The sequence below is a fragment of the Pongo abelii genome, chromosome 18, assembly GCF_028885655.2.
Source record: "Pongo abelii isolate AG06213 chromosome 18, NHGRI_mPonAbe1-v2.0_pri, whole genome shotgun sequence".
Classification (NCBI taxonomy): Eukaryota; Metazoa; Chordata; class Mammalia; order Primates; family Hominidae; genus Pongo; species Pongo abelii.
In genome coordinates, this window is record NC_072003.2 from 56,842,031 (window position 1) to 57,124,126 (window position 282,096).

At 51.9% G+C, this 282,096-nt stretch overlaps 5 protein-coding genes, 3 long non-coding RNA genes, 1 other non-coding gene and 2 pseudogenes across 40 annotated transcripts; 9 read left to right on the plus strand and 2 right to left on the minus strand.

Annotated features, from left to right (window-relative positions):
- Positions 1–29,673: 29,673 nt before the first annotated feature.
- On the plus strand, positions 29,674–59,944 carry LOC100431524 (high mobility group protein B3-like; annotated as a pseudogene).
- Positions 46,651–91,050, plus strand: ADGRG1 (adhesion G protein-coupled receptor G1). 14 transcript variants are annotated; one of them, XM_054533212.2, is made up of 17 exons: positions 66,048–66,300; positions 74,336–74,420; positions 75,112–75,184; positions 75,606–75,760; positions 76,674–76,772; positions 77,311–77,733; positions 79,223–79,355; positions 79,996–80,143; positions 81,397–81,528; positions 81,874–81,990; positions 82,233–82,278; positions 82,522–82,625; positions 83,381–83,499; positions 85,408–85,694; positions 86,784–86,892; positions 87,713–87,981; positions 89,472–91,050. In XM_054533212.2, exons 5-17 carry the CDS (start codon positions 76,709–76,711, stop codon positions 89,600–89,602), a joined length of 2,082 nt encoding a protein of 693 aa, XP_054389187.1. In that variant the 5' UTR covers positions 66,048–66,300; positions 74,336–74,420; positions 75,112–75,184; positions 75,606–75,760; positions 76,674–76,708; the 3' UTR covers positions 89,603–91,050.
- A 3,209-nt stretch (positions 91,051–94,259) lies between these two features.
- On the plus strand, positions 94,260–115,895 carry ADGRG3 (adhesion G protein-coupled receptor G3). The gene is made up of 12 exons (XM_002826471.5): positions 94,260–94,436; positions 99,384–99,537; positions 102,271–102,409; positions 104,244–104,390; positions 105,251–105,385; positions 105,890–105,929; positions 106,585–106,685; positions 106,825–106,937; positions 110,464–110,744; positions 110,922–111,015; positions 112,170–112,453; positions 114,869–115,895. Exons 1-12 carry the CDS (start codon positions 94,379–94,381, stop codon positions 114,976–114,978), a joined length of 1,656 nt encoding a protein of 551 aa, XP_002826517.3. The 5' UTR covers positions 94,260–94,378; the 3' UTR covers positions 114,979–115,895.
- Positions 115,896–121,140: 5,245 nt separating this feature from the next.
- On the plus strand, positions 121,141–157,572 carry DRC7 (dynein regulatory complex subunit 7). Of its 6 annotated transcripts, none has more exons than XM_024233699.2 (19): positions 121,141–121,208; positions 122,822–122,952; positions 124,283–124,522; positions 125,270–125,444; positions 126,565–126,690; positions 128,333–128,527; positions 131,301–131,459; positions 134,022–134,240; positions 144,914–145,042; positions 148,174–148,246; positions 149,222–149,350; positions 149,512–149,640; positions 151,125–151,345; positions 152,567–152,782; positions 153,333–153,443; positions 153,797–153,907; positions 154,886–155,080; positions 157,048–157,187; positions 157,282–157,572. In XM_024233699.2, the coding sequence occupies exons 3-19, from the start codon at positions 124,320–124,322 to the stop codon at positions 157,373–157,375; spliced, it is 2,625 nt and encodes an 874-aa protein (XP_024089467.2). In that variant the 5' UTR covers positions 121,141–121,208; positions 122,822–122,952; positions 124,283–124,319; the 3' UTR covers positions 157,376–157,572. The 6 variants fall into 6 exon arrangements, with proteins under 6 accessions (XP_024089467.2, XP_054389944.1, XP_054389947.1 ...); XM_054533969.1 differs by having other exon boundaries at positions 125,270–125,354; XM_054533968.1 differs by having other exon boundaries at positions 121,149–121,208; positions 122,761–122,952.
- On the plus strand, positions 140,341–141,486 carry LOC100434921 (mitochondrial carrier homolog 2-like; annotated as a pseudogene).
- Positions 157,573–161,834: 4,262 nt separating the features above from the next.
- On the plus strand, positions 161,835–183,332 carry KATNB1 (katanin regulatory subunit B1). 12 transcript variants are annotated; one of them, XM_054533973.2, is made up of 20 exons: positions 161,835–161,966; positions 163,089–163,393; positions 167,781–167,911; positions 170,531–170,648; positions 176,751–176,851; positions 177,181–177,222; positions 177,561–177,644; positions 177,865–177,980; positions 178,455–178,526; positions 178,704–178,854; positions 178,998–179,188; positions 179,309–179,439; positions 179,864–179,923; positions 180,849–180,916; positions 181,045–181,164; positions 181,271–181,420; positions 181,716–181,843; positions 181,918–181,992; positions 182,446–182,562; positions 182,903–183,332. In XM_054533973.2, exons 2-20 carry the CDS (start codon positions 163,354–163,356, stop codon positions 183,033–183,035), a joined length of 2,028 nt encoding a protein of 675 aa, XP_054389948.1. In that variant the 5' UTR covers positions 161,835–161,966; positions 163,089–163,353; the 3' UTR covers positions 183,036–183,332. The 12 variants fall into 12 exon arrangements, with proteins under 12 accessions (XP_054389948.1, XP_024089630.1, XP_054389951.1 ...); XM_024233862.3 differs by having other exon boundaries at positions 179,864–179,914; positions 181,767–181,843; XM_054533976.2 differs by having other exon boundaries at positions 161,863–161,966; positions 181,767–181,843.
- A 978-nt stretch (positions 183,333–184,310) lies between these two features.
- KIFC3 (kinesin family member C3) lies at positions 184,311–223,941 on the minus strand (the record flags this gene model as incomplete). The annotated part of the gene is given in 20 exon segments (NM_001133269.1): positions 184,311–185,007; positions 185,223–185,251; positions 185,826–185,934; positions 186,389–186,523; positions 186,866–187,095; positions 187,182–187,311; positions 187,554–187,677; positions 188,245–188,375; positions 190,219–190,323; positions 191,508–191,689; positions 192,920–193,031; positions 195,692–195,822; positions 195,905–196,052; positions 196,799–196,972; positions 197,472–197,711; positions 197,817–197,960; positions 198,492–198,557; positions 211,722–211,924; positions 221,196–221,338; positions 223,869–223,941. Coding segments are annotated over 17 exon segments (2,295 nt in total). The 3' UTR covers positions 184,311–185,007; positions 185,223–185,246.
- LOC134760398 (uncharacterized) lies at positions 201,432–205,259 on the plus strand. The gene is made up of 2 exons (XR_010137781.1): positions 201,432–201,660; positions 202,283–205,259. It is a non-coding gene; the product is annotated as an uncharacterized LOC134760398 (long non-coding RNA).
- Positions 207,727–224,214, plus strand: LOC129050814 (uncharacterized). 3 transcript variants are annotated; one of them, XR_008514629.2, is made up of 4 exons: positions 207,727–209,398; positions 212,306–212,743; positions 214,967–215,080; positions 218,132–219,535. It is a non-coding gene; the product is annotated as an uncharacterized LOC129050814 (long non-coding RNA). The 3 variants fall into 3 exon arrangements; XR_008514635.2 differs by lacking the exon at positions 207,727–209,398 and adding an exon at positions 223,505–224,214 and having other exon boundaries at positions 211,923–212,743; positions 218,132–218,296; XR_008514628.1 differs by lacking the exon at positions 207,727–209,398 and having other exon boundaries at positions 211,923–212,743.
- Positions 224,215–236,619: 12,405 nt separating this feature from the next.
- LOC100937889 (uncharacterized) lies at positions 236,620–243,378 on the plus strand. Its single transcript, XR_008514900.1, has 4 exons — positions 236,620–236,885; positions 239,751–239,970; positions 241,846–242,069; positions 242,642–243,378. It is a non-coding gene; the product is annotated as an uncharacterized LOC100937889 (long non-coding RNA).
- A 13,651-nt stretch (positions 243,379–257,029) lies between these two features.
- Positions 257,030–257,132, minus strand: LOC112129509 (U6 spliceosomal RNA). Its single transcript, XR_002911901.2, has one exon. It is a non-coding gene; the product is annotated as a U6 spliceosomal RNA (small nuclear RNA).
- Between the last annotated feature and the right edge of the window lie 24,964 nt (positions 257,133–282,096).

Consider the following 282,096-nt stretch of genomic DNA (forward strand, 5'->3'; position numbering starts at 1 on the left):
ATTCACAGCCCACTCAGCTTGAGGTGTTCCTATTGTCAGCCAAAGCCACCGCCAGAAACCCCAAGGGGTCTGTCTTGGGTGTCCCCACCCCTGCTGTCAGCCCTGGCGCAGACCTAGCCTCCATCCCCTGCAGAGACCCCATGGGCCTCCCTGCCTCCCAACTCCCAATTCCAACTTCACCCAGAAGCCAGAGGGTGTTTTCCATCCTGCAGCCTGCCCGTGTCCACCCCTGCGGAAGCCCTTCCACAGCACCCCCTCTTCATTGCCACACTCCCCAATGGAACTGGAAAGGTCTGGGGTCTGGCTTGTGTCCCCCTCTCCAGCCGTGTCTTACTACTCCTTCCCTTTCCTCTTTGGTGCTGCCACACTGAACAGCTTTCGGTTCCCTGAACAGGTTCTTTCTCATCTCTGGGCTCTTCTCTGTCTGGAAGGCTCTCCCTGTGCGTCTCATTTGTGGAGTGATGGCGACACATCCTTCAAATCTCAGCCTTGCACATCCTCATTCCCCTCAATCCAGACTTCAAATCTGGGGCGGGGCCTCCTTTCAGCCCCACCACCCCCGCCCTTCCCCCATGACAGACGTTATTTCTCTGTATTATGACTGTTCCTGTCTGTCTCAGCTGCCAGACCGAGGGCATTTTGGAGACAGGTGCTGTGTCTCATTGGCTCATTCATTCACCCATCATGCAATTGTTTTTTTTTTTTTTTTCTTTTTTTTTTTTTTTTTAATTTATGAAGTATTTATTGATCATTCTTGGGTGTTTCTCGGAGCGGGGGATATGGGAGGGTCATAGGATAATAGTGGAGAGAAGGTCAGGAGATAAACACATGAATAAAGGTCTCTGGTTTTCCTAGGCAGAGGACCCTGCGGCCTTCTGCAGTGTTTCTGCCCCTGGGTACTTGAGATTAGGGAGTGGTGATGACTCTTAAAGAGCATGCTGCCTTCAAGCATCTGTTTAACAAAGCACATCTTGCACCGCCCTTAATCCATTTAACCCTGAGTTGACACAGCATATGTTTCAGAGAGCATGGGGCTGGGGGAAAGGCCATAGATCAACAGCATCCCAAGGCAGAAGAACTTCTCCTAGTCAGAACAAAATGGAGTCTCCTATGCCCACCTCTTTCTACACAGACACAGCAACAATCTGATCTCTCCTTCCTTTCCCCACACTTCCCCCCCTTCTCTTCAACAAAACCGCCATCGTCCTCATGGCCCGCTCCCGATGCTCGCTGTCTCTTCGGAGCTGTTGGGTACACCTCCCAGACAGGGCAGCCGGGCAGAGGCGCTCCTCACCTCCCAGACAGGGCGGCCGGGCAGAGGCGCTCCTCGCTTCCCAGACGGGGCCGCCCGGGCAGAGGCGCTCCTCACTTCCCAGATGGGGCCGCCCAGGCAGAGGCGCTCCTCACTTCCTCCCATACCGGGTGGCAGCCGGGCAGAGGCGCTCCTCACCTCCCAGACGGGGCGGCCGGGCAGAGGCGCTCCTCACTTCCCAGACCGGGCGGCCGAGCAGAGGCGCTCCTCACTTCCCAGAGGGGGCGGCCGGGCAGAGGCGCTCCTCACTTCCCAGACCGGGCGGCCGGGCAGAGGCGCTCCTCACTTCCCAGACGGGGTGGCCGGGCAGAGACGCTCCTCACTTCCTCCCAGACGGGGTGGCGGCCAGACAGAGGCGCTCCTCACTTCCCAGACAGGGCGGCCGGGCAGAGGCGCTCCTCACTTCCCAGACTGGGCGGCCGGGCAGAGGCGCTCCTCACTTCCCAGACTGGGCGGCCGGGCAGAGGCGCTCCTCACCTCCTAGACGGGGTGGCCAGGCAGAGGCGCTCCTCACTTCCCAGACGGTGTGGCGGCTGGGCAGAGGCGCTCCTCCCTTCCCAGATGGGGCAGCCAGGCAGAGGCGCTCCTCACTTCCTCCCAGACGGGGTGGCGGCCAGGCAGAGGCGCTCCTCACTTCCCAGAGGGGGCGGCCGGGCAGAGGTGCTCCTCACTTCCTCCCAGATGGGGTGGCGGCCGGGCAGAGGCACTCCTCACCTCCCAGACGGGGCGGCCGGGCAGAGGTGCTCCTCATCTCCCAGACGGGGCAGCCGGGCAGAGGTGCTCCTCACTTCCTCTCAGATGGGGTGACGGCCGGGCAGAGGCACTCCTCACCTCCCAGACGGGGCGGCCGGGCAGAGGCGCTCCTTACCTCCCAGACGGAGTGGCCAGGCAGAGGCGCTCCTCACTTCCCATATGGGGTGGCGGCTGGGCAGAGGCGCTCCTCACTTCCCAGATGGGGCAGCCGGGCAGAGGCGCTCCTCACTTCCTCCCAGACGGGGTGGCGGCCAGGCAGAGGCGCTCCTCACCTCCCAGACGGGGCGGCCGGGCAGAGGTGCTCCTCATCTCCCAGACGGGGCGGCCGGGCAGAGGTGCTCCTCATCTCCCAGACGGGGCAGCCGGGCAGAGGTGCTCCTCACTTCCTCCCAGACGGGGTGACGGCCGGGCAGAGGCGCTCCTCACCTCCCAGACGGAGTGGTCAGGCAGAGGCGCTCCTCACTTCCCATATGGGGTGGCGGCCGGGCAGAGGCGCTCCTCACTTCCCAGATGGGGCAGCCGGGCAGAGGCGCTCCTCACTTCCTCCCAGACGGGGTGGCGGCCAGGCAGAGGCACTCCTCACCTCCCAGACGGGGCGGCCGGGTAGAGGTGCTCCTCATCTCCCAGATGGGGCAGCCGGGCATAGGTGCTCCTCACTTCCTCCCAGACGGGGTGGCAGCCGGGCAGAGGCGCTCCTCACTTCCCATACGGGGTGGCGGCCGGGCAGAGGCGCTCCTCACTTCCTCCCAGACGGGGTGGTGGCCAGGCAGAGGCGCTCCTCACTTCCCAGACGGGGTGGCCGGGCAGAGGCGCTCCTCACTTCCCAGACGGGGTGGCCGGGCAGAGGCACTCCTCACCTCCCAGACGGGGCGGCCGGGCAGAGGCGCTCCTCACTTCCCATACGGGGTGGCAGCCAGGCAGAGGCGCTCCTCACTTCCCAGATGGGGCAGCCGGGCAGAGGCGCTCCTCACTTCCTCCCAGACGGGGTGGTGGCCAGACAGAGGCGCTCCTCACTTCCCAGACAGGGCGGCCGGGCAGAGGCGCTCCTCACTTCCCAGACTGGGCGGCCGGGCAGAGGCGCTCCTCACTTCCCAGACTGGGCGGCCGGGCAGAGGCGCTCCTCACCTCCTAGACGGGGTGGCCAGGCAGAGGCGCTCCTCACTTCCCAGACGGTGTGGCGGCTGGGCAGAGGCGCTCCTCCCTTCCCAGATGGGGCAGCCAGGCAGAGGCGCTCCTCACTTCCTCCCAGACGGGGTGGCGGCCAGGCAGAGGCGCTCCTCACTTCCCAGAGGGGGCGGCCGGGCAGAGGTGCTCCTCACTTCCTCCCAGATGGGGTGGCGGCCGGGCAGAGGCACTCCTCACCTCCCAGACGGGGCGGCCGGGCAGAGGTGCTCCTCATCTCCCAGACGGGGCAGCCGGGCAGAGGTGCTCCTCACTTCCTCTCAGATGGGGTGACGGCCGGGCAGAGGCACTCCTCACCTCCCAGACGGGGCGGCCGGGCAGAGGCGCTCCTTACCTCCCAGACGGAGTGGCCAGGCAGAGGCGCTCCTCACTTCCCATATGGGGTGGCGGCCGGGCAGAGGCGCTCCTCACTTCCCAGATGGGGCAGCCGGGCAGAGGCGCTCCTCACTTCCTCCCAGACGGGGTGGCGGCCAGGCAGAGGCGCTCCTCACCTCCCAGACGGGGCGGCCGGGCAGAGGTGCTCCTCATCTCCCAGACGGGGCGGCCGGGCAGAGGTGCTCCTCATCTCCCAGACGGGGCAGCCGGGCAGAGGTGCCCCTCACTTCCTCCCAGACGGGGTGACGGCCGGGCAGAGGCGCTCCTCACCTCCCAGACGGAGTGGTCAGGCAGAGGCGCTCCTCACTTCCCATATGGGGTGGCGGCCGGGCAGAGGCGCTCCTCACTTCCCAGATGGGGCAGCCGGGCAGAGGCGCTCCTCACTTCCTCCCAGACGGGGTGGCGGCCAGGCAGAGGCACTCCTCACCTCCCAGACGGGGCGGCCGGGCAGAGGTGCTCCTCATCTCCCAGATGGGGCAGCCGGGCATAGGTGCTCCTCACTTCCTCCCAGACGGGGTGGCAGCCGGGCAGAGGCGCTCCTCACTTCCCATACGGGGTGGCGGCCGGGCAGAGGCGCTCCTCACTTCCTCCCAGACGGGGTGGTGGCCAGGCAGAGGCGCTCCTCACTTCCCAGACGGGGTGGCCGGGCAGAGGCGCTCCTCACTTCCCAGACGGGGTGGCCGGGCAGAGGCACTCCTCACCTCCCAGACGGGGCGGCCGGGCAGAGGCGCTCCTCACTTCCCATACGGGGTGGCAGCCAGGCAGAGGCGCTCCTCACTTCCCAGATGGGGCAGCCGGGCAGAGGCGCTCCTCACTTCCTCCCAGACGGGGTGGCGGCCGGGCAGAGGCGCTCCTCACTTCCCAGACGGGGCGGCCGGGCAGAGGTGCTCCTCACTTCCTCCCAGACGGGGTGGCGGCCGGGCAGAGGCGCTCCTCACCTCCCAGACGGGGTGGCCGGGCAGAGGCGCTCCTCCCTTCCCAGCCGGAGTGGCCAGGCAGAGGCGCTCCTCACCTCCCAGAGTGGGCGGCCAGGCAGAGGCGCTCCTCACTTCCCAGAGTGGGCGGCCTGGCAGAGGCACTCCTCACTTCCCATACGGGGTGGCAGCCGGGTAGAGGCGCTCCTCACTTCCCAGATGGGGCAGCTGGGCAGAGGTGCTCCTCACTTCCTCCCAGACGGGATGGCGGCCAGGCAGAGGCGCTCCTCACCTCCCAGACGGGGCGGCGGCCAGGCAGAGGCGCTCCTCACCTCCCAGACGGGGCGGCCGGGCAGAGGCACTCCTCACCTCCCAGACGGGGCGGCTGGGCAGAGGCGCTCCTCACCTCCCAGAAGGGGCGGCTGGGCAGAGGCGCTCCTCACTTCCCATATGGGGTGGCAGCCGGGCAGAGGTGCTCCTCACTTCCCAGACGGGGTGGCGGCCAGTCAGAGGCGCTCCTCACTTCCCAGATGGGGCAACCGGGCAGAGGCGCTCCTCACTTCCTCCCAGACGGGGTGGCGGCCAGGCAGAGGCGCTCCTCACCTCCCAGACGGGGCAGCCGGGCAGAGGTGCTCCTCATCTCCCAGACGGGGCAGCCGGGCAGAGGCGCTCCTCACTTCCTCCCAGACGGGGTGGCAGCCGGGCAGAGGCGCTCCTCACCTCCCAGACGATGGGCGGCCGGGCAGAGGCGCTCCTCACTTCCCAGATAGGGCGGCCGGGCAGAGGGGCTCCTCACATCCCAGACGATGGGCGGCCAGGCAGAGATGCTCCTCACTTCCTAGACGGGGTGGCGGCGGGGCAGAGGCTGTAATCTTAGCACTTTAAGAGGCCAAGGCAGGAGGCTGGTAGGTGGAGGTTGCAGCGAGCCGAGATCACACCACTGCACTCCAGCCTGAGCACCATTGAGCATTGAGTTAGTGAGACTCCGTCTGCAATCCCAGCACCTCGGGAGGCCGAGGCAGGCAGATCACTCGAGGCCAGGAGCTGGAGACCAGCCCGGTCAACACGGTGAAACCCCGTCTCCACCAAAAATACAAAAACCATTCAGGCGTGGCGGCGCGCGCCTGCAATCCCAGGCACTCGGCAGGCCGAGGCAGGAGAGTCACAGGAGCCCGAGGCAGGGAGGTTGCAGCGAGCCGAGATCATGGCAGTACAGTCCAGCTTCGATAACAGCGGGAGACCGAAAAAAGAAGGAGAGGGAGACCGAAGAAAGGGGAGGGAGAGGGAGAGGGAGAGGGAGAGGGAGAGGGAGAGGGAGAGGGAGCCATGCAATTGTTAAACACTTGTTATATTCCAGGCACTGCACTAGTTGCTGAGGATATATAAATGAACAAGTCATCACATTCTTGTGGGGGAGGACTGTCTTACACTAAACAGTTTAACAAATAGACATAAGATATGACAGGTGGCGACAAGTGCTGAGAAGAAAAATTAAGGAGGGTGAGGGAGTAGAGTGGCCAAGAGCCTGGGTTTCAGCAGAGGGAGCTGGAGAATGAATCCAGGGGCGCTGGAGCTGGGGGCGTGGGAGAGTGTCAGAGAGCTAGCATGAACTGGCTGGTTGCCTGGAGGAGAGGGCTGGTTCCAAAGCCAGTCTTATAGCAATTTTTCCATTTGGTGATAGTGAACTTTGGAAGAGCTAGGGGTGGGGAAGATGGGAAGTTGAACCACCTCTGAGATAAAACTCTGAAGGGGCTGAGGTGGTCCTGGGTTGGGATGCCCCCTGCTACTGGCAAGAGACAAGCAAACTCAATATGGAGGAAAGCTTCCCTTGGTTAGGCCAGGAGGATGCCCAGAGTGAGATGAAGCAATGGGCTTCAATACAAAACTTACCCAAATCACAAAGTAAGCCACCGAGTGAGAATCGGCAGAAAAGAAGGAAGCAACAGATTTAGACCCCAGGGACGGAATACAGAATAGCCATAGATGACACGTTTAAAGAAACACAAGATGCAGTCGCAAAGATGAGCATATAAATGAATAGAAATGAAGAGAGAGAGAGAGATTTGGGGGAAAACAAATGGAACTTCAAGAAATAAAAAGTATTATCTCAAGTTGGATGTGGTGGCTCATGCCTTTAATCCTAGTGACTCAAGAGGCTGAGGGGGGAGGATCACTTGAGGCCAGGAGTTTGAGACCACCCTGGGCAACATAGCAAGACCTCTGTCACTATAAAAATAAAAAAAATTAGCCAGGCATGGTGGGGCACACCTGTAGTTCCAGCTGCTTGGGAGGCTGAGGCGGGAGGATTGTTTGAGCCCAGGCGTTTGAGGCTGCAGTGAGCTGTAGTCACTCCACTGCACTCAAGCTTGAGTGGCAGAGCAAGACCTTGTCTCTACTAAAAAATAATAATAATAAAAAATATCTCAAAATCTAAAATTCAACAAACAGTAAACAGTTGAATAGAGAATTAATTAGCCCAGCGTGGTGGCATGTGCCTGTAGTCCCAGCTACTCAGGAAGCTAAGGTGGGAGGATGGTTTGAGCCTGGGAGGCAGAGGTTGCAGTGAGCCGAGATTGCACCACTGCACTCCAGCCTGGGCAATAGGGCCAGGCCTTGTGTTAACAACAACAAAAAAAAAAAGAGAGAGAGAGAATTAATAAGCCTGGAGTTATATACATAAAGCATGCAACAGAGATAAGAAGATGGATAACACGAAAAGAGATTAAGAGATATAGAGAATAAGAATGAGAAGATCTTATATATTGGAGTCCCAAAAGAAGAAAATAAAGGGAATGGGAAAGAGGTGGTATTTGAAGATGAAATGGCTGCAGCTTTTCCAGAAGCGATGAAAAAACACAGTCTCAGAACCGGAAACACGAAGTGTCTCAAGCATAATACATAAATCCATGCTTATACACATTTTATTGAAACTACAGAATGTCAGAGGGAGACAAACGATGAAAGCAGGCAAAGAGGAAGGACAGATTGCCTACCAAGGACAACAGAATGTGTGCTGGCTTCTCAACCACCGTGACAGAAGCTAGGAGGCAGCAGTAATAGCTTTAAAGTGATGACAGCAAATAAATATCCACTTAGAAGTGTGTCCAGCAGGGGCCAGGTGCTGTGGCTCACGCCTGTAATCTCAGCACTTTCGGAGGCTGAGGTGGGCAGATCACCTGAGGTCAGGAGTTTGAGACCAGCCTGGCCAACATGACGAAACCCTGTCTTTACTAAAAATACAAAATTAGCCAGGTGTGGTGGTGCATGCCTGTAATCCCAGCTACTTGGGAGGCTGAGGCAGGAGAATCGCTTGAACCTGGGAGGCAGAGGTTGCAGTGAGCCAAGATTGCGCCACTGCACTCAGCCTGGGTGACAAGAGCAAAACTCTGTCTGAAAAAAAAAAAAAAAAAAAAGAAGTGTGTCCAGCAAAACTGTTACTGGTGGAAGGTATCCGAGTTACCGTTGGTGAATCCGTTTGGATCTGCAGCAACCTCTTGCCTCCTCAGAAGAAAGAATTTGACTGAGGGGTATAAGGCAGAAGGAGAGACTGAGGCAAGTTTCAGAGCAGGAGTCAACGTTTATTGAAAAGCTTTAGGGTTGGGAGCAGCGGCTCATGCCTGTAATCCCGGCACTTTGGGAGGCCGAGGCGGGCGGATCACTTGAGGTCAGGAGTTTGAGACCCCCCCTGGCCAAACGTGGTGAAACCCCATCTCTACTAGTAAAAACACAAAAATTAGCTGGGCCTGGTGGTGCGCGCCTGTAATCCCAACTACTCAGGAGGCTGAGACAGGAGAATTGCTTGAACCCAGGAGGCAGAGGTTGCAGTGAGCAGAGATGGCGCCACTGCCCTCCATCCAGCCTGGACAACAGAGCGAGACTCCATCTCAATAAACAAAACAAAACAAAACAAAGAGCTTTAGAATAGTAAGGAAGGGAAGGAGAAGGAAAGTACAACGTGGAAGAAGGCCAAGCGGTTGACCTGAGAAACCGAGTGCACAGCTTGGCCTCTTGACTTGGGGTTTGATTCCTTGGCATACTTCCAGGATCTTGGAAGTAAGCTGCTTCTCACTCCAGAGATCTTACTGGGAAGCTGCTGATCGGTTGCAGGTGTTTTCTATTAGGAGACTGCCTTTTCCCCCGTACTGGCTGTGACCAATTACTACTTTACAGAAACAGTTAACAACCACTTGACCACCACCTGATAGTCACCTAGCACGCCTAGTGTGTGTGTGTGTGTGTGTGTGTGTATGTGTGTGTGTGGGTGGGTGTGTGTGTTGGGAGGATGTCCTTTCCTGCCCTGCTCATACCTAACTAGCTACCCACTGTAATAAAGCTACCATTCGAGAACCAAGAGAAAAAGGGAAAAAATACATTTAATATTTACAGGTAAATAAAAGCTGAGAATGATCCAAAGAAACTCCCAAAGGATGTACCTCAAGAAGGAAGATGATTCCAGGTCAGAATGCAAGAAGAAGTAATGGTGAGGTTAGAAAATGGTAAAAGGCTGGGTACAGTGGCTCACACCCATAATCCCAGCACTTTGGGAGACCGAGGTGAGAGGAGAGCATGAGTCCAGGAGTTCAAGACCAGCCTGGGCAACATGGTAAAACCTTGTCTCTACTAAAAATACAAAAATTAGCCAGGTGGGGTGGTGGTGTACACCTGTAGTCCAAGCGACTTGGGAGGCTGAGATGATGGGAGGATCACCTGAGCCCAGGGAGGTCAAGGCTGCAGGGAGCCGTAATTGTGCCACTGCACTCCAGCCTGGGTGACAGAGTGAGACCCTGTCTCAAAAACAAGTAAATTTAAAAAATAGTAAGTGTAGCTAAAGCCAATCCAAAAATCATCTGTATAAAATAATAATTTTATTTGTGATGTTAAGAAGAAGGAATGTGAAATGTTGGAGAATAATAGTGTATAAATCAGGAAGAGTAAGACTGGAGCTACAGTGTCCTAAAGTGTTAGCTAGTATTTGTGGGGAGGGGTAGGGAGGGTGTTAAGATATTGTTTAATATAAGATATTATTAATTAAATACACGTGGTAAAACTTCAAGGGTTTCATTGCCTTTAGCTAAAAAAATAAAAAAGCAACTCCAAGGGCAGTAGAGAGAAAAAAGTGGGATAGATAAACAATCAAATAAAACTCAAAGAAAAAGAAACAAAAAGTGGAACTAATAGAAATCCGAAAGTAAGATAATACAAACATACCCAAATATATCCGTAATTATAATAAATATAAATGGATCAGTTAACAGGCAAGAGATATTAAGATTGAATGCAAAAACAAAACCCAGGTGTATGCCATTCATAAGAAACGCAGCTCAAGTAAAAGGACATGGAAAAGTTGAAAGTAAAAAGATGAATCAAGGCTGGGTATAGTGGCTCACACCTATAATCCCAACACTTTGGGAGGCTGAGGAAGGAGGATCGCTTGAGCCCAGGCATTCATGACCAGCCTGGGCAACACGGTGAGACCTCGTTTCTGAGACCTCATTTCTAAAAAAAAAAAAAAATTTGAAAATCAGCGACACATAGCTGCCCTGTAGTCCCAGCTACTTTGGAGGCTGAGGCAGGAGGATCACTTGAGCCCTGGAAGTGAAGGCAGCAATGAGCTGTGATCATACCACTCCACTCCGGCCTGGGCATCACAGTAAGACTGTCTCAAAAAAAGAAGAAAAAAAAAAGAATCAAGATATGTGAAGGAAAAAATAACCAAACGAGAGCCTGTGTAGCAATTTTGATATAAAACAAAATATGTTTTAAAGCACAATGCACTAATAGAGATGGTCACAACATAATGATACAGTGTTTAATTCACCAAGAAGATATAATAAAGTAGCCTTAAAAGGTATAAGGCAAAAATTGGGCCGGGCGTGGTGGCTCACACCTGTAATCCCAGCACTTTGGGAGGCCGAGGTGGGCAGATCATGAGGTCAGGAGACCGAGACCATCCTGGCTAAACGGTGAAACCCTGTCTCTACTAAAAATACAAAAAATTAGCCGGGCATGGTGGGACGTGCCTGTAGTCCCAGCTACTCAGGAGGCTGAGGCAGGAAAATGGTGTGAACCCGGGAGGTGGAAGTTGCAGTGAACTGCACCTTTGTATTCCAGCCTGGGTGACAGAGTGAGATGTTGTCTCAAAAAAAAAAAAAAAAAAAAAAGTATTAGGCAAAAATTGAAAGAAGTTTTTAAAACTCTGCATAATTGGAGAGTTATGCCATATCTATGAACTGGAAGACTCAACATTCTTAAGATGAGAGGATTCCCTAAATTGGGGAGATTCAGTGATACCCCAAGCAAAATCACAACAGACTTTTTTCCCACAAAGGCACAAAGGCAATTTAATGGAGGTAAAGGATAATCTTTTTAACAAGTGATGCTGGAACAAATAAGCATCTATATGCAAAAAATATGAACCTCGACCCATATCTCATACCATGGACAAAAATTAAACGAATCATAGATCTAAACATAAAGTACAAAGCTATAATACCTCTAGAAGAAGACATGGCCAAAAATTACTGTGACCGTGGTTAGACAAACATATCTTAGGACACAAAAGCAGGCCAAAATAGATAAACTGGACCTCATTCATAGAGAAACCAGACGTATTTATCAAAAATACATAAACTAGACCTCACCTCTGCTCTTCAGAAGACACTCTTAAGGAGAAATAACACAAAAAACTGGAAGAAAACTTTGCAAAAATACTGACAAAGGACTTATATCCAGAATATATAAGAACTCACATGCCGGGTGCGGTGGCTCACACCTGTAATCCCAACACTTTGGGAGGCCGAGGTGGGCAGATCACCTGAGGTCAGGAGTTCGAGACCAGCCTGGCCAACATGGTGAAATCCCATCTCTACTAAAAATACAAAAATTAGCCAGGTGTGGTGGTGCATGCCAGTAATCCCAGCTACTTGGGAGGCTGAGGAGGGAGAATTGCTTGAACCCGGGAGGCAGAGGTTGTAGTGCACCAGATTGCGCCACTGCACTCCAGCCTGGGCGACAAGAGCGAAACTCTGTCTCAAAAAAAAAAAAAAAAAAAAAAAAGGAAAAAAGAACTCTTACAACTAAAAAAAAAAATAATCAAATAAAAGATGGACAAAAGGTTTGAACAGACATGTCACCAGTGAAGGGATATGAATGGAAAAGAAGCACATGAAAAGATGCTCAACATCTTTAATTATAAAGGAGATGCAAATTAAAGCCACAAAGAGAATATGCTATACATCTATTAGTAAACTACATAAAAAACAAACACAAAACCCCAAATTGACTGTACCAAGTGCTAACCAGGGTACAAAGCCGCTGGCACTGTCATATACTGCTGGTGGAAATACACATGGTACAGTCACTTCGGAAAACGGGTTGACAGTTTTTCACAAGTTAAATATACACCGACTTTATGCTCTGGCAATCCCACTCCTAGATATTTATTCAGAGAAATAAAAACACGTCTGCACTGATACCTGTATGCAAACATTTAAAACATAACAGCTCTACTGAGACATAATTCATATACTATAAAGCTAACCTTTAAAGTTTTCCACGTGGTGGTTGTGGTTGTGAAACCATTACCACTATCTAAGTTTGGAACTTTTTCATCATTCCAAAGAAAGACCTCACACCCGTTAGCAGTAACTCCCCACTTCTCTCTCCTCCCAGGCCCTGGCAAACTATCTGCTTTCTATCTCTGTGAATTTGCCTATTCTGGACATTAATTATTCAATATAAATGGAATCACATATACCACAAGTAGAATCTTTTGTTTGGAGCTTTTTTTCTTAGCATGATATTTTCAAGGTTCATTCATGTTGTAGAACATATCAGAATTTCGTTCTATTTTCTGGCTGAATAATATTCCACTGTGAATATACCACATTTTGTTTAACAATTCATCTGTTCTTTTTTTTTTTTTTGAGACAGAGTCTTGCTCTGTCACCCAAGCTGGAGGGCAGTGATGCAAATACGGCTCACTGTAGCCTCGACTTCTTGGGTTCAAGTGATCTTTCCATCTCAGCCTCCCAAGTAGCTGGGACTACAGGCGCATGCCACCACGCCCAGCTAAATCTTTTATTTTTTGTAGTGACAAGCCAAACTCCTGGCCTCAAGGAATCCCTCTGCCTTGGTGGCCCAAAGTGCTGGTATTACAGGTGTGAGCCACCAAACCCGGCCTGGGACTTTTTTTTTTTTTTTTGAGATAGAGTCTTGTTCTGTCCCCTAAGCTGGAGAACAGTGACACAATCTCGGCTCACTGCATTCTACACCTCCCAGGTTCATGGGATTCTCCTGCCTCAGCCTCCCCAAGTAGCTGGGACTACAGGCGTGCACTACCATGCCCGGCTAATTTTTATATTTTTAGTAGAGATGAGTTTTGCCATCTTAGTCAGTCTGGTCTTGAACTCCTGACCTCAGGTGATCCTCCTGCCTCAGCCTCCAAAAGTGCTGGGATTACAGGTATGAGCCATCACACCTGGCTGGGACTTTTTAAGCTATTAAAAATATAATGTATTCTGAGAGTGGTGGTGATTGCATAACTGTATATATAAAAACTCATTGAACTGTTTAAAAAGTAAATTGTATTGTGTTTAAATTTACTCCAATAAACTTGACTTTTAAAAGTTGATAGAGGCCGGGCCCAGTGGCTCATGCCTGTAATCCCAGTACTTTGGGAGGCTGAGGCAGGCGGATCACGAGGTCAGGAGTTTGAGACCAGCCTGATTAACATGGTGAAACCCTGTCTCTACTAAAAATACAAAAATTAGCCGGGCGTGGTTGCACATGCCTGTAGTCCCAGCTACTCGGGAAGCTGAGGCAGGAGAATCGCTTGAACCTGTGAGGTAGAGGTTGCAGTGAGCCGAGATCGCGCCATTGCGCTCCAGCCTGGGTGACAGAGCAAGACTACATTTCAAAAAAAAAAAAAAAATGGATAGAGTAGGGAGAAACTGACAAGTCTACCATCAGCGTGGCATATTTAAAATGCTTTTCTTAATTATTGATAGCAAAGCTGAAAAAAATAGCGAAGATTTGAACAACAGGAGTAACAAACTTGATCCAATGGACAGTGATTGAATCCCACCTTCCACAGTTAGGCATTCCCCAAGCAATCATGGACCATTTACAAAAATTGATTGTATACCAGATTAGAAAGCAAGTTCCAAAACATTTCAAAGAAGAGTTACAGATTGATTATCCCTTACCCAGAATGCTTGGGACCAGCAGTGCTTTGGATTTTGGATTTTCTTTTTTTGTATTTGGAATATTTGCATTATACACCTACTGGTTCAGCATCCCTAACATGAAAAATTGAAATCCAAAAGGGTCCAATGGGCATTTCTTTTCTTTTCATTTTCTTTCTTTCCTTCCTTCCTTCTTCTTTCCTTCCTTCCTTCCCTCCCTTCCTTCCTTCCCCTCTCTTTCCCTTTCTTTTCTTTTCTCTTTTCTTTCTTTCTTTCTTTCTTTCTTTTTCTTTCTTTCTTTCTTTCTTTCTTTCTTTTTCTTTCCTTTCTCTCTCTCTCTTTCTTTCTTTTTTTCTTTCTCTCTTTCCTCTCTTTCTCTTATCTCTCTCTCTTCTCCTCCCATCCCCCTCTCTCTCTGTTTCTTTTTTTGAGACAGAGTCTTGCTGTGTTGGCCAGGGTGGAGTACAGTGGCACTATCATAGCTCACCAAGTCTACTGGGCTCAAGGGATCCTCCTACCTCATTCTCCTAAGTAACTGGGACTACAGGTGTGCACCACCACACCTGACTAATTTTTAAAATTTTGCAGAGACAGGATCTCACTATGTTGCCCAGGTTGGTCTTGAACTCCTGGGCTCAAGTGATCCTCTCACCTCAACATCTCAAAGTGCTGGGATTACAGGCATGAGCTACTGTGTCCAATCCCAATGAGCATTTGAGTGTCATGTCTGTGCTTTAAAAGTTTTTAATTTTGGGCTGGGTGTGGTGGCTCACGCCTGTAATCGCAGCGCTTTGGGAGGCTGAAGTGGGCAGATCACTTGAGATCAGGAGTTCAAGACTAGCCTAGTCAACATGGCAAAACCCTGTTTCTACTAAAAGTAGAAAAATTAGCTGGGCATGGTGGTGCACACCTGTGGTCCCAGCTACTCGGGAGGCTGAGGCAGGAGAATCACTTGAACCCAGGAGGCAGAGGTTGCAGTGAGCCAAGATTGTACCACTGCACTCCAGCCTGGGTGACAGAGTGAGACCCTGCCTTAAAACAACAATAACAATCACAACAAACAAACAAAAAATAAAAGTTTTGAATTTTTGAGCATTTTGGATTTTGGATTTTCAGATTAGAGATACTTAACCTGTATTTGATAGAGGAATTCTTTGATCATGATGCAATGAAGTTAGAGGGTAATAACAAAAATACAATTTTAAAAATCCCATATATTTAGGAATTTGTCACAGGGATCAACAAATTGACCAAAGAAGCAGAGAAGAAAGCCCAGAGGCAGATGCAGGCATACGTGGAGCTCTGACCTATGCCAATGGGAACATGTCAGATCAGTGTGTAAGAGGGACTATTCATTACTCAGAGCGGGTAAAATTGGTTGTTCATGTGAGGGGAAAGTGCAGTTGGATCACTATCTTACGGCATAACCAAGAATCAGTTCTAAATGGGTTAATAATAGAGGTACAACTTTAACACCGTTTGGAGAAAACATAGGTTAATATCTTTCTGCCTTCAGGGAAAGAATTCTTAAATAAAATACACCAAAAAGCATTAACTGTGATAAAATAATTGATACAATTAAAAAATAACAATTTTGTTTCCCCAAAGATACCTTAAAGCAAATGAAAAGACAAGCTAAATCTGGGAGGAGACATATACACATATACATGCATAATCAAGATTGGTATCAAAAACCCCTATGGACTAGCAAGAAAAGGATAAATGGGTAAAAAAACCATGAACCAGCATTTCACCAAAGATGAAACAGCTAGGGCCAAAAAATATGACAAGATGCTTAAACCCACTGGCGATTAGGCATGTGGAAGTCAAGACCACAACGAGACATCATCTTCCACACATTTGATGGGTAAACATTATGATGTCTGACACTGCTAAATGTTGGCGAGGACGTGGATCAACAGGAACTCTCAAAATTGCTGGTGAGAGTGTAATTAGTTCAAGCACTTTGGAAAAGCAGTTTGGCATTTCTCTTTGTACAGAGCAGGGGTCCCAACCCCCAGGCCACGAACTGGCTGGGGAGGAAACATTATCACCTGAGCCCCACCTCCTGTCAGATCAGTGGCAGCGTTAGACTCTCATAGGACTGAGAACCCTATTGTGAACTGTGCGTGCGAGGGATTTAGGTTGTGGGCTCCTTATGAGAATCTAATGCCTGATGATCTGAGGTGGAACAGTTTCATCCTGAAATCATTCCCCACTCTGCCCCCCGAATCTGTGGAAAAATTGTCTTCCATGAAACCAGTCCCTGGTGCCCAAAAGGTTGGGGATCGCTGGTATAGAGGCACACTGGCACACCTATGCTCTGGCAAATCTACCTCCCTATTATATCTAAGAGGAAGCCTTGCAGTGTTCCTAGAGACGCACCTGAGAATGTTCATAACAGCGTTGTTAGTAATCACAGAAACAGCCCGACTTCCCCCTGATAGGACAGTGGCCTTGTGGTATCGTCACAGAACAGAACATTCTAAACCTCTGAAAGCAAGTGGACCACAGCTACCAGCCACAGCATGGGCAAAGCTAAGACACATAGATGCTGATTAAAAAAAAAAAAAAAAAGTTCCAGACACTACAGTTTCATACCTTTAAAAAATTTACTTATTTATTTTACTTTTTTTTTTTTTTTTTTGAGACAGACTCTTACTCTATTGCCCAGGCTGGATTCCAGTGGTGTGACCTCGGCTCATTGCAACCTCCATCTCCTGGGTTCAAGCAATTCTTCTGCCTCAGCTTCCCGAATAGCTGGGACTACAGGCACACATCACCATGCTCAGCTAATTTTTGTATTTTTAGTAGAGATGGGATTTTACCATGTAGGCCACGTGATCCTCCCACCTCAGCCTCTGGAGTAGCTGGGACTACAAGCACGCCACCACACCCAGCTATTTTTTTTTTTTTTTTTTTGTAGGGATGGGGATCTCACTATGTTGCCAGGCTGAGATTACAGGCATGAGCCACCACACTTGGTCGATACTTTTTTTTTTTTTTTTTGGAGACAGTGTCTTGCTCTGTCACACCCAGGCTGGAGCGCAGGGGTGCAATCTTGGCTCACTGCAACCTCTGTATTCCAGGCTCAGGCAATTCTCCTGCCTCAGCCTCCCAAGTAGCTGGGGTTATAGGCGTGTGCCACCATACCTGGCTAATTTTTTGTATTTTTAGTAGGGACTGATTTTCACCATGTTAGCTGGGCTGGTCTCAAACTCCTGGCCTCAAGTTGATCTGCCCACCTCGGCCTCCCAAAGTGCTGGGATTACAGGCATGAGCCACCGCGCCTAGCCCATTCCTTTTTAATAATGGTTTAATGCCAAGAAAAAGTAAGTAATATGTATCTAAATATTTACACTGCACTGAACTATACAGACAGAGCTGTAAAGGGTATGTACAAAATTCAAGATGCCCTTGGGGTTGGGGAGGGGAGGTAGGGAAGGGTAGGGGAGACTCAGGAATTTGGATTTTATTTGCAGGCAAAGGAGGGGGCACTGTTTCTAAGAAGAGTGATGATACCATCGTATTTTTGAAAAATGATAAAACAGCATGGGGGAAACTGCTATGTCTTCCATATTCAGTCTTTTTCTTCTCCGAGCCCATTTCCTCCCTAGCAATGATAAGAGGAAACACTCCCGGTGAGTCAGATGCTCTCTAAATATGTTTGCTCGTTGAATGTTGACACCAGTCCTGTGTTTAGTATCATACTGGGAACACGCATGAGGAGCTGAAGCACAGACAGATTAAGTGGCTCGCCCAGGGTCATACAGCTACTCAGTGCTGGAGCCGAGATCACACCAGGCTCTGCTTCCCCACCAGAACCGTGAGAGGTTGGGAGTGACCCTACTGGACAGGGATATCTGAGGTGGGAGGGGCTGTGTGTGTGTTCATGCTGAGGCTGGCACACTTAGAACATCAACCTCAATTTTCCTCCCCACAGGGTCCGGCGGGGAGGCAGGGAGCAAGGTCGTTAAGGATGGGCGGGGTGAGGGGGAGATTCCCTGACAGCCTGGGTTCTGCCCCTCACTTGCTACAGCCCCACGAAAGCCTCTTGGCCTCTCTGAAGCTCTGTATTCTCATCTGTCAAATGGGGGTTGTCCTGGGTGTTACTTCAAGGGCTGATGAGAAAGGAGTGAGTGGCCTGGCTTGCTGCCTGGCATGACAAGCAATGCATAAATGTATGCTGTATGAGTCACCTGTCCAGTGGCCCCAGCAGCTCTCTCTAGCAGGGCTTGGCCAAGACTAGGCCCTTCAGAGTGTAAGCAAACTCCTGGTTTGGTGGCTAGCACACTATAGATTTGGCAAACTGTGTCCAAGAACGTTTTGATGGGAGCCTGCCTGGATGACAGAAGATCAGAGTGTGCTGGAAGGTCCCACCCTTTCCAGCTTCCTGCAGCCAAGCCAGGCTCTGGGGTGATCATTCACATAGCAACCACCAGGGGTCAGGGCTGGCCACTTCTGCCTTCTTCCCTCATCCTAGCGCTTGTGGGTGGCGATGACATCCCTGCCATCTATGAGGTGGAGCATTTCCAACAAGAGCAGGTTTGAGGCCCTGGCTTGACTTTCCCAGTCCTGTTAAAGAAGAACATTGGTTAAGTGTGTCCATCCATCTGTTGGGCTGTCTGTTGTTCTAACATTCACCCATCCATTTATACTTTTGTCCATTCATCCATTTGTCTGTCCGTTCTTTTGTCTGCCCATCCATCCATTATCGCTTTATCTTCTATTTCCTCATCTATCCATTCATCTGTTCCTTCATCCAGCCATTCATCTGACTATCCGTCTGTCCATTGTCCTCCACCCATCATCCATCCATCCAGCCTCCTTCATTCTGTCCATCTATCCATCCATCCCTCCATCCATCCATCCTTCCTTCCTCCTTCATCCACTCATCTGTCCATTCTAATGTCTGTGGGCTCTTCTCTTCATCCATCCATCCATCCATCCATCCATCCGTCCATCCATCCAATGTTCAAACACCTGTCCATCTACTCTCTGTCTATCCAACATGCAGTGAGACCTTCTGTTGAGCCAGGACTTGCTCAGCTCCAGGGTACCCTATGAAGGAAGGAGACCCAGTTCCCGTTTCTGCCACTTCACTCCACCACCTTTGGCTCACCATTTGCTGGGGAGTGGAGACGTATCAGGCAGTGATAACATAGTGAGATGTGTGTGGTCAAGCTTGGAGGTGCAAAAATGTCATATTAATTTTTACATCACATTAGACTCCAAGGCCTCCCATCCCCTGCATGGGTAGGAAATTCAACTCGTCCTTTGTGGAGAAGGCCATTGGGTTAAACAAAAATCTGGGTGGCTTAGGTTGATTGCTCCTGGAAGGAAAACGGGGGAAGGGCCTGGGGTTAGACTCCGTGGTCTCAACGTGGTTCTCTGCACCCTCCAGTCTTGGTCCAGGGAAAGCTTTGCTAAGGCGGAGAAGCCTGCTTCTCAGAAGCACCCCAGACCTGCTTTCAGGCTGTGCCTGGCACAGTGGGAGCCTCTGGTCTCAGACAAGCCCTGCATTTGTTCCCTTACCCTGGAACCCAGGCTGCAAGAACACAGACCTCTCCGGAGTGCCTGGAGCTTGCGGGCTTGGCTGCTTCCACTAGCGGGTGTTAGAGTGGGGAGAGAGGTGTCACCCAGCCTGGGTCAGGTGGTACAGGGCAGGAGGGTTTCCTGTGGGAGGTGACTTCTACACAAAGACCCCAGGGTTGAATAGGGTTAGGCAGGAGAAAAGGGAGGGGAAGTGGCACAGGCTTGGGTTTGGGGTGATGGGGGTAGAGAGAGAATGCAGGAGAGTGGGCTTGGTGAGCAGAGTGGTGGTGGGAGGAGCTGGAGAGGAACCAGAAAAATAAGGAAGGGCCGATTATGGTGCTCGGGAAGTAGGGAGATACTGAAGCTGTTTGACTAGGGGAGTTCATGATCCAAGTGGTGTTTCAAGAAGATCACTCTGGCAGTGGGTGGAGACAGGTTGGAGTGGCATCCAGGGAGGAGTAGCTGTCCTAGATTGTCCTTGGGCATCAGCAGCAGGTGATGATGAGCCAACACACCTGGGTCATGCTGCCAGCAGGAATGAAGGGAGGGGTGAGGCTCTGGGAGGTGTTGGGAGGTAGAACCCACACTGCAGGTCAGGTGAGGGTGAGGGTGGGGCATCATCAAGGCTGATGTCTTGAACTCTTAGGTAGTTGGGGTGGCCTGTCTGTAATTAAGATGGGGAACCCAAGGGAGGGAAGAGAATTGGTGATGTGTGTGGGTCGGTTTGATTGATAGACTGATGGATTTTCAGAGACAGGACCTACTCTGTTGCCTAGGCTGGAATGCAGTGGCACAATCAAAGCTCACTGCAGCCTCAAACTCCTTGGCTCAAGTGATCCTCCCATCTCAGCCTCCTGAGTAGCTGCAACTACCAGTGTGCACCACAATGCCCAGCTATTTTTAAATTTTTCTGTAGAGATGGGGGTCTTGCTTCGTTGCCTAGGCTGGTCTTGAACTCCTGGCTTCAAGTGACCCTCCTGCCGCAGCCTCCCAAAGCATAGGGATTATATGTGTGAACCACCATGCCTGGCCTAGTTATTTATTTTTAAGCATTAAAAAATGGTGAACATTTAAGCATTAAAAAATAGAGAATACACAAGATATGCCCATAGTTTAACAAAAATGATAAAGAAAATCCCTGTGTAACTACAACCCTGGTAAAGAAAGAGAACATTGCCACCACCCCAGAAACCCCCAACGCCAATCCTCCATCACAACCTCACTATGCTGGAGAGGGAAACATTATCCTGACACTTAGAGGAATCTCTCTCTCACTTTTATTTATGGTTTTACCACCTGTACAGTTTTAAATAATACAGTTTTAGCTCTTTAGTTTTAGTTTTAAAACAATACAGTTTTAGTTTTGCTTGTTTTGGAAGATTACATGAATGAAACCCACCTTCTTTTACTCAATGTTATGTTCGTAAGATTCATCTGCATTGCTGTATGTAGAAGTAGTTTATTCCTTTTCATTGCTGTATACTATTCCAGTATGTGAACATACTATGATTTATTAATCCATTAATTTCCTGATGGATGTTGGGATGTTTGCAGGTTAAGGCTGTTACCAACAATGCTACTATAAGCATTCTTATAGGTGAGTGGTGGTACAAATATGCATGCACTTCTGCAGGCTATGTATCTGGAAGTGGACTGTCTGAACTACAGGTCATGAGCATCTTCAACGTTACTAGATAATGCCTGCTTTCTAAAGAGGTTGAACAAATTTACAGCCCTGCCTAGCCATCCTCCACCCCCTCCTAAGTGTTCCACAGAGCCACACTCCATATGGCTAATTTGGGGAAATCTCATGGGTGTGTCGTGATGGCTCATTGTTATTTTAAGTTGTATTTCCATGGCATGTATTTATCGGCCAGTTGGATTTCCTCTTTTGAAGTGCCTATTCAAATGCTTTTCCAGCTTCTTATTGGGTCATTTGGCTCTATAGCAGACACATCTGGGGCCAGCATCGCTCTGATTTCAGCCTCCATGTCACGAAGCCTCCCACTGCCGGAAAGCCAGTCTTTCCACATTCTACCCAGGGACTCGTCCAACCATGTGGGAAAGCCTGGAATGGTGGAGAAATGCCCCAGCCTCCTGACCTTCATGGAAACAACCCTGGAACTCTCAGGGGTCTTGGAGGTCCCAAAGGAACCCAGTCTTCTGTACCTACAGCAGTGACCTTGACAATGCCTGTGAACTGGGTTTCTACCTCCCTCCCCCACCAACTCTGCTCCTGGCATGACCTTCTAGCTATACTGCCTGTACCCAAGTCCTTGTCTCAGGCTCACTCTTCGTTTCTTCCTTGTCGATTTGTAGGAGCTATTTATGTATTCTGGATAGTACTCCTTTGTCAGTTATATTATTGTCAATATATTCTCCCATTCTATGAATTTTCTTTTTCACTTTTTTTCGCTGCTGTCTTTTGACAAACAGACATTCTTTAGTTTAATAGATTCTACTTGGTTAAACTCTTACTTCTGGCTAGTGTTTTTTGTGTTTTTTTTTTTTCAGAAATCCTTCCCTGCTCCAAAGTTTATGTTATGGCTTGGAAGGTTAATAGCTTTTCACCCTTAGGTCTTTAATTGATTTTGGTGACTGGTATGTGCTAGGGTCAAATTTCATTTTTTTTCCCATAGGGATATCCAACTGTTCTAGCACCATTTATTGAAAAGTCAACTCTTCCTTCAATATTCAGAAATGTCACCTCTGTCATAAACCAGGCAGCCACATGTGTATTAGACTGCTGGTGAGTGCCCTATCTTGTATATTTCTGCATGTCTTAAATTAGTTCTGAATTAAGTTTTAGAATTTTATCTGGGTTTTGCACATTTCCAGTTAGATTTATTTCTCAGTACTTGATATATTTTGAAGTATTATAAATGATGGTCATATTAGTTATCATGGCCATGTAACAAATCACTCCAACACTCAGTGGCTAAAACAACAAATATTTATCTCCCCATTTTTGTGGGTCAGGAATCCAGGTGTGGCCTAGCTAAGTGGCTCTGGCTCAAGGTCTCTTATGAGGTTTCAGTCAAGTTGGAGGACAGGACTGAGGTCTCATCTGAGGGCCTGACTGTGGAGGTGATCCACAGGGCTGCCTCATGACATGGCAGCTAGCTTCACCCAGAGCAAGTGATCTGAGAGAGAGAGATAGTACCAGAGAGAGAGAGAGAGATAGTAGTCAAGATGGAAGCCACACTCTTTATAACCTAATATCAGAAGGGACATCTCATGATTTCTGCCATATTCTATTCATTAGAAGTGAGTCATTAAATCCAGCCCATACAAGAAGATGAGATTACACAAAGGCGTGAATACCAGGAGGTAGGGTTCACTGGGAGACTTCCTTAGAGGCTGCCTATTGCAGTGATTTTTTAAAAATTTTTCATTTCCTAATTCTTATGGCTACTATATAGTATTATGTAATTGTTATTTTTTTTGAGATGCAGTCTCACTCTGTTGCCCAGGCTGGAGTGCAGTGGTGCCATCTTGGCTTACTGCAACCTCTGCCTCCCAGGTTCAAGTGATTCTTGTGCCTCAGCCTCCTGAGGTAGTTGGGATTATAGGCACATGCCACCATGCTCAGCTAATTTTTGTATTTTTAGTAGAGATGCTGTTTCACCATGCTGGCCAGGCTGGTCTTGAACTCCTGGCTTCAAGTGATCCACCTGCCTCAGCCTCCCAAAGTGCTGAGACTGCAGATATGAGCCACTATGTCTGGCCTCACAGTGAAGTTTTAATATTGATTTTTGTATTCAGCAACCTCGCTAAACTCTCTTATTGAATATAATAGTTTATCTGTGGATTGCTTTGCATTTTTCATGTACTTGTCATATCATCCATGAATGATAAAGTTCATTTTTATCTTTCCAATACTTGTATGTTTTATTTTATTTATTTTCCTTGGTACACAGGCCAGGTCTTACAGAACAAGAGTTTAACAGCTGTGGTAATAGTGAGCTTCCTTATCTTGTTGCCAATCTCCAAGGAAAAGTTTTTAACAGTTTCACTTGAAAGTGTACTATCTGTTGTAGGGTTTCATATACCTGTATATTAGATCAGATATTATCAGATTTAGGGAGTTCCCTTCTGTTTCCAGTTTGTTAAGGGTTTTTGTTTGTTTTAAAATCATGAATGAATGTTGAATTTCGTCAAACATCTCTTTGCATATATTGCGATCATTGTTAGAATTTTCTACTTTGATCTTTTAATGTCATGAATTACATTACTTTTTTTTGGTAATGTAAAATATGTATTGTATTTGTTAAACCTAACATTATCCTTTTGTATGTTACTGGATTTAGTTTACTAATTTTTTAAAAGAATTTTTGCATCTATGTTCTTGAGAAAGAGTAGCCTGTAATTTTTCTTTCTCATACTGTCTTGTTGGGTTTTGGTGTCAAGAGTATGCCAGCCTCATAAAACAAGTTTGAGTCTTCATAAGAATTTGGGGCTGACTTGGAATTATTATTTATTCCTAGAATGTTTGGTATAGCTTGCCAGTGGAACTGTCTGGCCTTAAGTTTTCACTGTGGGAAGATTTTTGAGTATAAATACAAATTCTATAATGTCTAGGACTGCTCAGAATTTCTATTTCTACTTATGTCAATTTAGGTAAGCAATGCTTTTCTAAGGCTTTTTATAAAATTTAAATTTTTTGGCATAAAGTTGTTCATAATATTATCTTTTTATATAATTATGGTCATAATAATGTTCTCCTTTTTCTACCTGACATAGATTATTTGTGCCTTTTTTTTCTAGTGTCTTCGTTATTTCTCCAGAGGTTTGCCAATTTTGCTAGTCTCTTCAAAGAGCCAATTTTGATTTTTGTTCATTTTCTTAATTGTATGCTTATTATTTTATTAACTTGTGCTTTGGTCTTCCCTATACTTTTTTTTGGGGGGGTTGAATTTACTATTCTATTTCTAAGCTCTTTGAAATGGATGCTTAGCTCATTAATTTTAAGTCTTTACTCTTTTTTAATATATGCTATATATTTTTATTAACTTTAGAAAAATTTCCTACCAGCTTTGATATATATGATATTTTCATTATTATTCACTTCAAAATGTTTTTAGTTTTTAATTGTAACTTCCCTGTGATATAAAGAAGTATGACTTTAAATTTTCCACATTATGAGGATTTCCTAGTTATTTTTTTATTGATTTTAGCTTAATTATATTGTGGTCAGATCAACATTACATGAATTAGAAATTTATCAAGATTTGTTTTAGGCTCAGAATATGAGCCAAATTTGTAAATGTTCTGCTTGAAACATGTATCTTACAACAATCGTGTGCAGTATTCTACATATGCTCATTGTCTAGTTTATTAACAGAGTTCTTCAAATCTTTTATACCCTTTTGTTTCGTTTTTAAAATTAAACTGAAAAAGGTGTCTTAAAATCTTCTATTATGGCTGTTGATTTTTCCATAGTCCTATTAAGTTTTGCTTATATATTTTGAGATTATGTTGTAGGCACAAATTTAATATTGTTATGTCTTCCTAGTAACTTTTGCTATCTTTACCTCTGGTTTTTGTCTTAAAGTTTATTTTGTCTTTCATGAATATAAATACTTACATCTGCCTTTGTGTGTGTGTGTGTGTGTGAAATAAATTGTGTGTGTGTGTGTTAGATTCAGGGAGTACATGTGCCTGTTTGCTACATGGGTATTACACGTGTAATGGTGCAATTGGGCTTCTGGTATACCCATCATTCAGATATTGGACACCGTACCCCATAGGTGATTTTTCAACTTTCTCTTCACTAGTATTTTTACCTTATTACTTTAAACTTTATTCTTATGCTTTAAATGTATCTCTTCTTTTGTAAACACCATAATTCCCCTGCCCCCATTCCAAATCCAGTCTGAAATTCTTTGCCTTTTAACTGGAGCATTTAGTTCATTTATATTTAATGTAAATGCATATGTAAATGTAAATACAGTGTATACTTTGTAAATGTTTAGAATTAAATCTATTACTTTAGCTTATCTGCTTATTCATTCTATTCTTTTTCTCTTCTGTCTGGACTTAAAAAATTATCTGCATATATTTTATCATTTAATTTTGTCCCTTAGCTTGTTTGAAATGATATACTGTTTCTATTCCTTTAGTGCAGGGATTAGAGACCTTTTCTCTGTAAAGGGCCAGATAATATATATTTTAGGGTTTGTGGGCCACAGTCAGTGGGTGTTTTTAGGGTCTGTGGGCCGCAGTCAGATTTTTTATAGCCGTTTAAAAATCCAGAAACCATCCTTAGCTTGCAGGCTATATAAAAACAGGCTGAAATCTGTATTTAGCCCATGGGCCATAGTGTGTAACCTCTTCTAGTGTTCACTCTAGAAATTATAACATGCACACTTAACTTATCAAAGCCTACAATTAATGAAAACCTTTACCCTTCTGGACAACACATTGATATTAGAACATTTTTAGTCTATTGCCTGCCTAACCCCAATTCCTATATTATGTTGTCTGGTATTTACATTTTATTCCAAACTCTACTAGATATGATCATTACTCTTTTTTTTGAGACAAAGTCTTGCCCTGTTGCCCAGGCTGGAGTGCAATGGCACGATCTCAGCTCACTGAAACCTCCAAGGTTCCAAGGTTCAAATGATTCTCCTGCCTCAGCCTCCCGAGTAGCTGGGATTACAGGTGCGTGCCACCACACCCAGCTAATTTTTTGTGTCTTTAGTAGAGATGAAGTTTCACCATGTTGGCCAGGCTGGTCTCAATCTCTTGACCTTGTAATTCACCCACTTTGGTCTCCCAAAGTTCTGGGATTACAGGCGTGAGCCACTACGCCCAGCCAATCGTTACTGTTTTATACAGTCAATGTTTGTGCACATTTGTCTGCATATTTACCACTTTCTCTGCTCCCTATTCTTTTTGTGACCTCTACCTTCTATCTAGATCGGGTCCCTTCCACCTCAAGTACATGTGTTAGAATTTTCTTTAATGAAGGTTTGCTGGTGGTGAACTTTCTAAGTTTTTATTTTCCAGAAAGTGTCTCTATTTTGCCTTCATTATTGAAAGCAGGACTCCCAAGATTCTAGTCCCAGCTCTGCCGTCACAGCTGCTGTGTGACTATAGCCTAGACCTGTCTTTTTGGAACTCAGGTTCCCCACCGGTGAACCAAGAAGAAGGGCTGATCGTCTCTCCTCCTGCCACCAGCTCATGTGACCAAGTCCCAGTGTTGTGTCTGTACTGGAAAGTTTGGTATCAGAGTTGCTGAGGTTACTCAAGGACCCTGAAGAGCTGGATGATATAGAGTGAACTGGTGAAATGAAGCTGCCTCCCCGGAAGACACAGTCTTCAGGATCTACAGCCTCTAAAGTTACCACACCTATAACACTTATGTAGGTGTTACCCAATATCTGGCTTGCGCCAGCAGTTTCTCACAAGGATGGATGAACAACTCTAGGTGAGAACTTGCTGCTCCCCTTGGGCTGGACAAACTCAAGAAGGCAGGCTTCCCTTTCTGGGCCACCAGGCCCACCTGAGACCTGCCTTCCCTGAGCACAGGCAGGACACCTGGGTTCCAGCCTCTAACTCTGTACCTCAAGCCAGTCCCTGCCCCTCTCTGGGCTCCAGTCCTCCCCACCCCCTCAATGAAACGGGGTAAGGCACAGTTGAGATAGGTCTCGAGGGCTCCTCCTGCCCTGCCCATCAGGCAAAGGTGTGATGGTGCCTCCTAGTGTGTGGCCCTGATCTCTGCCTGCTCCCGCGGGGGAAAGGGCAGTGCTGTGTGGGCACTGGGGCAAGGGCCTGACCACCGAGCACTCCTCACCTGTGCCTGCAGGTGGCAGCAGCAGTCACCAGGCAGAGCCTGCGGGATTGCAGCAGCTAATTTGCACATGGCCTGGGAAAGGGTCAGCTCAGTCATGCAAAAAGTAATTCCCAGCCCACCGGTGCCCGCTTCCTGCCTCTGCCAGGCCCTTGCAGGCCCCTTGCCTCCATCCTCAGAGGAAGCCAGAACTGGGAGAGGCCTTGGCCAAGGCGTTCCGGAGTAGGTGCTACAGGCCCTCTGTGGCCAGAGCCTCCGCTCACCCAAATCCTGCCCTGCTTCCAGGCCAACCCCCGAATCCATTCTCATTTAGTTAGGGCTGCCAGCCTACAGGCAGTTAACTGCTCCCATTGGCAAAAACTTTAACGAGCAATTAATTAATAAAACTCATGATTGCCAGCCCCACTTCTTTCAGTGGGGACTGATTTTATTAACTACTCAGTCATTGGGGCAAAGGCTGATATCCACGTGTTTGTATCCTTCAGGAACCCAGGGCAAATGAAAGGTGACTGATTATCATTTCTGGGCAATGTGCTTTACAAACCACACTTCTTTCAGTCCTTACAATGAGGTACTACTATTATATCCATTATACAGATGAGAAAACTGAGGCCCAGAAAGCTTACTCTCTTCCCCAATGTCACCTAAGTAGAAGTGAATCCCAGTCTGTCTGACTCCAAAGGTATTTTCCCCTTGAGTGGCCCCTCAAAAACTGCTTTGTTTCCTTTTATGGCTGGAAGGTCCCAGAACCTATGAGCTAAGGGGCTGTTTTCTGACCTTCTCATGGCCTTGCAGGGAGGGACTGTGTGGACTCAGGTTTGTTCCCAAAGCAACTCCTTTGCTTTAGTGATGAAGGGAGCCCTCACCCCTCAGCTCTGCTGAGACAGCCCTTCTGCCCCTCTCCTTCCCCTCTAACCACCAGCCTCCGACCTGAATGAAGTTCCAGATTCTTCCTCTGCTTTTCCCTTACCTCTTTCATGTCTGTGGTTGCCCCCCGAGGCAGTGTTCATGTGATTTCAGATGGTGCAGGTGATTCATTTTTCATTTTACATCATCACTAGTCCTTTGTTAATTATGGCGTGTGCCCTTCATCATTTAATGGGATATTATATTTTATTTTAAAAGTGATCATTTTGAATTACATGTAAAAAGGCCAGTTGATCTAGAAGAAAATTTTAAGTAAATATCTGGCCGATTTCTAGACTTGTTAAAAACCACTGGAACAGAACTTGCCTACCTGAAGTTGGGGAGACCTGGTTTGGATTACCCCATTTCTTCTTAACCAAACCAGCCCAGGGAGGAGTTTGTCGGCCTCAAGAGAGAAGTCCTGTCCCTTAGGGGAAGTTGGCCTTCCTCCTCAGCCAACAAGCTCATGCTGCAGCTGGGTTATTTATTTCTCTGAAAATGTTATCAATGTGCTACACACGTGTGGTTTCAGATAATCGTGGTTGCCTGGGGTGGAAGTGGAGGGGAGGTTGACTGCAAAGAGCCCCAAAGGAACTTTCTGGAAAGATGTACGTGTTCTATATTTTGGTTGGCGTGTTTGGTCCGAGAGTGTACATGTTTGCCAAGTCATCAGTCATCACCCTGTACACTTAAGATGTGGAAATTTTATTGTAGATAAGCAAAGTTGATTTGAAAACAACATCAAAACCAAAGCCACAAATATTCACTGATGTTGGGAACCACTCATATTCATTTCTGGTTCTGACTTCTGAGCTGCGAGGTGAGCTCTGTGGTCAGCTGCACTGTGGCGTATGTTCGCTGTCATTCAGCTGACATTTCAGCTGCTCCCAAAGTCAACATTTATGAGTTCTGCCATGTGCCAACCACAAGAAGAATGCATAAAATGACAGAGAGATGCCTGTGACAAAGGGACATCACAAGTCAGGCAGGAAGGGGTGACTTAATCGGTAAATGGTGTTGGGACAATTCGTTCTCCATTTAGATGCAAACAAAATTAGATTCTAGTAGGGCAACTATAGTTAATAGGATTTATAGTTTATTTCACAATAGCTGGAATAGGAGATTTGGAAGGTTCCCAATGCAAAGAAATAATAAATGCTTGAGGTGATGGTTATCCTAATTATCTTAATTTAATCATTACACATCATGTGCATGGATCAAAATATCACAGGTACCTCATAAGTACGTATGACTATTATGTATCAATTTTTAAAAAGACTCGCCCCACAAAAAATTAGACCCCTACCTCACAACATGTTCATGCACACAAATATTCCAGATGAATTAAATGTTAAACAAATACTATAAAAGTATTAAAAAGAAAATATAGGAGAGTATTTTAAAAATAAATTCCAATCAGAAAAAGCCTTTTAAAGCAAGACATGAAAGCCAGAAATCATAAAGGAAGACTACATCTAACTATATAAAAATGCAAAACTTTTCTATGACCAATGACACCAAGAATTTAGCTAAAAGCATGCAGAAGATCCTGGGAAAATATTTGGCTCATATGTATTAAAGAATTAAGGTTTCTAATATGCAAAGAGGTCCTATGAATCAGTAAGAAAGTGGCAAAAAGCCCAATTAAAAACGTGTAAAGCAGGTGACCTGCGTTGCCCAGACTAGCGAACAATACAGTCAGGACGGCTAAAGATGACCCCCAAGAAACCAAAACGCGAGATGTCTGCTTATGCCTTCTTTATGCAGATATGCAGAGAAGAACGCAAGAAGAAAAACCCAGAGGTGCTTGTCAATTTCACAGAAATTTCCAAGAAGTGCTCTGAGAGGCGGAAGACAATGCGTGGAAAAGAGAAGTCTAAGCCTGACGAAATGACCGAGGTGGATGAAATACTCTATGATTGGGAAATAAAGGATTACGGACCAGCTAAGGGAGGCAAGAAGAAGGACCCTAAAGCCCCAAAAGGCTACCATCTGGATTCTTCCTGTTCTGCTCAGAATTCTGCCCCAAGGACAAATCCACAAACCCTGGCATCTCTATTGGAGATGTGGCAAAAAGGCTGAGTGAGATATGGAATAACTTGAGTGACAGTGCAAAGCTGCCTGACATCACTAAGGCAGCAAGCTGAAGAAGTGTGAGAAGGGTGTTGCTGACTCTAAGTCTAAAGGAAAGTTTGATGGCGCAAAAGTTAAAGTTGCCTGGAAAAAGGTAGACGAGGAAGAGGAGGAGGAGGAGGAGGATGAATTAAAAAACCTGTTTATCCATCTCCTTGTCAATATCTTAGAGCAGAGGAGTGCCATAATTCAGGGGTCCCCAACCCCGGTCCATGGACCAGTACTCGCCTGTGGTCTGTTAGGAGCCAGGTGTCACAGGAGGAGGTGAGTGGCGGGCGAGCAAGTATTACCACCTGAGCCTCCTGTCGGATCAGCGGTGGCATTAGATTCTGAACCCTGTTGTAAACTGCACGTGAGAGGGATCTAGGCTGAGTGCTCTTTAGGAGAATCTAAATAATGCCTGATGATCTAAGGTGGAACCGTTTCATCCCAAAACTATCCCCCTTGCCCCCACCCTTGACCCCCGTCCATGGAAAATTTTCTTCTGTGAAACCGGTCCCTGGTGCCAAAAAGGTTGGGGACCGCTGCTGTAATGGACTCATCTCTCATTTGAGAAGTATCTGTTGCCCTCATTAGTTTTAATTACAAAATTTGATCACGATCATCTTGCGGTCTCTCAGAGCGCTCTAGAAATTGTCAGTGGTTTACATAAAGTGGCCATGGGTGTCCGGAGCACCCTGAAACTATATCAAAGTTGTACATAATTCCAAACCTTTGTTTGTTTGTTTTTTGAGACACAGTCTCGTTCTGTCGCCCAAGCTGGTGTGCAGTGGTATGATCTCAGCTCACTGCGGCCTCCACCTCCTGGGCTCAGGTGAGTCTCCCACTTCAGCCTCCCCGGTAGCTGGGATTACAGGTGCATGCCACCATACATGGCTAATTTTTTTATTTTTTGTAGAGATGGCATTTCACCATGTCACCTAGGTTGGTCTTGAACTCCTGGGCTCAAGCCATTCGCCATTTGCTGGCCTTGGCCTCCCCAAGTGCTGGGATTACAGGCATGAGCCACCATGCCCAGCCTCCGAACATTTTAAAATGAAAACGCCCTCTCATAGTCTCACTCTGTGCACTTTGCTGTTGGTGTGACAGGGCATTTAAAGATGTTTCTGGGCCGGGGGTGGTGGCTCACGCCTGTAATCCCAGCACTTTGGGAGGCCGAGGTGGGTGGATCACCTGAGGTCAGGAGTTTGAGACCAGCCTGGCCAACAGGGCGAAACCCTGTCTCTACTAAAAATACAAAAATTAGCCGGGCGTGGTGGCGCATGCCTATGATCCCAGCTACTTGAGAGGCTGAGGCAGGAGAATCGCTTGAGCCCAGGGGGCGGAGATTGCAGTGAGCCGAGATCACGTCACTGCACTCCAGACTGGGGAACAGAGTGAGACTCCATCTCAAAACAAAACAAAACAAAAACAAACAAACAAACAAAGAAACCACGTTTCTGGCATTTTTATAATTTGTAAGATGGTGTTAACTATATGGTTATTAGCTAGAAATCCTGAATTATCAACTGTATATGTCCATAGTTTGTAAAAAGAATAAAACAACTGAGGCAAGCTCTTGATGCTTCTTGTCTGGCATTGAGGCTGTGGGGAAGGTGCCTTTTGGAGGGGCCATAGCTCGGGGCATGCACCGTGATGCTGGACTGGTTGACTGTGCAGTGGGCATTCATTTAGCTTCAAGTTGTCTTGTTTCTGTATACGGTGACAGCTTTCTGCTGCCATTCTTAGCTAGGGGCAAAGATGTGGGGGTCGGCTGGCACGAGAAGTGTTTAGTTTTTGTTTTGTTTTTTAGTTAAGTGTGGTGATTTTTAAATGTAGAACTCTTCATTGTCAGTAAAGCAGAGTCACTGCAATGAAAGTTCAGGAACCTTCTGTCCTTAAACACGATTTGCAACATTCTGTTATTTTTTTTTGTATGTTTAGAATGCTGAAATGTTTTTGAAGTTAAATAAACAGTATTACTTTTTTTTAAGTTGGGTAAAGGATATAAACATTTGTTTCACAGGAGAAGAAATAAAAATAGATGATGAAGTTATGAAAAGATGCTCGGTTCCACTCAGAATTACAATAGGCACACTAAAACAATTTTTTGCCCATCTAAAGAGATCATCTCCACATTGGAATGGATATGGTGGGACTCTAGATTGGTACTACTTTTTAAGGGAGCCATTTAGCAGTGTCTATACTTTTTTTTTTTTTTTTTTTGACAAGGTCTTGCTCTGTCACCCAGGCTGAAATGCAGTGGTGCCATCACGCTCACTGCAGCCTTGACCTCCCCGGCTCAAGTATCTGTACAATTTTTAATTGCACAATTCTATAACCTAGTAATCCCTCTTTTAGGTATCTTTCCTTTAGAAATAGCCACATGTGTGCCAAAATATATATGTTAATTACTGCAAAGTGTATTACACTAAAAAATAGGACCCCTAAATTTCCTTCAATAGAGGGTTATGGCTAAATAATTTTACATTCTATGCAATGGAATTCTTGTATTAATTAAAAAGAATGAAATAGAACTGTACATTCTAAGTAGAAATGATATCCATTATAACTTGGCAAGAGAAAGAAAAGCAAGTTGCAAACACTATGTATAGCATACTAATTCTATTTTTGTAAAACAATTGCATATATGAGTTACAGGGATATATAATAATCATATCTCACAGTTACTGAATGTTTACTGTATATACCAGGAGCATTGAATTATTATTACTCCTATTCTACATATGAGAAAACAGGAACAGAGTGGTTAAGTAATTTGCCTAAGGCGGCACAGCTGGTAAGTTACAGAGCAAGGATTTGAACTCTGGCAGCCCAACTCCACAGTCTGAGCACTTAACCCTATACATGGCCTTATACGCCAAAAATACTTCGTTAACAGTGATGACCTGGAAAATCAAGAGTGGAGGGGCAGAGTCACTTTTTAATAAACACTTCTAAATAGACATTAAAAAACACGAACTGGTAAAAAGGACTTATAATGAAAAGCCCATTTCCTGCAAGCCCCCTCCCCAGAGGCAACCACTTCTAATAGTTTGAGCTCATGTGGCAGTTACCTCCGGAGCCATAAATAACATGCTTATACTGTCATTTCCTTATTTATTAACCTTGGACATTATCTGTTGACTTCTGCAAACACTCAGAAAAGGAAAAATCAGCTTATCTTTTTTCTCCTTTCTTCTTGTTATGTTGCTTCTTGATAACAGGGCTATTTGCTGCCACTGGCTCTGGTCTAGGCCCTGGGCTGGACACTCGACTGCACAGTTGCCAAGACTAGGCCCACTGAGGTTCAAGACAAAAAAAGGACTTGCCCAAAGTCACTGTGAGTTGGTGTTGGAGGTGGCACCCGGCCCCTGGTCTGCATGGCTCCAGGGCTGGGCTGTCTCTGTGATACCCTCTGGCCCACCCTGAGAGTGACTGTTGCACCATCCCTGGCCCACGCGGGCCTCTCTCACTCTGGCAGAGGCTTAGCATGGCTGGGGTGGGTGGCCCTGGCTGGGTTCCTGCTGAGGGCTGGCTGAGGCCTCCTGCTGCTCAGGCAGGGGCAGGCGTATTTGCAGAGCGGCAGGTGCAGCCTCCCAGTGTTTGGCCAGCCAAGGGTTTTATTCTCCAACACTGCCAGGCCTAGACTTTGACCCTCAGGGACTTCTACACAGCTGGCCTTCCAGATCACTGCCCCCATAGCCTCTATATCTCCAGGGGAAAGGCTGAGCCAGTGGCTGAGACTGGCAAAGTGCCGAGCACCAGATACCCAGGACCCTTAGGGCGAAACCACCAGACTCACATGCCCCAACCCTGCAGTCACCTGGGGCCATCGGGCGGGTGTGGGGGTGGGGGTGTATAGGGGTAGAAGGAGCTTTAAAAAATTACCAGTGCTGGCCAGGGATGGTGGCTCATGCCTGTTATCCCAGCACTTTGGGAGGAATAGGTGGGCGGATCACTTCAGGTCAGGAGTTTGAGACCAGCCTGGCCAACATGGTGAAACCCTGTCTCTACTGAAAATACAAAAATTAGCCAGGCGTGGTGGCTCACGCCTGTAATCCCAGCTACTGGGGAGGCTGAGGCAGGAGAATCACTGGAACTTGGGAAGCGGAGGTTGCAGTGAGCCGAGATGGCACCATTGCGCTCCAGCCTGGGCGACAGAGCGAGACTCCATCTCAAAAAAAAAAAAAAAAAAAAGGATGTCCTGAAGGCCTCTTCAGCCCAGAGAGACATGGGCTTGCGGGCTGGGGGCAGACAACAAAGAAACATGGGGTTGGGGTGCAAGCCTGGGACTTGTAGGGGACCCTAGCAGTGAAGAAAGGCTTTGCCTAGCACACGGTGGCCCCTGAGAGGGTGCGGGTGGCACTGTCCCCACCCTTGTAGTCCCTTTTCCCAGACATGAGCTCCTGGCAGCTTTATTTAGGGTAGAGGAAGGGTCCTATTTATGCTGTGTCTGCATTTAGAGAGGCTGTTCACTAGTTAAGTTACAGACTCCCCACCTTTCTGAACCTTGGTCTCCCCATCTATAAAATAGGTGTATGGGCAGGAATGGGGGTAGGAATTGAGGATTGTGGGAGCCTTCTGGCTTTAAAATTGTGAGCCCTGAAGAAGATCCCTGAAAGAGCCTGTGCTAGGTAGGTTATGACTTTGGCTGCTGTAACAAACTCAAGAGTAAGAACCCATATAAACAAGAAGCCGTTTACTTCCATCCCATGCAAGGGACCAGGCTGCACAGTGGCTATGGTGGCTCCTGGACTTTGGGCACTCATACCCCTTCCCTTTTTGCTCCTCCAAAAGGGTGCACCTCTTTTTCTTTTTTAAGGGCATGATGCAAGATTTGCAGACTTTACTTATGGCTGCATCTTATTGTTCAGAACTTGGTCATGTGGCCACCCAGTTCCAAGGAACGTTAGGTAATAATAATTCTAGGGGGCCATGAACTCAGCTGAAAATATGGGGTTCTATTCATATAGAAAGGGGAGGTGGATATTAAGGAACACTTACAGCTTCTGACATGGAATCTAGAGGTTGCTTGCTGGAGGCCCTGTGGGTAAGATCAAGCCTCAGATAGGCTTTGTTTGGCTTACGACAGGCTTTAAATCCATTTGAATTCATCCCCAACTTATAACAATTAAGATTTTCACATTAATTTCAAATTTCTGGCTTCCTTGAAAAAACTGAAGGATCAGGCCACATGGGGCTCATATTTCCTCAAGTGACAGTTCACTGGAGCTGGACAGTGCTCCCCAGCATGGCCCATACTCTCCAGTTCACCCCAGGCCCCCCTACTCCCTATTGTCTCCCACCCCACCCCCATCCTGCTCTCATTACCTTTGCTGCCTGGCCACTGTGGGCACTGCAGTTTGTGACTCTTGGCCCAGCATAGCCACCAGCTTCTATAAACAAGGAAATTGAGGCACAGAGAAAAAAAGGGACTTGCCCAAGGTCACCCGGTGAGCCTGGACAGAGCTGGGACTGCAGCTGCCGCCTGCACATTCAGCCTCAGCGTACTTTCTGTCACACTGGTCCCCTGAGGATCACCTGGGTGCCCATGTACTCAGGAGAAAGGATGGCCCAATGGTTAAGCCATTAGGTGCTGGAATCTGATGGGTCTGGGTTTGAATTTTGGCTCTGTCACTTTCCAGGGCAAGTAACATCAGCTTTCTGAGCCTTATTCTTTTTCTTTTTTTTCTTTTTTTCCTTTTTTGGACAATGAAATGGGATAATAATAGAGATTGCCTAATAGAATCACATGAAGATTAAAGTGAGGTGCAGGGCCATTGGCACTGACGATGGGCACCTCCTTAAATGTTACACCCTAAGTGTTTTGCTCTTTCCAGCCTGCACAAGAAATACTAATTACTGGGACAGGAATTCAGAGACAAGTGGAAAAGCAGAGGGCTTTATCCCCATGCAACTGGGGGACGTGGCTGCCCCTTCTGTGCAGTGCAACTCAGTTTCCTCCCTGTGGGGCCACAGCAGCCCCAAATTGCTGAGATCAGTCTGCAGGGTGAATAGAATCTGTGTCAGGCTGCAGAGGTGGGCCTGAGCCATTCTGTGTGGGGCTGTCCCGGAAACACAAACACCTTCTCTGTCTTAGGAGCTGCGCCCACCTGCCCTCTCTTTCTTCAGCAGCCAGAGCTGCCTGCTCGGGTGTTAGTTCTGGCATGACTTGGCGTAACCTCAGGGAGGCACCACTGCATCTCGTGTCAGCTCTTCTAAAGCTATGCCTCCAAGTATGGCGTGCTTTGGGGCCAGCTGTGACAGCTGGGGGGCAGCCCTATGCACCCCCACCACAGTCCAACATTTGGTTTCAGATTCTATTTATATACATTATGTACCTAGATACTTGTGGGTTTGATTTGGTTTTGTTTTGATTGCACAAATAACATTAGATCAGCTATAATGGAAACAATTCTAAAACGGAAAAAAAAAAGGCACACACAATGCTATCAGTTGGCTCGGCTTCCTAAAAGCACTGCTTAAGTGCTGGCAATAAGCCCCGCACTGTGCTGTCTATGGTTGATCTCACTAAAGCTGCACAACCATCCAGTGAGGAAGAAACCTGTCACAGATGGAGAAACTGAGGCAGCAAGGGGTAGGTCACCTCCTCAAGGTCACACAGCGAGGACTGGAATCCAGCTCCAGGGTCCTGTGCTTGCCGTCTCCTCAGGGCTGCCTCTTCTTGCCCGTCATCCCTGCCACCTCTCAGCTTGACCTGGAAGCATCAATTTGACATCATTGTTCACTCTGTGCAGAGCTTTTCCAAGCGGCCCCTGGGTAGCAGCCCTGTCTTTGAGTGCGGAAACAGGTCCCTGAGACAGGTGGAGACATTGCCTTTGTTTTCTGCTTATTTCACTGAATTTTGTATTACAGTCATCCCCCAATATCTGTGGGGGACCAAATTGTAGGATGCTCATGTCCCTCAGTCATGCCCCCCACGACTTGTGCAGAGGGCCAACTGTGTAAGTGTTTTCCTTTTGTTGTGACCATATGACCATGAGCTGGGGGTGACCAGCTCTCTCAGTTTACTGGAACTGAGGGGTTTCCTGGGAGGCAGAGCTTTCAGTGCTAAGCAGAGACAGTCCCCGGCAAAATGAGATGGTTGGTGACCCCAGAGGACAAAGCTGGGTTGTGCTTTCTGAGCCATCTCCTGGTGCTGAACGCTTGGACCGCTTCAGCTCTCCACTGGTCAGGCTGGACAGCACTGTGACCACAGCTTGTCACTGGAGTGTCTTTTCTTCAGGGCCCCTCCTGGGTAGGAGGAGACAAGGCTTTGGAGGCTCCTCAGAGGAGATGTACGGGACCTGAATGCAGCTTTCCTGACCCGCCCCTCATAGGAGCCTGCAGGGAGGTGAGATGGGGACCCAGGACAGGGCTGAGGGCAGGCAAGGGCCATGGATGTGTTGGAGCTTGCTGTTTTGGCTTGCAAGAACGGGTGGTTAAATTTTTAGGCATTTTGTGAGTTGGTTGTTAAACATAGCCACTGTTAGGAATTAAATTACATACACAAAATTAAATTACAGTCATGCATTGCATAATGATGTTTTAGGCAATGACAGACCACATAGATGATGGTGGTCCCATAAGATTGTATGGGGCATATAGAGAAAGCTACAGATAGCACTTCATATTGGCCTTGCAGATCAACTAGGGGGAAATGACTGCTATTCAGTAACGGTGCTGGGACATTTGGTTTTCCATGTAAGAATATATAAATTTTAAAATGCATCCTCTAGGTTTGGATAAATGCACTCTATGATGTTTGCACAACAACAGCAAAATCACCTAATGACGCATTTCTCAGAATGTGTCCTTGTTGAGTGACTCATGACTGTATATTTAAAAAGATAATAAATACTCAGAATGAAACACTTTCTGATTATTTTACCACCATCATTCATTGTAATGGATTGAATCCTGTTCCTCTTTGCCCCAAATTCTTATGTTAAAATTCTAACCCTGAGTACTTCAGAATGTGAGCTTATTTGGAGATAAAGTCTTTACAGAAGTAAGCAAGTTAATTGGCGTTTATTATCATGGGCCTTAATCCGATATGACTGGTGTGCTTATAAAATGGGGGAATCGGACAGAGACACACACACACAGGGAGGGCACCATGTGAAGATGAAGGCAGAGATCGGAGTGAAATTTCTACAAGCCAAGCAGTGCCAAAGACAGCCAGCCAACCACCAGAAACCAGGGGAGAGGTGTGGGACAGATTCTCTTTCACAGTCCTCAAAGGCACCAACCCTGCCGACACCTTGATCTTGTACTTCTAACATCTAGAACTGTGAGAGAATACATTTCTGACCAAGCCACCCTGTTTGTAGTACTTTGCTGTGATAGCCATAGCAAATGAATCCATCTGTGCTCTTGAAGTTGCCATCTGTTGCATTGGTAGAGTAAAAAGAATGGTGAGCTTCTGTGCACCTTTTCCAAATGCCATGTTCGATGTTTGCTATCTTGCAATTGGCCGTGGCAGAAGTATTTATTTATTAAAACTTTTTTTTTTTTTTGATAGAGATTGAGGCGGGTCTCAGGAGGTTGCCCAGGCTGGTCTTGAACTCCTGGCCTCAAGCGATCCTCCCACCTTGGCCTCCCAAAGTGTTGAGATTACAGACACTGCACCTAGTCAGAGAGTATTCTCTGACTAGGAAATCTACAAATGTTATAAATCAGGACTTGCTTTGTTGTTTTGTTGATTGTCTAGATAGAGTTGAGAAAGTGGTGAAATGTTATTAAGGCACATTTCATGCAATTGATGTGTCATGTCTGTAGCTGTTACATCATGAACAGCACAAACAATTTGAAAACCATGATCCGATTCAGCCAACTATTCAAAATTAGATTCAGCAAAGATTCCAGTATCTGAAGACCCTTATCCCACTCGGCAAAAAATTGCTCACGTCATTGATGGACAAATGAAATTCCGACATTTATCTTTGTTGTTTCCTTTTTTTCTTGTTAATGTAAATGAAAATATCAATATAGGTATCCAAACAACACTTAGAGAGCCAGTTGTTAATATTTAGCAGCCCACCACTAATGTGGGGCGGAGGAGGCCAGCTCTGGCCCGCCCAGGACTGAGGGGCCCAAGGCTGCAGGGCCTGCACGGGTGGGTGGACCAACTGCCTGCGTTTCAGCTGCTCTGGGTGGACCAGTTCCAGTGTCTCCTCCCTGGGAGTGGGGTGGGGGACTGCCTTCTTACCCTCTACCCTGAGGGGCTTCTGCAGGGTTTCTGCTTGGTCTCTAGTGACCTCTGGCTATCAGGACCCTGTGGTGTTAGCAGCTGAATTTCTTTTTCTTTTCTTTCTTTTCTTTTCTTTTTTTTTTTTTTGAGACGGAGTCTCTCTCTGTCGCCCAGGCTGGAGTGCAGTGGCGCGATCTTGGCTCACTGCAACCTCCACCTCCCAGGTTCAAGCAATTCTGCTGCCTCAGCCTCCCGAGTAGCTGGGATTACAGGCACGCACCACCATGCCTGGCTAATTATTTTTTGTATTTTTAGTAGAGACAGGGTTTCACCATGTTGGCCAGGCTGGTCTCGAACTCCTGACATCAAGTGATCTGCCTGCCTTTGCCTCCCAAAGTGCTGGGATTTAGGCATGAGCCACTGCACCCAGCTAGCAGTTCAATTTCTTGATGGGGAAGTAAGAGAAGAAATAAAAAAATCAATGAATTAATTAATCAAGTAATTCAATAAATATGAAGGCAAATACATGTAATGAAAGGGCAATGAAGAAAGCAAACTAAAAAACAAAAGAGTGGAGATAATTATGCCTGGTCTGGCATGCAGGAGAGGCTGCTAGGCCTAGCATTGATCGATAGCCTTTATCTCATCAGAGCAGGGCTTAGTCCTTCAGCTACCCTCCTTGAAATATAAATCGATCCCCTCACTCCCTGTTTGAATCCACCCATGGCTTCCTGCTTCCCTGGGACTAAAATTATACTTTCGTTCCTGTCTTCACAGCCCGGCTCTTTGCCCTCATCTCCTTTGCTTCTGTGCTCCAGTCACAATTACCAGATCCTAGTTTCTCCAACACGCTGAGGATATTTCTCACTCTGAGCCTTTGCACATGCTGTTCCTTCTGCCTGGTATGCTGAGCCCCAGGCCCACTCTTTCCACGGCTGGCTCCTCCTTATCCATTAGGACCTTGTTACAAACATCACCTCCTCCAAGAAGGCTTCCCTAGTTACCTGGCTAAAGTGCATTCCCTATTTCATTTCATCTTCACTCTTTTGTTGTTTAGGTTGCTTTTTAACTTGCCCTCCCATTACATGTATTTGTCTTCATATTTATTGAATTATTTGATTAATTACTTCATTGATTGTTTAATTTCTTACCTTACTTCCTCATCAAGCCATCAGCTCCGTGAAGGCAGGGATGGTTTCTGGGCTTTGTCATGTATGCAGAGCCCAGCTTGAGGCCTGGCACTTGGTGGGTACTTAGGAAATGTTCGTTGAATGAATGAATAAAATACATTCACTGAGAAACTGTATGACCTAGAGATAAATCATGGACCCGTGGTCCAACAGAGATATGGATTCAAGTCCTGCCACTGGCACTTATTGCTGGTGTGCTCTGGGGCAGGTTCCTAAATCTCTTTAGGCCTCAGTCTCCCTGTCTATAATCCCCTATGTAATTCCCTTCAAATGATTGTTATGGGGATTAAATAAATCAATCCATGCAGTTTTAGGAATGGGCTTGGCACAGAGAGGTGCTTGGGAGTGTTGGATGTCAGTATTCTTATAAGTAAAGGGATGTGGGACTTTGGGGTTCAGGGGTTCAGAGGTTCAGAGCCTGACTTCCCATAAAAGAGGATGGGATAACTCCAAGAGGAGTTCTTGGAAGAAGGGGCATTTGAACTGGGCCATAAAGGGAGGTGGATGGCATTTCTCTAGGCAGAGATGGCAGTAGGGAAATCAGGAGCCAGGAGGGACATCTGGTCCCAGAAAGAGATCTGCAGGCAGGCCAGGCCTGCTCCTGGCTAGTCCCAGAAAGAGATCCGCGGGCAGGCCAGACCTGCTCCTGGCTGGTCCCAGAAAGAGATCTGCGGGCAGGCCAGGCCTGCTCCTGGCTGGTCCCAGAAAGAGATCTGCGGGCAGGCCAGACCTGCTCCAGGGCTGGGAGGAAAGCCACTGGGTGCCAGGGATACGCTCAGTGTGAGCTGCCTTGTTCTAGGCCACAGCCTCTGCCCCCAGTCTTGACATTTGGTTTTCACCTGTTTCGTCTGGGTAGTTGACACACAGCAGCTGCTGACTCTGAGGAGGCATGGGGAGGCCCAGCTGAAAATACCCCCGGAGGAGGTGACTCAGTGGCTCCTATCTCGACCCTGGCAGAACTCAGGTAACTCAAGACACGGGGCAAACCTGGAGAGGCCCCCAAAGCTGTGCCAGCAAAGCTCTGCAGTGTCACGGAACACATGGAAGTGGCCTGATGCTACTGACTCATGGAGGCTTGGTGGATTGCTTTGAGTTGTTTTCGGTCACCCTCCATCTCCTTGTCTGTAAAACAGGGACAGGCACTCCTCAGAACTGCTGGGACAGTCAGGGGAGACTTTTGGTTGGCACAGTGTGTTTCAGAGTGGTTCTCTGTCCTCCCGCCCCAGGCATCCTCATGTGATTCGCTTGAAAACACGGCAGGACGGGTCCTGTCATTATCCCCATTTCACAGATGAGGAACACTGAGGCTCAGAGGAGGGCCCTGACCTGCTCAGTACCACATAGCTGGAGAGTGATAGACCCAGGGCTGGAGTCAGACCCCAGACAGTGCATAGATGGATGATCACATATTGACAGAACTTGGGTGTGACCACAGGATAGAGAGTGGAGAACTGATCTGATGAACTGATTGCAGGAGGCAGGGTAATACCATGGCCTAGCTAGCCCTCACCTCTTTTCTAGAAAGCATGGCGAGGATGGTGGGGCTGATCCTAGGGCTGGCTGCGGAGCAGTGGCATGGAGACCACCTTCCAGATGTGGCCAGAATGGAGGAAAGTTTTCCTATTGCTGTAATATGAGGAGGCAACACTGCAGACCAGAATGGGTTAAAAGGTCAGTAATTTATTTTTTATTTTTTATTTTATTTTTTTGAGACAGAGTCTCTCTCTGTCGCCCAGGCCGGAGTACAGTGGCACAATCTCGGTTCACTGCAACCTCTGCCCCCTGGGTTCTAGTGATTCTCCTGCCTCAGGCTCCCAAGTAGCTGGGACTACAGGTGTACACCACCGTGTCCGGCTATTTTTTTGTATTTTTAGTAGAGACAGCATTTTGCCATGTTGGCCAGGCTGGTCTCAAACTCCTGACCTCAAGTGATCCACCCACCTCAGCTTCCCAAAGTGCTGGGATTAGAGGCGTGAGCCATTTCGCACGGCCCAAAGGTTAGTAATTTAAATTCTCCTCTGGATTTTGATGTGGCAGATGTTTACTGAGCACTTAGCCATGTGCCAGCCATGGGTGGTAGCACTTAGCATTGTCTCATTTAGTCCTTACAACTCCACGGATAGATATTGCTATCACCCCCATTCTGCAGATGAGCAAACCAAGGCTAAGGGAGATAAACCAACCAGTCAGTGGAGCCGGATGCCGACCCAGACGGTCTGCTCTAGAGCCCCATGGCTAATCACACCTCTGCTGCCTGCTCTGTGGGCTGTTTGTTTTCTAAATAAATCTAAAGCCCTGGTACCCAGTAGTTGCTGTGCAAATATCGGGTTAGCGGATGAATACATAAATTAGTGAAAAATGGCCCAAGTAAAATAACCTGTGAGTAGGAAGAGATTTTTAGAGACCATTTAGTCCTCCCTGTAGATGTGGCAAGTGTCTTATCTGCAACGCCCTAGCTGCACAACTCCTTGGCTTCCCTCTGAGACAGGTAGCTCACCCCCTGACCTTGTGGGCAGCACCAGCTCTCAGAGGGAGCAGAGAGGCTGAGCCCGCGGCCCTGCTGGAGCACAAGATGTCAGAGCTGGGGACCCTTCCTGCCCCTCCACACCTCCTATGTGCCCCAAGAGGGAAGGAGTCTGCATTTCCTGAGGCCCTCCACTGAGTAGGGGTGAGGGGTGGGCAGGCTGAGACTGGGCTTACCCAGGGCTCGATAAGGGGCCTGGAGTCCTGGTGGGAGTTCTGGAGTCAGACTGCCTGGGTAGGATCGCTGTCGTGTTCCTGAACCCCCTGTGCCCTATCTGTAAAACCCGCATTGTAAAGTGGCTCCCTGAGGTCAGGAGTTCGAGACCAGCCTGGCCAACATGGTGAAACCCCATCTCTACTAAAAATACAAAAGGTAGCCAAGTGTGGTGGCACATGCCTATAATCCCAGCTACTTGGGAGGATGAGGCAGGAGAACTGCTTGAACCCAGGAGGCGGAGGCTGCAGTGAGCCAAGATCGCATCACTGCACTCCAGCCTAGGGGACAAAGCGAGACTCCATCTCAAAAAAAAAAAAAAAAAAGTTATAAAGTGGCTTCCGCTTCTGGGGGTATGGTGAGAAGTCTGTGGGCTGATGCCTGTAATGGGCCTAGCACAGTGCCTGGTTGCCAGGATTACATAATAGCTATTATTATCATCTGCAGCCACCAGAGATAGAAATGGACACTCTCTGGCTCCACCCCTTCATCCCAGGAGTGCTGGGGTAGGTCCTGGATTGGTGGTGGGGGAGGAGTCCCAGAGACAAAGCCCTGACCTCACAAATGTTCCCTAGGTACCTGCTGAAGCAATTTCCTGACCCTGTCTCTTTTCTTCCCTTTATTTATTTTATTTTATTTATTTTTTTTGAGACAGAGTTTTGCCTTGTTGCCTAGGCTGCAGTGCAATGGCACGATCTCAGCTCACTGCAACTTCCACCTCTGGGTTCAAGCGATTCTCCTGCCTCAGCCCCCAGAGTAGCTGGGATTACAGGCATGCGCCACCACTCCCGCTACTTTTGTATTTTTAGTAGAGACGGAGTTTCACCATGTAGGTCAGGCTGGTCTTGAACTCCCGACCTCAGGTGATCCACTCGCCTCGGCCTCCCAAAGTGCTGGGATTACAGGCATGAGCCACCACGCGCAGCTTCTTCCCTTTACTTTCAGAAGGCAAACAAGGCAAAGGCATGTGCCCTCATTTACTAGATGATCTGAGGCACAGAGAGGTTAAAAAACCTCCCCAAGTGAACCTAGTGAGTGAAGGTCCCAGCCCAGGGCCTCAGGTCCAGCCCCTGCTGCTCCATCACAAGCCAGGGTCCCTGAGGCCAGAGGGCATGGGGGATGGAGCATAGGTGTCAGGAGTGGTGGAGTTGCCAGCAGGTAGGAAGTCACTGGGACTCCTTTGGTGTCCTTATCAGGGTGGGTGGCATCTCTGGGGCTGTGGGGAAACCCCGGAGCCTAGAGGTCAGGCTGTCATCCTGCAGATCCCCCTCTCTCTGATACTCCATTTCCCTTCTGGTACCCCAACCCTGTCTGTACTCAAGCAGGAGACTCATAGGGCAGAGCAGGCCTGCAGGCCCATGGGTGCAGCAAAGGTGGCATCGACTGTTGGGAATTTGCCATGGGGAAGAAGGGCAAGAGGGAGCTGGGACTAGGAATGCCAGTGGGGTCTGGGCTGGTCTTCAGGAATTGATCTGGGCTGTGGCCAGCAGATAACCCTTCTTTACTGCCTTGGGGAGTCAGAGAGGGCTCCAGTCCAGACCTGGCTCCACCTCTGTTCCCATTTGACCACCTGTCCACCCATCCCTGTTTCACCTCTTGCGTCTCATCTCTACCTCAGCTCCTTTGTTCAGCCACAGAATCGTGCTGGCCTCCTCCTCCTTGCTCCTTAAACACCAAGCCCTGGCCTCGGGGGATGTCCCAAAGGCCACTTTCCTCACCATATTCAGTCCGTGCGCGTGTGTCCCTTCCCAGAGAGCATCTAAGCTGCCCACCCCACCTCCATCACTCTTTCCCCTTTCCTGGTTTATTTTTGTTCCATAATTCTTACCACTGGATTGATTTATTTATTTCAGACTGAGTCTCACTCTGTCACCCAAGCTGGAGTGCAGTATCGAAATCTCGACTCACGGCAACCTCCGCCTCCAGGGCTCAAGCAATTCTCCTGCCTCAGCCACCTGAGTAGCTGGGACTACAGGCGTCTGCCACCATGTCCGGCTAATTTTTGGTACGTTTAGTAGATACAGGGTTTCACCATGTTGGCCAGGCTGGTCTCGAACTCCTGACCTCAGGTGATCCACCTGCCTTGGCCTCCCAAAGCACTGGGATTATAGGCGTGAGCCACTGCACCCCGCCGCCACTGGATATTTTTAATAATTACTTGCTTATTCATTTCTTATCTCTCCTACAGTTCTGAGGGCAGAGGTTTCTATGTTTTCTTGGCTGCAGGATCCCCCATGCCCGGCACAGGGCCTGGTGCACAGCAGGCCCTCAATAGACACTCGCTGAAGGCGTGGTGCATCCCCTGCCTGTCCACACTTTCATCCATCCACCGTCTGTGCTTTCTTCCCACACTTCTTCACCCATCAATCACCCAGAATTTCTTGATCCCAGGCCCTGTGCTGGTTCTTGGGTTTGGTGTGCTAGCAGGGCACACGGATCAGGAAAGAAAGAATTCCGACACTTAGGGACTGGTCCCAGCCAAGGGGGAGCCTGGGGGACTGTGGGAGAAACAGTGGGGTGAGGGGAGGTGAGGGAAGGTTTGTAGGGTGCATTGAGGTGCATGCAGCACCTCGCACCAGGCGTGACCCACAGCGGCACCTGATAGAGACTTTGTAAAATAAATCAGCCATTGCCTGGATGGCTTCTAGAAGGGGTGGCGGGGCTCAGACAGTGTTCTCAATGTTGAAGATGTGATATAGGAATCAGAAAGCATCTGGAGGAGGGGTACCTGGGGAAGTTGAGAAACTTCCCCTGGAGAATTGCCAGACTGAGACAAGGAGTGAAGGGTGGGACAGGGGCCAGGCAGGCAGAGTTAGGGGCGAGTGGGCCAGGGCCTGCCTGGAGGACTCTGCTCGGCACCCTCCCAGGATGCCTTGAGCGGTGGCCGCTGAGCTCTTTCCTGGAAGAGGCTTCCATCCCTGCCCCTTTGTCTACCTCAGTTCTCTCTGTGTCCGTTGTCCTGCAGGAGCCTGGAAACTCAGAGAGAAGAATGAGCAGGACTCCCCATCCCCCTTGCTTCCCGCCGCCTGACCCCACCAGCTGCTGGCTGGGGCCTGTTTTTATTACAGGCAGGTGAGTCTGGCCCAGGATTCCAGGCGGGGCCTGGACTGAGGGAGGAGGCAGGAAGAAACTCAAAAAGAGTTGGCAGATTACGGATGGAGGGCAGTATCTCCCAACAGCCTGGGCGGCCGCTGAGACCCAGAGAACCCAAGGACTCCCCTGGGCTCATCCAGCAGCCTCTGCTTCCCAGGAGAGAGGTGCTGAAGTCCACAAAGAGGTGAGGGGTGGGGGGACTCAGCACCTAAGGGTCAGGTTGGCCCCTGCAAGGACACCTGGGAACAAGAGAGGGTGGCGGCTGCAGTGGCTGTGGGGCAGCCGGAAATGGGGCGAGACAGACAGGCGGAGCCTCACCCGGGGCTGCCCGCCAGCCCAGACAAGCTCAGACTGGGTGCCTGTGGCCCTGGGAGGAGGTGGAAGGGGAGGAGCAGGCCACACAGGCACAGGCCGGTGAGGGACCTGCCCAGACCTGGAGGTAAGAGACGGGTGGGGGACGGGGGCAGGAAAGATAAGTGGGGTGCCACTGCCAGCCTGTCCCCCTTGACCTTGGCCATCGGTCAGGTCTAGTTCAATGCCCTGAGGGCCCCGATGTGTGTGGCCTGGCCCTTGGCCTGTTCAGGGTACTGGGCGTCTCTCAGTGGAGGCTCTGGCTGTTCTGGGGTTACCCCTTGCAGTGCACAGCATGGCCGGGCATGCTGGCATGGTGGTCATCCTGGCACCGGGAAGCTGGCGGGTGTGAGGTGTGTTCCCGGTGTCCAAAGGACACTGCAGGACGCAGGGCAAGGGTGACGCCATGGAGCCTGAGCATGGACGGGAAGCAAGCGGCAGGACCTGAAGTCTCCTGCCTGCTTTCCGCAGCGCCCTGAGCAGCTTCCTCCTGGGATCCCATGGAAACCGGTTTGGGAGCAGGTTGGCCCAGGTCGTTTGACTTTTGACTGGGGAGCAGGCAGCCTCCCTTAGCGGGCCAAGTGGAAGGAACGGGGTGCAGGCCTGGGGGCGGGCCTGGCCAGTGGCCAGCTGAGGGTTCCCCTGCTCCCCCCAGCTGCCTGCACCCAGCAGCACAGCCCTGCCTGCCCTGGCTGCAAGAGGCAGGAGGAGAACTTCAAACGGTCCCTCCCTCCACCGGCTGCTTGTCTCCTCTGGGCCAGGCACCTCCATGGTGGCTGAGGACTCTTTGGAACAGGGAACTGTCGTGGAAGAAAGGGCCCGGCCCTGCCACTGCCTCCTGTGGGACTCTGGGCCAGGCTCCCCTTCCCTCCAGGCCTGTTTCCCTGTCTGTTCCATGAAGGAGAGGCAGGGGCAGTGGTCTGTAAACCCATAAACTGCAGCAGTAGGCCCCTCCCCTGGTCTCATGGGCCACACACGCCAGCCAGCCAGAGGTGGGTGTCTGGAGTTGCAGGTGGGGTGCTGGCGCTGTGCCTTCTCTACCGACTTGGCTCCCTGGGGCATGTGGGCAGCAAATGGCACCCCTCACATTCCCTCTGTTAATTAGGCAGCCCCTGCTAATGAGTGGCTTCATCATTGCTCCATTACGCCTTCTGAGCCATCTGTGCCCCAGGACTTAGGGGGAGACCCTGGGGGCTCCTGGCTGCTGGGCACAGGCACATGTGGAAGGCGGCGTTTCTGGGATGTGTTGCGGAGGCTGGGTGCTCCGTGGGCTTTCCACAGAGTAGTTTCAACTGCAGCTCTTCATTTTACCAAGAGAGAAGTGGTGGCAGTCCTGGTGTCCAGGTGAGGAAACGGAGGCACCCTCTTTATGATTCTCCCAGTGGGAAGTCTCTTGTAGCCAACACTTTAACACATTCTGTGCTGGGCACTGATGGGGTGTGTATGTGTGTAGGGAGTGGGGGTGGAGGTGGGGTGCATGGGGAGATCAAAGCTGACATCCAGGAACACTGTGGCATCGAGTGAGATGATACACAGTCCTTTCAAGTTGGAGCAAGTTCTGCCATCTTTGCACACTGCTGTGCCACCTTGTGGGTAGTCACTAAACCTCTCTGGGCCTCCTTTGGCTCCCTTGGCACAGGAGCGATGATGCCTCACTGCCTGACCAGAGGCACCTGACCCAGGCCTGGCATCCGAGCAGCTGCCACTCAGACCTCACAGGCCAGGGCCAAGGGAGCTGCTGATGCAAGAGGCACTATTTTAGAGGCAAGAGCAGCAACTGAGATGGTCTTGAGGTAAGGGGATGCTGGTGACCCCATGCCAAGGCTAGGACCCCTAGTTCAGGAAGGGAGGCTTCTACAGAGGAGTCAGAGGCCTCTTCTGCTGCCCTCTCCACTGGGGGAATTTGGATTTTAAAAGAGAACCCGAGCTGGGTGTGGTGGCCCACCTGTAATCCCAGCTCCTCGTGAGGCTGAGGTGGGAGGATCATGTGAGCCCAGGCGTTTGAGGCTGCAGGGAGCTCTGATTGCACCACTGCACTCCAGCCTGGGTGACAGAGCAGGATCCTGTCTCAAAAAAAAAAAAAACAAAAAAACCCAAAAAAACAAAACAAAAAAAAAACAAAACAGAGAGAGAGTGGAGAGTTTATGCTAAATCAAAGATACAGCAGTGGCAGTGACAGTGACAGAGGCTCTCTAAGATAGGCGGATATCCCCATTTTACACATGAAGATACTGAGGCACAAAAAACTCTAATTTGATGCAAAATCTCACGGTTGGCTATTCAGAGGGCTTTAGGGTGATGCTGGGTGGCGTCTACGTGGAGTGATGGGCAGTTTGGAGCCCCCCAACCACTGGGGCTCCTCCAGACAAGGCTGCTTCTAGCTGGGCGCCAGGCAGGGATCCTCCCAGGAGCCACACTTGGAGGAGGGGCTGTGCTTCTGGCTCCAATACCCTGAGCTGCAGAGGACACCGTGACATCCAGGGATGTGTAGAGTCTCACCCAAGAACCCAGACCTCTGGACGCCCAGCCGTGCACACTGCAAGAGGGGCCCAGGCTGGCAGGCATGTGATTGGGCGAGGAAAGGGCTTGTTAGAGGTGGCCCAGCCTTGCTCTGGGCTCAGGGGCTTCTGAAGGCTGGGGGCAGGGGTACGGCCAGATGACCTGTTCTGGATGGATCCAACCTTCCTGCCAAGTGCTCTTGGGAGGCTAGGCAAAAGGTCAGACATTCCGTCATGCTTAGGAAGAGGGGGCGGCCACGCTGTCTACCTTCTATCTCGGGCAGCGGGGCACCCAGGCATGCCTTCCCCGCTGGGGAGGTCAGCAGGCGGGGGTGGGCCTTGGAGGCCCAGCCAGCCTGAACCCTAAGGAACTGCATTCTGCAGTGGCCCCTTCCCGGCAGGCAGGGACAGGGTGACCCTGGGGGAGGGAGAACATCTGTCTGCATCGGGCTCAAGGCCATTTCTTGTTGGCATGTGGTCAAGATGCCATTGGAACCAAGAAGACGGTATGGAGGGGGAAAGCAGGACTTAAATAAGGCAGCTGTGTGACCTGAGTCAGTCCCTTTCCCTCTCTGAGTCTCAGTCTTCTCCTCTCACAAATGGGGCAAATCCTCCTTGACAGGGTTGTGGGGGAAAATGCAAGTCACCTGCCTAGCACAGGATAAGTGCACAGGATAACCTTCGGGGGGTGGGGTGGATAGAGGCCAGTGCTGCAGCCAGGTGTGGACACAGGAGCCCGACTGGCATCCGGGGAGTGCCTCGTCCCTGACCACAAGCTCCAGCGCTTTTGAAACCAGATGCAGGTTAAACATGGGCAGGGCACCTGCCGAGGCTCCACTCACCAAGGGAGCCAGCTAGATGGAGTCTGTCCTTGGAGCTCCAAATAAGGTATCAGAAAATGTCTTGGACCTGGGCATGCTTGCCCCTCCTGTGTGCCCGGCCTTTCATTCTATCATCTGAGCTGGCACCAAGGCTTGCATCCCAAGGCTGGACCTGAAGCACCACTAGATATGTCCCGTTTTAGCGATGAGGATGACCTCGCTTCCCCCGCATCTTGGCTAGGCCAGGCTCCCTGCTCTTCCCCCGACTGGGGGATGGGCAGTGGGTGGGGGAGGCGGGCCTGGGGAACCAGACACAGCTCCCTTTGTGAAGGCGGCTGAGTCACATGTGCAACGCAATCCCTGCTGGGCCCTGAGGCGGGTGTGATGGGAGATGGCGTTATCATGGGACTGTGGGTACCCCCACGCCTGTGTCCAGGATGCTTTCCCACGGGAGATAGCAGGGAGGTGGCTGGGAACATTGGCCGCAAAACACATGGTCTGAGCTCAGGTCCTGACTCTGTTGCCAACTTACTGCAAAGCTTTGGGAAGTTCCTCTCTCTGAGCCTCAGTTTTCATCTCTGTTAAATGGGAACGATCATCACTGTTTTGTAGAGGAGGTAGTAGATGTGAAAGGGTTCTGCAAACTGCAAATGGTGGAGTTCTGGGCCTTTGGCATTCATGTGGACTTTATCATAATAATGATGTTGGCCAAGATTTATTGAGCACCTACTGTGTGCCAGGCATTGTGCTCAATGATTTATATGGTCACTCAGCTTGCAAGGGGAGAAGCCTGGATGTCAACTGCTCTTGTCTAAAAAATACCCACCTCTGAGGCTGGGCGCAGTGGCTCACACCTGTAATCCCAGCACTTTGGGACGTCAAGGTGGGAGGATCGCTTGAGCCCAGGAGTTCAAGACTAGCGTGGGCAACGTAGTCTTGAACTACCTTGTCTCTCCAAAAAAGACCCTGTCTCTCCAAAAAAATACAAAAATTAGCCTGGTGTGGTGGGGCATGCCTATAGTCCTAGCTACTTGAGAAGTTGAGGTGGGAGGATCATTTGAGCCCAGGAGATTGAGGTTGTAGAGAGCTATGATTGCATCACTACATTCCAGCAAGGGCAACAGAGCGAGGTCCTGTCTCGAAAACAAAGAAAAAACACACTTCTGAGCAGGCAGTGGTTGCTCATGGCCATTTGCACAGGTGGGGACAGCTCTTCACTCTTTGCTAGGCTGCTTCCCACTAAATGCTGCTGCTCTGGCTAGAGGGTTAGAGGTAGAACAAGGGGCTGAAGAGCTCCCAGCCCCACCATGTCTTCCTACTCTCCCAGGCCTCAGTCACAGCAGATAATAAGGATGCCCTAACCTCTTATCCCTGTCCTGAGGCCCTCATGTTCTTGGAGATCGCCTCCTACCTCCCTGGCAGCCACCTCTCTGCCTCCTTTGCAGGCCCCTCTGAATAACAGTGCCCTGGCCAATGCATCGGGGTGCCCATTGTCTGCCAGGCCTGGGCTGCAAGATTTACGCATGTGGCCTCATTTAATTGGCCCAATAGGAGCTGCTATTTTGGTCCCCACTTGGCAGGCGAGGAGATAAATGGATGGAGAGATGTTTGCCCAAGTCATCCAGCTGGCCGGCTGGGAGTAGAGGCCAGCTGGCCTGAACCCAGAGTCTGTGATCACAGACTCTGGGCTCAGAGAGGGGGCGGCAGCATTGCCCCCTCTCCTCTGTCCCTCAAAACGAAGGGCTTCCTGCACCTTCAGCTTTCTGCTCTCCCCACACCATCTCTGGACTCTGTTGCCAGCCAATGATGCCATGACCTTCTCTGGGCCTGGTGACCCCAGTCCCTCACTGCTGAGCCCCAGTGATGTGTTTCCAGCTGCCTTGGGAAGCAGGGGGGACCTGTAGCTTCCCCACATGCCACAGAGCTACCCCCATTCCATTGCACACAGGGCAGTCTCTTCTCTGCCTTCCGGATCTGCACCCCATCCTGTGCCCCGATGCTTCAGGGACGTTTAAGATATCTTCTCCCTCTCCTCGGTCCCCACCTTCACTTGTTGGGTTGTAGGGGGTGGGGTGTCCCAGCCCTTTTCCTGGTTTCTTAGACCAAAGTCTCCTCCCCAGCTCTTCCCCCATCTGCCTCCTTCAAGGCCCCATCCGGACCCAACTTCCCCTCTACTCCTCCGCCCATCCCTCCGCATCATTGCTAGTACAAGTCCCTAGCGTCTAGACCAGGGCTTCTCACACCTCCAATTCTGGCATCCCCTGGGCGTCTTATTAAAATACACATTCAGATTCAGCAGGTGTCAGGCTATCTGTAGGTCTGAAGACCACATTTTGAGGGCTAATCAGGCCTCTCCCTTCCCGAACATCTTCTCTGGCTCCCCAGTGCCTTAGATTTAAGCCCAAACTCTACACTTTCAAAATCTTCCAGAATCTGCCCCTTGCTGCCCAGTTAGATCCCACTTCTTTCCAAGCATGTCTCCATGCCCTACCTCTCCACCTCAGCCAGTGCTGTTCCTTCTGCCTGGGGTGCCCTTCCTGCTGGTCTCTGTTTATCGAAGCCCCCTTCTTCTCCTTCAGGGCTCAGCAGGGGCTCTGGGATCTACACACTTAGTTCAGATCCTGCCTCTGTTATAGAAAGGCGTGGGTAGCCCTCCCTGTACCTCGGTTCCCCTTCTGTAAAGTGGGGATAGACTGTTGTGAGAACCAAAGGAGAAGATGAAGTGCCTGGCAGGGGCCGGATACCTGGTGTCCCGTGTTTGGTTACAGCCCACACACCAGGAGGCCCAGCCAGGTCCAAGCTGTGTGACCTTGGCTAAGTTACTTCACGTCTCTGACCATCTCTAACATACAAGTTGTACCCAACCCACAGGGTTATGTGGATAAAATGAGAATGATCTGTACAAGCAGAGCATCTTACACCATAAAACCCCCAGACATAGCAGGTGATTATTAGTCCTGTTATCAGTACTCATAACAGATAGTGTCGTGTTTAACAATTCATTGAATTTCTCCCCCTTTACTCTCAGAGCCCCCCTGGATGCTGAATACCAACTCCAGGTATCACTACTATGAGAACCAGGCTTGTCTCCCTAGCCAGAATCAGAGCTGGGGGCCTGCTTCCTCACTTGCCTGCCCCTAGCTCATAGGTCTCTGCAAAGCCCGATGGTGAGAGAGGCAGGCAGAGCTGGGCAGCCAACTCCTGCCCGGCCAGGCAGCCCCATAGGCCTCTCCTATGTGGCCAGAGTGGCAGCTGGCTCCCCACTCTCTTCAGCCATCTGCAGAGAGAGTGGTGCCTTCCACTCTCCATCTGTGCCCTTCTGGTCAGCACCCTCTGTGGGGTGTGTGTGTGGTGGTGGTGGTGGGGTGGGGGACAGCTGCCCTGTGGGCCTGGTCCCTGGGGAACAGCTGAGGCTGCCCCAGTTACCAATTGATCAGGCCCTGAAGGACTGACCTTGGGGAAACTGAGGCAGAGGTGGTGGTATGTCAGGGACTCCCCATCCTCCCCTGGATAACTCACTTGTCCTCCCTTGTTAGTGGGCCCCCAGTGTAGGCTGGCCTCTGCTGCTTTGGCAATAAGGGAGCTCCCACTGCAGCCCTGGGAGGGAGCAGAGGGCCTGACATGGGCCCAGTGCCCACTGTGCCTCCCTGCCCCAGGCATTGGCCCACAGCCTGGACTGGGGGCTGTGAATGTGGGGAGCACAGTGCTGTTTTCTGGAAGCTCTCACCTTATGGCCTCCCTGTACCCCACGGGGTGGCTTTGTGGCCCTTCCTTTCTGCAGCTTGATTTCGGGCACGTAGGTGAGGAGTGCAGTTCACCTGTAGCAGCCCCGGCTCCTAGGCTGCCCGAGACGTTCCATTCATTCTTCCTCCATGTGGCATGGGGAAGCTTTTCCAGGCCCCCTTGTTTAGAAGGCAGACCTCTACTGGAGAGAAGGAATCTCAAGTTCCCCAAACATCCACGTGTCCAGGCCCCAGGCTGAGGCCTGGGGTGCTGGATTGCTGAGTGGTTAGGAGACCCGCTATGGAGCCAGACGGCCTGCGCCCCGGCCATCCCAACTCGGGCACCTCCCTGCTGTGTGACCTTGGGCAGGTTAATTCTCATCTCTGAGCTACATGTATCTGCCTTAAGCTCCTTCTTCTTCATCACCACGTTCACAGGGAGTATTTATTGAGGGCTTGGCAAGTACCAGGCACTGGTCTGAGTAGCAGGTTTGACTTCTCTCCATTGCCAGGGGCGCTCTGGAGCTGGAATGCAGACGGTGGTCAGCGAGTGTAATTACTGTTATTGTCACCACTCACCCTTCTGGCATTGTAAAATCCTCCCAGCACATCTGACTGAGGAATCATCTATCCTCATTGCTCGGAGGAGGGCAGACAGGAGCCTCTGCAGGGAGTGTGAGTTATAGAAAGAAAGCCTCCTGACTCGAGAAGGGCGCGCTGAACCCCAGCAGCGGGAGGCGCTGCTGACAGAGGAATGACCAGAAGGGGGATGGGGCATGGCCCATTTCCACACTTCTCTGTCTGAGCTTTTGGGGCCACTGGGAATGGCTCTTCACCCAGGCCTCGGTTTCCCCTTTGGCTCAGCAGATGGATTAAAGGAGGCCATTTCCAGAAGCCCCTGGGGTCTCAGAATCCAAAATGACTTGGGATGTTGAAACTGTGGGTGCTTGAGGAGCACTGAGAGGGGAGACGGGTCACCCCCCAGAGGGGACGCAGGTCAGCCGGTCAGTCGTGCGTGGCCTGGCTGGCCTCCTGCCCGGCTGCCTGTCACCCGCTCCCTCCTGACTGCCTTCCGCTCTGCCGGTCAGCACTGGCTCCCGTCGGCTGCCAAGGAGGCTGGATTCTCCTTCAGGAAAGGGCAGTTGTCGCCCTGACCTGGGGGGTGGGTGGACAGCATCCAAGGGCCCTGTTGCCGTGGCAACCCCGGCCTCTCTGTGGGAACTTTGGGGAGACTGGCCCTGGGAGGCGACAGATGGAGGCTGAGGAAGTAGAGTGATCCCTGGCCCCTGCCTGTCCCTGAAGACTGTCTGCCTGGATGAGGGGTGAGGCTGAGGTGCCCCCTTGCCCGACGCTGAGTCATGGGCATCCCCCAGGGTCACTGCCTCAGCGCTCTCAGCCCTGCCCCCTCCTGGTCTCCCTCTGAGAAATCCATGACTCACATATATCGTCAAGCTCACGGAGGAGGGAGGAGCCCAGCTGGGGCAGGAGTGGGGTGTCTCCCCACCAAACAAACCTGGTCCCTCCCTCTCCGCACTAGCTGCCTGCCCTGCCCTGCCGTAGGAGATGGGCTGGGAGCCTCCCACGCTCTCCAGCTCACTCGGCAGGCAGCGGGGACCAGGGCTGGCAGGTTAAGCCTCTGGGGGTGGATCCTGAAAGGTGGTGCAGCCGCCTGGCCCTGCGTGGGACCCTCCACCTGGCAGCAGGTACCCAAACAAGGGCTGGACAGCAGGTGGAAAGAGGAATAGTGTGTGTGTGAGTGTGTGAGTGTGACAGTGTGAGTGTGTGAGTGTGAGTGTGAGAGTGTGTGTGAGTGTGTGTGAGTGTGAGTGTGTGAGTGTATGTGAGTGTGAGTGTGGATGTGTGCATCCGTGCACGGGTGGCTGTTGGGCAGTGGGTAGGGATGGTGGTGAAATGGGGAAATGCGGGGGTCTTGGTATCTTGGTGGGATCTAGCCCAGGTCAGCATGGCTGTGGGTGGGTCTCTAGAGTGGGGGTGGACCCACAAGGAGATGCCTGGGAAGGGACTGGGGCCCAAGGGGAGTGACACCTCCCGGGGCTCCCAGGCATTTTGTAGCTGGAGAAACTGAGGCTCAGAGTGGTACAGTCACTGGGCCCAGCAAGCTGGGGTCTGCTCTCTGGGCTGTGAGATCAGTGCTCCCACTACACAGATGGGAGAACCGAGGCTCTGGGAGGGCAGGTGGCTTGCCCAAGGTCACCTAGCACATCCAGGTATAGAAAGCCAGGGGCCAGGCTCAGGGAGGGGGTGGCACTTGAGGGGACTCCTGAGGGCAGCTTTCCTGCAGCTGTCCCTGGGGCTGGGTCCGGGGTCCCCACTGAGCAAGGGACAGCCGTGCTCTTCATCACCAAGGCCAGCTTTGGGAGGAGGTGGCCCCGCAGGGTCTCTGAACATGTGCCACCTGGGTGAGAGTCCTGGAACCGGTGACAGGCAGACGGGGAAGCGCAGGCTGCGGGCTGAACACCCTGCCCGTTGCCACCAGACCTCAGGGCTCCATCTGCCTGGCACTGATAGGACTTCCCACCCTGGTCCCCGTGGGGGCTGGGAGCGTGTAGGAAACCGATGGTTCCTGTCCTCCGCCGTCTCCAACCCACCTCCCCTGTGTGGTAGAGTTGGCGTCTCCCAGCGCCCCACTAGGAGGGGCCTGATGCTCATTTTACTGAGTGAGGAGCAGGGGATGGGTCAAGGCAGGGGCCTCCCACCCCCCACCAATATGGAGCAGCTGCGGCCTGGGGTCCACGGGCTGCGTAGGAATAGCCTTTGTGGCTCCTTCAGTGGACCAAGGAAGTTATTTATAGAAGCATTTATTGAGCGCTTACTGTGCACTCTGTACTCTGTTGGGAACATGGCCGTGAGCGAGGCAAATAAGGTATCTCAGAACTCGTGAGTGGCCCAGACCCAGAGCCAAGCCCCCTGCCCCTCCCAGAGGGTAGCCCCAGGCAGCCTGTTGGCTCCTTGGGGTCAGAGACTGTGTCAGAAGGAGCATATCTGGGCATTAATAACCATGGGCTGCCAAGTTGGCTCCTCAGAGCCCAGGCAGGGGTCCTGTCGGACTCTTTTCTGCCAATGTCCAGGTGTGGAATGAGCTCTTAGAGCCAGACTTGACCCCTTTTTTGCTGCAGGGGCCCGAGATATGGACCCACCTTGGTCACAGCATCACTGTGGCCCCTTTGCCCTTCCTCTCCTCCGGCCTCAGGAGCTCAGCTGCTAAATGGGAGTGTAGGGGTGATCACAGCTGCCCTGGCTCCTGTAGGCCTGGGGCTTGGCTCTGAGACTGTCGGGTGATGGAGAACGCCGCTCCAGGTGTGATCTGTGACAGACAGGCTGTGTCCCGGCACTGGGCAAGGGCCAGTCAGCCTGGCGGGACAATTCCTTTTGTCAGGGCCACAAACAAACAAAACAGTTAGGAGGTGAGATGGAGGCGTGAGATAAGCTTGCTAACAGAGGGCCCAGAGAAGGGGAAGAGGACCAGGGAGGCTCTGCGGAAGGCACTCAGGCTGGGCTTGGGAGAAGGTGGGAGGGGAAGGGGCTGATGTCTGTATGAGCACTGTAGGGGGAGTCCTAGTGGAGGAAACTACTTAGGAAGACAGTTGGGGAATGATACAAGCTGGGGACCACGGGGAGGACTCGCCAGGCGGGTGCTGTGTGGGGCTAGGGGCCCAGGCTGCAAACCCGGCAGGATGGGAAGGGGCAGGATGGGTGTGCAGTGTGAGGCTGGCCAGGCAGTCCCAGTCTCTGGCTGCTGGGTTAAGGCTCAAGCTTGGGAGCAGCTTCACGTGTGAGGGAGACGAAGGGGAGGTGGCGCCCAGTCGAGGGGAAGGGCAGGAGAGAGGTGGCAGAGCTGCGGCAGGGTTGGTTCGGGGGTTGGCCTCCTGGCAAGGCCCAGCATGACAAAGGCAGGTGCGAGGAGTGGGTAGGACAGCTGTGGAGGGGCCACTGTGGACTGTCCTCCAGCCGGACTGGGATGCGGGTTCCGCCATCCTGTGCAGAAGCTGTGTGCAGGTGGGGCCTGGGGGGCTGTGCCGTTTCGGGGATGCAGGATGGGCTTCCATGTGGCGGGGCTCCAAGGGAGGCTACGGAGGAGGCCGTGGGGAAGTCGGGCGGAAGTAGGGAGGAGAGGGGAGCGTGACAACAGAGCCCCAAACCCCAGCACCACCTCCTCCTCCCAGACCAGAGCCTGAGCAGGGCTCAGCCCCCGTCCCCATGCTGGGGGTGGCCCTGTGGACCCCGCCTTCTGACTCATAGCAGATGGGGACATCATGTGAGCAAACCCAGCAGTCAGGGGTGACCAGACGCAGCAACTGGGCAGATGGCAAATGGGGGGCGGGGCGGGCTGGCACAAAGGGGTCTCTCAAACCGGGTGGGGCGGGGCCTTGGCGCGGCCTCAGCCTCCCAGGCCTCCTTTCTCCTGAGCCGTCACTCGGCTGAGACCCTGCTCCTCCTCCTGTCTCTGGTGCCCCATCTGGGGCTCCTTGAGGCCCCCAGGGGAGCCCTGTAGATTCTGGGCTTAGGTCTGGACTGCTGGGTAGAGGGGCCAAGGTTGGGGAGGAGGAAGGGACACATATTTTCTGACCACTGCCCAGTGCCAGCCTGCCCTGGCAGGAGGTCAGCTAAGCCCCAGACTCTCCCTGGTTCCCTGATGGCTCAGTCTGGATGGGAGCGATCAGTCTGGATGGGAGCGATCAGTCTGGATGGGAGCGATCAGTCTGGATGGGAGCGATCAGCCTGGATGGGAGCGATCAGCCTGGATGGGAGCGATCAGCCTGGATGGGAGCGATCAGTCTGGATGGGAGCGATCAGCCTGGATGGGAGCGATCAGCCTGGATGGGAGCGATCAGCCTGGATGGGAGCGATCAGTCTGGATGGGAGCGATCAGTCTGGATGGGAGCGATCAGCCTGGATGGGAGCGATCAGCCTGGATGGGAGCGATCAGCCTGGATGGGAGCGATCAGTCTGGATGGGAGCAATCCTGGACCTTCCCTGACCTCAGACTCTGCCAGGCCCCGGGCTCAGTGCCTTGCACAAGACACCCACTTTTCAGATGAGGACATTGAGGCAGGGGAGGCTTACCCAGTGAGCAACCCCACAACTTTGGGGATCCAGAATTTGGGCTCTTGTCTCTTGGTGGAGAGGAGGCTCCTCAGCCAGCCAGGCACATGCTCGTGTCTTGAACCCTGCCCCGGCCACCGCCAAATCCACGCACCTGTAGGGTGACAGGGCCTATACAGACAGCAAGGGTGGCTTGCCCAGGGAGAATCTCGGCTTTGTTTCTCTCTGGTTGTGTGAACAACCAGACAACTGAGCCTGTGCCTCAGTTTCTTCATCTGTAAACTGTGGATCACAATCACATCTGCTTCAGAGGCTGTTATGAGCATGAAGAAAGTTGATATAGGAAAGCATATGGGACAGTGCCTTTCCCATACGTGGGAATATTAAGCCTTTTTTATTACCTCTTCCATTGGACAGACGGGTGTATTGAGGCCCAGAGACAACCTGAAATAACTGTGAGCACTTTTCCCTGCCCCGCTGGGAGAGCTGCGGCCACCTGGACACCAGTGGCTCTCACTCACCCCCCTCCAGCCTGACTCGTGCTTTGGTGAGGAGGCCAGTGTGGTGGGCGTCGGGCTCCCGAGCTGGCGCCTGCGCAGCCTCAGGCAGTTTGCGGTATGCTTGGCAGTTCCAGGCAGAGATAAAAGCTCAGCCCCGGAGAAGCTGGCATGCTTCCGGGCACCAGTGGACAGGCCTCTCTGCATTAGTGGGAGATGGCCTGGTGGTGGGGAGATGGCCTCGCTGTCCAAGAGCCAGCCCAACCCTGGTGGCCTGAAAAGTTCTGCGGTGAATGGCTCTGGCTTGGCTTCCCAGACTCAGGGCCACTTATGCCAACTCCAAAACAAGGAACAGTGAGATGGAGAGCCGCCTCTGCCACCTCCCAGGCCCTCTCCCCTCCTGTCCCCAGGTCTCTGTCCTCCTAGTACCCCCAGCCTGGATGCTCAAGGCCCACGGGGGAAAGCTGACTTTTGAGAGGAGCTGTGGAGACTTGCATTCCACTGCCAAAGATGACAGCTTCTCCCGACCTGTTTCCCTGCCTGTAAATGGAGATAATAATACACCCCTTTGCAGGGTTGCTGTGGAATCTGGGGCAACAAATGGCTGCAAAGTATGTACCTAGCGCAGCGCATGACTTCAAGAGGTTCTCCCTAAACCTCAGCTTGAGGTTTAATCTTCCAGGTCACGGGGTCGTTGAGTTAGGCTCAAATCCTTGAAAAATGACTTAGAGCAAGCAGCTGAATTTCTCAAAACTTCATTACTTGGGCTGTGAAAGTCTCTGATATCTAAATGCGGCCCTGTGGGGATGAATCAAGACAGCCACACGTCGTAGGGGCCCATGAGACGTAGACCCTGTCCCCAGCTGTCCCAGACCTTTGCTTTTCCATCCCCCAGCCAGGCTGTCCCCTAGGAGAGGCAGCACGAGGTGGGCTGTTAGGGGTGTGGGCTCTGGGGCTGCCTGATTCTGTCCCAGCTCCACTGGCTGTGTGGCCTGGGACAGGTATATTAACCTCTCTGTGCCTCATCTTCCTAATTGTAAACATGAGGATGGTAATGGCACCTTGAGAGGGTTAAGTGAGCCTCTAGATTTTAAGTGCTGAGTGCAGGGCCGGGCACACCTCAAGTGCTGTTGTCATTGCCCCTTCTGGGCCGTGACCAAGCCTTGTTCTTAGAGAGCATCGGAGACTTTATCCGGAACAACGGTGCCGTCCTCCCAGGATGTTACTGGGAAAACCACCAATCCTGTGGCAGCTTCCCCTTTGAACATGCCCATTCCTGGGGTCTTGATCTGCTGCCCCGAGGCACTGCCAAGCCTGGGGCTCCTTCATGTTCCCCAAGACCTGAGACCTGACCCAGGTTTTGGAGTGAGTTGATGTGACCCTGGGCTGGGGAGCTGGGCTGGAGCCATTACCCACAGAACCGCCGACCTTTCAAAGGACCAGAGGCCATGGCACTAGCCCTGGAGAGGAGGCCTGGGTTCCAGTCAAGCTGGTTTCCTGGGACAGAACAGCACTGTGGTCACTTCTCTGCTGGGTGAGTTCCCGTGGCCCCTGGGAGCTAGGCTGAGCAGCTGACCCCTTCTGGGTCCTTGGCTGAGTCTGGGCCTCAGGGTGTGGCTCTGTGGCTGGCACCCTGGATCTCGGACCCTGTGGCAGGGGGTCAGACAACTGCCCAGACCCACCTGCTTTGATGGTGACAGATGCTAGGGGTGAGCCCCAGGGGCTGGCAGGGGCCCCTGAGTCATGCTCAGCCCTGTGCCCTCTGCCCACTGCTCCTCTGCTGTGTCACCATCTGGGCACAGGCCAAACAGTTCAGGGGCGACTCACAGCCCAAACCTCCACCCCGGGGCATAAAATTCACTGCCTACAAAGACCCTCATTCAATCTTGAGTGCTGCTGGCCCTCTAAGACTTGAAACTTTATCCACATTTCACAGATGAGGAATCAGGCCCAAGAGCTCAGAGCAGTCAGTGGTAGCAGAGCCCGAACCCAGTCTCCTGCCTCTTAGCCTGGATTTTTCCCCAGAGTACCACAGATGGCCATTCCCATGATAGGTAGTGAGTTCCCCACCTTTGCAGGTGTTCAAGTGTGGCAGGGGAGTTGCAGAAGCAACTTGGGCATCGCATGGGGCTCCTCTTCATGGCTCCTTCCAGCCCTGAGCTTTCCTAGCCTTGGGGGAGATGGGCACCCAATTCCCACGTTCCCTGGAGTCGTTATGTCCCTAAGCAGCGCATGGGTCTTTCTAGCTGCATCAGGCCATGCTTGTGGGCAGGTGGTGCCTCTAACTAGAAACCCTCTTCATAGCCTGGCCGACTGGCAAGTTTCTTCCAAGGAACCTCCACCATGAAAGCCGTGAATGCATCTTCAGAGACTCCTGTCCATGTGTAAATAGCTCAGTGGGCTGGATGGGAGGGAGCAGAGAGGGAGAGGCACCCAGCTGAAGAGGACTGGAGTAAACAGGGAGAGGCTGAGGGAGGTCAGGAGGGGCAGGACACCCACCTCCCGAATCTTCAGGGCCCCTTGCTCTCCCTTATCCGGTAGGCTTGAACCTGAATACAGGCATTCCTGTCCCCGTGACACACCCCCTGCCCCCCACCTGCCTAGAGCCATGGGCAGTGGGCAAAGCTGGAAGAAACCCTCGTGCACAGTTTCCTCAAAGCTGTACTTATCCTATGCCGTGGCGGTGCCGGCCACACCCTCTGGGGGGCTCTGCCACCTGTGCACACACCTAGGGGACCAGGTGCACACGGTCTGTCCTCCAGCTCCTCTCCTGCCTGCCTCCTGGCACCTTAAGTTGAAGTGGTGGGAGCTGGGACCAGTGCAGCACCCTCGCCAGCCATGGTGGGGGAGGACAGCCAGTGTCTCTTCATGGAGACCCTGCAGCAGGTGGTGGCATGCCCCAGGGTCCCGTCTCTGTCTCCCTACCTGGGTTTGGGAAACTGGAGTCAGAACCTTTAGTGATTGTGATCTGGGAAGGACGGTAGTGTTTGCAAACCACGTGAGCATAGGAGTGAGCGAGGTCCAGCCCCGCCCCTGTTCCTGGGCCGTGAGGCTTTGGGCCCTGTGGCTCAGCCCCTCTGAGCCTCCCTTTCCCTCTCTATGGAGTAGCTGCTGCTGACTCTCCGTGTCGACGCCAGGGCACGCAGGACAACAGAGGCAGCCCAGGGAAAGGAGTGCACCATGCTCCTTTGGATCCAGTTTTACGAGCTCTGTGTCCCTGGGCAAGCTCCGTGTCCCTGTGTCCCTGCTATAAAATGGGAATGATAGTACCGCCTCATAGAGTGGCTCTGGAAGCATGGGAGGCCAGGTGCATATCCTATGGTTTGCACTCGTACGTGCCTCCCTTCCCTGCCCCAGCTGCCTCGTGAGTCTCTGCAGACTAGTCCTTGGGACACACCCCACCCCCAGCTTGCTAGACCGAAGGACCCCATGGCCATAGGCATGTGCCCTTTCTCCTCCTTGCTTTACCTTGGAGAGCCCATGGGGAGCCCAGGTAGGAGCTTTGTGTCTGCAGCAATGGGAACGTGACCCACTTTTATTGGCACATCTGCTACCTGGGCTCCCCTTAGACCCGAACCACAGGAGTGGGCCTTGGAGGGTCTTGGGGGTGGTAATTTTGCTTTAATGTAGAGAGAAAATCCAAGGTTCAGTGCTCACAGATTCAGATGGAATCTCAGACATCTTCTAATCCAGCACCCATTAAAGCTGTCTGTGGCCCCAGTGGCATAGGAAAGGCATGCGCTCCCAGGCTTCCATGCTGTGGGACTTCTCAGAGCCTTTATCAGGAAAGCAAAGGGGAGTTTGCCTTGTGTTTCAGATCCTATCAGGCTATGCACAGTCTTGGGAACCCTTCTCTGGCCAAGCACCTGGCAGAGGTGTGTGTGCTCCTGATCCTGTTAGATGCTGGAGAGTGGAGATGGCTCAGTGCTCGAACCTTCTCCATCCCCTATCCCCTACCCCTCACATAGCCTGAGTGGACTTTTGGGTTGGATCTTCTAGATCTTCTATCAGGAATGGCTATCTACTATCTATCAGGAATGGCTCCTTTTGGGAAGAGGTGTGGAGCCTGCCTGCCCTGGGTTAGAGTCCCAGCTCCATCTCAGTCTTCATTTACTCATCCAGCAGTCACTGGGATCTTCTATGGACCAGGCACTGTGCTAGGTACTGGAGATGCAGGTGGTGAGCAAGACAGATGAGACAGCAAAGCTGAGCAAGGGATAACACGTAAGCAAATCGCAGTCATGTCAGTGTTGGGTGCCATAAGGGTAATAAATCACATGGAAGAGAGCGATGGATACGGAAGATAATTTTAATCGGGTGGTCACGGAAGGCTTCTCAGAGGAGGGGACATTTGAGTTGAGGCCTGAGAAGGAGGCAGTCAGGGAAAGGGTCCTGGAGAGGATGTGCTACGTTGAGGGAAAAGTGCACGCAAAGACCCTGAGGTGTGTCCGAGGACAGAAGTCTAGAGTGGCTGGAGTTGGTGACTGCAAGGGAGGGATGGGGTGGCGTAAGGCTGGGGGACGGGAGTAGGCTTGTGGTCACTGGCTTGTGATTTCAGCAGTCCTGCTGCTCCCTGAGCCTCAGTTCTCTGACTTTACAAAATGAGCTTCATCATTTCAGTCCCCGCCCCCACCCTGGTCGGGAATGTTGTAGGTGTGAAGTAAGACAGTGCTTTGGCTTTTGGCTCTGGGCAGCGATGAGCTATTGCAGTTATTTTTATTATTACTGTGAGTGAGATGTTTGGGGACTATGGGTGGGGCTGGGAAGCTATGCCTCTGTTTCTCTGGGTTGCTGTTGTAAGTGAGTGCCAAGTGTATGTAAAAGGCGTGGTGTGCCTCATCTGTACCTCCCCCCAGGTCCCCTGAACCACAGCCGCCTGCCAGCTCTCTTTAAGCACAGGATCCTTTGATGCAACAGAGGCCGCCTTCTCTGGCTGGCAAGCCCTGTGAGCCTTTCCGGGAGAAGGTTTCACCAGAGAACAGCAAGTCCTTTCTTTGCTTTCTTTTCCTCTTCCTCCGGGGGCCAAAAATAGGGCCTGAATGGGACCCAGCTCTGGGGCTGCAGTGAGACAATAGCGGCCTCCTGACTGAAGCTGCCTCCTGGCTCTGCTCCACGGAGGGGCGGGGGAGAAGGGGAGTTGCAGAGACACCATCCCCTCAGCCCCAAGCCCCTGCCGCCTTTCCCATGGCCTCTGCCAGAAATCGTCCCAAAGCCCCTTCCTCTGTTGGACTCCCCTCGGAATGTGATTGCCAGTGGGGTTCCCCGCTTGTGCTCTGAGAAAGTGCTTGTAGCTGGTTGACTGAGACCCCGGGACCTTTTGCACCCCTGAGCAACCCCACCCTATCTGCTGGCCTGTTGCTGGTCTGGAACCAAAAACCTCGGCGGGGGTTCTAACTCCTGGTTCTCTTCTGTGCCCTGTCTGGGGCGTACCACAGTTTTTCTGTCCTTTTCCCTTTGACTCAGTGGGTATGAAAAACTTAGAGATCAAAGGAATGTGCCCTCTTGGAAGAGAGTGAGCTCCCTGTCACTGGAGATGTTCAAGTAAAGTTGACTGAGCATTGAACGTGGGGGAGAGTTAGGGATTAGTCAAGTGCCAGATGGACAACTGGTTTTGATATCTTCATGTCCCAGAGAAAATCTCTATTTAAATTCCACACCCTTCCCTTACCAGCTAGGTGGCTCACAGCAAGTCATTTCCCCCGAGCCTCTGTTTCCCAATCTGTAAGGTGGGTCCCCTAGGGCTAACCTTGCAGAGTAGTAGAAATGGATCTCCAAAATGCCCAGTGTAGTTCCTGGCACACAGTAGGAGTTTCAGAAGCTCTGCCTCTATTTTCCTCCCTCCCTAGACTGGCAAAAGAGAATCTGAGCTCCTAGCCCCCCGGGAGCTCTAGAAGGAAGCCAGGAGGAACCTCCAGGCCTAGGGCTAACTCAGAAGGGGGATTCTTGGTAGGCTGTGGCAATCTGAGAAGGCTTCCTGGAGGAGGTAGACCCTAAGGAGTTTTCAGAGAAATATGATGCACACATTGTGCTCACAAAAGCCAGTGGTGGGATTAGAGGTTTTGTTTGTTTTGAGGGCAGGGCCACAGGCTGGCAAATTCCAGAAGCAAATCCAGTTACTGTTAGGCATAATTTGGTTACTAGGTGGGCCTGCACTGGGTTCTAAAAAGATTTGGTTTCAGGCCAGGCGCAGTGGCTCACACCTGTAATCCCAGCACTTTGGGAGGCCGAGGCGGGCATATCATGAGGTCAGGAGTTCGAGACCAGCCTGGCCAGCATAGTGAAACCCCGTCTCTACTAAAAATACAAAAATTAGCCGGGCATGGTGGTGGGCAACTGTAGTTCCAGCTACTTGGGAGGCTGAGGCAGGAGAATCGCTTGAACCTGGGAGGCTGAGGTTGCAGTGAGCTGAGATCGCGCCACTGCACTCCAGCCTGGGCGAAAGAGTGAAACTCTGTTTCAGAAAAAATAAAAAAAGATTTGGTTTTAAAGTCAATGTTGACAAACTTGCAGATTTCATGTAAAAACCTGGGGCTCTGCCTCTCTCGAGAAATTGGAAGCTCTGGCTCTTTGTGGTCCCTTCAAGACAGGCAGGTGTCCCCGGGGCTCCCCGTAAATCGCTGTCCTAACCCCTGCCCTCCCTCCTGCCAGCTCCCTGTCTGGCCTGGGCAGCGTCTGCGTTGAGGACTTGGGCACAGGACAAGTTACGGAGCCACTTTGCTTTGCTGGGTCTGAGCCGGGCTGTGACGTAGTCCCTGCAGCTGCCAACGGTTGCCAGGGCAACGGTTGCCAGGGGCTGCTGTCACCTGCGCCCCTTCTCCCGCGCTGGTGGCTGGGGCTTCTCAGCCTCTATTTTCTGGCTGTCCCCTTTGTTTGAAGCTCCAGTGAGGGAGCAGTGGCTGGGGTGGCCCAGCTTCAAAGTCTCTGTCCTCTTGAAAATAGGTGGTCGGGGGACATTGACCCACCAGCCCCGCAGGCTACTGCCTGCAAACAAGAACCCCTCATCTGCCACGCACGTTCTTAATGTATCTATAGTCCGCTTGATGCCACAAAGGAGTCCAGGTATGATTCTCCCGCCTCCTCTCCCCTCCTCCCCGTCCCTCTCACTCCTGCTCCCTCTCCCTGCTCCCCGCTTCTCCCCTGTCTTCCTCCTTCACTCCTCTTCCCCTCCAGCTCCCCTCCTTCCTCCTCATCCCTTCCCCTTTATCTTTTTCCTCTCCCCTGCATCCCCCTTCTCCCCAACATTGATGGTGTAGCCAGTGGGTGGGGGTGGGGTGGCACTAGGGACCCTGGGGGGATCAGATGGTACTCCAAGGGACTTGGGCAGTTTAAGACAGCAGCCTCAACTACAAGGAAATGGTTGGGGGTGAGAGCTCCACACCCCTCCCTGCAGCCCAGCCCTTGCTGAAGATTCTTTTGGGTCCCTGGGCTGCACCCCCGGGGTCAGAAACAAGCCTCTGACAACTCCAGGGCGTGAGGAGACTGGAAGTGCAGGAAAGAGCAGCCAGTGGGGCTCAGATCCAAGGTCACCTGGGTGAGTTCCGATGAGCCCCCTGATTTGGGCCCTTGGGAGGATGGCGTCCAGCTGAACCCATGGAAACACATTGTTGGAAGCTTTCTTTACTGTGACTTTTCAAGAGATGCGCTTTCTAAGAGTCAGGTAAGTTCAGGAGGGAAATAGGCTTCGAGATGAACAGCGTGTGTCCTGGAGCCAGCCCTGGGTTCGCATCCAACCTTCATTACTTGCTAGCTGTGTGACCTCGGGCAGGTAACTTGACCTCCCTGGGCCTCGCTGGCCTTATTTGTTGAGTAGGTGTGATGGTACTTGTCTCAAGGGTTTTGAGGAGGCTTAAACGCGTGAACATGTGTAAAAACCTCACAGTCCTGTCTTGCATTTTCAAAGAGCTTAATGAACATAGTTGTGTCACTGGAGGTGGTGAGCACCCTGCCTGTCGGGTGTGCAACCCCTGATGGTCAGTGATGCTGTGCTGTGTGCTCAGGAGCTGGGATGGAACTCAGTGCTTCTACTTCCCTTCCCTGGACGGGGCCCAGGGACAGCCAGGCTCAGGCCCCCAGCCTTGGTAGGGGAGAACTTTGTTCTACTCAGCCTACTTAGTAGGGGAGGGTGCTCTCGGCCCCTCAGCCAGCGATCCAGGACCTCGAGGAGGGGGAGGAGAAAAGAAAGGGAGGGTTGGTGCCCAGCCTGGGAATGCTAAGTGTCCTGCGCTCCAAAGATGGGAGTTTGCCAGACCTGGGGTAGCTGAACTGCTAAGCAAGGAGGGAGGTGACTGGGCTGACCTTGCGGGCCTGGCCTTGGGCAACGTGGGAACACAGATGGGGAAGGGGAACCTCAGCCAGACAGCTGAGGTCTGGCTGTGGTTTGAGAGGGAAGACAGTCTGGAGGGAGCAGGGGAGACGGCTCAGCATCCTCTTTGTCCCTTGCTGCCAGCTCGGAGGTAAGCTCTGTTCTTACCTGTAGGCATCCTGAAGCCTGCGGGAGCCTGGAGGGCCCTGGCTCCAGAGAAGGCAGTCAGGGGACAAACATCAGAGTTGCCCACTTGACAGAGGAGAAAATGAGGCCCAGAGAAGGGACAGGCTGGCCTCAAGATTCCAGTTGGCTGCAGAGCTTGTCTGAACCTTATGCCCCTAACTCCTGCCACCCCTGCTCTAGGCATGTACATTCCCTGGGCAGGTACTGACTGGTGTGTGCCCTGGCGCCCAGGGGGCTGGCCTCAGCTGCTCCTTGGAGATGGCCAGGTGGAGACTTGGCCATGAACCTCTACCTGGCTGCAGACCACTCCAGGAGCATAAGCTGAACAGGCCTGGCACCAGAGTCTTCGGACTGCTGGCTCTTTGGCTCTTTGAGGTCCCTTCAAGACAGGTTGGTGTCCCCAGTGCCTTCCTAATCCCTGTTTCTCCTTTAGGTTCTAAGTCTCTTCAATCAATTCTAAAAGTCCTTTTTTTTTTTTTTCTTTTTTGAGACAGAGTCTTGCTCTGTCACCCAGGCTGGAGTGCAGTGGTGTGATCTTGGCTCATTGTAACCTCCACCTCCCGGGTTCAAGTGATTCTCATGCCTCAGCCTCCCAAGTAGCTGGGATTACAGGCGTGTGCCACCATGCCCAGTAATTTTGTTTGTTTGTTTGTTTAGAGATAGGGTTTCACTGTGTTGGCCAGACTGGTCTCGAATTCCTGGCCTCAAATGATCTGCCCACCTTGGCTTCCCAAAGTGCTGGGATTACAGGCCTGAGTCGCCATGCCTGGCCTCCAAAATTCTTCTTTTCTTTTTTTGTTAATTTGTATTTAGAGACAAGGTCTCACTCTGTCACCCAGGCTTGAGTACTGTGGCACGATCATAGCTCACTGCAGCCTCAAACTCCTGGGCTCAAGCAATCCTCTTGCCTCAGCCTCCCAAGTAGCTGGTACTACAGGCAAGCACTGCTACCCCTGGCTTCAATTCCAAAATTCTAAGAGGCTTTGATTCTCATATCCTAAAACTCTTGCATCCTCATATTCTTTCTCTCTCTTTTCCTGAGTGTCTTAGCTGCTTGAGATGAAGTCACAGGCCCAGCTGGCCACGGCCAACTTTAATGGAATGGCACACCTGGGACAGGCCTGGCAGTGCCCTTTTCCCCACGAGCTGGTGCTGCCGGCCGAAGGGAGGTGGGATAGGCCTGAATATACCCCAGGCTCACCAGGGACCTCTTTCCTGGAAGTGTCAGGGATGATGATGAGTGGCCCTGGGGAACGTCTAAGTGTCTCCTCTAGCTCATCTCATGCTAGCTAATGACCTTTGGGACAGCTCAAAGGGGAAGGGAGGGGAGGGGGCTGGAGGTGCCGGCAGGCTTCTGTGTGGCGTCAAGATTTCTGAGAGCTTTTTTCCATGTTGATAACAGTTGTCCATGCAAAAAAGGCTCTACCTTCATGTTGGGCTGCGAAACTGCCCAACCAAGCTTTATGGGTTTCTTTCCTGCAGCACTTATCAGAGCCTTTGATATGCTAATATACAACAGAAAGTATGGCCCACAAGCATTTCTCTAATCTGGGGACTAGTGCTCCCTGAAAGTGCTTTGGCAAGTTACCTCATGGTAAAGATGGGGAGACTGAGTCCCAGAGAAGAGAAAGAACTCAGAAGACCACAATGGCTAAAAGTTTGGGCTTGGAGGTTAGGCGGACCTGAGTTTGAGTCCCAGCTTGGCTGCTTATTTGCTGTGTGATCTTGGGCATTACTTAACCTCTTTGGGCTTCAGTTTCCCTATCTTTAAAGTGGGGACACTGATAGCATTTGCTTCATCAAGTTGCTGTGAGGATTGCATGATTCACGGGCTCTGCTCATAGGGTTACTGTGAGGATTGAACAATTAATTTTTTGCCAAGTGCTTTGCAGATGCCAGCGGCTAATTGAGCAGTTGGTGAGTGGAAGCCGTGATCCTCCCTCTCCTCTTAGAATCTCCCTGGATTCCAGGGCCCTTTTCACTGCACCAGATAAGACCCCTGTTTAGTCCCACTCATCATCTGGTGTCCTGCCAGGCATGGGGACTGGAAGGATGTGGAGGCCTGAGGCCAGGGCACTGGGACTCTCACAGACGTGTCACAAGGTTGTCATCACAGGGAGGAGGACCAGTGTGTGCAAAGGCTTGGAGGTGGGAGCATCCAAGGCCAGGCTCCTTCCTGGCTGGATGACTATATGTTGGCTTCTCTGAGGCCTCTTAAGCAAATGCCCAGTTCCACATACAGGAGGCAGCAGGGCAGCCGGCTTTGGACAACTGACTCTCTGGGAGGACTCAGAGTCCCTTCCCATGAGTGGGTCCTTCCCTCTCAGGCTGGCAGGAAGTGCCCCAACTTCTCCCCTTTGTCAGTCTTCCCACAGGGTGTGTCTGGGCAGGCAGAGGGTGTTGTGGCCCAAGCACTTGGTTGGACCAGAAGCCACGCGGACAGTGAGGCCTGAGCTGGCGGTGTTGGGGGTGGGGGGTGTCCAACAGGTCTGGTGTAAGAGTATGAGCCTCGCCCTGGGCAATGATCAGGCCAGGCCTGGGCACCTGCCAGCCTCCGAGGCAGGCAGCTTGCTTCATTTTATTCTCCTTTATTGTAGGAAAATTCCTGAAAACTGAAGTCACTCTGCTTCTGCCAGTGATCCTGGAACACCCCTCTTGGGGAGCTCTCTGTGGTCACCTAGCTTGGACTTCAGTCAGCCACTTGGGGAGTGGGAATAGGGGAGGGGAGTGGGAATGGGGGAGGAGAGTGCTTCTGCCTTTGCAAGCTGTTATCCCAGGACCCATGGGTGTGGCTGAGGGTTGGGGGGACTGGGCTGGGAGTGGGGCGTAGCCCTGAGTGCCACCTGGGTCTGACAGGGGTGTCTACTTTGAGCTGTTGGGTACATGCTATTTCCAAGTAAGATTTACTTTTATAAAAAAAGTTAGGAAACCGTTGGAGGGAGGGTCCTCCCAGACGCCACTCCACCCACCATGGAGGAAACACCTGCAAGAGCCCTCCTCTTCGCACTGTGCCCCACCCTCCCTGTCCCCTCCCCAGCTTTGAAGTCTGTTCCTCTGCGGAGCTCCCAGCCTTCTCTTGCTTTCTCCTCCTGGCCTCATGCATCCCTATGTATGCACGGGCACACGCACTCATGCACACACACTCATGCACACACACATGCACACTCATGCACGGGCACACACACTCATCACACACTCATGCACAGGCACACTCATGCACCCACATGGACACTTATGCATGGGCGCACACACTGATCACACACTCATGCACGGGCACACACCCATGCACACTCACATATGCACATTCATGCATGGGCACACACTCATCACACACTCCTCACACACTCCTGCACACGCACACACTCATGCACAGGCACACACTGATATCACACTCATGCACGGGCACACACACCCATGCACACACACATATATGCACACTCATGCATGGGCACACACACACACACACACACACTGATCACACACCCATGCACACGCACATATGCACACTCATGCATGGGCACACACACTGATCACACACTCATGCACGGGCACACACTGATCACACACTCATGCACGGGCACACACCCATGCACACACACATGCACACTCATGCATGGGCACACACACACACGCATCACTCCTACACACTCATGCACACGCACACACTCATGCACGGACACACACACATGCACACTCATGCACGGGCACACACTCATCACACACTCATGCACACGCACACACACCCATGCACACCCACATGCCTGCGTAACTCGCAGGAGTTCATCCTCACCCTGCCCCCCGACCCGCTGGGCCAAATCCTTGCTTCCAAAGGCTCAGCAGCTCAGTGTTGTGCCCCAGCAGCCCACAGCCCACAGGAGAGCAGCTGTGGACGGGAGGGGAGCTGGGGCAGTGGAAGTTGAGCTGGGGGGCCTTCCCCTCTGCCTCTCCCAGTGAGGGCCCATTTGAGGGGAAGGCCTCCAGGTGGGCAAGACTAGGCTGGAACCTGGAGATTGCCTCCGGGGCTCCCTCGTTCCTCCCTCCTTGACTCCCTTCCCACCCCACCACCCCCAACCTGATGCCTGCCCTTCTCCTGATGTCTTTCAGGAGGCCCCTTCCAGGGCCCCGCTAAATGCTGGGGGAGCCACAGAGGAGCCTGATGGGTCTGCGTCATAGGGCAGGGAAGAGATGGTGCTGGAACGCAGGCTGCCCTGGCCCCGAGTCCAGGCCCTGCCGTCTAGCAGCTGAGGGATGCGGGGCCAGTCCCTCCGCTCTCTGACCATCTCTAAACCACGGCTGCTGGTGCCTTTCCCTGCTTCATAAGCCCGTGGTTCCCAAGCCTGCAGTGTGTCCATCAAAGGGATGCTTGTTAAAGCCAAGCTCCCAAGCCCACCCCATCAGACCCTCTGTGGGCCGGGACTGTGAATCTGCATTTCAGCTCACTCCCAGAGGGAGGTCTGACCCACCGGCAGGCTTGGGAGCCTCTGATGTGAGCGCCTATGGCAATGGGGGGGCGTGTTGTGTTGAGGGTGGGTTGTGGGCCAGCAGGAACATGCGTTAATTTTGGCAAGGAATGGACGGGTAGGTGAGGCTTCATGGGGAGGACTTGTCTTAGCTCGTCTCAAAGATGAGCGGAATGTCACGGGGCTAGGTGCTATCCAAGACAAAGGGACAGCAAGGGGCAAAGGTCTTGGGGTGGGATGCCTGTGCTCGGGGGCGGGCAGTGGCCACTGTGTGTAAAGGGAAGAAGGAAGCAGTGGATGGCCAGGTTCGTGAGTCTTCCCGGCAGGAGACAGCAGAGAGGCGCCTGCCCGGGAAGGGTTAATCCCAGAGACGTCCAGGTCCTGTCCACTCAACTTCCACCTCCATCCTCCGAGGAAATGGGTTTTCCAGGAGCTTGGCCTGGGCAGCGGTGACTCGTGGCTCCACACGGAAGTGACTCAGGCCCCCTGAAGGAAAGTGAGCCGTGGGTCCCCCCTGCCCACTGTGCAGAGGGGCAGGGCTGAGCCAGGTCTGGAGCTGGAGCCCTGGGGGTGGGGTGGGGGATGGGCTGGTGGTGGGGTGGGGTCTCAGCTCAGACAAACCCTGGCCATCTTTCACTCTGCTGGATATTTGGGGAACCCCATGATGTGGCCCCCATTGTGTCAGACTGGACTGGCCTGTTCTGTCCTGTGTGTGTTTACGGAAGGTCTGAGGTCAAGGACGGCTGCTCTGGAAGCTGGGGGTGGTGGGGGCTTCCCTGGGCCTCAGCCCCAGCACCCTCTATCCCAGGCTGGATTCTCTGTGCTACTCTCCATTCTCCTCTCCTTCCCTTTGGGAGGATTCTAAAGCCGGGGAGTTGGGAAGGATGTACATCTCTGGGGCCTTTACTAATGCCAGCTCTACAAGGAGGGGGAGACTTGGCACCATGCCCGTGTGATCTCAGAACACACAGCCTTCCCCAGCCTCAGTGTTCACACCTGTAAAATGGTAGCAGTGAGACCCATATCACAGGGTGGTTCTGAGGGTTTGGTGTGATAACGTGGATGTCACCACTAACATTATCATTGTGGGGGTGTTGCTAGAATGCCCCCTGCTCAGCTACTCCCTCTGTCTCTGTGTGAGCCGAGGCAAGGCCCTTGCCTGTGGGGCCGTGGTTGGTACTGAGCGCCTGATGGCTGAGGCCCTGTAGCACTGGGGTTCTGCGGCTCCAGAGGCAGAGATGGGTCAGGTCCCAGGGGTCTGTGCGGAGACTCATGCTACATCCCTGTGCCTGGGTGGGTGGGTGGGCAGGTGGCAGGTGTGTGTGCGTGGGGCAGACCTGGAGGGGTGGCATAGGCAGGGATGAAGGAGGGGTGCTAAGCGGACAAGCGTGACAGTGTCCCCCTGCCCAATCTGCGTGGCAACTTTCTTGTCCCCAGCCCAGCTCTCCTGCCCCAGCGGGCTTCTGGAGGAGGGAAGTTTTCTGGGTGGGGTTTAAACTTCCATTGCACTCTCCTGGAAAGGAAGCTTCATGCTCTAAGAATTTCCCCTCAAGGTGCTCTGGTGGGTGAGCTGGCTGCTGGGGGCTGTACCGGAAGAAGGGGAAACAGGGAGGAGGGGCCTGTGACAGGCCCAGGGAGCTGAGTTAGGGGCAGGCATGAGCTGTTTAGAAAGTACAGAGATACTTAGCTGAGACTCATGGCACCTGCCTCTAAGCCGTTTACAGGTATCAATTCATTTAATTCTCACAATGACCTTTGAGGTGAGATTGACTTCTTTATTCTTCTTTACAAGTGAGGAAAGCAAGGCCCAGAGAGGGTGAGTAACTAGCCCAAGGACACACAGCTAGTGAGGGAGTCAGGATTTGAACCCAGGCAGTCTGGCTCTAGAGTCTACCCCATGGGTTAAAGGAAGCCAGGCAGCCCCTCCCCCTCAAGCCTCAAGCATGTTGATGGAGCCAGAGCTGTCCACCTTGGAGTAGCTGTTCAAACAGCTGAGGTGGAGTGGGGATGACTCAGGAAGTGGCGGGGACAGTTGGTCCCTTTTGTGTGTTTGGATTTCTTCCATGGAACCCCATGTTGTCACTTCACTTGTTTCCTTCCAATGATGGGGAGCTCACTACCTGTACTCCCCTCCTTTACTCTCAAGGGCCAATCCAGGAGTGCTGAAGTGACACAGTGGTTCTGCTTTGTCCTTCAGCCATGCCTACTGACAGTGAAGGCTCACTTTGAAGGTCAGTAAGCCAGAGAGTTGCATGGATTCTGGCCAGTTCCTTCCTTGCTTGCTATGTGACCTCAAGAGGTCACTGGCCCTCTTTGGGCCTTGGATCCAAATTCTCCAAATGATTTGTCAGCTTCGAGTTTACAGGTAGGGAGTGGTGGTAGCAGTGAGGGGCTGCTTGGAGGAAGTGGCATTTGGACTGACAATCAGAGGGGGACAGCAACAGAGACTGACAGGAAGCAGAAGGAAAGAAGGGGTCTGGAAGGGACATGTCCCTGTCCCCGGATGTTGGGTTTCCTTCCGCTGGTCAGAGGTGGCAGGAGGCAGTTTTAAAAGGAATCAAAATGCTTACAAATCACAACCTGGGAAATGGTGTCCTTCCCTAAAACACTTTCACATCCTTCTTCTCAAAGGGCCCTGTGATGCCACCAGGGCAAGATGATGAGCCTATTTGACCTACGACTGAACTGACAAGGCCTGAGAAATTGGGGTTCCATTCCACATGGTGGGACGCAGGGGATTGGCTCTCAATCGAAGGGTTTATTCGATTGAGAATAAATCCAGATTTATTTGAGGGAGGACTGGCCCAGGAAGGAGACATTGAGCTCCTGCCTGGGACACCCCTCCTTTTAATGCTGCTCTCAATGATTCGGTTCAAAAGCCACCTCTTCCTGAAAGTCCTCCTTGGTTTCTCCTAAACTCAGACTCCACGTGTGTTCTCCAGCTTGTGGCCGATGACTGCCTCTGTCACTGTGGCCAGCTGCCGCGCCACACAGGGTGAGGTTCTGTCTGTGTCTGTGAGCATCCAGCTCTGCCACAGGGCCAGCTGGCCATAGGGAGGGCCAAGCCTTCTGCCAACTCTACAAGTGCCAGGGCCACAGGTTCCCTGCCAGGCACTACAGTCCTGACCAGGCAGGGAAAGCCCCTGGCCTCGGGAGCATTTTTGGGCAAGTCATTTAACCCCATGGGCCTCAGGTTCTCCATCTGTGCAATGGATCAACAGCAGTGCCCACTTCAGAGGGTTGGAGTGAGAATCAATGCAGATGCAGGGGTGGGACGGGTCAACACAGAGGCTGGCAGATAGTAGCCGCTCAGCTAATAGAGAGCTTAGGGGGTCAAATTTGCTCCATCCTTGCCAGGGTGGGGCAATACCGAGTCCTTGTCCCCAGCAGAAACCGTGGTCCCTTTGCTGTTCCAGATGCTCCGGACCCTGGGTACTGGCTCCCCCTGGCGGTCATGATAGGAAGCGCCCTTCCCTTCTGGCTCCTGTAGAGGGCGTCGCGGATGCATTGATCCTTTAGTTCCTTCACTGTCCATCCCCACAGCCAGGGCCTGCCCACAGAGATGGATCAGGTGCTCCCTGGCTGACCAAGGAGGAGGGAATACACCGTCTCCTACTACCTGGAGGAGGCTAGTGGGGGTGGGGAGGGGCTTTGGCCAGTGGTGGGAACCAAAGGAGGCTGGGACTGACTCTGGAGGGAGTTGAGGAGGGCTTCCTGGAGGAGGTGTCCTCTGAGCTAGGTCTCAGGAATGATGATAGGGAGGTAGCTGGGGAGAACTCTGGGAGCCCCCTTTTTTCTGTGTTCCCTCCGGGCCTGGAGGGGCAAGGTGGTGACGGTTCCAGGTAGAACCCTCACGCCAGATTCTAGACAAGATAATCCCGTCCCTCTGGGTTCAGGACGGAGGTACTATGATTACCCGATTTTGAGTGACTTACACAAGGTCCTGCAGCGGGCAAAAGGTGGAACTGAAACTGGAACTCAGCTGGACTCTGGACAGCCACCCCCACCTTTTTTTTTTTTTTTTTTTAAAGCAGGGTCTCACTCTGTCACCCAGGCTGGAGTGCAGTGGTGCAGTTATAGCTCACTGCAGCCTCGACCTCCTGGGCTCAAGTGATCCTTCCACGTCAGCCTGCCTAGTAGCTGGGACCACAGGCATACACTGCCACGCCTGGCTAATTTTGTTTATTTATTGTAGAGATAGGGTCTCACTGTGTTGCCCAGGCTGGTCTGAAGTCCTGTGCTCAAGCGATCCTCCTTTCTCAGCCTCCCAAAGTGCTGGGATTACAGACATGAGCCACCGCCCCCGGCCTCACTGCCTCTTGATGATCAGCTTCTGGCTGCTCTGGGGAGGTCCATGGGCTGTTTCCACACTTGCCTCCCCACCTCACCTCCCACATCCATGCCACACTGGGCTCCTCTTCTGCAGGGCAAGCCCAACCACCACACAGTCCACACTCCCAGCTAACACTCCTGGCCTCTTCCAGGTGGTAACTTCCAAGAGTGACTCCGTGGGAGGAAAATGACTGCCCAGTCGCTGCTGCAGATGACGCTGTTCCTGCTGAGTCTGCTCTTCCTGGTCCAAGGCAGGTCTTCCCAGGGGTGCCCTGGGCTGTTGGAACTTACGTTAAAATGCCCCTGTGCCTAGGGTGGCTGCCAGCACACATGCTAACTCCTTTAGGCAGGTACAGCTCAGCTAGTGGAGGGTACCTTGGAGAAAAGCAAAAGATACTCCTTCCTTCTGGCAGGTGCAGCCCAGCAGTGCACAGCTTAGGGTATGGAACATGGATGGGGTACTGGCCCCACTCACCTTTGCAGCCAGAGCATTCTTGTGCGGTGTACCACCTGCACAACCGTCTGTGGCAGCCATGGCCTCATTAAATACTTCATTGCTGTTAAAAATATGTTTTGCCTTTGAAATTACTATTCGTTTTCAGTTTCCTCTTTTTATAGTTTGATGCTGATAAGTTTTGAGTGGGAAAGACTAACACATTTTTGTAGACCCTGGAATGTGTGTGAGTCTCAGGCTCCAGGTTCACGTGTACTCAGCCTAGGTCCTGTCCCCTTCCATGCATCTGGTCAGCCCCTGCCACGGGGTCCCATCTGCAGCCTCTGCCTCCTCAGGTGCCCACGGCAGGAGCCACAGGGAAGACTTTCGCTTCTGCAGCCAGCGGAACCAGACACACAAGAGCAGCCTCCACTACAAAGCCACGCAAGACCTGCGCATCTCCATCGAGAACTCCGAGGAGGCCCTCACAGTCCATGCCCCCTTCCCTGCGGCCCACCCTGCTTCTCGATCCTTCCCTGACCCCAGGGGCCTCTACCACTTCTGCCTCTACTGGAACCGACATGCTGGGAGATTGCATCTTCTCTATGGCAAGCATGACTTCTTGCTGAGTGACAACGCCTCTAGCCTCCTCTGCTTCCAGCACCGGGAGGAGAGCCTGGCCCAGGGCCCCCTGCTGTTCGCCACTTCTGTCACCTCCTGGTGGAGCCCTCAGAACATCAGCCTGCCCAGTGCCGCCAACTTCACCTTCTCCTTCCACAGTAAGGCAACTTCTAGGCAGAGGAAACAACTGGGCAGTGGTCTGGAGGCAGGCAAGGCAAAACGCAAAGTGAACTGGGCTCGCAATGTCAGATCATGAAGCCTGGGCTTTGCTCACAGGCACTTGGGAGCCAATGAAGGTGTCTGAGGAGGGGAGGAGTGTGATCCAAGCGCTAGGATTACAGGCATGAACCACTGTGCTCGGCCCCACTGTCCCTTGATGGTTACTCTGTGGGCAGGCGGGGGTGAGGATGGAGGGGCAAGGGCCCGTCCTGAGGCTGCAGAGAAGGTCTTGGTGAAGGAAGATGAGGTCTGAACAGGGTGAGAGAGCAGAGACTGGAAAGGGACTGAAGATCACGAGCCCCGGGAAGAATTCTTCCTCAGCATCAGTGTAAACTGTTTATTTCCTTTCACAGAGGAAGAAACTGGGGCACAAAGAGGCCGCCCAAAGCTGCACAGCTAGCCAATGGGAGAGCCAGGATTTGAACCCAGCAGCTGACTGGAGTGGGGTGGGGGTGAGGGGCGGAGCATGAGAGGTCAAAGGTCAGGAAAGCAGTGGGGCTGACTCTGAGGTCCAGAAGCTGCATCTTCCCCCTTGAGTGTGACAGGTACCATGTGGCCACTGCCATTCAGCACCTCAAGTTTGAGGCAGGGCTTTCAGGGGTGGGGGGCACAGCACTTTGACTGTGTTAGTGTACCAGGCTAATGATTATGTTCAGTGCAACAGGCAGGCCCAGGCCAGTCAGTGGTGGGGGGTTCCCCACACCCCAGGCTGGGATTCTGCCCCACAACCTGGGAGGATTTAGGGCAAAGTTGGTCCTAGTTTCAAATTGGCATTCTGAAGACCAGACTGAGCCTGGTCTTGTTTGGCCTGTAGAGAGTTTTTAAAAAACACGGACCAGGGATTTCAAATCACCTGAAACCCAGGCTTTCTGGGTTATGCATTCAAAAGATGGGACTACCCAGGGCCTGCCTTCCTCAGTGGCACAGAAAGTATACCCTCCAACCCCCACTGTCTGTCTTCGTCATCTGAGTCCCAGGTAATCCCTGGAAACACCTTAGTCGGCCGCCTTTGGGTGCAGGCTACCTGGGCAGAGGGGCCCGAGCCTGGAGTCAGGGAGGCTGGTGGGTGTGGAGTCCCAGGAATCACCACCAAGCCCCCCACATCCCTCCTAAGGAGGCCTGGCTGGGCCCTCCCTGCTCCGTGCGTGTAGCCGAAGGCGTCTGCTGAGGGTGCTGAGCAAGGCACATCCCACCCCATCCCGCTGGGGCTGGAGTTGCTGGCGGGTTCTGTAAGACACAGCCCCCACGGGTTGGCCTCATTTGAGTGGCCTTGGCAGAGTCCACTCCACTTCTTGAAGCCTCAGTTTCCCCTTTGTAAAGTAAAGATCAAGGCATTCAGAGTCATGTCAGGGTGGCAGGGGGCAGAATGGGAAGGTCCTGGGACCTGAATCGGCAGCCTCGGCGGGGGCCTGTCCACCCCTCCCCCAGGTCCTTCCCACACAGCTGCTCACAATGCCTCGGTGGACATGTGCGAGCTCAAAAGGGACCTCCAGCTGCTCAGCCAGTTCCTGAAGCATCCCCAGAAGGCCTCAAGGAGGCCCTCGGCTGCCCCCGCCAGCCAGTAAGTGTGGCACCTGGGGCGGTGAGGGGAGGCAGGAAGGCGTCAGAGATCTGGACCTGGGCAGGGCAGGGACCTGGAGTGGGCGCCACTGCGAGGCCTTCCCTGGGACTGGAATGCTTCTTTGATTTTTCTTTCCGCCTTCTGGGAGTCAACACATGCCCCCCACGCTGAGCTCTCTCCTGTCTGAGTCAGTAACCAACATCACATCCACCATCCCAAGCCCTCCTCCCCCTCATGAAGAAGGGACGGGTGGTCCATGGTACAGCCCAGCAGACCAAGGCTCAGAGACGGCAGAGCCGCTCCAAGGCCACAGAGTGGGTTGGCACAGGCGGAGCTGGGCCCGAAGCCACGGTGCTGAGTCCCAGGACAGCCCCCACCACCCCATCGCTCTCCTTTCCCGTGGCTCCCAGGTCCCGGCCTCCTCTGTCTGACCCCACCCCCAGCTCATTCTTTCTCTCCCACACTCAGCTGCCTGCTTTTCTCTTTTGTCCGCTCTCCACTCTCTCCTGCCCACCGCACACCTCTCTCTGCCTCTGCCTCTTCCCTGTGTCTCTGTCTGAGTCTGTCCTCCTCCTGCCTCGGTCTCCCTGCTGGCCCGGCCCCCTCCCCACCATCACCACCGCTTTCTCCTCCCTGCCAGGCAGTTGCAGAGCCTGGAGTCGAAGCTGACCTCTGTGAGATTCATGGGGGACACGGTGTCCTTCGAGGAGGACCGGATCAACGCCACGGTGTGGAAGCTCCAGCCCACAGCCGGCCTCCAGGACCTGCACATCCACTCCCGGCAGGAGGTCAGGGGCAGGCCTGGGCAGGAAGCAGATGCGGGCTGGGCCGGGGCCAGCAGGAGGTGGGAGCTGTGAGCACTCCCTGAAGCTCAGTGCCCCCGCAGCCTCTCCCTGGGGCCTCCCGAGAAGGTTCCAGGCCCGAGGATAGCCATCCTAAGTCAGTAGCTCAACCGTGGGATTGAGGACCGTGCGTGGGCACAGCGGCAGGGTCTGCTTCCTATACCAGTCTCCTGGGGCCACCCGTGTGAATAGAAGACCAGCCCCTAAATGCCTGTCCATGCACTCCACCTGTTTTTTTTTTCGAGACAGGGTCTTGCTCTGTCACCCAGGCTGGAGTACAGTGGGGTAATCGTATCTCACTGCAGCCTCAAACTCCTGGTCTCAAGCGATTCTTCCACTTCAGCCTGTGAGCAGCTGGGACTACAGGCTTGCCACCACACCTGGCTTAAAAAAATTCTTTACAAGGCCATGTGCAGTGGCTCACATCTGTAATCCCAGCACTTTGAGAGGCCGAGGCAGGCGGATCACTTGAGGTCAGGAGTTCGAGACCAGCCTGGCCAACATGGTGAAACCCTGTCTCTACTAAAAATATAAAAATTAGCTGGGCATGGTAGTACATGCCTGTAATTCCAGCTACTCGGGAAGCTGAGGCAGGAGAATCACTTGAACCCGGGAGGTGGAGGTTGCTGTGAGCCAAGATCATGCCACTGCACTACAGCTTGGGCAACAGAGCGAGACTCTGTCTCAAAAAACATTTTTTATTTTTGTAAAGACAAGGTCTTGCTATGTTGTCCAGGTTGGTCTTGACCTCCTGGATTCAAGCAGTCCTCTCACCCTGGCCTCTCAAAGTGCTGGGATTACAGGCATGAGCCGCTGCACCCAGCCACACCCCCGTCTTGAGACTGCCCCCTGAGTGGCTCTGGTTAGCTGGGAACCACCCACACTGCCCACATGGCCACCCGCAACTTGGCTGCTATAGGCAGAGCTGGCATCTGAAGCCCCAGACAACAGAACACCATGTGGTTCTCCCAGGGCTATTTGCCCTGGAGTCCTGGATTCTAACCACGAGACTCCCCAGCCAGAGCTGGTAGCAAGGAAGGGAGGGATGAGGAGGGCTGTCATGAGTCAGGCTTGACTTCCTGAAGAAATGGGCTTAGAAGTGGCAGTGTCCAGGAACGGATGGGTGTGTGTGTGTGCTGGGGTCGGGGGCACGGATCTGGGGGTCCGCATTTGGCTGAGCCCTAAAGGGACCTCTGCAGGAGGAGCAGAGCGAGATCTTGGAGTACTCGGTGCTGCTGCCTCGAACACTCTTCCAGAGGACGAAAGGCCGGAGAGGGGAGGCTGAGAAGAGACTCCTCCTGGTGGACTTCAGCAGCCAAGCCCTGTTCCAGGTATGGGGTCCTCACCCTCATGCCTCCCAGGGGGAAGCAGTTTTTTTCTGACAGAGGTGGAAAGAAGGCATGCAGATGAGCTCCTTCCTCTGGGAGTCAAAGCCTTTCCTTGTAAAGTTACAAATTGCACTGCAATGTGCAAATCTCCCTGTGAGAGGGCTAAGCAATGTTCTTCTTACTATAGTGTAAATGACTACATGGGCAAAATTGGTTCCTGAGGGAGACGCAGCATCTCAAGGCAATGTGCTGGGAGAGGGTTATCTAGAGAGGGTAAGGGGCTTCTGGGCCCTTCTTCTCAGTCCTGATCTGCCTCCCTACTCTCTTCCTCCAACCCCATGTATCTAGGACAAGAATGCCAGCCAAGTCCTGGGTGAGAAGGTCTTGGGGATTGTGGTGCAGAACACCAAAGTAGCCAACCTCACAGAGCCCGTGGTGCTCACCTTCCAGCACCAGCTACAGCCGGTGAGTGGGGGCCAGCCATCGAGGGGACAAGCACCCCTCGGCCATGTGGCCCTTTCCTCTCCCTCCCTCCAGACTCATTTGCCTTTATAATGAAACGATTGCCTGATCGAGAGCTCCAGCCAGTCAGGTCCAAATGGGGCGGGTGGTGGCTTGACTGTGTTCTAGACTTCCTCTGCCTGGCCCGTAAAGTTGGCGGGGTGGGGGGCTGTCACAGAAACCACTCTCCTTTCTTGTCCCTACAGAAGAATGTGACTCTGCAATGTGTGTTCTGGGTTGAAGACCCCACATGTGAGTATGCAGGGGTCTCTGGGCTGGACAAGTCTCTGGAAGAGAAATAGAGTCCTGGGGGGGTGGGGGAGGTGGGGTTAATCACCGAGGGCTTCCTGGAGAAAGGAGGACTTTGAAGAGAGAGCGATGGCAGGCTACGAGTAGGCCAGGTGGAAGAATGACACAGTCGTGCTTTTGGGGGTGGACACAGTGGGGTCCTGGAGGACTGGACTTGATTGGAGCCCCGTGCTGTCCCCTCCTCAGTGAGCAGCCCGGGGCATTGGAGCAGTGCTGGGTGTGAGACCGTCAGGAGAGAAACCCAAACATCCTGCTTCTGCAACCACTTGACCTACTTTGCAGTGCTGATGGTGAGGGTCCCCACTCTCACCTCGCAGCCACACCCCAGGCCGTGTGCTTGTTCTGTGCAAGCACTTTTCATATATTAAGTCATTTATTCCTCATAACAGCTCTCCAAGGTAGCTTCTATTGTTGTCCCATTTTATAGATGAGGAAATGGAGGCTCAGAGAGGTTAAGCAATTTACCCGTGGCCACACAGCTAGTCAGTGAAGGAGCTGGTTCATAAAGCCCCTGCTCTTTATTCCCAAATTTTGGTGTGTGCAAAAATGCAGATTCCTGGCCCTCACCTAGGGTTCTGATTTGGCAGTGCTGGGGCCAAGAGTGTTTCTAATGAGGCCCCTGAGGTGGCCTCCAGTGCCCCCAAGACCTCAGAATTCATGCTCCCAGGACTGTAGGATTCTGCCTGTGGGTATCCACCTGGGGCTTGAACACCCCTGGGTGTGGGAATCTCATTCCCTCACAGGAAACCTATTCCCACGTTAAATGTTATAGAATAATAATCAATGCCAGGACAGAATAGGGGTTCTCTCATGAAGGGTTCTTGGCCTCTGTGAGTCAGGAAGCCGCTTGAGAATGTGGTCAAATCTAAAGATGCCCCCACTCCAGAAAAATGCACTCATGGGACCACATTCTGCTCAGTTGGGAGAGGGGGTTCTTAGGCTTCCGAGGCCCACCAGGGACCCCAGGTTAGCCCCTCCCGCAGGGCAAGCCTCCAGGTTGGGTGGGGGACACAGAGGCCAGCTCTCTCCTGTCTCCTGGGGCCAGGTCTCCTCGGTGGAGGTGGACGCTGTGCACAAGCACTACCTGAGTCTCCTCTCCTACGTGGGCTGTGTCATCTCTGCCCTGGCCTGCGTTGTCACCATTGCCGCCTACCTCTGCTCCAGGTGAGGCCTGAAAGGGGTGGGACAGGGGAGGGGACCCTCCATTGCACACACCTCCACCAGGGCGCCGCACACATCTCCGGTCATGGCCCGCCCGCATGACCTGGAACTGTGTGTGTGGTTAGGGGAGATGTTGGGGGTATAGCATGCTGACCCCTGGGGGCCACGTCTCCTCCTCAGATCAGTGGTGTTTGGATAACATAGCATTTACAAATTTTAGCTGTCAACATTTTATTTATTTATTTTTATTTTTATTTTATTATTATTTTTTTTTTGAGACAGAGCCTTGCTCTGTCGCCCAGGCTGGAGTGTAGTAGCATGATCTCGGCTCACTGCAACCTCTGCCTCCTGGGTTCGAGTGATTCTTGTGCCTCAGCCTCCTGAGTAGTTGGGACTACTGGCGCCTGCCACCACACCCGGCTAATCTGTATATTTTTAGTAGAGACGGGGTTTCACCATGTTGCTCAGGCTGGTCTCGAACTCCTGACCTCAAGTGATCCACCCACCTCAGCCCCCCGAAGCGCTGGGATTACAGGCATGAGTCACTGCACCAGGCTAATTGTCAACATTTAAAATTGAAAGAGTCCACCTAAGACTCTGTTTCTTTCCTGGAGTAAGACAGGAAAGCAAAATAAAAAATTTAAAAAAGGAAAGAATCTTCATTTCCGCCTTTGAATAAGCAGATTTGTGGGAGCACTGGGTGGACAAAATAATATCACAGCGGTAATGATCATACTTAACGTGTGTCAGACTTCCCACGTGCCATGCACTGTTCTAAGTGTTTTACATGTGTGAACTCAATTCATCCTCACAACAGCCCTATGAAGGAACACTCAGAGAGGGTAAGTGACTTGCCTGAGGTCACACAGCAAGGAAGTGGCAGAGGTCAGATTGTCAGTGCTTGGCTTGGCCTAAATTGGGGTCCACTTGCCCTCAGCGCTGAACCCATTTGGGTAGAGGAGAGGCACCCTCAGTTCTCACTGTCCCCAGCCACGAGGAAGGAGAGGAAAGTGAAGCTGTATTTATGCGTGTGCACAAGCACGTGTGTGCATATATGACTGTCATGTGTGTGCACAGCTGTGTACCTGGGGAGCTAAGTAGGTGATGGTGATGAGGAAGGACAGCTGGGTGATGAGATGGGCTCGGCGGAAGGCTGGGGGTGGAGGCAGAAGTCCTCAACACTCAGCTGCTCACAAACATGCCCAAGGACACAGCACAGGAACCCTTAGGAACTGAGCACCTTATCTGTGTCAGATGCTTTGTGTCAGTGTAACTGTCACCCCAACCCTTTGAGGGCACCATCCTCCCACTTCACAGATGGGCAAACTGAGAGTCTCAAGGGGAAGGGACCAGCTCAAGGTGGTGCCATGAGTTAGGGGCAGGGCAGGGTGGGACTCCAGGATGGTGACACCGGGGCCTGCATGTTCTGCGGCACCCTCTAGGGCCATGTAGAATCCTGGAGTGGGGGTGGGGTGGGGTGTGCACACATTGACTTGCAAACCTCAGACAGACCGATGCGCGCAGCCCACACTCAGACCCACAGGTGCACAGTCGTGCAGACAGACGGGCAGACACAGAATGTGGATGGCATGGATTCTCCAACATGGTGAAAATGCCAGAGTGTTTCCTCTGTGACTTTGAGAGTATCTGGTTTATTATTGTGTTTGTCTTCCTTGCTCTGCCTGGCTGAGGCTTCTGTTCAACGTGCACGTGGTGCCTGAGTCTGTGGGTGCTGGGCACACAGTAGGTGCACAGGCGGATGTGGGGAGCAGTTTGGCTGCAGCCGCAGGAATAGGATAGGGGCCATGTATGATTGCATGTGTGTGTCCGGGTAGGGGGGCAGTCTGGGAGGGCTTCCTGGAGGAGATGTGGGCACACTCCCCTCTCTACCTTCCCACACTGGCCCACCAGGGTGCCCCTGCCGTGCAGGAGGAAACCTCGGGACTACACCATCAAGGTGCACATGAACCTGCTGCTGGCCGTCTTCCTGCTGGACATGAGCTTCCTGCTCAGCGAGCCGGTGGCCCTGACAGGCTCTGAGGCCGGCTGCCGAGCCGGTGCCATCTTCCTGCACTTCTCCCTGCTCGCCTGCCTTTCCTGGATGGGCCTCGAGGGCTACAACCTCTACCGACTTGTGGTGGAGGTCTTCGGCACCTATGTACCTGGCTACCTGCTCAAGCTGAGCACCATGGGCTGGGGTAAGTGGTTGGGGAGGCGGGGTGCCTCAGACCTGCCTCTCGCACTTAGCTCTGGCAAAACCCAGGCACCTGGTTCTGCCTCTCCACCCATCTCTCTGACTTCCCTCCTGGCCTCCTTCACTCATCCTCAGGCGTCCTTCACCTTGGCTGAATCAAGGTCCCCTTTAGGAAGAAGCGGTGAGCCCTGTCCCCAAGAAACACTTCCAAATTCTCCACATCACTCACTCCATTGCAAAGGGGATTTACGAGCAGGGCCACCATGTGTGAACGTGCAGGTTGTGCACTGCTCAAAGGCACCCAGTTCAGAGATCAGAGGGGCTGAAATCCAGCCCCACTCCACTCATTTAATTCACTCTGGCTGGCAGTGGCCCTGCCTCAGGATCCCCCTGGACCTTGGGTAACAGATTCCCTGTGACTTTGGCATTCTGTTCTTGGCCAATGACTGTTCGATTCACCTGTGGCCCAGCCCTCTTATGTCAGACCTACGGCCCAGGGGCTCATGATGCCACAAGTCTGTTTGGACATTGCACAGACCCCCCAACCTCCGCATGCCCCGACTCCAGCTTGCTGCTCTTCGTGGGTTTGCCATTGGGCCCCTTCTTTGTCCATTCCCCCATTTGCATGAAATTCCTTTGGAGGTATCTCTGTGTCAGGACTTTGTGTTTGGAGGTGGGCAGCCCCTTCTAGGGAGCTTCTAATCTCCACCGAATAGGCGAGGTCAAAGCCCAGTGCAGATGTCCCCTGATGGCAGAACTCTTGCTGTCCCTCCTAAGCTGTCTGCTCCTCCCATCTCCCCTGTGACATCCAGCCCTGCAGCAAAGACCCACAGGCCTGTCTCCCAGGCGCCCCCAGGGTGACGAAGGGCAGGGCTGAGGTTGGAGGAGAGTGCTTCCCCTCATAGGAAACCCATACTGGAATGGGGAAGGGGAGGGTCCAAACTTGGGGGAACTTCCTCACCAGATGGGGCTGGGTGGGCTTCAGGAGCCCACACTTCAGAGGGGCCCTTGCCCTCCAGACTCCCTGAGGCCAGCAGGGAAGGGGCAGGCCTCAGAGAGCGGGAAGTGGAGCAACATGCATTGCCATCCTCAGGCTTCCCCATCTTTCTCGTGACGCTGGTGGCCCTGGTGGATGTGGACAACTATGGCCCCATCATCTTGGCTGTGCATAGGACTCCAGAGAGCGTCATCTACCCTTCCATGTGAGTGGCTGTGTGCAGTGGGGGCAAGAGGTGGGTCTCTGGGCACAGAGGCCAGAGTGCAGCCCGGGCCCACATCATGCTGGCCAGGGGACACCTGGGTTCCAGTCTCCTCGAGGAACTGGCCTGGCAGTGGCTGGAGCACTGGTCTAAGAGTCATGGAGGGTGAGAAAAGGCCTGGATCTACCACTCACTCGCCAGGTGACCTTGCACAGGCCCCGGCCCTTCTCTGAGCCTCGGTTTCCTCGTGCATGAATGGGGGTATGGGTTGGAGCAGATGAGCCTCACCACATTCCTCAGCAGCACCTCTCTGTCTCCCCATGCAGATGGGAAGACAGAGGCTCAGGGAGGGAAGAGATCCGCTCTTGGCCACACTGAGGGCTTGTCTGCTGTTCGAAGGCAGAGGATGAGTGGGGTTGAAGTCCTGTCCTTCTCTACTCACCCGATTCACCCAGTCTGGCAGTGGCCGTGCCTGTGGATCCCCTGAACCCAAACTGGAAGCCAGGGTTCCTGAGCTCCAGGCTGGGAAGGAATCTTTCCCATTGGCTTAGTGGGTTTGAAATTTTCAGCTCTTTACATTGTGACCCAGTGATTTCTGCCTCACTTTTGTACCATCTATATTATTACTTACTTAATATTTTCCTTTAAACAGTCTGACTTGTTAACTCAAATGTATTTTTAAAATTACATCAACACTGTAAATAGAAAACAAGCAGCACTTGCTGTAAACAGTGGATAATCCTGAAAACAAACGTGACAACCACAGCCCAGGAAATGCTGCCCGTGCTGGCCACACACTGAGCCCTCCTGCCCTTGCCCGCAGGTGCTGGATCCGGGACTCCCTGGTCAGCTACGTCACCAACCTGGGCCTCTTCAGCCTGGTGTTTCTGTTCAACATGGCCATGCTAGGCACCATGGTGGTGCAGATCCTGCGGCTGCGTCCCCACACCCAGAAGTGGTCGCATGTGCTGACACTGCTGGGCCTCAGCCTGGTCCTTGGCCTGCCCTGGGCCTTGATCTTCTTCTCCTTTGCTTCTGGCACCTTCCAGCTTGTCGTCCTCTACCTTTTCAGCATCATCACCTCCTTCCAAGGTAAGGAGAAGACCTGTCCCTTGGCCCAGGCAGGGTATCTACACATGGAGCAAGAGGCAGGGAAGAGATCACCCAGGGAACCTGAAGACTTCCCTTCTCTGGGCCTCAGTCATCCCATTCATAAAATGGGGACATCCAGGCCACAGTCGACAAATCTTGATTGAGCACCTACTATGTGCAGGCCCTGTGTTAAGCCACAGGGCTATGGCTGAGCTGGTTGGGTGTGGGCCTTGTTCTCGTGGAACTCAGCTCTAGTGGGGAAGACTGAGCATCAGCAGGCAAGCGTGTAGCCATCAAAGGTGGTCCCAGATAGTAGGGATGTCGTCGTGAGCACGTGCTGCACAGGGCCTAGGCTGGGGTGGGGGACACCCTAAGAAGGGTGGCCAGGGAGGCCTCTCTGGATGGGAGACGTGTGAAGACAAGAGAAGGATCCCCCCCATGGAGAGATGGGGGGCCTCCCTACTCCAGGTGTGGTCCACAGACCAGCAGCAGCAGGGCTGTTAGGAGCTTTTTGGAAACGCAGCCTCTGGGCCACCCGGGCCCTGCCACATCAGAATCTGCATTTTCACAAATGCCCGAGGGGTCACGTGCACATGATATGATCAGGAGCCGTGGTCTAGGGGAAGGAAGCTCCAGGCGGAGGGAGAGGCAAGAGCAAAGATCCTGAGGTTGGAGCCGGTTGTGTGTAGGAAGGACAGTAAGGGAGAGTGTGGCCAGATGGCAGCGGTCAGGGGCAGAGGGGTGGGATCCCAGGGCAGGGTCGTGAGAGCTCTGGCTTGATGCCAACAGGGTCCCTTTCTGTGCATGTACCTGTGTGTGTACATTCAGGTGCACACACACGCATGCACACCCCTCTGTTCCTGGCCGTGCAGAATGGAAGGGGGTTGTATGGCCAGGCCCAGGGGCTCTCATGGGGGTCAAGGCCAGCCTCCCATACAGGGTCACCCTAGAATGGGAGTTGGGAGTTGGGAGTTGGTGGTGGGAGATGGTACCAAATTTCGGTTATTTAATGTTCAAGCCTTCATTCCTGCCTGTGAGATGAGGGGACTCAGGATTGTGAGGCCCATACATTCACACAGACATTTACTGAGCTGTGGATACATCATAGTGCTATTAATTTGAGGGGTGCAAAATCACACAGTGCTTAAGTGGGTGGACTTCAGAGCCTGTTCACCACTGTTTGAGCCCTGGCTCAGCCACGTCCCCTTACCTGAGCCTCCTGGGCCTCAGTTTCCTTGTTTACAAAAGAGAATAGTAATGAATAGGAGGGGCCTGCAGGAAGCTTGTGACAGTAAGAGGCCACACGGGGACTTAGCACAGTGCCCGGCTCATAGGAGGTGCTCATTGGGTCTCATGGGTGCCCAACAGCACGTGCTTGGCAAACACTGTGGGGAGGTGGGGCAGACCCAAGTCACAGTGGCTAGGGAGGGTGGAGGAGGGATGGGGTGGGGCTCCCCCACCTGCTGACCCTATGCCCTCACCACCCGCAGGCTTCCTCATCTTCATCTGGTACTGGTCCATGCGGCTGCAGGCCCGGGGTGGCCCCTCCCCTCTGAAGAGCAACTCAGACAGCGCCAGGCTCCCCATCAGCTCGGGCAGCACCTCGTCCAGCCGTATCTAGGCCTCCAGCCCACCTGCCCGTGTGATGAAGCAGAGATGCGGCCTCGTCGCACACTGCCTGTGGCCCCTGAGCCACGCCCAGCCCCAGGCCAGTCAGCCGCAGACTTCGGAAGGCCCAGCAACCATGGAGAGATGGGCTGTTGCCATGGTGGACGGAATCCCGGGCTGGGCTTTTGAATTGGCCTTGGGGATTACTCGGCTCTCACTCAGCTCCCACGGGACTCAGAAGCACGCCGCCATGCTGCCTAGGGGACTGTCCCCACAACTGTCCCAACCCAGGTGGAGGCCTGGTCTCTCCTTACAACCCCTGGGCCCAGCCCTCATTGCTGGGGGCCAGGCCTTGGATCTTGAGGGTCTGGCACATCCTTAATCCTGTGCCCCTGCCTGGGACAGAAATGTGGCTCCAGTTGCTCTGTCTCTTGTGGTCACCCTGAGGGCACTCTGCATCCTCTGTCATTTTAACCTCAGGTGGCACCCAGGTCGAATGGGGCCCAGGGCAGACCTTCAGGGCCGGAGCCCTGGCAGAGGAGAGGCCCTTTGCCAGGAGCACAGCAGCAGCTCGCCTACCTCTGAGCCCAGGCCCCCTCCCTCCCTCAGCCCCCCAGCCCCCCCTCCATCTTCCCTGGGGTTCTCCTCCTCTCCCAGGGCCTCTTTGCTCCTTCGTTCACAGTTTGGGGTCCCCGATTCCAATGCTGTTTTTCGGGGAGTGGTTTCCAGGAGCTGCCTGGTGTCTGCTGTAAATGTTTGTCTACTGCACAAGCCTTGGCCTGCCCCTGACCCAGGCTCGGTACCAATGCCTGGGCTGGGCTAGGTCCCTCTGTCCATCTGGGCCTTTGTATGAGCTGCATTGCCCTTGCTCACCCTGACCAAGCACATGCCTCAGAGGGGTCCTCAGCCTCTCCTGAAGCCCTCTTGTGGCAAGAACTGTGGACCATGCCAGTCCCATCTGGTTTCCATCCCCGCACTCCAAGGACTGAGACTGACCTCCTCTGGTGACACTGGCCTAGAGCCTGACACTCTCCTAAGAGGTCCTCTCCAAGCCCCTGCAAATAGCTCCAGGCACCCTTGGCCGCCCATCATGGTTAATTCTGTCCAACAAACACACACGGGTAGATTGCTGACCTGTGCTAGGTGGTAGGGACACAGATGACCGACCTGGTCACTCCCCCTGCCAACATTCAGTCTGCTATGTGAGGCATGCGTGAAGCAAGAGCTCCTGGAGCTACAGGGACAGGGAACCATCATTCCTGGCTGGGAATCCTGGAAGACTTCTTGCAGGAGTCAGCGTTTAATCTTGACCTTGAAGATGGGAAGGATGTTCTTTTTACATACCAATTCTTTTGTCTTTTGATATTAAAAAGAAGTACATGTTCATTGTAGAGAATTTGGAAACTGTAGAAGAGAATCAAGAAGAAAAATAAAAATCAGCTGTTGTTATCACGTAACAAACTGGCGTAAGCATTTTGAGTCATTTCCTTCTGAGCTTTTTCCTGTGCTTCTATTGAAAGAGTCACTGATACAAATACCTTGGGGCCAATCAGGAAACATGAAAGAGAGAAGAGGGCTGTGTGTGAAGAAAAAAAAAAATTGACTGCTGGAAACCTCATCAACCAGGGCAAAGGGGAAGATAAATGGCAACTTGGTGTCTGTGCTGGGGAGGCAATAGGGAGTGGTGGGGTCTGTGGCGAACTGGAGACTCCCAACCCCATGTTTAGTGGGTGGCTGCTCATCAGCTCCAGCTGGTCACTGCCTTGCAGGGATGAGGGCCCCTGTAGCCAGACCACCTGCCTTTTATGAGAAATGGGAAATCCAGACTGTGGTTTGAAATCCCCTGGTTTTAAAATTTTGGCGAATCCAAAACATTATCTGGCCAAAGAGATTACAGTCAAAAGCTGCCTGGTCCTGGGATTTATGCAACCAGTTTACTGACCACTCTGCAGCAGGTGGGCTGCAAGAATTAAATCACTGGACTTCTCTCCCATCCCTGCCTTTAACCTTGTTCCACCAAATCAATCTCTCCTCCCCCTCCTAAGGCCCAGGTGAGGCAGATCACGCAGGTTCCCATCTCCCCTGTGATGAGAGCAGTTGCAACGGATCATTGCTACTGTGTTCAGGTAAGAGGTCCCAGTGCAGCCAAAGCCCTCCCCAAGGCCCACAGCCCACTCTCTCCCTTCTGCCGGCTCCTCCCTCCTCCCCTGGCCACTCTAGGGGGATGCCCAGCAGGGGAAGAGGCTCAGGGCCTTGGATTGGACAGGGTGGGTGTGAGGCAGCCAGGCCTAGACTGGCAGTGCCCTCTGAGGGGCGTGAATGTGGGATCTTGGGACCTGCAGGGACCAAGAAACCCTGTGCCCTGCTGCTCTCCCAGCCCTCCCTCCACTCACTCCCTCCACTCCCTCCGCTCCCTCCACTGACCTCCGTCCCCACCTTTCTGCAGGTGGGGGGCTCCTCTTATGCCCCCCAGCTCCAAAGGACAGAGGCCAAATCTTCCCAAGCCTCCCCTACCCAGGTGTCCAGATTGGGCAACCCAGGGGGATCACAGCCAGCTTCCCTCCTTACAGGCTTCTAGGTCTCCGTGAGGGGGTCTCTCAGAGCCCCATGGCTGGGCTAGGTCCTGGGGTGGGGGTTGAGGCAACTCCCCCCATCTTCCAGAAGGGAGGGAAATGACCCAGCCCCATTCCTCCACAATTCTCCTGCTTCTCAAACATCTGGTTTCTGCATCTGAGGCTAGTTCAGGTAGTGGGGAGGGGTCTTGGTTTGGGTCTCACCTTCTCAGGTAGGCCCTGGACAGGGCACCAACAGTTCCATGCTGATCCTTTTCCCCTGATGGTTCTTATCATGCACTTTCCCAGGCTGTGGGGCTTTGGACAGTGGGATCGCCCTTTCTGCCAGCATGTGGCCAGGCCTACATCTGGAAACATCCCTTTAGCTTGGGAAATGGATTGGAGCAGCTGAGGGCTGAATGCTGGCTGGGTCTCGCTGGAGGACTTGAGGCCCTGCCCACTGGAGCCATTGGGAGAAGCTGGGGCAGGAGGTGGCAGGAAGGGACACTACTGTTTTGTTGGCCCTGGGGTTGGGGAGGGCGGTCTCAGGGTTCTGTGAGTGGCTCCAGGCTAGTCCCTGGTCCCCAGGGGGCCTTTCAGGGAAGGGGCCATAGGAAAAGGTGGCCCTCCTTCCAGCCCTGCCTGACCTTCCCCTGCACCACCCCCCCTCCGCCCACTTCCCAGGTGGGCTGGGTGCTTGGAGTCTCAGTCTGCTCACCCCCAGGCCCTCCTTCACACACTGGTAACTGTGAGCCTCTCTGAGGGCCCAGGTGCCAGGATGGGGCTCCAGCGATGGGCCCAGCACATCCAAGTCCACTGCCCCACCTCACCCTCACCTGCAGCTGGGAGGGAGGTCTGCAGATCTTCCAGGAGAAGGCTGGCCGGGTGTGGAGCAGTGGCAGGCCCAGCCATTCATCTGCCTTCGCCTGCAGAGGAAGTTTTTGGGGCTCAGGAAGCCCTGGGCTCTGACCTGCTGCTCCATGCTGAATTCCCACCTGCTTCTACACCATGAGTGACCCTGACATCCCCTCCCTACCCCTTTCCAGACCCAGAGGGCTCAGCAGGAGACACTGAGTGAGAGGAAGGGGAAATGGAGGCCAGCAGGGGCCGAGCGGCTCCCCAGTTCGATCCCAAGGCTGAGTAGGGCTAGTGCCAGCCAGCCCCGTGGGCCAGAGGGGGATGCCAGCAACCGCACACCTTGGCAGGATGCCCTTCACCTTCCAATCTCCAAGTGGCCATGGCCTCATGCACAGTGCATCCGTGGGGCCTCCAGAGTTGGCCCGAGTGGCTGGCGCCCCAATTCCTTTAGGCTGAAGCCCAGGCATGTTTGCCACCCCCACCTCCCACCCGATCAGTGACCAGTTGGGGTGTGAAGACAACAATTTCACAGCTCTGATGATCAGAAATGATGTAATGGCCACAAGCAGCTCCTCCTGCGTCATCCATGAGTTCATCACACACCTCGGGAGGCTCAGGGTGACAGACAGTGCGTGCAAGGTCACCCAGCCAGGAAGTGGCCAGGACGGATGTCAGCCCAGGCCTGACCAGCCCCCGGGGCCGCACTCCTGTCTTCCCGCTACCCTGCCTCTGGGTCCATCCTGTTATCCAGGCTGGTGGGGGAAGCTCAGGCTGCAGGGTCAGCTCCTGCTCTCCTCCCACGCCCTCCAGCCTGGTTTAAGCCATAGGTACCATCCGGGTCTTCGTCCTCACGCCCAGAGCCAGGCTCTGTGCCCAGCTTGTTGCAGGTCTCATCAAACCCTGATACAGCCTTAGGAGGCAGCGCCATTGCCATCTTCACTTTACAGAGGAGGAAACTGAGGCTCAGAGAGGCTCCCAGCTTGTGAGAGGAGGGGTCTGAATAGGTGCGCCTGACTCCAAAGCCTGTGCTCATCACAGTTCCCAGGGATCTGCTCTGAGCCAGGCCCCTGTGGCCACCCAGCCCCTAGCCCTGTAGATCCCACCCCAGTGGGGCCCTGGGGGCACATATCTGGGTGGGCTCAGCGGCTCCCTCTGCAGATGGACCCAGGGTGCGGTGAGACTGGGAGCACCGCCCAGTTCCCCACACTCACCTTTCACAACCCAACCAATGGCGCCATCGAGCAGGAAGGGTGAGAAAGAGGACACAGGAAGCCAGAGCGGTGGGGCAGCAGGGTGGGGGCAGGTCAGTTCGGCAGAGCCTGGGGCCAGAGGGCCAGACAGCCACAGGGCTCCAGTGGCGTGAGCAAGGCTGGCCAAGGATGGTGATGCCCAGGGGCCTGGGGGCCCTGCTCCTGCTCCCCCTGCTCCCGACCTCAGGTGAGTGGCTGGTACCTCATCCCCTCCTGCCACGCTGGGCCGACCCTGCTCTGCCGAGGGAGGGATCCAGGGACAGACGCAGGGACTGGAGAAGGTGAGGAGTTGGGGTGTCTGGGATGTGTCCTCCAAGACCCCCCGTGGCCACCTCAGCACCTCCTCTAGCCCTGTCCCTTTGGGTCAGTCCTGTCCTTCCACTAAACCTTGCTCAGGACTGGTCTCAGTTTCCCTTTGTTGCTCCACAGTGCCCTGGAGATAGGGGAGGTCGGAGGGTGCTCCCTGACTCCCCAACCTGGGCTGTGTCTCCCTGACAGGCCTGGCGCTGAGACAGGGGTTGGCCCTGGGCGGGCAATTCTCCAGCTGGCTTGTGGGATCCTGGGGATGGGATTCGGACACTCTGGAAGCTGAGGCCAGAAAGGTCTGTCACCTCATTCTTCTGGCTCTCTCCTCCCGCACATTTCACCCCACACCGGCTCCCTCTCCCAGTCTCAGCCACGACCCCTTGGTCCTCAGTGGCCTGAGCCAGGATCCACACTCCTCCCTGTCACTCTCCCGTCTCACACACAAACACATGGTGTGTCTCCAGAGGCCATGGAAGCGCCCGGGCCTTGCCTTTGCTGGCCTCTCTCCCAGGAAAGCTGTCCGCCTACCCCTTGCCCACCTAGCTGGCTCCATTTACCCTTCTTAGCCTCTGTGGCGTCTTAGCAACCCTCTCAGACAGAGGGAGGTGCTCCCCCATTAGTGCTCCCTCCTCAGTGCTCCTGTCTCGGGGCCTTGTGGGCCGCTCTCATTTTGTTTCTGACTCAGTGAGGGGCCTGCATGTCCATCTCCCTGTGTGTCCAGCATGAGGTCGCATGACTTTGGCCACATAGATCAACTTATTTGGGCTTCAAAGAACCCTCTTCTTTTCAAACATTGGGAGATTCAGTGGAGTGAATCAGTCCCTGGCTCAAGAAAGGGTGGGAGATGACAGCACTGTCCTCCTAGTGGCCCCGGGAGGCCCTGGTACAGAGCAGGCCACCGGGCAGCCCTCGATGGATGGATGAACAGAGCCACCGATGGCAGCTGTGACCAGGGCTCATGGGCGTCCTCAGGCCCCAGCTGTCATCGCTGGTTGGGCCTTCAAGGCTCCTTCAGGTGATGCTGTTTCCCCTATGGTGATGTGGGTGCTGTGGTTGGGGCAGAGCAGCAGCCATTTGATCGAGCAAGGAGCTCTGAGAGGTCTACATACAGGAAGGTCTGCACACTTCCTGTGTGGACAGTGATGTGTTAGTCTCCATTCTCCATTTGCCCATTCATTCATTCATTCATTCAGGAAGCATCGATGGTGCCCTCTGCTCCTGCTGGTACCACTTGGCCCCTGCCCTCAAAAGGCTCACAGTCTGCAGGAGTGACACAGTGTGGTGGGGACTCGCATGTGAGACCCAGCTGTTAGGGCTGAGCAAGGGGTGGATGCAATGGAGGGGCTGGCAGGAAGGGACACGCGACAAAGCTGCGGGCAGGGCACGGGGAGCAAGGAGGGTGGTCGCTGGGCAGGCTGGCACCTGGGGCAGGCTTCAGCACCGTGAGGTCTAAAGGGCCCAGGAGGGAGTGGCCTCCTGGGCTTCTACAGCCAGACTGTGGCTGCAGGAGGGAAATGGCGGTGGTTTGCTCACGGTGAGCCAGCAGGGGCTGAAGGAGCCGTGTGGGGTGGGGGCAAATGCCCACCCTGCCCTCCTCCTGCCCTCTGACCTCCAGTCCACTTTCCACTTGCTGACCCCCAAATGAGGCAGTCCATGGAGGCCAGGCTCTGGAGCCCAGAGGGTCTGGAGAGGAGGGGGGCGCTATCCCATCCACAGGCCTAGCACAGGGTCTCCTTGTCTACATGAAATGCTTGCAGTGTCTTCAAAGAATAAACACGGAAAAGATGTTTAATGATCCTGTCTGTAGGGTGCTTGCCAACAGCTTCACTTACATGCCTGCGCTGAAATTCATGGCAATCCGAGAGGGAGGCTCTGATGTCACCCACCAGGGGGCTGCCTGCACCTGCACCCATTCGTGACAGCAGGGCCGGGATGGCAGAGAATGGCATCTGCCCTCAAGCTGACAATGTTCTCTCCCCTCCTGTCCTGTCCTCTTCCTTCCCCTCTCATCTCCTCCTCCCCCTCCTCTCTTCTTCCCTCTCCCTGTTTGTCTTCCTCCTCCCTCTTCTCCCCTTTATTTAAAAAGCAAACATGGATCATATTATATTCATGCTCAACTATCATTTTCATTTCCCATTAAACAATGCATCGTAAATATCTTTATAAACTAACAGAAATTTACAGTTCCTTTATAAGCTATCTAAAACGAATGATCACATATAGAGTCCATTATTACAAAATCCCCTCTAAAATGTTTTTTTACCCTGCTGTTACTCTTTATTCAGCCATTATTTTTATCGTGTCTTTTTTTGTCTTAATGATTAAAAATGAACAGTTTTTTTAAAAATGTGACAGTAATACTGGACATGATTTTTAAAAAATCAAATACCAGAGAGAGAAATAAAAAATGGAAAGCCAATGAGCCCCTGCCTCAGCCCCCAGCACCACCCATCACAGAGGGAGCTCTCCTAACACTTCCTGGGCGGGGGGGGGCAATCCGAAAAGTGACGATGCAGAGCCAAGACCCACTTCCCACCCTTAATGGGAGAAGGATACAACAAAGCAATTCAGAGTAAAAGACATATAAGTGGCCGCAGATATACAGGTAGATGCTCAAACTCCTTAAATGAAAATAAGATTCAATGTCATCTCTCAGACTGGCAAAAATCCAAAAGTTCAGTAAACTATAGAATAATAGGCATGTGGATAAATAGTCACTCTCATCCACTTTGAGTGAGAGTATAAATAGGTACACCATTTTCTGGAGGGAAATTCAATAATACCCGGCAGTTTTTTAAAGCACATACAGAAAGTCCTAGAATAGGAATTTTTTTTTGTTTTTTGTTTTTTGTTTTTAGTGTTTTTTTTGAGACAGAGAGTCTCTCTTTGTCTTCCAAGCTGGAGTGCATTGGTGTGATCTCGGCTCACTGCAACCTCCGCCTCCCGGGTTGAAGCAATTCTCCTGCCTCAGCCTTCTGAGTAGCTGAGATTACAGGCACCCACCACCACGTCCGGCTAATTTTTGTATGTTTAGTAGGGCTTCCCCATGTTGGCCAGGCTGGTCTCAAACTCCTGACCTCAGGTGATCCGCCCACCTCGGCCTCCCAAAGTGCTGGGATTATAGGCGTGAGTCACCACACCCAGCCTTCCTGGCGGTGTTTTAAAGCACATACAGTTAGATACAGAAAGTCCTAAGATAGGAATGTTTTCTATGAGTTCTCAACACAAGCTGAAAAGATGCACACTCAAGAATTCTTACGGCAGATTGTGAAAAACAACGTCCACCAAGAGGGGACTGGTTAAAAAAGTGTTGCAATGCCCATGGAATGGAATAGTTTGCAACTATATAAAGAATGAGGTGGAAAAGTTCTTCAAGATATATTGCTAGTCCAAGCGTGGTGGCTCATGCCTATAAATTGCAGCACTTTGGGAGGCCAGGGTGAGCAGATTGCTTGAGCCCAGGGGTTTGAGATCAGCCTGGGCAACATAGCAAAACCCTGTCTCTACAAAAAGTAAAAATAAACAACACAAAAAAATGAAAAACTAGCCAGGCATGGTGGCATGTGCCTGTAGTCCCAGCTACTTGGGAGGCTGATGTTGGAGGATCGATTGAGCCTGGGAGGTCTAGGCTGCAGTGAGCTGTGATCATGCTACTGCACTCCAGCCTGGGTGACAGAGCAAGACTCTGTCTCAAAAGAAAAAGAAAAGATATATTGTTAAGTGATCTTATTTGTGTAAATTTAAAAAATGATGTATTGGCAGGGCTTGGTGGCTCACACCTGTAATCCAGCACTTTGGGCAGCTGAGGCAGGAGGATCGCTTGAGGCCAGGAGTTCAAGACCAGCCTGGGCAACATAGTGAGAACCCCCTCTTCTTAATTAAAACATTTTTTCATTAAAAAAAGATGTACTTATGAATACTTGCATATGCATACCTTCTGCGAAATTTCCAGAAGACTGTGCGATAAACCGTTAAAGATGGTAAACTCTTTGAACACCTACAATGAGCTATGTCCTTTATCTCTAATCCTTCCCAAAACTTGCAAGGAATGTATTGTTAGCTCCATTTTGCTGGCAAAAGATTGAGCCTCAGAGAGTTTGAGAAACTTGCCTCAGGACATACAGTTAGTAGATGACCCAAAGCTTCCATTTCCTGCCCTGTATTAGGTGAAAGGGAACTGAACTAAAAGTCACAAAAGCTGGTCTTCAGTCCTGGAGCAGCCTCCAACTAGCTAGTAACCTTTCTCAAGTCATTTTGCTCGAGGGGCCTTGGTTTGCTGTATTTTCTCCCTGTCCCAGGAGGTAGCTGTGATGGTTGTGTGTGCTTCTTAGCACAGGTGTGAGCCACCACGCCCTGCCAATACATCATTTTTTAAATTTACACAAATAAGATAGTGTGAATGTGGGAGAATGAGGCAAACCAAGACAGAATACATCCAAGAGTTTGACCAGGAGGCCACAGTTGCAAGGGCTTTGGAAGGTCTGATGTGGAATAACTGAAAAGCCAGGCAGACTCCCTAGAGGAAGGGGTAAAAGAGTAATAGCACACACATATGAAACCTTTTATTTACAGAGCCATGTGCCAAGCCTTTTGTACATGCTTTCCCCAAAGCATCCTACCAGCCCTGGGAGATGGGGTATTTGCTTTTACCTTGGAAACAGCCCCAGAGAGGGTCTGCATCCTGCTCAGGTGCACCTTTAGTGTGATGCATGGAGCTGGAATTCTAGCCCAACCACCAGACTCTGGAGCCCCAGCTCCTTTCCCTGCTCCTCATCCTTGCTGCCCATCTTCGTCCAGCCCATTCACACTCTCTACATTCCTTCCTTAGGTCAGGAAAAGCCCACCGAAGGGCCAAGAAACCCCTGCCTGGGGAGCAACAACATGTACGAGTATGACATCTTCAACTTGAATGACAGGGCTTCATGCTTCACCAAGTGCAGGCAGTCGGGCAGCGACTCCTGCAATGTGGAAAACTTGCAGAGGTGAGGGGGCCCCCTGAGCTGGGGGGGAATCTGAAGCTGCTAGGAGGAGGACTATCAGGAAGGGATGGGGCCATCTGCCCCCATGGCCCCAGAAAATGTTGCTCCCATCTGACTCTTCCACCTTGTTTGACACCACAGTCCCCCTGACCCAACACCCCCATTCTGGCAGTTGGGGTCCCTACTGATCTAGGGTATTCAGAGATGAATCCACTCCTATTCTGGCCCTTGGGAGTTGTGGAAGGACAGACACAGACCCAAATAATGATGACTCCAGAGTGTATACAGAATGGCAGACAAGGTGCCAGGTTAGCCCAGAGGAGGGAAGTTGGCCAAGGCTTCACAGAGGAGGAAACCTGGAAAGGGCTTTGAGGGTGCATAGGAGTTTTCCAGTTGGATCTAAGCAATGGTGAGGATACAGGCAACAGAACTTGAAAGTAATGGGGGATAACTACAAGGCTTTGAACTGTAACAATGTAAACTGCGTGGGGTTGGAAGAGACAATGGGCAGATGCGATGGGTGGGAGATAGGACTGGAAATATAAGCAGAGACTAAGGTGTGAAGGGTTGTGTAAGCTATACCAATGGGTGGGGGCGGCAGGGCAATGACATATTTTAAGCGCAGGTAGAGTATAGTCAACTCTGCATTTTGGAAAGATTGCTCGGGCTTCAGGGATGGCTACAGGAGTGGTGATGCAGGAAGACATGACCCAGTAGGATGCATCACAGGGGTCTGGGTGGGAGTGAGGGCCAAGCCAGCACCACCAGCAGCAATTGGCATTGTGTGCTTGGAAAGGAGAGATGGATGGGGGAGATGATACGATGTAGACTCCGTAAGACAAGAGACTGGTTAGATGTGGGGGTGAGGGAAATGAAGGGGTTTAGAATACAACATCTTTAGGAGCCATCTCCAAAAATATCTCTGCCTCTCTTTCCTTTTCCCACTCCTAACCAAAGTTGCCCATAACTCTTCTGGGATGCCTAGAAAAGCACGTGGCTTGCATTAGCACTTAATAAATATGTGTTAGAGGAATGAGTAAAAGCCCTGTGCTCTCAGGCTTGGTGTTAGGACAGCCATCTCATTGGATCATGTTATTTCAGTGGCCTGAAAAGGCTTCCATTCCCACCTGCGGGTGATCCAGTGGCTTCTTAGCACCCCAGAGCTGTTCAGAGGCTCCTCTTTGTGCTGCCCAGGTATATACCCAAAAGAACTTAAAATAAGTCTCCAAACAAAAGCTTATACATGGGACAGGCACGGCAGCTCATGCATGTAATCCTAGCACTTTGGGAGGCTAAGGGGGTCAGATCACTTGAGGTTGGGCGTTTGAGACCAGCCTGGCCAACATGGTGAAACCCTGTCTCTACTGAAAATACAAAAAAAAAAAAAGCCAGGCTTGGTGACAGGTGCCTGTAATCCCAGCTACTCGGGAGGCTGAGGTGGGAGAATTGCTTGAACCCAGGAGGTAAAGGTTGCAGTGACCTGAGATCACTCCACTGCACTCCAGCCTGGGTGACAGAGTGAGACTCCATCTCAAAAAAAAAAAAAAAAAGAAGAAGCAGCAGCAGCAGCAGCAGCTTGTACATGAATATTTGTAGCAGCACTTTTCACAGTAGCCAAAAAAAAAGAGAGGGAAAGTACCCAAATGTCCCTCAATGGATAACGGCATAATTAAAATATGATCTCTCCATACAATGAAATAGTATTCATCCATAAAAAGAAACAAAATACAGGGGCCAGGCACAGTGGCTCGTGCCCAAAGTCATCCCAGTACTTTGGGAGGCTGAGGCAGGAAGATCACTTGAGGCCAGGAGCTCAAGACCAGCCTGGTCAACAGAGTGAGACACCGACTCTACTAAAAATAATTTAAAAAAAGAAATAGGGCCAGGTGCAGTGGTTCACGCCTGTAATCCCAGCACTTTGGGAAGCCGAGGCAAGCGGATCGCTTGAGGTCAGGAGTTCGAGACCAGTCTGACCAACATGGTGAAACCCCATGTTTCTCTACTAAAAATACAAAAAAATTAGCTAGGTGTGGTGGCTCACGCCTGTAATCCCAGCTCCTCAGGAGGCTGAGGCAGCAGAATCGCTTGAACCCGGGAGGCGGAGGTTGCAGTGAGCTGAGATTGTGCCACTGCACTCCAGCCTGGGTGACACAGTGAGACAGTCTCAAAAATAAAATAAAATGGAATACTGATACATGCTACAACATAGATGAACCCTGAAAACATTATGCTGAGTGAAAGAAGTCAGAAACAAAAGGCTCATGTTGTATGATTCCATTTGTGTGAGCTATCTGGAATAGGCAAACTCAGAGACAGAAAGCAGATTAGTGATTGCAGGGGCTGGGGGAAGGGGGAAGGGAGAGCTTCATGGGTATGGGTTTCCTTTGGGGTGATGAAATGTTCTGGAACTAGATAGTGTGATGGTTGCACAACATTGTGACTTACTTGATGCCATTGAATTGGACACTTTAAAATGGTTAAAATGGTAAATTTTATGCTATGTGTACTTGACCACATGCACAAAAAAAGACAAACACATAAAATACTCAGGGGGACGCCTAGCTGGAATCCTGCAGGAGCAGCCTGGATGGCCCCCAAGCCACTTTTCTTCCTCCTGCCCTGATCCCAGGGTCTTTACTTTGATAGTTTGGGTCAGCCCTCTCACCCCAAGAGCCTGATGAGTGAGTAACTCAGCCTGCAGGATCCTACCCTCCCCCCATCCCTGGCCGTTTGCAGATACTGGCTAAACTACGAGGCCCATCTGATGAAGGAAGGTTTGACGCAGAAGGTGAACACGTCTTTCCTTAAGGCTTTGGTCCAGAACCTCAGCACCAACACCGCAGAAGACTTCTACTTCTCTCTGGAGCCCTCTCAGGTGAAGAGTTCCCCAGCCCTCTTGGCTGGTTCGGACCCTATTTTTCTTGGACATATATTTCAAAACTCTAAGAGAGTTATATCCCGTGATATAACTAGGGCTTGTCCCTTCCCCACGTCCCAATTGGCAGAGCTGCATCTGTAAAATGAGCTCTAAGACTCCTCCAAGCCTAAAATTTCCGTGAGCTCCTTTACTGAGGGAACATATTTGAAATGAGGTAAAGGGTTCGATGGACAGACTCTGGGTTTATGCTTGTCTGGATTCAAATCCCAGCTCTGCCCTTGACCAGCCATTGTGATCATGGGCAAATTACTTTTCTGAGCCTTGGTTACCCTGTCTATAAAAAGATGAAGGTATTGCCCACTTTCAAGATTAACATGGCCAGGTGCAGTGGTGCACACCTGCAATTTCAGCACTTTGGGAGGCTGAGGTAGGAGGATGGCTTGAGGCCAGGAGTTCTAGACCAGCCTGGGCAACACAGTGAGAGTCCATCTCTACAGAAACAAAACAAAACACAAAACAAACAAAAGATGAATGAGAGGAGCAAATGAGATAATGCACAGGGAATGCTTGGGATAGTGAGGGTTTAGAAAGCCTCCTGCCTTCCGGAAGAAATGGATGTGGTGGTAGAACTTCAGGCAGCAAGGTGAGTTGGTTAGCACTGAGGTACTTTTAGGTTTTTCTGGAGAAAGGGAAATGGAAGAGAGATTCTTTCTCAACCCTTTATTATGTCACTCAAGCAGCTGAGCCCTCTGCAGGGGTTATGCACTGGCCCCAGAAATAACCCACATGTCCTTTCGTTGGGAGTCTGGACTGGGAAGGAAAAAGTTGGGGCCTTCAGCTCCAGCCATAAACCCCCTGTGCCAATGTGCATGGGCTGCTTCTGAGGCAGGCCCTGGGTGGGTCAGGCTGTAGCTCTTAGGGGAACAGGGAGCTCAGAGAATGAATGAAACATGCTTTGCGGCCGGGCACAGTGGCTCACGCCTGTAATACCAGCACTTCGGGAGGCCGAGGCGGACGGATCACCTGAGGTCAGGAGTTCGAAACCAGCCTGGCCAACATGGTGAAACCTTGTCTCTACTAAAAATACAAAATTAGCTGGGCATGGTGGTGCATGCCTGTGATCCCAGCTGCTTGGGAGGCTGAGGCAGGAGAATCGCTTGAACCTGGGAGGCGGAGGTTGCACTGAGCTGAGATAGCGCCATTGCACTCCAGCCTGGGCAACAAGAATGAGACTCCATCTCAAAAAAAAAAAAAAAAGCTTTGCAATGACCACTGAAATGTATTTCAATATTCTGACGATTCTTTGTTTTTTAAAAACGTGTTGTTTTTGTTGGGCGGGGAGGATTTGACATTCAGAGTAAATGTGTGTGCCCTCCCTCTCTGCCCTTGTTCTCTCGATTCCTGAACTTCCTTCCTGACGGTTTCATTCTTTCCATTTATTCCTGAGTCAGAAGCCAGACACTGTCACAATCAAGCCCTATGTAAACACTGGGACTGTTAGGGCCCTGGCCAAAAGCACACGCCCTCCAGCCGTCCTCATACTTGCACATTCAGCTTGCCCAGGCATCAGGTGCCCAGACAGGCACAAGCTTAGCTCTACTCTCTGTATTGGGAAAACCGAGGCTCCACAAGGGCTACAACTTGTCTAGGGACGCACAGCCTGTGAGGAGCAGAGCTTGCACTGTGCCCCAGGTGTCCTGCCTCTCAGAGCTGACAGTCCCCAGGTGCTGCCCCCTACCCAGTGTGCCTGTTTCCCCTCCCAGCTGAGGGAGTGGCAGGACTCGTGTTGGGGGCTGGGTACAGATGGGAGCTGCTGTGTCTGTGGTTGTAGGTTCCGAGGCAGGTGATGAAGGACGAGGACAAGCCCCCTGACAGAGTGCGACTTCCCAAGAGCCTCTTTCAATCCCTGCCAGGCAACAGGTCTGTTGTCCGCTTGGCCATCACCATTCTGGACATCGGTCCAGGGACTCTCTTCAAGGTGAGGACTCAGGGAAGCTCCAAGGTTAAGTGCTAGGTCCTCTGGGGGCTCCATGCCACAGCTTGCTGTCACTGGAGTCTGCCGAGGGATCCGATGGGGACAGAGCAGGCAGTGAGCCTCTTAGTGTTTCTAACGCAGCCCGTGGCCATCTCAGACACCTGTCACTAGAGTCTATGGTCTTCAGACTCACACTGGTCACACGCTCTCAGATGTTTGACCCCCACACATCAGTGCCCTTTGGCTTGTCTATGTGTCTTGGGGGTGCTCGTGTGCTCTGTGTGTCCTCCTGCAAGCACAAACATGCACATCCTTTTCTATTCTTGTGCACGCACAAGCCCATGTACTCAGCTGTGATCATATCCACACGAGCAAGTGCACCCATGCCCTTGCACATGTGTGTACCAGGTGTGTGCACCCAGAGGTGTGCATCCACTCCTGTGCAGACGTATGTACCCCTGAGGGCTAGTGTGCTCCCCCCACCAGCCCCCTTTCTACCGAATGCACAGTCACACTAAGACCCTCAGGAGCACGCTGTCCTACCCGCTGACTTCCACTTCTTGGCTGATCTTGGCCCCATGCCCCCTCTGGTTAAGAGGGCAGAGGAGCTCTGGAGGCCAGCAATGGAGAGCTGTCACGTGCACAGCTTTGCAGTCAGTTGACCTAGCCCAGCCCAAGCAGGAGACCACTGGGAGCAGCAGGGAGGAGGCTGCCCGTGACTCCTTGGCTCCCTGGTCCCCTGGTCTCGAACTCTGCCCTCCAAGCAAAGGCCATGGGTTCCTAGAGGCTCCTAGGAACCCCAGCCTTGGTGGGTTGGGATGGCCCCTTCTGCAGCCTGGCATCCCTGGTCTACCCTTTCACAGGGCCCCCGGCTCGGCCTGGGAGATGGCAGCGGCGTGTTGAACAATCACCTGGTGGGCTTGAGTGTGGGACAAATGCGTGTCACCAAGCTGGCTGAGCCTCTGGAGATCGTCTTCTCTCACCAGCGTCCGCCCCCCGTGAGTCCCCTGCTCAGGCCTGGCAGTCACTGCAGGGCAGACGGGCGAGTGGGCACACCTGGGCCCATGGGCCCTGCATGGGACACTACACGTCTGTCCCCTACCCTTCCACAGTCACCCAGGAGGAGCCATTAGGGCCATACACATAATTGGATCCAAGGCCACACACCATAGAGGTGCACATGAGGACCTGGCCAGCCCATCTGCTTGCACACGGCATTCCACATCCTCCACACCCATGTTCCCCTGACACGCACACATGCACACAGGCAGGCAAACCCTCCCGCCCACAGCCCCACACCACAGTCGCGCGCTTCACACGCCGGCTCAGGGCTCATCAAATGATGCACTTAATCTTTCTGTGCGGCCCATGGGCATGAACCTTGCTTTCTACCTAATGGACACTCACACTAGGACTTGGGGGAGCACACCGTCCTCCCGCTTCCCCTGCCCTCGCCCAACCTTCCCTTTTCCTCTCTCCTGACTTCCACTCTTCGGTTTCAGAACATGACCCTCACCTGTGTATTCTGGGATGTGACTAAAGGTAGGGCCTGGAGGACCTTCTCTGGGGTAAGACAGGAAGGGAGGGTATGGGCTGCATTGTGGGGCGGGGCTGGCTCCACTGGCTGAGTCCCTCCCCTGCCTTCCTCTCCCCTCCCCTCCCCTCCTCTTTGCTCCCTCCATCCCCTCCCTTCCCCTCCCCTCCCCTCCTCTCCTCACCTCCCCTTCCCCCTCCTGTCCCTTCCCTATATTCCCTTCCCGTCTGTTCCCCTCCCCTCCCCTCCCCTCCCCTCCCCTCCCCTCCCCTCTCTCCTTCCCTCCCCTCCCCTCTCTCCTTCCCTCCCCTCCCCTCTCTCCTTCCCTCCCCTCCCCTCTCTCCTTCCCTCCCCTCCCTATATTCTCTTCCCGTCTGTTCCCCTCCCCTCCCCTCCCCTCCCCTCCTCTCCTCACCTCCTCTTCTCCCTCCTGTCCCTTCCCTATATTCCCTTCCCGTCTGTTCCCCTCCCCTCCCCTCCCCTTCCCTCCCCTCCCCTCTCTCCTTCCCTCCCCTCCCCTCTCTCCTTCCCTCCCCTCCCCTCTCTCCTTCCCTCCCCTCCCCTCTCTCCTTCCCTCCCCTCTCTCCTTCCCTCCCCTCCCCTCTCTCCTTCCCTCCCCTCCCTATATTCTCTTCCCGTCTGTTCCCCTGGCCTCCTCTCCAGGGCCCACTGGAGACTGGGCTTCTGAGGGCTGCTCCACGGAGGTCAGACCTGAGGAGACCATGTGCTGCTGTGACCACCTGACCTTTTTCGCCCTGCTCCTGGTAACAGCCCCCTCCACTCTGATCCCAGCCATCCCAGGGGCTTCCAGCTCCTGCCCTGGGGAGGGAGCTGCCTGGTGGTCTTTGGGTATATGGGCCTGGCCTCCAACTGATGTGGTCCCGGTTCTGGGCTCACCCACAGAGACCCACCTTGGACCAGTCCACGGTGCATATCCTCACACGCATCTCCCAGGCGGGCTGTGGGGTCTCCATGATCTTCCTTGCCTTGACCATTATTCTTTATGCCTTCCTGAGGTGAGTGATCCCCACCTCCCCACCATGTCTCCCTCCCGCCCTCAAGGGAGGCAGCAGGGCAGGGTGGGAAGCATTCAGGTTGTGCAGCCTCTGACTGATGTCCTCTCCACACGTTAGTGTCCTCATCCCAAAATGGGGTTGGGGGTTGAAATGTGTCAGAGCTATTTCAGGAGCAAGTGGCAGAAACTCAACTCAAATTGGCTTAAACGTAACAGGGAATGTGTGGTTCACGTAACTGAGAATAGCAAATAGCAAACAGGGTTCATGTAATTGAAAAACCCAAGGTGCATGGACTTCAGGCAGGGTTCGATCCAGGGGGTCAAAAGAGGTCCCCAGAACTTGGTCTCCCTCTACCTCTCACAGCTTTGCTCACCCCTTGACAGTCACATCGGGCAGCTTCACTACCCTCAGGGGCCCTGGCTGCCTCAGGATTGCATCATAGCTCCTTAGCTGCTTAGGCAGAAATAAAAGAGGTCTCCTCTTTCCAAGTATTCTAAGATGAATCCCAGGATTGAGAAGGATTTTATTTTGAGATAAAACAGAAAGTTGCAAAAATAGTGCAGAGTCCTGTGGTTCCTTCTCCCAGATTCCCCCTATGGATACATCCTAGACAACTGTAGTTCAATATCAAAACCAGCAGCTGGTGGTACGGTACTGTTGACTAGAATATAGACTTTGCTCAGTTTTCACCATTTTTTATGTACATTCGTGTGTGTGTGTGTGTCTGTGTCTGTGTATGTGTGTGTGTGTGTGCGCGTGTGCAGGACGTATCATTTGCATGGCCCAGTCCAAAATGAAAATATAGAAGGCCGGGCGTAGTAGCTCATGCCTGTAATCCCAGCACTTTGGGAGGCCAAGGCAGGTAGATCACCTGAGGTCAGGAGTTCGAGACCAGCCTAGCCAACATGGTGAAACCCCATCTCTACTAAAAATACAAAAAAGTTAGCTGGGCGTGGTGGTGCGCACCTGTAATCCCAGCTACTCAGGAGGTTGAGGCAGGAGAATCGTTTGAACCAAGGAGGCGGAGGTTGCAGTGAGCCGAGATCACACCATTGCACTCCAGCCTGGACAAGTGCAAAACTCTGTCTCAAAAAAAAAAAAAAGAGAGAGAGAGAGAGAGAGAAAACATATGGCCCCGTATTCAAAAAATTTTAAGAATGTCAAGATGGCGACAGTAGAACATTAAGTCCTTCTGCGTATGGGGTCCTACAGAGGTCATATGCTCATGAAACTGGCCCTGTGTGAGCATGTGTGTGGGTGTCTGTGTGTATCAGCCTATGCAGTTTTATCCCGTGTATACACCAGAGTTGAGTCTTACTGGCCTAACTTGGACCATGTGCCCATGCCTGTCTGGGTCACTGTGGTCAAGGGCTGGAATACACAGATTGGCCGGCCAGGCCATGTGTCTGCTCTTGGGTTTGAGCTAACAAAGAACCCCTGGCCCCTGACTTATGAGAGTGGGGATGGGCGTTCCTCGGGGAAATCTGGGGCTGTGTCCAGAAGAGGTGGAAGTGAGTGCAGGACAGGCAGAAACAGCAGAGAGCACTGCAGCCTGGGCCCAGGCCATGGCTGAGGGACCCACAGGATCTGCCAGCTTGAAGGAGCCTAGAGGAGCTGCCAGTGCCCCAGCTTGTCCTGTCCCCTGCCTCCTGGGAGTCCCTGGGGGTGGCCTAAAGCAGCCCTTGGGTCTCCTGCCCCCACATCCAGGGCCGTCCCACTGCCCTCTACACGTGCCTCTGTGTTAGCATTTGGCCCCGGGCTGCAGCCCCCACTAGGCCCACCCACTCTATCACAGACCAACCCATGAGTGTAAGTGGTGCCCCTCACCCCCATCCTCCAAGCCCTGGCCTAGGACACCATCCCCGTCCCCAACAAGCCGAGTGTGACTTGCCAGCTGGCCGCATTGCTGGACCCTGTGAGCGGGGCTTGGAGCGCCAGGAGAAATTACCACCAGCTCCCCAGGGTGGGGCCTGGCATCTCAGGTGAGATGGACATGATCCCAGATGCTCCTCCAGAAAGCCCCCGGCTCCCCTCCCTCAGCTGAGAGCGCTTTTGGATCTGGTTTGCTAAGAATTCAGAGTGGGGGCTCCAGAGAGAGGGAGGTGAGCCTGGTGAGTCACTGGGCAGGGAGTCTGGAGCCCAGAGTTGGAGCCCCTGCCCTGCTCTGTGACCCCATAAGACTCCTGTCCCTCTCTGAGCCTCACTCTCCTACTGCATTTTCGGCTTCATGCATCCACCCACCTGTCCATCCACTTAACCGATGAATCCATGGTCCCTCCATTGTTAGGCCTGAAGTTCATAGCATGGGAGACACCCGAGGAGGGAGAGGATGGGGAGTTACAATATGCTGCTGGGAAACGTCCAAATCAGCTCAGGCTAAGGGGCATTCAGAGATGGCCTCCCCAGAAGGAAACATCCAAGGGGCATTTGAAAGGCAGAAGAAGAGGAGTCAGGCAAAGAAGGTGGGAGGAGCTGGGGAGCAGGGAAAGGCATTGAGAGCAGTGGGAAGAGCAATGGCAGAGTCTGGGAGGTGTGAAAAATCAGCAAGCATTCAGGGAACTGCGAGTTACACAGTTTGGCAACTGTTACCGGATGGTGCCACGCAGTTCCAGGCTCTTGGTGCCCCAAACGAAGAATTGGATGAGACACACAGGGAGAGCCAAGCAAAGCAACAAGGACCTGCCAGCTTGAAGGAGCCTAGGGGAGCTGTATTCCAAGCAGTATTCCACTCTCAGAGGGGGAGAGTGGGCTGACCTCTGCGAAATGAGATCAGCCTCACCTTGGTGTAGTTTGGGTCATTCCAGGTGTTTTTTTTCTTCTCTTCCCAAGGCTGCCTAATCTCTAGCCAGTGTCTGGCTTTTGACTGATAGGTGTGTTGCTCAGTTACTTTGGGCCCGTGTATGTTTGTGCGTCACCTCCATCCCATAATTTTAAGTACGTGCATGATATGCAGCCCATATGCATGAACCTTAAATAGCTAATTATCATACAGGGTTATGTGAAAGAAACTTTTTCTCTCTAATGCAAATGCCCATCTCTGAAGAGCTGCCCCTTACAGGTTTGGTCCGGATCTTGCCGGCCATGGGGTCCCTTCTTTATATCACTTTTGTCTTGCCTGATGAACTTCTGCTTTTCATCTCACTTCCTGCTCACCTGTCCCATTCACCTTGCTTCTATTCTCTGCTTTTACTTATTCTGTCCTTTATCCAACTTTTAATTCCCTTTGCTATTCTCCTGCCTCATTTTCTGGCCTCATTTTCCCTATTATCCTGCCTCACATCAACCAAGGGATGAGGCTGGCAGGATCCGGAACCCGCAGGGCCCCGTGGGCCATGACAGGCTCCTGGACTTGAACCTCAGGACACTCCCACTCTGGCTACCGGCAGGGACGGAAGCTGGATGAGCGGGCAGGAGCTGGCAGTGGGGGTGGAGAGCCATAGGCTGTCGGGGTGGACAGGCCTGGGTGCCTCATGGGAGCTCCCCATGGGAGCTGTGGCCCCTTGGGGCCTCTTATTTCTCGCCCCAGGCTTTCCCGGGAGAGGTTCAAGTCAGAAGATGCCCCAAAGATCCACGTGGCCCTGGGTGGCAGCCTGTTCCTCCTGAATCTGGCTTTCTTGGTCAATGTGGGGAGTGGCTCAAAGGGGTCTGATGCTGCCTGCTGGGCCCGGGGAGCTGTCTTCCACTACTTCCTGCTCTGTGCCTTCACCTGGATGGGCCTTGAAGCCTTCCACCTCTACCTGCTCGCCGTCAGGGTCTTCAACACCTACTTCGGGCACTACTTCCTGAAGCTGAGCCTGGTGGGCTGGGGTAGGTGCTGCCTGGATGGACAGAATAAATGGCCGGTGCTGAGGGTGCAGAGGGAAATAGCCTTGGGGAGAGAGAGGAGGGGTTCCCAGAGCTGGAGGGATGGCCATCTGGAGGGGATGTGGAGGAGGACGTGCCAGTAAGCCCCAGTGGTGCCATGCCATTTCCCCTTGTGCCCAGGCCTGCCTGCCCTGATGGTCATCGGCACTGGGAGTGCCAACAGCTACGGCCTCTACACCATCCGCGATAGGGAGAACCGCACCTCTCTGGAGTTGTGAGTGGCGGCTGTGGGAGCAGGGGTGATGCCAGCTCCCCGGCTGTACATATCGGGGCTGGAGAGAGGTGGGGAGAGGAGGGATTTCTAGGAAAATCTAGACCAAATATGTCAAGACCAGAAGAATCCTCAGATCCAGCTAGCTCATGGCACAGAGAAGTAAACTGAAGCCGAGAGAGAGAGAAAGTGAAATGAGAGAGGGGGCCTGAGAAAGGAGAGGGAGAACTGGACCAGGAGGCAGGATGCCTTACTCGAGCCTGGGCCAACACGAGCCCACATGGCACCTTGAGGCAAAGTAAAGAAGGTCACCCCGTCCGCATGTGGGGTGCGCAGCCTGGAGAGTGGAGGGTGTGTTGGATTTCAGCCCCCACCTGCTGCCCAGACATGTGTCCTTGTTCAGGCCACCACCTGCCCAGTGATTCCCAGTAGCCCTGGGTCTAGTCTGGGCTCTGCCCTGCCTGCTGTGTGTGTGACCTTGGCAGGCCCGATCTCTCCCAGGGCCTCAGTCTCCTCATCTGCACCATGGGGAAACTGATCAACATGCTCTTTGAGGCCCTTTGCCCCTGCAGTGCAGGGGGCAGTGGAGCTGAGTTCAGTTTCTAGACTCACACCTTGGGATCCATGGGGCACCCACCACTGGGCCCATGGCTCTGTGCTAAGAGGAGCTGGTGAGGCCTTGGACCTGTCCCCAGGGCCTCAAAAGCTGGGGCCCCAGGAGCCGGAGGGGTCACAAAGGTGCAGGCAGTGGGCCAGGTTGGGGACTGCAGCAGACTGGCAGTCACAAGCCCATCTAATTAGCAGTCAGTTGCTATCCTTCAGGAGGGCATCCACAGAGCTGCCTAGGTGTATGATTTTATAGGAGAAGCAGAAATCTAGGTATTTATACCAAAGCTTCTGATTTTAGGCGGCCACTAATTCAATTTTTTCACAATGTAATATGGGGCAAATGAAACCTGCCTTTGAGGTCACTTTGGCATTAAAGAGACACCAGACTGGAGCCTGGTGACGGCCCCTCCACAGCGGGAGAGCCAGAGATTGATGGGTGGAAATGGGAGAGGCACCTTCACAGACAGAAAAGCTCAGCCAGGGCACTTCCTGGGTTTGCTGGCCAGAGGTACTGCTCCCAGTCCCACCACAGCTGCCCCCTCCTCCAGATGCTGGTTCCGTGATGGGACAACCATGTACGCCCTCTATATCACTGTCCATGGCTACTTCCTCATCACCTTCCTCTTTGGCATGGTGGTCCTGGCCCTGTTGGCCTGGAAGATCTTCACCCTGTCTGGCGCTACAGCAGTCAAGGAGCGGGGGAAGAACCGGAAGAAGGTGCTCACCCTGCTGGGCCTCTCAAGCCTGGTGGGTGTGACATGGGGGTTGGCCATCCTCACCCCGTTGGGCCTCTCCACCGTCTACATCTTTGCACTTTTCAACTCCTTGCAAGGTGAGGCCCCTGCACCAGGGAGGTGATGGGCTCTGTTGTCTGTCCCAGGAGGTACTGGGAGGTAGGGAAGAGGGTGGTTTGCAAGACTCAGGACTGTGTTCAGGCTAGCTCAAGTCAAGGATGTTGATTTCAAATATTCAGAGCAAGGATCCAGGGCAGCAAAGTTTGGCTGCTGTATTAGTCTGTTTGTGTTACTATAATACAAAGGAATACTGGAGACTGGGTAATTTATAAAGAAAATGGAGTTAATTGGCTCATGGTTCTGCAGGCTTTAGGCAAAGCACAACAGCAGTATCTGCTCCTGGTGAGGCCTCAGGAAGCTTCCAATCATGGTGGAAGATAAAGGGGAGCCAGCGTATCACATGGCGAGAGTGGGAGCAAGGGAGTGGGGAGGCGCCATGCTGTTTTAAACAAGGAGATCTCGCATGAACTCTGAGTGAGCACTCAGTCATCACCAAGGGGATGGTGCTAAGCCATTCATGAGTGCTAAGCTCCCATGATCCAATCCCTCCCCTCAGGCCCCACCTCCAGCATTGGGAATCACATTTCGACATGAGATTTGGAAGGAACAAACACCCCAGACATATCAGCTGCCTTCATGGGAGCTGCTACCAGCATCAGAAAAAGCCACCCAAACCAAAGCAGATACGTTCTCTATCTTTTTCCTGGAGCTATGGAGTCTCTCACCTAGTGTCTGTGGAAACTCCTTCATTCTTTCTCCACTCATCCTTTACTACCCATGGCCCCAAATTGTTACCCAACATGGCTGCCATAACCCTACCTGACCTTGCAAGTCGAGTGTCCATCATCCATCTCTGGTCCAATCAGCTGCAACCAGAAGGGCAGAATCATGTGATCTGATGTCCACATGACATGGATGGGATCTCCAGGGTAGGAGGTAGGAAGGAAATGCTTGCTGTATTTGTTACTGGCCCCCACAGGGCCCTTCCTCTGAGATCCCAGCAAAGGGGTAAGAGCCGTCCATGTGCTATGGTTTATATGTGTTCTCTTTGCTCCTTACATCCACAGCCCAGAGAGGCATCACAGTCTGACTGTGAGAGAAACAGCCAAGACAGGAATGACGAGACTCAACCTGTTCAGAGAAGTCACTAGAAACCCAGGCATCCTAGATGCAGCGGGTATAAGCCCCCAAGACCAGGGCTGGCTCCCAGCGCCCCATGAGACTGTGTGGCTTAGTGGCTAGGGCCAGGCAGCCCTGGGTCCAAATCCTAGCCCCATCCCTGACCCAGCAAGTCACTCGGCTCCTCCCATCCTCATTCATCTCGAAATTGGGATAATCCCATACTTATCTCACCAGTTTTTTTTTTTTAATTGAGATGGAGTCTTGCTCTGTCACCCAGGCTGGAGTGCAGTGGCACAATCTCAGCTCACTGCAACCTCCACCTCCTGGGTTCAAGCAATTCTCCTGGTTTCAGCCTCCTGAGTAGCTGGAACTACAGGCACATGCCACCATGCCCAGCTAATTTTTGAATTTTTAGTAGAAACGGGGTTTCACCACATTGGTCAGGCTGGTCTCAAACTCCTGACCTCAGATGATCTACCTGCCTCAGCCTCCGAAAGTGCTGGGATTACAGGCGTGAGCCACTGTGCCTGGCCTGCCAGATTTCACAATGAACAATGGCAATGCATATGTGGGAACTACTAGGTCTTCAATATGTGGGAACTATATTAATAATCATAGAAATTATACTGTAAGGCCACCTGAGGCTGTCTCCAGGTGGAGAATCATGAGTCCATGCCTGGAGAATCCCAGAGGTTTATGGTTGGGGAGAAATGAACTTTGAAACTATAGCTGACATTGTTATTCTTTCAGAGGTTACCTTAATATGTAAGCCTGCACACTTCACTCTACTAAGTTTCCACTGGGTCTGAGTTATCTGTATTTCTCTCTTCCTCTCCAATACAACAGAGCCCTTGGTATACATGAATTGCCCATTGAACTCTTCTCAATATTTGTCTTGTATATAGAGGTTTAGTTACAGATTTCCTTGAAACATAGAGTTTTTCTAAGTCATGTTCTGTACTTACTATAATTTCTTTCACTCCACACTTTCCCTTTTCCTCTTGCTGGAGTGCCTCCCATAATAATCCTTTATAGAGGGAGTGATGGTTGTTTTGCATGTCTGAAAATTCCTCTATTTTGCTCTTTCTTTTCTGTAATAGGCATATGTAAATATTTTATTTGAAGGTCTCTGTTTTTCATTTCCAAGATCTCTATTTGGTTCTTTTTTATTTCATTTTTGAAATGGTTGTGAAATGGTTTCATCGTTGCCTTTCCCAGCAGTTCTTGAGTGGTTATGGTGGATCTCCTCCCTCTCAGCAGCCACCAGCCCAGGCTGCCCCACTGTCTGCCCACCCCTTTCCAGGCTCACCGAGGCCTCTCCTTCCTAACAGGTGTCTTCATCTGCTGCTGGTTCACCACCCTTTACCTCCCAAGTCAGAGCACCACAGTCTCCTCCTCTACTGCAAGACTGCACCAGGCCCACTCCGCATCTCAAGAATAGGAAGGCACGGCCCTGCAATATGGACTCAGCTCTGGCTCACTGTGTGACCTTGGGCAGCTCCGTGCCTCCTTCTGCACTCCCTCAGTTTCCTTCTCTGTACAATGTGTCTGGGGAGGGAGAGGATGGGACCAGGTTGGACCACGTGGCATCAGAGGTCCCATCCAGATCCAACTATAGGTCCAAGAGTCCACGTAAGCAGGTTTGCAAGGCTCTAAAGTGCCTATAGTCCTGAGACCCCCTGCCAGCAAAGAGTGACAGTCACCTCCATGCCCTGCCCTCAATGCAAAGCCCTCACTCACCTTCTGGTCTCAGCAAGGGAGGAGAGTCTGTTGTTGGCGTAGCCCTGGAAGGAGCCCCCAGCCTCTCCCCTCCTCCTCTTTGTCACTGGCCTCCCATAACTCCCCCTCTGGCTGCCTGTAACCTTGAGGGGCATTCAGGAGGCCAGCGTTCCCTCAGGCATTGGGGGTTTGTTTTGGGGGATGGGAGTTGCTCCTCCCACCCAGTCTGCCCCTGGTCTCTGCCCGTCCGATCAGAGCCCACCCTCCTGGAAGAGACCCCCGTGTTCAGAGTGCTGGCAGCCCTGCAGGTGTCCAGGGACACTGCATTTCAAAGAACCACTGAATGGGTGAGCTACCTTGGGCAAACCCCCCACTCCTGACTCTGACTGCCACGTGGGTGGCCCAACCTCTGACCTGCTGTCATCATAGAGGTAGAAAGCAAACAATCTGGGGCTCAGCACACCTGGGGGTGCTCTCACCCATTCAGTGTGTGGGGCCCCTGAGCAGAGGCTGGGCATTGCCACTAGAACCTGAGCTCCTAGAGAACAAGGACCTGGGTGGCCTCGCTCACTGTTCCAGCCCAGGCCGAGCACAGGGCCTGGCTCGTGGCAAGCCTTGAATAAATATTTGTTGGCTGAATGAGTGGATGTATGAGTTTGGCACCAGCCTGGCAGATCCCTGAGCCAAGGGGGTGTCTCAGGCCAGACCTAGGTTGGGCAGGGGACTTCCAGCAGTTGGGGCTCCATGTCACAATCACATGCAGGTTTCTCAGTAGGAAACAAAAAGAGGCAGAGATAGCAGAGATGGGGTAGAGATACAGAGATGGAGAGACGGAGAGAGAGACTTAACAGACAGGCTGACACAAAGAGGGAGAACAGAGGCAGAGAGACAGATGCAGAGAGATGGCAGCCCCACGCCGGCTCCAGCGACCCCCCTACTCGGGGGCAGCAGTGAGTGTTGACATCATTCCCCTCCCTGGAGCCTCACCGCACAAGTCCATCCCTCACTCTACCCACAACTTACCAACCATCCTCCCTACCCAGCCCCCGACCCTCTCCAGGGAGCTCTGTGGACTGTCAAGCCCTGTCTGCAGGTGAGAAGTTACTGTCACTATTAGGCCTCCCCCAACAGCCCCGGAAGCTGCAGGCTGCAGCCCACCTCCCCGTCCAGATGCTGGGTGCTGATGTTGACTGCAAATGGATGCGCTTCGCTTCCCCTCCCAGCCCGCAAGCAGTTGAAAGACAGGAAGGCGGGCCCTCACTTTATGCAAGTTGCTGTGTTCCTGGAAGGGAAATTCTGGGGTGTGGACATTGCATCAGTTGAGCCACAGGAGCAGTTCTGGTGGACAAACTTGGTGTGTTTTGGGGCTTATCTTCACAGACATCTGTTTCTCACACTGAAGGTCTCAACTTCCTTATCTCAAAGTCTCAGGGATAGTAACCTGAGAAGCAGCTGTTCCACCATCTGATAGGTCTGGGCTTAAATCCTGGCTCGGCTACTTAGGAGCTGTGTGATCCTGGGCATTTTACTTCACCTCTCTGAGCCTCAGTTTCCCCGTCCATAAAATGGGGATTATGAAGTCCTCACCTCATCCTGACAGCATTAAATGAAGTGACAGAAATAAAGTACCCAGCACTGAGTCTGCAGGAGTTAGTCAGCTCCCTCACCCTGCCTTGATTTAAAGAAAGACCAGCCAAGGGTAATGGCATGAGGAAACGGAGGCCCAGACAGGCCCAGCCACCTGCCCAACTAAGGTCACTCCATGGGCTGGGCTGAAGCCAGGGCCAGGCCTCCCCAGGTTGCCCTCATCCCAGCACCGTCCCTGAGTTTAAGGATTATCACCTGGTCCTTGGCTGGGCTTGGTGGCTCACACCTGTAGTCATAGCACTTTGGGAGGCCAAGGCAAGAGGATTGCTTGAGCCCAGGGGTTTGAGACCAGCCTGGGTAACATGGTGAAACCCTATCTCTACTAAAATACAAAAAAAATTAGCTGGACATGGTGACGTGTGCCTGCAGTCCCAGCTACTCAGGAGGCTGAGGCAGGAGAATTGCTTGAACCAGGGAGGTGGAGGTTGCAGTGAGCCGAGATTGCGCCACTGCACTCCAGCCTGGGCAACAGAGCAAGACTCCGTCTCTTAAAAAAAAAAAAAAAAATTATCTAGGCATGGTAGCTACTTGGAAGAGGAAGCAGGAAGACCACTCGAGCCCAGCAGTTCAAGACTGCAGTGAGCTATGATGACGTAACTGCACTCCAGCCTGGATGACAAATCAAGACCATGTTTTTAAAAAAAAGAAGGAGAAGGAAGAGAAGGAAGGTGGAGAAGGAGGAGGAGGAGAAGGAAGAGGAAGAAGAAGGAGGGAGAAGGAGGAGGAGGAAGAAGAAAAAAGAAGAAGAATAATTATCATCTGGTCCCAACCCCCAGTCTCAAGGGAAATCCTGGGTTGCAGAGTTTCCCAAACTGCTTAGTGGGATGTGGGACCAACAAGACCACAAGTCCCTGATGGCTGGGCTTCCTGGCTCAGATGGAGAGGGCAGATAAGAAGGTGTGGCTAGCATTGGGGGTGCACTGCTTTTCTGGCTGGCTCTCCACCCTGGGGCTAGGCAGGGGCCGAGGGGCTGGAGTTCCTCATCACCCGGGGTTCCTGCAAAAGCAGCTCCAAGTGCCAAGTTGAGCACCCATAAGGCCAAGGGGGCTCTGGTGAAAATACACTCCAAAGCCCAGAGCGGATGGATGGAGTTCCTCTGTCATTGCACAGCAACAATAGCCACCTAGGAGATGGGGCATCATCACAGGTGGGAGCACAGACCCTGATCTCAGTTCACCAGTTTCAAATTCTGTCTTTGCAACTTGTCTTGGGCAAATTCTTCAACTACTGAGCCTGTAAAACAGAAATAGCAGTAGCTGCCCCACAGGGTTAATGAAGGAAATGAATAAATGAGACAGTGCCTGTAAGGACTGCCCACTGCCTGGCCTACCTGGCCCAGAATGAATGTGGCAAAGCCAGAGCTTTGCCTTGGCCATCATCTCATCACGTTCTGGGCACAGAGAGGGTCCCTTCTGCCATGGCTCCTGCCTGGTTTTCTGTTCTGCCCAAATCTCTTCATTCCTTGTATTTTTTCATTACAACATAACAAATACACAGGAAAAAAGAAGACTTATTTGCTCCATGCTGTCAGATAGGCAACACTAAAAGATGTAAATCCTTCATCAATTAATGAATTGAATGCAATTACAATAAAGATTTTGGGGCGGGCACGGTGGCTCACATCTCTAATTTCTGCACTTTGGGGGGCTGAAGCAGGAGGATTGCTTGAGCCCAGGAGTTCCAGAACAGCCTGTGCAACATAGCGAGACCCTGTCTCTACAATAAAATAAAATAAAGGAAAAAAATAAATATTCTAATTGATTTTATTTTGATTCTCCAGAAACTTTTAAAATTGATATGGAGGCATATAGACCTCAAATAGCTAAGTCAATCTTAATGAAAGAGGGCATACAGGAGGCGGAGGTTGCAGTGAGTCGAGATCATGCCTGTGCAGTCTAGCCTGGGCGACAGAGCTAGACCCTGTCTCAAAAAGAAAACACAGAAAGAGGGGCATAGAAGGAAGACTTGACCTCTAGACATAAAGATATTACAAGGCCAGTTTGGTAAATGCAACGTGGTGTCTGTGCAGGGATAGGAAAGAAGATCAGTGGAACAGCATAGAGTGCTCAGAGGCAGACCCATGGCCACCTCGGGGATTTAATACATGACAAGGGTGGCATCGTCATTTTCAGAGGAGGAAATACCTAAAACTAACACATTAGTTCATGAAGACACATTTAAAATCATTAGTCATCAGAGAGCTGCAGATTGAAATGACAATGAGACCTCATTGTATCCTTATTAAACTGATGAACTAGAAAGCTAGATGGTACCAACGGGCAGGGACGATATGGGAGCCAGGGAGAGTCTAGACTGCTTCAGCTGCCTGGAGAAAAACACAGTGCTTCTGCTGAGCCAGCAATCTTGCTACTGGTTGTTTATCTTAAAGAAACATTCTTCCAGATCTAGACACCCCTAGACCTGTGTAGCATTGTCTGTGATGGGAGGGAGCTGGTAGCAAATCTGAGTGGTCTGCCCAGCCCACCCAATGTCTGCTGGGGAGTTCCCTCAAGACTGCCCCAAACCATCAAGAGATAGGGCCAGTTGCAATTCCAAAGAAATAAACACTAAGTGCCGGGGTGATCCGTATCCATCCAAAGCATTTATTAGGGAAACGTACATAGGGAAGGCTGTAGTGTTCTCATGACAGACAGCAAGAAGGGAGATGTGTCTGTTCATAACGAGGAGGTGGGTTTATGGAGTTTATATGAGGGTTTAAGGAATTTGGTTCAGAGCTGGGGCACGTTTAGCATTTGTTTGATCTTTCCATGTTTCCAGCAACAACCTAAACAACTATCAGTGCCTGGGGACGTTGAAAGCTCCCTCTAGAACACCTGGACACCGAGTGCCCGTCACTGGAAGAACAAAGAGGTAATAAGTGTGGATCCACACAATAACGTGGAGAGATCTTAAAAACACAGCCCTTCATGAAAATATAAGAACCAGAAGGATATATTTGTTCAGTCTCATATTAAACATATATTAAAAACACCAGCATGCAAAACAATACTCATTTTGGAAAAAAAATACACATCAGAATGGTTGCTTTATAGAGGTGGGAAATGAAAGTGGGTATGAAGAGAAAAAGGAATGAATAAATACGTAAAAGGAATGAAGTGTTGCATAGGGTTGAAAAAGGAGAATGAAGCCTATGCTGCATCCCACCAGCATAACACATCACCTGTTTCCTTTCTCCTCCCTCCCCCCTTCCTGCCCTCATCCCAGCCAGTTCCCCACAGAGGTAATTACGAGTTGCTCAGCACCAAGTCTGAAATACGCACACTGTCTCGTGAGCTCTCCACAGTGCAATTGATCATTTACAGCTTATTTTTATGGCTGCATGATATTCCAACCGGGAGGGGGAACATCATTCTCTATTCATGAGAATTGAGGCAATTCCTAAGTTTCTAGCAGTAACACTAACTGTGCAAACTTGTCAGCACAGTGACAGTCTGGATTCCCTCCTGCCAGCCCTATCCCCTGATCAAAAAAGGCCCGTGCACCCCTCCCTCCAAAAATAAAACAGTAAAGATTATATTTTAGGACTGTATTGGTAAAAACACAAACATAATTCAGGGCAGATTCATAGTTATATAGTCATTATTATTCTCATTTTTTTCTTCTGAATTTAAAAGAAATTAAACATTTTCATGAGCCACTAGCCTAATGGATAGGTTTCCCCGGACTTCGAGGTAACGTTCTAAATCAGAGCTCCAGCCTGGACTAGAACCCAGGACTCAGTCAAGGCAGCCTGGTTCTGTCCACCGCAGCTGGCAGCTACTCCAGGCCCCACACTGGTTTCTGTCTGTCTCGATCAAGGCCACATTTGGCATGCCGTGGGGCAGGGGCTTCAGTGTGCTGGTAAATGTTTAACAACTGGCTGGCTCAGGGGAAAAGCCCTGGTCTTGGCATTTGCTAATTTTTGTGGTGTAAATGACCCCATGGCCAATTTTTTTTTTTTTTTTTTAAGAGACGGTCTCACTATATATTGCCCAGGCTGGTTTTGAACTCATGGGCTCAAAGGATTCTCCCGCCTCGGCTTTCCAAAGTGCTGGGATTACAAGTGTGAGCCACCGTGCCCAGCCCTCTTAATTTTTAATAATGGCTGTGTTTCATAAAAATTTTGGAAAGTTTAACAACTAGCAAGTCGATGCCCCACTATACCAGTGCACCGCTGGCAGAAGGACCCATGCAACCTGGGAAGACTACATTTCCCAGAAGCCTCCTCTCCCAGGACCGGCCTTCAGCTTCCCAGGTTGTTACCATGGAGATGGCTAACAGCTAGAGCAGGCTGTCCTCGGAGGGGTGAGGAGGGAGCAAGGGACTTGGGGTGGCTGGACCCTGTCTGGCAGGGAGAGGGCGAGGCTGGTGGCCCCCTTCTGCCTGGGGGCCTCCAGCCCTGATCTTTCTGGGGAAGTTGTTGGTGGGGTGTGTGTGTGTGTTTATGTGTGTTGGGAGGAGGAAGTTGCTGGTGGAGAGGGGGTGCAGGGAAGGGCCTGTGGGTTGGGGCAGAATCTAGGGAACCTTGAGATAAGACTGCCTTCCCCACAGTGGGCTATAGCTGAAGAGGCCACCTGTGTAGGGAATAAAGTGCTGTGGGTTCTTCTCCCCAGCTCTGCCTCTGGTGGTGTTCTGGGACTGACACGTTGGCTTCCTCTTCAGCCTACTTGTTTCCTTGCCCACCATTCCCCAACCCCCACCATCCCTTCTAGCACTTCCCCATCTCATATCTCTTCCAGCCTGAGACACACAGGTTTCACAACCAGAAATGCAGGGGTTCAAATCCCAGACCTGCTACTTACTGGCTGTGACCTTAAGCAGTGCACTTAACCTCTCTGGGCCCCAATCTTCTCATCTGCAAAGTGGGTGTCCTCAGTGTCTGCCTCATAGAGTCAGTAGAGGATAAGTGAGATGATCTCCGTACAGCCCTCAGCACAGGTCTGACACACAGTAGGCATTCAGCAAACTGTAAGTGCCTTGTAATGGTAATGACTGCCCTCCGTGGGCTCATTCTCTCTGGGACCAAGAGGCCGACAAATGGATCTGATCACTGGGAAGTGCTGCTTGGCTAGAGGTTCTCCCCTGAGGATCTGGGGTCCTGAATGGTGTTGGGCCACCTGGGCCTTGGGTGGGCTCTAGCCAGACGAGCATTCATCCCCTCCTGAGTCCCAGAGCACAGAATATCAGAATTGGACAGAAAATATCTGCCCTCCCTTCCTATTATAAAGAGAAACTGAGGCACAGAAAGGAGCAGACAGTGACCCAAGGGTCCAGCAGGAGCTACTGGCAAAGCCAGGGTTTCCCCAACCAGGCTCAGTCATGGCTGGTGGCCAGCAACTCACCTCCCTAGGAGGCTGAGGCGGCCCATGTAGGTGTGGAGTGGGAAATGGGGGCCAGCCTTTATCTGCTGCTCCCTTCTGCCCTCTTGCTCCTGGCTTCACCCAGGGAAGGGGGGGATGATTAGAAAGTCGAGGGCATTCTGCTTTTTTCTCCTTACTAATCGCCCCCTTTGTCCTGTGGGTTTCGTTTGTTTTCCTCATCTCTGGACCCCCATTTGCCATAAGGAAAACAGATGTTCGAGGACAGAAATGGAAAGACCCCAGCTGGGAGGCTGCAGATAGTGCATCAGCTGGGGTGGCGTTGGGCGGTGTGGAACAGGGACCTACATAGAGGCTGAGGTTTCTTATATAAGGAAAGGCTGGAGGTGGCACTCCAGGCCTCTGTGGCACCACTGGGGACCCCAGCTCCCTGGTCTCTCGGCCCTGCCATCCTTAGCAGGCAGCTTTAGCCCTCATGTGTGGTCACCTCATGGTATCGCCTTGGCTGCCCCACCTCCCACTTTATCTCCACATTCCAGGAGGGAGGAGGAGAAGGGCAGAGGGCTCCCCAATCACTTCTGCCCACATCTCATTGGCCAGAACCAGGTCACATCACAGGGCCACCTCTAGCTGCAAGAGAATCTGGGAAGCTGAGCAATTCAAACCAGGCACACTGCTGCCCCCCACACAACTGGGGTTCTGCCGTACAGAAGAGGAGACTGGATCTTTGGGTAGGTGACTAGCAGTCCCCGCTCAGTGAGGCTCTGCTCTGTGGCCACAGGACATATGGTGAGCACATGTGGCATCTCTGCGTGGATCACAGAACGCAGCCTGTTCTCTGGGCCAACACAGGCCTTGGCCAAGAGAGAACAGGCTCTGGTGCCCCCACCCCCCACTCCCTGTTTGTATGCCTTGGTGCAGGCACCTTCACTCTCTGTGCCTCGGTTCCCAGTTTGATCAAGTGAGATATCATTCACCTGCCATCTTTATTTTTGGGTGGGTTGTAGTCCATATCACCTTACTGCTGGGATTTTCTTTAAACCAATTTATTTATTCATTTATTTATTATTTATTTGAGACGGAGTCTCGCTCTGTCACCCAGATTAGAGTGCAGTGGTATGATCTCAACTTACTGCAACCTCCGCCTCCTAGGTTCAAGTGATTCTCCTGCCTCAGACTCCTGAGTAGCTGGGATTACAGGCATGTGCCACCATGCCTAGCTAATTTTTGTATTTTTAGTAGAGACAGGGTTTCGCCATACTGGCCAGGCTGGTCTCGAACTTCTGACCTCAAGTGATCCGCCTGCCTCGGCCTCCCAAATTGCTGGGATCACAGGCATGAGCCACCGCACCCAACCAATTCATTTATTTAAATAGGAAACTTGACGATACTATAGTAATCCCCACAGCATTAGCAGTATTTGTCATTCATAACTGTCAGCTGGCACAATGGCTCATGCCTGTAATCCCAGTACTTTGGGAGGCCAAAGCAGGAAGATCGCTTGAGGCCAGGAGTTTGAGCCTGGGCAACATAGCCAGACCCTGTCTCTACCAAAAAAAAAAAAAAAAATAGCCAGATGTGGTGGTGTGCGCCTGTGGTCTCAGCTACTGGGGAGGCTGAGGTGGGAGGATTGCTTGAGCCTGGGAGTTTGAAGCTGCAGCGAGCCATGATCGCGCTACTGCACTCCAAGCCTGGGTGACAGAGCAAGACCCTGTCTCAAAAAAATAAAAAATTTTAAAAAAAGATAACTGTCAAATACACTAAAAGCAAATCGACACATGCCTTTCCCTGTCCTGTCCTGAGGATGGCTTCCAACCAGAGGCCTGCTTTGTCTTTGTTGTAAAGGAATATTTGCCAGGATTAGAAAGGTGTTACAGATGGGGTAGCACCAAACAGAGACTTTCTCCATGTTTGAAAGGAAGTCAAAGAGGGAATCACTCCCTATGTGTTTGACACCTCCTCAAAACCATCTCCCAGACCTCCCAGGGATGCCCAGGTGGTGTTCGTGGCTCCTGCCTGGTCTGACAGTCGGCCATGGAGTATACTCACCCTTCCCCACAGAGACATTCCATCTCCAGACAGCCAGAGACACTCCAGAATGGAGGTCCTGAGGGAGAAGGTGGAGGAGGAGGAGGAGGCCGAGCGGGAGGAGGCGGCCGAGCGGGCTGAATGGGTGAGGATGGAGAAAATGATGAGGCCAGTCGAGGTGCGGAAGGAGGAAACCACCTTGAAGCAGGAGACGCTCAGAGACCTGGAGAAGAAGCTGTCGGAGATCCAGATCACCGTCTCAGCGGAGCTGCCGTGAGTGTGGCAGAGTGGGGGCCCTGGCAAGGGCAGACCGGGGCTGGGCACAGGGAGACCCAGGCAGAGTGGTGGCGCCTGGTCTGGCAGGGTGACCAGGAGATAGAGGGAGGCAGTTAAGAGTGAAGGCTTTCTGCTTTCAAATGGCCTGGGCCGAGTGTCCATGCTCTCCCAACTAGCTGTGTGACCTTGGACAAGTCACTCAGCCTCTCGGTGCCTCAGTGCCTTTATCTGTCTAAAAGTGCAGGTGCTGGCTGGGCGCTGTGGCTCACATCTGTAGTCTCAGCACTTTAGAAGGAAAAGGTGGGAGGATCGCTTGAGGCCAGGAGTTCGAGACCAGCCCGCACAACATAGCAAGACCCCCCCACCCATCTCTACAAAAAATACAAAAATTAGCCAGGTGTGGTGGTGTCTATAGTCCCAGCTACTTGGAAGGCTGAGGTGGGAGGGTCACTTAAGCCCAGGAGCTCAAGGCTGCAGTGAGCTATGATTGTGCTATCACACTCCAGCCTGGGCAACAGAGCAAGACCTGTCTCTTAAATATATGTGTATATATATATATATATATATATATATATATATATATATATATATATATATAAAAATGTGCAGATGTTAGTGATACCTGCCTTCTCAGTAGCTGTGAGGATTAAATGAGGAAGGGGTAGAGCCAATGGCAATTCAGTGGAACCAGGGCTCCTGTGTGCCAGGCATGGCTTCCCTAATGCCATCCCTGTTGTGGCACAGGGCCTTTACCAAGGACACTATTGACATCTCCAAGCTGCCCGTTTCCTACAAAACCAACACACCCAAGGAGGAACACCTGCTGCAGGTGGCAGACAACTTCTCCCGCCAGTACAGCCATCTGTGCCCGGACCGTGTGCCCCTCTTCCTGCACCCCCTGAATGAGTGTGAAGTGCCCGTAAGGCTGGCATGTTGAGGGCAGGGCTGGGGAGCCTGGGGCTGGAGAGCAGAGGGCACAGGGAAGTGGGGCAGGTTCTCCAAGGTCACTGGGCCAAATCACAGACCTCCTGTGGGCCAGAGCGCTTCTAGTCTGGGGGCAACGTAAATTCGAATGCCAGCAGGCCTCAGCAGGCTCAGTGCAGATTACCCTGGAGGGTGGTGGTGGTCTGGAGGCCCCATGCCCCCGCCTAAAGAGGCAGCTGCTGATTGCTGTGGGGAAACTGCAGGCCTGGGGTTACCCGATCAAGAGGAGACTCGGGATTTGTGTGGGAGTCTCTGGTTTTTAAATGCTGGCAGCTGACATAAATGCTAAACATTGCCACATGGGCCAAATAAAGCGGGTCTGTGGGTCCCTGTCAGCTCATGGGTAGCTGTTTCCCACCCCCTGGATGAATCCCATGTCATTCCATCTACAGATGGAGAAACTGAGGCCCAGAAAGGCTCAGAGACATGCTCTGGGTCACAGGGCTGGAAGGAAGAAGCCAGAGCTTAGGTTCTTATGCCTGTCCTGGTCCAGTTTGTCTTATTTCTCTGTCCTTCCCTGGACAGGCTGACCTCTGAGGCTTCAGACTGTACTGGCCGCCAGCTGGCCCCAGCCCAGAACCTCTGTAGGCCCCAGGGAGAGCATCGCTCCTGGGAGGAGAGTACAGCGCTCCCAGGAACCCCAGGAAACAGACCTGATCTCCTCATTCAGCCCTGACTTGCTGGGTCACCTCAGGCAGCTCTCAGGCCCGCTCTGGGCCTCAGGTGTCTCCACGATGCCCTAGGGGTTGAAGGCGGCAAAACTTCAAAGCCCTTCAAAGTCCAGATCCAGAATATGCTTGTGCTGTCTCCGGGTGCTGGCAACGTGATAGGGGCCTCCCAGTCATTGCCACTGTGCCACTGATGGCTGCCATGTGCCAGATCTGGGCATCATCTTCCCAGCCAAGGGCTGCTCTGCCACCCCAGGGCATGTGGGCCTGGCCTCCTGCATTTGCTCAGGCCTCTAGGGTCCCCCTGTGGATTCAGGGAAGGCCCCAAGCCTGATCTCACAGGTTTTTATTGCCTTGACCCCACTGGCACCATCTCTCTCCTTGCAGAAGTTCGTGAGCACAACCCTCCGGCCCACACTGATGCCCTACCCCGAGCTCTACAACTGGGACAGCTGTGCCCAGTTTGTCTCCGACTTCCTCACCATGGTGCCCCTGCCTGACCCCCTCAAGCCGGTAAGCACCACTCACAGGCTGCATGCCTGAGCCCACTAGGACTAAGATGGTGTGAGAAACAAACTCACCCATCCAAACCCAAAGAATGGACTTAGAGGCCGGGCGTGGTAGCTCACGCCTATAATCCCAGCACTTTGGGAGGCCAAGGCGGGCGGATCACAAGGTCAGGAGTTCGAGACCAGCCTGACCAACATGGCGAAACCCCATCTCTACTAAAAATACAAAAATTAGCAGGGCGTGGTGGCGCATGCCTATAATCCTAGCTACTGGGGAGGCTGAGGCAGGAGAATCACTTGAACCTGGGAAGCGGAGGTTGCAGTGAGCCAAGATGGCGCCACTGCACTCTAGCCTGAGTGATAAGAGCAAAACTCTCAAAAAAAAAAAGAATGGACTTAGAGACCTGGAGAACAGCGAAAGTGAGACTTTTAATGATGGTCTTGCAAGATTGGGTGTCTGATAGGCAGACACACCCAGCATAGTTTTAACAAGCAGTTTATCCCCTAGTGTGCAGGTCCCTCCCCTGGTTCCTCACAGGCTGAGTACTATGGGGTCACAATCTTCCCAGACATCACCTATTGATTGTTAGGCAGGGGCTTTAGGTGTTTTTTCTAGGGTTGTTTTGCAGCATTTTGTTGCAACCCACAATGCATTGCAATCCTAGTTAGCTCAGGGGCTCTTTAAGTATTTGACTTATGACCTGACTAGCTGGGCAAGCTGATAAGAACAGACAAAGCGAGCTATTTTGCAGACTAGTAAACTTTTATCTTAGGCTAAACTTTTTTGGTTTGAGTGAGGGCAACTAAGGCGGCAGGTAAGGGGGAGGAAGGAGAAGGCTGACAAACAGGCATTGGCTATTCAAGCAGAGGCCTAGTATATCCTGGGTTTTTTGTAGTTTGCTGACCTAAGCCTATTCAAGGCACTTTGCCTTGGAAACGGATCACTGTGTACATTATTTCCTTCAATGGGATGTCAGGCATGTTCTGGGAAAAGGAAGCTCGGCCAGGCTCAGGGCACAGCCTCTCAGGGCCCCTAAGGGCAAACAGGCCCAGAGAGAGACAGCCACTTGCCTGAGGACACACAGCAAGTCTGGGCTTCTGGTTCCCACCTCTTTTCTCCTTTGCGTTCAGAGCTTCCCTGCCATGGCTTCAAGCGGTGCAGGAAAGAGAGAGGGGAGGCCCGGCTGCCCATGGCCCTAACCCCATCTTTGGGCTTCTGACCAACTTCGTCAGCTTCTCCTTCAGAATAGAGGGAGGGAGGAAGAAAGGGCGAGGTCAACAGTGGAGAACTGATAAAGGGAGGAGGAGGAAAGGTGGGGATCGAAGGAAGGGGGAACATTGGAGCAAAACAGTAAACTTACCAATCAGAGGGCATTAGATCAGACACTTCTATAGTCCAGAAGGTTTCCCCTATCAGGAAGTCCATAGCCCCTTCAAATGACAGGCAAATGTGAATGGCATGGCGTCTGGTTGTCATTCCATTCTTAGCAGGATCCCTGACCCCACAAGGGTTAGGGACCCAAAGCAGGTCCAGCCTGTGCATTGGTCCTGGCTCCCCACCCTGACAGGTGGTGGGCTGTGACCTGTGGGGAAGACAGGCTGGGGCAGCGGGGCCCCAGCTGTGCTGACCGTCCCACTGTGACCAGCCCTCGCACATGTACTCCTCGACCACTGTGCTCAAGTACCAGAAGGGGAACTGCTTTGACTTCAGTACGCTGCTCTGCTCCATGCTTATCGGCTCTGGCTATGATGCTTACTGCGTCAACGGCTACGGCTCACTGGACCTGTGCCACATGGACCTGACGCGGGAGGTGTGCCCACTCACTGTGAAGCCCAAGGAGGTATGGTCGGGCTCGAGCTGCCTGGGTTTCCCAAAGGAGGAACATTCCCGGTGTTGTCGTGCCATCCTTAGAGGCGTCCATCCCTGCCGCCTCATCCCCGGCCCTGGCCACGTGGACACAGATCCCTCAGCACCAGCCCTTCCGCTGCCCTGGAGTTCATATTTCAAACCACCAGTGATTTATGTCCTTGGTGTCTTAACACATCCAGCCCAGTTTTCCAAGCTGGCTGTTCTTCTCTGTCTGTTGTAACTCAGTTTTCAGCTACTATGCTCCCCGCTTGGTAAATTTTATGAATGCCACATAGCTTATATCTTAAGTCAAACGATTCCAAATTTACCCTATGCATTTGATAAAAATCCAGGCAGCCATTTTTATATAAGAAAATAGGCCGGGTGCGGTGGCTCATGACTGTAATCCCAGCACTTTGGGATACCAAGGCGAGCAAATCACTTGAGGTCAGAAGTTCGAGACCAGCCTGGCCAACATGGCGAAACCCCGTCTCTACCAAAAATACAAAAAAATTAGCCAGGCGTGGTGGCGTGTGTCTGTAGTCCCAGTTACTCAGGAGGCTGAGACAGGAGAATCACTTGAACCCGGGAGGCAAAGGATGCAGTGAACTGAGATCGCGCCACTGCACTCCAGCCTGGGTAACAGAGCAAGACTCTGTCTCAAAAAATAAATTAAAAAAATAAAAAACAACAGACAAGTAGACAGACATTTGGTTCTCAGTACCACACTCCTGAGGTAAAAAGCCCCCCACCACCCTGCTTTTTTTTTGAGATGGGGTCCCTCCTACTCTGTCACCCAAGCTGGAGTGCAGTGGCATGATCTTGGCCCACTGCAACCTCAACCTCCTGGACTCAAGCGGTCCTCCTGCCTCAGCCTCCCAAGTAGCTGAGACTATAGGCATGTACCACCACGGCCAGCTAATTTTGTTTGTTTTTTGTAGGTTCTCACTATGTTGTCCAGGCTGGTCGTGAACTCCTGGACTCAAGCAATCCTCCCGCCTCAGCCTTCCAAAGTGCTGGGATTATAGGCATGAGCCACCGTGCCTGGCCCTCAAGGCCCCTTTTTAATAGCAAAAAAAAAAAAAAAAAAAAAAAAAAATCACCAACTGTTCAGTGGCTGGTGGCTGTGTTTTTAGATCTGCTCATTAAGATCTCCATTATGGCTGCTACAGACACGAGAAACACTCTGAAATGAATATCAGAATCACAAATGCATTTCTTTACATTTAGAAAATAGTCATGCTACAGACAGAAAATGCTCTTCATGAGGTGGATTAATTCCAGGACTCTGGGATCAGGGTCAGGCTCCCGTGGGTGTCCGCAGCTTGGAGATGGGGATCCAGGGACCTGAGGCACCCAGCAGGATCACTGTGTACCTGGGTTATACCTGGGTGAGCACCCAGGGACCCCAGGGTGGGTGCTCTGGTAGGAGAAGGGCGAGACAGAAGGGGAGGCACAAGAAGAGCCTTGCTCTCTCAGGCCCACCTCCCCAAGAGAAGATGGAGCATGAGCTCTGCCATGGCTTTTGGCTTCAAAAGCCTCTGGCTGGGTGCGGTGGCTCATTCTGGGAGGCTGTAATCTCAGCATTTTGGGAGGCTGAGGCAAGTGGACCACTTGAGCCCAGGAGTTCCAGACCAGCCTGGCCAACATGGCAAAACCCCGTCTCTACTAAAAATATAAAAAGTAGCTGGGCGTGGTGGTGCATGCCTGTAAACCCAGCCACTCGGGAGGCTGAGCCAGGAGAATCGCTTGAACCTGGGAGGTGGAGGTTGCAGTGAGCTGAGATCGCACCATTGCACTCCAGCCTGGGCAACAGAGGGATACTCTGGCTCCAAAAAGAAAAAGCCTCTGAGCTCCCACCCGGGCATCTCAGCTCTCTCAGCTCAGCCAAAAGCTTAATGATTAACGTTATATCAATAGCAAACAGATGCAGAGAACTTTCGGGTTTAAAATCCACTTTCATGTCCATTGCGCTCATTGCTCCCCACGATGGCCCAGTGTGGTAGATATTGTCACTTTTATGTTACAGATGAGTATGTTGATGAAATCAAAAGGTAACATAATGTGGCCAAAGTCACACAGCAGGAAAATGGAGACTCAGGGACTGAAGCCCTGGTCAGGTGAACTTGAAATGCTGGGGATTCACTATTTCTCCTTCATAACTATCACAGGCCCACCTCTGCAGCCTCTGCAGTGCTCTTTCCTGGGAATACTTCTTGCCACCTAGCACACATTTGTAGACACGCAAGCGTACACACACACACACACACACACACACACACAGAGTTTCTTCTCCTTCCTGGCCCAGCAAACTCTTAAAGTCAACATATGAGGCCCTCCGATGACAAGATCTGAAAAATCCAACTCCTGACAATTCTCCCCACTTCTGGATCAGACCCAGGTCATGGCTAGGATGGGTGGTGAGGACTGAAGAGGAGAAAGCCACACCTCCTGAGCTCCTGGCCCTGACAGGTACCTCCCTCGGGCATTTTTTCTGTCTTTACTTCTCAGAAAGAGGCTGGGGAGAAAGCTCCTATTATTCTCACACCATGAACCTGAGATTCAGAGAGGTGAGAGGACCTCCCAAGGTCACGGAGCTGGAGCTGGGGCTCCCTCTGCATTTAGGGCCAGAAAGGCCACAGGCTACAGGAGTAGCTGCCATCCCCCGGTCTGAGGGACTGGCTGGACGGGTCTCACCTCTTGGAATTACACATGTAAAGGGGGGATGGAGGGCCACTGACCCTTCCTCTTCTTTTGGGTGACAGACCATCAAGGAGGAGGAAAAGGTGCTGCCTAAGAAGTATACCATCAAACCCCCCAGGGACCTGTGCAGCAGGTTTGAGCAGGAGCAAGAGGTGAAGAAGCAGCAGGAGATCAGAGCCCAGGAGCAGAAGCGGCTGAGGGAGGAGGAGGAGCGCCTCATGGTGGGTCCTCAGCCCTCAATCCCCTGGGCTCAGCTATCGAGAAATGACTGCTAGGGATGGGAAAAGAGGCACAGGTCATGGAGACGATGTGTGTATGGACCCCCCAACTAGGTCCACCTCACAATCACCCCCAACCTCTACCCGGCCCTGCAGGAATCTCCCACTGGTGGTCAGCCAGCTTCTCATGATGGACTCCTAACATCAGGGCACTCTACTGCCTGGGGCAGCCCATTCTATGCTAGGCAGCTCTGGTGTCCTCTTTGCTCTAGACTCTTACTGGGGATATACCTGCATACACCCTCCCATCCATTCATCCTTCCATCTCCCCTCCCATCCATCCTCCCATTCGCCAATCCAACCATCCATCCATCCATCCTCCCATCTCTCCTCCCATTCATCCTCCCATCCGTCCATCTCCCATTCATCCATCCTCCTACCCATCCTTCCATCCATCCATCCTCCCATCCATCCGTCCTCCCACCCACCTCCTATCCATCCATCCTCCCAACCATCCATTCTCCTATCTCTCCTCCCATCCATCCTTCCATCCATCCATCCTCCCACCCATCCTCCCATCCATCCATCCTCCCATCCATCCTCCCACCATCCTCCCATCCATCCATCCTCCCATCCATCCTCCCACCATCCTCCCATCCATCCATCCTCCCATCCATCCTCCCATCCATCCTCCCACCTATCCACCCTCCTACCCACCTACTGTCCCATCCATCCAACGTCCCACTCATCCTCCCATCCATCCATCCATTCTCCCATCCATCCTTTCATCCATCCATCCTCCCATCCATCCACCCATCCTCCCATCCTCCCATCCATCCATCCTCCCATCCATCCTCCCATCCATCCTCCCACCTATCCACCCTCCTACCCACCTACTGTCCCATCCATCCAACGTCCTACTCATCCTCCCATCCATCCATCCATTCTCCCATCCATCCTTTCATCCATCCATCCTCCCATCCATCCTTCCATCCATACATCCTCCCATCCATCCATCCTCCCATCCATCCTTCCATCCACCCATCCTCCCATCCATCCATCCTCCCATTTCTCCTCCCATCCATCCTCCCATCCATCCTCCCATCCATCCTCCCATGCATCCATCCTCTCACCATCCTTCAATCCATCCATCCTCCCATCCACCCATCCTCCCATCCATCCATCCTCCCACCATCCTCCCATCCATCCATCCTCCCATTTCTCCTCCCATCCATCCTCCCATCCATCCATCCTCCCATCCACCCATCCTCCCATCCTCCCATCCATCCATCCTCCCACCCACCCTCCGATCTGTCCATCCTCCCACCCACCCTCCCATCTGTCCATCCTCCCAACCATCCATCCTCCCATCCATCCTCCCATCCATCCATCCTTCAATTTCTCCTCCAACCCATCCTCCCATCCGTCCATCCTCCCATCCATCCACCCTCCTACCCACTGTTCTCCCATCCATCCATCGTCCCACCCATCCTCCCATCCATCCATCCTCCCATTTCTCCTCCCATCCATCCTCCCATCCGTCCTTCCTCCCATCCATCCATCCTCCCATCCTCCCAACCATCCATCCTCCCATCCACCCATCCTCCCATCCACCCATCCTCTCATCCATCCTCCCATCCACCCATCCTCCCATCCACCCATCCTCCCATCCATCCTCCCATCCACCCATCCTCCCATCCACCCATCCTCTCATCCATCCTCCCATCCACCCATCCTCCCATCCACCCATCCTCTCATCCATCCTCCCATCCACCCATCCTCCCATCCACCCATCCTCCCATCCACCCATCCTCTCATCCATCCTCCCATCTACCCATCCTCCCATCCACCCATCCTCCCATCCACCCATCCTCTCATCCATCCTCCCATCCACCCATCCTCCCATCCACCCATCCTCTCATCCATCCTCCCATCCACCCATCCTCCCATCCATCCATCCTCCCATCCACCCATCCTCCCCTCTCTCCTCCCATCCATACTCCTATCCATCTATCCTGCCATCAGTCCTCTCATCCGTCCTGCCAGCCATCCTCCCACCCATCTCCCATCTCTTCTTCCAACTCCACACTCCTATCCTTCCTCCAATCCTCTTTCCCCACTCCCTTCTTTCCTTTCCTTCCATGGAGTATTCCTTGAGCTTCTTTTCTGGTCCAGACCTATTTATACATAACAATGAACAACAAGACAGTCACAGTTCTCTCAGAGGGAGGCAGATAAGAAAGGTACTTGGTCTCCCATTTCCTTTCTGTGGATGAAACCTCACCTCATAACATATAAAGCCGGTAACCCCCAGGTGCCCGGTGCCCCAAAGAGTCCAATTTGTAAGCCACAGATCTAGTCAGACTCTCCCATTGTTTTGATTTTACAAATGGGCTCAGTGGTTGGGTGATGGGAGGTGAGGTGGGCTGTCACACTCCGGTTGATGGTGCAGTCTACATCAGAACTCAGCTCTCCTGCTGGTTCCCCAGCCCCAGGGAGATGTCTGGGCCCCTGACACTCCTCTTCCAGCCATCTGACTCGTAGTCACCCACCTTTCCTTGGCAGGAGGCAGAGGAGGCAAAGCCGGATGCCCTGCATGGCCTGCGGGTGCACTCCTGGGTCCTTGTGCTATCGGGAAAGCGCGAGGTGCCTGAGAACTTCTTCATCGACCCATTCACAGGACATAGCTACAGCACCCAGGATGAGCACTTCCTGGGCATCGAAAGCCTGTGGAACCACAAGAACTACTGGATCAACATGCAGGATTGCTGGAACTGCTGCAAGGTGCCTAGGGACGGGGAGCTGGGTGGGCATAGCAGGCACAGTGCAGGTGATAGGAATAGAGGGAAGCAATGGCAGCCAGACCTTGGGGAGAGCAGGACACCAGGCCACGAGGGCTTTGAACCTTCTCCATAGCTGAGTCTCCATGGCCCACTCCCTTGCCCATGAATAACCATTCTGATACGATTATTGTCTCTCCCGATTTGTGTGTCCTTCTAAAATGTGGATTGTTTGAATGCATTTTTTAAAACCTCTATATTGAAGTGTAACCTACATGCAGAAAAGTACACTCATCCCATGCATACGTACAGTTCAATGAAATTCCACAAATTGAACACACCTTGGTTTCCTACACCCAGATCAAGAAATAGAATGTTGCCCAAACCCCAGAAAGTCCCTTTGCACAATTACTATCTTCCCCCAAATGTATTTTTAACTCATGTATGTGGCACTGGTACACACACGCACCTACAAGAGGGTACAGAGGAGGTCACAATCCTAAGTGTACATATCATTGAATTATCACACACTGAACACACCTGTGTAGCCAGGACCAGCAGAAGCCCCCTCATGTCTCCTCCTGGCCACCAACCCCACCATCGTCCCCAGAGTTAAGCACTATCTTGACTTCTAACAACATCCATTTGTTTCATCTGTTTTTGGAGTTTACATCAGTTGAATCACACAGTGATTCAATACTCTTACGCCTGGATTCCTTCACTCATTATGTTTATGAAATTCATTATGGTTTTTTGTGTGGCTTGTTCATTTTCATTTTTTATTACTTTTCCATTATTTGAATACACTAGAACTTATTTGTCCTTTCTACAGTTGCACATTGAGATTGTGTCCAGTTTGGGACTATTTTGAATAATGCCGCCATGAACATTTGTATACATGTATTTCAGTGAACACATATACACATTTCTGTTGGGTAACTACTGAGGGGTGGAATTGCTGGGTCACAGGGTGGGCACATGCTCAGTTTTAGTAGATATGGCCCGATTTCTCAAGTGACTGCATCCATTTACACTCCCACCAGCAATGTATGAGGGTTCTCGGAGCTCCTTCCACATCCTTGCCAATACTAGATACTTTCTTTTCCATTTTAGCTATTGTAGTGGACATGTAACAGTATTGCACTGTGGTTTTACTTAATGCAATTGATTTTTGGATGGGTGTAGGGGCTCACACCTGTAATCCCAGCACTTTGGGAGGCCAAGGATGGTGGATCACTTGAAGTCAAGAGTTCGAGACCAGCCTGGCCAACATGGTGAAACCCCATCTCTACTAAAAATACAAAAAATAGCCAAGTGTGGTGGTGGGCCCCTGTAATCCCAGCTACTTGGGAGGCTGAGGCAGGAGAATTACTTGAACCCAGGAGGCGGAGGTTGTAGTGAGCTTATATTGCGCCACTGCACTCCAGCCTGGGAGACAAAGAGAGACTCTGTCCCCCCCCCCCAAAAAAAAGCAATTGCTTTTTGCAAACTGTTCACATATCCAGTAAGTTTTAAACCTACTTATTCATTTTAAAAATTAATCTGTAAAGACTTTGGGATTTTCTGCATATACAATCAGTCCTATAGCTGAATGATGGCCGTTTTGTTTCTTCATTTTTAATCCTTATACTTTTTCATTTCTTTTTCTTGTTTTATTTCTCTGGTTAGTACATCCAGTATAATGTCAAATTGAAGTGGGGATTCTGAACATCCTTGTCTCAGTCCTGCTTCACAAGTAAAGCCTTAGTATCATAACATTTCACTATTTGTATGATGTTTATCTTGACTGTAGGGTTTTTATAGCTAGCTACCCTTTATTTAACTGAGGGATTTCTTTCTCAGTTTGCTAGCAGGTTTTTTTTTAATCAAACAAAATTTGTTTATATCAAATTTTTTTCATCTATTAAATGATCATAATTTTTTCTTCTATTAACTGCTAATTAGACTGATTGTGTTCCCCCCTTTTTTAAATTGAGGTGTAATTGACATAACATAAATCCACTAAAGTGCACAAGTTAGTGGTTTTTAGCATATTTACAAGATTGTGCAACTATCACCACTATCTAATTCCAGAATTTTTTCATCACCCCAAAAGAAGATTTTTATTTTTTGAGACAGGGTCTTCCTTTGTTGACCAGGCTGGAGTGCAGTGATGCAATCACGGCTCACTGCAACCTCAACCTCTGGGTTCAAGCAATTCTTCCACCTCAGCCTCCCGAGTAGCTGGGACTACAGGCATGTGCCACTATGCCCAGCTAATTTTTGTATTTTTTATAGAGACAAAAAAATGGGTTTTGCAATGTTGCCCAGGTTGGTCTCAAGCAATCCACCCACCTTGGCCTCCAAAAGTGCTAGGATTACAGGCTTGAACCACTGTCCCGGGCTCCGAACAGAAGATTGTGGTTGAGATTATACTGGATCCATAGATCAATTGAGAGAGAACCGTTTTCTTAACAATATTGAATTTTTCGCCCATGAACATGGTATCTCTCTTCAGTTATTTAAGTCTTTTAAAATTTCTGTCAGCAACATTTTGTAGGTTTCAGTGTACAGTTCTTATACATCTTTTGTCAGATTTATTCCTAAATATTTCACTTTTTGATGCTATAATTTTTTAAAATTTCAACTTCTGACTATTCTTTGTTAGTGAATAGAAATGCAGTTGATTTTTACATATTGATCTTCTATCCTGAAATCTTCCCAAATTCACTTATTTGCCCTAATAGCCTTAGTGTGGATTCCATCAATGTTTATATAGATAATTATGTTATCTGTGAATAAAAACAGTTTTACTTCTTTTCCAATCTGGATGCTTTTCTTGCCTTATCACACTGGCTAGAATCATCAGTAAATGTTAAACAGAAGTGATGAAAGCAAACCTGTTTATTCCTGATCTTAGGGAGAGCATTTAGTCTCATACCATTAAGTATAGTATTAGCCACAGGTTTCTCTTATTGGTTCCCATTATCAAATAAAGGAAGTTTTTCTCTAGTCCTAGTTTGCTGAGAGGTTTTTCAGAAATAGATGCTAGATTTTTGTCAAATACTTTTTCTGAGTCTATTGAGATTATTATGATTTTTCTTTTTTAGTCTATCTACATGGTAAGTTACTTGGATTGATTTTTGAATGTTAGACTAACCATGCATTCCTGGGATAAACCTCATTTAATTATGACGGTTAAATCTTTTATATATTATTGGTTTTGAACTGAAAATTTTGCTTCGAATTTCTGCATCTTTGTTGAAGAGAGATATTGTTCTGTAGTTTTCTTAGAATATCTTTGCCAGGTTTTGGTATCAGAGTAATGCTGGCCTCATGGAATGAGTTGGGAAGTTTCCCTTTTCTTCAGTTTTCTGGATGAGTTTCTGTAGAATTGGCATGATTTCTTTTGTACGTTTGCTGGACTTCACAAATGAAGCCATCTGGGGCTGGAATTTTCTTTGTGGAAGGATTTTAAGGTACAAATTCAATAGGGAGACTCAGGTTCTTTTTGAGTGAGGTTTGGTGTTTGTATCTTTCAAGAAATTTGTCCATTTCATTTGTTTTCAAATTTATTGTTATGAAAGTGTTCAAAATAGCTCCTTATTTTCCTTCTAATATGTTAGAGTCTTAGTGACATTACCCAATTCATTCTTAATATTGGTAGTTTGTGTGTTCTCTCTTTTTCTCCTGATCAATCTGGTTAGAGGTTTTTATCAATTTTGTTGCTCTTGATGCAGGGGCAGGCCCCAAAATCAGGGCTTTGCCAGTGAGGATTCATGGCTTTTTCCAGGAAAGAATTCAAGGGCAAGCTGGTGGTGTTAGAGACAACTTTTCTTGAAGTGGCAGCATATGGCAGCAGCAGACGGACTGCTCCTTGTGGAGCACGGCTACCCCATAGGCAGTGTGCCCAGATTGTAACCACCCAAGGGGTTCACCTTGCCCGCTGCCTAGACAGAGCTGATTCAAGACTGGGGAATTGCAGTAGAGAAAGAGTAATTCACGCACAGCCGGCTGTGTAGGAGACCAGAGTTTTATTATTATTCAAATCAGTCTCCCAGAGCATTCGTGCATTCAGGGAGCAGAGTTTTTAGGGACAACTTGGTGGGTTGGGGGATGCCAGTGAACCAGGAGTGCTGATTGGTCAGAGATGAAATCATAGAAAGTCAAAGCTGTCTTCTTGCACCAAGTCAGTTCCTGGGAGGGGGTCACAAGATCAGATGAGCCAGTTTATCCATCTGGTGGTGCCATCTGATCCATCAAGTGTAGGGCCTGCAAAATATCTCAAGCACTGATCTTAGGAGCAGTTTAGGGAGGGTCGGAATCTTGTAGCCTCCAGCTGCATGACTCTGAAACCACAATTTCTAATCTTGTAGCTAATCTAGTCCCTAGGCAAGAAGGAGGTCTGCTTCGGGAAAGGGCTGTTATTGCCTTTGTTTTAAACTATAATAAACTAAGTTTCTCCCAAAGTTAGTTCAGCCTACACCTAGGATTTAACAAGGACAGCTTGGAGGTTAGAAGCAAGATGGAGTTGATTGAGATCTCTTTCAGTGTCTCAGTCATAACTGTGCAAAGGCAGTTTCAAGAGTAGCAGCTCAGAGGCAGTTCCACAGTCACATTTATATCTACTTTAATCATATGCAAATTAAGAGGCAGATTCTGCAGAAATTTCTAGAAATAGAGTGGTAACCTCTGGTTCACTTGGTCGTTGCCATGGAAAGGTGTAATTTCTGGGTGTTGCCTTGGCCCCGTTTTAGCTAGTCCTCAATTTCTTCCAGGGTCTGAGCCCCCTGCTTGGAAGTCAAGTCCCACCTTCTGGTCAGTAAGTCCCACCTTATTGTCAATAAACCAGTTTTCGGTTTTGTGGTTTTTCTCCATTGTTTTTGTTTTCTACCTCATTGATGTCCACTCTGATCTTTATTATTTTATATTTTATGCTTACTTTGAGCCTCATTTACTTTTTTCTAGTTTCTTAAGGTGGAAGCTGAGATGATTCATCTAAGACTGTTCTTTTTTTTTTCTTTTTGAGACAGAGTTTCGCTCTTGTTGCCCAGGCTAGAGTGCAATGGCGCAATCTTCACTCACTGCAACCTCCACCTCCCGGGTTCAAGCGATTCTCCTGGCTCAGCCTCCCAAGTAGCTGAGATTACAGGCATGCACCACCACGCCCAGCTAAGCCTGTTCTTTTCTAACATAGGCCTTCTTTCTCTTGGAAGTACTACTTTAGTGACATCCCACACATTTTACTCTATCATGTGTTCATTTTCTTTCCATTCAATATGCTCTCCAATTTCCCTTTTAATTTCTCCTTTAATTCATGGGCCATTTGAAAATGTGTTTAGTTTACAGATATTTAGAAACTCTCTAGAGATATTTCTACTGTTGATTTCTAATTTAATTCTGTAGTGATTAGAGAAAATAACTTGTATGACTTCTATTATTTTACACTTGCTATAGTTTGTTTTATGGACCATAATATGGTCTGTCTAGGAAATTCACCAAATTCTTAATATGGTGAATTTTCTGTGTGTACTTGACAAGAATGTGTATTTTGCTGTTGGGTGGAATGTTCTATAAATGTCAATAATCTCAAGTTGATTGATAGTGTTATTCAAATCTTATATATCTTTGCTGATTTTCTGCCGACATTTCTTTCAATTATTGACAACATTATTGAAATCTTGGGCTACAATTTTGGATTTCTCTATTTCCTCTTTCAGTTCTATCAGCATTTGCTTCATGTATTTTGAAGCCCTGCTATTAGATGAGTAAATGTTTGAGATTGTTATGTCCTCATGATGAATTAACCTCTCTATCAGTATGAAATAATCAGCTTTATCCCTAGTAATATTTTTCATTCTGACATCTATTTTGTCTGATATTAATATAGCCACTGGAGCTTTGATTTGTATTAGCATTAGTTATCCTCTTTGCAGAACTGTGAGTCCATTAAACCTCTTTTTCTTTGCAAATTACCCAGTCTCTGGTATGTCTATTAGTGCTCTTTTGTTGTCTCGAAGGCACTCTGTTTCTGACCAGGCCAGTTTCCCTTGGGCCCTTTTTAAGGTGACCCTGAGGAACGGCTCACTCATTTGCTTGGTGGCTTGGACTGTCTGTCCATCTGCATGGCGGACATAGCCAGTCTGCTGCTCCTGAGCTCCCGTCTCACCATCCTGTCCCAGCTGCTCTCATGGTGTATGAGCCTCTTCCTGCAACAACAGGTCAGAATACTTTGGGGCAGCAAGTAGGTCAGCTTCCTGGTCCCTTTAGTTACACTCAATACATTGTGAGCATTGATGGGAGGTGCAGGTTGTTCACAGGCTTAACTCCAAAACTGCCTGGGAGTCCATGGTCAAGTTTTGCAGTAGTTAGGACCTGGAAATGTACAGAAAGCTGTCTCATCTTCCTTTGACCGAGTTATCATGGAGATAACTCAAGAGATAATCACTCATTCTGCTGCTACCACCATCGCACATCCCTTCTGCATGATTACTGAGATTTGCGGTACAATTCACTGACAGAGAGTCCAAGTACTGTGAACTTTGTGACTCCACAGTAACCATCTATTGGGAAGAAGACATCCTAGGGTTTCTCGTGTGTCTTGTTCCTCACCTCCTAGGCAACATCATTTCTTTATGGCTCTGTAACTTACTGGCCTACCTCATCAATACCTATGCACTCTGGTGGGGAATGGCGGCTTACACCTGTAATCCTGATGCTTTGGGAGAGGATCACTTGAGCTCAGGAGTTTGAGACCAGCCTGGGCAACAAAGTGAGACCTCGTCTCTATAAAAAAAATTCAAATAAAATTAGCCAGGTGCATGATGGCATGCACCTGTAGTCCCAGTTACCAGGGAGGCTGAGGTGGGATGATTGCTTGAGCCCGGGAGGTCAAGGCTGCAGTGAACCGTGATTGTGCCACTGCACAATCTCTCACACACACACACGCACTCTCTCACACACACACGCACACACTGGACAGTGAGGTTTCTATCGGGAATGAAATGAAGAGTATGAAGAGTTATTCTCAAGATGTCACAGCACTGTTTGCCAGTATGTTGACCTATCCCTTTGTGCTTGTCTCTAATCTTATGGCTGTCAACAGCCATGGGCTTGCTGGTGGACCCCTTTCTTCCTTCCCAGTATATACTACTTGCATAAATTGCTGGTGCATGCTACAAAAAGAGGGAAATATGAGCTGAGGAAATAGCTTGTTTTTCCCAAAGGATCCCTTTGGGAAGACTTGTTGTGACCTGAGAATGTTAATTTGAAGATGTAGGGCAGGACAGTGACATTTCTATAGTCCCAGATTCACCAAATTATGGGAGACAATGTTGATTTCTACATAGTGTTCCACACTTTTATTTTATTTTATTTTTGAGACAGACTCTTGCTCTGTCACCCAGGCTGGAGTGCAGTGGCGCGATCTTGGCACACTGCAATCCCCGCCTCCCAGGTTCAAGTGATCTTCTCACCTTAGCCTCCTGAGTAGCTGAGATTACAGGCATGCACCACCACAAGTGGCTTTTTTTTTTTTTTGTATTTTTAGTTTCACCATTTTGGCCAGGCTGGTCTCGAACTCCTGACCTCAAGTGATCTGCCCACCTTGGCCTCCCAAAGTGTTGGGATTACAGGCCTGAGCCACTGTACCTGATGACCTGCTTTTTTAATGGTCATTTAGTCTTGGGGAATGAATAAATAAGTAAATAAGTGTCAGAGGGGTGACTGCCAGCCCCTGTGGGAGACAGGCAGAGTTGATGCATGATTGCTTTGCTGGTTGCTCTGTCTCTGTGAAGAAGTCAGAAGCTCCGAGATGAGAAACTTCTGCCTTCAGCAAAGGAGACGCCTCTCATCACTCTGCCTCCCTTAGGCACTGATTCCAGGGTTGTGGGAAGTAACACTCAGTAGATGCTTAGAATAGTCTCTAGCTGTTCAATAAATGTTAACTATTGTTGCTCCCATCTTACAGGTAAGGAAACTGAGGCCAAGTAAAGTGAGATCATTTCTCCCACGCCACACAGAGGGGGCAGAGCTGACACTGCCCTCCCCCAGGGCCTGGGCTTATAAGCACCATGGTGGTCGGTGTCCTCTGAAGGATAACAGCCCTTCAGAGGATGCTACAGTCCTCCTTCAGCCCCTCTTCCAGCCTGAATGTCCTCATCTCATCCATCAGGCTCCGAGGTGAAGGCGGAAGTGAGGCCAGAGGGGCAGTACTGTGCCAAGTGAGGGTATGAGGAAGAGATGATGGCACAGGCTGTCACTTTTACCACCACACGAACATTGGAGCAGCTGCTTTGTCTCTTCAAAGAACCTTGAAATAGCGAGGGGTTGGAGGAGGACGGCAAGGCATCCACAGAGTGACTGCCTGGCGCAAACATACCCTGGGCACATGGATGTGGCTGTTGTCCATTCAATTATGCTTTTTCTAAAGGAATAGAACTTAAGTTAAAGTAACAAAGCATAATATCTAACTACTGCTAACACTGGTTTACAAAAGTAACAAAATTTAGGCCAAGAGTGCAAATAGGTTGGCCGGGCACAGTGGCTGACGCCTTTAATCCCAGGACTTTGAGAGGCCGAGGTAGGTGGATCACTTGAGGCCAGGAGTTCAAGACCAGCCTGGCCAAAATGGTGAAACCCTATCTCTACTAAAAATACACAAATTAGCTGGGTGTGGTGGCGGGCACCTGTAATCCCAGCTAATCGGGAGGCTGAGGCATGAGAATCACTTGAATCCAGGAGGCAGAGGTTGCAGTGAGCCAAGATCATGCCACTGCACTCCAGCCTGGGTGACAGAGCAAGACTCCATCTGAAAAAAAAAAAAAAAAAAAAAAAAAAGAGTGAAAAAAGGCAAATATCTATACAATTGGGTTCCTATCCACTAAGCCCATTAAGCTTTGTCCGCAGTCACTATGACATCTACCAGCAGTTCTCTCCCCAACTCTCCTCTGTTGTGCCCCGTACTTCTCTCCCCTCCACCCACCAGCTAGGGCAGAGAAATACTCGGGAGCCCTCCCAGGACTCACACATGACAGTGAGTACTAGGCTTAGAGTTGGCTTCAGGACAGCTTAATGTTAACACCCCTCCAGGCAGCTGTTCTGCAGCCTTTGCTTTCCTCTGGAACATGATTTAGGGTAGGGAGAACACCTTGCTCTAGGAAGGTTGATTAGAATGTGAGGTGCTCCCCACCTTCTAGGAATTATCTGACAGATGAGCCACTTTTATTGAGGGGACTGAGGACTCAGGTGGGCTGGGTGAAAAGAGGTCAGGAGTTTGAGACCAGCCTGACCAACATGGTGAAACCCTGTCTCTACTAAAAATGCAAAAATTAGCTGGGCTGTGGTGGCGAGCGCTTGTCCCAGCTACTCAGGAGGCTGAGGTAGGAGAATCACTTGAACCCGGGAGGTGGAGGTTGCAGTGAGCCGAGATCAGGCCACTGCATTCCAGCCTGGGCAACAGAGGGAGACCCTGTCTCAAAAAAAAAAAAAAGAAAAGAAAAAAAAGAAAAGAAAAGAAGGTGGCAGACACACTCCATGGAGGAGAAATTCTCACCCACCTGCTTTTTTTTTTTTTTTTTAGAGAGACAGGGTCTTACTCTGTCTCCCAGGCTGGAGTACAGTGGTGTGTTCACAGCTCGCTGCAGCCTCAACTTCCTGGAATCAAGTGATCCTCCTGCCTCAGCCTCCCAAGTAGTCAGAACTACAGGTGCGTAACACCATGCACTGGCTAAAAAAAAAAAGGCCGGGCACGGTGCCTCATGCCTGTAATCCCAGTACTTTTGGGAGGCCAAGGCAGGCGTATCACTTGAGGTCAGCAGTGCGAGACTAGCCTGGCCAAAATGGTGAAACCCCATCTCTACTAAAAATATAAAAATGAGCCAGGCATGGTGGCGTGTGCCTGTAATCCCAGCTACTCAGGAGGCTGAGGCAGGAAAATCACTTGAACCTGGGAGGCAGAGGTTGCAGTGAGCCGAGATCACGCCACTGCACTCCAGCCTGGGCAACAGAGTGAGACTCTGTCTCAAAAAAAAAAAAAAAAAAAAGAAAAGAAAAGAAAGAAAAGAAAAGAAACTGTGGAGATGGGATCTCTCTTTGCTACCCAGGCTGTTCTTGAACTCCTGGGCTCAAGTGATCCTTCTGTCTTGGCCTCCCAAAGTGCTGGAACTACAGGCACGAGCCACCACGCCCAGCTGTCCACCTGCTTCTTATGTATAACCTCCACGTGTGCCTGCCCAGTTCCCTTGTTCCTGGCATGGGTAAAATAAACAGGAGGAAGCCTTTTTAAAAAACCTTCCACTTCCTGGGAGTTGCTAGACCCTTCTGCCATCAAATCTTGCTGGTTTCTTTTCATTGGCTCTAAGCACTGCCCAGCCGATGCGGAAAGACCTGCACATCCAGGTCTAGCCCAGGCCAGAGAGCCTCCTAGTCTTTCACAGAGGTCAACACGAGATTTCCTCACAGGGAGGCTGAATGATGGGCAGGGAGTTCTGCGCCCCCTCGGGGCCTCAGTTTCCCTGTTGAGATGAGGAGTGTGGGCATGGACTCTCAGAGCCACCTGGGACTGACGTTCTGCTTCTCCAAGCCCTGGGCTCAGGTCCCTTCTCTGCCCCGAAGTAGCCGTCTCCCAACTCCCCATGGAGCAGGTGGGGATGTAGTGGCTGTGGGGTACACTCAGTTGACTGCCTTCATCCCCAACAGGACTTGATCTTTGACCTGGGTGACCCTGTGAGGTGGGAGTACATGCTCCTGGGGACTGATAAGTCTCAGCTGTCCTTGACTGAAGAAGACGACAGTGGGATAAACGATGAGGATGATGTGGAAAATCTGGTGAGTCTCAGCAGCTCGAGAGCCCAGGGGATGTGTGTGAAGACTTCAGGGAGCCTGACAAGTGTCCCCAGCAGCATGTGTGTGGCGGTGGGGGATGGCCCAAGTAGACCAATGATGGGTTCCTCAAAGCAGGAAGGCTTGGGCAATTCCCTTATTTTACGGATGGGCACACTGAGGCCCAGAAAGGCCAGTAACCTACCCAGGACCTCCCAGTGGGTTAGGGAAGGGACAGGACTTGAAGTCAGGTCTTCTGCCCCCATATCGTCCACCTTGTTCAGGAGTTGCCCTGCTCCTTTGGAAAGCATGCCCCTTGTAAGCCTGGGCAACATAGCGGGACCCTGTCTCTACAAGAAAATTTAAAAATTAGCTGGCTGTGGGTGCATATACCTGTAGTCCCAGCTACTTGGGAAGCTGAGGCAGGAGGATCACTTGAAACTGGGAGGTCGAGGCTGCAGTGAGCCATGTTCATGCCACTGCATTCCAGCCTGGGCAACCCCACCCCACCACAAAAACTAAAAATAAATTTAGAAAAAGAAAAAGGCCCCACTCTGCAACCCCCTGGGAGTCCCAGAGCTGGTTGTTCTCAGTTCCATCCCAATTAGCCATCATGAGCCCCATACGCTGCCAGGCCTTTCTTGTCTGTTCTGTCAGTTCCGCTGAAAGTCGTTGGCCAGGGCCTTACCCACATCACCAGCCTCCCTTCTCTGAATTCAGTTTCAGCCTTTATGTGAAATGGAGGCAGAAGGATCATAGTTGTATTCATAGTAATTCTAATAGGTGCATTCGTCTGGCATCACAAAGCACCACAGATGCGGTTGCTTAAATGACAGAAATTAATTTTCTTACAGTTCTGGAGGCTGGAAGTCTGAGATCAAGGTGTGAACAGGGTTGGTTCCTTCTGAGCCCCCTGTCCTTGGCTTGTAGATGGCTGTCTTCTCCCTGTCTTCATATTGTTTTCCCTCTATACAAATCTATGTCCTAATCTGTTCTTATAAGGACACCAGTCTTTTTTTTTATTTTAATTTTTTTGAGACAGGGTCTCCTCTGTTGCCCAGGCTGGAGTGCAGTGGCACGATCATAGCTCACTGCAGCCTCGAACTCCTGGTCTATCCTTCCACTTTGGCCTCTTGAGTAGCTGGGACTACAGACACACACCACCACACCCAGCTAATTTTTGTTTTTCAGAGAGACATGGTCTGCTGGTCTCGAACTCCTGGGCTCAAAAGATCCCCTTGCCTTGGCCTCCCAAAGTGTTGGTATTACAGTCATGAGCCACCATGCCCAACCAACACCAGTCATATTGGATTAGGGCCCACTCTAATGAACTCATTTTACCTTAATCACCTCTCTAAAGACTCTGTCTCTAAAAACAATCATTCAAACAGTAAGTGATCAAGACAACAACAACAACAACAAAGAAAAAATAAGAAAAATAAATAAAACAAATACAGTCATTTTCAGGGCTTAAAACTTCAACCTATGAATTTTAGGGGGATGCCATTCAGCCCGTAGCAAAAGGTAGCACTCATATGGTCCTTACTAAGCACTGGGATCCATTGTATCTGCTTAACCTGAAGTAACTCCCCACAGCTATCTGGTGAGGTAGGCACTGGTATTACCACCTGTGATTATATCCCATTTTACTTATGGGAAGACTCACACACAGAGAGGTTAAGTCGCTTACCCAAAGCGACACACCTGGTAAGTGACAGAGTGGGGATTAGAACCTACACAGTCTGGCTCCACAGTCTGGGTTCTCAATGGTAACTCTGTTCTACCTCCTGGGGCTGCTTGATGTGATGTGCTTGGCACAGCAGTGTAGACCGTCTGAAAAGGGTGCTAAATGTTCTCAGTAACCTCATCTCCAGAGACTGAGGACATCTCGCGTGCAGTAAATCTGGGCATAGGCGCCCCCTGCTGGCCATGGGGCATGGACCAGCCAGGGCCTGAGAGAACAGCCCTGCAGGCAGCCGGCTTAGCACCCGCATGGCTAATAAACAGTTCCAGTCACAGAGTCCTGGTCCACCCTGGCCCAAGAGCCCTCATTACAGCAAAGACGGACAGAGGGCAGCCCAAAGAGTCAGAGCCCAGTCATGGACCCCCAGGAAAAACCAGAACCCTGGTGACAGCCCACCCAACCTGGCTATCTTAGAGATTTTTGACAATACTAACTGCTGACTGGTCACCCATTTTTGTCTGCTGCAAAATGTCAAAATTAGATAAGCAGGTGTCAGAGGTATAAGCAATGTTTGTGGAAAAAAGGTTTTAAGTTGAGAAAGTCTTATCCAAGTTTCTGTGATTATCTAGTTTGAGGACCATTTATCTAGAGCGGGCCTTATTTCACAAATGGGGAAATTAAGGCTCAGAGAGGAAATAATAATAGGCCGGACACGGTGGTTCATGCCTGTAATCCCAGCACTATGGGAGGCCAAGGTGGGCATATCATTTGAGGTCAGGAGTTCAAGACCAGCCTGGGCAACATGGTGAGACCCCCCCCCGCACCGCCCATCTCTACTAAAAATACAAAAGTCAACTGGGTGTGGTAGGTGCATGCCTGTAATCCCAGCTACTCAGGAGGCTGAGGCAGGAGAATCACTTGAACCTGGGAGACGGATGTTGCAGTGAGCCAAGATCATGCCACTGCACTCCAGCCTGGGCAACAGAACAAGACTCCATCTCAAATATTAATAATAATAATGTCAGCCAGGCAGAGCCCCAAGGCCTTTACAGACATTATATCATTTAATCCTCCTAAAAGGTTCAGTTTACAGTTAAGAAAACTAAGGCTTAGAGCAGTTAAAGGACTTGCCCAGGACCCCTTAGCTGGTCTTGGAGAGAGGGTGGGGCTTGGGCGCCCTGACTCCAGAAACACCTCTCTAATCACGAAGGGCCTGCAGCCAGGGCAGGGGGTGCTGCTGTCCTAAGCTAGGCAGGTATAGGGAAGGGCTCCCTGCCCAGAGTCGACTCCTCCTCTTCCACATCATGGGTCGTGCTCATGACCTCCAGTTCCCCTGGGGAAGCCAACGGACTACCTTGGCTTGGCTCTGCAGGCAGAGACAGAGCTTTGACCATAACTTCTGCTTCAACGCCCTGACCAGCACCACTTCCCCCATCCCCTTCTCTTCCATCAGGGCAAGGAGGATGAGAATAAGAGCTTCGACATGCCCCACTCGTGGGTGGAGCAGATTGAGATCTCCCCGGAAGGTATTTTCTATTTGTGTGTTCACTTTTCCTCTCCAGATCCAGTTCCTGGGGCTCCAGAGAGGTCTGCAGCAGCGAGGCGGGGGGACACAGCAGGGAATGCCGTGCCCCACATTTCCACCCTTCTCACCTTCAGCTGCACCCTCCCTCCCTCCCTCCCTCCTCCCTTCCTGCCACACGCACTCAGCTCTGACCCCGAGGGCCTGACACCAGTCTGGCACACAGGGCGATGCAGCTCAGTGAGCATGTGTGGGATGATGGCGTGTGGGTGGCAGCAAGGCCTGGAAACCCAGCTCATTCCCCTCTCACACTCTTCTACCCAGAGGAGGCCATGGGCAGTGCCCAGATGGTGCAGGGGTTCTCAGGACCAGAGAGGGGCAGGTAGAGAAGGCAGGAGGGAAGGGACTGTCATACTCCATGTCCATATCTGCTGGTGCCCACCTAGGGAGCACCCAGACCTATGGGGAGGGCATGGGCCATTTCATCAGGGTGAGAAGTGCCAGAGAGGGTGTCATGGGAACCGAGAGAAGGCACACCAAGCCCAGCACTGGGGCTAGGGCCTGGGGATAGGTGAGCAGAAAGGGGTACCAGAAGTAGGCTAGGGGTCACCTGGGCAAAGTTTTGAAGGATCTGAAGAAGTCAGTCCAACAAGGGGAGGAGGGGATGATGGTGTTTCTGGCAGAGACCTGTACAAGCAAAGGCCTGGCAGTGTGAGAGTGTGGTTGGCTGCGGGGCAGACCCTCTGATGGGGCTCAAATCCTATTCTTGGGTGGATCTGTGCTTCTGCCTGGCCTGAGAACCCATCTAGGGCTGGAGCTGCCCCTGGTGATTATTCTCCTCGGCCTCCCTGGATCGGGCTTGGGGCCGGAGGAGTTCAGTACACAGAGAATGGGCAGTGCATGGATGAGTGGCTGGGCAGGGCTGGCCCTCCCTTCCCCCAAACTAGGAAGGAGAGACCCCAGCTGACTGTGTCCACAGCATTTGAGACCCGCTGCCCAAACGGGAAGAAGGTGATTCAGTACAAGAGGGCAAAGCTGGAGAAGTGGGCCCCGTACCTCAACAGCAATGGCCTTGTGAGCCGCCTCACCACCTACAAGGACCTGGAGTGTAAGGGGGATTGCTCTGGCCATGGGTCCAGGCCAGCCCAGGGGCAGGGGCGGCTTCTACTCTCTCTGGGGGCATTGCTGGCCTCTGTGTTCCTGGAATAAGCGGGGGTTGAAGGCTAGGGGATCTGGCTGGGCTGCAGCAAGTGTCCATCGGCCCCACAGGTACCAATATTTTGGAGATAAAGGAGTGGTACCAGAACCGGGAAGACATGCTGGAGCTGAAACACATGAACAAGACCACAGACCTAAAGACAGACTACTTCAAGCCCGGCCACCCCCAGGCTCTGCGCGGTGCGTGGCTCCCCTTTCCTGGGCTGCCCAGGAGCCTGGGGTAGAGGCCTCACACACCCTGTGGCAGGTGGTATGTGGTGAGAGGAACCAGCATATATATTACACAGGGGTTCTTGGGCAGTAAGCAGTAGAAGCTGCCCTGCCTCCCTCAGCAAACCGATGTGTGGGAGGTCAGGGAAAGCTCAGAAATTCTAAGGAAATGTGACAAATGCTCCTCCAGGAAAGCTAAAGGGGGCGCCACATACCCGTTCTGTGGTTGGAATCAGGCCAGAACCTCACCATGAGGTTACACAGTGGAGGCCACATTTAAAGGAGGCAGTGCCGGACACAGGGGCTCACACCTGTAATACATGCACTTTGGGAGGCCAACGTGGGCATTTGAGCCCAGGGGTTCAAGACCAGCCTGGGCTATATGGTGAAACCCCATCTCTACAAAAAATACAAAAATTAGCCAGGCATGGTGGCACGTCCTTGTAATCCCAGCTACTCAGGAGACTAAGGCAGGAGAATCACTTGAACCCAGGAGGTCGAGGCTGCAGTGCGCCAAGATTATGCCACTGCACTCCAGCCTGGGTGACAGAGAATGATCCTGTCTCAAGGAAAAAAAAAAAAAAAATCCTGACCAAGAAATTTACAAAAGAAAAGCATAGGAGTAATATACATTTTTTAAATGATCAACCTAATTTGGAAGTTGATAATAAAAAAAAAGAAACTAATAAGGTCCCTAACCAATAAAGGACCATCTTATAACCCCCATGTTGGCAAAGATGAAAAAAATGGTCCTACTGGGTATGAACAAGTAAGGGAGCAACAGTCACTCTGTGTCACTGTTGATGGGACAGCAGATTGGAACTTTTCTGGAGGACAGTTGGGCAAAATATTGATAACGACCATAAAACGTGTACGCTTTTGGTTGGGCACAGTGGCTCACACCTATAATGCCAGCACTTTGGGTGGATCACCTGAGGTCAGGAGTTTGACACCAGCCTGGCCAACATGGTGAAACCCCGTTTCTACTAAAAATACAAAAATTAGCCAGGTGTGGTGGCAGGTGCCTGTAGTCCCAGTTACTCAGGAGGCTGAGACAGGAGAGTCACTTGAACCCAGGTGGCAGAGATTGCAGTGAGCTGAGATCGCACCACTGCACTCCAGCCTGGGTGACACAGCGAGGCTCCATCTCAAAAAAAAAAAAAAAAAAAAGTACACTTTTGGACCCAGCAATTCCACTGCTGAGAATTTATTCTTAGCAAATAATGGACAAGAACAAAAAATGCACGATGTGGATGTTCATCGTGGTGTTGCTAATAATCAGAAAAGTTGTACACAACCTAAACACCCAGCAATAGGGGACTGGTTCCATAGCTAACCTCCTCCATAATGTGGGTCTGTCTTCTCCCTGGGCCTGGGGTTTGGCCATCAAGGCAGCAGCCATACTTCCTAGTGCTCATGAAGCTGTCTCCTCCCTCCTCCTGCTCCCCACCCAGTGCACTCGTACAAGTCCATGCAACCTGAGATGGACCGTGTCATTGAGTTTTACGAAACGGCCCGTGTGGATGGCCTGATAAAGCGGGAGGAGACACCCAGGACAATGACAGAGTACTATCAAGGACGCCCAGACTTCCTCTCCTACCGCCATGCCAACTTCGGACCCCGAGTCAAGAAGCTCACTCTGAGCAGTGCAGAGTCAAACCCCCGGCCCATTGTGGTAAGAGCTCGCCAGGGCTGGGGACAGGTGGCCCTCCTTCTCTGGCAGCTGATGTCACCTCTGAATGGTGAGAACCCTGGCTCTGGGATGGCATTAAGGCCTGAGACATATCTAAGGGCACCAATGATGAACCAAGCATTTTACCAAATGTATTAGTCTGTTCTCATGCTGCTATGAAGAAATACCTGAGACTGGGTAATTTATAAAGAAAAGAAGTTTCATTGACTCATAGTTCCGCATGGCTGGGGAGCCCTTAGGAAACTTAGAATCATGGCAGAAGGGTCCTTTTCACCTTCTGCCTAGTGAAAAGGGTCCTTTTCACTAGAATCAGGGCAGCAGGAGAAAGAATAAGTGCTGAGCAAAGGGGAAGCTGCTTATAAAACCATCAGATCTCGGGAGAACTCACTCACTATCACGAGAATAGCATGGGGGAAACCACCTCCATGATTCAATTATCTCCACCTGGTCCCGCCCTTGACCTATGGGGATTATAGTTCAAGGTGAGATTTGGGTGGGGGGACACGAAGCCAAACCATATCACCAAATGTGCCATCCTGGGGTTGCACACTGGGGTTGCACACTGGGGGTGCAAGACTGTGCCCTCAACCATGGGGCCAAGGATGTGTTACTTCCTTATTGTTATACAAAAATACACACTCATGACTAAACATTTGGAAAATATGTAAAAATGTAGAAAAAAGCAAAAATATCTCAGAATGGCATCTCTCATATATTACCATGGATTATAGGTTTGGTTTTGAGAGTTTTTTCTAATGTAATTGAGATCGGGACCCGGGGATTAGAGTCCCTGTATTACCCACTTAACATGAAATTGTGCATTTTCCCCTCCATGTCATTACAAACTAGTTGGCAACTGTGTGTAACGGCAGCATGCCAAAGAAGCCCTTTCTAGCAGTAAGGGATGTCTAGCAATGGAGTAGGCTGTCTGGAGAAGTGGTGAGCTCCCCATCTCTTGAGGTAGGCAAGCAGAGTCTTGAAGGAGCTGAGGAGGGGCCCAGCACCATACGGGACTGGAGTGGCCTGGCCCTGAGAACCCACGAAATCTATTGTCTGGCTAGGCGAGGCTATTCCACGTGAATCGCCAAACGACCCCAGACTCCAGTGTCCTGAACGTCCGTTGCTCCTGCCTGCGGGCATGCACAGAAATCTCCTCTCATACGCTCATCTTTTGCTCATCCTTTGCATGTTCTGGCCTCCCAGAAAATCACAGAGCAGTTCTTCCGCAACCCAGCGAAGCCCGCGGAGGAGGACGTGGCAGAGCGCGTGTTTCTGGTTGCGGAGGAGCGCATCCAGCTGCGCTACCACTGCCGTGAGGACCACATCACCGCCTCCAAGCGCGAGTTCCTGCGGCGCACCGAGGTGGACAACAAGGGCAACAAGATCATCATGACGCCCGACATGTGCATCAGCTTCGAGGTGGGCCTGGGGGCCACGGCGGGCAGGGGTCGGGTGCAGGAGGAGCTGGGGCTCTCTGTCTTATTCCAGCAACTTGGGAGAACCAGGATGGGCGCTGGTGAATCCCAGCCAGGAAATTCATCTTTGCTCCTTGGGAAAACCAAAAGTTCCCCATCTGGGGACCCTTCTCTTTGAGTTCCTCTGAAAATCTTCCTTTTCCACCAAAAAAAGAGAACTCAGCAGGCTAAGACGACTCTGCACTCCTGGTCAGGGCAAACCTCAGATCCTAGGGAGGCTCTGTGGGAGGGGAAGAGTCTCACTACCTCTGAGGGGCTAGCCTTCCTAGTCAAACCCTCACTCTCCCGGCACAGTCCCCAGCTTTTCTGAGTCATCAGTTCCTCTTTTATTATTATCTGTAGTTTTATAAGTGAGAAAATTAAGACTCAGAGAGGTTTAGCAACTTGCTAGAGGTCACACAGCTAGAAAGTGGCAGGGGTAGATTTGAACCCAGGTGGTCCTATGCCCGGATCATGGCAGCCTCTCTGTGTTACTGAGGTGGTTGTTGTCCCAGGTGGAGCCCATGGAGCACACCAAGAAGCTGCTCTACCAGTACGAGGCCATGATGCACCTGAAGAGGGAGGAGAAGCTGTCCAGACATCAGGTCTGGGAGTCAGAGCTGGAGGTAGGGTCCTATGGGACAGTGAGCAGGTGGGCGGTATCTTTGTTTTGGAGATAGGGTCTCGCTCTATAACCCAGACTGGAATGCAGTGGCACAATTATGGCTCTACATCCCGGGCTCAGGTGGTCCTCCCACCTCATCCTCCCAGGTAACTGGGACCACTAGTGCACACCACCATGCCCGGCTAATTTCTTGTTTTTGTTTTTGTTTTTTTAACAGATGGGGTTTTTCCATTTTGCCCAGGCTGGTCTCAAACTCCTGAACTCATGCAGTCTGCCCTCCTTGGCTTCCCAAAGTGCTGGGGTTACAGGAGTGGGAGGTGTCTTCATCATGCCCTCCAACACTTCTCATTTCAGGTGCTGGAGATTCTGAAGCTTCGAGAGGAAGAGGAGGCAGCGCACACACTGACCATCTCCATCTATGACACCAAGCGGAATGAAAAGAGCAAGGAGTATCGGGAGGCCATGGTCAGTCCCAATCCCTTCTCCAGGCCCCAGCTTTTCCTAGACCCCCTGGCCTCCAGGGTGGTGGGGACCATGAGGGATTCTGCTAAGAAACCCCCTGTCGGGGATACAGTTATTGATACCATGCGGTCATCCTTGCTGCTGAACTGACCATTTCTATGGTTCATCCAAAATAGTACTTGGGATTTGGGCAAAGTTTCCCCCCATCCCCAGGGGCTGTAGCCAAGCCAAGGCCTGTGGTTGGGAAAAGAATTAAAATTATGTGCCCACCTCTACCCAGGGCTCCCACTGAGGTTGCACCCTGGGCCAGTGGCCCCAGTGAGCTACCTCTGGCTACAGGCCTGAGCTCTCCTGCTCTCCAGCACAGGGAGGGCATTCAGGTTACACCCTCAGGTTGCAAGTCCCCGCCTGGTTTTCAGGGCCGGCTTCTGAATCCCTTTCACCAACCAAGTTGAGATTTCTAAAAATAGTTTGGGGGTCGTGAGGCAGGACGGGCATCAGATGACTGTTCTCAGATCCCAGGGGAGGGTGTCAGCCCCCATGTCTCCAACTTCACTGCCCCCTGTATGCAGATGGAGGACACAGGCCCCAGGGTGGAAAAGAAAAGTGAAGGGAGTTACTGGCAGTTTTTAACTAACATCATTAATAACCACTACCATTGACTGAATAAGCATCTACTATGGATTGTCAGGCATCAGGCTGCGTGCTTTACAGACATGATCCTGTCAGATCCTCAGAGAAGGAAACCAAAGCTCAGGTAGTGAGACACAAATTCATGTAAGAAAAAAAGAGTTGGCTGTCGGCAGAAAACACAGGTCCAGAGACCAGCATGCAGGCCCTTCTAAGGCCTGTCTTGGAGGCACCATGCACCAGGACCTGGCTGTGAGGTCTGGCTTTGTGCTGGCACACTGCTGATGCAGAGCTGGTGGAGAGGTCTCTGCAGTTCCTGCTGATCCAGCTGACTGCCCCTCACCTTTACAGGAGCGCGTGATGCATGAAGAGCACCTGAGGCAGGTGGAGACCCAGCTGGACTACCTGGCCCCATTCCTGGCCCAGCTCCCGCCAGGAGAGAAATTAACACGCTGGCAGGCGGTGCGCCTCAAGGATGAGTGCCTCAGCGACTTCAAGCAGCGGCTCATCAACAAGGCCAACCTCATCCAAGCCCGCTTTGAGAAGGTGCCACCAGGGCCTTTGTTGGGGAGGGGATCTCAGCATCTGCATCCAGAAAATGGGCCCAGGGCTGTCTGCCCACCACCTCACAGGCTTGTGAGGGCCTGATGAGGGGGATGAATATGTCAATGCTTGGGGTTTCCAAATGACTGAATGACTGAGTTGTTCCTCCTCACACTTGTTTATCGGATAGATGAATGGAGAGGGGGATGGATGGGTGTAGGTATGGATAGGTGGGTGGGTGGGTGGGTGGATGGATGGATGGATGGATGGATGGATGGATGGATGGATAGATGGGTGGATGAATGGATGGGTAGATAGATGGATGAATAGGTAGATAGATGGGTGGGTAGATTGATGCGTAGATAGAGGGATGGGTGGGTGCATGAATAGATGTGTGGGTGGATGGGTGGATAAATGGATGGATGGATAGATGGATGGGAGGATGAATGGATGGGTGAGTAGATAGATAAGTGTATGGGTATATGTATGGATAAGTGGGTGGATGGATGGGTGGGTGGATGAGTGAGTGAGTGAGTGAGTGAGTGGATGGATGAGTGGGTAGGTGGATGGATGAGTGGGTGGGTGGGTGGATGGATGGATGAGTGAGTGGGTAGATGGATGAATGGATGGAAGGGTGGATGGATGAATGGATGGAAGGGTGGATGGATGAATGGATGACTGAGTGGGTGGGTGGATAGATGAGTGGGTGGGTAGATGGGTGAATGGATGGATGGGTGGATGGATGAATGGATGAGTGAGTGAGTGGGTGGATGGATGGATGAGTGGGTGGATAGATGGATGGGTGGATGGGTGAGTGAGTGAGTGGGCAGATGGATGAGTGGGTGAGTGGATGGATGAGTGGGCGGGTGGATGGATGAATGGATGGATGGGTGGGTGGATGAGTGAGTGGGTGGGTGGACGGATGAGTGGGTGGGTGGGTGGATGGATGAGTGGGAGGGTGGATGGATGGATGGATGGATGGGTGGGTGAGTGAGTGGGTGGGTGGATGGATGAGTGGGTGGATGGGTGGGTGGGTGGATGGATGAATGGATGGGTGGGTGGGTGGATGGATGGATGGATGGATGGATGGATGGATGAGTGAGTGAGTAGGTGGGTGGATGGATGAGTGGGTGGGTGGATGGATGAATGGATGGATGGGTGGATGGATGGATCGGTGGATGGATGAATGGATGAGTGAGTGAGTGGGTGGATGGATGGATGAGTGGATGGATGGATGAGTGGGTGGGTGGGTGGATGAGTGGATGGATGGATGAGTGGGTGGGTGGGTGGATGAATGGATGGATGGGTACATGGATGGATGAATGGATGGGTGGATGAGTGAGTGAGTGGGTAGGTGGATGGATGAGTGGGTGGGTGGGTGGATGGATGGATGGGCGAGTAGATAGATGGGCGGTTGGATAGATGAGTGGATGGACAGATGGATGGATGGATGAATGGATGGGCAGGGATGGGCAGAGGAATAGATGGGCAGATGGCTGGGTAGACAGAGAGATGGTACATTATAACAACTCCTAGTCCTTGACCCATTTTTGTTGGTCAGGCACACACCATGTAATTCCCATGCACTACTAAGATTATGTCACTTAATCTTCACAAGGAGCTCTACAAGGGGAGGGGGGAGTACAATGACTCTCATTTTGTAGACAAGAAATTGCAGGTTCTGAAAAATGCCAGTAACTTGTCCAGAGCTACATGGCTTTCTCAGTCTTGACCCCTGCTCTGACTTCATGGACATGACATCCCTATAAACATGACCCCACTGGCTCCCACCCAAGATATTTTGTGGCCCCTGCCTCCTCTGTGGCAGGTATGGATAGGTGGCTTGTGTGGGTTGGGACAGTGGGGCCAACCGTCATGGTGCTGTCTAGTGACCAATGGGATTGCAGCCTGCAGCCTGGGTGAAGGTCAGCCTTGTCAGCCCTCCTTCTCTGTCCTCCCTATGACCACAGGAGACCCAGGAGCTGCAAAAGAAGCAGCAGTGGTACCAGGAGAACCAGGTGACGCTGACACCCGAGGATGAAGACCTGTACCTGAGTTACTGCTCTCAGGCCATGTTCCGCATTCGCATCCTGGAGCAGCGCCTCAATCGGTGAGCAGGCAGGGCAGGCGGAGAGAACCCACTGGGAGGCTGGACCACCAGCTTTGTAACCCCTCACTCTCTTTCCTTGCCCCTCTGACTTCAGACACAAGGAACTGGCCCCACTGAAGTACCTGGCTCTGGAGGAAAAGCTCTACAAGGACCCACGCCTGGGGGAGCTCCAGAAAATATTCGCTTGATGTCCCTCCTGTGGCCTCAGCCAGAGCTGCCAGAGAAAGGAAACCTCTTCCCGCAGCCTGGCTCCTGTGTTCCCTCTACCCAGCCAATGCCTGTTTATACAGACACCTGACCTCACTGCCAGCCCACCTCCCCTACAGCCCTGTTTGTTCCTGCTTCTCATGATTTTCCTGTAAATAAACACACTCCTAATTTGCCATTTGTGCCTCCCACTTCACAAGCTCCAGCAGCAGCCTTTCTCCTCTTCTGTTATCTATAGCCCGGGACCACCCCCTTCCTCCCCTTGGGCTGTCATTTGCTTCCTGTCCTTCTCTCCATTGGAATGTCAGTTCTTCACAGCACCTCTGCAGATGGTCCCGCAGCCATCTGCAAACAACTGGTTAGATCTCAATCTGACTAGGGTGGCCCACCTCACCAAGTGGGATAGGGAAAGCTAAGATGCATGCCCCAGAATTTGAGGACTGAATCCCAGCTCCTCTTCTTACCAGATACCACTTACCCATCTGTGGAATGGGGTAGCATTGTTGCGTTAAATAAGACTTATGGCCAGGTGTGGTGGCTCACACCTGTAAGTAATCCCAACATTTAGGGAGGCTGAAGCAGGAGGATCGCTTGAGCCCAGGAGTTTGAGACCAGCCTGGGCAACATAGTAAGACCCCATCTCTTAAAAAAAAAAAAAAAAAGAGCCAGGCATGGTGGCATGAGCCTGTAGTCCCAGCTACTCAGAAGGTTGAGGTAGGGGGATCACTTTTACCTAGGAAGTCAAGACTGCAGTGAGCCATGTTTGCACCACTGCACTTCAGCCTGAGCAACAGAGCAAAACTCTGTCTCAAAAAAAAAAAAAAGACATAAATTATAAAGCAGAGAGGCTGGGAATGGCACATAGAAAGCAGTCATTAAATGTTAGCTTAAAAAATAGCCAAAAAACACATGAAATGGTTGTCAAATTCATGAGTCATCTGGGAAATGAAATGTCACAACACCCTCCGGTATGAAAAAAATAAAAAGTACTGGCGATGATGAGAAACAACTGGAACTCCCAAATAGCCTTCCTAGTGAAAGTATATATCAGTACAACCATTTTGGAAAACTGCTTGGCATTATCTATTAAAGCTAAACTAAGGCCCAACAATTCTACTCTTAGGTTCTACTCCAATCCATCATTCATCAAGTAAGAATGATGAACAACTCAACAGAAATGTAGATAGATAGCTATCTGCCAAAAGGCATGTGCTAGAACTTTCACAGCAGCATTATTGATAATAGCACCATACTTGGAAGTTACCCAAACGCCCATCAAGAGCAGAATGGATACATAAATTGTGGTCTTCAGATATTTTGGGTTGTCTTTAACTGCTTAGGGAGAACTGCTTAGGGAGAATGCTACTGGCATCTAGTGCATACAGACCAGGGATGCTGCTAAACATTCTACAATGCCCAGAACAGCCCCCCACAGCAAATAATTATCTAGCTCTAAATGCCAATAATATTGAGGTTATAGAGTATATTAGTCTGTTTTCACACTGCTGATTAAGACATACTCAAGACTGGGTAATTTGTAAAGAAAAAGAGGTTTAATGGACTCACAGTTCCACATGGCTGGGGAGGCCTCACAATCATGGCAGAAGGTGAAAGGCACATCTTACATGGTGGCAGACAAGAGAGAATGAGAACCAAGCAAAAAGGAAAATCCCTGATAAAATCATCAGATCTCGTGAGACTAATTCACTACCATGAGAACAGTATGGGGGAAACCCCTCCCATGATTCAATTATCTCCCACTGGGTCCCTCCCACAATATGTTGTAATTATGGGAGCTACAATTCACAAGATGAGATTTGGGTAGGGATACAGCCAAACCATATCATAGAGCAATGAAAATGAATGAACTGCAACACAACTATATGGAATGATATGGTCAAACTGCCTAAGTATAATGTCAAAAGATTCAAGACACAAAAGTACATACCGTATGATTCCATTTATGGAAAGAACAAAAATAAGCAAAATTAATTGGTGATATTCGAAGTCAGGACAACCGTCACTCTTGGAGTGTGAGGGTTAGTGAATGGACGTGAGCATGGAGCCCCGGGAGGGGATTCTGGTTTCTGGTCATGTTCTGCTTTTTGACCTGGGTGTGTTCAGTTTGTAAAAATTCGTCAACCTTGTGCACTTACAATGTGTCCTCTGGAGTGTTTTTAAGTGCTTGTTGTCATGAATCTAATCAAGCCTTTAGCCCTAACTTAAGAAATTCAAGGTAAAAAAATGCATTTAAGAACTTCCATCTAACAAGAACTTCAGGAAATTCAGGTAAATGATACTAAAAGAAAACATTCCTAACGTGGGACAGTCTAGGTAAATGGCCTGATCTCTTCAAAAGATCGATGTCATAAAAATAAAAGTTTGGGGACAGAAATGGAAAGAACTTAAAAGAGTCAAGTGTGGTGAATACTGATTGGTTCTTAGTTAGAAAAAAAAAGTCCTAAAAGGTTTTTGAGATGACTGGGGACACATGAATATGGACTTGTTGTTAGAGAATTAAATTTTCTTAGCAGTGGTGATAACAATGGTTATTATAGAATAAGGGCATTATTTTTATTTTTATTTTTTGAAATGGATCTCACTCTGTCGCCCAGGCTGGAGTACAGTGGCCCCATCCCAGCTCACTGCAACCTCTGCTTCCCAGTTTCAAGTGATTCTTCTGCCTCAGCCTCCCCAGTAGCTAGGATTATAGGCACGCGGGCCACCACGCCCGGCTAATTTTTGTATTTTTTGTAGAGACGGGGTTTCACCGTGTTGGCCAGGTTGGTCTCGGACTCCTGACCTCAGGTGATCCGCCCGCCTTGGCCTCCCAAAGTGCTGGGATTGCAGGCATGAGCCACCGCGCCTGGCCAAGGGCCTTATTTTTAAGAGACACATGCTCAGTATTTGGTGTTGGGGTGAAATGTCATATCTACAATTTTCAAATGGTTCCGAAAAAGACACACAGACGAAGCAAATATGGCAAACTGTTAACAAGTGCTGGAATCTACGTGGTATCATTATCTTGTCTTTTCAAGTTTTCTCTGTTTAGTTTTTTTTATAATTCAAAAGTTAAGGGGAACTGCAGGCTAGACAGTTTTGATCCGATATTATTCTGCTAATCTTTTAAAGGTGTCTTGCGGTGACTCATGCCTGTAATCCCAGCACTTTGGGAGGCTGAGGCGGGTGGATCACCTAAGGTCAGGAGTTCAAGACCAGCCTGGCCAAAATGGAGAAACCCCGTCTCTACTAAAAATATAAAAACTAGCCTTAGCCAGGCGTGGTGGCGGGCGCCTGTGGTTCCAGCTACCCAGGAGGCTGAAGCAGGAGAATCTGAAGCAGAAGGCAGAGTGGGGACTCCCCCACGCTTTGGCTTTCAGAACAAGGGTTCGAATTCTGGGGCTATTACTTTCTGACTGTGTGGTTTTTTGCAAGCATCTTAACCCGGGCCTCAGTTTCCTCATCTGTAAATGGGAACAGGAATTCCTACCCCTTAGGGTTGTACTGGGCGTTTTGTGAGCCCAAGGAGCCCTGACCTGCGGTGAGAGGCTGGAGGCCGAATGGCGAGGTTCGAGGGGCTCTGGGTGCCTGTGACAACCTCTGGGCAACAGGAAGAGGCGGCTGCGCGGCCAAGTCCCTCCTAAGCGGCCACGAAAGGGGCCCTGAGTCGACAAGGGTTACGGCGCTTCCCAGAGCCCACCCCGCCCAACGTGTCACAAATAAAGCTGGCCTTTCTCCGATTCCCTGATTGCAGCCACTCAGGGAGCAGCCCCTTGCCCACGCATCCATTAGCCGAGGCGGTGGCTGCGTGTGCAGTGCTACAGGGCTCAGCGCCTGCCTCGGCTCCGGAATCAGGCTGTTTCCTTCTAGACCTCCCGTGGGGGATTCAAGCCGGCGTCCGGGTCAAAGAACAGGGACAAAGTCCTCCTGCCACGGGGGAAGAATGAGGAGCAGGCAAAGGGAAGAATGAGGAGCTTCGGCAAAATGCCGACTAAGGCCTCCTTAGGTTTTGCCCCACTCCAAGATGGAAGGCCTGAGGCTTCACACTGCCCCCGTAGTCCCTTTCCCATTGGCTATCTGGGAATTGAGTTTTCCAATAATGCGGACGCTGATTGGTCAATCTAGGACGGTTGCTCAAGCCATTGGCGCAGCCGCCATTGGAGGGCGGCTCTCAAAAGTTTTCAGACACAAATTAGGTTCGAGGAAGGAAACGGAGAGGAAAGGGAAAACTTGAGACGGAGGCGGGACTAAGGAAACGGCAGCTTGCATTGGTTTATTAGAGGCCAAGGGGCGGCTCTTGAACGCTCCTTCCTCTTGATTAGTCCGAGTTAGGAAAAGAGGGCGGGTACTGAGGAAAAGCGGCAGAAGCGCCTGCTTCCATTGGTCAGTCCTGGCAGGAGGCGGAGCACCCGCGGCAGCTGATTGGTGCGGGAGGCAAGGTGGGCGGGGCTCTGAGCCGGAGGTTTTGTTGTGAGGGTCGGTTGTCAAGCAGCGGCCAATCAGGGCAGGGGATGGAGGCAAGTGGGGGTCGCGCCTGGAGCGGAGCCTCGGCCTCCGGAGCCGCAGCTGCAGGTGGAGTGGGCAAGGGGACGAGGTGGCGAGGGGACGGTGGGCCTTGGGCTGGGCCGAGTCAGGCGGGGCTGGCCGGGCTTGCGGGCAGAGAGCTCTAGGCGTGGGGAGGCTAGAGCCCGTACTCCGCAAGCAGAGGGTTGGGAGGATCAGCCGTGGCCGAGGGACCTGCCCCCGCCCCCGGACGAGAGGGGTCGGGGTGGAGGCCGGAGGGGGCAAAACCAGGGAGGCCGGAAGCAGAGCTGGGGGTCTGCAGAAGGACAGGTAATGAATAGGGAGAAGAGAAGTAGGAGAATGAATGAATGAGAGACCCCGGGAGCATATGGGAAAGGGCAGTAACGGGAGTCTGGCGAGGCAGGGGCCACGTAAGGGAGCTCGGGAGACAGGATGTGCATGAGTGGGAGACTCAGGGGGCAGGGAGAAAAGGGGGTGTGAACGGAGGACTAGCGAGGCAGACCCGGGGACCCAGGAGAAAGGGGACGGAGGGGAGCGGGCTCATGGGAAAGAGGTGAAGTGGCTGTGGGAAGGAGGTGGGAGGCTCCATGAGGTGGCCTTTGTAGAGTTGAGGAGTCATAGCCACTCACGCCCAGACTGGAGGCCTAGTTCCTAGCTCTGTCCTTGGGAATCGCAGGGAGCAGGAGCGGTTCCCTTGCCAGGAGCTGGGGAATTGGACCATCAGGGTCGTCTTCGAGATTCTTTCCAGGGAGGACTTCAGTGGCCGTCTCTGGGATGCCTTTCCTAGGCCCATAAGCTTAGCTTCTGACTCCGCTCTCCCACATCCCACACGTCAGACAAAAACAACGACTCCCAGGAAATCTATGTGAATTGCAGACACGTGGTCTTCTCCGCCCCACTGCGGCTGCTGCACTTTAGGCAGCCAGCATCGCGGAACAGAGCTGCATCTCATTATCCTGGCCTCTGGGAGGAGTTTCTTTTTCCTTATGTTCCAAATCACCCTACCTGAGGTGCCCCCTCTGCAGATTCCCAAACCTAATTTGCAATGCAGCTTCTGACTCTGGTGGCTTTGGTGGGTGTCCGTCTTTATCAAGTGGCCTTGGTGATCCAGGGAGCAATAGCTCTTACCAAGCATTTTCTAACATGACGTCACCTCTGTTTGTATTGCAGCCCTGTATTGAGCTGAGATGGCTCGAGCCTAACATTCCATGATCCAGGATCGTGACAGATGTGCACAGGCTGCTGCCGTTGCTGCTGTGGGTAATTTGGAACCACGAGGCACCCCAGGGCCAGAAGACGAGGCATTCTCTCTGCCTGGATGTGTGGGAACTCTCTGCCAACTTGATTGGTGGATCTGGGGGGGATCCACCCCCACCCCACGAGGAAAGCGCAGTTTATTTTGTGGGTGGGGCTTCAGGTGCCAGCCAGCTGAAGGATGGCCACCCCTGTGGTCACCAAGACAGCCTGGAAGTTGCGTGAGTGGTTTTCATTTTTTCTTTATCACCCCATTTATTCTGTTAGCGGCTTGTTGCTGGGAGGCCTGAACCCACAGCTTTGTTTCCTGTTCTTGGCACAGGAGGAGACTCCTAGACTTTGGAGTAAGACAGACCATGATGTAAATCATGACTGTGGCACTTCTTAGCTGGGTGACACTGGGCAGGTGACTTAACCTCTCTGAGGCTCAGTTTTCTTATCTGTACAATGAGATGACGCCTGCATTGTATGGTTGCTGTGAAATTCGAGTGACAGGATGAACCCATCCTAAAGCACTTAGCACAGCATTTCCAGTTAGGCTGACGGTGGGGTGAGAAATCCTGAAAGATGTTCACAGCATTCTCAGACATCTCACAAGTCAAACTTCCCCAGTCAGATAAAAGCATCTTGGGCCTGGAATGGGGGAAGGAGTGGGAGTGAGGAGGGGCGGGCAGAGGGATGCAGACAGGGCTCGGACCGTAACTGATGGGCACTGCCCACTCCCACCATTGCCCTATACAAGTGGTTCTAGACTCTTTCATCTGAAGACTTCATACTTTTAACAATTATTGAGGACCCCAGAGTGCTTTTGTTTGTTGGAGTTACATATCTGTCAGTATTTACCATGTTAGAAGTTAATACTGAGACATTTTCAAACAAGAGTATATAATCAAATAGGCCTGTAGTGATGTTCTGGGAAACTCCACCATATGCTTGTGAGCAAATGAGAGTGCAAAAGGCAGATGCCATCTTAGTGTTATTGTGAAAATCCTTCTGTCTTCTCAGACCCCCTGAAAGGATCTTGAGGATCCCAAGCATCCCCAGATCATATTTTGAGAATTCCCCCACACATTGGCACCTCGGTGGGCCCTGCCCCACCTATCGTAACTGGTTGGCATAGCTTTTGTGTGCTCCACCTGGTCACTGTCTGCTGCCAGCTGTCCCTGGGCTGGTTTTCAGGAGCTAGGAGAAGACTCCACACTTTTTTTTTTTGAGACAGAGTCTCACTGTCACCCAGGCTGGAGTACAGTGGTGCGATCTCAGCTCACTGCAACCTCTGCCTCCTGGGTTCATGCGATTCTCATGCCTCAGCCTCCTGAGTAGCTGGGATCACAGGCACCCGCCACCACGCCCAGCTAATTTTTGTATTTTTAGTAGAGATGGGGTTTCACCATGTTGGCCAGGCTGGTCTCGCACTCCTGACCTCAGGTGATCCACCTGCCTCAGCCTCTCAAAGTGCTGGGATGACAGGCATGAGCCACCATGCCTGGCCAAGACTCCACACTTTTTAACCATGAATTTAACCCTAAGACTCTGGGCAAAGCTCTTTGCAGGGCCTCTGTTTCCTTGTTTGTAAAGTGAGAGGTCTGGGCCATTTTCATGTTGTTCCCCAAAGCTCTAGGGCTCTAGGAGAACCCTGTTATGGTTCCCCAAGGAGGGCACACTTTGGTCAGAGTGGCTTTGTAATTATTGGGATTACGTATTCATCCCTTCGACAGCTGGCCTTTCCCCAGAGCTAGGCACTGGGGAGCCACTGGGGCACAAAGTAGTCAAGGTCTCTGTACAGTGGGAGCTCAGAGCCTGGGGAGAGCAACAGGCAGGAACTGGATAACTGTATCCCTCTGTGTCTCCTCTAGTTGCAAGCTGGTGCCTGTGCTTTGAATCAGTTAGCTGGGGGGTGGGGGTAGGGGTGGGGTGGGAATGCTGCAGGCTGCATGAACAGCAAGCGCAAAGGCCCTGAGGCAGGAGGCTCAGTGTTTTGGATGGACTCAAGGGAGGCCATGGGTGGTGGCACAGCAGCAGGAGGAACGTGGGGCCGCACGGACCTAGTGAGTTCGCAGGACCCCAGCCCTCCTGAGGCTGCCATGCTTTATCATAAAGGCAAGGCCAAGCCATCAGTGTGTGCGAGCAGGAGGTAATGAGATCAGGCGTATTGGGCATCTGCTGCTGCTGCTGATTTCATGTGCACAATGGTGTCCATGGGAATCAACTCTGAGAGCCCAGGGCCACGTGACCTCTGGCTCCTTGTGGCTCCAGGGTCTGGTGAGGATCAGAGGTGCGTGGCCCACATGAGGTCGTTGAAACCTAGTACTTTGTATCTTGCATTTGGGATGCTGATCCTCAGCCCCTCTGGCCACACTGCACTGTGTTCCCCAGCTTTGGCTGGATGTGGGGCCCAGGTTGTACTCCCAGAGCTTCGCCTGCCAGTAGACACTGAGGATTTTTATTTTTTATTTTTGGTATGAAAATCAAGTATTCGGCCTGGGCTGTTGGTTGCTGTCCTTCAAGCCAGGAAGAAGGAGGAGCTCTTGGGGTGGTGCCCCGTGCCTCCTTTGCAGGTGCCTGTGCTGTGTCCCTGCCCCTCTGCTCTCCCTCTGTGGGCTCCAGTCAGTCCCTGGTCAGGCTGCTTAGAGGGGAGTAATGTGGGCTCCTCCAGAAGGGCCCAACTTCTGAATTGTTCTCACCCCAAAGTCTGCGGTTTTGCCAGCTCAGTGTCCCGCCCCCGCCACCATCTGATCATACTGGGGCATATTTCTTGCAAGGCCTAAAACAGGCACCCAGGAAATACTGATATTATGAATGAATGCCCCTGAGTCCAGGGGCAGCAGTCCTGAGGCCCAGTGAGGTGGGGCCCAGCCAGACACTTTCCCTGGAGGAGTGAGGGCCAGGGGACAGACAGAGCCCTCTAGGTAGGCCAGGGGAAGCGAGCAGTGCCTCCACGGAGAGGACACCAGGCTCGGGCACAGAATGCCAAGGAGAAGGTGCTTTGCCCTCTTTCCGGGTCGGGTGGAAACTCTTGAACAGACACATGTCTGTGGCTGGAATTCCCCAGGTTTCTGTCCCGACACTGTCCAGAGGACAGAAGGCTCTCATCGAGATGGGACTAAAGTGGGGCCCAGCTCCCTGGGATCCCCATGGCGAGCTCCCCAACACCCTGGCCCAGGTTTGGGCCCACAGGGAACCCTCGCCCTTGCTGGCGCTGCTGCCTGTGCCGGCTCTGCCCTGACCGGCCCAGGAGGCAGGGTGTCATCGGTGAGATTCAGCCTGCGACTTGTCCCCTGGCTATTCCTGGTGGCCCCTTGGAGCCCTGCTTTCTGGCAAGCAGCTTCCCTGGGCCCAGTTTCCCAACCTCCTTGTGGTCTGAAGCCCGCAGCAGAGACACCCAGGCAGGGTGGAGTCGGAGCTGGGGTGCAGGAGGGGCCTCTGTGGAGCGCCGTGGCTGCAACACCCTTTTCCTTGGCGTCACCCACGCTTGCCTTCCGGGCGCCTCGGGGCGTCAGCACCTTGGGGTTTTTCCCTGGCCTGTGTGGGGAGAACTGTCTTTTTTCTCCCTTCTTTCCAGGAGGAGCTCATGCAGGGATGGGCTCTGAGACCTGGGCCGCCTCTTGGTTCCCTGCCTGTGCTTTGCTCCCTGCAGAGTCCTCTGAGGCTCATGTCTGCCATCTCCACTGACCAGGCCAGGGCCTTAGGCTGTCTGCACGGCCTCCTCCTCTGTATGGTCAGCCCTCACCCCCACCCCAGCTGCTCAGTCTGTTGCCTTCTGCCCCCTCCTCATGAAGCCCACCCTCTGGTGCCCGCCCAGGCCGCCATGCCCACTCTCTCGTGGTGACTAGCCCCGAGCCGGCCCAATGTCACGGAGCCTTCGCCTGCTACTGAGCAACACATAGGCACGCTCTGAGGGAGTCCTCAGCATCAGGTGTGAGCAGACACCATGGGCATCCCCACTTTCCAGACGAGGAGCCAGGCCCTCAGAGGACAAGTGACCTAGTAGCCAAGGCCACGCAATAGCAGATCACAGACCTCAGACCAGAACCTGATCCATGATTGTGAATCTGAGCTGAAGCCCTGTGCAGGCTCACCTGGGGGCAGCTTGTCTAGAGGTGACTTCGGTTGTTCTTAAAGTGTGTTCTCCAAAGCGGGGTTTGTATGTACACACAAGCAGCAGCTGAGAGGTGTGTAGGCAGTGCATGGGTCAATTTTTTTTTATTTTAATAATTGTTTTTCTTTTTGTATCATAGAAAGAGTATCATGAGTATATCAAACTTGTAATTTCATGGACATTGCTTAAGACCAAGCTAATAAAAATAGCAAGTCAATTTTAAAAATTGAGTATAACTAGTCAATATTACCAGGTGATGTGCAGAAACAGGAAGAAAATCGTGAAGTCTAAAGGTAGGAAGGACAGGCATGATGAAAGTTGAGAAACAGTGATTTCCATCTCAGGCCCATGCCCTGCCCTGTCTGCTGGTCCTGCAGCTCGTGGTGGGCACCAAAGGGGGAGCTGAAGGAGGCAGATCCTTCCACTGGGCTTCAGATTCCGAAGCGGGTAGCCGAGCAGGGTCCCCCCTCCTTCGCCCTGATGGCCTCTCCCTCTCCTTCCCTGTGTAGAAGAGATCGTCGCGCATGCCAGCAATGTGTCCTCGCTGGTCCTGGGCAAAGCCTCTGGGCGGCTGCTGGCTACAGGTGGGGATGACTGCCGCGTCAACCTGTGGTCCATCAACAAGCCCAACTGCATCATGGTGAGCCCCGACAGCCGGCAGGGGGTCAGGACAAAGGCCTGGGGAGGGGACGGGGACAGGGGTTGGAGGCTGAAGAGTGAGCAGCTTCTCAGACTCTCTTGAGCCCAGGGCCCCCTATCCGCTGGGGCCCAGCCCAGGGGTGGAGGGGGCGTGGTGGGGACACCATCAGTGCTTCCCCCAGCTGTCTGCTCAGTGAGGCCCAGGACAGCCCAGCATGGCTGGGACAGTGGCCAGCCCTCAGGAGCGAGGGAGTCACCTGCCTGTGGTACTATTAAGAACTCCAGGCAGGCTGCGTGAGAAGATTAAAATAAGCCCCGGGCCTGTGGTTGAGCCAAAAGACTTGTACCCCTCCCCTCCCACCTGCCCATCTGCCTGCCTGGCAGCAACATGTGGGTGTTTATTTTAATTCATTCCCAGCCTTCATTCCCCAATGAGGATTTGAGGGGACCTGGCTGGAGCTGGTTAGGGAGCTAGTTCTTAAATAGCATCTCCCCACTGTTTACGCAGCTATATGTTCAATGCTGGAAACTGTTTTCCAAATAGGAGCGCATAAACGAGAAAACACAAAATTAACTACATATAGTTCTGTTATCCAAAGGCCACCACAGTTGGTGTTTTGGTGTGAGTCCTTCTAGATGCTAAGACAGATACATATACATGTACATGCATGTAAGTGCACACTTGTACATGCATGTACATATGTATACACACAAATACTCATACAAGCACACACACATAAAGAAAAATACACTGCCACTCTTGTGCAGCCTGGTTTTTAAAAATAACAATGCTGTAAGGATTTGCCTGTGTCAACAAGTATTCTTTTACAACATAATTTTGAATGGCTTAATGGTGTTCCATTGTAGGGATGAGCTGTAATTAGCTTAGCCACACCCTGTTATCAGCATGGAGGTTATTTCCGGCTTTTTTTTGGCTCCGCTAAAGCACCCAGTGGTGAACATCCTCAGCCATCAAGTAAAGCACCCTGTGGTGAACATCCTCAGCCACCTAGATCCTTGAGCAGATCCGTGATCATTGCATTCAATCCAAGGGTGTGTGCTTTTGTTAAAGCTTTCAAAACAGATTGCCAAATTGCCCTCCAGAAATCATTTTGCATTCTCACCAGCAGCATCGGAACCTGCCCTTTCCTCCCTGCCCCAGCCCCCATCCCCTGCCAACTAGGGAGTATCATTGTTTTGACTCTCGGTGAAATAAAGATGAAGAGGAATAGGCCGGGCACAGTGGCTCATGCCTGTAATCCCAGCACTTTGGGAGGCTGAGGCGGTTGGATCACCTGAGGTCAGGAGTTTGAGACCAACCTGGCCAACATGGTGAAATCCTGTCTCTACTAAAAACACAAAAATTAGCCAGGTGTGGTGGCAGGCGCCTGTAGTCCCAGCTACTCAGGAGGCGGAGGCAGGAGAATCGCTTGAACCTGGGAGACAGAGGTTGCAGTAAGCCGAGGTTGTGCCACTGCACTCCAGGCTGGGTGACAGAGCGAGATTCCATCTCAAAAGAAAAAGAAAAATAATATGGTAAAGGATGAATTTCTTAGTAGAAACTTAATCACCTCAGTGTTTTTCTGAGATCCAGGGGGAGAACTGAGATCCACCCCAGCCTCAGCAAGGGTGCCAGGGGTCAGTAAAGATGAATGAAAATGTTTTGTTTTACTTTGTTTTTAGGGTTCAAATGTGTTTTCTACCCCCATGAAATGCCAAAGTAGTAGCATACACAAGTTGAAAAAGCATCACCAATGACTGACCAAAAATAGGACATGCCATGACCCCCAGAGAAACAGGGCCAACCGTCTGGGGCCTGGCCTGCAGGCTTGTCTTAGAACGCCAGGTGCAGCTGTCAGGCCCCAGCCGGCCTCGCCCTGGGCCACTGCCCTGGCTCACACACACCAGCCTCCCAGGCCTCGCAGTGCCTCCAGCCTGCCGGGGTCTCTCTCCCCTTGGGGTTTCTGTGCACGCTGTCCCCCTGCAGACCGTCCACTTGGATTTATTTTTGTTTATTTTTGGGTATGGGATACACTTATTCTGTTCAACATCCAAAAAATAGAGGATCCACAGTGAAAAGTCTTCCACCCTCCTCCAACCCCCACAGCCCTCTCCTTTCCACGGGGATGGGCAGTCAAGGAGAGCCAGGGGTTCTAGAGGGGCGAGATGTGTGCCCAGGACTAGGCAAGGCCTTGGTTCTGCTGTGGCTTTCCTCGCTGAGGGGCTTGCGTGGGGCAAAGTGAAGATGGGAACAGAGCGGGGGCAGGGTTGCTTAACTTAGGGCTGAAGGGACAGCATCCCTTTATCTTGGCCAGTCGCTCCCCTCCAAGGGGCCCAGGGCCATTTCTGCAGGCGATGCCCATGTCAGAAGCACAGCAGGGAAGAGGGAGGTGGTGGGGGGATGACTGGGGTTTGGCCACTCTTAGCCCTGGGAGCTGAGGCCGAGAGGAGTAGGTGCTCAGAAAGGGCCTGCAGGGGGGCTAGGCTGTGGCCCCCGTGGGGCGCCCCCTCCTGCCTTAGCCACTTCTTGCTGAAGCCTTTCCGGGGGACCTGGAATTCAGGGTGGCAACTGCAGGGGTCTGTCCAGCAGTGCACTGAAGCTGCTGCTCTCTCTCCACAGAGCCTGACGGGCCACACGTCCCCAGTGGAGAGCGTCCGCCTCAACACCCCCGAGGAGCTCATCGTGGCTGGCTCCCAGTCGGGCTCCATCCGTGTCTGGGACCTGGAAGCTGCCAAAAGTAGGCCTCCGAGCTTGCCTCCTGTGCACGCACACCTGCCTTAGTCTTCAGGCTCTGCAGTTGTGCTGCTTCCTCCAGGAAGCCTGCCTGGACTAGGTTGGCTGCTTTGCTCCTGGAGCACTAACCGGGCAGTGTGGCACCCACTCCACCCCCATTAGCCTGGCATTGACATGCACTGCTGCCTCGTGTGGGTGGGGGGATGTGCGGGTGTGTGCGTGTGTGTGTTTGGATGTATGTGTGTTTGGATGTGTGTGTCTGTGTGCACGTGTGTGTGTGTGTGTATTTAGAACCTAGAGAGACGTCACATGCCGCCAGGGGCCCTGCAGGTCACATGAATGAGTGAGGTGGCTGTGTGGGACAGCCATGAAGAACCAGGGAGCTTGTACCCCGACTCCAGGGAGCCCCACTCTGCCTTGGCTCCCTGGTGCCATTAGAGGCAGCCTGGAATGGCCAGATCTGTTTGCTTGTGCTCTGTTTTAATTTAGTTTTCGTCTGTATGGAAGTTGTACATAGCCTAAAATTTAAAACCTCAAATATCAGTATTTCTACAATTAATTTCAATGGAAAGAGGAAACTTCTGCTGCACTCCTTCCCATTCTCCAAGAGCCTAAACTTTCTGTGCTTTCGTCTGTGCTTTGCTGATCGCCTCCACCTTTCTAGACCACATGGTCATACCACAGTTTCTTTCTTTTCTTATTTAAAAAACATTGTGGCCAGGTACAGTGGCTCACGCCTGTAATCCCAGCACTTTGGGAGGCCAAGGCAGGCGGATCACCTGAGGTTGGGAGTTTGAGACCAGCCTGATCAACGTGGAGAAACCCCATCTCTACTAAAAATACAAAATTAGCCTGGTGTGGTGGCATGTCTGTAATCCCAGCTACTTGGGAGGCTGAGGCAGGAGAATCACCTGAACCCGGGAGGTGGGGGTTGTGGTGAGCCAAGATCGCGCCATTGCACTATAGCCTGGGCAACAAGAGCGAAACTCCATCTCAAAAAAAAAAAAGTTAACACATTAGTTATTCTCTTCCTACTGTAGAGGATGAGAATTTAGCTCTCTCATGGCACCACCCCCAGCCCCGTGGCTCGTGTTTTTCCTCCCACCCTCCCAGTAGCACCATTTCAATAGGTGGTGTTTATAACGTGAGGACGCATAAGTGTCATTTACCACTGACTATTTCATTTTAATAACTTGGTTTCCCTGGAGTTAATAATTGTTTCTTTTTTTTTTTTAATCTGTGTGTTTTCTATGTCCATATTACACATTCATCCCCAAATTCTCTGCCAGAAGAGTAAAGCTCCTCCTGTTTCTTTGAAACCCATCCCATAATCCAGACGCCTTTTCTCAGAGCCTCTCCTCTGGTCCTAGTGGCCTGCAGCCCAGCTGTCATCCTGGGCCTCCGTGTCTCTTCTCTGGGGAATTCTCTCCATCTGCTGTTCCTGGTCCCACGCTGCCACCTTTCTTGGTTTTCTCCCTCTTTTTGATGGAGCACATTCTTTTGTAGCTTTCTGAGAAAGGGTGCTGGGAAGGCATAGTTTTGGAGAACTTCCATGGCTGAAAATGACTTTCTGCTACCCCCATCATTTGCTTTTGTGTTTGTTTTATGAGTTTGAGTATAGAGTTCTATGTTGGCAATAAAATATCGCCCTCAGAATTTGGAAGGTGCAGCTCTTCTGCGTTTTAGATTCTAGGGTTGCTATTGGGAGGGGCCGGTGTTGTTCTGATCCCAGATCCTTCACAGGGAACTGGCTTCATTCCACATTCTGTCTCTTCCTTCCTCTCTCTCTCTCTCTTTTCTTTCCTCTCTCTCTGTCTCTGCAGGCTTTTAGGGTCCTTGTCCCAGTGTTCTGGTGTGGTGAGCCTTGGGGTGGGTCTGCTTCCACCCTGTGCTAGGTCGTCACTGGTTTCTTGCGGTTGTGGTCTGGAAACTCATGCCCTCAGTTCTGGGCTGAGCGGAGAGTCTCGCCCACTGCTCCTGTGCTGTGCCTCGGTGCCTTAGCAGGTGGTGCCAGCTCTATGGAATTTTCAAGAGAGGCTGGAAATTCATGTGGAATCCACCCATTTAAAAATGTTGACAGCTCATTCAACATTTGTTTCAGAACACCATGCAGGCCAGCACTATGAGGTCCAAATAAGACCTGTTTGCCTGATGCTTTTCTTTTCTTTTCTTTTCTTTTTGAGACAGAGTGTCATTCTGTCACCCAGGCTAGAGTGCAGTGGTGTAATCTCAGCTCACTGCAACCTCTGTCTCCCAGGTTTAAGCGATTCTCCTTCCTCAGCCTCCTGAGTAGCTGGGACTACAGGCACGGACCACCATGTCTCGCTAATTTTTGTATTTTTAGTAGAGATGGGGTTTCTCCATGTTGGCCAGGCTGGTCTTGAACTCCTGACCTCAGGTGATCTGCCCACTTCAGCCTCCCAAAGTGCTGGGATTACAGGCATAAGCCACCATGCCTGGCCTGCCTGATGCTTTTTGATAGCCCTGGTTGGATCATCCCGCGTGCCAGGCAGGAGGCCACCTACCTGAAGCCCTGGAGAGGAAGCGGCAACGTGGATTTTGCCAAGGCTGCTTTTTCCAGAAGAGAGCCCCTCTGGCCTGGCTGAGACTTCAAGATTCTTCTGGGCCTCTCCTTGGTTCATGCTCTATGTTGGCGGCAGGGCAGCAGCCATGAGCCACACATGCACAGTGGCAAGGTTCCCTTTGCTCAGGAACAGTGGGCTTTCTGTGTAGGTGGTACTCAATAAAGATGCACCCAGCCTCTTCAGTGATGCTTGCCTGCTCAGCGATGGTCAGTTTAAGAACAAAAGAGTCCCAGGACCTCTTTGATAACAAACAGGACTGCAGGCTTTGCGTCTCGGCACGTGATCGCACTGCCTGGCCACACCAGGGCATGCTGTGCTTGGTGTCGCTGAACTCAAGCGGGCCAGGGAGGAGCGAGTCCAGGATGGCTGGGCTCTCATGGAGAAGGTGGGAAGGCTCAGGCAGAAGGTGGGCAGCTCCCTGGACCTGAATCCCAGCGCGTGGGCACCAGCCATTCAGTATTCACTGAAGAACAAGAGACAGAAGGGAGAAGCCGAGGGCGCCGTGCCCCCTGTCCAGGCTTTCTCAGCCACAGTTGTTTTGCTTATAAGGGAAATGTGAGGAATTCCTTGAGGTGGCTGAGAAATGAAAACTGAAGACTGCTGGATTCCTGGGCCCTGGATGGCCAGGGCTGGCTGCTCCACAAGGAGCTCATTACGAACTGACGGCCCAGACTCCACCCTCGGAGAACCTGATTCAGTACTGGGGTGGGCCCAGGATCTGGATTTTAATAAGCTTCCAGGTGATTCTGATGGACAGCCAGTTGACAGATGGGCAAACAGAGGCCCAGAGAGAGCACCGAGCTTAGGAAAGCCCCGGTAGTTGCAGGTAGCAGAGCCTGGGACTTGAATCCCGGCGTCAGGACTCCCATCCCAGTGCTGTCTGTTCTGCCACTGGATGGAAGAGAAACTTGCCATCAGCACAGCAGGTAGAGCTAAGACCTCCGGCCCCCCTCCACACCCCCTCGCCAGAGCACAGGTGACAGTGACAGACAGGCAAATTGAGGCCCCAGGTGTAGAAAGGTTCCAAAGAGAGCTGCTGTGCGGGCATGGTGGCTCACACCTGTAATCTCAGCACTTTGGGAGGCCAAGGCAGGAGGATCACTTGAGGCCATGAGTTTAAGACTAACCTGGGCAACAAAAGGAGACCCCATGTCTATTTTTTTTTTTTTTTTTTAAAAGGAGAAAGAGCTGCCTCTCATATCGGTTGCCTTGAAAGGCCACTCATCACTGGAGGGTTCAGATGTAGGCTGAGGAGGTGCTCAGCTGGGAGGCCTTGGGGGTTCCTGTGTGGGGCAGACAGACCCCGGAGGCCCCTCCACTCTGCAGTTCCTAGATCCCATGATTGAATGTGGGCATCAGAGGCCTTCGTGGGACAGAAGAGCAGGGGCAGGAGTCAGGCCGGAAGAATGTGGTCCTGCCTGCTTTCCACAGCGCAGCCAGGGGGCAAGGGTGGCTCAGCGCAGGGGATCCCACGGGATCCCACAGGAGGGCGGCCGGCGCTTCATGCAGCCAGCCCACACAGGGTGGGACTCCGCCACATCCTCTCTGGGCAGGGCAGGATTTTGGAAGCCTTGCTGTGGGATCCAAGCTGAGTGGGCTGGGAGCGGGTGTGGACTGGAGCAGGAGCCAGCATGGCCTCCTTGGCCAGGAGGCAATGCCCAGCCCCCAGCAGCACCTGATAGCTACACGGAGCAAGGAGGGACAGCTGCAGAGATTCTGGTGCAGGTGAATTGGATATGCATTCGACAGACTCCAGAGGGATGTGAAAGTGTCCAGACCCAGCTCCAGCGCCAGACAGGGCCAGCTGCAGAGGGGCACTGAGGCCTGGGGAGGAGGAGAGAAGGCCCAGCTTGCAGGAGAGCCAAGAGCAGAAGGCAGGCCTTGTGCAGGAAGAAATGTGAACGGGTCTAATTACAACTGGCATTTATTGAGCACTTACCATGTGCAGAGCCCGTGCTAAGCACTTTATGTCTGTTTACTCCATTCTGTGACCCAACATGAGGCCCAGAGACAGTAAGTGATTGGCCAAGGTCACACCACCAGTGAGGAGCGGAGCCAAGGCTGATCCCAGTATTGTCTGATGCCAGAGCCCACATCCTGACTTTGGGGGTAGAGAAGATCATACAGTAGAGTTCATTTAATTCACCCAGTGCTTGGATCTCAACTCTGCAGTAAAGTGTTACATATGGAATCTTGAATACCTCCTCTGACAGAGAGCTCACTACCTCACAAGGCACCCTATTGTACCTTGGCTCAAAACTAAGAATGGGTGGACTCCCACATTTCCTGGCCCTGGCACTTGGGATGGTCAGTTTCATTCAGATAGTGAATTATGAATCTTTCCAAAAGCAGGAAACGAGACAAATTTGAGTGGTGCTGGAATACACCCTGAAACACACAAGGTTTGCCTTCAGGTTGGGCCGCTCCTGGCCATGGAGATGCCTGCAAAACCTTCAAGGAAAGGATGGGAGATGTGGTTCCTAGGGCAGTGGGAGGAGATCAGGCCCCACCCCGGGAGTTCTTTGGTCCTCGCGTGTCCTCCCTGTGTCCTCTCAGTTCTCACTGCTCCTCAATGTGTCCTCACAGCCACCCTCAAGATCCCTTGGATAGAGGTCACCCAAGAAGACTGGGTGTGTGCACCAGGGCCACCCCAGCCATGCCCTCCACTTGCCCTCCTTAGGGCCTTTGCCCATCACCTCCATCTACTTAACAGCATCGCTCATCCTCCACCCACTGACATCTACTCAAATACCACCTCCTCCATAAAGCCTTCCTGGATTTCTCTTTCCAACCAAGCAGTTTCTTTCTCAGCTTGAACCTCTCCTGGTCTGTCTCTCTCCTTGCACTGTCTTGGGTGGGGTTCAGTGCCCTGCAAACCATAAGCTCCACACCCATGGGGCCTGAACTGAGTGTGGTGGTTCCCTGGCTCTGCTTCCACTGGAGCACAGTCTGTGGGGAGAGTGCGGTACAATTTCTGCAGACTTGAGGTAACACAGGGCTGTCATCTCTCAAGAGAAATATAGGAAAATTAGTTGTCGGCGGGACGCGGTGGCTCACACCTGTAATACCAGCACTTTGGGAGACCAAGGCGGGTGGATCACTTGAGGTCAGGAGACCAGTCCAGCCAACATGGTGAAACCCTATCTCTACCAAAAATATAAAAACATTAGCCGGTTGTGGTGGCACATGCTTGTAATCCCAGCTACTTGGGAGGCTGAGGCAGGAGAATTGCTTGAACCCGGGAGGCAGAGGTTGCAGTGAGCCAAGATCACGCCATTGCACTCTAGCCTGGGCGACAGAGCAAGACTCCTTCTCAAAAAAAAAAAAAAGAAGAAAAGAAAATTCGTTGTTAGGGTGGTGGGACCCTTGATTGTTTCCTCCTGTTTTAAAAATATGTGTTATTGTTCCATTTTTCTGTGCAGCTAATCCAAAAGCACACACACAAATGCCCACAGCAGCCCTTCCTCTGCCAGCCTTCTCATTTGCCTCTTAGCCACTGTCTCTGCTTTCCTTCTTGTTAGTTCTTCGCACACTCATGGGACACAAAGCCAACATCTGCAGCCTGGATTTCCACCCGTACGGCGAGTTTGTAGCCTCTGGTTCCCAGGACACAAACATCAAGGTGAGAGGCCGGTCCGTGCCCCGTGTCTCCCGCTGGGCCTGTGGCAGGACCGGCCCGGCCTAGCCCTCAGTGCTGGATGCCTGCTGAGGGGACCTATTCCCTTTCTGCAGCCACATCCGCACCATCCTAGGGAAAGCGGGTGGCAGGCATCTGCCAGATGCTTCTGCTCAGAATGCCAGCTTTAGTGAGCAGTTTCTGTCCTTGTCTCCGTGGGGAGTAACGACCTAGAGAAGGCTGGGCCCCGCCCTCTGCTCACGACCGCACACCTTCCTCCAGTCGTGGCTCTGACCTCTCCTGACTCTGCCTCTCTGCTTCTCTCTCCCCCACAGCTCTGGGACATCAGGAGGAAAGGCTGTGTCTTCCGATACAGGGTAAGGATGTGCTCTGTTGGTGACTCCATGAGCACCTTGCGGGCATTGAGTGTGGCGTGGTGCCCAGACCCCAGCAGGGGGTGGAGGGGACGGCTGTCCCACATGGGTGATAACATAAAACATGGATCTGGAGCCGAGCAGGAGCGTCATGGGCGGCCCACCTGGATCCCCTGGCTCTCCATGAATCCCCTAGAGCCACGTTCATCAAACTGCTCCAAGCAAAACCAGGCGGGTAACCAGTGTCATTAGATGGAAGGGGTCCCGTAGGAGTGAGGAGGCAGGGAGAGGTCTGTTGGGCCCAGGATCCCAGGGTGAGTTCATGCTGTGTCCTCCCTCAGGGGCACAGCCAGGCCGTGCGGTGTCTCCGGTTCAGCCCCGATGGGAAGTGGTTGGCGTCAGCTGCAGATGACCACACAGTGAAGGTAGCTCCCGGCCTGACCTGGGCCCAGGGGCTGGGGGCTGGGGTCTGCTGATCACACCAGGCTGAGTCCTCACCTCCCTCCTGATCAGGCTCATATGTCCCAAGCCTATCCTGAGTGGAAGGTAGCTTGTGGATAAAGAGCTTGGCCTGGATTAGAGGGACGGTGAGCAGCCAAGATGCCTGGTCACCCTGACCTCCTCCCTGCCCTGCCTCACCTCCAGCTCTGGGATCTCACTGCCGGCAAGATGATGTCTGAGTTCCCTGGTCACACGGGGCCTGTCAACGTGGTCGAGTTTCACCCCAACGAGTACCTCCTGGCCTCCGGCAGCTCTGACAGGTGAGGAGGAGGAGCGAGGCGAGTTGCTCGTAACTGCTGTCCTTCACCACATTGTCCTCTGCGCGTGTCTCTACTGCCGGTCTGTCACTGTCTGGGGCGTCATAGGTCTGATGATCCTGTGTGGACTGAATTGGATTTCAGCCGAGCCAGGACTGGACCCTGGTCCATCTCCCCTGGTTCTGGTTCCCTGGCCCCAGTGTCCCAGGTCTGTGGCTTCATGGGCAGGTTGGAACCCAAGGCATCTAGTGGGGCCCCATAGGGCAGGGAGGCTTGTGGCTGTTGGGGCCAACCCTGGGACCGGGGCCATCCGGCCCAGCCTCCCCCTTGCAAAGTCTGGGCCAGCTCTGCCCCAGATGTTGCTCCTGGTGGCCCTGCCCTGGGGGAGAGGTTTCTAGAGAGAAGCTGGCTTCCCAGGGGCATGTGGAAGCCCGGATGAGGGATAGGCTTCGCAGCACAGCCTGGCTGCCTTTGCAGGACAATCCGTTTCTGGGACCTGGAGAAGTTCCAGGTGGTGAGCTGCATCGAAGGGGAGCCTGGGCCTGTCAGGTACGCAGGCTGTGGAGTGGGCGGCCCAGCGCTCCTCCCGGGCAGTGGGGCATGGCTATGGGTAGGCCTTTCCCATCTCCGCTGCTGTGCCCTCCCTGCCCTGGGCCCTCTGGATTCCTCAGGGTGGGGACCAGGCTGGGTGCCACAGGACCCACAGCCATCTCTCGCCTGGCCCAGGAGCGTCCTCTTCAACCCAGACGGCTGCTGCCTGTACAGCGGCTGCCAGGACTCACTGCGTGTCTACGGCTGGGAACCTGAGCGGTGCTTTGATGTGGTCCTCGTCAACTGGGGCAAGGTGGCCGACCTGGCCATCTGCAATGACCAGTTGGTGAGAGAGCCATGGCACCGCCCCCACTCCCACAGGGCCACCCGCCTCCCTCCAGCCCAGGCCCCTCCTCCTACCGCCACACTGGGGCTGGGATTTTGCCCCCTCGGCTTGCAGTCCCAGCCCAACCTCTCCACTTCCTGCAGATAGGTGTGGCCTTCTCCCAGAGCAACGTCTCCTCCTACGTGGTGGATCTGACGCGTGTCACCAGGACTGGCACGGTGGCCCGGGACCCTGTGCAGGACCACCGGCCCCTGGCACAGCCACCGCCCAACCCCAGCGCCCCCCTCCGGCGCATCTATGAGCGGCCCAGCACAACCTGCAGCAAGCCTCAGAGGTGGGGGCTGGGGGGCCTTCGGGGGCCCAGGAGAGGGCCTGTCATAGGGGAAGCCTTGGAGTTCCAGCCCTGGGCCTCACAGGGCACCTGCTTCTGTTGGGCTTGGCTTCATGCCAACAGGGTGAAGCAGAACTCAGAGAGTGAGCGCCGCAGCCCCAGCAGCGAGGATGACAGGGACGAGCGCGAGTCCCGCGCAGAGATCCAGAACGCCGAGGACTACAACGAGATCTTCCAGCCCAAGAACAGCATCAGTGAGGCCGGGCTCCCGCCCCCAGCCCAGCGTCCCCATCGGTGAAAGGGAGGCTGGGGGTCCTTCCAGGGTGGCCTGCTGTGGCTCCGCATCCCTTTAACTTCCTCCTAACCCACGCCTGGGCTCCGTGCCCTGTCCTCAGGTCCCCTGGGCCTCGCCAGGCCGTGCTCTGATGGAACTGAGAGGGGGGCCTGGGCACTCCCCAGCAGCGGCCCAGCAGCTGCTCAGTGTCCCAGTCCCTGCCCTGCCAGGGACAAGTGGGCTCGGAGGGGCAGGACTGAGGGTTCCTGGGACCAGGAGCAGGGTCCACAGTCTGCAGCTGCATGCCTGGGAGCCACCCTCCGTCCCCCACACTCTGACAGGGCCCTGGGTCCCAGGTGGCCTGGCCAGGAGCGCTCACAGCCAGGGGCCTCTTTCCTCTGCAGGTCGGACACCACCCCGGAGAAGTGAGCCCTTCCCTGCACCCCCAGAGGACGGTGAGTTGGGTGAGCCTGGTTTCCCAAGGTCTCTGATGCCCCCCATCCCTCATCTTCTCTTCCTGTGAGCCCTCCTAACAAGCCCCTTCCCAGGACCCTCCCCTCTCAGGACCCACAGCCTCTCCCGCTGGGTCTGTGCGCTCCGCCTGTTATGTGCCAGGTCCCTGCAAGACCGACAGCGCCCCCCTAGGAGCCCATGCCCTGGTGTGTGGGGGACAAACATAGACACCACCACACGGGGGGGCCTGCCAGGGGCACTCGGGCTGTGGAGGACGGAGAGGAGTCACTGGGGGCCCACCTTAGATGGGGTCTGCTGTAGATGGGATGATCGGGAGGCTCTCAGGAGGCCCAACGCCTGCCGAGGCCTGGGGGCCGGTGAGAAGAGGGAGAGAGAAGCGCTTCCGGCAGGAAGGGAGCTGAGAGGAGGGGAGCTGGGGTGAGTCCTAGCAAGAGGTCAGGCCCACAAGGCCTCAGCTGGGGGTTTGGATTAAGAAGGGAGAAAACGTGATCTGTGTTGTGGTTGGAGAAGGGGCAGGCATGGGGCCACCTGTCCTACAGAGTACCCCTGCCCTCCCCTCAGGGACCGTCCTTGCCATCGGTCCTGGGTTTCTTAGGAGCCTCCACTTCCATCTTGCCAGTCAGTCATCCCAGCCCCCTCCACATACACGCCAGTGAAGGGACAGGATGGCCACATCCTAGAGCCCCCTGGGTCCCACCCACAGGCAGACCTAAGGTTGAGTTGGGGGAGAGGGAGGAGGCAGGTCCAGGCCTGCCCCCAGGTCCTCTGGAACCCCCACGCTACTGGCCTGCGGCCTCCCCCATGCTCCTGCTCCATCCCCCCATTGCAGATGCTGCCCAGAGTCCCGCCCTGAGCCCTGCCCTTCTTGCCAGGCCCTTCTGGCCGGACCCAGTCATCTTTTCCTTTTGCTTCCAGACGCAGCCACAGCAAAGGAGGCAGCAAAGCCCAGCCCTGCCATGGATGTGCAGTTCCCGGTGCCAAATGTATGTCCATGGAGGGAGCATGGTGTGGGGCCTAGAGAGGGTCCTAACCCAGGGTTGGGGGTCCCTCATGTTGGGAGGCAGAGAGGGAGACCCCAGGCTGGCACCCACTGAGCTTCACACCCTTTCAGCTGGAGGTCCTGCCCCGGCCCCCAGTGGTTGCTTCCACACCTGCACCCAAGGCTGAGCCTGCCATCATCCCTGCCACCCGGAACGAGCCCATCGGGCTGAAGGCCTCTGACTTCCTGCCCGTGAGTAGGAGCCCAGCTGGAGGCACGGGTGGAGGTCTGTGGGTGGAGGGCAGAGCTTTGCTGCCGGCTCCTCCCATGCCAGCATCTGGGTGCCCATCCCACACAGGCCGTGAAGATCCCCCAGCAGGCCGAGCTGGTGGACGAGGATGCCATGTCACAGATCCGCAAAGGCCACGACACCATGTGTGTGGTGCTCACCAGCCGCCACAAGAACCTGGACACCGTGCGGGCTGTGTGGACCACGGGCGACATCAAGGCAAGTGCCCACCCTTGCACAGGGCCTCGTCTCACCCCCCTGCCTCTGCCACCTGCCTGCCCGGGCTTGGGGCAGAACAAGAAGAAGCCACCCATGGGGGACAGTGTGGGATAGGCTGTCCCTGATGTCACACCATCTGTTTCCCCTATCATCATCATCATCACAGACTGCTGTTTAGTGAGCACCTGTTTACATGCCTGGCCTTACACTCATTGCATTAGGTGCAGTGCTGAACACCCACAGCCCCATCAGCACACCCACATTCACGTTCCTGCCCTCACCCTCACCCTCACAGGGCCACACTGTCCCCCACTGCCCCACCCCTGACGGTGCTCTGTTTGCACAGACGTCGGTGGACTCTGCTGTGGCCATCAACGACCTGTCGGTGGTGGTGGACCTCCTGAACATCGTCAACCAGAAAGCGTAAGTGGCTGCAGAGGGGGAGTGGGCGGAGGGGCAGGGCTGGGCTGATGGCAGCATGTCCTGGCCTCTCCTAGCTCCCTGTGGAAGCTGGACCTGTGCACCACGGTCCTGCCACAGATTGAGAAGCTTCTGCAGAGCAAGTATGAGAGGTGCGTGTGGGGAAGCCATGCCTGCCTGAAGCAGGGGGAGGGGAGAGGTAAGAAGCCTCCTCCAGAACCATGGGAAGGACCCCCAAGAGCCTGGGTGTTCCTGTGAGCTGGCTGTGAAGCATTGCTGCCCCTCAACAGTCCGGAGGTGGGAGTGGAAACAGGCGTGTGTGTGTGTGTGTGTGTGTGTGTGTGTGTGTGTGTGTGTGTGTGTGTGTGTGTGTGTGTGTGTCTCTGTTTCTGCCCCTCTCCTCCTTTGTGTGTGTGTGTGTGTGTGTGTGTGTGTGTGTCTCTGTTTCTGCCCCTCTCCTCCTTTGTGTGTGTGTGTGTGTGTGTGTGTGTGTGTGTGTGTGTGTCTCTCTCTGTTTCTGCCCCTCTCCTCCTTTGTTCCTTGCTGTTTCTCTTTCTGTCTGTGGCCCTTTGTCCATCTGTGACTTCATCCATCTCCCCCTAAAGCTACGTCCAGACGGGCTGCACCTCCCTCAAGCTGATCCTGCAGCGGTTTCTGCCCCTCATCACAGACATGCTGGCAGCCCCACCCTCCGTGGGTGTGGATATCAGCAGGGAGGAGAGGTGAGGGCAGCGCATGTATTGGGGGGCAGGGGTGCCACAACAGGTGAGGGACAAAGGCCTGGAGGCCCGGGCCCCTCCTACTGACAGTCCTGCTGGGACAGAGTACAGAGGAGGCGTTGGTCTGGGGCCATGGCTCAGGGTGTGGGTGGGCTTAGCCAGAGCTGGGTTCCTCCACGGCCTGGCTGTGCCCACAATTCCTGGCAGGGCCTGGGTGGTTCCCCTCTGGGCCTCCGCCTTCCTTGGGAGGAAGGGCTGGAGCGGTTAGGACAGCAAAGGCCCTGGGGTTGGGGGGTGGTGGTGGTGGTGCCAGCTGGCCCCTCAGGCACTGCCCTCTCTACAGGCTGCACAAGTGCCGGCTCTGCTACAAGCAGCTCAAGAGCATCAGCGGCCTGGTCAAGAGCAAGTCAGGCCTGAGCGGCCGCCATGGCAGTACCTTCCGCGAGCTGCACCTGCTCATGGCCAGTCTGGACTGAGGAACGCAGTGGGCAGGGGCCCTCAGCAGCCCACAGGGCCTGGCCTCAGCCCCCACTCCTGTTCCTTGTGTGCCCACTGGCCCGTGAGCCTCTGCCTGGCCCCTGCCGCTGTCCTGTGGCCATCCTGGAGGAGGTGACGCTGGTCCCTGGCCACCTCTACAGCCCTGAAATCTGAGACAACTCTCTCCAGCAATAGCTGCCCAGCTTTGCCCAACTGTTGCTTCTTGGGGCAGCGAACTGAGCCCTGGGGCTGCTGCTGTAATTTATAAGGCAAATTTTATTAAATTTGTAACTATTCCCAGGTTTCCTTGTGGGGAATGTTTTCTGCTGGCCACAGGGCTCCCCCGGCCCAGGAGTGCCTGCCCCATGGTTTGAGATGAGGCCACACCCCCTCCAAGCCCTGGGGTGGGGCTCCGGGCTGTGTGGCCAGCAGGGGGCAGCAGAGAATCAGGCCTGTGGGACAGCACCAGTTCAGCCAGTTCAGACTGGGAAGGAAGGGGAGGCGGCAACCACCCTTCCACCACTGGGTGTTGAGGTTAGGGGTGGCCCCCACCAGCCCGTTCCTCCCCACCTCAGCTACACTCAAGCTGTCTTATGGACACCCCCAGGACGCCTCCAGGGGCAAGACTAGAAGGGCACCTGCCCCTTCCTCTGAGCAGGGCTCCGATCAGCTGTCATTCCCTGCTGGAGCCCCCAGCACTGGCTGGCGGGAAAGGGCCCCCCACTCCATGATCACTGTGACAGGTGGGCCCCCTCCTGCTCCCAAGGCAGGGACCAGGTACAGCCCCGCCCCGGGGTGGTGGGGGTCCTCGGCACTGGAGGAAGGTGGTTGGACCTCTGGCTAGTTCACTGAAGAGGGAAAAGGCCAGGGCAAAGGGTGGGCCCAGCGTGGGCAGTGGGTGGTGCCCAGCAGTAACCTGGAAGCCCAGCATGGTTTGGACAAGGCTTTGATAGCCTTTGAAGCTCTCTCCAGCCTTAGTTTCCTTCCCATCAGTAACATGGAGGGATGCCCCTGTTGAAAGGTCAGTTATTGTGGGCACATGGTAGGTACCGCATGAGGCGACTGTGACCACAAACAACAGAGAAAGTGACCCAGGGTGGGACAGCGCGGGCTTCCCCCAGTTGTTAAGGACACGTGTCCCTAACTGACCTAGAGGACAGATTCTGGAGGGCTGTGGGGTGACCAGCCAGGGGGGGAGTCTACAGGACCTGCCAGTGCCCCGTCCCCCTAATCAGACCAAGAGGGGCTCACAGACCAACTTTTTCAGACCATACTTGTGTAAAAAGGCTTTTATTTTAATAAGTAAAAATGGCTAAGCTTCCAAAAGTTCTTAAATAGGATTTCAGAGGGAAGAAAATTCAAGAGACCAGTGAGCCAGGCAGGTGAGGGAGCAGCAGAATCCGCCACCTGCTGGCTGCCTCTGCCAGCCATAAACACGGCCCGGCCCCGTGGCGGGAGGCCGTGCGCCTCCGCACACCCCCCAGCTGCGGGAACCCTCCTTGAAGGAGAGGGGCGGGGAGGGCTGCCATTGGTGCCACCAACCCACCCCAGTCCCCATGGTTCTTGGGCCTGCCCAGAGGCTCCTCGCCCACCTCCTAAGGAGGGGGCTGGCCAGCCCTGCAAGCTGAGGAGAGGAGCCGGGGCAGCCTGGGTGAGAGGCCCGCCCTCCTCCACACTCCCGCCCTCCTCACGGGGCCCAGTTCACTGATGGCCCAGGCCTGCCAGGAAGAGCAGCCACCCCTGCCTTTCTGCCCATGCAATTTGCACCCAGAGCCACAGCCGAGAGACACCATTTCCTTCTGAACACCTTTCTCATCTCTGAGGGGAGACGGGGCAGAAGAAGAGCCTCCACTCTCGCCTCCACCTCCAGGGGTCCTGGCGCTGCAGCAGGAACAGGCCAGTGAGGCCTCAGGGCCCAGCTTCAGGCCCAGCAGGGTCACATCTGTCACACAGGCAGCGGCCGCGACTTCCCTGCAGGGGCACGGGATCATCAGCCTCTTGTCCACTTGCCCACCGGCAGCCCACAGCAGGTGCCACCGAGAGCAGGCGGGAACCCAGCAAAAGCACACAGACAAGCGACAGCAGGGGCTAGACCCAGCTCTGAACAGCAGAACGTCCCAGCGCAGCCCTGCAACCCACTGCGGGCAGGCAGGCGGGCAGCCCTGGGCCACAGGCCCCACACTCACCTAGAGACTCTGCAGCCCCAGCCGTCAGGCTGAAATCAAAGTGACAGGCGTCTCACTGGTGGGCTTGCCTTGGGCCAATACCCCACAAGACCCTGCTGCTGCTAGCCCTTTGGACTCAAGGATGGGCCAGGCCCTCCCAGGATCTCGGCTAAACAGGGGCTGGAGCCCTGGGTCCCGGTCCTGTGGTGGGGATCACTCCTCACGTAGGAGGTAGGCAAGCCCGGCCCTTTCTACCCCCAGGGCAGCTGAGGCACAGGGAGGGGGCTGCAGGGGCTGCTCTGGAGGGGGCTTACTGCACAGGCTCAGCCAGCCCACACTCAGGGAGCAGGGTCCCAGGGTAGAGTCAGCACCCCCAGCTCAGAGGCTGGGGTCTCCTTACACTGCCCCCTTCCCACAGACCTTCCATTTCCCACCTGCAGAACGGACACAGCACTGTCTGCCCTGACTACTGCCCAGGGGCAGGGGAGGTTGTGAAACAGGTTCTGGAGAAGGTGTAAGAACTTTTTAAAAAGGAAAGAAAAGAGAAAGCCCATCCAGGTAAGGGCAGCCTGGTGACTATTACCCTGGGGAGACTCCCCACCCACACTGCCACTCCAGGCTCACCCGAGGGCTGCAGCTTCCTCCGGATGGATCCAGGGCGGCTACTGGTCCCAGAGCTGGGGGCTGAGTGGGCCCGTGCGGAGGGCTGTGGCGTCTGACAAGCCGGCTCCCACTGTGAGCAGGGAAGGGCGGGTGGGCGGGGGCCACGGCTGCCCTGGCTCCCCACCCTGCTGTGCTTCTCTCTACTCCCCTGCCTGCCTCCTAACCTCCTAACACCCAGTTTCCTCATCTGCAAAATGGGCATGATGCTCGTGCCCCAGCCTCACAGTTATGGCAAGAATTACATGAGATAATACATGCAAAGAAGTCAACTAGTTACCACTGAGCACCTACTATGTGCCACCCCCACGGCCGGCTCGTCACCCCACAGGAACCTCTGAGGCCAAGAAGAAATACCTGTACTGAAGAGGCTCCTGGCTGTGGGTTCCAGCCGTAGCTCCACCCACCTCTGGCAGTTTCCCCGCCCCCACTGCTTCGGGACGTCCCCGCCCAGCTCCCTGCTCCTGCCATGACCCAAAGTCTCTGACCCAGGGCCACCTGAGCCAGGTCTGTGACAGTCCCCGTACCTCTAGATGCTCCTGGCTCGACCAGGACCCAAGCTCTGCCCTGCGTAGCCCAGGCCCCAGCTCCACAGAGCGCACCCTCTCAGCAAACTTGAGGGAATAGAGTGTCTCGCTAGTGTTCTTCTCCACGGGGGACACCTAGGGGACACGAGAGCTCACTGCCCACCCAGGCTAGCTGGAGGAGCAGCAGGGTCACGAGAGACAGCTCACAGCTGGGGACGTCAGAAGGCTTCCTGGAGAGGACTGAGGAATGGGGGTGGGAGGGCAGGCAACGTGGCAGAGGTGGCGTGGTCAAAGGTGGAGAGGAGGGACTGGGAGTTACACAGAGTGTGTGTGGCCAGGTCTAGGGGTGGGGGGTTGTTACTGACTATGGAGCTGCTGAGATAAGGGTCCATTTGCACAGCCTGGGGCGACTGGGTCTCACTGCTAGCGTAGCCCCTACATGCTAGGGACTGGCCCGCCCTAACCCAAGGTCCTCACCTGTACCACCATGAGGGTCTTGCTGTCACCACTAAGCGAATCCTGCAGCAGGTAGGTGAGCTTGGAGTTGCGGAAGGGCACGTGGCCCTGGCGGGAGCGCAGGGCAGCAATGACGTCCCCCAGAGCCGACAGCGACTTGTTGATGTGCTGCGCCTCCCGCAGGCGGCTGCCCTCGGCCCCCGACTTGCCCACGCGCTCTGAGCCAGCCAAGTCCACCAGGTTCAGCTTCCCTGCAGGGAAAGCACCCAGCAGATCAGGCCTGCCCTGCCCCTTGGGGTTGTGGGGATCCTCAGGCCAGGCTGCCCGCCACTCTCACCCGTGGTGCGGAGGCCTGTACTGCAGTCCACGCCTCGCACCGTCACGATGAGCAGCGCATGCGAGCGGGAGCTGTGCTCGTTCAGGTTGGTGAACTCGGTCGTGCGATTGGTGTGGCCAAACTCAAACACCTGGGGGATTGGGAGCAGGAGGGCAGAGGCACAGCGTTGAGAATGGGGTCCTCAGAGTCACCTGGTCCCAAGCACCCGCGAGGAGTGGTACCACCCTCCGCAGTTTAGATGAGGAAACAGGCTCAGAGAGGCGTGGGGACTTGCCCAAGGGTGTGTGCTTAGGACACAGCAGAGCCTACATTCAAACCCAGTTCTGTCCTCTAGAGCAGCGTGGCTGTGGTCAGGGGCTCCCTCCTCCACACCTTGTTGATGTCATCCACGCTCTGCACCTGGAACTCAGTCAGCCCTGGTACATACAGCTGCCCACTGCCGTCTGGGCACAGCCGGATCTCCAGTTTTTCCTGAGGCTCTTTCCCTAGCAGGTCCCTGGAGGGGCAGGTGAGACAGTCACCCCCTCCTCCCATTTCCAGCTGCTGTTTGCACTGCACCCAGCCCCCCAGCCAGGAATGTTCCCCCAACCCAGGAAGCCGCCTCCAGCCATCAGCCGAGCGCATCTCTCCTCCTCCAACTCCTCCACCACATTCAGCTGAAGACGTGGAGATCTCACTCCACAATACAATGAGCCCCTGTGGGCAGGGCCCCTAGCTGCCCACTCTCACCCATGGCCACCTGGTGCAGCCCACAGGTAGGGGCAAGGATTGCCTGGGTCTCAGAGAGAGCCCCTCCTCCCCGCAGGACCACCCAACCCGCTGGACTGAGTCAGGACTTGCAGCCAGGTCCCTTGACGGCCTCATCTGGTCCCTGTACTCCCTTCAGGAAGACCCCACTTCCTATCCCCCATTGCTCCAGCACCACCCCTGAGGACCCCAAAGCTGCCCCTGAGGCCTGCTCCCCACAGACTGGGGCTCCCACCTGAGGACCTCGTTCCAGCACCACCCCGGAGGACCCCAAAGCTGCCCCTGAGGCCTGCTCTGCACACCCTGGGGCTCCCACCTGAGGACCTCGTTGTAGATCTCCGCGGCGCTGACGGTGATGGTGTACTCCCAGTCAGATGCCTTCTCCTGCACCTCGGAGAAGAGCAGCTGCAGGGCCCGCTGGTTGATACCTGGGTTCTCAGCGGTCCCCTGGGGACAGAAGGAAAGGCCCCAGTAAGCCAGGCCTGTCCCCAAAGACGCTCATGTGGCATCTGTCCCCAAAGCCCCTTGGCTACCCCTCACAGGCAAGCCTCCTTGCCCAAACCTCCTACCTACCTGCCACTGTCCCCCAAAATGCCCTCCGCCAGCTGCAGGCAACTGCACCTCTATTTCCCCACCATTAAAATGGCATCGCCCTGCCAGGACTACCCTGAGACTTATAGTCCAGCACTGGGATGAGAGGCCTGGCCCAGACCCCACACAGGGCAGCTGAGGGCCAGATGCATGCCTGGCCCTGTGGGGCCACCTGGGAGGGGCACTGGAAATGAATGACCCCACCACTGCCCAGAAAGGGGCTCAGTCTCAGGGATGCTGAGACCTGGGCTCTGTGGGTGGTGGAGAGGAGGCCCAGGGAGGAGCAGGCCAGTGTCCTGGGGCAGGACGGGTGGGCCGGCCTTTCCAGAAGGAAACCTGGAGTCCCCACCTCGGCCCTTGAGGCCCTAGGAGCCTGGCCCTCGCCCCTCTTCTGATAGCACCTCTCACCCTCTCTCTATTCCTACCACAAGGGCCTCCTGGCCAGGCCTCAGGTGCCCCTGGCATGCTCTGGCCTCTTGGCCTCAGCCCTGCAGCTCCCTCTGCCCTGGGTACTCCTCTGACCACCCCTTGGCTGGCTCTGTCGTCTCCCTCAGGGAGGCTGCTCCCAAGATGCCCCCTCAGGGAGGCTGCTCCTTCGCCCAGCACCCCCAAACGCCCTGTCCCTCCCCCTAGTCAGTTCTGCATCCCTGGCTTTATTTTTTTCCCTGGCCTGACAGGATACTTGCTGATTTGTGTGGAGCCTGCTGTCTCCCCACAGCCAGGTTGGCCCTTTGGGGAGGGCCCTCTATGGGGGCAGGGACGGTTTGGGTCACACCTGTGCCTGGCACGATGCCTGATACACCTCATGCATCAGCAGATACGCTTGAGGACGAACGCTCTGATGTTCCCGGTGGTCACCTCAACTCTAAGCAATTCCAAAGCAGAGTGGGGAGCCCAGGGGATGCTGCACACACCCCTGTCCTCCTCCCACCTGGCCTGGCTGCCCCCACTAACTAGTCTCACCAGTCCCAGAATCGAGGGAACAGCAGAGTCCAGATGGGAAATAGAGGGCCGCCTAGCAGGCCTGGCTAGCCCTTTCCCCTGTCCAGACGCCACACCACCTGGCCTCCTCCTGACCTAGAGAATCAATCCCACAGCACTCCTCAAGAGCCAGGGCTAGCTTTCCACTGCCCTCTGCCCACAGTCAAGATCCTTCCTCGTCTCAACGCCCCTCTCCCTGGCCGGCCACCTGCTCCACCATACCTGGGAGGGTGCCGGTGATGAGCAGGGAGAGGAAGCCTTGGCCTGGCCCCAGGGGCCACCAGCAAGAGCTGGGCTCCCCAAAACAGCCTTCACATGCCAGTCTTGCCCTGGGATCTCCTTGAGGACTGAGACCCACCACTCATCCCAGATCCCCCAGGCCCGGCCCGAGGCAGCCGTAAAGCAGGAGCGTGCAGTGCACACTCAAGGTGAAATGCAGCCCTGGTCCTGAGAGGTGGGTGGCCTGCCCTGGACTCTGTCCCCAGGCCAAGATCCCTGTGATGGCAGTCCCCCCTTGCCTCTCCCCCAGTCCTGCTGGGCCCATTGTGGGGCCCCCTCTTAAGGCCTCTTAAGGCCTGGTGCCTCGGGGCTAACACAGATAACTACAGCCTCTGCTCCTGGGTTGTGAGGACCAAATGAGGCAAAACACACACTGCACAAAACCCCAAGACCATGAGGGAGCCCACATTGAACCCCCACCCCGTTGGACAGCACCCACCTCCATTGTGTACGTCTTGCCGGCGCCCGTCTGGCCATACGCAAAGATGCAGACATTGAAGCCATCGATGCAAGAGGTGACCAGGGCCTGCACCTCCTGGAACACCTGGGAGGGTGATGGGAGGGAGGCTGGTGGGGGGCTTCCAGGGCCGCTGGGACCACCAGCTACAAGTCCAGCCACCTCCCCAACCATGCTGTCCTTCAGCAACACCACATCACGTTGTTACTGCAGTCACTCAGCTCACAATGATTCGTGACTCATGAGTCATACATTAGACATCAGTGGGCAACCAGGCTGCCCAAAGACTGCAGGGAAGACAGGCCGGTGCCTGCTGCCCTTCCCCCAGCTCCTCCTGCTCTCTCTCAAAGAGTGCTCAGCACAAGGAAGGTGGAGGCCAGCACATGCCTGGGGCCTCTCTGGCCTGGGCCTGCCTGCCAGCCGTCAGAGGATGGGAGCAAAGATAGAACCAGACATGAGAACAGGAGGGCACAGGCCTGGCAGGGCTGGCAGGTTGGTCTGGGCAGAGATAAGGGAAGAGTGGACACTGAGAACACATGGTTCTCATACAGCCTCAGGAGGTTGGGGGATTCCTCGGAAGGCCCAGGGGACTGACACAGGAGGGTATTCCCGGATGGAGATGATGGGCAGGGTCACGAAGATGGATGGGGCCATGTGGGTGGGAGGGGCTGTGATGGTGGGAGGGGCCTGAAGGTGGGTGAGCACATGGTGGGAGGATGGGAGGGGCCTGAGGGTGGGTGGGGCCATGCAGATGGGAGGAGCCACAGCATGAGGGTGGTATGGGCTGTGATGGTGGGAGGGGCCTTGAGAGTGGGCAGGGCCATGCAGTGGAAGGGGCCACCTGAATGGGAGGACCCAAAGCCATGGTGGTGGGAGGGGCTGTGGATATAGGAGGGGCCACATGGTGGGAGGGGCCACATGGTGGGAGGAGCCACAGCTGAGAGAACGGAATGAGTTATGATAGTGGGAAGGGCCTTAAGGGTGGGCGGGGCCACATGGTAGAAAGGGCCTTGGATATGGGAGGAACCACAGCCATGGGAGGGGATGGGCTGTGTCTGGATCTCTCCTTCCTAAGGAGGCTTCCAAGGCCTTCAGTCTTAACTTCCCACCCTCTTCTGTCCTCCAGAGGAAGGAGCAGGACCCTGGCTCCCCACTTCTGATTCCTGCACCTCCCACTCTTAACGCTTCTTGCTGCCCAGCCCCCCCCTCCCTGTGAGTCCGTCTTTCCCTCTCTCCATTGCTTTCCCTTTCCCGCATGGGGCCACACTCACGTCCTGCTGTGAGGCCTGTGGGGAGAAGACCTTGTCCAGCTCGAAGGACACAGGCTTGCCCTTGTGCAGCAGGTGGATGATGGAGTCGTCATCGGCATCGAAAGTCACAGCATTGGTGGCCTCAGGTCCTTCCCCATCCTCTTTGGTGACTGGCCGGACACGAGCAATCACTCGGATGTTCCCTGGGTTGGTTGGGGATGGGGAAATGGGTCCAAGCCATGTCAAGACCAGTCTCCACTCTGGTCCACTGGTGTCCCAGGCAGACTAGTTGACCTAGGAGTCCCCTGACTTTTAAGCACAGCCCCCTAGGGGAAGGGGGCCCACAAAGCTGTTATCCGTCATTCACACTATAGTATGAATTCACTTAGTACATTTCTTCTTGAACAGACCAGTTGACTAGGGTGGAGCTCTGCCTTGGGGATGGGGAGGAAAGGTCAGTTGTGGGGCTCAGGCACTGCGCCCAGTCAGAGTGAGACACCAGAATGGATGCTCTTTTTCTCCCTCGACTTCAGTTTCTTCATCTAGATAATGAGGGGCTTGGGCCCCAATGAGCAAAGAGCCTTGTCCTGAATGGCAGGACAGGGCTGAGGAATCAGATGTGCATATAGGCCCAGGCAGCAGGTGATGACTGGTGGTGTATCTGAGGGCCCAGATAGTGGGGCAGCCACAGGGGTATCTGGCAGCATGAGCTGGTCACGCCACCGTCTACTTCCAGCCTTCGTTGGGATCCCTGTGCTCTTGGAATGAAGAGGAAACACCCCCCACTGCCAGCATGGCCCACCTGCCCTCCGTTTTCACCCATCTGTTCCAGCTCACCGTCCAGGTCTCAGCTCTAACTTTGCCTTCTCTGGGAAGCCCCTCAACACACTTGCCTGTCCCATACCCAGGAGAGCCTGTCTCAGCCCTGAAAGGGGGCAGGGTTGGGGTTCCCTGACAATCATTGTCGATTCTCACACTAAAGTGTGCACCGGGAGGCAGTCTGTGGGGCCATGACCATAGCCTCAGGCTGGAACAGCACCTGGCACAGAGCAGGCACTCTAGAGCTCCATGCAGTGAATGGTGGAGTCTCAAGCTTGACCAGGCCCCAGGTCAGAACAAGCAGCTTTCCAGCTGCCACCAACCCAATGCTGCAATACCACACCCCTCGGCTATCCAGGGCCTGGGGAGTCACCTGCCCAGGCACTGGGGCCAGGGCTTCTGAGCTGGACAGACTCAAGTTCAAATCCAAGGCAGACCATTTAATATCCATGTGGCTTTGAGCAAGTTCCCTGCCTTCTCTGTGCCTCTGTTTCCTTATCTACAGAGATAGGATTAGAATAGCGCCTCAATGGTGGGGTGAGCTCCAAGCATGACTGCCAAGCCAGGTCGAGGACCCCGAGGCCGGCGCCCACCCCCAGCCCTCCTGCAGTCACCTTTCAGCCGCACGAGCTCGTTGTGGCACTTCTTACGCAGCTGCAGCTCGCGGCGGTACTTGCGCAGCAGCTCCTGGTTGTTGCTGTTGACCTCCTCGATGGCCTGGCCTATCTAGTGGGGGTGCACACCGCTGTCAGGGGGCCGGCTCCATCAGCCTTGCCGGCCCGACTGCCCGCCCCTGAGGGGTGCTCACTGCCTCCTGCCCCTGGCTGAGTACCTGACACACACTGTCACATGTCAGACTGTCCCAGTCACCCCTCTGGGTAGGTACTGCTACCATCCTCATTTTACAGATGATGGAACTGAGCCCCGGAGACGCTGAGCTGACAGCTCGAGGCTGCTCTGCTAATAAGCACAGAGCCGGGACTCAGCCTCCACACCACAGTACTAGTGCTTGACTATGTGATTCAGCCAGACTCAAATTCCAGCTCTGCCCCTGAGTAGCTGGGGACCTGAGACCACTGGCTCAATGTCTTTAAGCCTCAATTTTCTCATCTGGAAAGCAGGGATAATACCATCTAACTCATGAATCCGTAAAGATCTCCCAGTTACATTTCACAGGGGGAAAAAAGATGCAAAATCACACATACAGTATCACACTGTACACAGGATCACACATCCCCTTTCTGGGGTAGAAGGAAAGTGTATACAGTGTATACAGTCATCCCTTAGTAACCATGGAGGATATAAAAATCCACAGATGCTCAAGTCCCTGATATAAAATGATATAGTGTTTGCCTGTAACCTACACACATCCTCCCATATACTTTATTTTTTTTGAAACAGGGTCTTGCTCTGTTGCCCAGGCTGGAGTGCAATCACAGCTTCATGGACATGGTGGAAACTCACTGTGAGTGGTGTTATCTTGGCTCACTGCAGCCTCGACCTCCCAGACCCAAGCGATCCTCCCACCTCAGCCTCCCGAGTAGCTAGGACTACAGGTGCAGGCCACCACACTCAGCTATTTTATATTTTTTTGTAGAGACGGGGTCCCACTATGTTGCCCAGGCTGGTCTTGAACTCCTGGGCTCAAGTGCTCCTCCTGCCTCAGCCTCCCAAAGTGTTGGGATTACAGGTGTGAGCCACTGTGCCCAGCCCCTCCCATGTACTTTAAATCATCTCCAGGTTATTTATAATACCTAATACAATGAAAATGCTGGGTAGGGGCTGGGTGCGGTGGCTCATGCCTGTAATCCCAGCAATTTGGGAGGCAGAGGTGGGCGGATCACCTGAGGTCAGGAGTTCAAAACCAGCCTGGCCAACATGGTGAAGCCCAGCCTCTATTAAAAATACAAAACAAACAAACAAACAAACAAAAACTAGCCCGGCATGGTGGCAGGCGCCTGTAATCCCAGCTACCCAGGAGGCTGAGGCAGGAGAGTCGCTTGAACCCGGGAGGTGGGGGTTGCAGTAAGCTGAGATCCCGCCATTGCACTCCAGCCTGGGCAACAAGAGCGAAACACTGTCTCAAAAAAAAAAAAAAAATGCTGTGTAAATAGTTGTTATATGTTATTTTTTATTTCTATTATTTCTAATTGTTGTACTGTTATTTTTAATTTTTTTCAAATATTTTTGATCTGTGGTTTGAATCTGGGAATGCAGAACTTGTGGATGGGGGAAGGGCCACACACACACACACACACACACAGAACTTGTGGATGGGGGAAGGGCCACACACACACACACACACACACACACACACCCCCACCCCAATTGGCTTAAGCATGCTCAGAACGGTCGGGGGAAATGCTGAGAGGCCATATTGGGGGAGTTGGGCGGGTGGCAGAGAGGCCTTCCCTATTCACCTGATGCCCCACTATGGAGTTTGACTTTTCACCACATCCATGTATTACTGATATAGGCTTTTAAAGGGGAAGAACTATGTTCTGTTCCCAAAATATATTAGTCTCTGCAAAGCTATCATACAAATTCAAGGAGCTAACGGCTATAAACAGCTCGACATGTAGGAGGCACTTAAGAGGCGCTGGTTATTCTCATATGTACAAGTACAGCTTGAAAGAATTAAGTTAAACCTAACAGAGATAAGACTGTATCAGCCAGTCATGGTGGCTCACACCAATAATTTCAGCACTGTGGGAGGCCAAGGCAGGAGGACTTCTTGAAGCCAGGAGTTCAAGACCAGCCTGGGCAACATAATGAACCCTGTCTCTAATAAATAATTTTTTAAAAAAAATACGTATATAGCATGTTTTTTGTTTGTTTTTGAGATACAGTCTCGCTGTCACCCAGGCTGGAGTGCTTTGGCACGATCTTGGTTCACTGCAACCTCTGCCTTCTGGGTTCAAGTGATTCTTCTGCCTCAGCCTCCCGAGTAGCTGGAATTAACAGGCACCTGCCACCCATGCCCAGCTAATTTCTGTAATTTTAGTAGAGACGAAGTTTTGCCTTGTTGGCCAGGCTGGTCTCAAACTCCTGACCTCAAGTGATCCGCCTGCCTCGGCCTCCCAAAGTGTTGGAATTACAGATGTGAGCCACCGCGCCTGGCCTGCATGTTTGAAATATGAAGTTATCTGTAACATGTTTGGTTTAAAGAATCATAGTAAGACAAATAGCCGAATGCCTGCCCTGAGCAGTCTAGTTTCAAACAGGGCCTATAAGGGCAGCAGTAAGTGTCATGGTGGGTGGGGCAGGGGCTGCTGTCTGAGGGGCTTTGTCTGAGCTTTGGAGGGAAGCCCTGGGTGGATGTCGTGCCTCTCCTAGTGCCTCAGTCCCCCTCAGCCTGGACCCTCCCACCCACTGCCCTCGCTCACCTCGGCCTTGACACTCCTGAGGGCCTCCTGCAGCAGCAGCGGGAAGCCGCGCACCTGCCGCTTGAGCCCGTTGTAGTCATTGGTGAGGGTCCGCAGTGCCGGCTGCAGGGTCAGCAAGTTGGTCCGGACGCCTACGGGGACACTCGGGCTGTGAGGCGGGAGGGGATAAGTGGCCGCGGCGTGGGGCAGACAGGGCCCAGCTGGTCAGCTCACCTGCTAGATTCTCGTGCACAGCCTTCATCTCCACCTGGGCTCTGGCAAAGGCCTCCTCAATGGCCCGGTTCTTGTCCTCTTCCAGGCACTGCATCTCCTCCAGCATCTGCCCGTGCGCCCGCTCCAGCTCTGACTCGTACATGGCAATCTGGCCAGACCAGGAAAAGGCTCAGTACCTCGAGGTGCGGGAGGGAGAGGGGCAGGTGCCACACCGAGAAAGAAACTGGTCACCTCCCATGCACGTGAACACACACGCACACACACGTGCACACACGCATGCACGCACACACACGTGCACACACACATGCACACACACGCACACACACGCATGCACACACACATGCACACACACGCACACACACGCGCGCACACGCGCGCACACACACGCATGCACACACACGTGCACACACACGCACACACACGCACACACACGCACACACACGTGCACACCCACAGGGGTAGAATGGCCTTGTCTCCCTCCCCTACAGGGCTGTGAGCTCTGTGCATTGGCCCCAACACCAACCCAGTGCTGAGCACACATCACGTGCCCAAGCCATGTGCCCTCAGGAAGGTAGGAGAGGGCCTCTGTGATGACAGTGACAAGTGCCACGTAGAGCTTACTGAGCACAGCCTGTGTGCTGGGCCGTGGGCAGAAAGCTTCTTGGGATCACGTTCCTGAGTCCCCACTGTGAGGTGGGTTCTGGGACCAGATCGTGTTATAATAGATGAGGAAAAGGAAACCAGACAAAACTTGCCCTGGGTCCCGTGGCCATCAGGGAGAGGAGGGACTGGACCCCGTGTCTGTGGGGTACCCGAATGTTTAACCGATGCATTGGCCCAAGGGCTTGCCTCTGGCCTCCTGGCTGGGCGTGTGCCGCCACACAGCCTGGGTACCTGCGCCCGGAGCCGCGCGGTCAGCTGGTGTGAGCTCTGCAGCTGCTGTTCCATCTCCTTCAGCACCTGCCTCTGCATAGCCACCTGCTCCTGCAGGTGCTGGTTCCGGGCCTGAGACTCGCTGAGGGCCTGCTTGGTCTTGGACGACTCCACCTCCACTGTCTTGATGACATACTGCAGGGTGAGGGAGGAATGGCACGTGGAGCCAGTGGGCACCGGACCTCACCCAAGACCCTGAGACGCAGCCAGCCAGGGGAAGGAACTCTCAGGAACATCCCACTCAGAAACCAGAAAAAAAACTAGAGGAGCCTTGAGGTCCTGGCTTTCCAGAAAGCTGGGGGGGGTCTCCTGGAACCTTCTCAGCTTAACAAGAGGCTACTATGAGCCTGGCTGGGGCCCCATCCTGGGTACAAACAAGAAAGGCAAAAAGATGAGGGCAGAATCCAGGGGTTGCGCTGCATCTGTGCCTGGCACCTCAGCTGTTGGATACCTACTCGGTGCCTGGCCCTGGATACAGGAAGGGGAAGGGGCAGGACCAAGCACAGAACTGGAATGATTCTTCCACCCACACGCACCTACCTATTCACCAGGACAAGCCCCCCTTATGGGCTGGCCCTGCCCCGGGTGCCAGGGGCCTTGGGCTGAGGCACAGATCAGGTGGGCCAGGGCTCACCTTGACAGGTGGGGACTGGGCCCGCAGGCTGGCAATGGTCTCGTGGCTGTCACGCAGGCGCCGACTGAGCCGCTCCTCCTCCTGTGCCTTCTCAGCCAGGCAGTCCTTGAGCCGCAGCTCCACCTCAGCCAGCCGGTCGGTCTTCTGCTGCACCTCTAGGTTCAGTTCTGACAGCATGCCTTTGCTTTCCGCCATCTCCAGCTGCAGCTGGGACAGCTTGTCACGGAGCTGGGCACTCTCCTGCAGCCATTGGGAGGCACTGGATGAGTGCAAGGGACAGGCCGACTGTGAGGAGCTGGGGTGGCCCTCCAGGACCAGCATGGGGACCGCAGCCATTCTGCTCACCTGGCTGTGCTCACAACCTGGGCAGGGACCTGCTGGCTTTGCGCGCAGCTCTTGCAGCTCGGCCTCGCAGCGCCGCATCTCCTGCCTCAGTCGCTCATTCTCCACCATCAGCAGGTCCCGGTGCTTCTCCAAGTCGGTGCCCCCCTGCAGAGAGCCAGGGCCGAGGGGGTGCATGTGGCAAGGGCAGATGACGGGGGAAGGAAGAGAGGCCCGCAGAGATGGCACAAGGGCAGGGAAGAGAGGAGAGGTGTGGAGAAAGGCAGAGGGAAGGAGAAAAAGAAAAAGGCAAGGGCAAGAAAGGAGGGAACAAGCTCAAGAGAGAAACCAAGAGAAAGACAGTGGAGGGCAGAGTTGAGAAGGCTGGTGACCCAGGGCCTGCTCTCCCTGCTGCCCCCACCCTATTCTGAGTGTGAAAGTCACAAGGAGAGACACAGTTATACCAGGGTTCTCACTCCTGTTTAATGTCAGCAACAGAGAAGGAACCTCCCACCCCCTGGAGCCACAAGGCCTCTGAGGGTACTAGAAGGTGGGGATAAGGCTCTCGGTGTGTTTCTGAGACAGGGTGGGATGTGCGGGCTCAGGAGAGAGAGGGTCGCACCCCTGCCCCTGGCAGGGCCCATATGCACAAGGCAGGCCAGCCCCCTGCGCTGCCCCAGGACAGCCTTGTGGCCTCACCAGCTCAGATCGCAGTCGGCTCACTTCCTGGGCCTGGCTAATGAGCTTCTCCTTCAGGTGTTCTACCTGCGGGCACAGAGTCAGGAGCAAGGTGAGCCTCAGTCCTCAGCTCCAGCCTACACCCAGGCCTCCTGCCCAGCACCAGGGATGACTGATGTGGCCGTGGCTTCTTCTAAGGCTGTGGCCTTAGGTTCCCCTATGTTCAAGCATCCCGTCACACCTGGGACTTCAGGTGAGAGAAACCTGGGCTGGTGCTGACAGCCTCCCACACCCTCTCCCTCCACAGGACAGAGCCAACCCCAGCTCTTCAGGAAAGCCCAGAGAGCAAGTGCAACCAAGGCCATCCTGATGCCACCTGGGCCCACCCAACGGCAGCCCACCCTCAGGACCCCTCACTACACGAGCCCCTCCCAAAGTCCTGTACCTGCCTGTGTCTATGTAATTTTATGTTCTCTCTCTTTAAAGGGGCCCCCAGATTGTACATACTCCAGGTCCTCCGAGCCCTAGATCCACCCTGGCCCAGCCCCCAGAATTTTCCACTTGGGGTGGTCTCTAGCAAGTCAGCCTGTGGAGATGGGTCTGCCAGTGGCCAGGGCACACTCAGAACCTGTGTCCACCCCTGCTCCCAATCTGCCTTGCAGGAGAACTGTGGCAGCCAAGGCTGTTAGAGGGGGAAGGGGGTGTGCACCCCATGAGGAAGCCACGGTTACCGGGCTTATCCGGACCCCAGAAGAGGGGACACCACCATGGTGCCAGTCCCATGAGGGCAGATCCCAGGGGAGCAACCCTTCCCCAGAGCTGTCCTCCAGCCAGCCATCCCCTCCCAAGGCCCCAGACCCTGGTCTCACATCAGCCCACCCCCAGAAACCTCTCTCAGGAAACAATCCACAGACAGACTTTGGCTCCAGCTTCCGTCAGGGCATGTTTAGGACTTTTCTTGCAGAACGTCCTGTGGTGAGCACCCCCCACCTCGGGAAAGGTGTGCTAAGAGCCAGATTCCTATGTGGTGGTTTAGGAGGTTTACACAGCTGAGTTCTCATTACTAAATGACAGGCAACAACGTCCACTGATTACAGGGGACAGCCAGGTAAGGCAGGTGAGGGGCTGTGCAGGGCTTGGCTCCCAAGAACCCTCTAAGAAGGCGGCCACCATGTACTCCCCTCGGATCACAGGAGGTGAGAACGCACACCCAGCATCGCCAAAATTCTCATGTTTCAAGAGAGGCCTAGGCCAGCCTGAGCAACACAGCAAGACCCCATCTCTACAAAAAGTTTCAAAACTCAGCGGAGTGCACCAATGCACGCTTATAATCCCAGCAGTAATCCGGGGGGTTAGGTGGGAGGATCACCTGAGCCCAGGAGTTTGAAGCTGCAGTAAGCTATGATAGCACCACTGTACCCCAGGGTGACAGAGCGAGGCTGTCTAAAAACAGTAAAATAAAAATAGAGGCTTAGAGTCCGCCCCCTTAGCAGTCAGCAGCATGCATCAGCCATAGTTAAGACAGGCCGGACATCTGGATTTTGGGGGTGTGTGTAAAATCTCCCTACTTTACATGGTTGAGATGTCATCAAACAAGTCTGTGTCATCAAACAAGGTAGTGTTCGGCCTCGGAGGTCCCTGTCTCCCAGGGCTGGGGAGAGCGGCTTACTCACAGCAGCTAGGCCAGCTCCGAGCAGTCAGGGAGGAAGTGGACCAAGGGATCCACCCCCACCTCTGAGGAAAAGGCCAGGGAGCTGGCACTGCCTGCTCTTGGTGGGGCAGGGGGATTCCAAGATGCAAGACCCAAGTGAAAGCCTGGGGGCCCAGCCAGGCCTCCCGGGGGACAAGCAGGTGACCCAAGGGCCAGGCCCCTGGAGGTCAGCTCTGCCGCCACCTGCACAAGCACATTCCTTCCTAGCAACACGCTGGGCCACGGGCCAGGCAGGGAGGCAGAGCTTGTGCCACTTCTCTGCCTGCTCAGTGCCTGATGAGAGGACGGCTCAAGTCCTTTGGACCCGGGTGGGAGCAGGGACGGTTTGCATGACGCAGCCTTTCTGCTTTAGTCCTAAAATTGACAATACCCTGAATAAGCACCCTTAGAGGAGTGGGCAGGTGAATTACAATGTGTATATATAGTACATAGACTATTCTGTCGTCATTACATTCATGTTTATCAGGAGTTTTAAATGTCATGGGGAAAGGCTCATCAACATATTAAGTCCAAGAAACATCTGAAAAACCATTGAGTGTACAGCACTAAAAAGTAGGGGTCTCTGGGCTGTGGAATTATAGTCGACAAAATCTTTATGCTTTTCAGTAATTTTTTTTTCTTTTTGAGACAGGGTCTCACTCTGTCACCCAGGCTGGAGTGCAAATGCCTCGATCTAGGCTCACTGCAACCTAGACCTCCTGGACTCAAACCATCCTCCCATCTCAGCCTCTCGAGTAGCTGGGACTACAAGCACATACCACCACGCCCGGCTAATTTTTTTTTTTTTTTTAATGTATAGAAAGGTCTTACCATTTTGCCCAAGCTGGTCTTGAATTCCTGGCCTCAAGCAGTCTTCCCGTCTCAGCCTCCCAAAGTGCTGGGATTACCGTTGTGAGCCCCTGCGCCCGGCCAGTAATTTTTCAGTCTCAAAGAATACGTATTCCTACTCTCCCTACCCTGACATAAGTGAATCGACTTCCGTTTCAAAAGATTGAAGTCTCCTTCCACGCCCCCTCCCTCCACAGACAGGCTGCTGCCTCAGCATGCGGCTGGGCGTGCTGACCTTGATCATCTCCACTGCCACCACTGCCAGGCACTCAGACCCTGATGCAGGGAGAGTGGGGTTTGCCAGTGTTTGCTGGGGGTGGGAGGCGGGATACCCACCAGCCACCTGCCTGCGGCCCAGGGTTCTGTTCTGTCCTTGCATCACAATGGGAACCTGGGGGCTCCTGGGCTCTGTCTGGAATCTCAGAGGGGCGCCCAGAAGGAGGTGGCTGCAACTGGGGCAGGCTGGGGAGCATGGGGGATGGTGAGGGAGTTGAGGAAGGGGCTGTAAAAGGCCCCTTTGTTCAGAGGTGTCAGATACTAGGTCATCTCTGGCTTCTTGCGGGCAGCAGAGCAAGGGGAATGTGGATGAGACGCAGCAGACTGGCACCACGAGCACTCTGGCCAAGGCACCAGTGGCCTGCTCCGTGGCAGGTGGTTGGCCAGCTCTACTGGGGGCTAGGTCTCGGGCTTGTAGGGAAGATGTCCGCTTTCTCCTGCACTTGAAGGCAGGCAATCTCTCGGAGTTAGGGAAAACAGGCAAGAAGTCAGAGAGAAACGGAGGCACCTGGGGAAAGCAGATGGGAGACGGCCTGGGAGCAGTGAGAGCCAAGAGCAGGCAGGGCCAGAGGGCAGGGCCTTCCTCAGGGGAGACTGAGGGCCCTTCACACACTCACCGCAGCTTCCAGCCAGCAAGGGCCATCCGTGTCTCTAAGCCCAACAGGGGAGGGTCCTGAGCGCCACCCTGGGCCCAATACATACTTGTGGCTGCAAAGGGGCAGCGGGCACATGCCTGAGCCCAAGACATAGGACGGAGGAGAAAGCAGACTCCCCACTAGGCCGCTGAGACGGTCCCAGGACAGCATGGGTGTCAATCCAGGGCTGAGAACGGACCAGGCTGGGGCTGTGCGACACCCCTCCCGGGCCCAAGCTCCTCGTCAGCCAGAGCAACTGAATCACGGGCCTGCTGCAGGGGGCGTCGGCCCTGCCTGCTCAAGGGGAAGAGGGAGCTGGGTCTGTCTGCCGACTTGACACCACCTGCATTTACACTTCACAGGCAGAAGCGGCTCGACCGAGGGTGGGGCCGGCCAGCCCGGGTCTGTGTTTTCTCAGCTGTCTGCTTCCAAGGCGGCCTCTTACCATCACAGAAGAAAAACCTGCTGGTTACCTCCTTACCTCCCACCAAGCCCAGTCAACGATCATCAGCTGTCTGCTGAGGAAAAGCGGGCTCTCCCAGGCCGAAGCTGCTGAGCTGGGAAGGCCAGAGGGTCTGGGATCCAGACGACCTCAAGGAAACTCAGCCCAGAGGCCAGCGGGGCGGCCCTGGGAGCACACCCTGTGGAGCCCACAGAAGGCCTGATCCTGGCTCTATGACCACCGGCCAGGCCTGTCTGTCCCCTGTCCATGCCACCCTGCCTCTGTTGCCAAGTCTTCACCTCTGGGTCCTTCTGCCACTGATGGGCAGTAATAGCAGCTGACAATTCGAATTCTCAAGCCAGGCTGCCCAGGTTCTAATCCAGACATCCCCTTACCCGCTGGGTAACCTTGGACAAGTCTCTTAAGTTCTCTATGGCTCTTAGTTTCCTTATTTGTATAATGAGGCTACCTCATGGAGGCTGTCTCGAGGATTAAATGAGATGACATATGCGAAGGCAGGGATTTTTGTCTGTTGTGTTCAGCACTGTACTCCCAGTGCCTGAAACAGTGCCTGGTACACAGTAGGTGTTCAGTAAGTACCTGTAGGAAGAATGCTGAATGCATGAGGGTCCAGCCAGAGCAGAGCTTGTGGATGAAGTTGGTAAGCAGAGACAGAAAGGGTTGTGGGGCTGGAGTGTGCTAAAGGATGCTCACATCCACCAAAGGCAGGAGCTGCCACTCGACCTCAAGCAGTGGGTGCCATGTGGGAATGTCAGCTCAGAGGTGCCACATCTTCCAGTATTTTATGACAAAAAGGAAGTCTAGAGTTTTATGTGAATTTAATTAAGATTTAAATGTTGGAATTAATTTTATTTTAAAAGCAGGGCAATTAGAACTAATAAATTCAGCAAAGTTGAAGGATACAAAATGAACACACAAAAATCGGTTACATTTCTACAACTAACAATAAACAATCCAAAAAGGAAATTAAGAAAATAATTCCATTAACAATAGCATCAAAAAGAATAAGGTACTGAGGAATAAACTTAACAAAGGTTAAATATTGTATGCTAAAAACTACAAAATATTGGTGAAAGAAATTAAAGATGACATCAATAAATGGAAAGACATTCCATGTTCATGGATTAGAAGATTTAATATTGTTAAGGTGTCAGTACTACCCAAAGTGATCTACAGATTCAATGCAATGCCTAACAAAATCCCAATGACATTTTCTAAAGAAATAGAAAAATCCATATCAAGGGACACCACATAGCTAAAACAGTCTTGAAAGACTGAAGGTCTCACACTTCCTGATTTCAAAACTCACTAAAAAGCAACAGCAATTGGCCAGGCGCGGTGGCTCATGCCTGTAATCCCAGCACTTTGGGAGGCCGAGGCAGGCGGATCACCCGAGGTCAGGAGTTTAAGGCCACCCTGGCCAACGTGGCAAAACCCCATCTCTAATAAAAATACAAAAATTAGCCGGGCCTCATGGCAGGCACCTGTAATCCGAGCTACTCAGGAGGCTGAGGCAGGAGAATCGCTTGAACCCGAGAGGCAGAGGTCGCAGTGAGCTGAGATCACACCACTGCACTCCAGCCTGGGCAGCAGAGCAAGACTCCGTCTCAAATTTAAAAAAAAATTAAAAAAAAAAAAGCTACAGCAATCAAAGCAGTGTGGTACTGGCATTAAAACAGACATAAAGACCAATGGAATGGAATACAGAATCCAGAAATAAACTACATATAACCTCGCATATATGGTTAAATGATTTTTGACAAGGTTGCCAAGACCATTTAATGTGGGAAAGGATAATCTTTTCAACAAATGGTGCTGAGAAAACTGGATATCCACAGGCAAAAGAATGGAGTTGGATCCTTACCTTATACCATATACAAAAATAAACTCAAAATAGATCAAAGAGGGCCAGGCGTGGTGTAATCCCAGCACTTTGGGAGGCCAAGGTAGGAGGAGTGCTTGAGCCCAGGAGTTCAAGACCAGCCTGGGCAACACAGGGAAACCCTGTCTCTACAACAAGTAGCCAAAATTAGCTGGGCATGGTGGCACACGCCTGTGGTCCCAGCTACTAGGGAGGCTGAGGCGGGCGGATCACTTGAGCCCAGGAGGCCAAGGCCGCAGTGAGCCATGACTACACCACCACACTGCAGCCTGGGCAATAGAGCAAGATCTTGTGTCAAAACCAAAAACAAAAAACCCCAAAGACCTAAATGTGAGAGCTAAAACTATAAAACTCTCAGAAGAAAACAGAGGAGAAAATGTCATGACATTAAATTTGGCAATGACTTCTTGGATATAACACCAAAAGCAGAGGCAATAAAAGAAAAAATAGGTAAGTCAGACTTCATCAAAATTAAAAACTTTTGTATAACGAAGGACACTATCAACAGAGTGAAAAGGCAACACGTGGAAAATACTCGCAAATCATTTATCTGATAAGGAGTTATTATCCTGGATATATAAAGAACTATAACTCAACAACAACAAACCCAATTTAAGAATGAGCAAAGAACTTGAATAGCAGTTTCTCCAGAGAAGACATACAAATAACTAAAACACACATGAAAAGATATTTAATATCACTGGCATTAGGGAAATGCAAATCAAAACCACTATGAGATACCACTCACACCTATTAGGATGGCTGTTACAAAAATAAAAATAAGCAGGAGCGAGTCCCAGCTACTCCAGGGGGCTGAGGCACAAAGATTGCCTGAGGCCAGGAGTTCAGAGGCTGCAGTGCGCTACGACCATGAATGGCCACTGCACTCTAGCCTGGGCAACATAGCGAGACCTCATCTCTACAAATAAATAAAGAAAATGAAAAACAAGTGCTGATAAAGATATGGAGAAACTGGAACCTCTGTGCACTGTTAGTGGGAATGTAAAATGGTGCGGCCACTATGGAAAACAGTATGATGGTTCCTCAAAAAATTACAAATAGAACTATCATATGATCCAGCAATTCCATTTCTGGGTATATACCCAAAATAATTTAAAGGAGGGATTCAAAGAGATACTTGTACACTCATGTTTATAGCAGCATTATTCACAGTAACCAAAAGGTGGACGCAACCCATGGATGGATGAATGGAAAAACAAAACAAACAAAACGTGGTATATCCATACAATGCAATATTACCCAGCCTTAAAAAGGAAGAAAATTCTGACGCATGCTACATGGATGAACTTTGAGGACATTATACTAAGTGAAATAAGCCAGTCACAGAAGGACAAATATTGGATGATTCCACTTACATGAGCAGTCAAACCCACGGAGACAGATGGCGAATGAGGAGTTACTCTTTAATGAGGCCCAAATTTCAGTAGGGGAAGATGAAAAGAGTTCTGGAGATGGATGGTGTAATAGTCAGTTTTCACATTGCTATAAAGAAATACCTGAGACTGGGTAATTTATAAAGAAAAGAGGTTTCATCAGGCATGGTGGCTCACACCGGTAATCCCAGCACTTTGGGAGGCCGAGGCAGGTGGATCACTTGAGATCAGGAGTCTGAGACCAGCCTGGCCAACATGGTGAAACCCTGTCTCTACTAAAAATACAAAAGCCGGGTGTGGTGGCGTACACCTGTAGTCCCAGCTATGTGGGAGCCTGAGACAGGAGAATCACTTGAACCCAGGAGGCGGAAGTTGCAGTGAGCTGAGATTGTGCCACTGTACTCCAGCCTGGGAGACAGAGACTCCATCTCAAAAAATAAAAATAAATAAGTAAATAAATAAATAGATAGATAAATAAAAGAGGTTTAATTGACTCACAGTTCCACATGGCTGGGGAGGCCTCAGGAAACTTACAATCCTGGCAGAAGGAGAAGGAGACACAAGGCATGTCTTCCATGGCAGCAGGAGAGAGAGAGTGAGCACATGAAGGGCAAACTGCCACTTTTAAACCATCAGACCTCATCAGAACTCACTATCACAAGAACTGCATGGAGGAAACCACCCCATGATTCGCTCACCTCTCACCAGGTCCCTCCCTTGACATGTGGGGATTACAACTCGAGATGAAATTTGGGTGGGGACACAGAGCCAAACTATATCAGATGGTGATGGTTGTTGCACAATGAGAATGTACTGCTGCTGAACGTTACTCTCAAAAATGCTTCAGATCAGCTGGGCGCAGTGGCTCACGCCTGTAATCCCAGCACTTTGGGCGGCTTAAGCAGGTGGATCACCTGAGGTCAGGAATTTAAGACCAGCCTGGCCAACATGGTGAAACCCCATCTCTACTAAAAATACAAAAATTAGCCAGGTGTGGTGGTGCGCACCTGTGGTCCCAGCTACTCAGGAGGCTGAAGTGGGAGAATTCCTTGAACTCAGGAGGCAGAGGTTGCAGTGAGCCGAGATTGTGCCACTTCACTCCAGCCTGGGCGATAGAGCAAGACTCTCTCTCAAGAAAAAAAAAAAAATGCTTAAGAAGGTAAATTTTATGTTACATCTATTTTTAAAATGATTTAAAAAAAGAAGAAGAAGAAGGCGGCAGCCAAACAAGACACATTTGAGGGCAAGATCTAGTTTTCCAGCCTGTGGCCTCTGAAGACAATTTTTTTTTTTTTTTTTTTGAGATGGGGTCTTGCTCTGTCACCCAGGCTGGAGTGCAGTGGCGCAATCTTGACTCACTGCAACCTCCGCCTCCCGGGTTCAGGCAATTCTCCTGCCTCAGCCTCCCTAGTAGCTGGACTTACAGGCGTGCACCACCATGCCCGGCTAATTTCTGTATTTTTAGTAGAGACGGGGTTTCACCATGTTGCCCAGGCTGGTCTCGAACACCTGACCTCAGAAGATCTGCCCACCTCGGCCTCCCAAAGTTCTGGGATTACAGGTGTGAGCCACCGCACCTGGCCTGAAAACAATTTTTTAAGGTTCACTCTTGAGGTGCAGGGGGCAGGTAGGGAGTGCTGTGAGTGCCGGGCACAGTGGCTCATGCCTGTAATCCCAGCACTTTGGGAGGCTGAGGCAGTCAGATCTCTTGAGCCCAGGAGTTCGAGACCTGCCTGGTTGGCAATACAGCAAGACTCTATGTGGACAGAAAACACAAAAGTGGGCCAGGTGTGCTGGACACCTGTGGTCCTAGTTATTCAGGAGGCTTAGGTGGGAGGATGGCTTGAGCCCGGGAGGCAGGGGCTACAGTGAGCTGTGATCACACCCCTGCACTCCAGCCTGGGTGACAGAGTGAGACCCTGTCTCAAAATAAAAAAGGAGTGTAGTGAGGTCTGGGCAGCATGTCACATTATTGGGAACTTCAGGAACCTTGAGGCCATGGCTCTAGGGACATCCACAAGAGGACAGGGAACTCAAGGCCAGCAGAACATGGCCTGGGACTGTTGTTAACAACACTGGGGAGGATCATCCCAACAGCCACAGCCTCCTGTGGTCACCAGACCAAGATGAGCAGCCTCTGTGGCCTGGGTCAGGTGGGTGCTCAAGGACTATGGACCACTGGCCCAATTGCTCTCAGTAAATACAAACACCTCCTCCACCTGGCACAGCAATGGGGAGGCCTGAGAAGACTCCTGCAGCCCCCACAAGCCCAGGTCCCAGCAGTGATAATGGAGCCCTGTTAACTGAGTTGGCTTTGCCAGTAGGGCAGGGGGATTTCATAAGACCATTTTTCATCCCCTATTCCCCTGAGGTAGGTACTATTATTATCCCCATTTTACAGGAAGAAAAACTGAGCTCCTAAGAGGTTAAGCCTTGGTTAGGCAACTTACTTGAGGTCAGCTGACCGATAAGTGGTGGACCTAGGACTGGAACTCGCATATGACTGACCCTTGCAGAACCCTCACCCTTAACCATGGGGCCACACAGCCTTGTAGGAACAGCAGTGTGAGAAAGCAGCCGATCAGAAGCCAGTGTGGACAGGGCTGGGAACACGGCACCACGGAAAACAAGGCAGAGTGTACCCCCGGCAGGCTTTGCTTAGAGAGACAACGTTCAGAATTCCAGGAAAGTCCAAGTCTGAGTCAAACCACAGTGAGGCTAGCAGGAGACCAGGGCACACGGGAGTGACAGCTCACGACGCACCACACATTACAGTTGACCATCCTTTTTTCTGTCCGCTCTTACAACAGATCCACCCCCAAACTGCAATGCGACATTTGTGAGCCCCAGTTTAGAGACGGGGAAGTGAAGGCTCAGAGAGGAAGCGACTTCCTACAGCTGCCCGGCTGGCACGTGGCACAGCCAGAATAGAATCCTGCTCACGGGATTCCAAATCCAAAACTCTCCAAGGAGCAACAATGGTGGTGGCCACAGCAACACCAATGACTCACTAGGGATCATCTCATCACGTCCTATTATTACATCCATTTCACACATGAGGAAACTGACCTGCAGAGTAGTAATTAACTGTCCCAAGATCACACAGCTAATAAGTAGTGCCAAAGTCAGGGTTTGAACCCAGCTCCAGACCCATGTGGTTGGCCACATCTCCACAAGGTTGGGCCCTCCAGAGAGCATCTCAGAGACCTGGAGCTTCAGATACATCCCCTGAGAAATTTCCAGAAAAGAGCTGCAGTCAGAAAGTTCAAGAACAGGCCAGGCGTGGTGGCTCACGCCTATAATCCCAGCACCTTGGGAGGCCGAGGGGAGTGGATCACCTGAGGTCAGGAGTTCGAGACCAGCCTGAACAACATGGTGAAACCCCCTCTCTACTAAAAAATACAAACAATTAGCCAGGCATGGTAGTGGATGCCTGTAATCCTAGCTCCTCAGGAGGCCGAAGCAGGAGAATCGATTGAACCTGGGAGGTGGAGATTGCAGTGAGCCGAGATCGCGCCATTGCATTCCAGCCTGGGCAACAAGAGCGAAACTCCATCTCAAAAAAGAAAAAGAACATTCAAGGACAAAATGAGAACAAAGACCAGGAACCATTCTGAATTCCTAAGTCACTTGCGGGAGTTGGGTAGGCTCGGGGGTTCTCCTAAGAGAGGCTAGAAAGCTGGGGCTCAAAGAACTAAAAAGGCTGGGATGTTTCCTCCTCAGTTTCCTTTCTTAAAAAGTAAGTTGATTTTGTTAATTAAAGGAAAAAGTATTTTCAAAAACCTCTTTAAAGTCACAAAAGGTTAGATACTACGATTTCACTTCTATGAAATGCTCAGAAAAGACAAATATATAAAAACAGAAAGCAGATTGAAGGTTGCCAGGGGCTGTGGGGCAAGGAGCATGGGGAGTGACCGTCAATAGGCCTGTTGGAGTGATGATGTTTGGCAGTGAGACACTGGTGGTGGGTGCATTGCCATCTTAATATACTTACCACCAACCACCGAACTGTACACCTTCAAGGGGAGAATTTTATGGCATGTGAATTATATCTCCACAAAACCCATTTTCTTTTCTTTTTTTTTTTTTTTGAGACAGAGTTTCGCTCTTGTTGCCCAGGTTGGAGTGCAGTAGTGTGATCTCGGCTCACTGCAACCTTTCCCTCCTGGGTTCAAGCGATTCTCCTGCCTCAGTCTCCCGAGTAGTTAGGATTACAGGTGCCCGCCACCACACCCAGCTAATTTTTGTATTTTTAGTAGAGACGGGGGTTTCACTATTTTGGCCAGGCTGGTCTTGAACCCCTGACCTCAGGTGATCCACTCACCTCTGCTTCCCAAAATGCTGGGATTACAGGCGTGAGCTACCACGCCCAGCCCACAGAGCCCTTTAAAAAATACTTGCAAAATGAAGTGTCTGAAAAGCCTAACTGGGGAAGGTCAGGGAAGGAAGAGGGCTGCTCAGCCTTTGCCTGAGGCCAGACACATCCCCTGCAGGGTGGGCCCTGGACCCCCTGCAACCCCCCAAGGCGCTTGAGCCACACCTCTCCTACCAAAAGTCCCTTTGCACTGGCTAGGCCTCAGCTCAGAGTGCACTTTCCTCTGCTCTGCCCCAGAGCTCAGCTCAAGACGCCCAGGGACAAGCCCTCGAGGCCATGTGTGTGCCCATCCCAGTGAGCCCTTCCCACTTTCTGTGGGTATGTGAAGCAAATGTCCATTTTCCCCCAGGCAGAGCCTCCACCAGGTGGGAGTCTGCTGTCCACTGGGGTATCCCCCATGCCCAGCTCAGTACCAGTACAAAAGGGGTGTGCACAAATACCCAAGGGAGCAGGCGGGCATGCAGCAGGCAAGAGGATACAGGGCTAGCCTGGAGGAGTCCCCAGTTAGTGGGGAAGGCAGGCCCAGATAGTCAAGCTGTGGGGTAAGTGTGTAAGAGGAAGACACAAAGCATGAGGGGCGCCCCAAGGAGGCCCACCCGACTCAGCAAGGGGCAGGTGGGCAGGCCAGGCCATTCTTGAGAAGAGGACACACCTGTAAGCTGGAAGAAATGCTCCATTTCAAAAGCGCGCACAATATGCTGCCCCCAGAACTGAGCGAACAAGTCACAGCACACATGATGCGCAATAGGCAGACGTCGGCATGTCCAGGCCATCTCTTTGCTGGCTCATGGGACACAGAAAGAACTTAGCTCTACCTGAAGGCCAGTCTGGCAGAGAGTGCTGGGCCCAGAGCTCAGAGGCCCAACACCCAGGCCAGGGCACTGGATCAGAAGTGGGGATGATGTGGCAGACAGGCTTGGAGACCTTGGGGAAGTGGGCGAGGCTCAGATACAGCCACAGAGACAGACACTGAGGATGAGAGTGAGGAAAGAGGCCTGGGAGCCCACATGGAGATGCAGAAGGAGAAGAAAGTGACGCAGTCACACCCACAGAAGAGGGCCGGTGGTCAGCCCCATGGGACATGCAGCTCATGAGCCAATGGTACCCAAATGTCCTGCCCAGCCAACGAAGGAGACAACGCTGACCTGCATGAACCCTGGCTCTCCCTGGCTTCCAGAGGTTGAGAGATCCCTTCCCCAACATGCACTCAAACTATCATCCACCTTTAACGAGAAATCAAAAGAACAAGAAACGTCATGCCAATCTCCTGTGGGGTGACAATCTGATGAGTTTTGTCCGCTCAGGCTGCCCAGTGCAGGGCACCGTTGAAGATGGGGTGGACTCAGGGTGGGAAGCACCCCGCACCTTCCTGCTCCACTCACATCTACGTCACCTCCTAGGGGGAAGGTCCTGGCCCCTGATAACCGCAAGGAGATGGGGTACAAGGAGGACCAGAATGGGAGGCCTCTGCAAGCTGAAAGAAATGCCGCATCTCAAAAGCGCATCCCCTCCAGGATGGGAGGCCTCTGACTCTCACCACCCTACCCTCCAGCGTATTCCAGGAAACGAGACTCCAGCTATCTCCTCTTATACCAGTAGCCTGGTGGGGTCAGGTGCCCCAGGTGATGTCTTCTGACCTGCTCCATAGTGGGCAGTGGCCTCTGCCCATCCCAGCCTCCCCAGGTACCTGGTTCTGCAGCTGGGTGGACGTGGCCTGCTGGTCACTGTCGCGGAGGGCCAGCCTCTCCTGTAGGACCACCAGCTTCTCCTGTAGCTGGGCCTTCTCCTCCTGGAGCTGGGACATGGCCTCCACCATCCTATGCACCACGGGGGCCGCACCTGGTGGCCCCGACAGGCTCGAGCACCTCCTGCTGCCAAAGAGACACCCACCTACAAGCAAAGTAGTGGCTGATGAGAGGGCAGCAGAGGTCCCACGCTGGCAGAGGAGGGGGTCCATCACAGCAAGGCAGACCACCAGGGATGATAGGGGTGCAAGCAGAGGGGTTGGGCAACCAGGTGAGGGCTGGGGCGGCAGCGGCATAGGTTAGCTGGGGCCTCCAGGGCCTGTCCCAGAAGAAGACACTTCCCCAGGCAGCACCTGGGGGATGAAATTACCTGGATCAGGACTTAAGAAAGCAATTTTCACTGAATACGGCTCTCAAAGCACATGTTCTAGGTCTGATGAGCCAGCCTCTCTCCATGGCCAGGCTGTAAGGAATCGCAGCTGGGAAAGACAAGGGATTCTCACCCTAGAAAACTCTATTCTTGTAGGAACGTTATTTCTTTAAGTCTCAAACCCTCTCAAGAGTACAGAAGAGAAGAGTGGGGCTCCCCAGCCTGCCCCTGTGGCAAGTGGTCAACTGCACAGAATAAGGGGAGCCAGGGGAGCCGTGTGCATGTACGAGGGACAGACAGACCAGGACACAAAGCCAGCCCCACACATGGAGCAAGAACTCAGCCAGCCAGCACCTAGCAAGGATGGAGCGCAGGGACCTCCCAGGCAAGAGAGAGGGAAACACCTGGCTGGGCGGAAGCTCTGCCTGAGTCCTCCTCCTCCAAAGGCCTCCATCTGTCCTGTCACCAGGAATGAGCGAGATGAACAGATGAAGGACAAGAACACAGAATCAGGGCCCATGACCTATGCACGGGGCCTGGGATGCTTGTTACAGCTTGCTTCCAGGGCGCCAAGAATGGCCATGGTCTTTGCAGGTAGGGAGCAAAGAGTTTGGGGGAGAGAGAGAAGAATGGGGTGCTAGGGAGGAGGGATGGGGGGTTTGCCTCCTCCCCTCAGGGAGCACCAAATGGGATGTGACAGAGTGTGGCAGAGTGAAGGGTGAAGAGGGGCATCTGCTGGCCAGAGAGCGCTGCCCTCCACCTCGGAGCCTGGGGCTCTAGGTGTTCCCACATTAGTCCCCAGGAATCCCAGCCCTCGGCAGGCTGGGGTTGGGGGGCTCTTAGACTCTGGGAAGGAAGCCACTTGCACCTGAAGTCACACACCCCTCTGACAGCCTGGCCTGAGGGAAGCCAAACGGACTCAGCTGGACAGGGAAATGGGGAGGGTGCAGCTTGCAGCTGGGCGGGGACATCTCAGCACAGCCCCAGGAGGAGGGGCAGATAGCTAGAGGCCCCCCCAGCCCACTCTAGGAGAGCAGGAGGGGCACACACAGGTCAGCTCTTCCCTCCTCCACCCGAGCACTCTGGAGAGCTAGAGCTGGGCATCCCCGGTTGGGTGGTGACCCTGGCTGTGTGGCCTGCACGTGATGCAGCATGCATGTCACACAGAGCTGGCCAAGCTCCCGCGATCTGTTCTAGAGCGAGTGAGATCAGACGGATGCTTCCAGGCCTGCACACGGGGCAGCATGAGCAGCACGTGACCAGCGTGGCCCTCAGCCCTTTGCAGGCTGCTGCAGTGAGGCAGGGAACGCACTGGACTCCTGGCCCAAGAGCTGGTTCTGCCACTCGAGAGACGTTTGGGAGGGGCCCGGCAGGAGCTTCCTAGGAGAAATGGGGACAAGGGGCCTTGCCCGAAAGGAACCCAGCACCGTGGAGATGCACAGGCATGGGTGGCTGTTACACAACAGGCCATGGGGCAGAAATGAGGCCTCGGAGAGCCCAGCTCATCCGCAACACTGCTCACATCACGGGATGTCACCCCTCCAGGGGCTCGCCAGGTCTTAGCACCGCGGCAGGGCAGTGGGAAGGGGGCCAGGAGAGTGCTTGTGGAGAAAGATCTCCAAGAAGCTCAGGGAGGTCCCAGAAAGGGGAGGATGGGAGGACAAGGTGAGATCAAAGGGGCCCTTGTGTTGGGGAGGCTGCACTCAGGGCTCAAAGATGCGATGCAGGTGCGGCCTGGCCCCACTAACCGGCTAACCCTTGCTGTTCCCTGGAATCGGTCTTCCTCTTCTTGGCGCACAATCAGCAAGATGATGTCCCCTGCCCGAGGCTGGCCTGCCCACACTCAGCCAGACCCCAACCCCTGCCACTCGCTGCAGAGGAGTGCCTGGGCCCAGACAGGCCAGAACCCCAGAACAGGGCTCTGGGACAGCCTCAGAGAAGGGAGTGGCTCCTTCCACCACATGGCAAGTTCAGACACACAAGTTAACCTTTTGGCAATGGAGGAGGAAGATGACAGAAAGGCCAGCTCCTCTTTCCTTCACACGCTGTCTTCCTTCAGGGCTCCTGGAGGATGCTGCTTCCCCATTATCACCGGGCTCTCGCTTACTGCCAGGGACCCCCGGCATGGGCCCATAAGACTACAAGGGGGGCCTGTAGAATCTTCCAGAACCAGCCAGCCCTGGACACCATGGCAGGCCCTGCCAGAGAAGAGCTGAGCCACTGGCTCCTTTATCTCAGCCTCTGGCCAGGAGAATCAAAGTCCTGTCCTAGGAGCCTCCAGACCCTGAGAGCCCATGGATAGGAGGGAGAAGTCCGAGTCTCTCTCTGCAGGTGGTGGCGTCTGTGAGGCTGCCACCCTCGCCCTGCTTTAGACAGGCACTGGGAAAAGACAAAAAGCAGGGAAATTCAACCCCAGCCCACGCTGGCCAAGGCCTCTTATCACTGGGTGGGGCCTGGATGCTGCAGGAGGCAGGTGGTGAGATGAAGGTTCTATACACACCACTGTCCCTGAATCCGGAGAGACAGGCTGGGGGATTGGAGCTGTGGATCAGGCAGCTGGAGTCTGTCTAGGCCACCTCCAGCCGGGGAGGACAGGGCATGGAGATAGCACCAACTGCACAAGAGCCTCCCTCCTGCACTGGCTTCACTGGGGAGTGCCGGTTCGGTGGGCAGGCCTGCTTTACCTGTATTCTCTACATTCATGGTGCCACCAGCTTCCTGGGCCTCCCGGGCCCGCCTGGGGGCTGGTGCCTGTCTCTTCCAAAGCTTCTCTTCTTTCGTCCCCTGACTCTGGCTCTTGCACCCCTTGTCCTGCAGGGCCTGCTGCCAAGACACAACCAGAATCCTCACATGAAGGAGACTGCGCCCAGGGAAGGACCCTCGAGCCAGAGGATGGTGCACTCCCGGAGCTGGCAAGGATCCCAGGGCCCAGTGAGTACAGTCCCTCCCTTTGTGGGTGGGTGGGGACGTTGAGGTCCAGGATCTGGAAGAGGATGTGCCAGGTCCCACAGCAAGACAGTGGCAGTGCCTTCTCCTGGCCTCCCTCAGCAGCTGGTCTTCTGCACCAGCAAAGAAGGTTCTTAGGTACTTAAGTCCTCAGGCGAAGCTCATGCCATCCCTGCAGGGTCTGAGAGTCACCAGCACAGAGGCTGGCTTGCTTCCGGTGCGCACACCCCACAGGCAACTGTCCAGCCCCACCACACACATATCAACCTCAGGGCAACTGCTCCCATGCCAGCTGCTGCCACCCCAGGCACACAGCCCCGCATCTCCAGATGGGACCCCCAGGACTGCCAACGAGGCTGCGCACGAGTCCGTCCAAGCAGGGGAAGGGCCACAGCCCTGCCTCCTTCACTCTCTCTGCCCCACAGGGCTATCGAGAGGCCATGGGAAGCCGTCTCCTCTTCCAGGGGGAACACAGGCAAAGGACTCGAGACAAAGAGAGCCAGTGCGCAGGCACAGGGAGAGAGAGGGGAGGCACGAAGAGGTGTTTCATCCAGAGAACATCACCTGCCACTCACACAGAAAGATGCCCAAGGCAGGCGGCAGGGCCACATGCAAAGAGTGATCCCATTTGAGGATCATGAAAATGAAAATAAAACAGACATAGAGACAAATCTAGAGAATTATATAGACAGTGATCCTCTCTGGAAGGTTGGGGGGGACGGTGTAGTGGCTGAGAGTAGAAACAAGCATCATTTCAATTTTGGGGGAATAAAAAGAAAGTTCACAACAGAGAGAATGTGAGAAAAGGGGAAAGGAGGTGGCCTTACATTTCATGTTGAACCTCTTTGGCATTTGAATTGTTAACCTTATAAACACTGACTGTGTTTTTTTGTTTTGTTTTGTTTTGTTGTTTTAAACAGAGTCTCACTCTGTCACCCAGGCTGGAGTGCAGTGGTGTGATCTCGGCTCACTGCAACCTCTGCCTCCCAGGCTCAAGTGATTCTCCTGCCTCAGCCTCCCAAGCAGCTGGGGTTACAGATGTGCACCATCACACCTGGCTAATTTTTTGTATTTTTAATAGAGACAGGGTTTCACCACATTGGCCAGGCTGGTCTCGAACTCCTGACTTCAAGTGATCCACCTGTCTCGACCTCTCAAAGTGCTGGGATTACAGGCATGAGCCACTGCGCGCGTGGCCATTTTTTTTCTTTCTTTCTTTCTTTTTTTTTTTTTTAAAGACAGAGTCTCACTCTGTGGCCCAGGCTGGAGGGCAATAGCACAATCACAGCTCACTGCAACCTTGACTTCCTGGGCTCAAGCAATCCCCCTGCCTCAGCCTCCGGAGTAGCAGGGACTACAGGTACACACCACCATGACTGGCTGATTTTTGTATTTTTTATGTAGAGATGGGGTTTTGCCATGTTTCCCAGGCTGGTCTCAAACTCCTGGGCTCAAGCGATCCTCCTGCCTCAGCCACCCAAAGTGTCAGGACTACAAGCATGAGCCACCACGCCCAGCTTTTTTTTTTTTTTTCATATCAACAGAGGTTATCTTGGAAGAGAGATAGCAAACAATTTCTGTGTGTCTTTGTGACCTTTAAATTCAAAACAAAAAAATAAGTCACTGTTTTAAAAGTGCTCAGTCTAAAAAATAAACACGTCTAGAGGCGGCAAGGCCTGTGTGTGAAGCCTGGCTCTTCCTTGGCTAAGCTGTGTGACGGTGGGCAAGTTACTTACCTTTTTGAAGCTGCATTCTCCTCATTCTTAAAATAAAAATGGTAATAACAGGACCACCTCATTGAGCTTATGTGAAGACACAACAGACAACTGCAGCCAAGTCCCCAGAAGGCGCCTGGCACATAGTAAGGGCTTGATATGAGGTAGCTATTATCAGGACATGATTCCTGTAATCTTCACATTTTTTTACTTTGACAATCAAAAAGCCAATACAGATAATTGAAAAGACAAGAAAAGTGACATCAGCAGGCTCCTTAGCCCAAAATTTACCCCCTCCCTCTCTTGACCTGGAGTTCCACTTGAGAAGGGCGGGTGGGGGACACACCTCTTATATTTAGGAATATTCCTGCTGGGTACAGTGGCTCACACCTGTAATCCCAGCACTTTGAGAGGCTGAGGCAGGTGGATCACCTGAGGTCAGGAGTTCGAGACCAGCATGGCCAGCATGGCGAAACCCTGTCTCTACTAAAAATGGAAAAAAATTAGCCGGGCGTGGTGGCAGGCACCTGTAATCGCAGATACTTGGGAAGCTGAGGCAGAAGAATTGCTTGAACCCAGGAGGTGGAGGTTGCAGTGAGCTGAGATTGCACCACTGTAATCCAGCCTGGGTGACAGCTCAAGACTCTGTCTCAAAAAGAAAATAGAAAATTCCCTCCGACTTAATTTTGTCCCCACCCTGTGACCAACTGCCACACCATCGCGAGCAGGCTTGTGAGCCATGGTTGCAAGGGCAGCAGCTGGAAGTTTCCATTTGCCAGCCAGGGCAAAGGTTACACTATTTCTGGCCTGTTGGCCAAGCCACAGGAAGGACAGACAGGGCCCTGGGGGGTTGGGAATTTCTGCAGCGCCTCTGTGGGGTGTATCTCAGGTTTTAACTGCTGGACAGAGGCTAGGGAGGGAGTGTCACTAAGCCTACCAGGTCGCTGCACTGTGCTTGGGACCCACTCTGGCCCCACATCTTCGACCCTGAAGCACCTACCGCGTAATGGAGCTTTGTTGGGGCCCGCCAGGATGTGAACGTGGAAGCTAGTTGCTGGTGCCAGTGTCCCAGAGATCTTCAGTAGATCTGCTGACCCCAGGACTCAGCTGCAACCACAACTCAGCACCCCATAATCAAAGCTCAAGAACAGAGCCACCACCCAACTCGAGGCTGTGGGTTTCTGACTGCCGCCTTCCAATTTAACTACAGATGGCTCAAGACAGAGCAAAGAGCGGGTCCTCAAGTTTCTTTAACTGTTCTCTCACCAGACCTGCTTTTCTAGCAGATTTGAACAGATAAAAGAAGAAACTTTTGGTTCAGTTTTCAGATGAATCACATGAGAAGGGACAAGAAACACCTCAACACACAAGACTGTCCCTGAAGCAACATCAACCCCTACACCCGTGTTCAGATCAGGGGCTGGGACAACAAGCTGCCCGGGCCAGGACATCCTTTTGCACCAGGAAGGACACGTCCCCTTGAAGGGTATGTGTTTCCCACACTCCATCCTGCCCCACCATTTGTACACATTCCTTCAAGGCTCTGTGAAAATGTGGCTTCCAGAAAGGGCAGAATCAGTGTGTGTGGATGGTCAGGAGAATGTGGGGGAGTGGTGGGCCCTCTCGTGCACCAGCTTTCTTCGGGGGTGGGCCTTGGCAGCACCCCCAGATAGCCCTGGTGTCAATCCTCTGCCACTGCCTTCTTGGCCCCTGCCTGGTTTGCCTTCATCCCTTCGTGATTATTTGGTCACTCTCTGGCACCTCTGCTAGACTCTCTTGTCTCTTTCTGCACTGTACCTCTGACCCTAGCACAGACTGGCACATTCTAAATAATCTGTTGAACAAATGCATTAATCAAAAATGGGCAGAGCTTGTACTGCCCTGAAAATACTCAAAGCTATCACTGCATGAACACAGCACAGATATTTGTTTAAGGAGCTCACTGCAATCAGAAACAATACAGAGGATCTGTTATAAATAATTTATGGTAAGCCCTGAAGTAGACTATTATGCAGCCGTGTAAAAGAAAGAGGTAGGGCCGGGTGTAATGGCTCACACCTGTAATCCCAGCATTTTGGGAAGCCAAGGCAGAGCCCACAAGTTCGGGACCAGCCTGGGCAACATGATGAAACCTCCATCTCTACAAAAATTACAAAAATTAGCCAGGTGTGGTGGCACATGCCTGTAGTCCCAGCTACTCAGGAGGCTGAGGTGAGATGACTTGGCTGGAGGTTGCAGAGATTGTACCACTGCATTCCAGCCTGGGCAATAGAGCCAGACCTTGCTCAAAAAAAAAGAAAAGAAAAGAAAAAGGGTAGTTCTCTATGTGTTGATGAGCATGAAGAGATTACCAGGACTTACTTAAGGGAAAGAGCTAGTGACAGAATAACATGTAAAATAAATAATAAAATCATATAAATATGCACTGGGAACTGTGGCTCATGCCTGTAATCCCAGCACTTTGGGAGGTTGAGATGGGCAGATCACTTGAGGTCAGGAGTTCAAGACCAGTCTGGCCAACATGGTGAAACCCCATCTCTACTAAAAATACAAAAATTAGCCAGGTGTGGTGGCACATGCCTGTAGTCCCAGCTACTTGGGAGGCTAAGGCATGAGAATCGCTTGAACCTGGGAGGTGAAGGTTGCAGTGGGCTGTGATCATGCCACTGCACTCCAGCCTGGGCAACAGAGCGAGACTCTGTCTCAAAAAAAAAAAAAAAATCATATAAATATGGCTGGGTGCAGTGGCTCACACCTGTAATCCCAGTACTTTGGGAGGTTGGGGCGGGCAGATCACTCGAGGTTAGGAGTTCAGACCAGCCTGGCCAACACGATGAAACCCTGTCTCTACTACAAATACAAACATTAGCTGGGCATGGTGGCACACGCTTGTAATCCCAGCTACTTGGGAGGCTGAGACAGGAGAATCACTTGAATCCGGGAGGCGGAGGTTGCAGTGAGCTGCGATCATGCCATTGCACTCCAGCCTGGGCGACAGAGCGAGACTCTGTCTCAAAAAAAAAAAAGAGTTCAAGACCAGCCTGGCCAACATGGTGAAATGGTGAAACCTTATCTCTACTAAAAATACAAAAATTAGCCAGGTGTGGTGGTGCACACCTGTAATCCCAGCTACTCAGGAGGCTGAGGTAGGAGAATCACTTGAACCTGGGAGGTGGATATTACAGCCAAGATCACGCCACTGCACTCCAGCCTGGGCAAGAGAGTGAATGAGACTCCATCTCAAAAATAAAAATCATATAAATTTAATTAAGTGGTTCTATATAGGAAAGATAAATAAATAAACACCAAATACTTAATAGTGGATTTCTCAAAGATAGAGGACTACGAGAGGCAGTTTCTGGATAACTGTATCTCTGCCCTGTTACAAGGCTAGTTGTGTTGAATGGTCGAATATGTGACCAGCAGCGAGTAACTTAACCTCTCTGAGCCTCTACATCCTTATCTATAAAACCCAGATCAAATACTGTATCCTGAGACTGTTATGAGCATGATGAGGACTAACATGAGATCTTTTAATGCCTGGCACAGAGTCCGTGTTTGATAAACAGTAGCTCTTATTACTATTATCATTATGGATTATTTCTATAGCCAAATATACATACATACATAAAATTTATCTTTTTCTTTTCTTTTTTTTGAGACAGGATCTCACTCTGTCACCCAGGCTGGAGTTCAGTGATGCAATCACTGCAGCCTCAACCTCCTGGGCCCAAGCAATCCTCCCACCCCAGCCTCCTGAGTAGCTGGGACTATAGGAACCACCATGCCCAGCTAATTTTTTATTTTTCTTTTTGTAGAGATGGGGTCTCACTATATTGTCCAGGCTGGTCGTGAGCTCCTGGGCTCAAGCGATCCTCCTATCTCAGCCTCCCAAAGTGGTGAGATTACAGGCCTGAGCCACCGCGCCTAGCCTTACTTTGTCATTTTAAAGTCACTTGGTGATAACTGCAAGGGACAAGACCCCAAGTTTTAGTGAATCCCCCATCTAGCTTTGAATTCTCACTTCAAACAAGGAAATATTCCCAAGGAAATACCAGGAAATACTCATATAACCATGTTTCAGAATAATCAACTACCCCAAACCTGCCTGTTTTCCCAATACCTTCTCCAAGCTCTGTCCATCTCAGCTAAGGCCCCGTGCTTCCCATTTTAACACCTCAGCCAGGGCATGGCTGAAAAGCTCCTGTCAGCTCCTGTGAGATTTCCCCTGTCTGACTTAATAAAGCAGGCTCCCAGGCAGAGAGGTGCGAGGTGGGTCCCCGGCTCTCCCCAGGTGCTTCCTACCCCCAGAAGCCTGGCAGGAACCCAGCCACTGGAGCTCAGAGAGCCAAGGCACACGCAGCCTGGAAGGCCCCAGTGCTTACCTGCAGGGTCAGGTAGAGCCCGTGGGGGCTTCCGGGGCCAGCCCAGTCCACACTAAGAGCTCGGCACTGAGCTAGGGCTGGGCGAGCTGCACTTCGGGCACTGGAGTCCTCGTCACCGCAGACTGGGGTATCTTTTCCACGCCCTGTCCCAGGACAGAGAGATAGGTGAGACACTCCGACCACTGGCCAAAGACTGCTAGCCATGGACCACTGGCCAGGGCCGCAGCTGAGCTCAGCTTTCACACATCCCCGGCTGGTCCAGATGTGGCCAGGAGGGGCTCACACACCCTTACATGCCTGCCCTGCAGAGGGGAAGGCCTGGCTCAGGGCAGGGGCTACGCTCTTCCCTTACCAAAAGCTGCCCAAAGATTCTCTTCTGGAGGGGGCCCAATACCCCACCAGAGGCTCCCCTATCCCCACAGTGGCTTTTGAGGCAGGCATCTGCTCAGCAGGGCAGCGGAAGGAAGCCGATGCCAGCCAGCCTGCATGAAGCTTTGAGGACTTGCACAGGGGCTATGGCTTTATTACCCCGGCTGTCTCTAGGTGGCAATTTCTTCCCTGACTTCATTAAGACCAAATCCACACCAGGTGACCCAGCCTCCGTTGCCTCCCCAAGCGTATTCCAGCTAATGTGCATCCCCTTGTGCCTCTGACACACTGCCTCCCTCACCCATGGGAGAGAGGGTGGGCTGTGGCAGCAATGCTCCAGCCACCCACCTCCACCTGCAGGGCTGAACAGGGTGGGATGGGGGCCAGCCTCACGGGTCATGAGGCATACTGCAGAGCCACTACCCTGGGGCGTAACACTATCCCGAGTGCCAGCCACTGGGCCAAGTGCTTTTCAGGCCTTACACACATTTTTTTTTTTTTTTTTTTGAGACAGGGCCTCTCTCTGTTGCCCAGGCTGGAATGTAGTGGTGCGATCTTGGCTCACTGCAACCTCCACCTCCCGGGTTCAAGCGATTCTTATACCTCAGCCTCCTGAGTAGCTGGGATTACAGGTGCGCACCACCAGCCCAACTAATTTTTATATTTTTATAAGATACGGAGTTTCACCATGTTGGCCAGGTTGGTCTTGAACTCCTAACCTCAAGTGATCTGCCTGCCTTGGCCTCCCAAAGTGCTAGGATTACGGGCGTGAGCCACAGCACCCAGCCTTTACACACCTTCTTGATCTTCAGTTTGCTTGTCAATAAAATGGGGACAACTTCACAGCCCTGTGATAAGGATCAAATGGGATGAAATACACGTGGTGCCCATGTAGTGCCAGGCACACAGAAAGGGCCCACAGTACAGGCCAATAGGACTACAGTAGGCATCAGCTCCTCAAAACTCCCCAGGGAGGTGGGGGGCATTCTCCCCATCTGACAGGCAAAGAACCAGAAGCCCGGAAGGGTTAACAATGTGCCCAGGGTCACAGGGAGCCAGGATTCAAATCCCATGTGCTAACCAACCCTCTACCAGCCGACTCTCAGGGTGGCAATATGGGGGTTGGTCAGGGGGCTCAGAGGGGCATGGGGCAGCTGAGCTGGCTGAGGCCCAGTGGCAGGCACAGCGCTTGAATTTCAAACATAGGATTTCATCTGACCTTTGTCTTAAATTGTTTAAGTGGATAAAAGTCTGTATGGTCATATAATCTTCATAATACCCAATTTTTTCCTTCAGGTTAGAAAGCTGAGATAACACAATATTTCAAAGACCTATATGCATGCACACACACACACACACAGACACACACAACTAGAAGGCACTACATAAAATGTTCAGTGACTAGCTTGTGATTTTTATTTCCTTTTTGATATTTTTCTATGTGTTTTAAGTTTCCTAAGGGAAAATGTTTTTGTTTTACTGGAAAAGCAATACTCATTCATATTACATTTGTAATCCTAAGGACAACCTTATGGGGTAGAGGCCATCCTCTGCCCCTTTCAGACAACTGGGCTACCTCGCCCAAAAGCCCAGGCTTTTCCCCAGGCCCCTGGGTCATCCCCAGCCTGGCTGTGCTGCTTGGGAGCAGCCAGCCCTAGACAACCATAGAAGCAGAGAGACTTCGGAAGGCATCAGTTCAGCTGCCACTGACAGCACAAATGTGGTGGGAGAGAGGGGTGAACAGGAGTTTGCTGTGTGCCCTCTCTGGGCCTCAGTTTCCCCTTCTGTGCACCAAGGGGCTTGGACCTGATGGCCCAGAGGGAGTCTGCTAGCTCTCACAGGCTGGCAGTCTAGACCCTGTTCCTGTAGGTCACGAGGGACAGGGAGCAGACCCCTGAAGGCACCTTGCCTGGAGAGCCCTCTCTCCCCCACACTACCAGGGCGACCTGCCCACGCCTCGGGAGAGGGTCATGGACAGCTCCCCAGCTCCGCCAATCCGGTCCCGGCCCTGAATCAGAGAAGCCGCTCACTTCTTGACTTTCGCAGCACCGGGGGACATGACCCAGAAAGGCGAGCTGGCACTGATAGCTCCCCGGGGGGTACAGTGGGGGCCAAGACTCTGGGACCTCTGCTCACCTGCTGTCAGGGTCTCTACAGAAGCACCTGAAATGAGCACATGGCCCCCAAGCCCCGCCAGGCCACGTTCCCGAGCAGCCTCGGTCCACTCCCAACGCCATCCAGGGGCCAGCCCAGGCAGGATCAAGTGTCAGCGGCGCTTGGTGCCCAGGCAGCCACTTCACCTACCTTGTTTACCAGCCTGGGCAGAGACCGGAGCGAGCCCACACGCTCTTGGCCAAGGACGGCAGCCCGCAGAGCTCTGACCAGCTTGGCACAGAGTAGCTGATTCCCCCTGCTCTGTGCCGGACCCGTGTTAAAGTTTAACCCGGCTTCCAGGTCTCCTCTTTTCCAGACAGGGGCGCAGGGAAGGAGCGCCCGGCGAGACTGACGCTCCGGCTCCACGCCCGCCCGGCTCTGGGCTGTCGGTTACCCTGTAATTACCTGACAGCTCTGACTGGGCTTAGGAACCGGTGAGAAACCTCAGTCTCATCTCTGGTATCTGGAGGAAGGAAGGGAAATAAAGAGGCATTTTAAAAATGCGGACTCACCAGTTCTCAACCTCCCCGGGCCGGTGTGTGGGAAAGGGCGGGCGGCCGGGCTGGCTGGGGCTGGGGCGGGGCGAGCCATCCCCGGCTCGGGCTCCGGGGCCCGGCCCACTCTCCACAGGCCCCGCAGCGAGGGCGTGGCTCCCAGGTTCCACGTCCTGCGAGAGGGGACCATGGCCTGGGGCTCAGCAGCCTCCTCGGGGCACCGGGCAGCCTGCGGAGAGAACAAGGGGAGATAAGCTTGAAGACCGCGGACCAGCACAACTGCACCTCGGGCAGAGCCAGCCATCTGGAAGGGTCTACGCCCCACCGGTCGCTGGTTACCCAGGGCAGCAGCTCCAACTGCACTGTCCCCCAAAGACCCTAGGGCTCGCAGGATGAAATGGGGCCTGCTGCCTTTTGGGGGTATTTGTTTCCGAATACGGAGACTCCGAAGTGCGAAAGGAGCATGTCAGCTGTGCCTGAGACTCCACACCTGAGCCCTTCCGAGCTGATCCCTTCCCAGCTGAGCCTGGAGCCTGAGGACAAGCCAGGTCCTAGCCCCACACAGAGGAGGCACCGGGAGTCAGCAGCATCTCGTAAGTCTAATCCTTTTCCTCCAAGACATCTAATTTTCTAATTGCACTTAACCACATGCTTAACCCTTAGGCTTCAGGCTCCTCTGCCTAAGGCCTGTCAGCAGAGCAGTGAATGCTCTGAATATTAACATTTCACTGAGGAGGGACTCAAAAGGGCCCTGACTGTGGCCAATGACAAGTGAAGTCTATATACAGCAAGTCCTCATTCATGTATTCGGCTAGCCTGCGCTCTGTGCCTAGCATGTGGCAGGCACCGTATGGGTGTTGAGATACAAAGATTCATTCAGTCTTCATTTAAAAATGCCTACTGGGTGCCAGGCATCTGCCAGGGGTCCTTTTGGATCAGAAGAGATGAGGCCTGAAAGCTCCCAGTCAGAAGGGAGATCAACACTTCAAAAAAACCCTCATAGTCTGAGCAGGCTACTGGAGGCGGCAGGTGCGGGCCAGGCACCAGGTGGTGTGGGGAATGAAGGGGGGCAGGGAGCATTAGTCAGGGATAGAAAGCTTCAGTCAGGGATAGGTCCCTCATGAACTGAACAAATGAACAGAGCTCAGGTATTCCCTGCACAAGTCTTTATTGAGCACCTACTGTGTGCAAAGCAACCTTGAGGACATTTAAGGTGATCATGCTACAGTCCCAGACTCAGACAGTAATGTCATTTACAGAAGAAGCGAAGTCAGCTTGGAGAGGCAACATGGGGTTTTAAGATTGAGGTGGGGGTAACTGAAGGACTTCCTAGTGGAGCTTCCTGGGCTGTCGACTACTCTCCCCATCCCTCACTGCAGTGGCCACTTCCTGCCAGGAAGTGAAGATAGCTATTTGAAGGGTGTCCACCTCCCCTGACCCACTATGGGCCCACACACATTCATGTTTGCAGCCCCACTGCACCCAGCCTGCAGCCGCACCCACACTAAGCACTCTGGGATGGCTTGTGGGGTGAATGTTCTGAAATGAACACACACAAAAGTTTGAACTGAAGCCTGGAAGAGAGGTCAGGGCTGGACACAGACTCAGAGCTAAACAGGGCCACCAATGCCACAGGTGAGGAGGCAATCATCAAAGCTTGAGCAAGAGGAGACAGCCATGTGATAACAGGGCTCACCAGGGGGTGGAAAGCTGCAGAAGGTGAGAGAGAGACAGGAGCTCCAGGCAAGTATAGAGTTTTCAGAAGTGACTGAAGTGTAAGTGGGAAGGAGAGGTTGGTCAGTGCCCAGTGCATCATGCCACAGAGACGTGGAGGACTGAAAGCCCAGACAGGCAGAAAGCCTGAGCCTGTGGAGGGAGAAGGGCAGACGGCAAACTTGGGAGGGCTCAAAGAGTGGGGCGGGAGCTGGGGGAGGAAGCAGCCACTTCCTTCTCCTTGGAGGTGTTTGGCTAGGATGGGAAGGAGAGGATGTGGTGTCTAGAATAGGGGGAGAGTTGAGCATGTTGGGGAGACAGAGAGACGGGAGTGAAAAAGCATTGAGAGGCAAAAATAAATAAATAAATAAATAATAAAATAAAGGGTACAGGGGTTAGGGGCCTGAAGATCTGGTGTCTGATGTTTGCAGAGCCCAACCCTGGAAGAATGCCAGGCACCTGGCGAGAAAGCCATGGTCTCTTCCTTCCTTGACTGAGAACAACTAGGAGTCTCCTGGGTTCAGTCTTACTGGGAAGGGGACGGGAATGTGGGCCAAAGAACAGAGCAGAGGCTGATCTAAATACGTGGGCCAGCTCCACTGAGGAAACTGAGATGGACCAGTGTGGCGTGGAAGAAACCAAGGGGAGCAGCCAAATGTCCTCTTCTCCAGGCTGCTTGGCACAGAGCTGGGCACACAACCAACCCTGCAGACCAGCTGTCCAATGGGCAAGGGAAGGAGCAAGGCAGGTCCATCTGCAGGCTCGGCTGCTGGGAAGGTGAGACGGTGCAGGGCATTGGAGGCTGACTCCACAGTGGACAGAGAAGACTTTCAGGGAGATCAGCTCAGCTCAGTCTGAGGGGCAGGGACAGGAGGAGATAGCGTTTCTGTGGTTATCAGGAAGGGAAGTGGAGGAGGCAGCCAGGAAGATATCGGGAAGAAAGAGGAAGGGCGTGTGCTAGATCCCAAAGAGGAAAAAGCAGCTGAATTTAGCAGCCTCAGGGGTGTGAAGGTCAAAAGTATCAAGGCATCTTAAGCCCAGGGTTCTGGGCCCAGAAAGCAGCACTCTCTCTCATTTACATGGGCATCTGAGATGAAACCTGGTGTCCGGGGACTTCTACCAACCTAGGATTCGTGGGGGAGGGCAGTGGGACTGGTTCAGAACCTGGCTCCCCTGTTTACTAGATGTCTGACCTTGGGAGAATTACTTTGCCTCTCCGTACCTCATTATCTCCATCTATAAAATGGGGAGAACACCACCTTATAGGGTTGCTCTAAAGATTAGACAAGGCCAAGTGTTCAGAACAATACTGGCATATACAAAGAGCTCCAAAAGTTTATTTTTCAGTGGCTTTGCTCCAGTGCTGGGTGAATGCAGAGGGCCTGGTTGGGGAAGAGGGTCTCTGCCTCTCTGGGTTTAGACCAGAACAGCAGAGCTGCAATACTCCCCCTGCCCTAGATCAGGGACATTGCAAAGATTGGGGGGACAGGCTGGAGAGCTGCCCAGAGACTGCAGCGAGCAGGGCTTGGTCCCCCTGAGAGAGCAGGCAGAAGGTCAAGGAAGTTGTACAGGGAATGCCACCTCCCTGCACACCATCATCTATCCTGGGCTTTCCAGGGCAACCCAGATTTCAAACCCTCTGCTCCCTGGTGCCCCTATGAACAGCAGAAGTCACCACCCTGTGCCCCTAAAGTCCAGTCACTGCAAATGCAGGGCCCCATTCTGATGCTGCATTCCTAGCAAATGACTCTCCCTGGTCAAGGAGACGGCTACTTTAACAAGGGCATGGGGAATACACGTCTGGGAAAGAATGGGTGCTCACCCTGTTCAGGCAGAGGAAAAGCCGGGGAAGGTGAAAGACCAGGGGTGGCCACAACCCGCAATCTTGAGACAGTGTTGGGGTATGGAGGTGGGGGGTGGGTGGCAGTAAATGGTACTCCAGAATTTAATTAAACACAGCTTCCTCTTTAATATCTCCCAGGACCAGGCCCTTCACTGCACCAGCCAGAGTTCTGCTCTAACTAGCAATGCGGGGCTTAAAGGGGTGGTCCTGGGATCGCCCTCCCTGCTGAGACCCTCACAACTGCTGCGGCTGTCAATGGCCCGATTCCTCACTGCCCGGAGGGCACCGGCCAAGGCCCATCTTCCTAACCTCTGGGCGGGCGCACCCCGCCCCAGGCCCTGCCAGGGAAACAGCGAACTCCCCAAGGGACGTGGTGGGAGGGACCCAACGGCAGCCTTCCAGGGAGCCCTGGGGGTGGGGGAGACGCCAAAAAGGGGAGAGGGCGGCGCCGATTGACAGGCCGATCCCGGGTAGGGTCTGCGCTCTTCTCGTTCAATAAAATCCAAACGGGGTCCCGAGGCTGCTCGGATCCCGTGGGACACGCCGCCCCCGTGCCCAGCTCCCAGCAAGGTCCTCGACTCGGGCTGAACGGCGCTGGAGGGGACCTCGCAGGGCTGGGTCTCCAGGGCCTTTCCCTCCCCGCGCCCCTAGCGGGTCCCGGCAGAGGGGTCTCGAGGGCAGGGCCGGCCCGGACGCAGCGGGCCGGGCGGAGCCCAGCGCCCCGCTCGCACCCAGCCCGCCCGGGCCCCCCACTCACCGGCCTGGCGGAGGCAGGATCCAGGCGTCGCCGCAGCGCCCGGGGCTCGGCCCGGCCCGGCCCGCCGGCAGGAGGCAGCTCCACGCCGCCGCCTCCTCCTCGGCCAGCCCGCTCGCGCCCCTCCCGCACACTTTCCACAGGAAATGATTAACTCGGGCCGCGGCGCGTTCCCATGGCAACCGGCTCCGACCCCGGCGGGGGGCGGCGGCGCGCGCCCGCACTCACGCGCACTGGCGCGCACGCGTCAGCCCGGGCGCGCCCCCGCAGGTCTCCCGCCGGCACTCCCACTCCCACTCCCACTCCTTCGCGGGGCCTCCCACTCGGGCTCTCCCGCCTCCCCGCGTCCCGCACTCGCACTGACACACGTGCTCATGCGTTCCCTGAAGGCTCTCACAAAACATGCCTGCACACGGGGTGGCACACACGAGGCAGCCCACACAGCCCCACACCTGGTGAGCCATGCGTGCTTTTGCACAGCCTCAAACCCGAGTGCAAAACTTCCATGCGAGTACTCACACATACACTTCTCACACGGGCTCTCATACCAGTACGTGTCTTCCCATCCCAACACACACACAAGCTCTTACGAGACAGTACATGTATATCCCTTACCGTGTCCTTGCACGCGCTGGCGCACATGCACTCACACTGTTTTACAGCACACACGCTCTCAACTCGCTCCACCACCTACTCGCTGGCCAGGCCGCCTCCTAGCCACAGCACTTCCTATCTCTGCACCCCCAGCCCCACCCCAGCAAATGAGTATCTTCCCAGCAAGGAAGCTGCCTGGAGTCTCTTAAGGTAAAACATTCCTTCAGGTTCCAGTGAAAACACACCAATGGTGCAGCAGTTCCCGGCCTTGCTGCAGAAGGCCCTGCTCCTGGGGCACCTAGAGCCTCAGAAGAGGCCTGGGGGAGGCCAGGGGTCTGCCAGCCGGGAGAGACAGCTGACCTGGAGGAGCTACTCTGTTCTTTGTCTCCCAAACAGAGGCAGCATTTTATTCCAGAGCCAGCAGCAATGTTCTCCCTCACTCTCCACACCCCCGGGTGCGGAAGAGAAGAAAGCAAGTCACTCTGAAGCCAGCCCATGCAGGCTGATGGTTCTGCAGATAATCCCAGGAGGGTGGGTACTCTGCCCCTTCCTGCTTGTCAGGGGATGGCCCAAGAAGATCAAGGAGAGGACTGGAGGGGGTCGGGCAACTCTAGGTGGGTTCTATCTCCTGCTGCCGCCCAGGCGCTGGGCTGCCAGTCAAGAATCAGGACCAGCGACGGAGCCAAGGGCCTGGGCCTCAGATTGTTCTGGACGCCAGAGCAGGACAGTCACAGTCCCCCAGCTGGAAGCAGCCTAGTGCATGCCTTATTTGCCAACTGAGATTCCTCAGTGAAGGCGTGATAGAGGGTGAATGTAACGCTCCTGGAATCATTCCCTAGAGAGTTAGATTTCCAGCTGAACATCACACCGGAGAACGCTTCCAATGGGAGAGAAAGCCTTATTTGGGGAATTATGATCTCTGAATTCCTCTGCCTGCCCTCCAAACAGCAGTGATCCAGGGGACTGCAAGGGTGGATGAAGGCAAAATGTCTCTTGAATTCTGATTTAGTATCTATCTCCCTTGATTATAGTCCCTATGAGTTGATGGGGCGGGGGATGGGGAGGGCAGAATGTTTGTCTTTAAAGTCCTGGTTCAAAACTGGAGACTTTTTCTTATTCAGGGATTGAGTACATTGACATTAACTGTAGGTCCTTCCCACCAAAGCCAAAGCCAGATTTTTAAATTAATAATAACATTTATTGTTCTTTTGCTTTGATTACAAAAGTAATAGATGTTCATTGTAACCATATCCCACACACTGGAGATAAATGCTGCCAACACTTTAGAAGTCTTTTTTTTTCTGTGTACATAATAGATGCCATTATTGAAGCTAACACTGTGTCAGGCACGGCGCTAAGCTCTTTATAAACAAAATCCCATTTAACCCTGAGCACCCTATGAACACCAGTACTGTCATATTCCCGTGTTTCAGGAAAGGATACTGAGCCTCAGAAAGTTTGTTCACAAATGCAGTGTGTGATAGAGCTATGACTCCAATAGGTACTCACACAGTACTACCAGATGCATATGGGTATAACAACTTGTTAAGATCAAAGCACCAGCGAAGGAAAAAGAAAATTGAAGTGTAAGGAGGTTGTATTTTTGGAATTCTAGCAAAACTCCGATTTGAAATGTAAAAACTACTTGTTTCATGGTTGTTGCATTTTTGAGACAAGATCTTGATCTGTTGCCCAGGCTGGAGTGCAGTGATGCAATCATAGCTCACTATAGCCCCAAACTCCCAGTATCAAGTGATCCTCACACCTGAGCCTCCTGAGTAGCTGGGACTACAGGCACACACCACTGTGCCTAGCTATTTTTTTTTTTTTAAAGTAGAGATGGGGGTGTCTCACTATGTTGCCCAGACTGGTCTCAAACTCCTGGGCTCAAGGGATCCTTCTACCTCGGCTTTCCAAAGTCCTGGGATTACAGATGTGAAGATGTGAATCACTGTGCCTGACTCAATTTTTTTTTTTTTTGAGACGGAGGCTCGCTCTGTCACCCAAGCTAGAATGCAGTGGGATTACAGGCGCACACCACCACACCCAGCTAATTTTTTATATTTTTGGTAGAGACAGGGTTTCACCATGTTGGCCAGGCTGGTTTCAAACTCCTGACCTCAAGTGATCCGCCCGCCTCGGCCTCCCAAAGTGTTGGGATTGCAGGCGTGAGCCACCGTGCCCAGCATGACTCAATTTTTTAAAAAGAATATTGTGTGGAGTTGGGGTCCAGCTCTGTCACCCTGGCTGGTCTCAGAATCTTAGCCTCACGCGATCATCCTGCTTCAGCCTCCCAAAGTGCTGGGATTATTTGCATGAGCCACCATACCATGCCCATCCCAGTTGTTGGAATTTAAGAATGTACAATGTCACCAGGAACTACATACCGACTCCAAGGTCATTTCTAACCCAGAAACTTCGCTAATGATTTACATAGGAGGCTGCCAACCCTCCTGGCCCCAGGGAAGGTGGAAGTTTTGCTGAAACCTGGCCATCCCAACACTGAAGTCCTAGACCCTTGAGGGACGATTCTTGGGTTCAGCCTCAGCCTTGACCCTTCCTGCCGAACTCTGGCAGAGGCACAGCTATCTCAGGGAGGGCCAGAGAAAAGACAGTGTCTAGAACACTGCAATTCCATGCCCACATCCACCCCATCCCCAGGCAGGGACTAGCAGCGCCATCTTTGTGTTCAGACAAGATCAAGTGTGTTCACGGTGGTATGCCCGTAGACTTTTTTTTGTTTTTTTTTTTTTTGAGACAGAGTCTCACTCTGTCGCCCGAGCTGGAGTGCAGTGGCGCAATCTCGGCTCACTGAAATCTCTGCCTCCTGGGTTCAAGCGATTCTCCTGCCTCAGCCTCCCGAGTGGCTGGGATTACAGGCATGTGCCACCACGCCTGGCTAATTTTTGTATTTTTAGTAGAGACGGGGTTTTGCCATGTTGGCCAGGCTGCTTGCGAACTCCTGACCTCAGGTGATCTGCCCACCTCAGCCTCCCAAAATGCTGGGATTACAAGCATGAGCCACCACACCTGGCCCATCTTTGTGTTCAAAGGGCCTGAAACCCCTTACTGCTCAGGCATTCGTCAGAGAAGTGGCCAAGAGCCTGAGAGTTCTGCTCCCCAAAGGGAAGGAAAGAAGGGGAATGAAAAGTCAGATTGTGTTTAATCTGATTCTCATAGCAACCCAGAGTAAAGCACAGATAAGATTTACATGATTTTCCCATTTTAAATGATTTAACCTGAGATCAAGTCTTCTCCGAGCCTTTGCAAATGTTGTCCTCCCTGCCTGGAAAGCCCCTCTCCTTCACCCCATTCTCATCTGCCTCCAGTAACCCTTACCTGGCCAATTCCATACCTGCTTGTCCCTCCTTCAAGTTTAGAGGTCACCTTCTTTGACCCTCCCAGGCACCAGCAGGCGGGCTCAACCCACCCCCTGCAGCATCCCCGACCCTGGATCATGATGGCGTTCCTGTGTATACTATCTGCTCCTTCAGGACAGGACCCTTTCATTACTTGATCACAGGGAAAGCCTCAGCTGACCCCAGCTCAGGGCCTGGTATCACGGACATGTTCATTGAATAAATCCATAGATCCCGTAGAATTCAGAAGGGAAGAACAGGTGCGTGAAATGTACCCAAACAGACTTTCTTCCCATGTAAAGTAATGATAATTTCTACCAAAAGGAAGTAAGAGAAGGCTCCTTAGCAATTATTTCCATGTGGTCAGGAAGGAGTGCCCTGCAGCTGTGAAAAGTGTGTCCTCTCATGCTTCTGGGTAACAGAACATTTATTGAAGTTGGAGAAACTCATTCTGGAGTGAGCCGCATATTAAGTAATCCTGACCCAATTAGTTGCTTTTTTGAATCCACATCTTCCAATCTTCCAATCCCTCTGAAATCATTCATCATGAGCACCGCAGAAAGAACTACGGAGGAGGCTGGACGCGATGGCTCACGCCTGTAATCCCAGCACTTGGGAGGCTGAGGCGGGCAATCACCTGAGTTCAGCAGTTCGAGACCAGCCTTGCCAACATGGCGAAACCCCATCTCTATTAAAAATACAAAAATTATCCGATGTGCTGGCAGGCGCCTCTGATCCCAGCTACTCAGGAGGCTGAGGCAGGAGAATTGCTTGAACCCAGGAGGTGGAGGTTGCGGTGAGCAAAGATCATGCCACTGCACTCCAGCCTGGGCAACAGAGCAAGACTTTGTCTAAAAACAAACAAAAAAAAACTCTGGGGAGGAGCTCTTGGAGGCGAAGAGCCCTGGCCCTGCACCTAGCCCCATAAGCATGAATTTGGTTTCCAGCTTTGCATGTCACCAACTGCAGGTCTTGGGCACGTGACTCAACCTGAGCACCTCAGGGGGTCTGGCACAAGGCTCACAGCTGCAAGCTCTCAGGAAGCCAGGCTCCTCAGTGGGCATGGAGAGGTGGTGGTCTTGGATGTCCCTTGACTGGACTGTAAATTCCTCTCATTCTTGTCTGCTCTAGACCCAGCTCGGCAGGCATTAGGTGTTCAAGTGATATTTAAACTAATGGTATCTTTCTCACTCTTTGCTCTCCCTCTCACCTTCCTGCTCCCTGTGTCCCTTCCTTTCTAGAAGCTGTATTAACAGGGGAAAACAGTTCTCCCATTTTCAGAGAACCAAGGCAATCTTTCCCCCAAGAAAATCACCTTGCTGGCCAGGCACAGTGGCTCATGAGACAGGAGGATCGCTTGAGGCCAGGAGTTCTAGACCAGCCTGAACAACATATTGAGACAAAACAACAAGCCAGGCGCGGTGGCGCAGGCCTGTGGTCCCAGCTACTCAGGAGGCTGAGGCGGGAGGATGGTGTGGGCCCAGAAGTTTGAGGCTGCAGTAAGCTATGATCATGTCACTGTACTCCAGCCTGGGCAACAGAGCAAGATCCTGTCTCAAAAAAAAAAAAAAAAACCTTCTAAGAGGACTAGAAAATAAAAAGGAAACCACCTTGCTTTAAAGTATCCAAATGGTGGCTGCCTTTCTGCATTGGCCAAAAAGACTGAACTCGACAGTGCTCCCCTAACTCTCAGTTTAGGGGAACCTAAAACCTCTTTATGACTCAAGGAAGAATTTGGCGGAGATTCCCTCCCTCCTAGCACTCCAAGGCTAAAAGCAAACCGAGGCTTTGTGGGGGTTTTTTTCCCTTTTATCATTTCCTGTAGTCTTAAAAAAATGAGAGGAATGCAAACATTGAGGAGATAATGGACGTAAGCACCAGGTAATAAAAAGATTTAGCAATAACCGCCCTGAGAGTAGCACGGGCCAAATAAGCCCCGCCCCCGGCCCGCCTCCCAGCCAGAAGATCCTCCCACCATCCTCCAGAAGCCGCCGGGCTCCTCCTGGCTAAGTGGTCTGCCGCTTCTCTCCTTGCTCCTAAATTGTTCTAGCTCCGGGTTCTGAACCAGCACATGCGTTATTAACATCCTTCGCATTTTTCCCCGCTTCCTCATTCACTTCTCCCCACCTGCTGCAAATTCTAGGTGGCAGTTTTTGTTTTTGAACTTAAAATTTGTTTTTTCTGCACAAATCTAATAGAAATCAAGACAGAGAGGAAAAACACAAAAACTAAAACACCAAATCCCACCACCCTTCACTTATTGTCATTGGCCCAGATTTTTCTTTCCAGTATCTGACCTTGAGCTGATGTCATTTCTGTGTTAAGGAGAGACAGTATAGAGGGATGGCTAAAGGTGGTTCTGGGGCCAGGCGGACCTGGGTTTGAGCTCATTCACTGGCTCAGTCACTTCCGCTGTGCCTCAGTTTCCTCCTGTGAAAATGAGAGTAGGGCTAGTGTCTAATCCATTGAGTTACAGTGAGATGTAAATTGGAGCAAGCACATAGCACCCTCAGCCCAGCATCTGGCACACAATTGGCGTTTCTGCAAACACAAGCTGCAGTTATAGTGGGAGGCAAAGACTGGATAGAATTTTTTACTCTGCCTTTTCTTACTTTGAATCATGTAAGTGCTGGGCGTGGTGGCTCACGCCTGTAGTCCCAGCTTCTTGGAAGGCAGAGGTGGGGGATTGCTTAAGCCCCGGAGCTGGTCAGCCTGGCCAACATAGCAAGACTCCCATCTCTAAATTTTTTTAAAAATTATTATAATAAGCATTTTCCATGTCACTTTTTCCTACTAATGCCTACATTTTTCTGAAGTGCAGACATCATAGGATAAGGCCAAGGTCACATTCAGAATGGAGGTTCCAGTGTCTGGGGCACATCTAGCACTCAATAAAAATGGCTGAAAAGTATTTTATTTATTCATTTATTTAGAGTTGGGGTCTCGCTCTCTCACCCAGGCTGGAGTGAGGTGGCATGATCAGAGCTCACTGCAGCCTTAAACTCCTGAGCTGAAGCAATCCTCCCACCTCAGCCTCCCGTGTACTGGAACTACAGCTGTGAGCCACTGCACCCAGCAAAAAACTATTTTAAATGGCTGCATAATATTCCACTGAGAGCCTGTGCCCTGACTGAGCTGGCCATTCCATAGGGTCTGATATTTGAGTAGCTCCCATTTTTGTCACTTTTATAAACAGCATTGCTGTCACCATTGCCACCCACACAGCCCGTTCATTCCCTGGTGTGGGGAGGGAAGGGAGGAGAGAGGTTGTCAATTTCATAAAAAATCTTTCTGAATAAAGAGTCTGAGCATTTTTTTTTTCACTTTCTAAACATGTTGCCAGATTGCCCCTCAGAAGGCCTGTACCAAATTTACACTGTCGTTGGCAGCGTTTTTTGATGAGAACTACTTTTCACACTAATTTACAGTTTTTCTCTTGGATCTTGGAATTCTCACCCTGGCTGGTTCTCCTGGGAGGCATGAGGCATATATAAAGATATCTGAGCGATGGCTGTCACCAGAGGGGTGTATCTGGTTCTTCTGCCAGGTGCTCAGGCTGGGAGTGTTTCTGTCTGCTGGGCCAGGCCAGGTGGGGCTGAGAGCACTGACTCAGTGCTCCCAATCCCTGCCTGCTCTTAAGCCCTCAGAGATCTTCCGAGGTCAGTCCTGGAACGCCTCAGTACGACGCGGTCCAACACTCTGGCCCATCCTAGATGGACGAGTCTCATCTGGTGCCACCACCATGATTCCTGCTCTCACACCCTGGCACTTCATTGGGGCTCCTTGCAATAAGTCAATCAGCTACTCCTGGGGGAAAAAAAAAATTCCTCTTGGGTGGGGAGATGGGGACAGGGGCCATAAGGGAAGCCACGTGCTCCTGGAAAGCCATAGCCACAGCCCCTGACTACCTGCTGAACTCTTAGCACCACTGCTGCTGCTGCCTTTAAACTGTAGCATCGCTTTGCTGAGGTTCTGTGGTGTGCAGCCTCTCCCTCCCCTAGCTCTGGTCCTCCTCCTCCGGGGGTGGCCCTTGTTTGCAAACAGCAACAGGAAGTTTTGACGCTGCTGATTAACTAGACTCCCACAGCTCTCAGTGCTTAGTCATCGCCACCAGTGTCAACCTCTTGCCCGCCCCGCTGACACCACCAGCTTCCAGGTGACCGAGAGGAAGCAGCAAGGATCCTGCGGTTCCAGTGGCTTCCATCTGCTACCTTCCAAGGGAGGGGAGGGACAAACTTCCATCCACCCCAAACAACCAGAATGTGCAGGGCCCTGAATGCCAGGACAGGAATTTAATCTAATTCAACTTCAGCAATGGGCTGAGGGACAGCTTCATGCCAGGCACAGGGAAAAACTCTTTACACACAGGATTGCCTTTGCTTTCATTCAATCCCCACAACAACATGTGTGGTAGGTGTTATTATTCCCATTGTGCAGATGGAGAGACTGAGGCCAGTGGAAGGCCTATGGATGTGTAGGGGCTGCTGTGGGAAGGCAGCTTGGAGTGCCGGAGATGGTGGGTACAGCCAGCAGGAGCTGTGTCCCCAACCCACGATGTGACCTTGATCAGATTTCCTCCCTGTTCTGGGTCTCATGCCCCTCCCTGGGTAAATGAGGAGGGTGGACTGGTGACCTTCTCAGGGCTACAGCCACAAGGAAGTGAGTGGGCCAGCTGGAAGGGATGGTCCTCATTCTGGGATTCTGCTTGCTGAAAGCCTGATCCAAGGAAAGGAGCATCCCACCTCAGTACCTGGGGCTGGCTTCACCATTCACAGTTGCTTCTCCAAGTAACTCCACTGAAAGAAAGTAGTTGAGTGGTTGCCAGGGCCTGGGATGGAGAATGAGGAGGGACTATGAATGGGGCTTCTTTGGGGTGTGATAAAATGTCCTAAAGTTAGATTATGGTGACAGTGTACAACTCTGTAAATATACTAAAAACTATTGGATTGTACACTTTAAACAGGGAATGTTATGGTATGATAATTATATCTCAATAAAGCCGTTTAAGAGAGAAAGGAGGAAGGAAGGAGGGAGGACAGGAGAGAGAGAGACCTACACAGAGGTCAGGCCAAGCGCGATGGCTCACGCCTGTAATCTCAGCAGTTTGGGAGGCAGAGCAGGGAGGATCACTTGAGGCCAGAAGTTTGAGACCAGCCTGGGCAACATGGCAAGACCCCATTTCTACAAAAACATTTAAAAATTAGCTGGGTATGGAGTGCATACCTATGGTCCCAGCTACTTAGAAGGCCTGAGGCGTGGGGCCAAGTGGAGTGGCTCACGCCTGTAATCCCGGCACTTTGGGAGGATGAGGCAGGTGGATCATTTGAGGTCAGGAGTTCGAGACCAGCCTGGCCAACACGGTGAAACCCTGTCTCTACTAAAAATACAAAAATTAGCCGGGCATGGTGGCATAAGCTTGTAAACCCAGCTACTTGGGAGGCTGAGGCGGAGAATCACCTGGGTTGTAGTGGGTCGAGATTGTGATTGTGCCACTGCACTCTAGCCTAGGTGACAGCAAGACTCCGTCTCAAAAAAAAAAAAGAAGAAGATTGAGGCCAGAGAATCACTTGAGCCCAGGAGTTCAAGGCTGCAGTGAGCTATGATCACACCACTGCACTACAGCCTAGGTGACAGAGCGAGACCCCATCTCTTTTTTTTGAGACACAGTCTCACTGTCACCCAGGCTGGAGTGCAGTGGCGCGATCTCGGCTCACTGCAGGCTCCACCCCCTAGGGTTCACGCCATTCTCCTGCCTCATCCTCCCGAGTAGCTGGGACTGCAGGTGACTGCCACCTCGCCCGGCTAATTTTTTGTATTTTTAGTAGAGCTGGGGTTTCACTGTGTTAGCCAGGATGGTCTCGATCTCCTGACCTCGTGATCCGCCTGCCTCGGCCTCCCAAAGTGCTGGGATTACAGGCGTGAGCCACCGCGCCCAGCCCCTCATCTCTTAAAAAAAAAAAAAAAAAGAGGTCAGGCCAGAGCTGCCTTTGGGATTTGCCTTCTGGGAATAGGGCCCTCAGCACCCAGCCCCTCTGCAATCATCCCCCTCTAAGCAGCCTCACTCCAGAGCCCAGGAAAGGTGTGTGTGAAGACACCCAGTGGCAGGCGGTGGCCCCAGCTGCTGATCGAATGTGATGGGGCTCTGGCCTCTGGTGCTTGCCCTCCTCAGATGGGGCTCTGGCCTCTGGTGCTTGCCCTCCTCAGAGAGGAAAGAGCCGTGAATGAAAGGGCAGGTGTGTGTGGACCTGAAGGAATGTGGGGAGGGTGGCAAGAAAATGGCTAGAGGCGGAGCGGGAGAGACCCCATGAGTCAGGGTGAGACGAGGTGTTGCTCAGACAGGGAGGAACTGGAAACAAAGCCTGGACTGGAAACACCGAAACACAGGGCTGGCCAGGGTGCTCTCAGTTGCCTGGAAACATCTTAACACTCCAGAAAGTGTGAGTAAGGAATACCTGCTGCCCCGAGGGGCTCCCCCCAACTGGTCCAGCCATGTCTGCTTGGCAATCGTGGGGCACAGACAGATGCAGCTGCCCAAGAGGCAACCCCAGCCTAGACCTAATGCTGAGCCGGGGGCACAAGTGCAAGGGATCCATCACGAGGGCTAAACTGGCCAATAAGGGGCAGGAGCTCATTCCACTTGTACTGTTTGGGTAACTTGCTGTTGAAAAAGGAGAACCTGGCCGGGCACAGTGGCTCACACCTTTAATCCCAACACTTTGGGAGACTGAAGCTAGTGGATCACCTGAGGTCAGGAGTTTGAGACCAGCCTGCTCAACATGGCGAATCTCTACTGAAAATACAAAAATTGGTTGGGCGTAGTGGTGCATGCCTGTGATCCCAGCTACTTGGGAGGATGAGGCAGGAGAATCGCTTGAACTCGGGACGCGGAGGCTGCAGTGAGCCGAGATTGCGCCACTGCACTCCAGCCTGGACAACAAAGCAAGGCCTTGTCTCAAAATAAAATAAATAAATAAATAAATAAATAAATAAATAAATACGAGAACCCAGAGGATCTTGGAGGCACAGTGTCCCTGTCTAAATCTCCAGATAACCCAGAAAGCACGCACTGCCCCCATGCCACTTCACCCCCCCCCCACGCCTCCGTGTCTTATGCTGTTTATGCCCACCTCCTGGGGCAAATGGCACTGGATGCCCCTGTCTTAAGTGAACAAATGGAGACTCTAACCACCTTCTGAGAATCCCAGCCCTGGGGTCAAACTTGCATGCCTGCCGAGTATCTGCATGACAATAATTAGGATTTCCTATGCTCTGAAGCAAACCTCCCACCTGGCATCCTGCGTGTGTCCAGCAACTCCCTGCACCCGGGCACCACTCACGCAGGTGGGCTTGGCATCCTCACAGCCTCTGCAGCACGTGCCTTCAGAGGGAAGAGACCCGGGGACTCTGGAGACTCAAGGCATCTCCAGAGTCACAGCCTGAAGACAGAACCCCATGCTCTCCTGGACATAAAAGCCATGCGGTCCCTGGTAGACAGGTAGGCAGAGGTGAAGGGATCTACCCTGGCACTGGGTAGGGGCTGTGCAGTCACTCCTGCTTATTCTTCCTGTACATCCCGTTACTGTCCCCATGCTATAGATTTGACTGGGGCAGGCTGGCTGCAGAGTCCAAATCTTGAACCATTGCACCACACCGCCTCTCAAGGGCACAGTCAATGGGGTCCTTGTCATTGTGGGTCATTCCTCAGCATGCATTCAGGGCTCTTCACCATCTGCCTGCAGCCGCCCTGCCCAGCCTTCTCTCCCACTGACCCCGCAAGTCACCCTCTTTCTGGTCCTTGAGTTTTCCATATGCTCTGCCCACACCCCCACATCTCCACCTGCAGCCGTTTACCTGTGAGGCCCAATGGAAGCATCACCTCCTCCATGGGGACTCCTGATACCACCTAGTCAGAAGTCCCCCAGGACCACCTCCCCTTCCCTTAGCTCACCTAGCACTGGATTCACAACTGTGAGGGACTGTCAGTCTCCTACATTAGATTGGAGGTCCCTGATTCAGACTCCCATGCTGTGTGACTTAGGGTAAGGCACTTAACCTCTCTGAGCCTCAGTTTCCTCATTAACAGGTAATATTTACTGAGCACGTACTATGTGCCAGGTACTATGTGCTAAGTACTCTACATGCACTATCCCATTTAATCCTTACAGCACCTATGAGGCAGGTACTCTAATTATCCCATGTTACAGATGAAGAAACTGTCACTATCATTAGGACTACCATCATTATCATTACTGTCATTCTTTTTTTTTTTTTTTGGAGACAGATGCTCTGTCACCCAGGCTGGAGTGCAGTGGTGCGATCTCAGCTCATGCAACCTCTGCCTCCCAGGTTCAAGCAATTCTCGTGTCTCAGCGTCCCAAGTAGCTGGGACTACAGGCATGCACCAACACACCCAATTGTTTGTATTTTAGTAGAGGTGGGGTTTCACCATGTTGCCCAGGCTGATCTTGAACTCCTGAGCTCAAGCAATCCACGAACCTCGGCCTCCCAAAGTGCTAGGATTACAGGTGTGAGCCACCATGCCTGGCCTATTATTGCCATTCTTTTTTTTTTTTTTTTTTTTTTTGAGACAGAGTCTCGCTCTGTCCCCCAGGCTGGAGTGCAATGGCATGATCTCGGCTCACTGCGAGCTCCACCTCCTGGGTTCATGCCATTCTCCTGCCTCAGCCTCCCAAATAGTTGTGACTCCAGGCGCCCGCCACCACGCCCGGCTAATTTTTTGTATTTTTAGTAGAGACGGGGTTTCACTGTGTTAGCCAGGATGGTCTCGATCTCCTGATCTTGTGATTCCCCCACCTCAGCCTCCCAAAGTGCTGGGATTACAAGCATGAGCCACCGCGCCCGGCCTTTTATTATTGCCATTCTTTTGTCTGCTACAAAACCTAGTGCACAGCAGGCACTCAAACTCAGCAAAATTCAAGTATGGCTGGAACTGGAACCAGCCTCAGATAGGAAGGAGTTTCAGAAACAGAGTTCTGCACATGCTCTAGAACACGCAGGCCTGGCCCTGTCCTGGCTGGGGTGATACCATCTTTGGAGGCTGATGCTGGCAGTCTGTTGTGGCTGGGGACTTGGGGTGGTCTCCTTTTGCTTCTCACAGCAGCCCTGTCTCTACCCACAGAAACAGACTCTGCCCAAACAAGTCCTGCAATGCACAGAGCCTGGTGGCAAACAAGCCACCTGGATAAATAGTGCCCAAGGCTGTGGGGGTCCTGGGAGGCTGACTGGAGGCAGAATTGTGCTCATTTGTAACCGGAGTAGCTGCAGGTTGCTTCTGTTAGCTCAAAGCCACAGGTACATCTCTGTGCTTACAGATCCAAACCGCACCCCACCACTACCACGTGTTTTCTAGGATCCCCTCCAAGCATTTTCCAAAGCCCCAGGGGCTGCTTACAAGACTCTCTGCCCATCACCCCCAACCTGGCTGAGCTGGAACCACATCAGCACCTGGCCTGACTCTTCTACCAGGATGCCCTCCAAGACCAACACTGATGCCTGAGTCACCCTCACCAGGGAGACTGAGGGTGCCCCCACATGGCTGCTGCACCTGATGTTGAAAACAGAGGCTCCAAAAACGTAAGTGAAGTGGGTATTCCTGCTAAACACTCCACTCGGGAACTGGGAGAAGGGGAGCAAATGTCTGTGTACCCCCTCAACTCTACCCAGCCATGGCTTGTCCCACGGCCAAGTTGCCTGGGTCCGTGGGATCACCAAGTTCTTCTGACTCACTACACACACCCCCAAACACCCCCAGACTCCTTTCCTGCCACTCCCCCACCTCAGGCACACATGCAGTGCTTGGTGCCTCGGTTAAGTCTGTGCCCTGTGGCGAGTGCTGCCCGGATACCCCGGGGTCCATTCGAGGATGAACTCGGCTGGGTCACCCCTGCTACAAACAGGCTTTTACATTCTTGAACTTCACCTGGGGTGAGGGTCTTCAGGAGTCCTGTCCCTTTTCCTCCTGAGGCCTCCTTGGTCCTAATGTTAGTGAGTGGCCATCCACGTACCCACAGGAAGGATGTGGTCAAATCCTCTTACCAGCGGCTCTGAACCATTTGACCTGCTACCTGAGCTGCTGGGGAGAGGAAAAGGGAGGGTGCTCCCACTTCTAATAGTTCATCAAGTTCTCACAACACCCCTATTCACAGGTGAGAAAACCGAGGCCCGAAAAGTGTCAACCCAAATCACGACACTCCTTGCCCCAAACCCAGAAGCCTGAGGAAGTAGGGAAGTGTAGTGGGATCTGTCTTTCCATGTGTCTTCAGGATCCTGGGGCCTGCCCCTCCTGGCTTCCTCTTGAGGAAGGCCTAGAAGACCCGCCTTTGGTCGCAGGACAGAAGCTGGGCCAAGAGGCAAGGGTTTTGGCCGCCACAGGGGAAACTCTGGCCTCAGAGCTGCCGAAGTGACTCACGGGCCCCGATGGGAAGCAGCTGACGTTCCTTGTCTGCGCCTTACAAAACCACACGGGCTGCTAGTGACAGCCGGCTGCTCTGAGTGGCGGAGGAATGTTGTTGCCAGACAGGTTCCTGAGGCATCTGCTGAGCTGTGCTCCAGAAACCAGCCCTGGGCAGCTGCCACACAAGGCAGCCTCCACCCCTCCCCACAACCAGGAGTCGTGGAGGGCACCCCCACCAACCTCAACAGAACCCTCCCCTCAGGGATCCGTGGAAGTCAGCCACTGTCACAAGGACAGCCACCCCTTCCAGGCAGGAGCTCATGGGAAACCACGACAAGGGAATCCATCCCTCCCCACCCCCAGCAAGACTTGAAGCCAGGGAGGTTGGAAGGGTCTCCCTGTGACCAAATCTGTGGCCATTGCAACCGACCTTGAACCGTAATACTAAGAATGTTAACGATAATAATCACAGCTAACCCTTCACACTCACTACATGCCGGGCACCATGGCATGGAGCACTTTTTCTGAATTATCACATGCATTCATTTCCTGGGGCTGCCGTAGCAAACTGCCACAAACTGCATGGCTTAAAACAACAAAAACATATTTTCTCGGCCAGACGCGGTGGCTCACGCCTGTAATCCCAGCACTTTGGGAGGCTGAGGCGGGCAGATAACCTGAGGTCAGGAGTTTGAGAGCAGCCTGGTCAACATGGCGAAACCCTGTCTCTACTAAAAATACAAAAATTAGCCGGGCATGGAGCCTGTAGTCCCAGCTACTCAGGAGGCTGAGGCAGAAGAATCGTTTGAACCCGGGAGGTAGAGGTTGCAATAAGCTGAGATCGCACCATTGCACTCCGGCCTGGGTGACAGAGACAGACTCTCTCTCAACAGAAAAAAAAAAAAAAAAAAAAGAGAAGAAAGGAAAAAGAAAAAGGACTGTATTCTCTTACAGCTCTAGAGGCCAGAAATCCAAACTCATGGTGTCGGCAGGGCCACACTCCTCCTGAAGGCCTAGGAGAGAATCCTTCTTTTCCTCTTCCAGCTTCTGCTGGAGGTGGGCGATCTTCAGTGCACCTCAGCTTATGGGCGTGTCACACCAGTCTCTTTCCACCTAAACATGGTGTTTTCTCTGTTTATCTATGTCTCTGTGTCCAAATCTCCTTCTTCTTAGAAGGACACCAGTCATATTGGACTTAAGGCCTATGCTAATCCAGTATGACCTCTGCATACCTCTGCAAAGGCCCCAAAAGGTTCCAAATAAGGTCATATTCCCAGGGTTCCAGGTGGATATAAATTTGGGGGAACATTATTCAACTCAATATACCACATGTAATCTCTTAATAAGACTGATATTGCTTTTATCCTCATTTTACAGATAAGAGGCTCAGAGAGGTTAAGCAACTTGCCAGAAATCACCCAGCCTCTGATTCTAGAATCCACACTACATTGTCTCACCCATCACCGTCATCATCATCACCATCTCCTCACAGAAGCTTAGCACTTCATCACTTACAAAGCTTCTCCTGGCCGTTGTCACATTTTCTTTCTTTCTTTCTTTCTTTTTTGTTCTTTTTTATGTTTTGAGATGGAGTATCGCTCTTTTTGCCCAGGCTGGAGTGCAGTGGCGTGATCTCTGTTCACTGCACCCTCCACCTCTATCTTTAGTAGAGATGGAATTTCACCATGTTGGCCAGGCTGGTCTCGAACTCCTGACCCCAAGTGGTCTGCCTGCCTCAGCTTCCCAAAGTGCTGGGATTACAGGCATAAGCCACCATGCCTGGTCTATTGTTACATTTTCTTCTTGCCAACACAACCTTGAGGGGCTTGGGAAACAGTTGGTAAGGAAACAGTGGGCTCCACTAATTAACGTGTCCGTGGTCATATAGCTAACGAGAAGAAGGTCTTTGTGTTTTCTTTTGAGACAGGATATCCCTCTGTCACCCAGGCTGGAGTACAGTGGCACAATCACAGCTCACTGCAGTGTTGACCTCCCAGGCTCAAAGTGATCCTCCCACCTCAGCCTCTCCAATAGCAGGGATTATAGGCGTGTGCTACCAAGCCCAGCTAATTTACTTTTTTGTAGAGACTGGATCTCACTATGTTGCCCAGCTTGGTCTCAAACTCCTGGGCTCAAGGGATCCTCCTGTCTCAGCCTCCCAAAGTGCTGGGATTATAGGTGTGAACCACCAGCCTGGCTGAGTGGCAGGTCTTTTGACCCCAGATCCAGTATACTGCACTATGTAGGCTCCAAATGGAGACCTCGTGGGAACATTCCAAGGCTTTGTAAGCCCCTCGAGGCTATTTGCCCAGCGTGGTCAATGCCATTGCTGTGTTTACTGATAACACCCACTTCAGCTACACCTGCCAAGCTCATAAAATATATTGTAAGCCTGCTGCTTAAATTTACCTCCTCAAATATCAGCTCCTCATCCCCTGTCTGTTCTCTGCCAACAGCAAGGCCAGCTATTTGAGCAGTGACAATGTGGAGAAAATCCAAGAATCCGGGGGGCCCTCACAGCTCACAGCTGAGCCACGGACTCTGGGGAGACAGTAGCAGGTGTGGCAGGTGCTGTTCCTCCAGTTGCTCCCAGCCAAGAAGGGACGAGATACAGGCACAGCCCCACTGTCAGCCCCACCCCAGACATAGCTCCAGAACGGTCCAGCGTCTTCACATTGAATGCTCACAAGGGTCCCACAAAATCCGTACTATTGGCTGGTCATGGTAGCTCACACATGTACTCCCAGCACTTTGGGAGGCCGAGACAGGAGGATCACTTGAGCCTAGGAGCTCAAGACCAGCCTGGGCAACACAGGGAGACCCTGTCTCTACAAAAAATTAAAATATTGGCCAGGCACAGTAGCATGTGCCTGTAGTGCTAGCTACTAGGGAGGCTGAGGAGAGAGGATGGCTTGAGCCTAAGAGTGGGGTACATGACTTGGCACAAGCAGGAGGATTGGACTCCGAGATATCTCCTGTTTGGACACCAGCACACAGCAGCCAGAGAAGTCTTAACATATAAAGGAGAGATTGTCACCTGAGAACTTTATTTTATTTGTATTTATTTTTTATTTTTTTAAATTTTATTTATTTATTTATTTATTTTTTGAGATGGAGTCTCGCTCTGTCACCCAGGCTGGAGTGCAATGGCGCGATCTCCACTCACTGCAACCTCCGCCTCCCGGGTTCAAGCAATTCTCCTGCCTCAGCCTCCTGAGTAGCTGGGCTTGCAGGCGCCCGCCACCGCGCCCGGCAAATTTTTGTATTTTTAGTAGAGACAGGGTTTCACCATGTTGGTCAGGCTGGTCTCGAACTCCTGACCTCATGATCCACCTGCCTCAGCCTCCAAAAGTGCTGGGATTACAGGCGTGAGCCACCGCGCCCGGCCCTTTTATTTTTATTGTATGTATTTATTGAGATGGAGTTTCATTCTTGTTGCCCAGGCTAGAGTGCAATGGCACGATCTTGGCTCACTCCAACCTCTGCCTCCTGGGTTCAAATGATATTCCTGCCTCAGTCTCCTGAGTAGCTGGGATTACAGGCACCAGCACCATGCCCAGCTAATTTTTTGTATTTTTAGTAGAGATGGGGTTTCACTATGTTGGCCAGGCTGGTCTCGAACTCCTGACCTCAAGTGATTTGCCTGCCAAACTGCTGGGATTACAGGCATGAGCCATTGCACCTGGCTACCTTCTGACTTTAAAATGTGGCACCAGGCCTTTGCACTCGCTGTTTCCTCTGCCTGGGATGCCATTCTTTGAACTCCATGCAGCTCAGCTGTCCACTTTTCAGAGTGACTTTATTTTTTATTTTTTGAGAGACAAGATCTCACTTTGTCACCCAGGCTGGAGTGCAGTGCAGTGGTGTGATCATAGCTCACTGCAGCCTCGAATCCCTGGGCTCAAGCGATTCCCCCACCTCAGCCTCCTGAGTAGCTGGGGTTATAGGTGCATGCCATAAAACTCAGCTAATTTTTTTATTCTTTGTAGAGAAGAGGCCTCACTATGTTGCCCAGGCTCGTCTTGAACTCCTGAACTCAAGTGATCCTCCCACCTCAGCCTCCCAAGTGCTGGCATTACGGGTGTGAACTGCTGTGCCTAGCCCAGAGTGATCTTAGAGTTGATGGCTCCCAGTTATTCTCTACCTTAACCTCCTGGTTTATCTCCTTCATTGTACTTAGCAAAACCTATGATTACCCTGTTTATTTATCATTTGCTTCTTAATCGTCTTTCTCTCATGAAGACAAGAGGCAAGGACTTTGTCTTATTCCCTGCTGACTCCGGCACTTAGCACAGTGCTTCCACATAGGTCTTCAGAGGATACTTGTTGAATGAATAAATGAATGAATTCAATAGAGAATACAAGTAAGGTGCAGTGGCTCATGTCTATTATCCCAGCACTATGGGAGGCTGAGGCAACAGTATCACTTGAGCCCAGGAGTTTGAGACCAGCCTGGACAACACAGCAAGACTCTGCATCTACAAAAAAAAAAAAATGTTTATTTAAAAAATTAGCCAGGTGTGGTAGCACACACCTGTAGTCGCAGCTACTCAGGAGACTGAGGCAGGAGGATCCCTTGAAGCAGAAGTTCGAGGCTGCAGTGAGCAAAGATTACACCATTGCACTCCAGCCTGAGTGACACAGCAAGTCTCTGTATTAAAAAAAAAAAAAAAAAAAAAAAAAAGGAGGAGGACCACAGAGTCACAGATAAATAACCCAAAGCCTGGCAAAAGACTGGGCTGGCCATTGGGTATGACAACGAGAGTGGCCTGGGAGATGCAGACCCAGGTAGAAGCTGGGGAAGTATTGGGAGAGCGAAGAGGGGTGGCTGGGCCTCAAGCCAAGAGGACTTCCTGGAGGAGAATGACCAGACCTTGTAAAAGGATGTTCTGTCTCTGGCTGTAGCTTTGCGCAGGGACAGGAAGCAAGAAGGGAAACCAGGTAACTCTCTGCTGCTTTAGCTACAGCTACTACCACAGAGACCAGAACAGGGAAGGGTTTCTTAGTCCATCTTCTGCCCCAGCGTATAACGAGGACTTGAATTAGGAGGCAGTGATTTCTAGACTCAAAGGTGAACTTTCATCCTACAATCCTCTGTGCCCATTTGCTGGCAATCTTTCTTAAGTGCTGAAGACTAATTGCCCCCCGCTGTTTCTTGTAGGCCTGGGGAAAGTATAAAAGTCAACCTTCTTATCTCTGCTGGTACATGGTCGGGAAGAGGTGCTATTATAGGTAGGAGATAGCCGAGGACCATGACAACACTTTGCTGACCTCAGAATTCCAGAAGTTAAAAAAAGAAAAAAAATCTGTGTGGGCATGGTGGCTCATGCCTATAGTCCCAGCACTTTGGGAGGCTGAGGTGGGAGGATGGCTTGAGCCCAGGAGTTCGAGGTGGCAGTGAGTCTTGTTCCCACCACTGCACTCCAGCCTACATGACAGAGTGAGACCCGTCTCCACCAAAAATAAAGATTAGCCTGGCATGGTGGTGTATGCCTGTGGTCCCAGCTATTCAGGAGGCTGAGGTGAAAGGATCGCTTGAGACTGGGAGATCAAGGCTGCAGTGAGCTGTGATGGAGCCACTGCACTCAACCTGGGTGACAGAGTGAGACCCTGTCTCAAAAATCAAAACAAAAACAAAAACAAAAAACTGCAAGTAAAACAAGAAAATTCCCCAAGGCACAATGGCCGTGTGGTTAAGAAAATGGGCTCTGGAGTTAAGCTTGGAGCACCTCTCGGGGCTGAGCACCCTCAGGCAAGCCTCTTAACCTCTCTGAGCCTGTTTCCTTCTGTGCAAAAGTAATCACTTGTCCCTCAAAGCGTTGTTGAAGAGATGAATGAGATCATGTACAGGAAGATCCTGGAATACAGTAGGTGCTCAATACATGGGAGCACTCCCTGCCGGAGGGCCTTTCATTCTACAAAATAACTGGCCTGTCCTCTTTTAAAATGTCAATGTGGCTGGGCGCCGTGGCTCATGCCTGTAATCCTAACACTTTGGGAGGCCGAGGCAGGCGGATCACTTGAGGAGTTCGAGACCATCCTGCCCAACATGGTGAAACCCCGTCCCTACTAAAAATACAAAAAGTAGCCGGGTGTGGCAGCAGACGCCTGTAATCCCAGCTACTCAGGAGGCTGAGGCAGGAGAATGGCTTGAACCCAGGAGGTGGAGGTTGCAGTGAGCCGAGGTCACACCATTGCGCTCCAGCCTGGACGACAGAGTGAGACTCCGTCTCAAAAAATAAATAAAATAAAATAAAATAAAACAAAATAATAAAATAAATAAAATGCCAGTGTCATGAAATACAAAGAAAAACTCAGGGACTGTTCCAGATTGAAGGCAACACAGAGCTTGGATTTCCTTTTGCCATGAAAGACATTCTTGGAGCAATTGACAAAATCCCAATACAGTCTGTAGATTATTAGGTAGCAGTGTTGTTTCAATGTTACTTTCCTGCTTGTGATCATTGTATATTGGTTATGTAAACCAAAAATTAAATTCTAAGGCCCCCCCAACCATCTGAATAAACCCCTCCTCTCGGCCAAGGGCATTCTAACGTTAACTTGAAAAACTGGTTTAGACTATGATGGAAGAGGGTTTGGACAAGCCTCATTATACTTTCCTCCCTTTTGGAATTCAAAAGTCGACCAGCATTAACATCAACACAGACCTTAAGTCTGATAAGAAACATTTACAATCTATTCTTCATCTGCATGATAAAACCACGGTCTCTACAACCCCTCATCATAACCCAGACATTTCTTCCCATTGATAACAACTCTTTCAACCAATTACCAAGCAGAAAAATTTTAAATCAACCTATGACCTGGAAGCCCCTGCTTTGAGTTGCACCACTCTTCCAGATGGAACCAATGTAAATCTTATATGTATGGATTGATATATTATGTCTCCCTAAAATGTATGCAAGCAAGCTGTGCCCTGACTGCCTTGGGCACTTCTCCTCAGGACCTCCTGAGGCTGTGTCGTGGGCATGTCCTTAACCTTGGCAAAATAAACTTTCTAAATCGATTGAGACCTGTCTCAGATACTTTGGGTTCACAGTTATAAAAGAGAATTTCTTGTTTTTAGGGAACATACAGCAAAGTATTCAAGGGTTAAGAGGCATTATGTATGTACTGTACTCTTAAACAATTTCAGAGACAAGAGTCTCACTCTGTTGCCCAGGCTGGAGTGCAGTGGTGTGGTCTTGGCTCACTGCAACCTCCACCCCCCAGGTTCCAGCGATTCTCCTGTCTCAGCCTCCTGAGTAGCTGAGGTTACAGGTGTGCACCACCACACCCGGCTACTTTGTGTGTGTGTGTGTGTGTGTGTGTTTAGTAGAGATGGTGTTTCACCACATTGGCCAGGCTGGCCTCAAACTCCTGACCTCAAATGATCTGCCCGCCTGGGCCTTGCAAAGTGCTGGGATTACAGGCGTGAACCACCACGCCCAGCCTAAACTATTAATACTTGAGGAATCTATAGAAAAATTGCGAGAATAAAGTCTGCAATTATGAAAGAAAAAAAAAAAAAAGAAAGAAATGCATGGTTCCTGCCCTTGCAGAGTCCTGGCAGGGAGAGCACGTCTTGCTGGTGGCAGGCTTCCAGGGAGGGTGATCGACCATCCAGGTTTGCCTGGGGTTGTCCTGGTCTTGGCACTGAAAGTCCTGCATGCTGGAAAACTCCCAGGATGGTCGGTCAGCCTAATTCCAGGCAAGCTTTGTAGATGGAGATCAGGGGTGCATATGAACCTCTGTTGGTCCAGTGAGGCTCCCTGCCTTGGGGGAGCCACTGAGGCTGCACCACCAGCCAGAGGCAGGCTTGTAGTGGGTAGGCTGAGGGCAGACTGGACATCTCAGTCCACCCAGCAAGAGCTGGGCCAGTGGCTTTCTGGCAAAATGAGATGTTCACTGCAGAGAACAAGATTCCAAGTAGGTCCGGGTGCAGTGGCCCACACCTGTAATCCCAGCACTTTGGGAGGCCAGGGCAGGTGGATCACTTCAGGTCAGGAGTTCATAACCAGCCTGGGAAACATAATGAAACTCTGTCCCTACAAAAAATACAAAAATTAGCCAGGCGTGGTGGTGCATGCCTGTAGTTCAAGCTACTTGGGAGACTGAGGTGGGAAGATTGCCTGCGCACAGGAGCGGAGGTTGCAGTGAACCAAGATGGTGCCACTGCACGCTACCCTGGATGACAGAGCAAGACCCTGTCTCAAAGAAAAACAAAAACAAAAACAGAAAAACAAAAGCTTCCATGTAGCCCTTTGCCTGAAATCACTACTGAGGCCCTGTAGGTGCAATGAACAAGGTGGGGAGGCCAGCCCTGCACCCCTGGCACCTTTTTCTAAGCATTTTTTATAGAGATGGGGTCTCTATAAAAAGACTGGTCTTGATCTCCTGGCCTGGTCTTGATCTCCTGGCCTCAAGTGATCCTCCCATCTTGGCCTCCCAAAGTGCTGGGATGACCAATGTTAGCCAGCACCATTGGCACCTCTCGACCAGGCCCTCTCTCATCAAATAGTTAACCTGCCTCCCAAGCCTACTCAAATATCACTGCGGCCAGAACCAATGAGATGGATGGATGGATGTCAACAGGGCACTTCACAACCAAGGAATGTGGCCTACAGCACAACTCACCCTATCCCAGCCCTCCTAGCAGGTAGATTGCCCAGCCCTTGAGCAATCTCAGGCTGCTCTGCAACACAGATGACCTCTTGAGGGACTTGCCTCCTGTTACCTGCTGAGGGGCGAGTCCCACACCTAAGTGAGGCGGAGGAGAGGCACCACCATCAGTCTTCATGAGTCACTGGCCAGGCTCCTTCTCTTTGTCCCTCCCCAACAAATACCAAGCATCTGCGCTAAAGCAAGACTCTGGCTTGACCCCAGCCTCTAAGGGAAAATGGGGTTTGCACATGGACTTTCGGCTCCCTTCATGAAAGCATAGATACGTGTGATTATAACAAGGATATAAGCTTGGATGCAGCAGGCTGTTAAACACCATGCCAGGAGGACGCCACTCCATTTAACCCCTGAGGCCACTGTGGGGCCAGCTGTGAGTCAGGCTTTGACCTTGGCCGCCTTCCTAATTTAGAGTGGCAGCTGCCCACCCAAATTAGCTGCCCCGCGTTCAGCCTCAGCTCTGCTGTTCAAATGCCTGTATCTACTTAGGTTCTTTGGAAAACAACTCTGAGGTTGTTTTCTTTTCTTTTTTGTTTTTGTTTGTTTGTTGGTTGGTTTTTGTTTTGTTTTGAGACAAAGTCTCACTCTGTCACCCAGGCTGGAGTGCAGTGACACGATCTCAGCTCACTGCAGCCTTGACCTCCCAGTCTCAAACGATCCTTCCACCTCTCAGCCTCCTGAGTAGCTGGGGAGTACAGGTGTGCACCACCATGACTGGCTAATTTTTTCAATTTTTGTAGAGAAAGGTTTTGCCATGTTGCTCAGGCTGGTCTCGAACTCCTGGACTCAAGCTATCAATCCACTCACCTTGGTCTCCCAAAGTGCTGGAATTACAGGCATGAGCCACCGCACCTGGCTTGTTTTCTTGTTTAACTGTTTTTAAGCCATATATGTTCAAACAGTACAAACTATGGTGAAAAGTAAGTCTCCCTCTCACCCTTAACCTCCGTCCTCTGCCTCCCTCCTCTGAGGGAATCATTGCCACCGGTGGCTGGCTGGAGGGTTCTTCCCCAGAATAGTCCCCACACACAAGCCCACACCCCAAAATGCCCGCTTCCCCCACCATGGGAGTCCAGAGCACAGTTCACATGCTATCCTGTGCTTTGCTTTTCACACTTCACCCTATTGGAAAGCTCTCCACATCATGCATACACACTTGTCCTTCTATGGTTGTACTTTTTTCAAAGAGTGGACCCAACTGATTGAACCAGTTCCCTATTCACAGGTAATTGAGTTATTTCTAGTCTTTTGTGACCACTATACTTCCAAGAATGTCCTTGTACCTAGATCTTTTATCTCATTAAAGGTGGTAGTGACTATTCCTAGAAGTGGAACTGCTAGTGTTTTTAAATGTTTAAATTTAAATTTAAACATTAAAAAATATTGGGTTAGGAACCACCACTCTTTTGAAAATTTCATGCAAAATACCAGTTCTCTCTCGAGAAACAAACAAAACAAAACAAAATAAACTATGTGATGATTTTGCATTCAGTTACTAGAGGGAGGCTCATAGATGGCACATTAAGAAGTCTTGGTAGAGAGGAAGAGAACAGGTGCAGGAAAATTGTATCCGACCATCACTTCCCTGTGTGCGTGAGTGTTTTGATTTGGTTATCACAGAGGAAGCTGCCAGTTTTGTTCTGCTGATGGTGACAGAGACACACAGTGGAGTTCAGTTCTGATTCCAAAAGTCAGATTCCTGATCATATTCTGCCACTAGAGTACATACCTCTCACCGTGGTCATACTCTGGACCTCGGACTCCCAGAATGTGGCTGCTGAGCAGAAGTGCGTCTGGGGCTGCTCCACACGGTGCTGCGCTGGGACACTGGGGCCTGCTGCAGAGCTTCCCTGCAGCTGCTGCCTTGGGACTGTGAAACCAGAGCCTGCTAGGAAGGCTCTGCAGCTCACATGCTCAGTTAGGCTTTAATATTTTATGCCAGCCGCCAATAAGGACTCAGGTGACAAGAGTCACTTCAGGAAAGTAGCGTGCAGAAAGCGTGGACCCCATCATCTCTCATTCAGGGTCCGCATCAGACTAAAACGATCCCACAAGAGAAAAGCTGAAAGGAAGCAGAGCCGTGAACAGCCTGTGGCTGGTGGGAGCCTGGCGTCAGTGAGCTCGGGGTCTCACTTCAGTGACTTGGCAGCCAGTAGCTTCCCTTGGGCCATGGTCACAGGCCACATCTCAGTGTCTGATTGGCTCTACGTCCAAGGCCACTGCCGGCTGTGGAGATGTGGTGAGGGCTGAGGCCAGGCAGCTGAGGGCCCTGACTGACCCGCTGGCCCATTCACCTGAACAAGGTTCACCCAGGGCAGTTTCCACAAATCCGGAGCGGAGCCAGAGAGCCAGCTGGTGCCTGGCACAGAGGAGACGCTCAACAACTGTCATCCCTTCCCTTCTCTTCCCTGTCCCTCAGAGTTCCTGGAGCTTCTGTTCTTCTGAGCCTCATGCTGCCCATGCGACACGTCATGACCATTTTCAGGGCCACAGCCTCCCCGTCCCATGGCCGTTTTCTGAGGCCTAGAAGTCACCCCCTTGGGCTTAAGCAACCACGAGGCCATGGATGGTCAGAAATTTCCCTGGGCTGCACTCCACAAACCCTCCAGTGGGCACAGCACGTGTCTCTCACACTTTGGAGAGAAAGGAACTGAGAACTCCCATTTCTGGAACCCCATGCTAGTTCTAGAAGGTTCCATCCTGAAGATGAAAGCTGATTTGTCAGCTGTAGTGTGTCCCAAGAAGAGAAAAATACCTCACTTTGTACTGAGCACTAACTACACACCAGGTGCCAATTGAAGCCTCTGAGGTATGTTCACTTACTTATTTCTCCCAACAACCCCTTGAGGGAAGTTCTATTGTTGTACCGTCTTTTCAGGTGAAGAAACTGAGGCACAGAAAGGTGAAGCGCTTCCCCAAAGTCATGCCACCAGTAAGGAGCAGGCTGGGATTTGTAACCCAGGCAGCCTGCCACGTGGCCTCTGGCCCTCTTGGAGGCTCTTCCCTGAGTAGCCTCCAGAGGAGAGAATGGAAGAAGCCACTCTGCGCTCCTCCTCCTCCTCTCCTTCCTCCTCATGAGGGAGCCCCTGCCTGTGCAAGTGCTTTACCTGCGTCATCTAATGTCACCTTTGCAAATGCCCTGTGAGGTAGGAAGCATGCTTAGGTCCCTTTCTCAGGTGAGGATGCCAACGTGAGGCCACCTGCCCGGTAAGGCAATGGTAGACCGGGACTCGGCCCAAGGCTGTGCCGCCATTGAAACCCAGGCCCTCTCTGGGTGCTGCACGTAGAGGCCTGTGTGCAGATGTGGCCATGAGGAAATGGTGTGAGTGGCAAAAAGGCCAAGAAGCCAACGTGGGTGGTGGAAGGGAAAGAGGGAGGCTGTGGCAAAGTCTTGTTTACATCTTGCCAAGGAGAGCTGCTTGTCATCATCTACCTGAGGGTGGCACCTCAGAAGACAGCCTGGGTGGGGCCCTGTGGCATTGGGCCAGGGTCCCAGCCTGGGTTCTTGTCCCAGCTCTACCCTGATGGATCCCGTCTCTGGCAGACCTGGGCAGAGGACAGGCCCTGAGGACCCTTCAGGTCCTAATGCTTTATAATGCTGGAGCAGGAAGCAGGGCTGACAGCAGAAACCTTGGCCCCTAGTGGCCTTTTAGTTAAGTGCCTGAGTAACAGCCCACTCCCTACAGGAGGCATTCAGCCCCTGTCCACTACAAGCCCAGCCCCCTCCACGCACAAGCTCCTCACCCCCTAGCAGAGGGTAGTGTAGATAGCTTTACTGACTGAGCCCTAACTAGATACTAACAGCCACAAAGCTGCTTCTCTGCTAGTCACTTGCTATGGATTAAAACAGATGCTGTTGCTATACCCATTTTACAGATGAGAAAACTGAGGCCCAAAAAGTCAGTCAGCTCACTCAAGGTCACCACAGACCCAAACACTAGGCCAACTTCCCCAGTAGGTACAATAGGCACAGTGATTAGAGACCATAATACTTTTAAGGACCCACAAAAACGTTTTAATTTCACTTAAAATCAGAAGGGGAAAAAAATGAACTTTTAGGGTAAAGATAATGATTTCATATATAAAATTAACATATTCACCTTTATACCAATATAGCAGGAAAATCTATTTTTATTATTTTATTTTTTAAAATTAAGAATAACCTTTTTTTGTTTGTTTGTCTTTTTTTTTTTGAGACAGGGTCTCACTCTGTTGCCCAGGGTGGAGTGCAGTGGCACAATCAGAGCTCACTGCAGCCTCAACCTCCTGGGCTCAAGCAATCCTCCCACCTCAGCCCCCTGAGTAGCTGAAACCACAGATGTGTGCCAACATATCTAGCTAATTTTTAAAAGATGTAGTAGAGATGAGGTCTTCCTATGTTGCCCAGGCTGGTCTTGAACTCCTGGGCTCCAGTGATCCTTCTGCCTCAGCCTCCCACCCAAAGTGCTGAGATTACAGGCGTGAGCCACCATGCCTGGCCAAAAATCTATTTTTTAAATGTTCTTTTTAACGGCAAAATGAACTCACCAAGGCAAAAGTACCTAGGGCTCAGGAAAGTCACCATGCAGCCCTGAATAGGCAGACCTTGAGCTCAGATCTGTTTCCCTCCCAGAGTCATGTCAATCAAAGAATCCTCCAGCCTCTTCCCCAGTATCAAAGCAACCACTCAGGGTAATCTCATGGAGCTGCCGAGTTGATGTCTGTCCTTGGAAGGGTCATGGCCAGACGGCCACTCAGCCACAGGCATTTGCCCAGCTGGCCACAATCCCTGTGGGCAAGTGTCCCAGGCTCAATTTTTGGCCTTCCAAGAAGCCATTGGAGCAGAGGAGCTACGTTTCTGGGGCCAAGTCATTCATAAGAGAAGAGAGACAAGGCAAGCCGGGAAACATGCTTGCCCCTGAACTGGGAGAGGCAAAAGAAGATGACCAACTAAGATCATCCAAAAGAACATTCCAGCTTTTCTTCTTCACCTGAAAGAAAACAATTGACAGCCTCCACCAGGGAATTCTGTCCTCGAAAGTCCAGGTATAGCCCAGGAGGACAGAGAGCACTGGCTTTGGTGACAGGCAGATCTGGGTTTGGGTCCCCACTCAGCCATTTAATTTGCTGTGTGACCTTGAAAAAGTGACCTTACCTCTCTGACTGTTTTCCTTTCCTTTTTCTTTCTTTCTTTTTTTTTTTGAGATGGAGTCTTACACTGTTGCCCAGGCTGGAGTGCAATGGTATAATCTCGGCTCTCTGCAACATCCCCCTCCTGGGTTCCAGCGATTCTCCTGCCTCAGCCTCTAGAGTAGCTGAGATTACTGGCACCCGCCACCTCTCCCGGCTAATTTTTTGTATTTTTAGTAGATACAGGGTTTCACTATGTTGGCCAGGCTGGTCTTGAACTCCGGACCTCATGATCCACCCACCTCAGCCTCCCAAAGTGCTGAGATCACAGGCATGAGCCACCACACCCGGCAAAAATATGGAACGCTTCACGAATTTGCGTGTCATCCTTGGGCAGGGGCCATGCTAATCTTCTCTGTATCATTCCAATTTTAGTATATGTACTGCCAAAGCAAGCCGAGCACTGTTTTCCTTTCTGTAAACTGGGAATAATAGCAATGCCCTTCCCCCAAAGGATGGTAGTGAGAATTGGCTGAAATAAAATGCTTTCTTCTATAGTAAAGCAGTTGCAAGGAGTAAAAGCCAGAAGAATATTTATTCATCAGTTTGAGAAACAAAATCATTGATGCCAACATTCCCGAGGCCTTGAGTAATTATGCCATGGGCTTGCCTGAAACACTGATAAATTTAGAGAAGCCACCAAAGCCACAGTAACTGAGGCCACACTATGAGGTCAGCCTCTTTTTCCCCCCAGGTCTTTGAGGTGACAGTTTAGACAGGAGGTAGGAATCTTACTAATGAAAGGAGAGCCTCACCTTTAATTAAGGCGTCACCAGAGTGGGAAATTCATCAGCCCTGGTGACGGTGACTTACGCCACACTTGAACCTTGCAAGTCCAGGATGACACAACCCAAGGCAGAAACCATGAAATTAGAACAAAGGTCTAAGTAATAAGCAGACCTGTGAGTTCCATCCAGGTGAGCAGGGCTGTTGCTCAGCAGGTGAGCCAGCCCCGCCATGGAGACTCAGCGCTACTAGAGTGAGAACCACATCTGCTCACACCAGGGGCCTGAACCCTGCTAACCCCACAGGGGGTTCTCACAGCCAAAAGCTCTTGTGACTCTTCCAGTAATAGCAACTCCCACCCAGCCCCTTCTGTCCAAGAGCAGTGCTTCTCAAACCGTACTGTGCACATGAATCAGCTGGGATGTTATTAGAACGCATCTTAAGGCAGTGGCTCATGCCTGTAATCCCAACATTTTAGGAGGCCAAGGAGGGAGGATCACTCGAGGCTAGGAGTTTGAGACCAACCTGGGTGATGTGGGCACAAGACCCCGGTCTCTAAACAAAAATACTGTTTTTTAACTATCCAGGCATGGTGGTGTGTGCCTGTAGTCCCAGCTACTCAGGAGGCTGAAGCAGGAGCATCGCTTGAACCCAGGAGGTCCAGGCTACTGTGAGCTATGATCATACCACTGCACTCCAACCTCGGCAACAGGAAAAAAAGAAACAAAAAGAAAGAAATACAGCTTAAGCTTTAGTGGGTCTTGAGATTCCACATGTCTGACAAGCTCTCCATGGATACAGCTGGAGAACAATGAGGGCCTAGACTTTTCTTGGTCCCCACAGACACCTTGGGTTGCCCTTCACCAGGTAGACCTGGGAACCCTGATCAGTTTGTACTCCAAGATTTAGGATTCAAGCAACCAACAGCCAACTATAAACTGGATCCCTCATGATTTCTTTGGGGGTTGAGGGGAAAGGGATAGGATACAAAATGAATTAAACATAAACATTTGTGGCAGGATAATTTATTGCAAGGTGAATTTTTTTTTTTTTTTTTTTTGAGAGAGAGTCTCGTTCTGTCACCCAGGCTGGAGTACAGTGGCGCAATCTTGGCTCACTGCAACATCCACCTCCTGGGTTCAAGCTGTTCTCTTGCCTCAGCCTCCCAAGTAGCTGGGACTACAGGCATGCACCACCACGCCCGTCTAATTTTTGTATTTTTAGTAGAGACGGGGTTTCACCATGTTGTCCAGGCTGGACTCGAACTCCTGACCTCAGGTGATCCTCCTGCCTTGGCCTCCCAGAGTGCTGGGATTACAGCCATAAGCCACGGCGCCAGGCCCTTTTTTTTTTTTTTTTTTTTTTGACAAAGTCTTACCCAAGCTAGAATGCATTGGCGCAATCTTGGCTCACTGCAATCTCTACTTCCCAGGTTCAAGTGATTCTCATGCCTGAGCCTCCCAAGTAGCTGGGATGCGCCATCATACCCGGCTAATTTTTGTATTTTTAGTAAGGACAAGTTTTTACCATGTTGGCCAGGCTGGTCTAGAACTCCTAACCTCAGGTGATCCGCCCACCTTGGCTTCCCAAAGTGCTAGGATTATAGGCGTGAGCCACCGTGCCTGGCCGCAAGGTGAATTTTTTTTCTCCCAGCATACTGCCCTTTCCCCAACACACACACACCCTTTTCAGGTAGCAAGACCCTTTGATGGCTTCTTGCCACAGAGAATTTTAAATTTCAACTAATTTCAGAAGTCGGGCACTTTCCTTTAAAAACGGAGGGCTCCGGGTAAAGTCCATCCTCTCCCATCACCCCTACTCCTCACCCCCAGCTTCAGACATCCCTACTGATACTTAGGCAAAGGTATTTTAAAAGAGAGATGTTTGCAAGATCATGTTGGACTGGCTCTTCCTTTCTTTTATTAAAAATATATAAGCCGGCCAGGCTCAGTGGCTCATGCCTGTAATCCCAGCACTTTGGGAGGCCGAAGCGGGTGGATCACCTGAGGTCAGGAGTTCAAGACCATCCTGGCCAACATGGAAACCCCGTCCCTACTAAAAATACAAAAATTAGCCAGGTGTGATAGCAGGCGCCTGTAATCCCAGCTACTCAGGAGTCTAAGGCAGAAGAATCGCTTGAACCTGGGAGGTAGAGGTTGCAGTGAGCCGAGATCGTACCACTGCATTGCAGCCTGGGTGGCAAAGCAAGACTCTGTCTCAAATATATATATATATGCCCAGGATGCCAGGAAGGCAGAGGGGACAGTGGCTGTCCCTTCCCATCTTGTGTAAGATGTAGTTGCAGGGTGGAGGTAAATAGTGATGGCACCACAGGGAAGCTTGGGGGCCTTCAGTCTCCCCATTAACTTCACCAGGACCCCTTCCCCTAATCCCTGAACATAGCTAACCACAACACTCTGGAGATGTGGATCTCAGCGCCCGAGGGGAGATTCCCTCCCACAGGGATGAGCCCTGCACTGGGGAGCAGAGGTCTGCTCTCCACTGAGGCAGCTGGGCAGGGCTGAGCTGAGAGGGGCTTCTGGCTGCACCCAGGCTCCTGTCCCAAGCACACTCTTCCTGGAAGCAGCCCCCACAGACTCCCAGGACCCAGAGATCGGGACTCCCATGGTGTCAGTATCAGAGACCATGGCATGGAAATGCAGGGCCCCTACCCCCGACTTTGGGTGAGTTTCCCATCATGGTGATGTGACACCTGGGAGGGGGAGGGACCCTAAAATTACTGAAGAGGAATTTATGGCCACCTCTCTCTAAGGGAGCTTGGGGTCAGACCTAGGGAGTATCAGTAGCATTTTTAAAAGTGGTATCATACCTCCTGCATACACTTAATGATATTCAATATTTAGGAAAGCATTTACTTTTTTTTTTTGAGTCTGAGTCTTGCTCTGTCACCAGGCTGGAGTGCAATGGCGCGATCTAGGCTCAAGTTCTGCCTCCCGGGTTCAAGCAATTCTCCTGCCTCAGCCTCCTGAGTAGCTGGGATTACAGGTGTGTGCCACCATGCCCAACTAATTTTTTGTATTTTTAGTAGAGACAGGATTCACCGTGTTAGCCAGGATGGTCTCGATCTCCTGACCTCATGATCTGCCCGCTCGGCCTCCCAAAGTGCTGGGATTACAGGCGTGAGCCACCGCGCCCCGGGAATGCATTTACTTTTAAAGTAATATACATACTATAGCTTAGCAACACATTATCACATAAATTATTTGATGAAAAATTGCAAAAGTTACCATCTGTGAAAATAATCTCCCAGTATTGTTTCTTAGTGGACCTCTCCTGGTCTTAACTATTCTAGGCTGGGAAACATTGGTTTGTCCCTGAGCAAACTGCACTCCATGACATTTTTTGAACGTTAAAAAAATTATCGCAAAAGTTTTACACATTATACAATTCATTCATTATTCAGTAAACTCTTCACCTTGATCCTTTTTTCAAAGTGTTAAAATTCTGAAGTCTCTGTAAAATAAAAATACCTTTAAATTTTTATTTATTTACTATTTTATTATTTTTAGAGACAGGTTCTCACTCTGTTGCCCAGGCTGCAGTGCAGTGGTACCATTATGGCTCACTGTAGCCTCAACCCCCTGGGCTCAAGCAATCCTCCCACCTCAGCCTCCTGAATAGCTGGGATTATAGGCACACGTCACAAGCCCAGCTAATTTTTTTATTTTTTATTTTTGTAGAGACCGGGTCTCACTATATTGCCCAGGTTGGTCTTAAACTCCTGACCTCAAGCAATCCCCTTGCCTCAGCCTCCCAAAGTGTTGGGATTACAGGCATGAGCCACTATGCCCTGCAAAAATACCTTTCGGTGCCATCTAGATTGAGTGTTACCTATTGGTGTCTCTACTGCATGCAACTCTGCAGAGGCAGCAATTCATGAGCTATGCTCAAACATTTGTCATCACTGCTGCCAATCGCCTTTCCCAAGGAGGTAGATCTGAGAAACAGAGGGAGATCCTTGGACATGGTGGTAAAATTCAGGAGGAAAAAAAAATGTAACAGAAAAGCTGCTTTCTTGTGCCTTCGTCTTTGCTAAGACTGGCTCCCTGCAGGCCCCTCCTTCTGTGAGTAAGAACGGAGGCAGGTTCTCTCTTTTGTTCCAGGTACAGTCATGGGAGAGATGCTGCCTCTTCCCCGAAGGCACAATAGCACCGATATTTGAAGAGTCAGTGATAGACGATTTCATCAGAAGGTTCTGGCAACAGAAACTAGCAAACAACTTATTTTAAAAACAAAACAAAATGGAAAATATTAAAATCCAATCAGCTCATTGATCACCAGGGAGAAAAAAAATGAACATGTGTTTCTTGTACTCAGCCTGCTCTAAAATATGAAACTGGAATGAGTTTCAGAAAGCAGCAAAGATGTGAGTATGGAATATTAAAGCACTGTGATAATTTGATAGTACAATTTTCCTTTGTGGATTTCCTGTAGTGACCAATATTAATATAATAGGAGTTAACATCTACTGGGTACTTATTACATATTAGCATTTTCTATGGTATTTTATTAGGTTACAGAACAACCCAATGAGGAAAGTACTACTCTTGTCAGCCCTGTTTCATAGACTAGGAACAGAGGAACTGTGATTCACCCAAACTTTTGAGTGATTCACCCAAAGTTTTGTGGCTAATAAAACTCCATTCCAGCCCGGGCACAGTAGCTCATGCCTGTAATCCCAACACTTTAGGAGGCCGAGGCAGGCAGATCACTTGAGGTCAGGAGTTCAAGACCAGCCTGGCCAACATGGAGAAACCCTGTCTCCACCAAAAACATAAAAATTAGCCAGATATGGTGGCATGTGCCTGTAACCCTAGCTACTCAGGAGGCTAAGGCATGAAAATGGCTTGAACCCAGGAGACAGAGGTTGCAGTAAGCCGAGATTGTGCCACTGCGCTCTAGCCTAGATGACAGTGAGACTACATCTCAGAAACAAAAAACAAAAAAACAAACAAAAACTCCATTCCAGCCTGGATGCCTCTCTCCAGGCCCTCACTTCCAACCCAGAACAAACTAGATTCCAGAGGGAAACCCAGTCACCAGCCTGAAGCTGGCATTCAGGTTGCCCTTCTCAGGGAACGCAAAGGTTGACACAGGAATTTTCTCTGTTTTGCTTGTTTTGAGTCAGGGCCTCTGTCGCCCAGGCCGGAATGCAGTAGCAAGATCATGGGCTCACTGCAGCCTTGAACTTCCTGGGGTCCAGCAATCCTTCCACCTCAGGCTCCCAAGTAGGTGGGACTACAGGCATTCCACTACGCCCGGCTAATTTTTGTATTTTTGGTAGAAACAGGATTTCACCATGTTGCCCAGTGTGGTCTTGAACTCCTGGGCTCAAGAGATCCTCCCACCTCCGCCTCCCGCAGTGCTGGCATTACAGGTTTGAGCCACTGTGCCTGGCCAGTGCAGGCATTTTCTCCTTGGCCCTTATCAGCTTGGTGGAGCTAAGAGCATTATTTTCTCCTGAAGAGCTAAGCCTCTGGGCAGAAGTTGAGCAGCCCAGGCAAGATCAAGAAGGGAATGAATGGTAGATTTTCTGGTCTCAGGCTGCAAATTCCCTCTGTCTAATCGAACTACCCCAAAAGACACAAAAAGAAAACAAAAATGTACCCTCTTGCTCCAAAACCATTCTCCTGGCTTTCTCAGCCCTTTATGGGACATCTCAGCCCTTTATGTATTTTTGTTCTTATTTTCTTGAGACAGCGTCTTGCTCTGTTGCCCAGGCTGGTGTATAGTGGTGCCATCATAGCTCACTGCAGCCTCGAAATCCTGGGCTCATACAATCCTCCCACCTCAGCCTCCTGAGTAGCTGAGACTACAGGTACACACCATCATAACCTGCTAATTTTTAAAATTTTTTTGTAGAGCTAGGGTCTTGTGGTATAGCCCAGGCTGGTCTCAAACTCCTGGTATAAAGTGATACTTCTGCTTTGGTCTCCCAAAGTGTTGAGATTACAGGTGTAAGCCACTGTACCCTGCCTCATCTCAGTCCTTTAAAGATGCATAGGAGGCTCTGCTAGTCTTTAGAAACCAGTGTATATAGTGTGTGTGTGTTTGTGTGTGTGTGTGTATGTGTTTTGTAAGGGTGACAGAGTTGGGGAGTGAGGGCAATAACCAAGGAATTCAATCAACTCAATAGAGAAAAACATTACATCACTGACAATGTAGCAGCAGGGCCAGGTGGTGGCTCTCTCCTATAATCCCAGCACATTGGGAGGCCGAGATGGGTGGATTGCTTGAGCCTAGGAGTTCGAGACCAGTCTGGGCAACATGGCGAAACCCCATCTCTACTAAAAACACAGAAATTAGCCAGGCATGGTGGTGCGAGCCTATAATCCCAGCTATTCAGGAGGCTGAGGCAGGAGAATTGCTTGAACCCGGAAGGCAGAGGTTGCAGTGAGCCAAGGTCATGCCACTACACTCCAACATAGGCGACAGAGTGAGACTCAGTCAAAAAAGAAAGAAAGAAAGAGAGAGATAGGGAAGGAAGGAAGGAAGGAGAGAGAAAGAAAGAAAGAAAGAAAGAAAGAAAGAAAGAAAGAAAGAAAGAAAGAAAGAAAGAAAGAAAGAAAGAAAGAAAGAAAGAAAGAAAGAAAGAAAAAAAAAGGGAGAAAGAGTAGCAGCAAACATGAGACTAGGTTGCCGTAGCAACCATTTAATTGACATTTTCATTTTCCCAGCATTTGTTCTGGGCAGGTGTGGGCAGACATGTGTCCTCAGGGATGTGCAAGGATGAGGGTGTGTCTGTTTCCCCCATTAGTCTTCATAATTGAAGGGGTTGGTACTGCTCCTAGACAAGGCCTTGGGAATCGGGACTTTAACAGTGCACAGAAAACCCCCTGTCTCAGAACATCCACAGCAGGCAGAGCCAACCTCACCGTGTAAAGGCAGTGGAGGTGATGGTGAACTTACTTGCTGCGTGGATGGGATGCTGAGGCTCAAGTGGAGGGCCACACAGAGTGGCCTTGGCAGAGCCCAGCCCAGACCCAGGTCCACTAACTCCTGGTGGGCCACACTGGCTTGAAGCCACACTGGCTTGCTGAACCAGGGTCAAGCAGCCGGGGTTAGGGGAAAAAATATAAGACGAGGAAGAAGCATAGCACAGCTTAAATCCATCAAGAGTGCAAAATCACCTTTCATCTTCTGAAGGAGCAATTGTTTTCTGCACCAAACCACACAATACAAGCAAATCTGCTGCCAAAGAACAAAAAGAAAAATGCAGGGAACAAGCAGCTTCCCAAGCCTCGCAGCCGGGGATGGAATTAAACTCGAATTCACCTGCAAGAGCAGCTGATGGTTCAGCTACAAACCGCCTCCAAGCAGCCTCTGAGATTCAGAATTCATGCGCCCTGTGAACTGCACAGCATATACTAGTGGCAGCCCTGGCTGGGTCCTTGCAGCCACGCAATTTTTGAGGATGACACACATGGAATACTAAACACATCCTGGGAGTTCCAGACTCAGCCACCTAGTTACAGCCCAGCCTGCTCTTGTCTGCAGCAATTTTTCTCAAAGGTGCGGCTTCATGCATATCTATTACCAAGCACACGTAGACAAGACGGTGTTCAGAAAGCAGAGCCCCGAGTGGGAAACAGGAGCTGTCAGCAAATCATTTTCACAGGAACAGGAAAATCTTTAGGTGGAAAATATTGCTTTGGGACTTCCCCAGGAGGAAAGAACGAGCTGAAATTGATGGTGTTGCAGCTTCCATTTTCCAAAAAGCAAAATGCTTTTAAGACCATCAGGGTTATGCTTGATCATAGCTTTGCTTAATCCATTTCTTCACGGGTTTTGCCCTTGTCATCTTTGCTTCTCCTAACCACTCCTGCTCCTTAGAGTCACCGCAAATCCCATCCCATAAAAATCTGTGGCATGTCTGTGTGTGGAAATCAAACAACAAAAAGGCACCGCCGTGTGTAGCTGCATTACGCTTTTGGTGGAAAGATGACATGGATGAAATGGCCCCTGGGAAACGCTGGGGAGGCCTGACTAGGAAGGTGCAGAGTGGGGGATTAGTGGGGAGATACACAGGGCCTCTTACTAAAACTGAGAATAGCATTCTGTTGAAGAACCCTTATTTTGTGGCTGGGCACAATGGCTCACGCCTGTAACATCAGCACTTGGGGAGGCCGAGGTGGGAGGATTACTTGAGGCCAGGAGGTCAAGGCTGCAGTGAGTTATGATCAAGCCACTGCACTTCAGCCTGAGTGACAGAGGGAGACCCTGTCTCTAAAAAAATTAAAAAGAAACCATATTTGGGGTGATGATATCCGTCCCCTAAAATGATAAAGATTAGCTGGGCACAGTGACTCAAGCTTGTAATCCCAGCACTTTGGGGAGGCCAAGGCGGGAGGATCCATTGAGCTCAGGAGTTCAAGACTAGCCTGGGCAACATGGGGAGACCCCGTCTCTACAAAAAGGAAAAAAAAAATTCCAGGCATGGTGGTGCACACCTGTGGTCCCAGCTACCTGGGAGGCTAAAGTGGGAGGATCACTTGGGATTGGGACATGGAGGCTACAGTGAGCCATGATCGTGCCACTGCACTCCAGCCTGGGTGACAGAGCAAGACCATGTCTCAATAATAATAATAATAAAGATTATTTATAAATGTCTCTGTAACTGAAATACCCCCTCAAAAAAATCCTATGAATTGGAGACCTCACCCATCATCATTCCCTTCATTTTATTTTAAATTTCATTGAAATTTATCCTAAAGCACTTCCTGTGACTTGAAAATGCAGGCATTTTGGCTAACATTATTATTCATTGCTTTACATTTGAATGTAATAAACGTGTCAGGTTTATTTATCTTAACTTAAATCTAAGTTTTAGTGATTTTTTTTCTCCTGGATCTAAAATTCCATCATTCTTGAGCAACTCATATTTGTCAATTTGACAGCTTCTCCACTATTTTAAGCACTTTCCTTTTCATCACCATCCATTTCCATTGACAGCTCCACTCTCCGCTGCCTAATAGACTCCTGGAACTGACTCCTCAAATTGGATTGTCCCCTTGCTGGCCCATTCCTCCCCAGACTTCCTAGTCTCAGTAAATGGCCACAGTTGCTCTGGTCAAAAAACCTAGCTTAGCCAGCTGAGGTGGCTCACACCTGTAATCCCAGCACTTTGGGAGGCCAAGGCAGGCAGATCACCTGAGGTCAGGAGTTCAAGACCAGCCTGGCCAACATAGCAAAACCTCGTCTCTACTAACAATACAAAAATTAACCAGGTGTGGTGGCACTCACCTGTAATTCTAGCTACTCAGGAGGCTGAGGCGGAAATATTGCTTGAACCCGGGAGGTGGAGGTTGCAGTGAGCTGAGATCGAGCCACTGCACTCCAGCCTGAGTGAAAGAGTGAGACTCTGTCTCAAAAACAAAAACCTAGCTTGCCAGACACAGTGGCTCATCCTATAATTCCAGCTACTAGGAAGGATCCTTGAGCCCAGGAGTCAAGACTAGCCAGGGCAACATAGCAAAACCCTGTTTCTAAAAAATAAAAGTTAAAGGCTGGGCGTGGTGGCTCATGCCTGTAATCCCAGCACTTTGGGAGGCCAAGGTGGGCAGATCACCAGAAGTCGGGAGTTCGAGACCAGCCTGGCCAACATGGTGAAATCCCGTCTCTACTAAAAATACAAAATTAGCCAGGCATGGTGGTGCATGGCTGTAATCCCATGCTGAGGGAGGCTGAGGCAGGAGATTCACTTTAACCCGGGAGGCAGAGGTTGTGGCAAGCCAAGATCTCGCCACTGCACTCCAGCCTGGGCAACAAGAGCGAAACTCCGTCTCAAAAAAAAAAAGTTAAACCTAGCACAGGTTCTCTCCCTCCTCACCCCAGCTGTCACCAAGTCAAGTGGGTTCTACATGCAAGACAATATCAAACCTGGTCACCTCCCACCTTTGTCCCAGATGTCTTTGGAAGCCTCCTCACCAGCGGATACTAGGCTTCCTGCATCCACACTCTGGCTTTCTGGCGATCCTCCTCCACCAGCAGCCAGAGGGAACTTGTGAAAGCACAGCTTCAACCCTGTCACGTTCTCCAGTGTCTCCTTCAGCAAATATTTGCACACTTACTCTGGGCAGCGCTGTTCTAGCTCTTGCTGGACCTTGCATTATCAGCAGAGAGAGAACAATAGATGAAAATCAAAGAGTGAAATTTAGAGTGTGGTAGAGGACCATAAGAGTGATGGAGAAAAATAATTCAAAGGAGGGCATGGAGGAATGAATGGATGAATTTTTTCCAGCTCTTTAAGTAGGGAGTTGTAATTTCTAGTAGGGTGGTCGAGGAAGGCCCTGCTGAAAGGGGCATCTGAGACCTGAAGGAGGTAGGGAAGTGATCCACAAAACACTCAGAAGAGCTGCCACCCTCCTAAAGTTCCCTATTACACTAAAATGAAACCCAGGCCAGGCGCAGTGGCTCACGCCTGTAATCCCAGCACTTTGGGAGGTTAAGGTGGGTAGATCACTTGAGGCCAGGAGTTTGAGACCAGCCTGGGCAACATGGTGAAACCCCATCTCCATTAAAAATACAAAAAATTGGCCGGGCGTGGTGGCATGTGCCTGTAAACTCAGCTGCTTGGGAGGCCGAGGCAGGAGAATTGTTTGAAGCTGGGAGGTGGAGGTTGCAGTGAGCTGAGATCGTGCCACTGCACTCCAGCCTGGGTGACAGAGCGAGACTGTCTCAAAAACAAAAACAACAACAACAACAACAAAACTCAGAATGAAACCCAAACTCTTTCCCATCGCCCATGAGACACTATAGCATTTGCCAAGGGCCCCTCAAATGCGCGTTGCCCTCAGTTCCAGCTCTCCAGCTGCATGAGTCTCTTGCGTCTGTCACCATGCCAGGCTCTCCCCATTTCAAGGTCTTGGCTCTGGCTGTCCCCCTGTCTGGGACACCCCATCCACCCCCCTACACACCCCATCCCCACCTCCTCCCCTCTTCTCAAGGGTGGCTCCTGTCTTTCTACCCTTAGGCCTTAAAAATGTCACTTCCTTGGAGAGGCCTTCCCTGACCTTCCCCACCGGCCATCTCCTGCCTTCTCCCTGCATTTGAATCTCCTCATGCTTCCTTAGCCAGGCATGGTGACGCGCACCTGTAATAGGTCCCAGCTACTCGAGAGGCTGAGGCAGGAGAATTGCTTGAACCTGGGAGGTGGAGGTTGCTGTGAGCTGAGATCGTGCCACTGCACTCCAGCCTGGGCAACAGAGCAAGACTCTGTCTCAAAAAAAAAAAAAAAATCCTCATGCTTCTTAGCGCTGTCTGAAATGATCTTGTTCACTAACTGCCTCCCCCACCTGGAATGCAAGCTCCAGGGGGTCAGAAATGTGCTTGCTGGGCCAGGGTCAGAGCCCCCTATGTCTGGAACGGTATGGAGTGGACATTCACTGCATATTTATGGAGTGAAGAAATCAATCCATCAAGTAGAACTAGATAACAAACTTGTAAATAATTCATGCAGTCCAGTGCAGCAGAGAGGGAATCACTCAAAAACTCACATCCAATGCCAGCCTCGGGCTCCACCATTTTACCAACAATGAGAACAACAACAGCAGCAAAAATAATTCAATAATAATTCGATAATTCAATTTCATAATTCAGTAACACTGTTCAATCAGACTAACAACTTGGGCATTGACTCGAAGCCCCTGTCGTTTGCTTTCTCTTTTCATCCCATAACAACCCATTATTATATTATCTTATTATAACATCCTAATAATAGCCCATTATTCTCATTTTAATAGGTCCAAAAACTGAGGTTTAGGAGATGTTTTGTGGCTGAGATCACACAGCCAGTACAGAGAGAGTTCAGGTCCCAACACTAGGCCACACAATTATGTTCAAATTCCTCTAAATAAATATCATAGAGCAGCCGGGCACAGTGAATCATGCCTGCAATCCCAGCACTTTGGGAGGCCGGGGCAGGAAAATCGCCTGAGGGACAGGAGTTCGAGACCAGCTTGGCCAACAAGGTGAAACCCCGTCTCTACTAAAAATATAAAAATTAGCCAGGCGTGGTGGTGCAAGCCTGTAATCCCAGCTACTCGGGAGGCTGAGGCATGAGAATTGCTTGAACCCAGGAGGGAGAGGTTACAGTGAGCTGAGATCACACCACTGCACTCTAGCCTGGGCAACAAGAGTGAAATTCTGTCTCAAAAAATATATATAAATATAAATGTAAATAAATAACTAATATCATACAGCACCTACTCTCTGCCAGGAACTGTGTATAAAAGAATCTCACAGGCAAATCAGGGCAAAATATTTCAGATAAAAGGATTTTCAATTAATTCTGAACCACTTGACAGAGATTCAACCATGAGACAGTCAGAATGTGAACACTGACCACCTTTACTGGGTACTTCCTGCCAACAAGGCCTTGGGCCACATACTTCCCCTGCTTTGCCTCATCACTACTTACTGTTGGCCCATTTCACAAAGGAGGAAACTGAGATACAAGCTGGTCCAGTGACTTGCTCAAGGCCCTTGCCAGGAACTGCTGGTGCTGGGTTCTGATGCCCTGGTGCCCTGGCTGCATAGACACTCATCATTAGAAAAATGGGGTGCTCAGCCTGTAATCCCAGAACCTTAGGAGGCCGAGACAGGACGATCACTTGAGCCCAGGAGTTCAAGACTAGCCTGGGCAACACAGCAAGATCCCATCTCTACCAAAAATAAGACACAAACAAACAAAATCCCTGGTGCTCAGTGAGTCAGATCTGGGCAGTTGGCAGGAGCTTCTGAGAGTATAGAAAATACTGGAAATACCTAAATTGAATACCTTCAGACATGTTTGCAAGGCCTAAAGGAAAACATCTATACTCCACCCTGGAGATGTTTCTTTCCTTGGCCGGGCATGGTGGCTCACACCCATAATCCCAGCACTTTGGGAGGCCGAGGTGGGCAGATCACTTGAGGTCAGGAGTTCCAGACCAGCCTGGCCAACATGGTAAAACCCCGTCTCTACTAAAAATACAATAATTAGCTGGGCATGGTGCTGCATGCCTGTAATCCCAGCTGCTTGGAAGGCTGAGGCAGGAGAATCGCTTGAACTTGAGAGATGAAGGTTGCTGTGAGCAAAGATTGCACCACTGCACTCCAGCCTGGGCGACAGAGTGAGAATCCATCTCAAAAAAAAAAAAAGTTTCTTTCCTTGATCTAAAGGCAGCGTAGGCTGTACGCGGTGGCTCATGCCTGTAATCCCAGCACTTTGGGAGGCTGAGACAGGAGGATCATGAGATCAGGAGTTCGAGACCAGCCTGGCCAACATGGTGAAGCCCCATCTCTACTAAAAATACAAAAATTAGCTAGGCATGATGGCAGGCGCCTGTAATCCCAGCTACTCGGGAGGCTGAGGCAGGAAAATTGCTTGAACCCGGGAGGCGGAGGTTGCAGTGAGCCGAGATCTTGCCATTGCACTCCAGCTTTGGGCGACAGAGCAAGACTCAGTCTCGGGGGAAAAAAAAAAAAAAAAGGCAGCGTAAACCTATTGGCAAGGTCTGGTGAAGGTCCCTTACCTGAAAGCCATAGCCTCGTGTCTCTGAGATCAGGATGCTCCCTGGGGAGGAGGATTGGAGTTCAGCAAGAATATCTTTGTTGGAGGTGCCGGGGCTGCACCAGTGCCAGCCGGGGGCCTCCTCCTGGCCTGTGCTGGGGTCTCTGTCCCACTCTCCCCGCCACCCCCTCCGCAGGCCCCAGATGTTTGAACAGAGCCACACCAGGGCTGGAACTACAAACATGGCAGTCTGCAGCCCGTCTCGCTCTGACAGTCTATGGGAGCACAGTCTTCTACGCTGGAGCCCACAGCAGCCTGTGCCCTGGAATTTTCTGCTTGGTTCACCAATTCCTAACTGGATCCTGCAGCGGCTGTGGTGTTGAACAAGGCAGGCATTCAATCATTAGTTCAGCAATTAAAAGGCTTAGAGGACAGGATCTTCAGCTTCCAGGAACTGACCCAGGTCACCAGCAAGGTTCTTGAAATGTCACCCTTTGGGTTCTTTAGCCAGTGCGTCTCCTCTGCAGCCCATACGGTCTTGAGAAGAATTAGAATTTTTATAGCAGGGAGACAAAAATTAAGTGAACTAGGCTCCTGATATCCAAGTGGGCATTCAAGATGTTCACACTGGAACTTTGATTTTCATTCCCCACAAATCTGGTTTATCCTTCAGCCTTCTCATCCCAGCTAATAGCAACTGCATCCTTTCAGTGACTCCGTGCAAACTCTGCAGGTGCAGGCAGCATGTTACAACTCCTGCTGGCTCTACCTTCAAATATTATCCAGAATCTGCCCACTTCTCACCACGGCCAGTGCCCCCACCATCCCTCCCTGGACTCTTGCGATAGTCCTTGACCCGCTGCAATCACCTCTCAACTCAGCGGCCTGACTGATCTTGTTAAAACTGAAGCCAATCACGTCACTCATCTGCTCAAAGCCATCTGTGGCCCCCACATCTCTTCAAGTAAAAAAGGTTCTGCAGTGGCCCTCAAGCCCTCTCTGCTCCAAACCTCCTATCTCTCCCGACACTTTTGCTCTGCTCCTAAAATCTGCCAGACAGCCTTAGAGCCTTTGCATGGGTTCTTCCACCTTGGACACTCTTTCCCCAAATATCCACAGGGCTCTCTCCCTCCCTCCATACCTGCTCAGGCACCTGTTCCTCAAGGAGACTCTCCCTGATCTCCTTAGTTAAAATCACAACTCACTCCTCATCTTCCACCTCTGCCCCAAGCTCTTTGCACCCCTTACTTTGCTGTTGGATTGGTTGATTGGTTTTTGTTTTTTAGTCTTCGCACTTAACACCTTCCAACAGAGAAAATGTTGATGTATTTTTGTGCCTATTATTTATTCCCTGTTTTCCTCTGTAAGGGAGAGTCACCTCTGAGAGGTGGAGATCTTTTTCTACATTGTTTGCCAGTGTCTTCTGGGCGCTGGTAGAGTCTGACACTTACAGGGGGTTCTTTAAGATTTGTGAAAGGAAGGGGCTGCCCCAGAGCTGTGGGGTTTTTGTCAAAACAAAGATGAGAAAGAGAACAGAGGAAATGCATTTGACTTCCCTACCCCTCAGGAGATGAGATGAGGGAAGAGTAGACAAGGTGAGGGGCCTGAAGACCCACCCCTTTCATGCCAAGACACTTATAAGCCTGTGCCCACTCCCTCCCCACCAGAGCAGGAAGGGGCTGGACCTCCAGGGGCTGGTGATGGCCTGGTGGAGGGAGAACTCCACCCCTCTCCCTGGGTGGGGCTGGGCAGTAGAGGACCACACCCCTGGGTCCTTTGCTGCCCAGAAAGCACTATGGGGCTCCTGGTTCCGGACCTGAAGCCAGGCTGGGAGAAGCAGACAAAGCCATGAGATACACATCTTTTCCCTACCTGTGGCCTCCCGGCTGCCTCCAACCTGGACACAGGGCTTTGCAGTCTTTCTAAATGAGAATCCTGATTGCTGAAGAAGGCAGATGGTGGAGGGTGACCTAACAGAACAGGGCTCGCTGCAGACACTGGAATGCAATGTTCTGCTGGGAAACCCAGCCACCTGGGCGGAGATGCCTGGACGGCGCTGTTCAGCCCAACAGGTGCAAATTCTCATGTCAAACCCTTTAAGGAAGCTGCTCGCAGACAGCCCATCCTCCCTCCTTTCTCTCCCACTCCATCTGGTTGTTAACGAGAATGAGAAAAGCAGATTAGAAGTGTCACCCCTGCAGCTGGTTCAAGGCTGTACAACCGATCCACTTTCGTTTCATTCTGATAGGTACAATTTCTTTCCCAAACAAACACTCATGTATTGGGTTTTGAGAAACCTTCTACTTATATGAATTTCATGAGCTTGACCGTGACCTGGGATAACTCTTTTATGAGCAAAACAAAGAAATGACCTATAAAAAGAAGTTTGTTTTCCTTTGTGATTCTGTGGTGTAAGAAACATATTTAGGCCGGTGCAGTGGCTCATGCCTGTAATCCCAACACTTCGGGAGGCCAAGGTGGGCGGATCACTTGAGGCCAGGATTTCGAGACCAGCCTAGCCAACAAGGTGAAACCCTATCTCTACTAAAAATGCAAAAATTAGCCAGGTGTGCTGGCGAACACCTGTAATCCCAGCTACTCTGGGGGCTGAGGCATGAGAATCTCTTGAACACGGGAGGCGGAGGTTACAGTGAGCCAGATGGCATCACTGCATTCCAGCGTGAGGCGACAGAGCAATGATTCTGTGAAGGAAGGAAGAAAGGGAGGGAGGGAGGGAGGGAGGGGTGGCTCACACTTGTAATCCCAGCACTTTGGGAGGCTGAGGTGGGAGGGAGGGAGGGAGGGAGGGAGAGGTGGCTCACACTTGTAATCCCAGCACTTTGGGAGGCTGAGGTGGAAGGCTTGCTTGAGCCCAGGAGTTCGAGACCAGCCTGGGCAACACAGTAAAAATCCTGTGTCTATAAAAAATAAAAAGTAATTTTAAAAAATTGTAGGACATGCAGCTGGTATCACAGAGAATTTATTGGTGTGGGGAAGAAACCACGCACATTTGGTGTTAGCAGTGTTCTATGGATAGAAAATGATTAGAGATTCCACAAATTGATTCTGTCAATTTGTGGAATTGACACAAACACACAGGGCTGCCCAATTTTCTGTTATAAGCAGGGGAGGTGAGTACCGAAAGAGATTTGCAGATGATGTAAATGCATAAGAGAACATTGAGACTTTTCTTTCCCTTTGGCCTTATTGTTCAAGAATATATTTTTAGATTAAGTCCAGATGCCAGATGAATTTTTTGTGTGTGTGTGTGTGTGTGTGTGTGTGTGTGTGTGAGACCGAGTCTCACTCTGTTGCCCAGGCTGGAATGCAGTGGCACAATCTCAGCTCACTGCAACCTCTGCCTCCAAGATTCAAGCAATTCTTGTGCCTCAGCCTCCCAAGTAGCTGGGGACACAGGCATACACCACCACGTCTGGCTAATTTTTGTATTTTTGGTAGAGATGGGGTTTCACCATGTTGGCCAGGTGTGTCTTGAAATCCTGACCTCAAGTGATCCACCTGCCTCAGCCTTCTAAAGTACTGGCATTACAGGCGTGGGCCACCATGCTCGGCCTGGATGCCAGAAGAGTTATTTGCAAAACAATTTTTAAATACTCTGAGAAATTATTGTTGTAGCATCTTTGTAAAGAAGCCAAAGTTTTATTATTGTTATTTTCTGTCTAATGCCTTGAAGTTGCCATACATTTTGGAGATTCTATTAAGCTATAAGCTCGTTTTGTTCAGATGAACATTCATTTGTTTTTATGATCAAGCAAACAGAGAGTGGTTTAACTGGCTTAAGAAGGACCACACAGAAAGCCGAAATTCAGGACCAGCATCAAGATGCCAGCATGGCGGCCCCGTGTGGTGGCTCATCCCAGAACTTTGGGAGGCCGAGGCAGGAGGATTGCTTGAGGCCAGGAGTTCCAGAACAGCCTGCACAGCATGGCGAGATCCCATCTCTACAAAAAATTCTAAAAATTAGCTGGGCGTTGTGGTGCATGCCTGTAGTCCTAGCTATTGGGAAGGCTGAATCCAGAGGATCCCTTGAGCTCATGAGTTTGAGGCTGCAGTGAGCTGTGACTGAGCCACTGCCACTCCAGCCTGATAGACAGAATAAGACCTGTCTCAAAAAATTAAAATTAAAAGATGTCCATATGAAGCTAATCTCCAATTCTGTGTGCAGACTACTAAAATGTCTCTCTTCCTAAAAGGAAGCCCTAAGAATGGCTACACAGGGTTTTTAACAAAAAGATTTAGCATGTCTTAGGACTTAATGCATGTGACACCTTCAGGCACCCATAACAAAAAACTAGAGGTTTTCTCTAAATAAATACATAAAAATAAGGAATTTAGATACTCTGGCAACTGTGACCTTAAACTTTGTTTTCAAGGTGAAAAATATTCACCTAAAATTAAGCTTTATGAGAACATTTCTATGATGATTTAATTTCTTCTCTCTTCCCCGGTTCCACTTAAACACTAATCCTAGAATCCTAAAACTGTTCTTCCCGTAGATGTCATGGTAAGTACTATACTTTTTCTGTGCTTTTCCATAAGCAGAGAACAATAGTAGCTGAGTGATCAGACAGTACAGAGATTAGCAGAGGAGTTAGTAATAAGCTTTAGAGGTTTATATCTGTGTCTCTACTCATCTACATTTAAGCTTTTTTGGAGACAGAAACCCAGTTAACCAATTTAAGGCAACTACCATCACAGTTTCTTGATAATTGGTGATCTCAGTAGAAAGGGTACGTTGTAAATAAACAAAGCAATGAAACCCAGATTTCATTCATCAGTGTATCCCCCACAGACCAGTTTAATGAAGATAAATTACCTTGTAGATAATGACAATGCAAACTTAACACACATCAGATCGATTGAGACAAACTGCTGTGTGTGTGTATCTGTGACAGCCTTTACCTTGTTATTACTGATTTAGTTATTTTAAAACCCTTAGTAAGTGCTCTGTGGGTTCATAGTGGCACTTCTCTAAAAATCTGAAAGTCAATATAGTCTTTTAGGCTACAGAGTTGGTGCCCTTTGTCTTATGAAGGGAAGGAGAACATAAACTCACTGCCTCTAGAAGATATGGGTAGAGGTGTTTAGAAAATAGTTAATGGGGCCAGATGTGGTGGCTGACGCCTGTAATTCCAGCACTTTGGGAGGCCAAGGCAGTCAGATCACCTGAGGTCAGGAGTTCAAGACCAGCCTGGCCAACATGATAAAACCCCATCTCTACTAAAAATACAAAAATTAGCCGGGTGTGGTGGTGTGTGCCTGTAATCCCAGCTACTTGGGAGGCTGAGGCAGGAGAATCGCTTGCACCTGGGATGTGGAGGTTGCAGTGAGCCAAGATCATGCCACCGCACTCCAGCCTGGGCAACAAGAGCGAAACTCCATCTCAACAACAACAAAAAATAGTTAGTGGGCCAGGTGCAGAGGTTCCCACCTGTAATCCTAGTAATTTGGGAGGCTTGAGGGGAATCAGCCTCGCAAAGTAGGGGAATCACTTGAAGCCAGGAGTTTGAGGCTGCAGTGAGCTATAATCGTGCCATTACACTTCAGCCTGGGTGACAGAGCAAGACCCTTTCTCTTAAAAAATAAATAGTAATAACAGAAGCCGGGGTGGTGGCTCATGCCTATAATCTTAACACCTTGAGAGGCTGAGGCGGGAGAATTGCTTGAGCCCAGGAGTTCCAGACCACCAGCCTGGGCAACATAGTGAGACCCTGTCTCTACAAAAAATTGAAAAATTAGCCGGGCATGGTGGCACGCACCTGTAGTCCCGGCTACTCAGGAGGCTGAGACAGGAGGATTGCTTGAGCCCAGGAATTTGAAGCTGCAGTGAGCCATGATTGAGCCACTGGACTCCAGCCTGGGGGAGAGAGTGAGACCCTGTCACACACAAACAAAATAATATAATACAATAATAATAATAATTAATAAAAATAAATTTTAAAAAGGGTCTTTTTTTTTTTTTTTGAGATGGAGTCTTACTCACTCTTTCGCCCAGGCTGGAATGAAGTGGCCCTATCTCGGCTCACTAAAACCTCCACCCACCAGGTTCCAGCGATTCCCCTGCCTCAGCCTCCCAAATAGCTGGGATTACAGGCGCCTGCCACCACGCCCAGCTAATTTTTGTATTTTTAGTAGAGATGGGGTCTTGCCATGTTGGCCAGGCTGGTCTCGAACTCCTGACCTCAGGTGACCCACCCGCCTCGGCCTCCCAAAGTGCTAGTATTACAGGAGTGAGCCACTGTGCCCAGCCACAAAAATGGGTCTTTTTCATACATTGTACGGAGTTCTCCGCAGGCCCTTCCAGTGCTTCAGCTGTGGGAAGTTTTCCTGTGTTATTTCATTGATATTCTCTGCCCTTTCTTTGTTCTCTCTGGAATTCTTTGAAATTGCTGATTTGATTTCAACTTCCATCCTTCTTTCCTTCCTTCCTTCCTTCCTTCCTTCTTTCCTTCCTTCTTTCCCTCCCTCCCTCCTTTCCTTCCTTCTTTTTCTTGACACGGTCTTGCTTTGTTGCCCAGACTGGAGTGTAGTTGTGTGATCACAGCTCACTGCAGCCTCAAGCTCCTGGGCTCAAGGCATCCTCCCACCTCAGCCTCCTGAGTAGCCAGGATTACAGGAGTGTGTCACCACACCCGGCTGTTTTTTTAATGTTTTGTAGAGACGGGGGTCTCATTATGTTGCCCAGACTGGTCTCAAACTCCTGGTCTCAAGTGATCCTCCTGCCTTGGCCTTCCAAAGTGTTAGGATGACCAGTGTGAGCCACCATGCATGGCCTATTGTTTTTCATCTCTCTCTGTTCTAGTTCCTGGAAAATTTCCTCAACTTCATCTTCCAATCCACTTACTGATTTTTCCCCTCATATTAAAAACACATAGATTTTTCTTGTGTTTATTTTATTTTATTTTTCCTTATCCCTGGTAATATCTGGAGATTGTCTTGGTTTTGAATATTCATTTATTCAATAGCATTTCAAGAGTGTAATTGCCTCTTGTCTCTGGAACTATTATAATACTCGTTCGTTCTTTTTTTTTTTTTTTTGAGACAGAGTCTCTGTTGCCAAGGCTGGAGTGCAGTGGCACAATCCCGACTCACCGCAACCTCCACCTTCCACAAGTGATTCTCCTGCCTCAGCCTCCTGAGTATCTGGGATTACAGGCATGCACCACCACACCCGGCTAGTTTTTGTTGTTGTTGTTGTTTTCGAGATGGTAGTCTCGCACTGTTGCCTGGGCTGGAGTGCAATGGTGCAATCTTGGCTCACTGCAACCTCTGCCTCCCGGGTTCATGCGATTCTCCTGCCTCAGCCTCCTGAGTAGCTGGGATTACACGCACACACCACCACACTGGCTAATTTTTTTGTATTTTTAGTAGAGACAGGGTTTCTCCATGTTGGCCAGGCTGGTCTCAAACCACTGACCACAAGTGATCCTCTCGCCTTGGCCTCCCAAAATTCTGGGATTACAAGTGTGAGCCACCACACCCAGCTCATTCTTTCTTTTTTTATTTCTTCCTTTCTTTCTTTCCCTAGATTGTCTATTTTCTTTGTCTCTTTTTTCCTGCTTATTTTATTTTGGTCTCACTTTTATGTTAGAGACAAACTGTGAGATTATCCTTGGCTTTCTGTTCATATTTAAGACGAGACACTAACAGTCAGTGGGGGTGGAGCTTGTGACTGGAGGACCTTGCTGTAGGGTGATGGACCGGGGCCTTGGAGCACTCATTGGAGGGTCCTCATTGTCAGTTTTATTAGTTCCTTTCTCCAGAGCTGATTTGTTTCCCCAGAAGTGAATCATCCCACCTCCTGCCTCATCATCAGCTGTAACCCTGGCTGCCAATATTCTGAGACCTAAGAGGAGGCAGGAGGCCAGAGGTCTCAGCGTTCCGAGTGAGTTTCGCGTCATCCCTGGGTTTCGGGTGCGGTGCTTCCTCAGCTCTCACTTCTGGGCCAGGTGTTCCAAAATCCAGATTCCTTAACATCTTTTGTCTACTGTGTTTTTCCTCTTCTATTATCTTTATCCTTATGGATTTTTACTTCTTAAATCCTTTACAATCATTTCATTTGGGTTCAGGAAGGGATGGAAATGAAAGCAAATATTCCGTCTTCAACTAGAAGTCCTATACATTAATATTTGACTTCAAGAGGTTTAGTTCAAAGCACATTTAGATTAGGTGTAAAAATTGTTCTGTAAGCTCCAGTGAGCCAAACTAAGGGAGACTAAAGGGACCTATTTAGCGAAAAGATTCTATATTCCACTTAAAGGGATCGAATAGCAATTCTAAGTAGACTGTCAAAAGCTAAATATGTATATTGTAAGTCCTAGAGCAATTTTAAAACTTTCTTTGTAGAATTTATTTTTTGTATAGAAGAGATAGAAATTTTTTTGTACAGAACTAAAATTAGTATGCTATAGTATATTTCTTTGTATAGAAGCACTATATAAAGAAATATATACCTAGAAAATCCTCAAGACAAGGAAAAAATGTTAAAACAATTTTAAAATAAGAAATATAATCAAAACCCAATAGATAAATTAAAATGGTATACTAAAAGTATTCAAATAATCTGCCCGGGCGCGGTGGCTCACTCCTGTAATCCCAGCACTTTGGGAAGATGAGGTGGGCGGATCACCTGAGGTCAGGAGTTCGAGACCAGCCTGGCCAACATGGTAAAACCCTGTCACTATTAAAAATACAAATATTAGCTGGGCATGGTGGTACATGCCTGTAGTCCCAGCTACCCGGAAGGCCGGGGCAGGAGAATCACTTGAACCCAAGAGGCAGAGGTTGCAGTGAGCTGAGACTGTGCCACTGCACTCCAGCCTCGGTGACAGAACAAGACTCCATCTCAAAATAAAATAAAATAAAATAAAATAGTATTCAAATTATCTAAGAGAGGATAAAAAAAGGCAAACAGAAACAAAAAATAGAGGGAACAAACAGAAAACAATTCAATGGTGAACCCAAATTCAAGCATATTAATAATCACATTAAGTGTAAATAGTCTAAATACACCAATTAAAAGACAGAATTTTTAATTTTAATTTTAATTTTTAATTTTGCTTATTTATTTATTTTTGAGACAAAGTCTCGCTCTGTCGCCCTAGTTGGAGTGCAATGGCACAATCTCGGCTCACTGCAACCTCCACCTCCCAGGTTCAAGCGATTCTCCTGTCTCAGCCTCCTGAGTAGCTGGGATTACAGGCATGTGCCACCATACCCGGATAAATTTTTGTATTTTTAGTAGAGATGGGGTTTCACCATGTTGTCCAGGCTGGTCTCAAACTCCTGACCTGTAGTGATCTGCCCGCCTCGGCCTCCCAAAGTGTTGGGATTATAGGTGTGAGCCACCTCACCTGGCCTTAATTTTTATTTGATTATTATTTTTTGAGACTGGGTCTCGTTCTGTCACCCAGGCTGGAGTGCAGTGGTGTGATCATGGCTCAGTGTAGCCTCGACTTCCCAGGCTCCAGCAATTCTGCCACCTCAGCCTCCTGAGGAGCTGAGACCACAGGTGCACACCATCACGCCCAGCTGATTTTTGTATTTTTGCTAGAAATGGGGTTTCACCATGTTGCTCAGGCTGGTCTCAAACTCTTGAGTTCAAGCGATTCACCTGCCTCACCCTCCCAAAGTGCTGGGATTACAGGTGTGAGCCACCATGCCCAGCCGGAAATTGTTAAATTGAATTTTTGAAAAAACTCAACTACGTGATGTCTAAAAGAAAACCCACTTTATATATAATGATATAGGTATGTTAAAAGTATAAAGATGGGGCCAAGTGTGGTGGCTTATGCCTATAATCCCAGCACTTTGGGAGGCCAAGGTGGGCAAATCACTTCAGGTCAGGAGTTCAAGACCAGCCTGCCCATCATGGCAAAACCCTGTCTCTACTAAAAATACAAAAATTAGCCAGGCATGGTGGCATGCACCTGTAGTACCAGCTACTTGGGAGGCTGAGGCAGGAGAATCGCTTGAACCTGGGAGGCGGAGGTTGCAGTGAGTTGAGATCGCGCCACTCCACTCCAGCCTGGGTGACAGAGCAAGACTCCGTCTCAGAAAAAAAAAAAAAGAAAAGAAAATTACCACAGATAGAAACGTGCACAACACCATCAACCAACTGGATCTAATTGACATTCCTGGAATACTCTACCCAAGAACAACAGAATATATTCTTTTCAAGTGCCCTGGGTCATAAACCAAATCTCAACAAATTTAAAAGAAATTAAATCATATAAAGTTATTCCCTGACCACAAAGGAATTAAACTAGAAATCAATAGAAAAATATCTGGAAAATCTCCAAGTGCTTGAAAGTTACACAACACACTTCTAAATAATCCATGAATCAAAGTGGAAGTTTTGGCCAGGCACAGTGGCTCACACCTGTAATCCCAGCACTTTGGGAAGTCAAGGCGGGAGAATCATTTGAGGCTTGGAGTTTGAGATGAGCCTGGGCAACATAGCAAGATGCCATCTCTACAAAGAATAAAAATTAACAACAAAATAAAAAAGGTGAAAGGGGTTCCCCCTCCCCCTTTCTTTTTTTCTTTTCTCTCTCTTTTTTTTTTTTTTTTTTAAGACATGGTCTTGCTCTGTCACCCAGGCTGAAGTGCAATGGTGTGATCTTGGCTCACTGAAACCTCCACCTCCCAGGTTCAAGTGATTCTCATGCCTCAGCCTCCTGAGTAGCTGGGATTACAGGCATGCCCCACCACACCCAGCTAATTTTTGTATTTTTAATAGAAATGGGATTTCACCATATTGGCCAGGCTGGTCTCAAACTCCGGGCCTCATGTGATCTACCCGCCTTGGCCTCTCAAAGTGTTGGAATTACAGGCATGAGCCACCGCATCCAGCCAAAAAGGTGAAAGTTTGGATAGAAATTGGGAAATATTTAAACTGAATGAAAGCAAAAGTACAACATATAAAAATTTGTGAGATGCAGGTAAAAAGTACTTAGTGGAAAATTTATAACATCAAATGCTTATCTTAGCAGAGAAAAAAAAGCTAAGCTTCCAACCTAAGAAACTATCATAAGAACAAAATAAATTCAAAGCAAGCAGAAGCAAAGAAATAATAACGTTAAGAGCAGAACTTGGCC

Bases quoted from the DNA above. Each gene is read 5' to 3' on its own strand.
- KATNB1 (XM_054533973.2), top strand. From the start codon at position 163,354: ATGGCCACCCCTGTGGTCACCAAGACAGCCTGGAAGTTGC. The intron at 179,924-180,848 runs GTGAGCCTGGTT...TTTTGCTTCCAG, and splicing joins CCCAGAGGACGGTGAGTTGG to ACGCAGCCACAGCAAAGGAG. The intron at 181,421-181,715 runs GCAAGTGCCCAC...TCACCCTCACAG, and splicing joins GGACCACGGGCGACATCAAG to GGCCACACTGTCCCCCACTG.
- DRC7 (XM_024233699.2), top strand. From the start codon at position 124,320: ATGGAGGTCCTGAGGGAGAAGGTGGAGGAGGAGGAGGAGGCCGAGCGG. The intron at 152,783-153,332 runs GTGGGCCTGGGG...TTGTTGTCCCAG, and splicing joins ACATGTGCATCAGCTTCGAG to GTGGAGCCCATGGAGCACAC. The intron at 153,908-154,885 runs GTCAGTCCCAAT...TCACCTTTACAG, and splicing joins AGGAGTATCGGGAGGCCATG to GAGCGCGTGATGCATGAAGA.
- ADGRG1 (XM_054533210.1), top strand. From the start codon at position 76,709: ATGACTGCCCAGTCGCTGCTGCAGATGACGCTGTTCCTGCTGAGTCTG. The intron at 80,144-81,396 runs GTCAGGGGCAGG...GGACCTCTGCAG, and splicing joins ACATCCACTCCCGGCAGGAG to GAGGAGCAGAGCGAGATCTT. The intron at 81,991-82,232 runs GTGAGTGGGGGC...TTGTCCCTACAG, and splicing joins TCCAGCACCAGCTACAGCCG to AAGAATGTGACTCTGCAATG.
- ADGRG3 (XM_002826471.5), top strand. From the start codon at position 94,379: ATGGTGATGCCCAGGGGCCTGGGGGCCCTGCTCCTGCTCCCCCTGCTC. The intron at 94,437-99,383 runs GTGAGTGGCTGG...TTCCTTCCTTAG, and splicing joins CCCCCTGCTCCCGACCTCAG to GTCAGGAAAAGCCCACCGAA. The intron at 112,454-114,868 runs GTGAGGCCCCTG...CCTTCCTAACAG, and splicing joins ACTTTTCAACTCCTTGCAAG to GTGTCTTCATCTGCTGCTGG.